The 272,024-nt window shown below is 40.7% G+C and overlaps 3 protein-coding genes and 1 pseudogene across 3 annotated transcripts; 2 read left to right on the top strand and 2 right to left on the bottom strand.

Moving 5' to 3' along the window:
• The first annotated feature begins 11,838 nt into the window (after nt 1–11,838).
• STON1 (stonin 1) lies at nt 11,839–76,888 on the top strand. The gene is made up of 5 exons (XM_074011828.1): nt 11,839–11,901; nt 12,352–12,537; nt 58,562–60,538; nt 70,000–70,202; nt 73,622–76,888. The coding sequence occupies exons 3-5, from the start codon at nt 58,609–58,611 to the stop codon at nt 73,694–73,696; spliced, it is 2,208 nt and encodes a 735-aa protein (XP_073867929.1). The 5' UTR covers nt 11,839–11,901; nt 12,352–12,537; nt 58,562–58,608; the 3' UTR covers nt 73,697–76,888.
• Nucleotides 76,889–94,973: 18,085 nt separating this feature from the next.
• Nucleotides 94,974–155,804, top strand: GTF2A1L (general transcription factor IIA subunit 1 like). The gene is made up of 9 exons (XM_045369352.3): nt 94,974–95,045; nt 97,978–98,079; nt 98,296–98,419; nt 118,109–118,164; nt 120,737–120,821; nt 122,161–122,750; nt 145,913–146,173; nt 147,798–147,887; nt 155,536–155,804. The coding sequence occupies exons 1-9, from the start codon at nt 95,025–95,027 to the stop codon at nt 155,641–155,643; spliced, it is 1,437 nt and encodes a 478-aa protein (XP_045225287.2). The 5' UTR covers nt 94,974–95,024; the 3' UTR covers nt 155,644–155,804.
• On the bottom strand, nt 132,606–133,139 carry LOC102141606 (serine/arginine-rich splicing factor 10 pseudogene; annotated as a pseudogene).
• Nucleotides 155,805–163,344: 7,540 nt separating the features above from the next.
• On the bottom strand, nt 163,345–226,348 carry LHCGR (luteinizing hormone/choriogonadotropin receptor). The gene is made up of 11 exons (XM_005575920.5): nt 226,166–226,348; nt 208,155–208,226; nt 206,135–206,209; nt 202,682–202,756; nt 200,637–200,711; nt 200,471–200,548; nt 190,442–190,510; nt 185,373–185,447; nt 175,410–175,595; nt 170,719–170,799; nt 163,345–165,409 (listed from the first exon to the last, which is right to left on the bottom strand). Exons 1-11 carry the CDS (start codon nt 226,324–226,326, stop codon nt 164,257–164,259), a joined length of 2,100 nt encoding a protein of 699 aa, XP_005575977.3. The 5' UTR covers nt 226,327–226,348; the 3' UTR covers nt 163,345–164,256.
• Nucleotides 226,349–272,024: the final 45,676 nt, after the last annotated feature.

Below are 272,024 nucleotides of genomic sequence, written 5' to 3'. Positions count from 1 at the left end.
ACTTCTCTCCTTAAGGACTGCCCCCTTCAGTCTTAGGATCTGTACCATCTGTACCATCAAAATCACTTCTCAACTGCCCCACTGCTTTGCATATTTACCCATGCTTCCCATTCTCCCCTGCTTCAGAGGCGGAAGCGTCTCTGCTACCCTTAAAGCTAGGGTATTTCTGATGCTCTGAATGCCATGCTTTTTGTAGTGCTAGTTTTTTCACTTTTAGATCTTCAGTGTCTCACTCTACTGATTTTCTCTCCCTCAGCTTCCAAATAGACCGAACTTACCCCATACTTTTTTTTATTAATTGAATTTTTTTGAGACAGGGTCACACTCCGTCACCCAGACTGGAGTGCAGTGGCGTGATCACAGCTCACTGCAGCCCCAACCCCCTGAGCTCAAGCAATCTTCCTGCCTCAGCCTCCCAAGTACCTAGGACTACAGGCATGTGCCACCATTGATACAGTTTGCTGACAGATTTATCTAAGATGGCAACTCCTTTCCCCCGCACTTCTATTACTTTTCTCTGCTTTATTTTACTCCTTAGTACTTATAATCTAACATATGATATATTTTGCTTATGTATCTTATTTATAACCTGTTTCTCCCACTAGATGCAGCTTCAAGAAGTCAGGTGTTTTTGTCTTGCTGCGTTCCCTGTGCTTAGAACACTGTCTGGCATCAGTGAATATTTGTTGAATGAATGTTGATTGGACGGGATGTGGGGTGTGAGCGGAAGAGAGGAGTCAAAGATGAAGCCAAACGCTTTGGCCTGAACAAACTTGACTGAGCATGAGGATTGAGGGAGGAACAAGTAGCTTCCACCTGCTTGTAATGGAAGCCAGAGACCTGGAATCACTTTTGATTCCTCTTCACCTCACACATCTCGTTGGTCATCTTATTGAATCTTCCTGTCTTTGCAGTGCCACTCACTTCTGATCTCTCCTTATTCAGCACCTTAAATTGAGTCCTGGATACCAGTTGTCTTCCTGTACTCCAGTCCTTCCACCCCTTCTGCCAGGCCATCTTTCTTTCTTTCTTTCTTTGAGATGGAGTTTCACTCTTGTTGACCAGGCTGGAGTGCAGTGGCGCAATCTCAGCTCACTGCAACCTCCGCCTCCCAGGTTCAAGCAATTCTCCTACCTCAGCCTCCCAAGTAGCCGGAATTACAGGCTCCTGCCACCATGCCTGGGTAATTTTTGTATTTTTAGTAGAGATGGGGTTTCATCATGTTGACCAGACTGGTCTCGAACTCCTGACCTCAGTTGATCCACCTGCCTCGGCCTCCCAAAGTGCTGGGATTACAGGTGTGAGCCACCGCACCTGACTAGGCCATCTTTCTCAAACATATCTCTGCCATAGCCATTCTCCAGATGGAAAGCCTTCACAATGGCTCCTTGTTGTCTGCTGGGCAAAATCTAGTAGTAGTGTGTATGTGACACTTGCTTAGCTTACTTTCTCCTCATTCTCTTCCATATACACAGTGTACCCTCCCTCTACTTTTACTGCTTACAGTAAAAACTCTCAGACCTCTGGATCAGGAAAGTTTCATGTCTCCTGGGCAATGAGCCTGTTTTTCCCTTGGAGACAATGTGAATCTTGGGATTGTTTCCCTATTTGCCTTGGTGGCTGAGAGTTGTATCTCCCACCATCTGTGACAGCTGTCAGAGTTCCCAGACCAGACACCTCCATTGTCTTGCATGGTGTGTGGCCCTATAGGTTCTGAGGCAGTGCTTGTGGACTGCTTGGCCATTTTGTAGGGGACTGTTCCCCTGGGAGCTTTCCTAGGGCTGAGGGATAGGGCAGGACTGTAGAGGGCACAGTTGGATCCCTGGCAAAATTGTGCTCTGCTGACTTAACTTAGGTCTTTGCTCTCTTGGCAGTCACCTCCCAAAGCATATAATAACCACTGTTTATTAATCACTTACCATAAGTTGGGCGTAGGTCTGACTTGACATGTATTACTTCATTTAGACTTCCCAGCAAGCATATCTCATACATACTATTACTATGCCCAGTTTACAGATAGAAAGCCAAGGCTTAGAGGGACTAAGCAACTTTTCCACAGTCACACAGTACCTGTTGGAGCCAGGATTCAAACCCAGCCTAGCCTGACTCAGCTTGGATTATTCACTACTATGCTATGAGCCTTTTAAATTGAGGGTTTTCAACTCCTTCAGGTTCTGTATATTTGGAAGACAAAATACTAAATTTTGGCGGGGTGTAGTGGCTCATGCCTGTAATCCCAGCACTTTCGGAGGCTGGGTCAGGAGGATCACTTGAACCCAGGAGTTTGAGACCAGCCTGGGTAACATAGTGAGACCTCATCTCTACAAAAGTTTTTTAAAAATTAGCTGGGGGTGTTGGTGCACAACTGTAGTCTCAGCTACACGGGGGGCTGAGGCAGGAGGATTTTTTGAGCCCAGGAAGTCAAGGCTGCAGTGAGCCATGTTCACACCAGTGCACTCCATCCTGAGTGACAGAGCAAGACCCTGTCTCAAAAAAAAAAAAAAAAAAGGAAAAAACCTATATTTCTTAGCAACTCCAGCAGTGTTTCATTCAACATCCCCTTTCTACATCTTCATTAAGTGCCCCGTGCCTCCTTTCAGTCAGCTTTTAGTGAACTTCTTGGGCTAATTTAAAGTCCCTGGCATATGGTTTGCCTTTGACATAATTTTTTCCCCGATCCCTCATTTTTATGTACATATTCCTTGTTACACCAGCCTTGCTGAACACCAGATTCTGCATTTTATATATTTATGCCATGATGCCATCCCTTCATTCTGGTCCTCTTTCTGTGTAAATGTCCTTGTTGTTACTGTTTTATTATGGGAATTTTCTAACATGCACAAAAATAGACTCATATAAGCCCTATGTCCCCATCACTCCTTATGAACATTTTGCCAATCTTGTTTTTTCTTTTTTCCACACTTCTTTTTTTTCTGGAGTATTTTAAGGCCATTCTCGGACACTGGGTCATTTCGTCTGTAAATACTTGAGTTCTGCGGGTGTTTGTAAAGATGGGAGCCTGTCTTACCCATGTCACCATTCATTTGGCAAGTGGGTGCCGAGTGCCTGCTGTGTGCTCAGTGCTGAGCAGACTGTGGCATGCACACCAGACGTGCTGACTGCCCTTGAGAAGCGCTTACAGCCTGTTTTTAGTGAGACAAGGGAGTGAACATGCAAATTATAATCACGAACTCATTTGTTCACCCTGTCCTGGGATTATCTCAGAGCACCAAGGAAGAGATAATACATGGTGGCTTTTTGATAGGGCACCGTGGCTCACACCTGTAATCCCAGAACTTCGGCAGGCAAAGGCAGGCGGAGCACCTGATCAGGAGTTCGAGACCAGCTTGACCAATATGGTGAAACCCCGTCTTTACTAAAAATACAAAAATTTGCCCAGAGTGGTGGCCGCCTGTAGTCCCAACTACTCAGTGGGCTGTGACAGGAGAATTGCTTGAACCTGGGAGGCAGAGGTTGCAGTGAGTTGAAATCATGCCACTGCACTCCAGCCTAGGCGACAGAATGAGACTCCATCTCAAAAAAAAAAAAAAAAAAAAAGAGGCTTTTCTTTTTAAAGTAGTATCTGTATAAATGTGTGTGTGTGTGTGTGTGTGTGTGTGTGTGTGTGTATTTTTGTTCTTCTTGTTTTGACAGGGACTCACTCTGTTGCCCTGGCTGGAGTTCAATGGCACCATATCTGGTGGTACCCCCACCTCCTGGGTTCAAGTGATTCTCGTGCCTCAGCTTCCTAAGTGGCTGGGATTACAGGTGCCTACCACCACGCCTGGCTAATTTTTGTATTTTTAGTAGAGATGGAGTTTCACCATGTTGGTCAGGCTGGTCTCAAACTCGCGACCTCAGGTGATCCACCTGCTTCAACCTCCCAAAGTGCTGGGATTACAGGCGTGAGCCGCTGCACCCAGCCTGTATCTGTATTTTTAATTAAGTTTTGAACTTAGTTTGCATTAGGCTGTTCTTAAACAGTTATTACTAAGATAAAATAGGGCAAACAAACAAAATAGACCCCTGATCCTCCTGCCATTTCATGTTCCCCACAGAAAAACCCCTTCCATTCACTATTTTGTTATCTATATTTCCAAATGGCATGCTACCTTTGCTCTTCTTGTTAGGCATTATTAATTGAATTTACAGTTGGAAGATGAGTATTTGTTTCATCTGCCTCACCTTTGCATCACTCACATACACATACATACACTCACTGTTTAAACTAGTTACATTGACATTTGGGTCTAGCCCTGTGGCTCATGTCTGTACTCCTAGGTACTTAGGAGGCTGAGGGGGGATGATTGCCTGAGCCCAGGAGTTCGAAGGCTGCAGTGAGCCGTGATTGTCCTACTGCATTCTAGCCTGTGCAACAGAGTAAGACCCAGTCTCTAAAAAAATAAAACTAAAGGCCAGGCATGGTGGCTCACACCTGTAATCCCAGCACTTTGGGAGGCCGAGATGGGCAGATCACTTGAAGTCAGGAGCTCAAGACCAGCCTGGCCAACATAGTGAAACCCCGTCTCTACTAAAAATACAAAAATTATTCGGGCATGGTAGCGTGTGTCTGTAATCCCAGCTATTTGGGAGGCTGAGGCAGGAAAATCACCTGAACCTGGGAGGCGGAGGTTGCAGTGGGTCAAGATTGCGCCACTACACTCCAGCCTGGGCAACACAGCGAGATTCCGTCTCAAAACAAAAAGCCAAAAACATTTGGACTGGGTCAGTATTCAGCATGTACTTCATTATGACTATTCAAATACTGCTGATAGCTGAGTCATGTAATTTACTGTGATTAGTTTTCCTTTCTTGTACAACTGTTTTCCCTGGAGTCTTTTTTAAAAAAATTATTCACAATGTTTTCTATGGTACTTATCACTAGTTTATTCCTAACTTCTCTCCCGGATGTATAACGCTCCTCGCAGTGTGGTCAAAGTCAGTTGGGTGTTCAGCCAACTTCCATCTTCAGGAATTCTCTCCCAGAACCATCTGACCTGCTCCAGACTGTCTCATTTGATCTCTGGGATGGCAGCACTGCTGTTGTCTTGGGATCTGCCTTCCTCAATATCCTGGGCATCAAGTGCCTCTCATCCTTAAAACAACCCTTTCTCAACTCCATAAGCCCTTCTAGTGACTGCCCTGACCCTCTACTTGTGTTTACAGCCCACCTCTTGAACAAATTCTCTCTCTCTCTTGTCTGGGCCTCTTGTGGCATGGAAAGTGAAAGAGGAGATCGGCCAGGCGTGGTGGCTTATGCCTGATTACCCAGCACTTTGGGAGGCCGAGGCAGTGGATCACCTGAGGTCAGGAATTTGAGACCAGCCTGGCCAACATGTTGAAACCCCATCTCTACTAAAAATACAAAAAATTAGCCTGGCATAGTGGCGGGCACCTGTAGTCCCAGCTACTCAGGAGGCTGAGACAGGAGAATTGCTTGAACCTGGGAGGTGGAGGTTACAGTGAGCCAGGATCGCACCATTGCACTCCAGCCTGGGCAACAAGAGTGAAACTCCGTCTCAAAAAAACCCAAAAACAAGAGGCCGGGTGCGGTGGCTTATGCCTGTAATCCCAGCACTTTGGGAGGCTGAGGCAGGCGGATCATGAGGTCAGTAGTTTGAGACCGGCTTGGCCAACATAGTGAAACCCTATCTCTACTAAAAATACAAAATTAGCTGGGTGTGGTCGCACCCACTTGTAGTCCCAGCTACTCGGGAGGCTGAGACAGGAGAATCACTTGAACCCGGGAGGTGGAGCTTGCAGTGAGCCGAGACCACAACACTGCACTCCAGCCTGGGTGACAGAGTCTGTGTCCCCTCCCCTGCCCCCAAAAAGAGGAGATTCTCAGTCTATGCACAGAGTAGGGATTGAAATCTGCATAGGAGTGAAAAACAGAAAAAAAAAAAAGACTTTTAATTAATCCTTCATTGCAGGCCAGGAGTAGTGGCTCATGCGTGTAATCCCAGCACTTTGGGAGGCCAAAGCAGGTGGATCACCTTAGGTCAGGAGTTCAAGACCAGCCTGGCCAACATGGTGAAACCCTGTCTCTACTAAAAATATAAAAATTAGCCGGGCCTGCTGGTGCACTCCTGTAATGCCAGCTACTCGGGAGGCTGAGGCATGAGAATTGCTTGAACCCAGGAGGCAGAGGTTGCAGTGAGCCGAGATTGCCTGGGCAACAGAAGGAGACTGCATCTCAAAAAAAAAAAAAAAGAAAAAAGACATTTCAAAGGAGAAAAAAAAGGTATTTAATAGGAAGAGGGGGAGTAAATTACCTGGTTGCACAGCTCTGGAGGGCACCATTCACACTGTGTTCAATAGCAAACCCAGCGATCTTGGGTTGAAGGGGTAAGAGCCTCCAGGCACACTTTAAGAAACTGTTAAAAAACCGTTGTTTTGTCATATCCTTGGTTGCCACCACCCCTCTCCCCCAATTTAGTTGTTACACACAATACTCAATTTGCAAAGCTGATACAACTGGATTCTCCATTGTTTTTTGTAAGAAACTGTATCAGTTCAACTAACACAGATACTTTTTTTGGGGTGAGGGAAGCGGGGAGGGGGAGGCAGGGGCAGAGTCTTGCGCTGTCACCCAGGCACCCAGGTTGGAGTGCAGTGGTACAATCTCAGCTCACTTCAGCCTCTGCTTCCTGGGTTCAAGGATTCTAGTGCCTCAGCCTCCTGAGTAGCTGGGACTACAGGTAGATGCCACCATGCCTGGCAAATTTTTTGTGTTTTAGTAAAGATGGAGTTTCACCGTGTTGCCCAGGCTGGTCTTGAACTCCTGAGCTCAGGCAATCCACCCAATCCACCCGCCTTGGCCTCACAAAGTGTAGGATTACAGGCATGAGCCACCATGCCCGGCTTAACTAACACAGATACTTTTTAACAACACGACCACTTTCTAAGTTCATTACCCTTTGAAACAAAACAAAACAAAACTCAGCTACACCATTTCTAAACAAAAGTGAAAAATAATTGAAGACCCAGTTAGCTAAGAAAGCCACCAAAAGAGTTGGAACAAAAGGCTCTCTCCAAATGGCTATGAATTTAAGCCTTTATAATTCATAAAGAACATATGAATTCAGAAAGAAAAACGTGCAGTTTATGGTTTGATGTAGCATTAACCCTGGAAGTTGCTCTCAGATCTTAAAACGCTTCAAACTCTTCTGTTACTTTTACATATGAAGATAGCGACATATTTGATGATCGCTAAGAAAACATCTGGGAGAGCCATATTAACAAGGGAATAGTTTGTTTTATGATAGAAGAGGAAGCTTCTGTTCTAGGCTAAGAGCCATGTCCTCAGATACCATGGCAATAAATGGAAAGCTTGACAGTAAGTGGTTGCCTCTTTGTCTTAAATTTTTAAGCAGTTTAGTAGTTAGCTCCAAATTAGGAAATTAACTGGCAATCAAAGCATTGGAGCAGGAAAACCCATTATAGCTCTTCCAAATCTCAAAAAAAAAAAAAAAAAAAAAAATGGTTAGAGAGCATTAGGATAACTCTTTATAAGAAGAGGAATATACAGGGCGCGGTGGGTCATGCCTGTTAATTCCAGCACTCTGGGAGGCCGAGGTGGGGGGATCACTTGAGGCTAGGAGTTCCAGAGCAGCCTGGGCAACATGGCAAAACCCCGCCTCTACTAAAAAATGCAACAACACCAACAACAAAACTAACTGGATGTGGTGGCACGTGCCTGTGGTCCCAGCTGCTCAGGAGGCGGAGATGGGAGAATCACCTGTGACCGGGGAGGTGGAGGCTGCAGTGAGCCAAGAGTGTGCCACCACATTCCAGCCTGGGTGACAGAATGAGAACCTGTCTCAAAAAAAAAAGGGGGGTTTAGAAGAATCGAAATAATCGACTGGTAGATGGAAACATACTGGAATTTGTTGGCTTGTTTGCAGGTATAGGGGCCTCAAAAGGTATCTCCTCATATAGAACCTTTGTGTTTGTTTTACCAGTGGCTTTAATTATCTCTCAGCTCAACCCCACTGCTTCCCTAAACACTAGATAGTAGTGGAATAGCTTAGTGGTGACATCTTATAGGCCCAAGAATAGAAATAGCACGGATCAGTTAACTAAGAACAAAATGTCATTCACATACGTCTTGCTGAGATGGTGGAGAATATTCTTCCTTTCTTCAGCTTTCCTATATTTCTTTAGGAGACCTCTTGTATTGTGGTAAATTGTCAACATGTCTCATGTAGTTATTCTCATGCATGCCATCTTCCTTAACAGCAACAGATGTGAGGCAGGAACTGTGCCTTATACTTACTCCCCCACAGTGCCTAGGAGAATGTCTTGTACACAGTAGGGTTTCAATAAATGAAAGCTGGATACATTTTAGGAATCAAGCCAAGGGACTGGCCAGCTGTAGCAATGATCAATGTGGCTCAACTACACTCAAGAGTATCCCATCTGAGGACAAAGGACAGTCAATCTTGAGCCATTCTGAACTGATTATCATACTCCTAAGTATCATTGATTTCATTTGGCATTTTCAGTGAAGATGTGGGCTTTTTATTTATCTTTGGAATTTTCCATCCAACGAGTATTTGGGTTTACTTATAGCTAAAAAAAATAAAAATAAAAATAAAAAAAAACTGTGTGTGTGTTTATCAAACATCAGAGCAAAATGCACCATGTACTCAAGATGGTGATTTTTAAATTTTTTTGATTTCATTTTAACTATTTTAACTATATATATATATATATATATATAGAGAGAGAGAGAGAGAGAGAGAGACAGACAGAGAGATGGAGTCTTGCTCTGTTGCCCAAGCTGGACTACAGTGTTGCTATCTTGGCTCACTGCAACCTCCGCCTCCTGGGTTCAGGTGATTCTCCTGCCTCAGCCTCCTGAGTAGCTGGTATTACAGGCGCCCGCCACCACTCCCTGCTAATTTTCGTATTTTTAGTAGAGATGGGGTTTCACCATATTGACCAGGCTGGTCTTGAACTCCTGACCTCGGGTGATCTGCCTGCCTCAGCCTCCCAAAATGCTGGGATTAAAGGCCTGAGCCACCATGCCCAGCCAAAAAACCATAGTTTGAATGAGTGTTATAATGTAAATAGAGATTTGCTCTTGCCAAGTTTTTAGAGAGGAATGTTCCTACGAAGCATTTAGGACTTAGCCCTCCCCTTGAATGTATATTAAATGATCCTGACAGCTTCAGCTGACGTGAGTTTTGAGGAATTCCAAGCTAATCACCTATTAGGTCATTATCTACAGATACTTTGGGGATGTCTTGTTAAACAGTTGGGAAGTTCTAAATATTTCCATGAAAAAGCTGCCAGGAAAGAGAAATCTGCTAATAAAAAGGAGAATGACATAGTTTGAGGGTCTACTTATTGTAAAGCAAGAGACAGAACAGTAACTGGAGTAAAATGAGGTCACAGCTGTGATGAACGGCTGTGGTGGCTTAACTATTGAGGCCAGGCTAAGCTGTTTACCACCAGATTTTGATACAAAGGGACACTACCAGAAAGGATCCTTTGGAAATACGTGGTGGAGTTTCAAGAAATAAATCTTCATTCATGAAACTGGCAACCTTTGGGGCAATGCTGCATCACACAGAGGGGGAAGGCCTGTCCTTTGCAAAAGACAAAATGGTTTTCAACCAACTGTATTTAGTCTTTAGAAAATTATGGGCCTATTTGCTTTGCAGAAGTGTCAAAGATTCCAAAAGAGATTTCTTTCACCAGGTGGCTACCCACTAATAAAGGCCCTACTGCTTCTTTCAAAGATGACAGAATTTAAAAGGTGCATACAGAATGCTGTAAATGCAGTGATGATTACTGTTTGTCAAATGCGGTGTTGCTTCCTGCATGAGTCCTGTCTCCAGTTAGCCGTGGTGGTTTCTGAGATGAGCTGACCTCTGTGGAAGACCCACTGGTGAAAGGTGGGCTGGACATAGGACCCAAAAGGTTCAATTTGGGGGTTCAATTTGGGGACCCCAAAATGCCTGGGGTCAAAGCATGAGGACAACAAAGAGGAGTTGCCACTTCTCTTTTTCTTCCCTTCCTCCTCGTCCTGCTTCCTGTGTCCTTGCTCCACTTCTCTCAGCTCCTTACCAGGGTCCAGTACCTGTCTGTTTCCATGGAACAATCTCTGACAAGTTAACCAGCCAGTCATTTGACTTCCTATTCCCTAGGCTCTCACCTGCCCTTCCTCAACTCTTAACCATTACTGGAAGGTAGCTGGAGGAAATGAGAAGCTGAGGAGAAACCAGTGCCTTTTTCTGTGTTTAGGATATATTAAGCATAAGCACAATTAGTAGTTTTATCTGTGAATAAAAGTATCCTAAATAGATCCTGGCTGTGTGATTTCAGGCTTTCGAGAAGTGCCCTCTTGGAATGTCACTTTCCTTCCTCAAAGCCCTGAGGGCAGGTTCTTAACACTGGCTGGGGGTCAAATAGGGTACTGACTATATTTCCATTTCACCAGGGAACTCCAAGGTCAAAAACAAGGCTACACCTGAAAGAACATTTAAAAGAGAATTACACTGCTATGCAAATACAAGGAAGTGTTCACTCATTTTCACCAACTCTGGATGCACTGCCTATGAGTTAGCTCAGCTCCTCAAGGAAATTTATGATTAAAAAAAAAAATTCATTTCCTTTCCACTTTCCAGCATAGTACTTCAAGTTGAGATGCTCACCGGGACCTCCTAACCCCTCTCCTTGGATGCAACCGCTTTCTTCCCAGGTAGTCCATCCTGCACACTGTTAAACTAGTATTTCTTATTTGTCATTTCGAATCCTCAAGGATTCACTGGGTGCCTATTGTACACCTTCGCTTAAAAACTTTCAGGGATTTCCTATATTCTGCTTCATTCCCAGCTCCACCTTCCCATCTAAACATTGCCCACTTCCCCTAAGCCTTCCAGTCCTGCCAACCTCCAAAGCACCATGCCCTGGGACCTTAAATGCCCTTTTCTCTCCCCTCTGAGCCTGTTCAAACTCAGCTCAGTCTCCCGTCCTGGGTTTTGGGGAGGGTGCCTTCATTCTGACTGGCTCCCACTGAGGCAGCCCCACTTGAGGAAGAGGCTGAGATGCCAAGTGACTTGCCTAGAGTCATTTGCCAGCAGGTGATGGAATAGGGACTACGAGCCACCCTGCAGCCTCTCCTGGGAGGACAACGCCCCTTCTCCCTCTCCCTGCACCCTGCAGGCAGCACAGAGGAGGCATCTGGACGCGTTTACCTCCTCCCCGCCCCCACAGCTTGGCCCTCACTAAGCTGTCTTGTGTCCTTCCTCCTGCTGTGATTGATTCGCCCAGGAAGGTGGGGCTTTAGTAATTCTTAGTTCTCCTAATCACAAGGTGGGGGGTAGGGAGTGGGGAGTGGGGTGAGGCGGGGGGTACAAAACAAAACAAAACTCCATGAAGCAACTTAGAAAGCACGACCGCAAAGGCCCTCCATCATCCCCACCCAGAGGTGAGGACAAGGTCTGGGGGTGCTGGGTGACTTCAGACCTCCCAAGGGTCCAAGCTATCTGCTTCAAGGGGGCATCGAAACGTAACTCATATACTTGCACCCCCGCTCTGCCCCCCGACTTTTGCGGGAGGGAGCGCTCTCCCCTCCTCTGGGAGGCTGGAGACTCGGGGACAGAAGATGCGCTGGAGGGAAGAGAATGGAGCGTCGGACACCAGAAAAACTTGGGGGGATTCGGGGTGGGAAAGAAGGCGTGAAGAGAGAAGGGAGGCTCAGCAGGGGAGGAGGGGCGGGGGCGGGAGCGGGAGGAGTCACTGAGCTGCGGCCGCCCCTCCCCGCCCTCCACTCGGCGGCCCCGGGCCCTCCTCCCCCTCCTCCTCCCCCTCCTCCTCCTCTCCCTCCTCTTTCTCCTCCTCCCGGTGTGGATGGCTGCAGCCAGAATCGGAGCTCCAACCGCGCTGCTGGTGAGTGACCAGCCCCGGGGGACAGAGACGGAGAGGCCTGGGACCCCCCTCTCCAGGGTGGGGCCTCCTGCCGTCTCTGGGAAAGTTTGCGGGCGCCCCGGGACACGGGCGTCTCCAGGGCCGCTCGGCGCCTCCCCATCTCCCCGCGCCCGCCCTGGCTACCCCCAGGGGCGCCCTGGGGCCCGCAGAGGGGTGGCCCCCCGGCAGGGACTCCTCGCCTCCCCTCTGTTCTGAGGCTGCTGCTGGGACCGGGGTCTGACTCTAAAGAGAAAACTCAAACAGCAAAAAAAAAAAAAAAAAAAAAAAAAAAGAATATCGACTAAGTTCCGTGGGCGAGGGCCGGGGCTCGTTCTCACCCGCGCGCGGCCCCTCGACCTCTCGGACCCGGGCCACCAGCTCTGCGTCCTTCACGCCTCCCTCGGGGCCTCTGTGTCTCTCTCCCGCCCCCAGACTCCCTCCTCTTTCTGGCTGCTGTTATTTGGGCTGCTGCCCCCTTCCCGCTCCCTGGGACCTCAGCTGGGACCTCAGCCGGCGCCTGCAGCCCGGAGTCCCCACCTGCCTTGGAAGGCAGGCAAGGAGTCAGGCCACCGGGCCACAGCCGCGGGGGCACCACACTGGCCCAAACATTTCCTGCAGGTAAGACCATTCACTGGGTATCGGGGTTGGGTCCCTTGGGCCCACAAACCTCGTGGGTACAGGGAAAAATTAAAATATATTCCTCCTTAGGAATGCACTGTTTCTGTTGGTTTGGCATCTTTTTATTTTTAACCCCTCTAACTGTGCTTTCTTCTAATAATAATGATACTTCATGTAATTAGCGTTTCTAATATCTAAAGACAGAAGAAGGAAGAAAATAATAAACGGAAGAGAGAGAATACTTGCTAAAAATACTAATTTTTGACTTCAGTCCACACCCGACTGTTTTCCTGGGAGATAGAAGTTCAGTGTAGTTTGTTTTCAGACTAACCGCAAACACGATTACAGCCTCCTCCAGGCTAGAAGTTTTAATTTGCCTGACATGCACCACACTGTTGGTATTCCCAGCCTGGCATTCCCGTCTGCATAGCTCCAGTCTCCCTCCCAACTCCCCCACTCTCACTTTCTTTCTCATAAAAGGGAGCTGTGAAAACAAGGCAATGGGAGAGGCTCAAATGAGCTGGACCACATAACAAAAACAGCCCTACTTATTTTAATCCTGAAGCTATGGCCTCCCCTAGACTCTGATTGGGTGGAAGAAATGTTTAGTTCATTTATGTGGTTTTTATGTCAGTAGTTATTATGATTGAATCAGTGTTTCCATGACAGGCTTGCTTCTCTGGGCACGATGGGGAGCCTATTAATTCTCAGATGGGTCTGGACAGATCAAGTCTGGAGTCTGGATTTTTCAGGGCTTGACCTGGGGCTGATATTGCAAACCTCTGCACACTCGGAACCAGAGCAGCCGGGAGCAGCCTGAGCTGGGGTTTTCTTCCACGTGAAGTGGGAAGAAAAAGCTCTACCAAGGAGCGAACTGTGTGAGCGTGGTTGCTGGGGGATGTTGAATTTTTACGTTTTTAGGAAGAACACACTTCTCAAAACTTTAGCCACTCCTGTTTCCATACAAACAATAAATGTGGTAGTAACAAATGTAGTAGATCATATTCTGAACAACTCCTTCAAAAACAGGTCCAAGTATTGGACCATTTGGAAATAAAGATTTTATTTTATTTGAGTTCTACTGGAAATAAAAGTTTATGTTAAAAAGGATGTAATTCACTTCTCTCCACTGATTCAGTTTGACAGTTCCCCATTGGTATGAATCAGTTATGTTTTACTGTGGTCTCAAAACATTATTAAGGCAGGGCACGGGGACTCATGCCTGTAATCCCAGCGCTTTGGGAGGCTGGGGCAGGCAGATCACTTGAGGTCAGGAGTTCGAGACCAGCCTGGCCAACATGATGAAACCCTGGCTGTATTAAAAATACAAAAGCTAGCTGGGCAGCATGGCGGGAACCTGTAATCCCAGCTACTCGGGAGGTTGAGGCAGAAGAATCGTTTGGACCTGGGAGGCGGAGGTTGCAGTGAGCTGAGATTGCACCACTGCTCTCCAGCCTGGGCGACAGAGCAAGACTCTGTCTAAAAAAAAGAAAAAAAAAAAATAATTGATAGGCAAATGTTGTGACTTCCATTCAAAAAGTAAATCCAAAAAAAAGAAGAAAAAAAAAAGTAAGTCCGTAAATTCTGAACTTGTTTGGCCCTGTTGCTTAGAAAAACAATGTACTGTGCTCAGATAAAAATCTTTAGTCTCTTCCTCTTCCTGAGAATTTTTAATAGTTCACTTAATATCCTGGAAGTCAACCTTATACAGTTTAAAGAAAAGTTGCCTTTCTGCCTTGTCCAGCTTTTGCACCACCTCATGAAATATTGTTAAACTGGATGGTTTGCCATGGGCACAAGAGTCTGCCCAGCAGTCCGAGGAGAGGCTGGGGATGTAATGAAGGCCACGGGGGCCTGGACCTAAGGAGCAGGTGGTCAGGATGGTGAGATGAAGGCTGTATCTCCAGACAGCCACAGAAAGCAGCCACTGATCATCTGGACAAGTCAGATGAGTTGGAAATATCAATACATGAAGTGTGGGACTGGTGGAGAGCAAGGAAGGAAGAGATGGTTAAGAAGCAAAATGATACAAATAAATAAAAAAGGAAAAGGCCAGGCACAGTGGCTCATGCCTGTGAAGTGCCAGGTGTGGTGACTCATGCCTGTAACCCTAGCACTGTGGGAAGTGGAGGCCAGAGGATCGCTTGAGGCTAGGAGTTAAGACCAGACTGGGCAACAAAGTGAGACCCCATCTCTTAAGAAAAAAAAGATGGGCTGGGTGCAGTGGCTTCTGCCTGTAATCCCAGCACTTGGGGAGGCCGAGGCGGGCAGATCATGAAGTCAGGAGTTCGAGACCAGCCTGGCCAACATAGTGAAACCCTGTCTCTACTAAAAATGCAAAAATTAGGTAGGCATGGTGGCAGGTGCCTATAATCCCACCTACTCGGGAGGCTGAGGCAGGCAACTCACTTGAACCTGGGAGATGGAGGTTGCAGTGAGCCGAGACCATGCCACTGCACTTCAGCCTGGGCGACAGAGTGAGACTCCATCTGAGAAAAGAAAAAAAAAAAAAGATGTACACCGGGCTCAGTGGCTCATGCCTGTAATCCCAACATTCTGGGAGGCCACACGGGTGGATCACCTAAGGTCAGGAGTTCAATACCAGCCTGGCCAACATGATAAAACCCTGTCTACTAAAAATATGGAAAATTAGCTGGGTGTGGTGACAGGCACCTATAATCTCAGCTACTCAGGAGGCTGAGGTAGGAGAATCGCTTGAACCTGGGAAGTCGAGGTTGCAGGGAGCCAAGATCGTGCCACTGCACTCGAGCCTGGGCAACAAGAGCAAAACTCTGTCTCAAGAAAAAAAAAAAAAGGAAAAAAAAGAAGATGTAAAATAGCCCAAAGGAATACTATGTGACCTTTTAAAATCGTGTTGTATAAGAATGTTGAATTACACAGGACTTTTGTGTGTGTGTGTGTGTGTGTGTGTGTGTGTGTGTGTGTGTGTGTGTGTGACAAAGTTTTGCTCTGCTTGCCCAGGCTGGAGTGCAATGATGCGATCTCGGCTTATTGCAACCTCTACCTCCTGGGTTCAAGCGATTCTCCTGCCTCAGCCACCTGAGTAGCTGGGACTACAGGCATGTGCCACCACGCCCGGCTAATTTTGTATTTCTAGTAGAGACGGGGTTTCTCCGTGTTGGTCAGGCTGGTCTTGAACTCCTGACCTCAGGTGATCCACCCGCCTCAGCCTCCCAAAGTGCTGGGATTACAGGTGTGAGCCACTACGCCTGGCCTGGAGTTAATTTTTAAAAGCAAATTATAAAATAGAAAGCACTATAATTTTACTCTTTGAAAAACATTGGCCGGGCGCGGTGGCTCAAGCCTGTAATCCCAGCACTTTGGGAGGCCGAGACGGGCGGATCACGAGGTCAGGAGATCGAGACCATCCTGGCTAACACGGTGAAACCCCGTCTCTACTAAAAAATACAAAAAACTAGCCGGGCGAAGTGGCGGGCGCCTGTAGTCCCAGCTACTCGGGAGGCTGAGGCAGGAGAATGGCGTGAACCCGGGAGGCGGAGCTTGCAGTGAGCTGAGATCCGGCCACTGCACTCCAGCCTGGGCGACAGAGCATGACTCCGTCTCAAAAACAAACAAAAAAAAAAAACAAAAAAAAAAGAAAAACATCCAGAAAATACTGGAATTATATGCATCAAAATGGATGGTGAGAGTATAGTTGTTTTTTTATTTTCTTCGTACTTGCATTTCTCAAATTTTATAATAATAATAGCTAACATTTACTGATAACTAAGCACTTACATATGGTATTTCATTTGAAAACTCTTTGAGGTAAGTAGTACTATTATTTTCATTAGTTTCAGAAACTAGAACCAGAAGGGTAACTCATCCGAGGTCACACACCACTAAGTGCTGGAATCAAGTGTTGAATTTAGGTCAGTGGCTAAAGTCTATGCATCTCTATCACTACTGTCTACCATCTCCCTGCACATGTATTATTATTATTTTAATTATAAGGAGAAAGTAGAAAAGGAAAGTGAAAATGTTTCATGCTTTAGTAAGAACTGATGGGCACCGTGGCTCGTGTCTGTAATCTCAGCACTTTGGGAGGCTGAGGTGGAAGGATCACTTGAGTCCAGGAGTTCAAGACTAAGTAGGGCAAATTAGTGAGGCATGTGGCACATGCCTGAGTCCCAAGTACTCAGGAGGCTGAGCTGGGAGGATCACCTGAGCCTAGGAGATGGAGGCTTCAGTGAGCTATGGTCACGCTACTGCACTCCAGCCTGGGCAACAGAGCGAGACCCTGTTTCCTAAGGGGTGGTGGGGTGGGGGTGGGACGGTGGGGAAACAAACAAAAGCAAAAACAAAAACACACTGATATGTAAAATGTAAAATGCCTCCCATCTCTTCCAGCTCCCCCAGTCACTTCTCTTAAGAAGTCTTTGGTAACTGCTCCAGATTTAGAGGTAGCTCACCCCTTCCTTGCAAGCTAGCTCTACTCACCAGAAGAATCCAGAATTCCATGGAGGCTTCCTGGCCAGCCTGGAATTCCAGGAACCTTAGGGATTCTGGATCAATCCTCAGTACAAGGCAAGATTTTTAAAGTAGATCAGGCAAATTATGTCTTTAGAGCTCTGCAAATTACAGGGTGTCATTGTTCTTTGCGGTGGCAGGACAGTGTGATGGGTAGAAAGACCTGGGGAAAGCACCCCCAGGCTTAAATGTACCTGTGTGTTACATGGAATGTCAGGGTAAGTCAAGGGTTTACCATGGAATAAGAAAGAGAAAAAAAAGCTCATTGCTGGATGCTTATTACTGTGAAAACACAGCAACAGATTATCTTTTGAAAGCTTGGCTATGTGGATGATCCCATGCATTGGTGAGTTTGACTGATTGGGTGAGATGGAAATATTTAGTGTGAGCGATTCTGGGGAGAGCTCTGGGGAAAAATGCTGACATCCTCTACTACCATGTCCCCTCATAGGCAAGCTCCTCCTTGAGAAGGGATCACTCATCCATTCTCTTTGTGGAAGGTACCTTGAGATCCCTAGAAGGATCAGCATTCTTAGAGCCCCTGGCCCATTACATAACAAACATGCCTTAAGAGGAAGGCTTTCAGCTGGGTGCGGTGGCTCATGCCTGTAATCTCAGCACTTTGGGAGGCTGATGTGGGGGGATCAACTGAGGTCAGGACAAGAAATCTGATCACATATGGTTGTCACTTTATTATAATCTGCCTTCTCCCCGGTAGCTTGTAAGATTTTCTCTAAAATGTTCCACAGGTATGTCTAGGTATGGATTTAGAAAATTTTATCCTACCCAGCAGTCAGTGAGCATTTGTGATTACACAAATTTGTGTAGCTGGGCATGGTGGTTCACGCCTCTAATCCTAGCACTTTGGGAGGCTGAGGCGGGCTGATCGCTTGAGCACAGGAGTTTGAGACCAGCCTGGGCAACATGATGAGACCCTGCCTCTACAAAAAATATAAAAATTAGCTGGGGATGGTGGCGTGCCCTGTGGTCCCAGCTACTTGGGAGGCTGAGGTGGGAGGATCACTTGAGCCCGGGAGGCAGAGGTTCCAGTGAGCTGAGATCAGGCCACTGCACTCCAGCCTGGGAGACAGAGCGATATCCTGTCTCAAAAAATAAATCAAAAAGCCTAAAAAACAAATTTGTGAGGATTTGTGATTACCCAGTGAGCTGTGTGACCTTGGGTAAGTTGACAGTTTCTCTCAGTCTCATCTATGAAATATAAATAATGATAGTATCTATGACAAAGATATTGTGAAGAGATAGTGCATGAAAATGTTAGAGTAGGTCAGGTGTGGTGGCTCATGCCTGTAATCTCAGCACTTTGAGAGGCCAAGGTGGGCAGATCACCTGAGGTCAAAAGTTTGAGACCAGCCTGGCCAACATGGTAATACCCCATCTCTACTAAACATACAAAAATTAGCCAAGCGTGGTGGCGGGTGCCTGTAATCCCAGCTACTCGGAAGGTTGAGGCAGAATAGCATGAACCTGAGAGTCAGAGGTTGCGGTTAGCCGAGATCGTGCCATTGCACTCCAGCCTGGGTGACAGAGTGAGATGCCATCTCAAAAAAAGAAAAAAAAAAAGTTAGAATGATACCTGCTATATAAGGAAGAACACAAAAATTGTTAGCTATTATGATTACTTTTATATTTTTTCAGAATTTCTGAGCCATCTTGGATTTGACCAGTTTATATAAACGTTAGTTTGTCTAGTTGCACACACATAGAAAATCCTGTTGAGATTCTCTTTGAAATTGCATTCAATTAATACTGACATCTTTTCAATGCTGGCTCTTCCTAGCTTCTCATTTTATTCAGGTGAATGATTACTGGTGATTTCCCCTATAAATGTCTTCTACAACTTTTGCTGTATTTACTTCTTATAGATTTTGTTGATATTTTAAACAATACCTTTTGTCCTAGTATATTCTCTAGTTTACTTGCTGGCCCATAGAAGCAAACATTGCTGATTTTTTATTTTGTTTTTTACCCAGCATCCCAGCTGATTCTCTTATTAGTTCTAATAGTCTGCATATAGATAATTCTTGAATTTTCTATATAGACAATCATAAAACAACAATAATTTATCTCTTCCATTTCTGTGACTCCTACCTCTTTTTCTTACCTTATTGCATTGGGGTAGATGGTCCAGGACAGTGTTCAATAGAACTGTGGTGGCAGGCACCCTTGTCTTCTTACTGTCTTTAACTTTAACTGCTCTTAAAGTTTCTCCATTAAGCATGAAGTTTGCTTAAGGTTTCAGTAGATAGTCTTTATTAAATTAAGAACTTTGCTCTTTTCTTAATATTTTATAACAAAGTAAAAATTATATCATGACTGAGTATAGATTTTACTTAATACTTTAATGTCTTTTTCATAACTATATGAGATGATCATTTTTTCTTGATATTACAATGTGATAAATAAGTGTATTAATTATGTTGAAACATATGTACATAAATATACATATACAGGTATATTATTCTGCAGGGTATCAGTTGCTAGTATTTTATTTAGGATTTTTGCAAATGTTCGTAAGTGAAGTTGTTCTAGAATTTTCTTTTTAAAATATTGCTCTGGCTGGGTGTGGTGGCTCACGCCTATAATCCCAGCACTTTGGGAGGCTGAGGCGGGCAGATCACCTGAGGTCAGGAGTTCAAGACCAGCCTGGCCAACATGGCGAAACCCTATCTCTACTAAAAATGCCAAAAATTAGCTGGGCATGGTGGCATGCACCTATAATCCCAGCTACTCAGGAGGCTGAGATTCGAAAATCACTTGAACCTGGGAGGTGGAGATTGCAGTGAGCTGAGATTATGCCACTGCACTCCAGACTGGGCGATAGAGCAAGACTCCATCTCAAAAAAAAAAAAAAAGAAAAGAAAAAGAAAATTGTTCTTACATTGTTTGGTATCAAGCTTGTATTACCCCTATTAAGTAAGTTGAGTGGCTTTTCCTCTTTCATATATGTTTTTCTTTTTTTTTTTCCTTTGAGACGGAATCTTGCTCTGTTTCCCAGGCTAGAGTGCGGTGGCACGATCTCTGCTCACTGCAACCTCCGACTCCCGGGTTCAAGCAATTCTCCTGCTTCAGCCTCCTGAGTAGCTGGGATTACAGGCATGTGCCACCACACCCAGCTAATTTTTTGTATTTTTAGTAGGGACAGAGTTTCACCATGTTAGCCAGGATGGTCTCGAACTCGTGCCCTCATGATCCCCCCGCCTCAGCCTCCCACAGTGCTGGGATTATAGGTGTGAGCCACGGTGCCTGGCTGGCATATATGTTTTTCTTAACTAGTTTGTAAGAGATAAAGATTATATGTTTCTTAAAATTTGTTAAAACTCATTATGAAATCATCTGAACCACTTATAAAGGATATATGGGTTGAGTTTTTGGTGATTCAGTTTCATAAATGATTAGTGATGAATTCAGGTTTTCTTTTTTTTTTTTTTTTTTTGAGACAGAGTCTCACTCTGTCACCCAGGCTGGAGTGCAGTGGCGCAATCTCGGCTCACTGCAAGCTCCGCCTCCCGGGTTCACGCCATTCTCCTGCCTCAGCCTCCCGAGTAGCTGGGACTACAGGCGCCCCCCACCACGCCCGGCTAATTTTTTGTATTTTTAGTAGAGACAGGGTTTCACCGTGTTAGCCAGAATGGTCTCGATCTCCTGACCTCGTGATCTGCCCGTCTTGGCCTCCCAAAGTGCTGGGATTACAGGCGTGAGCCACCGCACCCGGCTGGATTTAGGTTTTCTATTCCTTCTTGATTCAGTTTTGATAATTTAGTTTAGATGATCCATTCATGTGTTCTTAGACTTCTTAGCATAGTTATTTGTAATTTTCTCTTAGGGCTTTATAAATACTGCCTCTATCTTTTTTGTTTTTTAATTTTTTTAATTACCTTTCCTATGGTGCTGAGAATCTAGCTTATATTTCTTATTATTTATTTGAGACAGAGTCTCACTCTGTTGCCCAGGCTGGAGTGAGTGGTGTGATCTCGGCTCACTGCAACTTCTACTTCCAAAGTTCAAACAATTCTGTTGCCTCAGCCTCCCGAGTTGCTGGGATTACAGGTGTGTGCCACCACACCCAGCTAATTTTTTTGTATTTTCTGTAGAGATGCAGTTTCGCCATGTTGGCCAGGCTGGTCTTGAACTTCTGGCTTCAAGTGATTCGCCTGCCTCGGCCTCCCAAAATGCTTGGATTGTAGGGATGAGCCACTGCTCTTGGCTTATTTATTTATTTTTTAGAGACAGGTGACAGCAGTGTCACTCACTGCTGGAGTGCAGTGACACCAACGTAGCTCACTGCAGCCTCAAACTCCTGGGCTCAAGCTATCCTCTTGCCTCAGCCTCCCTAGTAGCTGAGACTACACGTGTGCACCACTATGCCCAGCTAAGTTTTGTATTTTTTGTAGAGATGGGGAGGTCTTGCTATGTTGACCAGACTGGTCTGAAACTCCTGTCCTCAAGTAATCCTCTTGCCTCAGCCTTTGAAAGTATTGGGATTACAGGCATGAGCCACCACTCCTTGCCCTTTTATTATTCTTAATATTGTTTATTTGTGACAACTCTTTTTCTTTATTAATATAGAGGTCTACTACTTAGTCTTTTCAAATAAACAGCTTGTTCTTGTCTATATTTTTTGTTTTTCATTATTTTTACTTTTATCTACATTTCTTCTGTTTCTAGCTACTTGAATTCATGCCTAGCTTACTTTTTGTTTTTCAGTAAATTTATTTAAATCTATAAATTTACCTCTAAATACTGCTTTAGCCACATCATACAAGTTTTAACATGTGTGTGGTGTTATGATATATGTTTTCTCTTTTGAGATCAAGATGGAGTCTTGCTCTGTCACCCAGGCTGAAGTGCAGTGGTGTGATCTTGGCTCACTGCAACCTCTACCTCCTGGGTTCGAGCGATCTTCCTGCCTCAGCCTCCTGAGTAGCTGGGACTACAGGGGCATGCCACCACACCAGGCTAATTTTTGTATTTTTAGAAGAGACAGGGTTTCGCTCTGTTGGCCAGGCTGGTCTTGAACTCCCAACCTCAGGTGATCCACCTGCCTTGGCCTTCAAAGTGCTGGGATTACAGGCATGAGCTACCTTGACTGGTCCTTTTTTTTTTTTTTTTTTTTTTTGAGACAGGGTCTCAGTCTGTTGCCCAGGCTGTACTGGAATGAAGTGGTGTGATCATGGCTCACTGGCTCACTGCAGCCTCCACCTCCCTGACTCAAAGTCATCCTCCAGCCTCAGCCCCCACAAGCAGATGGAACTACAGGCACGCACCACCACGCCTGGCTAATTTTTGTGTTTTTGTAGAGACGGGGTTTCACCATGTTGCCCAGGCTGGTCTTGAGCTCATGGGCTCAAGCGATCCCCGGGCCTCAGCTTTCTAAAGTGCTAGGATTACAGGCGTGAGCCACTGTATGCATTTAACCTCATTTCTTACATGTACTACAAGCCTGATTTCCAATTTTATAGGCCACTCATTTTCTACTGTTTGCCCAAGCAGATGACAAGCTTTCTGGCTGTTTTCTCAGATTAGTAAATGATGTTCCTCTAGACCTATTTCACATATGGAGTAGCTTTTTATGACCTCCAGCTTTTTGTAAGTGCCTCACTGACAGCTCATGGTGTAAGGTGACCATCTCCTGGACCCCTCTCACTGCACATATGGTCATTAAAGCCCCAGCCCCCAGCTATTCAGGCCTCTTGCTGCTGTGGATTTCTCTGTGAGCCCCTTGGCCTCAGCTTCCATGCACTGACCTAACTTCCACTTCCCTGTAGTTCTGGTACCTGGAGATTTCTACTTTATCTAAGTTTTAGATGATATTTTTGTTATCATATTTTTGTTCAGTGCTTTGAAGTGTTTGGATGGGAGGATATGGTGTTATGATATATACTATTTTTTGTCCATGGTTCCTGGCTCATAACGCCCCATAGCCCTTGTTACAATTTTTTTGTTGTAACGTTGGATGTGTTAGGCCTCAGAGGCAGCCCTCTGAGCTTCTCCTGCCCTCCTTTCACTTACCCCAAGGCAGGAATCGAATGTTCTGCCTATGACAGTGTTATGCCCAATGCCCTGGAGGAAGGAATGCTGACATTGTGAAGCTTCCGTAAAAACCCGGGAGGACTGGGTTCATGGAGCTTCTGGATAGCTGAGCACAGGGAGGTTCCCGGAGGATGGTGCACCCAGGCAGAGCACGGAAGGGCCGTGCCCTTTTCCTCATACCGCCCTACACATCCCCTCATCTGTATCTTTTGCAGTATTCTTTATAGTAAACCAGTAAATCTAAGTAACTTTCCCTGAGTTCTGTGAGCCGCTCCAGCAAATTAGGTGAACCCAAGGACCACGGTCTTGAGCCTCAACTTGAAGCGGGTCAGTCAGAAGTTCCTGAGGCTTAGACTTGTGACTGGCATGTGGAGAGGGGCAGTCTTGGGAACTGAGCCCTCAGCCTATGGGATCTGACACTATCTCACGGTAGACAGTTCATTAGAGGACACCCAGCTGGTGTCTGTTGCTTGGTGTACTTGGAAAAAGCCCCCACACATTTGGTCACAAGAAGTCTTCTTCTGTATTGGTGATTACTATGGTGTGAGAGTAGAGGAAAAACACGGTTAGAGAGTTTGTCCTATATGGAGGGATATTTCTACCCAATCTGTCATACTGACTGAGATTCTTAACTCCTAATTTAAACGTTTCTTTTGGGCTGGGTGCGGTGGCTCACGCCTGTAATCCCAGAACTTTGGGAGGCTGAGGTGGGCAGACTGCTTGAGGTTAGGGCGTTCAAGACCAGCCTGGCCAACATGGCGAAACCCTGTCTCTACTAAAAATACAAAAATTAGCTGGGCATGGTGGTGTGTGCCTGTAATCCCAGCACTCAGGAGGCTGAGGCAGGAGAGTCACTTGAACCTGGGCGGGGGCGGAGGTTGAAGTGAGCTGAGATCCTGCTACTGCACCCCAGCCTGGGAGACAGAGTGAGACTCCATCTCAAAAGAAAAAAAAAAAAGTTTATTTTGTTATATGTAAAATAGAATACAGCGAAGTAGGCCAGGTGCGGTGGCTCACACCTGTAATCCCAGCACTTTGGGAGGCTGAGGCAGGTGGATCACTTGAGATCAGGAGTTTGAGATCAGCCTGACCAACATGGTGAAAACCCATCTCTACTTAAAAAAAAAATAATAATACAAAATTAGTCGGGCATGGTGGTGCACACCTTCAGTCCCAGCTACTTGGGAGGCTGAGGCAGGAGAATCACTTGAACCTAGGAGATGGAGGTTGTAGTGAGCTGAGATCACACCACTGCACTCCATCCTGGGTGACAAGAGTGAAACTTCATCTCAAAACACACACACATAATACAGCAAAGTAAATACATGTACATTGGCTCCTGCATGTGAAATCTCCTGCTACTAAGAGAATGCGGCAGAGAAGAGGTCTGAATAAATAATACTGTGTGCCACTGCCACCATCTGAAACCCTGCACCCTTACTGTGGTGTCTCACCCTCATCTGTCCAATGTTTTCAGTCCAGAAAAGTCCTGAATTTCCCAACTATGCTTTCCAGTCCCTAAATGCTGTCCTTTAGATTCTCTATAGTAGATCAAAACCTCATGCTCAACTACCATCTTAACTTACATCTATGTTGAAAAGAAAAAACCTGTGGAAAAATTCCTATTGTCCTTGGATGTGAAGATGATGTTCTGTTTCTGCTGGGCATGCATGTGTACGTGTGTTTCTAACAGTGCAGACGTTTACATTGAGCAATTGATTCTTTACTTGTGGCTGATTCCATCTCTGGGAATGTTGATCAATATTAGTGGAGCCTATTTATAATGCTGAAAGAAGTCTACACAAATATATTTTCCCCATAGTCCTTGGCCTTCTCCTCTGGCCCTTTTAACAGCTTTATCAGTGTCCCTCTGTCAGTGACAATGGGAAAGAAATGGGCTTTGGAGTCAAGCAGATCTGGGTTTGAATCCAAGCTTTGCCACTAATTAGATACGTGACCTTTGGCAAGTTACTTAACACCTCTGGGGATAAATTGTCTTCTTTGTAAAACAGTAATAACAAAATCTACCTCAAAAGGTTCTGAAGATTGAGATAACTGGAAATAATATAACCTTATTGTAAGCATTATGTTAATGCTCACAAATGTTAATTTCCTCCCATCATCTCCACTCCCCTACTCTGATTCTTTCAAAGTAGAATTATGTTTCAGGAGGCCTAATCAGGCTAGGCATGGTGGCTCAAGCCTGTAATTCCAGCACTTTGGGAGGCCCAGGTGGGTGGATCACTTGAGGCCAGGAGTTCGAGACCAGCCTGGCCAATGTGGTGAAACTCTATCTCTATAAAAATACAAAAATTAGCCAGACATGGTGGTTCACGTGTGTAATCCCAGCTACTCAGGAGGCTGAGGCACAAGGATTGCTTGAGCCTGGGAGGCGGAGCCAATATCGCACCACTGCACTGTAGCCTGGGCGACTGTCTCAAAAAAAAAAAAAAAAGAAAAGGTCTAATCAGAGACCTTTTGGGGAGTGGCCATGGTTACTCCTAATATCTTGACTTTTTTCTTTTTTGGGAGACAGAGTCTCACTCTGTTGCCCAGGCTGGAGTGCAGTGGTGCAATCTCCGCTCACTGTAACCTCTGCTTCCCGGGTTTAAGCAATTCTCCTGTCTCAGCCTCCTGAGTAGCTGGGATTAAAGGCACCCGCTACCATGCCCAGCTGATTTTTGTATTTCTAGTAGAGATGGGGTTTCACCATGTTGGCCAGGCTGATCTCAAACTCCTGACGTCAGGTGATCCACCTGCCTCGGCCTCCCAAAGTGCTGGGATTACATGTGTGAGCCATTGCACCCGACCATATCTTGATTTTTTTGGTAATCAATTTAGATTTATTTTGGATGAATTTCCTGAAACTTTTTGGACAGCCAGTTTATTTTGCTTCTGTACAAGCTATTAGTAGGCCTCCCAGCCTATTGCTGGATCTTTCTATAGAGTAGCTGCGTTGTTACTAAGAACCATGTCCCTCTTAACCAGAAATAGCTCTTTGCCTTATTTGTTGGTGCTCCTGCCTTTTAGGAGATAAAAACTCTTTATTTCATTTTTAAAGATATCTTTTTTTTTTTTTTGAGATGGAGTCTTGCTCTATCGCCCAGGCTGGGTGGGATCTCGGCTCACTATAACCTTCTGTAACCTTTGCCTCCTGGGTTCAAACAATTTTCCTGCCTCAGCCTCCCAAGTAGCTGGGACTACAGGCATACACCACCACACCCAGCTAATGTTTGTATTTTTAGTAGAGATGGGGTTTCTGCATGTTGACTAGGCTGGTTTTGAACTCCTGGCCTCAGGTGATCTACCCGCCTCGGCCTCCCAAAGTTTTGGGATTTCAGGCATGAGCCACCGCTCCCGACAAAAATAACATTTTAAATGCAAAGACCCCAGAGAGACTATGTAACATGTAAATATCAGCTAGGTCCACTTCTGGGACTAGGTTTTCCCAGGAGGGATCATGAAGTCCCCAAGTGATTGAGGAGTAGGTGGGGGTAGGGAATCAGCAAAGGGGTGGCTGGAGGAGATAGAAAAACTGAAGGTATTTTTTTGAGAATTTTACAAGACCTAAAATCTGCCTGTTTTATAGCAGTCATTTATCTGGGCCCTGTGGAATCTGTATTTGGCTCAGAGCGTGTTGCTTTTTGCAAGTGTCTCATCAGAAATAATAATAATGACGATAGCTATGACTATTCTTTTTTTTTCTTCTTCGGATTGTGTGTGTGTGTGTGTGTGTCTGTCTGTCTGTCTGTCTAGACCTCTGATCATGACGTCTTAAGTAGAGGAAAAGACTATCATGAAAATAAAACATAATTGGAATTATGGATTTGCCTTCATGTAAATATCTGTGGCTCAGAGCACAAAAATAGCTTTTCCATTGCAGAGCTAAGTCAGGAGTTTCATGAGAAATTGAGCATTGATAATCTAATTTAAAACAGCTATGGCCCAGAAATTCAGAGAAAGGGCTGACACGTTGGCCTCTGTTCATACCTTTGAATGTTTTCTTCCTAGTTTATGGTAACTCTTATTCAGGGACAGTTTGGAAGGATGATAAGGCCATAAGGTTTTTGTTTTGTTTTGTTTTGAGACAGAGTCTTGCTCTGTTGCTTAGGCTGGAATGAAATGGCATGATCTTGGCTGACTGCAATCTCTGCTTCCCGGGTTCAGGCGATCCTCCTGCCTTAGCCTCCCTAGTAGCTGGGATTATAGGCGCCCACCAACATACCTGGCTAGTTTTTGTATTTTTAGTAGAAATGGGGGTTTCACCATGCTGGCCAGGCTTGTCTTGAACTCCTGACCTCATATGATCCACCTGCCTTGGCCTCCCAAAGTGTGGGGATTACAGGCATGAGCCACTGAGCCTGGCCATAAGTTTTGATGCTACAAACCTTGTTTTTGTTGGCTTCCGTTTAGTGTTAACACGAACGTAGAGAAAAATTTTAATCTCAATCCTTTGCAACCAGGAATCTCTCCTACTGCAGCTCCCGGCCTGTTGCTCATTTGTGGCTTAAGGCAGAGCCTTAAACATCTTGTGAAAATCCCGATGCCTCTGTTAGTCTTGGCTTCAGCAGAAGGTGCCTAGTTGAGGTCATTCTCAGTAGAACACTGGTGGTCAGGTGCTCCTGATTTTCAGAAAAAATTACCTTGTTAAAAAAAATGTGATCAGGCTTTCCTGGGAATTGTCTCATAGGCTCGGACTTGCCTAGGTCAACATTTTTCTTCAGTAAGGCAGGAAATAGTTATTTTGGGCATCTGACATCATCTTTATCAATCATCTGACTATAAACTCCAAGCGAGAATGGCTCTATACCACATGTGATGGGGTTTCCCCAGCTTTCAACAGCCCCTGCTTGTCGGTATTGGCCTCCTCCGCACCCACATATTCCCATCCCTGCCAGATGTTCTGACTTAACTGCTCACATGTGCGTACCCACATGGGTGTGCAGACCCTGGCCAGCCATGTGTCCCTGCTGCAAACTCCTGCCCCTAGTGGCCGGCTTGCTGTCTGTCTAACCAGGGGGGCCATCTTTCCGTGATTCTCTGAGGGCTGCCTCAGTCACTCTCTGCCTTCGGAGATGGAGACACACAGAATCTCCTCACCAGACAGGCACTGGCTCCTTTACTGGTTTCCTCATCTGCCTGTGCTCCTCACTCCATGGCTGTGTATCACCTAGTTCCTTTAACCTTATCCTTCCTGGAAATTTTCTGTTTGTCTTCTGATTTGTTACTTTGCTTGGACTTGACTTCTCTTTCCTTCCCGGCAGTGACCTCACTTTGTTTAGGACTTCTCTACCTCCACCCCCTTGTGATGTATATGGCTCATACCTTTAACCCCACTTACTGAGCAGCTGCTCTGATTCAGGTACCTACATATCACGATTGGTCATGATGCTAAGGCTGCCATCACTTTCTGGGGCCACCAAGTCACTGTGAAGAATGATGAGGGTGATGTTGCAGTTCTGCAAAGCTTTGGGGAAATTTCCCCATGCCATGAGAGATGTATATGAAAAACAATTCCTTCTCTCCTCTTATATTTCTTTTTTTTTTTTTTTTTTGAGACAGAGTCTCGCTCTGCCGCCCAGGCTGGAGTGCAGTGGCGTGATCTTGGCTCACTGCAAGCTCCGCCTCCCGGGTTCACGCCATTCTCCTGCCTCAGCCTCCCGAGTAGCTGGGACTACAGGCGCCCGCCACCTCGCCCGGCTAGTTTTTTTGTATTTTTTGGTAGAAACAGGGTTTCACTGTGTCAGCCAGGATGGTCTCGATCTCCTGACCTCGTGATCCGCCCGTCTCGGCCTCCCAAAGTGCTGGGATTACAGGCTTGAGCCACCGCGCCCGGCCTCTCCTCTTATATTTCATACTTAAAAAACAAATGTGTGGGGGCAGAGTTGTCAGGTTTCAACCCTCGTGTCTTACCCGAGTTTCTGCCGTAGCCTCCTATCTAACATTCTTGCCGTTGGCCTTGCCATCCTCCAGTCTGTCCTCTGCTCTTTCTAAAATTCTGATTTGATCCTGTTTATTGTCTCTTTTAAGTCTTATCACTGCATCCTCATTTTCTTTTGGATAAAATCAAGCTTTAACATGAGACAGAATGGCTTCTTCGACCTCACTTGCCTGTAGTTCTCTCCCTGTGTCACCTGCATTAACTCCTGGCTCCAGCCCGGCTGTCTCTCTGCAGTCAGATTCTCTCCTCCCTCCCTGTCTTTGCACACACACTCAGCTCTGTGCACTCTGTTCTGCCTGAGCATATCAGCCTTCAAGATTTAGCTCATGCCTCCATGAGGTCTTTGGAGTCCTCCAGGACCTGCAGTTTTGTCCCCCCATCACAATTATGGACACTTGCCACCATCATTCCTGCCAATTTTGATAAGGCATCTGGCTTTGCGTCCCACAGAACACTGGATTTGGCTTTATCACATGAGCAAAGTACTTCAGAATTGTCTCCTAGACAAAAAATGCCCTAAGCTAAAGGACTATGATGTGTTTTTACTTGTAGCAGTGTATGGCATAGTTGTAAGAGTTCTCAGTTATTGCTGTTGAATGAATGCATGAAAGAATTATTATTTTTAGAGATGGGGGTCTTGCTATGTTGCCCAGTCTAGTCTCGAACTCCTGGCCTCAAGCAATCCTCCTGCTTTGGCCTCCCAAAGTACTGGGATTACAGGTATGATCTGCTGTGCCTGGCCATACAAGAATCAATTCACACACACCTTTCACCACTCTGCATGAACACACACCAAGACATAGATCCCAATGGGAAGCTTACTTCAAATCTTACTGAGAATATTTACAAAGCACATAGTAGGTGCTTAGTGAGTTTCTGTTGAGTCAAATAAAGAATGAATGCACATCCACACAGACTATGGAAAATTTACTCCAAAATACACACAGAAGAGAGGCATAATATAACCTTACTTCCTTTTAACTACAGTGTAAAGAATATGGGGCTAGAAAATAAGATTAGAGCTCATGTTTATCTTCTCAGCTATGTTACTCCAAATGAATCAGTTGATCTGTCTGTACTCTTATTTCCTCATCTCTCAAATGAAATGTTAGAAAAGATAATATTTAATGCCCACTGAACATTCTAACTTCAATTATTATTAGGCTTAAAGTCAAATGACCAGTGCTTTACAATCAGTGACGTGAATTTGGGACTCTGATTTTTAAGCCTCACCATGCAGTGTGTTCATGACAGGCCCTTAGCACAGGGCAGAGCTGCAAAGATGAAACCAAGAGATGGACCAGAGTTTGCCTAAAGTGAGGCAGGAGGCCATGACTTGGTTGTTAAGCAAACACAGAGCTACGGGGCATGGCCAGGATGAGAAGCCCTGAGGCAGGGACAGCAGTCAGTGTCCCATGGTAGTGTGGGGTCAAAGCTGGCCTGAGATCACCAGGAAACAAGCATGGAAGCGAGCTGGGCAGTGTGCTTTCAGGGATACACTGAAAATGTGCCCTGATCTCAGGGAAGACTTCTAGAAATCTCAGTGCAAACCATCAATGCCAGCTGTTTATCTCAAGTTATCTGAAGGATGGGTAAGTGAAAAGTGTTTAGATTTAGTTGATATCTCCCAGAGCATAGATAGAAGCCAGGAGGAGGTTAATTTGGGGTTAATAGGAAGGAGAAGAGTTTAATCTTGTCTACAGGATAATGAGATGAACTCACATATACAGTAATGAGGTCTCCATCATTGGAAGAGTTTACGCAGCACAGGGTAATTCCCCATCAGGGACGCTGTATTAGGGATTCCTGAATTGTGAGGGTTGGACTAGATGCGGCTTAAAGTTTTTTTTCTGCTTCTCATGTCCTTACCAAATCAAGTCTAGGTAAACACTTTCAGATCCCGTAGCCCTTCCTTTTGTGAAATGATCTCAGCATGCCCTGATGTCCTGGTGACCAGCCTTTGGTACCTCTTTAGTCTTTGAATGTCCCCCTTAAAGTGGAGCTCCTTGAATGGGACCTCATTTGCCAGGATGTGGCTTGGCCAGGGCCTTTCTAGGGACATAACACAATTTTTAGAGGTAATGGACTTCGTTTATTATTTCCTTATCTGTTTTCTTGCTCTGAGCTGAGCTGTAAAAGCACATAGCATTGAGCCTCGGCTGCTTCTGGTACATGCTTATGCCACCTCAGGTGTTGGGAGACTTCCTTTCCTTCCGTTCCACTTTTATCTGCTGGAGAACCTGGGGTAAATGTAATCTAGACACTGACTCTGAGGCTCTGTACTGGGAACTTCCATGGCGTTCCATTCTTGCTTTCTCAAGAGCCTCATACTTTACACAAAAATGCTTGCTTTCTCTGTCTTTTCTTTTCTTCTTTCATTTTTCATTTTGTTTTTCTTTCTTTCTTTCTTGAGACAGATCTCCCTCTGTCGCCCAGGTGGAGTGAAGTGGCACGATGTCAGCTCACTGAAGCCTCCACCTCCCGGGTTCAAGTGATTCTCAAGCCCCAGTCTCCCGAGTAACTGGGATTACAGGTGCACACCACCACACCAACCTAGTTTTTGTATTTTTAGTAGATATGGGGGTTTCGCCATGTTGCCCAGGCTGGTCTTGAACTACTGACCTCAGGTGATCTGCCTGCCTTGCCCTCCCAAAGTGCTGGGATTACGGGCATGAGCTACCATGCCTGGTCTCATTTTTCTTTTTTATCTCTTCTTTCTCAACCCTCCATTCCCACTGAATACTACAACATCTTTACTGTGCAGTGTTTTTTTTTTTTAAACTCTTGGCCCTCTTGGTATCCTAGTGAATAGGAATGTGGGCGACTTCTAAGCTCCTTTGTGCACATGAAGAAAAACGCCCAGAGAAGTTAGTGACTTGCTTAATTTACTGGCAGAGTCAATGAGCCCGGAACCCAGATTTTTTTACTTCCCTCTCAGCCTCTGTCCTGGAGATCACAGTGCATTTACTAATAGCACTGGAGTCACAAAGAGCAGCAAGCTGTTTTCCCTCTGTGTGGTCATTGTACCAAAAGAATTTAACTGGGAAACAATCCCAGGCCTCCATAGACTTAGTAAGACCACACTGAAATAAACTAAAAAGAGTAAAAAGAGCAGTAGAATTTATCAAGTGCTTCCTATTTTTCAAAGAAACTTTCAAGTCCATCACCTTATATGATGCTGCCTGAAGCACTTAAGGTAGAAGAACCCATAGGAACCTCCTTTTGTAGGTAAAGGTCAAGGATGGAGTCCAGGCCTGGAGTGGGTAGAGGAGGCTGCTGGTCCACAAACCTTCCATGAAGCTATGCTTCAGAAAACCAGGGAAAGGGAATGAGTTGTTTCCATCTGGTATCAAAAGTGTGGAGGGCCTGAGGACAGACCTAGGGTTCTGGTTTGTCAGTGGTTCAAGAAGCAGCCTAGGCCGGGCGCGGTGGCTCACACCTCTAATCGCAGCACTTTGGGAGGCCGAGGAGGACAGATCACTTGAGGTCAGGAGTTCGAGACCAGCCTGGCCAACATGGTGAAACCGCTTCTCTACTAAAAATACAAAAATTATCCAGGCGTGGTGGTGGGCTCCTATAATCCCAGCTACTTGGGAAGCTGAGGCAGGAGAATGGCTTGAACTCAGGGGGGCGGAGGTTGCAGCAAGCCAAGATTGCGTCACTGCACTCCAGCCTGGACGACAGAGTGAGACTCTATCTCAAAAAAAAAAAAAAAAAAAAAGAAAAGAAAAGAAAAGAAAAAGCAGCCTAGTTCCAGGTTTGGAGGTAGGAACTTGGCTGGGGGTAGCCGGGGTGGTGGGGCAGACCCTTGTCCTCAAGACCAGGCCAGCTCCAGTTGAGCAGGTTGGGAGATTATAAGTCCAGACAGGAGGGAAGAGTGCTGGCTTGGGAAACCAGTTGTTAAGACATGGGACAGCTGGGCAGTGGCCCCCAGGCAGTGAGGTAGCTTCTAGGATCCAGTAGATGCTCTAGTTGGGGATTCTGAAGTGTGGAGCAAGACTTGCTCTCACCACATGGGAGTCTTGTCAGAATCTTAGGTTACTCAGACATTTATTCAACAGCTATCAACGAGCACTCACTGAATATAAATATATCTCAAACATATTTATATACTGGGCGCTGTGGCTCATGCTTGTAAGCCCAGCCCCTTGGGAAGCTAAGGGGAGTGGATCACCTGAGGTTTGTAGTTTGAGACCAACATGGTGAAACCCTCTCTCTACTAAATACAGAAAATTAGCTGGGCGTGGTGGTGCATATGTTTAATCCCAGCTACATGGGAGCCTGAGGCAGGAGAATTGCTTGAACCAGAAGGCAACGGTTGTAGTGAGCCGAGATTGCACCATTGTACTCCAGCCTGGGCAACAAGAGTGAAACTCTGTCTCAAAAAAAACAAACAGAAACCTCACATATTTATAGTATTTCTTATGAGAATATGTGTGTGTGTGTGTGTATATATATATATCATATATTTATTCTTTTTAATGCACATAACCAAACCATGGGAATATATAATATTATCCTCTATTTTATGGATTGGGAAACGAGGCTCAAGATGATAACTGGTTTGCTCAAAGTCCAAAGTCCCTGTTTTCTGAATTATTTCACTGGTGTTTATAGCTGCTTTCCACATGTTAAGCAGTTCCTAAATTTCAAGGTGTATGCCTGGAAGAAAATAGAAAAAAACACCTTCGCAGTTACTGCTCAAGGCGTTACTTTATCTTTAGGGACTGGAAAACCTAAATACAGAACTGAAATTCAACTTGGGTCCTTTTTGTTAAATCTCCAAGTGAGCATTTGTATGGTTGGCATTCACTCTTTTTCTTTTCTTTTTACTTAAAAAGATTTTTTTTTTGTAACTATTTTTTCTTTATTTTACTGGTTTCTGTATTTATTATTATTATTATTTTTTCAACTTTTAGATCATTTTAGATCTAGGTGGGTACATGTGCAGGGTTGTTACCTGGTTGGCATTCACTCTAAGTCAAACCTGGCATTAGCAGCTATGCTCTGGTGTGTCCTGAGCTGTGTCAGGCACCCTAGTTATGTGGCCAAGCAGAACATTGCAACAGGGAGAGTGGGTTGGGTTGTAGATGGGTGTTTCCTGGGTAAATTTGGTATGGGTGAGAGGCTTGGGGACATAATGCAACTAATCTGAATCCTCCTGCAGTGAAGGAAGGTCACTGCCCCAATGCTGCCAGGGCTGGGGTATACAATTGAGCTCATAGTTCAAGTACCTTTCCCTACCTTCCATGCCTGTGCCATGATCAAGGACCAAGCCCCTCTGACCCTGCCCCGTCCCTGGCCTTGTCCTGTTGGCTCAACTTGATGCCCTAGATACCTTCCTAACCTCCAGATGGTAAAGCCTCTGCCCCCTGTGGCTGCCTGCCTGATTCTGGGGGCAGGGGCGCTTTGATGGAGATCCTGAGCTGTCTGGCAGTGAATTTTTCTCTGACAGAATGTCCTTTTGCTGCTTCCTCTCCCTTTCTTTCCCAGCCAGAAGCAGCTAGTTTCCCGCTCTTTCCTTGGCATGGCTCTTGCCTTGCAAGGAGCATGTAAAAAACTCTGGGATGAGTCAGAACCTGGCCGAAGTGTCAGGTACATTTACCAAACGTTGATTGGACTCCAGGCCCTCAGCCTATGCCAGGGCAGAGAACCCAGGCATGAATAAGATCCTACCATCCCCTGTGCTGGAGTTGCTCCCAGCCTAGAGACCTGAGGAGACACCCAGCCGACTGTGACAAGTGCTGTTGAGAGCTCCAACCTGGATTCCTGGTCAGTCACCAACTTCACTTATGCTGAGGGTTAGTTCTTGGTGTCCTGTGTTTTGGGTGGACTCTCCAGGTCCTGACATCTGCCGTGGGAACCCAGCTCTGCTTTCTGTGGCTGCATTGCCTGCTGCTCCAGTGATCTGTTGTTGCAGAGCAGCTACTCCAAAATGTTGAGGTTTTCATCAACAGATGAGTAGAAAAACAAAATGGGGCATGTCCATACAATGGAATATTATTCAGCCTTAAAAAGGAATGAAATATTGATGTAAGCTTCCGTATGGATGGGCCTTGAAGACATAATGCTATGTGAAATAAGCCAGACACAAGAGGACACATACTGTATGATTCCATTTATATGAGATACTTAGAGTAGACAAATTCATGAAGACAGAAGGTAGAATGGTGGTTGCAGGGGCTGGAGAGAAGATGAATGAGGAGTAATTGTTTTATGGGTGCAGAGTGTTAGTTTGGAAAGATGAAAAAGTTTTAGAGATGGATAGTTGTGATGATTATACAACGTGAATGTATTTAATGCCACTAAAGTGTACACTTACAGGCCGGGCATGGTGGCTCACTCCTGTAATCCCATCACTTTGGGAGGCTGAGGTGGGCAGATCTCCTGAGGTCAGGAGTTTGAGACCAGCTTTGCCAACATGGTGAGACCCCATCTCTACTAAAAATACAAAAAAATTTAGCAGGGTGTGGTGGTGGGCGCCTGTAATCCCAGCTACTTGGGAGGCCAAGGCAGGGGAATTGCTTGAACCCAGGAGGCAGAGGTTGCAGTGAGCCAAGATGGCGCCACTGCACTCCAGCCTGGGTGACAGAGCAAGATTCCATCTCAAAAAACAAATAATAACAACTAAATAAAAGTGTACACTTACAAATGGTTAAAAGGGTAGATTTTATGTATGTTCTATCACAGAAAACATATAGAGGTTGAAAACCACAATTGAATATTTTCTCTTCTGGTGCTGTGGGTTGTATGGGCTAGGCTGAGTGATTCTTGCTTGAGGTTTCTCATGTAGTTGCAGCCTTATGGCAAATGGACATCCAAGGTGGTGCCTTGGAGTGGCTGCTCCATGTGGCTTCTTTATCCAGCAAAGTAGCTGGGCTTCTTACATAGCATCCCAGACTCTGACAAGTCAGAAATGGAAGCTTCTGGGTCATTTCAGGGCTATGACCAGACTTGTCACAGCATCATGTTTGCTACATTGTACTGGTCAGAGCAGTGACAGGGCCCACCAGGTCCAAGAGGAGGGGAAACACTCTTCCTCTTAATGGAAGAGGTGCAAGGTGACATTTCAGAAGAGCAGGGGATGAAAGATATTGTTGCTGTGCCTTGAAAAACCTCTGGCCTGAAGGCTCAAGAGTTTAGGCAGAAAGGCAGCTTCAGGGGGCACATACTTCTCTGTAGGCCATTCCCTTCCCTTCCCTTCCCTTCCCTTCCCTTCCCTTCCCTTCCCTTCCCTTCCCTTCCCTTCCCTTCCCTTCCCTTCCCTTCCCTTCCCTTCCCTTCCCTTCCCTTCCTTTCCCTCCCCTCCCCTCCCCCCCTCCCCCTCCCCTCCCCCCTCCCCTCCCCCCTCCCCTCCCCCCTCCCCTCCCCCTCTCCCACCTTCCCTCTTCCCCACCCCTCCCCCTCCCCACTCCTCCCCCCTCCCCCACCCCTTCCCTCTTTCTCGCTCTCTCTCTTTTTTTTTTTTCCCCCTGTGCTGTCCTATCCTTTCCTCTTTCCTTTTTTTTGAGGTAGAATTTTGCTCTTATTGCCCAGGCTAGAGAACAATGGCATAGTCTCGGCTTACTGCAGCCTCTGCCTCCCAGGTTCAAGCGATTCTCCTGCCTCAGCCTCCCAAGTAGCTGGGATTATAGGCACACGCCACCATGCCCAGCTAACTTGTATTTTTAGTAGAGACAGAGTTTTATCATGTTGGCTGGGCTGGTCTCGAACTCCTGACCTCAACTGATGCACCTGCCTCGGCCTCCCAAAGTGCTGGGATTACAAGCGTGAGTCACCGTGACTGGTGGTAGACCCCTTCTTAGGAGAATTGACCCTCATAGATTGTTTGAGTTTGAAGGGACCTTGGAAACTGCTTGCTAGCAGTGACTTGTTCAAACTTACAAAGGCAGAGAGAAGTAGAGTTAGAAGAAAACCTAAATACTGGCCTCATGGTTCCTGGGTCAGGCAAATAACTGTGGGGATTTCACCCAAAGGACTTATGTGTGCTGTGAGCAGGAGTACAAAGTCTGTTGGAGTGATGGGTGTGGGGAGATAGCAGAACCCTGAGTGGTGTCCAGTGGAGACCAGCCATCACCTTAGAGGTGGTGTGAGCCCCTAGTTCTGCTGGGCTGGATCTGTTGGGAGCTAGTTTGCCTTGCTGGGCTGGTCTGTGCAGAGGCACCTGAGATAACTTGGGCTTCCTGAGGAGGCTGGGTGTTACTCCTTTATTTTATTTTATTGATTGATTGATTGATTTTTGAGACAGAGTCTCTCTCTGTCGCCCAAGCTGGAGGGCAATGACACAATCTCAGCTCACTGCAACCTCCACCTCCCGGGTTCAAGCAATTCTCCTTCCTCAGCCTCCCAACTAGCTGGGATTACAGGCGCGTGCCACCACGCCCAGTTAATTTTTTGTATTTTTAATAGAGACGGGGTTTCACCATGTTGGCCAGGCCGGTTTTGAACCCCTGACCTCAGGTGATCTGCTCGCCCTGGTCTCCCAAAGTGCTGGGATTATAGGCGTGAGCCATTGCGCCCAGCCTTTTACTTCTTTAAATTGGACTCAGAGTTGGGAGGAAAGAGGTTAGCTTGCCAGGAGCTCAAGTGCCCAAGGTTGAGAGTTAGAGATCTGTAAATTTACATATAGGCTAATGTTGAGAATGTCAGTTGGCAAATCCAGTCACTGGCTCCCACTTATGTGTTTCTACTCAAACTTCAAGTGCAAAATTCTTTGTTAAAGCCTTTGGTGGTCTTTGAAATTCAATAAAGTTCACAAGTATTTTGCAAGCACTCCCCATAGACTTAGAGACATGAATATTATTTTTTTGTGGGCTGAATTCTGCATTCGAGAGTAAGAGATTACTAAAGTAAATGCCAATCTTTTCTAACTGGTTTGTATATAGGACCTTAATAAAGAATTTAAAAAATCTGCTAGGTTGGGTGGCAGCTCACGCCTGTAATCCCAGCACTTTGGGAGGCTGAGGTGGGTGGATCACCTGAGGTCGGGAGTTCGAGACCAGCCTGACCAACATGGAGAAACCCCATCTCTACCAAAAATACAAAAATTAGCTGGGTGTGGTGGCACATGCCTGTAATCCCAGCTACTCGGGAGGCTGAGGCAGGAGAATCACTTGAACCCGGGAGGCGGAAGTGGCAGTGAGCCAAGATCGCGCCATTGCACTTCAAGCTTGGGTGACAAGAGTGAAACTCTGTCTCTAAAAAAAAAAAAAAACTTTCTCTGTTTAGACTATTGTTCAAGTTGTTACGTATTTATACACATATATATCAATGGAATTCCATGGAAGTAGAGAGGAATAGAAGCAAACATGCTGTTGTTATGTTATCTGTAATTCAGCAGTACTTGCCTGTGTCCACAGTGATGTGGACATTTCCAGGTGAGCATGATGGTCAGCAACAGCCTAGGACTGGCCATGGACAAACCAATATGCATTTGATTTTGTGACACACACACAATACTGCTAATCTCTGCTCAGTGATTTGTGGCCCAGTTTGGGCAGCCAGCGAAGAGATCTGCCATAGCTATGATCATAGTGTGTGTAATTGGATTTTGTATCTGCTTACTGGCGTGAATAAAGCCAGGTGGGAGAAATTTTTTTACACTGGTGTTAACTGGCACATGACCCAAATCAGCAGAAACATGAGCAGAGGGTATAGTGGCGAATGACTGGTTTGCTGCCTTATCTTTACTCAAGCAGATGTCCCTTCCCCATGAAGCCTTCCTTGCTCCTGAGCCAGGGCTGCGTGTGATACTGTTCATTCCTAACCTCCCAGTGCGCTTTAGCAGAGGAGGATGACCACATTTTATCTTTCATTTGTTGTTTTCTCTGGCCTTTCCTACCAGGTTATAAAAGCCTCGGGAGCAGGAATCTATACAGGTTGAGTATCCCTAATCCAAAATCTGAAATCTCGAAAGTTAGGACCTTTTTGATTGCTGACCTGAGGCTGAAAGGAAATGCTCCTTGGAGCACTTCAGATTTTGGATTTTCAGATTAGGGATGTGGAACTAGTAAGTGTAATACAAATATTTCAAAATCTGAAAACCTCTGAAATCTGAAACACTTCTGGTCCCAAGCATTGTAGATAAGGGATATTCAACCTGTAGTAACAGGAGCTTCTATTTAACATCTCTTCCATGTTCCTAGCATTTTACAGATGTTACTTTATTTAGTGTATGCAAGAACCCTTTAACATAACTGTCTTACTCCCTTGAGGTTGCTATAACAAAAAATAGCTTAGATTGAGTAGCTTATAAGAACAGAAATGTCTTGCTCACAATTCTGGAGGCTGGGAAGTCCAATATCAAGGCTCCAGTGGACTTGATGTCTGGTGGGGTCCTGTTCCTCACAGATGGCACCTTCTATGTGTTCTCAGATGGTGGAAGGGACGAACAAGCTCTCTGGGGCCTCTTTGATAAAGACACTAATTGTGTTCATAAGGGCAGAGCCCTTATGACCTAATCACCTCCCAAAAGGCCCACCTCTTGCTACTGTCACATTGGGGATTAAGTTTCAGCATATGAATTTTGGAGACATAAACATCCAGAGCATAGACATAACTAATGTTATCTTTGTTTCACACCTGAGAAGACAGAGGCTCAGGGAACTGAAGTAACTTGCTAGGCAGTGGCAGGGCTAGGATTCAAACACAAATCTCTCTAACTTCTAAGCCCTTTCCCTACCATACCACCAGGGAATTAGACCTCTGCGATTTCCATGGTGCTTAACTCAGAACCCAGCACTTAGGGGATGTGGTCTTTGCTGAATTAATAAGCCTGGGATGTGTGAGACAAGCATTTGTACCAACATTTCCCCAAGGCTTAGCATCCAAGGATAGAGATCCTGGGTGACTCTGCAGATGGTGGTCCTTCGCTTCTCATACAGGCCATTCCAATCTGAATGCAGCTTGTTTAGTGCGTGGGAAGGAATTACATTTTAGGGTATTAAATATCCTTTCTGGGCCATGTAGTTACCTGTCTCCTCTCAAAACACTAAAAGTAGTTACATAGTAATTGAGATAAATTACTTGACCAATTTTCATAGCAAAGTGATTGGTTTCACTTATCTCCCCACTGAACTGTTAAGACCTGAGGGAGATCCTTTTTATAGTTCTTTAAACTTCCAGGACTTTCTGCTTATCTTCAGGAAGGACAGGGGTGGGCCTGCAGGGGAGAGAAGGAGGAGATTTGAGTATTTAAAATGTGTGGTCTGAGCCAAACGCCCTTCAGCTAACTTTATCTCACATTATTTTTCCAGCTTCCTTTGAGAATTCAGAATCAAAATCCAGGCATCACCATCTAGTGACCACAGGGCCCTGCACCCCAGCCCAATCCTGGAGACCCCTTGGGGATAATGCCCTTTTTCATTTGTCTTTGAGTGCCCTGCCCTTTCCACTGAAGAGCCCACGGAACACAGATGCCAGCAGGCAGCCCTGAAAGCAAGCCTTGTTTGCAGGTCTTTGCCTGAACGAAGGCTGCTTGTCTGTCTCCTTCTGAAGGCCAGGGGTGGGCTACATTTTTTGGAGAGTAGGAAGCCCTGGGGTCCTCTTTGTGCTGCTCCTGAGAATAGAAGGTAGGTAGGGTATGAAGAGGCTGGGGCTGCCAGAAACCAGTCCACCCGGGAAACAACACAGCTCCACAGCTGCAGTGAGCACAGCTGCAGAAACCCAGGAGCTGGGTGAGAGGGTGGAGGGTAAGATCCAGGCCTCTGCCCTGGGCCGCAGCATCCATGCTGGGCAAGAAGGCCACGTGCTCCCTTGCTTCCAGACTGGCAGCCTGGCCTGCTTGAAATTGACCCCCACTCTATCCCCACCCACCTAATCAGCAAGCCCCAAAGTCTCCCCTTGTCTCTGCTCTCTGCTGTTCTTCAAGGGCCCATGAGGAAACTTTTCTGCCTCGGGGGCTCCTCCATCTCCTGGTTTCCCTTTAGCCTTTCTGGGTGTGTCTTACGTTCTCCTTTTCATTTCCTCCTCTTGTAAAATGTGTGGGGCTTTTCCCATTGTCTTGCATTCAGCTCTCACTTAGCCCTGAAAGACCTCCACTCTATACCTCGAGCCCTTGGTTTTCTCTCTGGGTACTGTCTCTTGTGTCTAGCTTCTTGGATGAGGCTTCCATGTGGATGTACCTCAGACCTGACCAATGTGCATAAAACCAGCTCCCTGTCCTGTCTCTCCTGTGGCTCCACTAGTCCAAGGGCCAGATGCCCCATTCTCCTTTGTTTTCTAGATTACATTTGGTGTCCAGGTCCTGTCAAGTCTTTAAAAATATTCTTTTATCTGCCCTTTCCCCCTTCCGATTTCCATCTTGGAAGTCAGTATGCTATAGGGCAAAGTGTAGAATGTAGGGCTATGGACAGGGTTCAACTCTGACAGCATCATTTTCTGATTGTGCGAACTTCAGGAAAATTGTCAAATAGAAGCCTCTGATACATTATCTACAAAGCAGACGCATGCAGAAGGGTGGACCCCAGCTCACTGACCTCCATGCTTTTGACATTTTGGGCTGGAAAATTCTTTGTTGTGGTGCTGCCCTGTGCATTGTAGAATGTTTAGCAGCATCTCTGGCCCCTACCTACTGGGCGCTAGTAGCATCCCCGACTCTTAGTTGTGACAAAGAAAAATGTCTCCAGACACTGCCAAATGTTTCCTTGGGAGTCAACTTGCTCCTGTTTGAGACCCACTGGTGCAGAGTAATACTAAGTCCTGGGTTGTGGGTAATGAATATGAACCCAGGTTTTCAGGTGTTCACCTTTCAGACGTCAGCCATTTGTATGAAGTGCCCACAATACTTTTTTTATTTTTTATTTCTTATTTTTGAGACAGAGTCTTACTCTCTCACCCAGGCTGGAGTGCGATGGTGCAATCTCGGCTCACTGTAACCTCCACCTCCCAGGTTCAAGTGATTCTTGTGCCTCAGCCTCCTGAGTATCTGGGATTACAGGCGTGCGCCACCATGCCCAGCTAATTTTGGTATTTTTAGTAGAGATGGGGTTTTACCATGTTGGTCAGACTTGTCTCTAACTCCTGACCTCAAGTAATCCACCCACCTTGGCCTCCCAAAGTGCTGGGATTACAGGTGTGAGCCACCGCACCCGGCCTCATGTTACTTTTGATTAGTCTTTTTCCCAGTTAGTTTTGACATCTCTAGGTGCTGTTCTGACTTGCTTGATTAAGTAGTTCCTTTCATTTTACACATTTTTCAATTTAGGATACACTAGGATTGAACCTCGATATTCTGTTGTTGGAGAATGAGAGACCAATTCAGAGTTGTACAGAAACCTCAGAACTCAGTGGGGACGCCTGCAGGCTTGGCACCGCCTTGCTGCTCAGGGCTCCCAGGCTTGTAGCAATGACGAATGCTGATTTGACCACCCTGCCCATACTTGTGACAAACATTTGTTTAAAGTGCCTACTATGCGGAATTTTACTAACATTAATTTCTTTGGTCCTTGTGAAGTAGGTGTTACTTATTTTCACTTTACAGGAGGAAATTGAGGCCAAAAGATACGAAGCAACACTGCCTCAGAGATACTAAGTAGAAGAACTGCCATGAGAGGTCAAGTGACTTTGGCATGAAAGCTGATGATGCTAAATCTCTGTGCTCTTCTGCCTTCTTGGGTTGAGCCTTTGCTGTGGCTAGAGCACAGAAGCCTACGAAGGAGCAGCTCCTTTTAATTGGGGTTCAGAAGTTGCCCATCTTGCCACCTATAGGTTCTGTGGGTGGAGAGCAGACCTATAGTCCAGACAGATGGCTGGTTGAGAACATGAGCCCCAGCACTGTGTCCAGCGCAGGGAAAGCCCCCATTAAGGGAGCTTCCTCCTTGATAACTTGGAGAAGACTTGGTTGAACAACACACTGGGTGCTCACTTTCCCCAGAGAGAACAGCCCAAGAGTTCAGTGCTACTTACTCAAATTGTAGATGAGACTGACTGACCTCGCCCTCTGTAGTGGGAAACTGAGGAGGGTTCCCAGAGGCCTGTGAAGGGCAGGTGACCAGTAGTGGCGACATGGTAAGGTTGAGTGGAGACAGACTGTGGCCCCATGGCCCTTGGCAGAGTGCACACTGGGCATCCTGCAGCATTGCAGAGACCCATTCCCATGGGAGATCCCCACCTTAGCCAGGAAAGGCCTGGGGCCTATGGGTGCAAGGCTTGAGAGTTGACAGTCAGAGGGGCTGTGACGAGAGCTGCCAGGTGTCACTCTCAATGTCCAGAGGATGCTCTGGGAAGAAAGCCCTCACATGTTTGCCAAGGTCAAAAGCAAGAGCTCATACCAGTCATGGTCTGTGTGGAAGCTCTTTGGTCTGCTGTCTGGGAAAGCAAAGGCAGGAACGTCCTCCTGTGAAGACTGCTGTGGCTTTTACTTGTCCTGAGTGATGCTAAGACCCTGCTAAGTGAAAGAAGCTGCTCTAGGCACAGAGCCAGTCCCCATGGTCATAGCAGATAGTGGGCAACAGACTACGAAAGGCCGAGGGGTCCAGAGGTCCAGAGGTAAAGGTGGACTGTGTGTTCCCTAGGCTCAGACTCTTGTATCTTCAGCATGCTCCTGATGGTTCTGAGGCAAACCCTCCATGTAGGTTTTTGTTGTTGTTTTTGAGACAGGGTCTCACTCTGTCATCCAGGCTGGAGTGCAGTGGTGTGATTTCAGCTCACTGCAGCCTCAACCTTCCAGGCTCAAGCAGTTCTCCCACTTCGGCCTCCCAAGTAGCTGGGACTACAGCCACATGCCACCATACCTGGCTAATTTTTTTTTTTTTTTTTTTTAACTTTTAATAGAGATGAGGTCTCACTATGTTGCCCAGGCTGGTCTTGAACTCCTGACTCAAGCGATTTACTCATTTCAGCCATTCAAAGTGCTGGGATTACACGTGTGAGCCACCGCGCCTGCCCTTCACATGGGTTCTTAAGGAAAATTACCTGTTTCTTCCTCCTCTTAGAGGCCTGTGACAGGCTCTGGGAAGGATTGCCATGAAGAGACCTGTAAACCCTTTCCGATAAGGATTTCTCAAAGGCATTTTACCATGGGTATTTTCTCCACAAACCTATTAACTTTTCTCCATTTTGAGAGATGGTATCTTCAAGAATGTCTTCAAGTTTGAGCTACTATCACAAAATACCATAGACCAGGTGGCTTATAAGCAACAGAGATTTATATCTCACAGTTCCGGAGGCTGAGGTCTAAGATCAGGATACTAGCATGGTTGGGTTCTGGTGAGGGTTGCAGATGGCTGATTTCTCAAACTCATTACGTCCTCACATAGACCGGGTGGCTTATAAGCAACAGAGATTTATTTCTCACAGTTCTGGAGGCTGAAGTCCAAGATCAGGGTACTAGCATGGTTGGGTTCTGGTGAGGGTTTCAGATGGCTGATTTCTCATTACATCCTCACATGGCAGAAAGAGAATGTGCTAGGTCCTCTGGCCTCTGCCTCTGCCGCCGCCGCCTCCTTCTTCTTCTTCTTCTTCTTCTTCTTCTTCTTCTTCTTCTTCTTCTTCTTCTTCCTCTTCCTCTTCTTCCTCTTCCTCCTCCTCCTCCTCCTCCTCCTCCTCCTCGTCTTCTTCTTTTTCTTTTTCTTCTTCTTTCTTTTTCTTCTTCTTTCTTCTTCTTTCTTTCTCTTCCTCCTCTTCCTCCTCTCCTTCTCCTTCTTCCCTTTTCTTCCTTTTTTTGCCTAGGCTGGAGTACAGTGGCACAATCTTGGCTCACTGCAACCTCTGCCTCCCAGGTCAAAGTGATTCTCCTGCCTCAGCCTCCCGAGTAGCTGGGATTACAGGCATGCATCACCATGCTGGGCTAATTTTTGTACTTTTTAGTAGAGACAGGATTTCACCATCTTGGGCAGGCTGCTCTCGAACTCCTGACCTCAGGTGATCTGCCCGCCTCAGCTTCCCAAATTGCTGGGATTATAGGCATGAGCCACCGTGCCCAGCCTGCCAGCTTCTTCTTATACAGATACTAATCCTATCCATGAGGGCTCTACACTCATGACCTCATTACCTTCTAAGGGCCCCGCCTCTAAATATCATCACGTTGGGATTTAGGTTTCAACATAGGAATTTTGTGGGGACACAAACATTAAGCCCATAACAAAGGAGGATCCCTGAGCAGGGAATTGGGCACAGGGATCTAAGACAGGGAATTGTATGATCAGATCCCCAGGGTAGAATAGAGGCTTGGTCATAAGTTAGGCAGAATGGAGACACAGTTCTAGAAAAGGATTCGTAGCAAGTTGTCTTGATGATAAACCAAGGTCCAGAGTTGGGCCTCTTTAACTTCCTCCTGACTGGAGAAAGCAGGTGTTCTAAAGGCTAGAGTAGGGACAGAGGAGGAGAAAGGAAAACTAACATATATCGAGTACTTTTATGAGGCAGTTTATGTATGAAGTAAAATTAATATTACCATTTTACTGATGAGGAAACTGTGGCTCAGTGACCTGCTTAGCAAATTTCTATAGCATCTATGGCAGTGACATGAATATGGTATGGATACATCATAGAAAAGTCATGATATTAAAGATAAAATTCTAAAATCTGAATATCCACCCAACTCCAAATCTTTTCTTTGTGCATGTAATGACCATTTTCTGGGACTAGCCAGTTTGGGTTGGATTCTGTTCATATTACTGTCAAAGATAAAAGCAGCTGGACATCAGTTAAAGTGCTGAGAATAGATTTTAATTGGTAATAACTATTGCAACAGGGAAAAGAGTCTAGCTTGAACCAAACTTAATTTCCACTTGTGCAGAGGTGACTGGGCATTTTATTTTTTATTTTTTTGAGATTGAGTTTCACTCTGTTGCCCAGGCTGGAGTGCAGTGGCACCATCTTGGCTCACCACAACCTCTGCCTCCCGGGTTCAAGTGATTCTCCTGCCTCACCCTCCCAAGTAGCTGGGATTGCAGGTGTCCACCACCATGCCTGGCTAATTTTTGTATTTTTAGTAGAGACAAGGTTTTACCATGTTGGTCAGGCTGGTCTCAATCTCCTGACCTCAGGTGATCCGCCCACCTCAGTCTCCCAAAGTGTTGGGATTACAGACATGAACTGCCACACCCAGCCTGTGACTGGGCATTTTAAAGAGTGAATGAGCTCAAGGGAGTTGGGGAAGTGAAAAATTACAAAAAGTGGGAAGGAGGGGTTGGTCCATGTGAAATCCATCTGGGTTTGCAAACTGGCATTTATCAAAGTTAGGCTCCTACCCTCCTACTGAGGCTGGAAGGCAGAGACCCTGTCTTCCTGCGTTGATTGAAACAAACATTGAATTCTTCAGGCAGCCTTGCGCTTTCGCAGGCAGGCACTTTAAGAGAGGCTGGTGTTGTAGTGGTGTGGCCTCGAGCCATTAGAAGCTATATTAGTGTTTGTTCAAGTTGTTACAGGCTGAGGTTGAAAGGCCTGCTCAAGAAGCAGGCTCCGAGCCTGGCTAGAATTTGGTCAAAGAGAGAATCCATGTCACTATTCTCTAAATTTAGGAAATGAACAGATTATGACAACAACGTAAAAAAAAAAAAAAAAAAGAAAAAAGAAAAAAAGCTGGCACCCAAATTCATGCTGGAAAAATGACGGTTAAAGGTCATAGGGAAGGGGCAGTGTTGGGGAATTGAGCTGGAACCAGCACTGACAATATTTGAAGGTATGGTTAGGTTTCGCTGTGGTTTAATATTTTACAAATGTTATTCCCTGTCACATAGCTGAACTAAATACCACACATGTTTGCGATAAAGCATTGTGAGCTGTAGAACATATGTGCTAATAATATGGTTCATGCAGCCTGTGGGCACTTCCCCCATGACCTAAGATGAAGGCGAGGCTTTTTAATTTTCCTCAAGGTATTGTGTTTTCTGATGGTTCCTTTTTGTTCCAAACTTTTGCTTTCCCCTTTAGAAGGAAATGGATTTTATTTTTATTTATTTATTTATTTTTGAGACGCAGTCTCACCCTGTCACCCAGACTGGAGTGCAATGGTGTGATCTCGGCTCACTGCAACCTCCGCCTCCCGAGTTCAAGCGATTCTCCTGCCTCAGCCTCCTGAGTAGCTAGAATTATAGGTGCCCTTCAATGTGCCTGGCTAATGTTTGTGTTTTTAGTAGAGATGGGGTTTCTCCTTGTTGGCCAGGCTGGTTTCGAACTCCTGACCTCAGGTGATCTGCCCGCCTGGGCCTCCCAAAGTGCTGAGATTACAGGCGTGAGCCACTGTACCTGGCCAGGAATGATATTTGAAATACTGTCATAGCAAGCCCTTAAGAAAATGCTTCACAGCTGCATATTTACACACTGGCTTGTCCCTGACTGGCTTTGTCTCCAGGATGTACAGTTGTTTCTGGAATGCACAGTAGCTGGATTGCAGCCCTCCAATCATGCAAAAACAGACTGAGGGTTTGGAAATGCTGCTCCAGTCTGGTTACAATGTTGCTCTTGAGGAGTCTGGCGCTATAGGGAGTCTGAGAATTCCTTATTTGAGAAACAGCCAATGGAACCACACAGACACACTGACATTAAGACATTCTTTCTCTAGATTATGCAGCATTATTACAGAGCAAAGAGAAGCCACAGGCATGAAGTACTCAATTCAGCCCTCTGCTGAAGGACAGGGTGTTCCTGAGGCTTAAGTAGGAACTGGCCCAACAGGGACAGTTTGGTTGGGCTGATACCCGGAGGCTACTGAGAGGTGTTGATGCCTTCCTGAGCTCTGCTGAATACCTCCCCAGCATCAGTCCTCCCCCGACATCTGGCAGAAACAGCGGAGCCAGACACTAGGGACCACACTGGAGGGTGCTCTTCCCCACAGATGCATACTAAAGTGGGGACAAAGTCTTCAGCTGCAAATGACCTGGATTGCTGCTTCACCTATCACATGCATCTAATCTGACTTCAACAATCTACAGGAGAAGGCAGAACTTCATATTTGCATTTTATTTGAGTGGTTTATGAAGAAGAGTAGAGGAAAACTGCAAAGAATGGCAGAAGTAGACCCTTGAGGATGGAGGAGAGTAGGGGGTGATGGTGTGGGAGGGATGGACTTTGCAGGGAGTTACACAAAGTTTGGAAAATTACACAGAATACCAGAATCACCACTAAAAGAGAGGCGGGGCACCTAAATATATTTATTAGACAACAATTCTAAGGAATTGGTCATCACTAAGGGTGGGACAGCCAGTTGATGCAGTCAAGAAGGGGCAGGAAATAGGGCGAGCTGAGTTATGAAAGCCATTCTCAGAAATGACCCAAATTTATACTGAGCTGTTGTTCTTGAGCAACCTTGGGGAAAATTATCACAGAGTCTGCTTTTCCCACAGCCTGATGTCCAAGGGGCAGATACATGTGGTGGGCTTGCTGGAGAAATAGGCTCTTCTCAGGTGAGAACAGCATCCTTCCAATGTAGAGCTCCCGGCTCCAGGAAGTGGTGGTGGCTCTGCCCTGGTGCTGTTTCATTAGTAAAGGGTGGAGTGGTGGAAAGTGCAGAAAAGCCAGGACCCCTGATACCAGCAAGGCATTGGATCTCTCTGGATCTCCAGGGTGATGGACCTGGTCACAGTCTAGGTTCTACGTCTTACTGGTCGGGCAACTTTAGGCAAGTAACTTAACTTCTTTGAACTTATTTTCCTCTTCTACAAAATAATGATAATATTGCTTCATGAGATTGTGAGTATTAAATGAGATCATGCATATATAGCCTACAGCCCTGAGCACACCATGAACACATAGTTATTTGATAAATGTTTGTTAGTGTGGTTAATTGAACAGAATGCCTTCAATGTCTTCCTAACCCTAAAATCCAGTGATTCTTTGAACTGGGGAGAGCAGTAGAGAGATTTAATTTGTGGAAAAACGAAAAAACCATTTAAAATTATTCAATCAGAAATGTATTAAGCTTTGTGTATTTGTGTCAGGCATTTGTCGACAGTGTGGAAAATGTCTTATCCAGTGATTCTTTGAACTGGGGAGGGAAGTAGACAGATTTAATTTGTGGGAAAGTGCAAACACCATTTAAAATTATTCAATCAGAAATGTATTAAGCTTTTTGTATTTGTGTCAGACATTTGTAGACAGTACGGAAAATGTCTTAATAAATGAGACATGCTCTTTCCTTGAAAAAGCTTCAGTCTGATTCTCAAAGAATATATTAATTTTTTCCTATGATAGCTTGAAAGATTTTATCTTTAAATTCCTTTTTGTGAGATTGTTTTTCCATACCAGTGCTTCTTATTTATAGGGCTTGTTGCAAGTAATTTGCAATATTATTACAGGTTGAGTATCCCTTACACCAAATGCTTAGACCAGAAGTGTTTTAAATTTTTTTGGATTTTGGAATATTTGCATCCCCAAATCTAAAATGCTGCAGTCAGCTTTTCCTTTGAGTGTCATGTTGGCATTCAAAACATTTTGAATTTTGGAGCATTTCAGATTTTGGGTTTTTGAATTAGGGATAATCAATTTGTAATAATATTTAAGGTATTGCTGTTTGTGAAAGATGTGTTTTTAAACGATTTAGAGTCAATTCATGATAATCTCCATAATACTCTTACAAGAATTCCAGGCTGGGCATGGTGGCTCATGCCTGTAATCCCAGCACTTTGGGAGGCAGAGGCAGGCAGATCACTCGAGGTCAGGAGTTTGAGGCCAGCCTGGCCAACATGGCGAAACCCCGTCTCTACTAAAAATACAAAAATTAGCAGGGCGTGGTGGTGTGCATCTGTAATCTCAGCTACTTGGGAGGCTGAGGCAGGAGAATCACTTGAACCCGGGAGGTAGAAGTTGCAGTGAACTGAGATTGCACCACTGCACTCCAGCCTGGGTGACAGAGTGAGGCTCAGTCTCAAATAAAAAAAAAAATAATAATAATTCCAATATGATTTCTTAAGTGGGAGAAAGGGGTGGAGTGTACGAACTATATGCGAATGCAGCCTTTGTTCATGCTTCGTGTGAACCCTCCTATCACCACTTAAAATGGTAGGGACAATGAATTAGTTCAGGGCTTCCCTAAATATGGGGAATGCTAAATTCCAGGTACATCCAAGAGCACGTGCTAGGCTTTTGAATGACATTTGTCTCACATGTTGAGGTCTAAGGTTGCAAACCATTGTTTCCTAGATCCTTGGTATTCCTGGTGTGAATAGGCATGTGTGTCTTCTTTTAATTTCTTCTTGAGTTCAGTACTTTGAAAACAGGCAGCTGAAGAAAATGTCTAATAGTCTAAAGAGGAAGCAAACACTTTCCTAGAAACCTTTGAACCTCCAAAATGGTTTTCTAGAAATTCTCGCCATAATACATTCTCCTTTTCTTTCTGGGCTTCATTCAGAGTCTTGATGTCTTGGGCTGTCTCTAAGTTTTTTTTTTTTTTCCTTTACCCAGACAGAGTATTGCTCTGTCCCCTAGGCTGGAGTGTAGTGGAGTGATCTTGGCTCACTGCAACCTCCACCTCATGGGCTTGAGCGATTCTCCTGCCTCAGCCTCCTGAGTAGCTGCGAGGAGCAACACCACACCCAGCTCATTTTTGTATTTTTGGTAGAGACAGGGTTTTGCCATGTTGGCCAGGCTGGTCTTGAACTCCTGGCCTCAAGTGATCTGCCTGCCTCGGCCTTCCAAAGTGCTGGGATTACAGGCATGAGCCACCGTGACTGGCCTTGTCTCTGAATTTTGTGTGCAATTGTCCTCTAGGAATTTGCAGGGTATTCCAGATTGAAAACAGACCTTTGAAAAGTATGGGGCATGCAGGCTGGGATGGAGTCCACAGCTGAGGGAAAAGCCAAGGACTCAGAAGAGAGGAATCTTTGCTTCAGAGGAACGCAGCTGGGGACTTGGTGCCAGGAGTCCTTGGTTCCCAGCTCTGCACTAACTGGATTTGAGACTTTGGGGAAAGTGCCCAGATGCTGTGGTCTGCTCTGGATTGTCATGCAGTTTAAATGAGATGTTGCCTGTGCAGGGCTTTCTGGGAGGAACAGTTACATATCTAGACCAACCCTACTTGTAATGCAGGAACAGAACAAAACAAAACTGAAGTTACATAGATGCTGCCACTTGAATACTCTTGGATTACAATGTCTCAAAGTGCATAGGGTAAAGTAGCAGATGACTGAGGAAAATGCATCTAAACTTCTCTGAGCCTTCTTATCTCTCAGAGACCCAATAGGCTTCTAACAGACCAAGGCCCTGGACAGGGTGTGGCCCCCTTTCCTACGAGAGGATTAGGAGGGAAGGAAAGGGAAGGAAGGTGATGCATGGAATTGATCTTAGTTGTTGACTTTGTGCCAACTGGCTGGTGAGTTTTGAGACCAGAAGAGAAAGATGAAGGCATAGAGAAGGAGGAGGTGAAAGAGGTGAGAGAAATGGAAGCAAGTGTAAAAAGGATTGATAGGCTGGGTGCAATGGCTCATGCCTGTAATCCCAGTACTTGGGAGACTGAGGTGGGTGGATCACCTGAGGTCAGGAGTTTGAGACCAGCCTGGCCAACATGGCGAAACCCTGTCTCTACTAAAAGTACAAAAATTAGCCTGGCGCGGTGGCAGGTACCTGTAATCCCAGCTACTTAGGGGGTTGAGACAGGAGAATCACTAGAACCCGGGAGGTGGATGTTGCGGTGAGCCAAGATCGTGCTACTACACTCCAGCCTGGGTGACAGAGGAAGATTCTGTCTTGGGGAAAAACAAAAAGGATTGATAAAGGAAGATAGCAAGAGATTGAAGAGGGGAGGAAGAGGAGCACAGTGGGAAATAGGCCTCCCCTCCACAATGGGGAATCAGAGCTGCTGACTCCAGAATAGTATCAAACTTCTAGGATAAAGGTTTGGGTTCCTATTGGGTGTCATGTGAAGTTCCAAACATTTGGTTGAATAAAACTCACATCACATTTGCTGACTGCTTCCTTTGGAAGAATCCTGGACAGGGGTGAAATGTGGACAGTGAGGGGTTAGGAGTGCACTTTGCATAGATCTGGGGTTCAAGTTAGGAGATTTTTGTGTAAGGTTTGCTTTAAAAAAATTCAGGACTGCTTACAAAGTAATGGGCTTGATTTCTTTTGTCTTGCTTATGGAAATCAGTTTATTTGTCTCATAATAAGCAAAAACTGAAGAAACCAACACCACTGTTGCTAATTTTGAAGCTACAAGGAAAACTGATGAGGTAAAATTTTTGGCATACATCAGAATCTTATTTGGTCTGAAATGGAATTATTTCCTCTTTTTCTTTTCTTTTTAATAAACCCAACTAAAGTAAATATTTTCCTGAGCTGTCATCCCATAGGAGGAGTTATTTTGGCTGGATGCCTTCTGAAGAGGGTGAGAAATAGTGCTGCTGATTTCCCACCTCTGAGCCTCCTGGTGCGTCCCAACGAAGCCCTGCTCTCCCTGCTCTGAGGGAAGGTGCTTCACAGCAACTTCAGCCTGAGGGCAGTTGACAGTGAAATGGCCTCCAGAGAGCCAGCAGCCTGGGCTGCCCTCCGCTGTGTGTTTTTGTGCCCTCAGGAATGTGTGGATGCAGCAAATGACAACAGTGAGTGCTCTGTCCCTAGCGGAGCCCCAGGCCCTCTCACTCTTTATGTTGGCTGTTTTCCAAGGTTGAATGATTGCATTGGTGGAAGCTTCATTATCCACAAGGGGAGGCAAGACAGTGGGCTGGAGAGAGAAAAATAGGCCTTTCCCAAGGGCATGATTCCAGCAGGGTTTGCATTTTTACATCAGTAGATCTCAGGGAGTTTCATTTTCTGTCAGTTTGGACGTTAGCGCTATCCTAGCTACTTGGGAGGCTGAGGCAGGAGGATCACTTGAGCCCAGGTATTTGAGACCAGCCTGGGAAACATAGCAAGGTCCCACCTCTGAAAAATAAATAAATAAATATCCCAGCACTAAAGCCCATGTATTTAGTGGTAATACAATTTCTGCTTTTGACAAAATTTTCCACTGGATGTCAACTACCATAGCATCACTTTGCAGTTGGAAAGGACCACAGAGCTCATTCTAGTGTAATCACTGAATGTCTGGAGAGGCTGTGCACACAGCTAGTGAGTGACAGAGCAGTGCCTAGAATTTGGGTTATCCAAGCCCCACATCAGTGTTGTGGTCCTTACACTTCATTCCCTCTGGTGTCATTAGATTAATTTCAGTAATTTGTTGTATCAGGTTGAGCTGAAGTGACCTGTATTAAAATCCTGTTTTTTCTCACACCTAGGTGTATACTCAAGAGAAATGATCACACGAAACTTATACACAAATATTCAGAGCAGCATTATTCAAAATAGCTAAAAAGTGGACACAAACCAAATGTCTATCAACTGATAAATGGATAAACAAAGTGTGATATTTCCATGCAATGAACTACTATTCAGCCTTAAAAAGGAAGGAAGCAGTGACATATGCTACAACATGGATGACCTTGGAAACATGCTAGGTTAAAGAAGCCAGACACAAAAGCCATGTGCTGTATGATTCAATTTATATGAAGTGTCTTGAATAGGCAAATGCACAGAGACAGAAAGTAGTTTAGTGGTTTCCAGGGCCTGTGGGAAGGGGAGTATGTGGAGTGACTACTAATAAGTATACAAGGTTTATTATTGGGATGAAAAGAATGTTGTGGAATTTGGCCAGGCACAGTGGTGCACGCCTGTAATCCCAGCACTTTGGGAGGCTGAGGCAGGTGGATCAATTGAGGTTAGGAGTTCAAGATCAGCCTGGCAAACATGGCGAAACCCCATTTCTACTAAAAATACAAAAATTAGCCAGGTGTGGTGCTGTGTGCCTGTAATCCCAGCTACTTGGGAGACTGAGGCAGGAGAATCAATTGAACCCGGGAGGCAGAGGTTGCAGTGAGTCGAGATCGTGCCACTGCACTCCAGCCTGAGCGACAGAGCGAGACTCCATCTCAAAAAAAAAAAAAAAAAAAAGAATGTTGTGGAATTTGATAGTTGTGATGGTTGCACAATTCTGTTAACATACTAAAAGCCACTGAATTGACACTTTTTTTTAAAAGGGTGAATTCATGGTATAGGAATTATATCTCAATAAAACTGTTATTTAAAAAATTCTGGCTCTACCTCTTACTGGCTGGGCGACTTTAGGCAATGAACCTGAAGCCAAGGCATCTCGGCTATGAAACAGGAATAATAATACACTTTACAGGGTGTTTTTGATAAATGAGATTGTGAATTTGAAAATGCTTCTAAACTGTAAACCTCACATATTTTTGGACTGTCAGCGGGTTATAAGTTCATTATAAATTGGATTTTTAATCTTCTCCTCCTGTGTTTTTCACAATACTAACAAGGTCTGGGTACATAGTGATCACTCAGATAAAGATTTATTGAGTTGATTCAAATGTATTCCAGTTTTATTCAATTGTGGCAAATGAAACTACGTAACAGGAGATCTACTCTCTTAAAAGTTTTTAAGTGTACAAAACAGTATTATGAACGATATGCACATTGTTGTACAGCAAATCTCTAGAACTTTTTCATCTTACGTAACTGAAACTATATCCACTGAACAACATCCTATTTTTACTTTCTCCCAGTTCCTGGCAACTACCGTTTTACTTTCTGCTGTATGAGTTTGACTACTTTACATACTTTGTATAAGAGGAGTCATGTAGGATTTGTCCTTCTGTGATGGGCTCACTGCACTTAGCATAATGTGCTGAAGGTTCAACTATGTTGTAGCCTGTGTCAGAATTTTCTTCCTTTTAATGCTGAGTCATATTCTCTTGTATGAATATACTGCATTTTCTTTACGCATCCTTCCATCGATGAACATTTAGGTGGTTTCCATCTGTTGACTATTGTAAATAATGATGTAGTGAATATGAGAGTGCAAATATTTTTTCACGACCTTGTTTTCAATTTTTTGAATAAATACCCAGAAGTGGGATTGCTGGATCATACGGTAGTTCTATTTTTAATTTTTTTTTTTTTTTTTTGAGATGGAGTTTTGCTCTTGTTGCCCAGGCTGGAGTGCAATGGCGTGATATTCCATTCACTGCAATCTCCGCCTCCTAGGTTCAAGCGATTCTCATGCCTCAGCCTCCCAAGTAGCTGAGATTACAGGTGCCCGCCACCATGCCCGGCTAATTTTGTATTTTTAGTAGAGACAGGATTTCACCATGTTGGCCAGGCTGGTCTCGAACTCCTAGTCTTAGGTGATCAACCTGTCTCAGCCTCCCAAAGTGCTGGGATTAGAGGTGTGAGCCTCCAAAGCTGGCCCTATTTTTAATTTTTTGAGGGCCTTCCATATTATTCCTCATAGTGGCTGCACCACTTTACATTCGCAGCAACAATGCACAAGGGTTCCGATTTCTTACATCCTTGCCAAGATTCGTTGTTTTCCTTTTTTTTTTTTTTTTTTTTTTGAGACAGAGTCACACTGTGTCTCCTAGGCTGGAGTGCAGTGGGATCTCGGCTCACTGCAACCTCTGCCTCCTGGGTTCAAGTGATTCTAATGCCTCAGCCTCCTGAGTAGCTGGGATTTTGGGCACCCGCCACCACACCCAGCTAATTTTTGTATTTTTAGTGGAGATGAGTTTTCACCATGTTGACCAACTGGTCTTGAACTCCTGACCTCAAGCGATCCTCCTGCCTCAGCTTCCCAAAGTGCTGGGATTACAGGCGTGAGCCACTGTGGTTGGCCATGTTATCATTAAAAAAAAAAAAAAAAAGAAAAAAGAAAATAATGACCATTCTAGAAGGTATGAGGTGATACCTCATTGTAGTTTTGATCTGCATTTTCCTGATGATTAGTAATGTTGAGCATCTTTTCATATACTTTCTGGCCATTTGTATGTCTTTTTTGGAGACATGTCTATTCAAGTACTTTTGCCAATTACTAAATTGCATTATTTATTTTCTTGCTGTTGAGTTTATTGAGTTCCTTATATGTTCTGGGTATTAATTCCTTACAAGCAATACCGCTTGCAAATATTTTCTCCATTCTTTATGTTACCATTTTTACTCTGTTGATTGTTTCCTTTGCTGTGCAGAGTTTTAAGTTTAATGGTGTCTCACTTTTCTGTTTTTGCTTTTGTTGCCTATGCTTTACTGTCATATCCAAAGAATCATTGCCAAGACCAATATTATGAAGATTTTCCTCTGCGTTTTGTTCTAAGAGTTTTATAGTTTTCACCGGACGCAGTGGCTCATCCCTGTAATCCCAGCACTTTGGGAGGCCAAGGCGGGCAGATCGCGAGGTCAGGAGTTTGAGACCAGCCTGACCAACATGAGGAAACCCCGTCTCTACTGAAAATACAAAAATTAGCTGGGCGTGGTGGTGCATGCCTGTAATCCCAGCTACTCAGGAGGCTGAGGCAGGAGAATCGATTGAACCAGGGAGGCGGAGGTTGCAGTGAGTTGAGATCCGACCACTGCATTCCAGCCTGAGTGACAGAGCGAGACTCCCATCTCAAAACAAAAACAACAACAACAGCAACAAAAAACAAGAAACAAACAAAACCCCAGAGTTTTATAGTTTCAAGTCTTATGTTTAAATCTTTTATCTTTGTTTTTGAAACGGAGTTTCACTGTGTTGCCCAGGCTGAAGTGCAGTGACACAATCTTGGCTCACTGCAACCTCTGCCTCCCAGGTTCAAGAAATTCCCCTGCCTTAGCCTCCTGAGTAGCTGGGATTACAGTTGCATGCCACCAGGCCTGGCTAAATTTTTTGTATTTTTAGTAGAGATGGGGTTTCACCATGTTGGCCAGGCTGGTCTTGGACTCCTGACCTCAGGTGATCCACCCACCGTGGTCTCCCAAAGTGCTGGGATTATAGTCGTGAACCACTGTGCCTGGCCTTAATTCTTCTTCTTCCAACGTGGCTGAGGGAAGCCAAAAGATTGGACATCTCTGGTGTAAGATTACAGTTTAGTTTCACTCTTTTGCATGTGGATATCAAGTTTTTTCAACATCATTTTTTTTTGTTTTGAGAGAAAGTTTCTCTCTTGTTGCCCAGACTGGAGAGGAATGATGCAGTCTCTGCTCACTGAAACCTCCGCCTCCCAGGCTCAAGCAATTCTCCTGCCTCAGCCTCCTGAGTAGCTGGGATTACAAGCATGCACCACCACACCCAGCTAATTTTTTGTATTTTCGGTAGAGACAGGGTTTCTCCATGTTGGCCAGGCTGGTCTCGATCTCCTGACCTCAGGTGATCTGCTCTCTTCAGCCTCCCAAAATGCTGGGATTATAGATGTGAGCCACTGCACCCAGCCCTCTTTCTTCTTCTTCTTTTTTTTTTTCTCTGAGATGGAGTCTCGCTCTATTGCCCAGGCTGGAGTGCAGTGGCACATTTTGGCTATAAAATTCCCTCTGAGTACTGCTTTTGCTGCATCCCATAAATTTTGGTGTGCCATGTTTTCATTTTCATTTGTCTCAAGATATTTTCTAATTTCCTTTTTTATTTCTTCTTTGATCCATTGGTTGTTCAAGAGTATGCTAATTTTCAAATATTTGTGAATTTTTTAGTTTTCCTTCTATTATTAATTTCTGGTTTTATTCCATTGTGGTTAGAAAAAATGTTTGTGTGATTTCAGTCTTCTCACATTTGTTAAGATTTGTTTTGTAACCAAACATGTGATCTGCTTTGGAGAATATTCTGTGTGTGCTTGAGAAGAATATGTGTTCTGCTGCTGTTAGGTGGAATGTTCTGTATTGGTCTGGCAGTTTAGTTTAGTTTATAGTGTTCAAGTCTATTGTTTCTTTAGTAGTCTTCTGTCTGGATGTTCTGTGTATTGTTTAAAGTATGGTGTTGAAATCTCCAATTATTAATGAGTGGCTATCTGTTTCTCCCTTCAATTCTATTAATGCTTGCTTCATATATTTGGATGCTCTGATGTTGGATATATAAATATACATATATTTTGAGATGGAGTTTCACTCCGTCACCCAGGCTGGAGTGCGGTGGCATTTTCTCAGCTCACTGCGACATCTGCCTCCCAGGTTCAAGTGATTCTCCTGCCTCAGCCTCCTGAGTAGCTGGGAATACAGGTGACCACCACCATGCTTGGCTAATTTTTGTATTTTTTTTATAGAGACAGGGTTTTCCTATATTGGCCAGACTCGTCTTGAACTGCTGACCTCAGGTGACCCGCTTGCTTCGGCCCCCCGAAGTGCTGGAATTACAGTTATGAGCCACTATTCCCAGCTGGGTTAATATATATTTATAATTGTTATGTCTTCCTAGTGAATTGACTCTTTTATCATTATATAATGTCCTTCTTTGTCTCCTATGATAGTTTTTGACTTAAAGTTTATTTTGCTTAAGTATGGCTACTCCTGCTCTCTCTTAGATAACATTTGCGTGGAATATCTTTTTTTATCCTTTCGCTTTCAGCATATGTGTGTCCTTAAATCTAAAGTGAGTCCCTTATAGACAGCATATAGTTGGATCATGGTTTTTTTTTTTTTTAAATCCACTTAACCACCAACAGAATTATAATTTTTAAGCATTTCTTTGAACTTGGTTAATCTGTAAATCTGGGTGCTTTTACATCCAAATATTTATCAGAACTAAAGACCTTTAGTAATGATTCCCCCCTTCATTTTGTATGCCTATTTTCTCTTTATTTTATTTTTTTTTAACAGAGACAACCTATTTGATTTCTTGACAAGACCACGATCTGATCCCAAAGATGTGCTCCACAAACCCAGGCAACTGGGTCACCTTTGATGATGATCCTGCTTTCCAATCTTCTCAAAAGTCAAAGAATTTTCCTCTGGAGAATCAAGGTGTCTGTAGACCAAATGGACTGAAGCTGAACCTTCCTGGCCTCAAGGAATTTCCCAGTGGATCTTCTTCCACCAGCAGCACCCCTCTCTCCTCCCCCATTGTAGACTTTTATTTCAGTCCAGGACCTCCAAGTAACTCTCCTCTTTCTACACCTACCAAAGACTTCCCAGGTTTTCCTGGCATCCCCAAAGCAGGGACTCATGTGCTTTATCCTATTCCAGAATCATCTTCAGACAGCCCACTCACAATATCAGGAGGAGAATCTTCCTTACTGACTACCGGACCAACATGTTCATCCCATGCCTTGTTGCCCAGTGACCACTCATGTACACATCCAGCTCCCAAAGTAGGTCTTCCAGATGAAGTTAACCCTCACCAGGCTGAAAGCCTGGGATTCCAAAGTGATGATCTCCCCCAGTTTCCGTATTTTCAGGAGGACTGTGCTTTTTCAAGTCCATTTTGGAAAGATGAAGGCAGTGATTCCCAGTTCACCCTTGACCCACCAGGAAGCAAAAAGATGTTCTCATCAAGAGACAAGGAGATGCCTAATGATCAAAAAAGCCTAAATAAGTGTTCACTCAACTATATCTGTGAGAAGCTTGAGCATCTCCAGTCAGCTGAGAACCAAGACTCACTTAGAAGTTTGTCTATGCACTGTCTATGTGCTGAAGAGAATGCCCCTTCCTTTGTCCCTCATGCACTCTTCAGGAGTCAGCCAGAAGCTGGATGGTCTTTCATGCTGAGAATTCCTGAGAAGAAGAATATGATGTCTTCCCGGCAATGGGGACCAATTTTTCTGAACGTTTTGCCTGGAGGAATTTTGCAGATGTATTATGAGCAGGGATTAGAAAAACCTTTTAAAGAGATACAGCTTGATCCATATTGTAGGCTTTCTGAACCCAAGGTTGAGAACTTCAGTGTAGCAGGAAAAATCCATACTGTGAAGATTGAACATGTGTCTTACACAGAAAAAAGGAAATACCATTCTAAGACAGAAGTAGTTCATGAACCAGACATAGAGCAGATGCTGAAGTTGGGGTCCACATCGTACCATGACTTCCTTGACTTTCTGACTACTGTGGAGGAGGAGCTGATGAAGTTGCCAGCTGTTTCAAAACCAAAAAAGAACTATGAGGAGCAAGAAATTTCCTTAGAAATTGTGGACAACTTTTGGGGTAAAGTCACAAAAGAAGGGAAATTGGTTGAAAGTGCTGTGATAACTCAAATTTATTGCCTCTGCTTTGTGAATGGGAACCTGGAATGCTTTTTAACCTTGAATGACCTTGAGCTGCCGAAGCGAGATGAATCCTATTTTGAGAAGGACTCAGAAAAAAAAGGGATCAATATTCTTGACTATCATTTTCATAAGTGTGTGAAAGTACAAGAATTTGAGCAATCAAGAATCATTAAGTTTGTGCCTCTGGATGCCTGCCGGTGTGAGCTGATGCGTTTCAAGACTTTGTATAACGGGGATGATCTTCCGTTTTCCTTGAAGTCTGTAGTGGTTGTCCAGGGAGCATATGTGGAACTTCAGGCTTTTGTCAACATGGCCCCATTGGCGCAGAGGTCATCACATGCTGGTTCCTTAAGGTCCTGTGACAATATAATGATACACTTTCCTGTCCCATCGCAGTGGATCAAGGCCCTTTGGACCATGAACCTCCAGAGGCAGAAGTCTCTGAAAGCCAAAATGAACCGCCGGGCCTGTCTGGGGAGTTTACATGAACTTGAATCTGAACCTGTCATTCAAGTCACTGTGGGGTCAGCAAAATATGAGAGTGCCTACCAGGCAGTGGTATGGAAGATAGATCGGCTTCCAGACAAAAATTCAAGTAAATATTCAATACCCCAAGTTTATTTTCATGGGAAATAGCTTAAATATTCTCACCTTCCTCTTTGGATTGAAACCAGATAGAGACAGATGGCAATTTGTCAGCTGAGGCCACGCTTTGGGGTGGGAGATGGAACATTTAGCTCAAGAGCTGGTTTATTTGTTTCCTTTTGCACCTATTCCTACCAGATAAGTTTAACTGTTTAACATTTTTTTAATGTCATATGAAATACCATGCTAGGCTAGGAATTTGTTGCAGATGGTGGCACTAAGAGAAAATTCGTTGATATCCATGGTTGAGATTAACTCATCAACTTCAAATGTTAAAAATGTTTCTAATATAGCTGAGATTCCCTAATTAATCTTTAAAGATCTATCATCCATGAATATACCTGAACTTTTTTGCATTCTCAGCCAATACCACTTCTTCCTTAGGTTTACTCCCTGCTCTTTGAAATAAGACTGCTTTCCTTTTTACCCAAATTGATTTTTGTTGACTGAATTCACCCATTTGGCCATCTCAACTAGTATTGTTTTTGTTTTTGACATGGGATCTCACTCTGTTATCCAGACTGGAGTGCAGTGGCACGATCATGGCTCACTGCAGCCTCTACTTCCCAGGCTCGAGTGATCTTCCTGCCTCAGCCTCCTCAGTACCTGGGACTACAGATGCATACCGTCATGCCTGGCTAATATTTTGTTTTTTAGTAGAGGCAGGGTCTCCCGATGTTGCCCAGGCTGGTCTTGAATTCCTGGGCTCGAGGGATCCTCCCACGTTCGCCTCCCAAAATGCTAGGATTACAGGTGTGAGCCACCTCATCTGGCCTCAACTGGTTGTTTTAAAAGAATGAGGTGGACATATTTGAGTGTTAAAAATTCAGTTAATTTTTAAAATTTTGTAAAGAAAAAATTATCTAGAAGTCAGAACTTGAAAAGACAGTTATAGTACCACATTTATTTTGGAGTAGTAAGTTAGTAGTGGGCATAATACAATAAAGTCAAAAACCAAATTTTAACATTAGAGCTCTTCCCTATTTAGTTGAAGTTTTTTGTTTTTTTTTGTTGTTGTTGTTTTTTCTTTTCCCCTAGCAGAGCACTGGTCACTGGTCTCTAGAGTTAAACTGGGGGCAGAGTTGGGTGACCTGAGTTGATGCATTCATCCTTCTATCCATCCATCCATCCATCCATCCATCCATTGATCCAAATTGTTTTTTCTTTTTCTTTTCTTTTTCTTTTTTCTTTTTTTTTTTTTTTTTGAGACGGAGTCTCACTTTCTCACCCAGGCAGAGTACAGTAGCACAATCTTGGCTCACTGCAACCTCCACCTCTTGAGTTCAAGCGATTCTCCTGCCTCAGCCTCCCGAGTAGCCGGGACTACAGGCAGCCACCACCATGCCTGGATAATTTTTGTATTTTAGTAGAGACAGGGTTTCACCATATTGGCCAGGGTCGTCTCAAACTCCTGACCTTGTGATCCTCATGCCTCGACCTCCCAAAGTGCTGGGATTACAGCATGAGCCACTGCGCCTGGCCCATCCATCCAAATCTTTACTGAGCACTTACTGTGTACCAAGTGCCACATCAAGTGCTGGGGGTAAAGATAAATAAAAATCTGATCCCTGTTTCCAGATGGCTCACAGCTGCTGTAGTCCTTCAGAGAAATTTAAGCTCATCTAGGACCCTCCAGGCTGTGGACTTCAGAGGAAGCATTTTTCTTTGGGGTGGCCTTATGGCAGTATTTCTCAAACCTGGCTATATTATTATTATTATTATTATTATTTTGAGATGGAGTCTTACTCTGTTGCCCAGGCTGGAGTGCAGTGTGATCTCAGCTCACTGCAACCTCCGCCTCCTAGGTTCAAGTGATTCTTTCAGCTTCAGCCTCCTGAGTAGCTGGGACGACAGGCATGAGCCACCATGCCTGGCTAATTTTTGTATTTTTAGTAGAGACATGGTTTTCCCATGTTGGCCAGACTGGTCTTGAACTCCTGACCTCAAGTGATCCACCCGCCTTGGCCTCCCAAAATGTTGAGATTACAGGTGTGAGCCACCATGCCTGGCCAAACCTGACTATATTAGAATAACTTGAAAGCTTTTAAATAATCTCAATGTTCAGGCTTCACTGCATGCTAATTAAACCAGAATCTCTGGCAGGGGTTGGGGGAGGGAGCCAGGTATTTGTTTGAAGATCTCTCCAGATATAAGGTGTAGCCAGAGGGAAGAACACTACTCTCCAGGTGTTGTAAAGTTGTAGAACCAGAAGAGCAAGCCCCAGACTACAATTGACTTGAGGGGCAGCACTGCCTGCACCCTGGAGGCCATGGGACCCTGTCCATGACTCTCTGTTTGTTGCTTTAACATCTGTTGACTGATGAGAGCTTGAGCTATGGGCAGGATCCTTCAGGTGAGAGACACAGGCGTGGTGAGCTGAGGAGCTCCAAGACCCTGTGCGGAAGGGAAGTTCCTACATTGTCTTTCTTCCTGACACCCCACACCCTTCTTCATTAATGCCAAATTTCACCCCACAGCATTCTCAAGAATCACATTAATTATGTTCAGTTCCCCCAAACTAGCAAGGATAGCTCAGCCTTAGGGCAGAGTGAGGTGGTGATGGTGCAGCGTGGTCACAGTGAATGGCTTCAAACAGCACATTCTGATCAACTCTGCTGTGATGGGAGGGAAGGTCGGTATCTTCCATGATACCATGATATAATCCACTGAGATAATGTTTCCTGCTTTCTGTTTTTTTTTTGAAATGGACTGTTGCTCTGTTGCCCAGGCTGGAGTGCAGTGGTGCTCACTGCAACCGCTGCCTCCTGGGTTCAAGCAATTCTAGTGGTTCAGTCTCCCAAGTAGCTAGGATTACAGGCCCACACCACCACACTTGGCTGATTTCTTATATTTTTCATAGAGATGGGGTTTCACCATGTTGGCCAGGCTGGTCTCGAACTCCCGACCTCAGGTGATCCACCCGCCTCGGCCTCCCAGAATGCTGGGATTACAGGTGTGAGCCACCGTGCCTGGCCCCTGCTTTCTTTTATAACTTAGCTAGAGAGGCAAATTGAACCATTTGCATCTTCATGCCAGAGAAACCAGTTTGGAGGTCTTCATACAAGGTTCCAAATGGTCTATTCTAAAAGTTATTTGTGCTAGTTTTAGGTTAGAGGGTTTAAACGAAATCAGAGTATTAGCTTTTGTTTTGCTAAACAAAAAGAGAAAGAGAGGCAGGCAGAAAGTCAGGCAGGCTGGAATGCCTGTTGGAAACTCCTGGATCTGCAGGTTTCCCTTGAAATCTGGGTGATAAACTAACTCCTGTTGTTTTCTGTTGATCCTATAGAGATGGTCACAGGGACTGGAACAAAAGGTCCAAAGCAGTTTTTGCATAGACTTGAAGTGGTAATTATGCTTTTGAGAGAGAAGCACAATAGGCTCAGGCTGTGGGCTTGTGCACGTGATGTCAGAGGGACAAGAGCACAGGCCCCCTTTGTAGTCCATTCCTATTGCTCTACTTAGAGCAGGTGCTCCAGGAGGCCCTGAAGGAACTAAGCACTTGGCTAAAGCCTGGCCAGGGTGACCACATTTAATTTTCAAACTGAGAAACCATACCAATCACCTTTTCTAACTTTGGGAGTGCAGACATGTATGAAGCTTTTTGTGAAAATGATCCTGTTTATAACACTGCATTTTTTTTTCAGAGTTAATGGGGTAGTTAACTGATTCAATCAACAAGAATTTATTGAGAAGGAGGCTCACTCATTTACTCCACAAACATCTGCGAAATTTCTTCTAGGTATAGGCTCTGTGCTGAGTGTTTAGGAGATACAGACACAGACATGATTCCTACTCTATCAGAAGCTTAACAGTCTAGAAGGTGGGACCGACGCTGAAGCAGCCACCCAAGTGCACTGTGGAAAAGTGCACAGCTCCAGGCTTAGACAAACAGACGCACTTAGGGATCCCAGAGGAAAGGGTGATAAACTGCCTGGGGACTAGGGAGGGCTTCGCTTAAGAGCTGATGGCTGGGAGAGTCAATAGAGTTTCCATCAAAGAAAGAAACAGCAGAACCACAGGTGTGTAGGTGGGGGCTCTTACCTAAGTTTTGGGGCTGAGGGAGTGGTGAGTGAAGAGACCAGTGTACGAAAACCTTGTGGGCCGTGCTGTAGGGTGTGAAGTTTATCTGTCAACAGGGCCTCAGGGTTGTTTTCAGGCGTGACTGCTACAGAATCATATCTTGTTTCAGAAATGCCGGCGTGCAGTGCAGAGGAAAGATTTAGGAGTAGATTATAGACACAGGCAAGTTGGGAGGAGGTGAGGGATGCTGAGCAAAGGCAGTGGCAGTGAGAGAGGCAAGAGATGGGTGAGCGAATTCAGAGGAGGTGCCCTTCAGTGATGATAGATTCTCTATGGGCATGAGGGAAAGCGAGGGGATGGGACAAGGTCAGGGGCTCTGGCTTTGGTGGATAGGTGGGCAATGGTGCCATTAGCTGAGATCACCTGGGATCTTCTCATCACCTATCCTTTTACAATCTGTTTCCCAGCCCTGGCCACATGTTAGCATCATTAAAGCTTCAAACACATACCCATATTTGGGCCCCATCCCCTACTAATCAGGCTCTGTGAAGATGAGGCCCAGGTATTGATATTTCTAAAGGCTCATGCAGCCAGGGTTGAGAACTACTGACCTGATCCCCTCGGCAGGGATCATTCCTCCCTGCTCTGCATATACCTGTGTCTTCTAGAGCTCTATTATTGCTCTCCTATGAGCATTTATTTATTTATTTGTTTGTTTATTTATAAGACAGAGTCTTGCTCTGCCACCCAGCCTGGAGTACAGTGGCATGATCTTGGCTCACTGCAACCTCCATCTTCTGGGTTCAAGAGATTCTTCTGCCTCAGCCTCCCGAGTAGCTGGGACTACAGGTGTGCACCACCATGCCCGGCTAATTTTTATATTTTTAGTAGAGACGGGGTTTCACCATATTGGCCAGGCTGGTCTCAAACTCTTGACCTCGTGACCTGCCTGGTTTGGCCTCCCAAAATGCTGGGATTATAGACATGAGCCACTGCGCCCGGCCTCCCATGAGTATTTATTAGCAGTGGAGCTCACCAAGAACAATGACAAGAATGGGCATTTCCAGGGAAACTGACTGAACCTGATCTTGGCCTTCAGGAATTCTTTTGTAAAACTGTCATATCACCAGGCCCACACAGGACAACATTTTACAGGCATTTCAGTCAATTACACAGTGATAATTCACTGAACAAATCCTTTGGGATCACAGCTGCTTTATTGAGATCAGGTCTGTGCACAAAGAGGAGGCCCAGGGAAAACACAGTGGGGCTGTGTCAGGTGGCGTCCAGAGGGCATGGTGCAGCTGTGGGCCTGGCTTGGGGCAGGACATAACTGGGATTACAGGGCCCTGCACCAAGCTTCTCCACTGAGGGGGTGGGGAGGGCAATGCAGAGAGTGAGAGGGTGCCAGGGCAGGCTATAACCTAATTTGCCTCTTGAGAAGTATGGTAATAATAAGATTGGAGCAGAAAGGAAATCTTTGTCCTGAGGCAGTGCTTCTCAAACTTGTGTGTGCTGAGGTATCACCTTGTTCAAATGTGGATTCTGACTAAGCAGGTGGGATCTGAAATACTGTGTTTCTAACAAGTGCTGATGTGATGCCAATGCATCTGGCCCAAGGAACACACTTAGAACAGTAGGATCCCAGAATGCATCTCTATTTTTCTATATGACTTTTAGATCAGTTGTGTATTTAGAGAACAAAAAGTTTTTAAAAAGTTCTTTAAAATTTTATCATTTTCAAGATAGTTTCTGAAAAACATGCTTTATTTGAAAAGATACTTCGAAAATGGAAACAGAATGAATAGCACTGGAGTGCAGTGGGGAGATCTCAGCTCACTGCAACCTCTACCTCCTAGGCTCAAGCCATCCTCCTACCTCAGCCTCCCAAGTAGCTGGGACCACAGCATGTGCCACCATGCCTGGCTAATTTTTTGTATTTTTGGTAGAGATGGGGTTTTGCCATGTTGCTCAGGCTGGTCTCGAGTTCCTCAGCTCAGGCAATCCACCCACCTTGGCCTTCCGAGTGCTGGGATTACAGGTGTAAACTACCGCACCTGGCAAGAACATATAAACTAGTCTACTATGCTCTAATTATAAAACTTTTTTTTTTTTTTTTTTGCCTTCCTGGGAATTCAAGGGATTAGGATTGACATTTTTTATTGAGGAAATCACCTGTGATTTCTGGAAAAGTGGGAAGGGGTACTGGTCCCTTAATGTCCCTTCTAACCAGCTTGTCAATGTTTAGTATTCCTTCAACAGTGGGCACGTCTCTCATTTTACAACAAAGGTTTGCCTGAGGCACTAACTCACAGACTTCATTCATACTAAGGTGTGAATGACAGCAGAGGAGCTTAGGCTTTGTTGGGGTGGTAGAGAGAGAGACAGAAAGAGAAAGGAAGAAAAAGAAATACAGCTGAAGACAAATGAGGATGCTGGTTAGCCAGAGGAGGTGTATATGGTGGCACAGAATTATTAAGAGGAATGAGAGTGGTGGAGGATCAATTAAATATATCTACCTCTAATTTCCAAATTTTTCTACTTTTCTCTTTTTTTCTCTGCCCTGTCATCAGCATGTTGGTTGCTCTCTCCTCCTCCACTTCTGTTATCCTCTTGCTATTCATTCCCTTTGGCCCTCTAACAGTTCAGTTTCAGTTTCAGATGTAAAATATTTTGGTTCAAGAGGGACTGGATAGCAACTAGACCTAAGATTTTGTGATTTACTGATCCCCCATCCTAAGAAAAGGAATGATGTTGAGAGAACAATGACCGAAGCTGGACAGTTCCCCCTGGTGGTCAGCACTGAGATAACATGATTTTCCTTTATCTTTTTTTTTTTTTTTTTTTTTTTTTTTTTTTTGAGACGGAGTCTCACGCTGTTGCCCAGGCTGGAGTGCAGTGGCGCGATCTCGGCTCACTGCAAGCTCCGCCTCCCGGGTTCCCGCCATTCTCCTGCCTCAGCCTCCTGAGTAGCTGGGACTACAGGCGCCCGCCACCGCGCCCGGCTAATTTTTTGTATTTTTAGTAGAGACGGGGTTTCACTGTGGTCTCGATCTCCTGACCTTGTGATCCGCCCGCCTCGGCCTCCCAAAGTGCTGGGATTACAGGCTTGAGCCACCGCGCCCGGCCTCCTTTATCTTTTATTCATTAATTGGTGAATTTGACAAATACTCCGTGAAGCCCCAAACATGACAGACATTGTGCTAAGGACAGACATGACACCTGTCCCTATGGAGCACAAAGTCTGAAGAGGGAGTGTGTTACTAAACATTGTAGAGCATTTAGCATTTTCAAAAGCCATAAAAAATAAGCCGGAAAATTTGAAAGGAAAAAGGCTTTCTTTTACCATTTTTAAAGAAAAGCAGGTAGAAAGGTTTTGTTTCTGACACTTTTGTAGCACTGAGTCTTCAACTTGGGTTTAGTTCTTTTCTTCAGTTTTCGTCGTAAAATTTCCCCAAATAAGTTTTTCTTATAAAGTGTGAGTATCAAATCAGATCATGTCTAGTATAATTTTTGACTCTGAATGTGTAGCATTCACAGTCCCTTTATTAGCAAAATTATAGTAATTAAATAATTCTGGCTTTATAATTGAATAGCACTTCACAAAATAATATGTCTAGCTCATCTATATTGCTATAGAATACTACTGCCCCAGTGCTGTATGTGTATGAACTGGTTAATCCTCACAACAGCCCTTATAAGGTTCAGGTTATCCTCATTATCCACATTTTCAGATGGAGAAACTGAGGCTCAGAGAGATAAGCAATTTGTAACCCTAGCCTTAATCACTTTGCCATAACAAGACTGAGGAGTGCCTGCAGTAAGTGTAAATGAACTTACTGTATCCTCACTGCAGGCAGAGGACTAGAAAGAGTAATGGAGTGGAATCTCTCTGGGTATGTGTGTATGAGAATGAAGTTATCACTTGCCTGCAGTGATCCAGGTTGTTAAGAGCACCTCAGAGGCCACTGTTGTCCTACCCTTTCTGTAAGTGGTAGAGGTGGCTAATGAGCATCTGTTAGTTAATTGATTGATGACTTTTCAAGGCTTTTTACAGCCTTAGAATTCTATTAGTCACTCTACAAGAAACAGGTTGTATGGAAGGAAAGGTAATTTATCTTTTAAGAATTAAGTGAAATCCTTTAAACTCTTGTTTTTGTGCCTAAAGCTATATTCTGATGGGAATGCTGTTTCTCCAACTATGTCAGTGGTACAGTAATTTAATTTGGTTCTTGAAATTACTCTTATGTCATACATTTATTTAAGTAAAGATAGCCACATTGGATATGGAGATGCCATGAACAATGCAACAGGATCACAGAATGTTTGTAAAGCTGCTACAGTGATTACAATGAAAATATTTTTCATTTCTTTATAACACACACACACACACACATACTCTATGACCCTCATCTAAAATCTTTGAATATATCCAATATCTCTGGGTCTGGCACTGAACCTGGCCTGGCATAGCATAGATTCTCAATAAGTGACAAATTGAGTGAAAACCAATATTAGATTAAAATATTCAAGGCCAATATGTCCATTTCCACTCTCTATAGCTGTTTCAGTCAAAGTATTTTGGAAAGATGAGTGAGAATTAGAGTAGGGAAAAATAATTTGTTCCACCGAAAAAAGAATTCTTGGCCTGGAACATTTTCTGAAAAGTTAAGTTTAGCTTTTAAAAATCAGAATTTAAAAATATGACTTAATTTGGGATGTTTATTTTTGAGTTATCTATAAATAGATTGTAAGAAAATGAATAAATTAATAATTATAAGATGTTAGTCTAAGAGAAAGAGGCTTGTACAGGTCTTGAGCACATTGTGGCCAAATGATTATGTTTAATATAAATATTACTCATATCTTTTAATTAAGGAAAACAATTAAGTTTAGCAATATTACTATATTGTTTAATATAAATTAAACATTAATATTAAACAATATTGCTTAATATAAATGTTTAGCAGATTATATTAGTATTATAATATAGTAATAATATGATTATATTATATATTATATACTAACATATAAATATAGTAATATTTCTAATTAATATTAGTAATACTTCTAATTGAAAACGTTTTTAGGAGTTCATCTGTGCCTGCGTATAGTAATATATTTTTTATTTTTTCTATTTTTAAATTTTTACCACTCATTCAAAACAGTAATAAAGTCATACTTTTAAAGCTAGCACTTAAAAATCGCAGACAGCTTTCCCCTAGTTAGTGCAAAATCGTAGATTTTCATGGTATGTTGTTTAAATGGAATTTGCACTGCTGCAGTGCTAATGAAATTCCTTAGTAAGAGAGATGAATGCCTTTTATGTTGAAGAGAAATGTTCAATGGCCATTAAAATACTTTGACTATTTGATTTTTTCTTTCCTCAAGGTCTTGATCATCCTCATTGTCTGTCATACAAATTAGAGCTTGGATCAGACCAAGAAATTCCCTCTGATTGGTATCCATTTGCTACTGTTGAGTTTTCCGTGCCTGACACCTGTGCCTCAAAGACAGAGGTCAGGTCTCTGGGGGTGGAGAGTGATGTCCAGCCACAGAAACATGTTCAGCAGCGAGCTTGCTACAACATCCAGGTACATCCCACAGCTTCCAGAACTGTGACCTGATTTGGCTTTAAATATTTGTTTTGCTGTCTTTTGTGATCGTGTGTGTGTTGTGTGTGTGTATATGTGTGGTGGGATTTGCCCTAGAGAGGATCTCAGCTTTGGAAACTTGATGGCCACCAGTGAGCTTAGCACTTCCTCTCCCTTCTGGAGAATGTTGGGAACACTTAATAATTTAGCTCTCAATGAAAAATGTATATTAAAAATGAATCTACATTTTAGAAGTATATTTATAAGAAAAATTATGATGTTAGGGCACAATTTCTCAAAATATGTGCTGCAGAACACATGTCCCAAATAATTATCCAAGAAAAAAATAAGTTAGGGAATGCCATATACTAAATTAATGTTAAATAAAGGCCCCCAAGAAGTCCTGCAATAAGGAAACTTGTTAAACTTAGTTAACCCAGTTTTTCCAATTCATTGGCTATTGTGTCTTGTCTATGTGGGTGTGTGTATATAAAACACTTATCCCTATCTTGTGGAATAGTATTCTGTGCAGCATGCTTTAGGAAATGCCGAGTTTCTCTATTATGGTAGTTTTCAGTTTATGTATTTATTTATTTATTTTTTTAAGATGGCATCTCACTGTGTCACCCAGGCTGGAGTGCAGTGGCATGATCTTGGCTCACTGCAACCTCCGCCTCCTGGGTCCAAGCGATTCTCCTGCCTCAGCCTCTCAAGTAACTGGGATTACAGGCGCCACCATGCCCAGCTATTATTATTATTTATTATTATTATTATTATTATTATTATTATTGTATTTTTAGTAGAGATGGAGTTTCGCCACGTTGGCCAGGCTGGTCTCAAACTCCCGACCTTAGGTGATCTGACCATCTCGGCCTCCCAAAGTACTGGATTACAGGCATGAGCCAGCATGCCTAGCCTATTGGTAGCTTAAAGTTTTATTTAAAATTTTTAAATAGAGATGGGATCTCACTATGTTGGTCAGGCTGGTCTCAAATTCCTGGTCTCAAGTGATCCTCCTGCCTCAGCCTCCCAAAGTGCTGGGATTACAAGTGTGAGCCACCATGTCCAGCCTGGTATTATGGTGGTTTTAAATGTTTGCCATCAGCTCTTCTGATGAACTTAGGACAGACATTCTTAGGCAGATGAACTAAAGGAGGACATACACTTACATCTGTTTCTAAACTTGTTTTCCCTCCTTATCCTCAAGTTTCGTACGTATATGGATGTCCTCTGCCACATATTTCCCACAGTATCTTGAAATGGTGATGTATCTTGCTGGTCTTGTTTAAAAGGTTTTTTTTGTTTGTTTTTGGTTTTTTTTTGAGACGGAGTCTTGCTTTGTTGCCCAGGTTGGAGTGCAGTGGCACGATTTCGGCTCACTGCAACCTCCACCTCCTGGGTTCAAACAATTCTCCTGCCTCAGCTTCCCGAGTGGTTAGGATTACAGGCTCCTGCCACCACGCCTGGCTAATTTTTTGTATTTTTAGTAGAGATGGGGTTTCACCATGCTGGCCAGGCTGGTCTCAAACTCCTGACCTCATGATCTGCCTGCCTCGGCTTCCCAAAGTGCTGGGATTATAGGTGTGAGCCACCACACGTGACCTAAACGTATTTTATAACTAGAAAATATTTCAAAAATCACAAAAATTAGACATTGCATTACAGACAGGTGGTTCGGTTTAGAATTTATGTTTCCCTTCTGACTTTCACATGAGCAACATTTTATAATTTCTAGTATCATTTATTTTATTTTTTAAAAATTTAAATTTTGCCTGTGACACAGCCCTCAGGAGGTCCTGAGGACGTGTGCCCCTCGAATAGCATTTTAAAATCTATGTGTTGCTTGACTTGCAGCAATGATTAATGCCATTCTGATTTCCTACTCATTTATTTCTATTAAAAATAGTGATATTATAGATGACATCGTTAATATCAACTGGGTTTCCTATACTATAGTAATGTGAGTCAGGATTTTTCTTTATTTTTGGACTATCTGTTTAGAAGTCTATGTTTGGGTCCAGTTACCTTTTTCTGCTGATAAAGGTAGTGATAGGTAGTGCTGTGACCTGAAGGATGTATTTCCCCGGCATGTGGGAATTGCCTCGGCTGAAGATAGCTGCCTTCCCCGAGGTCATGTCTCCTTCCTGGAATCTAGGCAGGGGTGGACAGACACCTTTGCATCAACTTGGGCTAACTCTGTAGGTCAGCCCAGCTTCAGCTCTCCAGGGCATGGGCAGAAGCCTTCATTCTGACTACATGGCAGCCCAGCTTCTCTCTCTGCCCATTTAGCTTCATTTCCTGCAATGTTTCCGTGAATGTTGAACTCAACAGCACTCTCCAGTAAACTTTCTGCACACGGATCTCCATCTCAGAGTCTATTTCTTGGGGAACCTGACCTGTAACACTAGGTATATAACTATTATGTGTGACTGAAATGTAGGTTAAGTTCGCATGGAGACTACATTTATACTTATTTTCTTATTCACAGGACGTGCCAGCTTCATGCAGTTTTAGTGGACAATTAAAAATTACAAAGTATCTCTAGCTTTAATGGCATTTACTAGTTGATCTGCACCTGGCGGCAGTTTCAAAACGTTTTCTTCCATTCAGTAATTCTCTGTTACAGTTTTAAAGTGCCAGATACCGCTCCACATGCAGGGACACAGCGGTGTGAACAGAGAGACAAAGTCCCTGTCCTCATGGAGCATAGTTTCTAGTGGGGGGACATGAAAAACAGTTAGTAGATAAATAAATAATATGATTTCAACTAACGACAAATTATAAGAAGATAATAAAATAGGGTAACAGGATAGAGAACGACCGGAGGACTTTATCTGGGGTAGTCCTGGAGGACCTCCGGGAGGATGTGACGTTTGAGCTGAGACAAAAATGATGAAAAGCAGATGGTTTGGCCCAGCTGGCTTACTATTAGTTTGCTGCAAAAGTAATCACGGTTTTTGCCATTAGTTTTGCACCAACCTAATAGTTTGTAAGCTGGTTTGTTTCAGTTAGATAATTGGGTGCATTATAAATCTCAGGGGAGCCAATGGCTAGATATAAGATACAGCCATATATTCAGGGGGAGGGATAATTGGTCATATGTCTAGTCAGATCTGTAAATGTTTTTCTCAATATATGTATTCTGTACACATTTTATAAAAACTACGTTTGACTTAGAAGACAGTTTTGGTGCTCTTGAAGATTTGACCCTGGCGGGGAGGATTTGTGGGGGGCTCTGTTGTTCAACAGGAGAGCAGAGTGCCTCACTTGGAAGCTGCTGTAGGAGGGTAGAGGGCTGTGTCTGTGTCCAAAGGGTGAGGTTTGTGGAGTCTGTGCCGCATGTATAAAATAGGACTGAAGAGGTGTGAGTGCTGCGTTGCATTTGTTAATGCTGCCTATGTTTTGCTTTTGCATAACAGGTTGAAATAGAAAAGAAGTGGATTAAAATCGATGGAGAAGACCCAGATAAAATTGGTGACTGCATAACTCAGTAGGAGTAGCGAGAGTTTATGATGACAGCCCACTTGTCAAATATGTAATTCACCGACACCACACCAAGTCCTGCTACTGTAGAGTGGAAATGACTTCTGAACAGTGGTTTTAAGACAGGTCTGATGACTGTGTTTAGAGAAGTTTAGACCTAAAACTGAACAATCTGTGTTTTATGCTTTTCATATGTTTTTGTCCTAGGGGTTCGATCTAAAATGTTTCTATAATTTGTGTGATGTTTTGCTTCCTATTGAAACTCAAAGGCACAATTACTCATTGTGTGACCCTGCAGCCTGTTTGATTTTTGATTACTCAGTGGCTGATTGTTTTGCTCCCTGGATTACTGAGGTGCCGTCTTTATTTTTTCCCATCTCTTCTTGCTGGTTAGTGCCTGTACTAGAGGGTGAGGGAATCAAAGGAGACATACACCAAAATACTTAATTTTCCCTCTTGCTTGCCTCTGAAATGTGGCTAGGTATAGAATGATGTTGAAACTACAGGCTAAAATGTAGATTTGGAAGTATCTGTGCTTTTGAATTACTTATTTTCCTGTCCTCTTACCACATTGGTAAGTAATAATTGGCTATATTTGGTACCTGTCTCTCTCCTACTGTATTGTCATTTTCAAAATGTGTTTGTATTCTAGTGTGTGCTGCAAAGAAGCTATTTCTGTTGTCCTACATATTTTAGTATAAATCACTAAGACGTATTTCCTTTCACTTGGCAGGATTCCTTTCAAAATGGAATCTGAGTATTAGACACTAGTTAAAATATTTATAGATATTAAAGATGAATTTTTAAAATTTATAAATACTATTTTCCAAAAGTACAGACTCTAAGGATATATTTTGATAAAGTATTATTTGTAATGAACACAAGCCTCTCTTGAGTAGAAGTTTAAATCACATGATGATTATTTTATACTAGTTCTGCTATCATGCTATTTTATGCTAATTCTGCTTATTTTGGAGTATTTTTCATTAAGGTGAGCAAAGTGAAAGATACTTGGTACTTTACCCAGATTTCTAAGAGGCAACATTTTTATTCTTCAGAGTCAGGTAAATGACTATAATGGTTTGGTTTTTAATGAAAAGTCAATAGCATTAGTAGCTATAATTCCATTTATAATTTTCTTTTAGCATTTACAGTGAAAAGTGAGAATTTTAAAATGTATGGAATCTATTTTCCAGATTTATTTGTAGTCTGAAAAACAAACTCCCCCATGTGGTATTAATATGCCTTCAATTTATGTTGAATCTTAAACATAATTAGGAGGTTTTTTTTCTATTTGCTAGATTTGTTTTGAGTCAAAACTGATTTAATGTTCTTCCAAATAACATTTATGTGTTGGCCTACAGAGTTTATTTCATGTGTTTTATTTAATATTATGTTACATCCATTGCAATCTGTTCAAAAACAGATTAAGACAAACATTTATGATGGTCTGTATCAATCAGCAGATTTTATTGCTTTTCATTATTTTACTCTAAAGGCAAAGGATGCAAAAGGTGATGGTTGGTTGAAAGGAATTGCTATTACTGTTTTTATTTTTTACTTTTTTTGAAACAGAGTCTCATTCTGTTGCCCAGGCTGGAGTGCAGTGGCATGATCTTGGCTCACTGCAACCTCCGTCTCCTGGGTTCAAGCGATTCTCCTGCCTCAGCCTCCCAAGTAGCTGGGATTACAGGTGCAAGCCACCATGCCCAGCTAAAATTATTTTGTATTTTTAGTAGAGATGGAGTTTCCCCAGGTTGGCCAGGCTGGTCTCGATCTCCTGACCTCAGGTAATCCGCCAGCCTTGACCTCCCAAAGTTCTGGGATTACATGCATGAGCCACCATGCCCGGCTGCTATTTCTCTTTTAAACTACATTTGATGCCTTGCTTATAATATCATATGCTTGAGGCTCACTGTTGATATAGAGTAGGGCAAATCTGTGTATGTCATTTAAAAAAATTCCACCATCTTTTCTTATCATCTGATGTGGGCGTACTCTAGAGTGACTTCAGTCTGCTCAGAACAAATACGGAGGCAGGCCGAAACTGATGCTACCCATGGTCCCAGTGAAGTTAGCTGGGTTAATTACTGCCATTCTTTTCTGAGTGTGTTTTATGGCATCCTGCGACAAAGAACTCACAGTCTGATTAGGATGAACTTAATGACTATTTACACCTCAAAATATATTCAGCAGAGGGTTCACTTAATTGCCCCCCATGCTTCACAGGTCGACTAGTATCCCTCCCTGCCAGGGTTATTCACTCACAAGCCACCGGGCCTACAGGACATCTCAAGATTCAGTGTTGACAATATAAAAAAGCTGGACTAAAGCCCAAATGGAGTGTCTGTGGCAATGCAGAGGGTGAAAGCATTAACAGCGGGGTGTTACGGCATAATTGTTAATTTACACATCTATTAGGATCCTTAAATATTCATTACTTAGTGTTAAATTAACATTCTGTGTAGAGAGGGGAGGCTTATTCAATTCTTCTGACCTCAGAACTGGCAAGAGGTCAGATGTGACTACAGAACTCTAGGAGAAAAATCAGGTAGGATTCAAATTAAGTAGAACTGCCCTTGCTGGAATAGTGATCTTCAAAAAACCCTTGCTTTTAAGGGAGGGAAGCGGGGAAGGAAAGGAATGAGGGAGGAAAGATTCCTTTCTAGCATTCATTTTGCTTTAGATCATTCCATTGTGACTTTGGCCATTTTGGAGTCAAATGAGCAGACTTCCAAGGAGCTGACCAGTTTGTGACTCGTCTGCTCACTTTTCCAGTTACAGGATCACATTAACAGTGTAAATGAATTCATGGGTAGATCATTTGTGCAGATCTAAATTTAAGGACATTTCCTTTTTCTGTGGGAATCACAAGAGTTCATCCATTAAAAAAAGATATGTAAAAAAGATACTTTCCAGCACATAAATAAAGGCTGGAATTTTACAACCTGATGTATATATTAGACAGTTCTAGGATGTTAGTTCCCTTCATTCCAGAGCTATGCTTGTGATACAGCCCCTTTTCTTATAAATTCAGTTAGAAGGCCTTTCTTAACAATGACTATTATAATGTTTTACTTAAAGTATGGTTTTATATTCTGTCAATGCAAATACAAAACAGGTTGAGCCTTAATAATCATGTAACAAAATATTTTGTAGATTAAATATTGATTTTTCAAAAATTAAAAATGTATTTCAAATGATTCTTACTGTGCTGTGAATGTATATCTTCTTCTGCAAGACCTGGGGTTCTTTTTTTTTCTTAAGGTATGAAGTCAATTTCAATAACCTTAAACAATTGACTCTCTGTCAGGCATATGTCAGACTCCAATCTTAAGGAGTCAGTGACCATGACCTCTTGGCATATCCTGGAAAAATGACATCATCAAAGTATAGTTGATAATGTTATAAAAGATGATTTTAAAAATAGGGTATAATCATGACTCATAAAGATAAGAGGCCGGGCGCGGTGGCTCACGCCTGTAATCCCAGCACTTTGGGAGGCTGAGGTGGGCGAATCACGAGGTCAGGAGATCGAGACCATCCTAGCTAACATGGTGAAACCCTGTCTCTACTAAAAATACAAACACAAAAAAATTAGCCAGACATGTTGGCCGGCACCTGTGGTCCCAGCTACTCAGGAGGCTGAGGCAGGAGAACGGCGTGAACCCGGGAGGCAGAGCTTGCAGTGAGCTGAGATTGCACCACTGCACTCCAACCTGGGCGACAGAGCGAGACTCTGTCTCAAAAATAAAATAAAATTAAATTAAAAAAAATGAAATGAATACATGCATAAGATTACTACTACTCAAAGCCTTTCACAAATTTTCCTTGAAAATAGGAAAAACTTTGTCCACAGTATTCCATGGAATTTTCAAACTTTGGCAACTTGTAGAGTAGTCCTGTAGAATTAATGTGCACCTAAAAGCCATGTTTTTAAAGTTTAGAAAACCAGTTTTACATAATTGTACAGAATATATTTCAGGTAAGGTATACGTGTGGGTGGTAGGGGGTTGCGGGGGTGGAGGGAAGTTGTGGGGGAGTGGAGGGAGACCATAAGAGATACGAAGGTAAATCAGTGCTTATAAAGGACCGACCTAACAACCTCTCCACCCTCCTTTTTGCAAGAAATCTGCCTTGTGTTGAAATTAAATTTTTATTTAGCTACTAAAGTTAATATTTCAAAATGGCATCAGTACTTCATAGAAGACAGAAATGAAGCACCATTTTAGCCACTGCTAGGACTCACAAGGCTTGGTCCTAGTTCTTCAGGAACGACAAAAGGATTGAGTGGCAAAAACTGACTGTATTTGTAACAACAGTCCTCAAAATCCCATCCATCAATTCTTTCCTGTTTTGTCTCAACTCTGGCTAGACTGTCCCACCACTTTTGTGTAGACACAGGGTAGATTTTGATGTTGTCTCTCCTAGACCCTACCCATCCTCTGCAGCTACTGTATTCCAAGGAACTTATACCCTTAGCCAGGGCCCTAAAACATAGGGCTATATGTATTCTGTTGAATCATATGTAATCGCCAATATTTACCTTTCTTGATGGGAATTTCACGGGCTCAATCTAATTATCCCTATATTTCCCTGGGTCATATGATACAAGCATTTTTCGTTATCCTGCTTAGAAATGGTATTGAAATATGAATTTGACTCTAATTTTTAAAGGAAGACAGAGTTGCTAGTCAAGAAGCAAATAGTTGAACTATAAAAAACCATAGATACAAGCTACAAGTAATATTGTGCCTTTAAAATCATGTTTCATCTGTAAGGAAAAGGAAAACTGATTAGATTAATTGCCCCATGTTTTAAAATATTTCAGTTCATTTCCATGAGACTTCCTGGGGAAGAAAGGCACAGCATCATTAGACTCTGGGTTTTGCTGCTTCCCCTTCATGTATCTGCACTCGCACAGCCTTCCAAACTTCAGAGGGAAGAGTGGCTTCTTTAAATAATATGATTGCGTGTGTTGCCATTTTGCTGAGAAGCCCCTTTTGTAGAACCCAGCATTGTGAACTCCATGAAATGTAATTTGCAGTACATTCTTGAAACAGAAGAGGGTGCTCTCAGGCAAGCTGATGCTACCCGGTGCTAGAAATTTAAATTTGGTGTTGCTTGTATTATGATTAGTACAAGATCTTGGGGGCATTCAATAAAGCATTTCAAAGCATGTGAGTCCAGTGGAGTATAATTAAAATTAATGCAATAGACAAACACATTAAAGTATTCTTAATGCCTAGTCTAAAAATGCTGTCAAATACAATTTTACATATCCCAAAGATTTAAATACTATGCTCATCTCTAAACATTTCTAACTATTATAGAGAAAGAAAAACAGTGTCTTCCTTCTCCGCAGGTTTCAAACAAAATTTTTCTAATGAGAGTTAATAAACTCAAAATCTTCTTTCTTTAAAATATTTGTAAGCTATTATAATTAATTCATCCTGTTTTGGCATGTGTCAAAGTCAATGTGGTCTCTAAAAATCTCCAGTCCAGGATTGTACTTTCAGCTTCTTAGGTAAGAACAAGCAAAGATAATATGCTTTCAGGAGAATATTTCGTGCTGCCTTGACTCAGGGACAAGCCTTGGTACTCTTTCAGTCCTCAGAAAGCAGTAATGAACAATGTCCTTTTCAAGATGGGCTCTGTGTTTCTCTCCGAAATCTTCCTGGGTGGATGTTGTCATTCTTTCATAAAGCCAGTTAGGACACTCTCTTTCCAAAAGCCTTATATCATGAGTAAGTCTATGAGTGTAGCTGAACGCATGCAGCATTCCCAAAGCATTCTGAACTACAGAAGGCTTCCTTAACACATTGGCTGCCAGTTTGCCTCTCTGAATCACCTCAAAATGCAGTGTGACCTTTGTTCCAAATAATCATCTTGCTGGTCATTCTAATTTTTTTAAGTGCTTACTATACGTCTGCAGTTTTCTAGGTACTAGGGATCAGCAACTACAAAGACAGTTAATTCCTGCTCTTATAGGGAGTATATAATAGTGGGGGAAGTCAGATGATAAATATCAAGTTGTGATTATTGCTAAGCAGAAAAATAAAGCAGGGTAAAACAATAAAGAGGTGTAGAAGAGTGCCATTTTAGATAGGTTGGTAAGGAATGTTCTCTTTGATGAGATGACATTCTAGCAGCGAGACCTGAAAGAAATGAGGTAGAGTGCCTCCCAGATCTCCAGGGAAGAGTGTGTCCAGCAGAGGGCTCTGCTAGTGCACAGGTGGGGGACTCGGGGTGCTAACCCATCAGAGGAACATCACAGAGGACAGATGGCCGCTGGGTGGCTATATCGGAATGAGCAAGGGGGTGGGATAGAGGTGGAAAGAGATCAGAGAGATCGTGGGGAGGTGGGGGAGGCAGACCACCTAGGGTTTTGTGGGCCATGGATTTTATTCTGAGTGAGATGGGAGCCCCTGGAAGGCTTTGTGCAGAGGAGGGATAGAACTCTGTTACATGTTAAGATGATTCTGTGGACATAAAAAGGAGGTAAAGGCAGCAGCAGAGAAAGTAGTTAAGAGTCTATTGCAGGCCGGGCGCGGTGGCTCAAGCCTGTAATCCCAGCACTTTGGGAGTCCGAGACGGGTGGATCACGAGGTCAGGAGATTGAGACCATCCTGGATAACACGGTGAAACCCCGTCTCTACTAAGAAATACAAAAAACTAGCCGGGCGAGGTGGCGGGCGCCTGTAGTCCCAGCTACTCGGGAGGCTGAGGCCGGAGAATGGCGTGAACCCGGGAGGCGGAGCTTGCAGTGAGCTGAGATCCGGCCACTGCACTCCAGCCTGGGCTACAGAGCGAGACTCCGTCTCAAAAAAAAAAAAAAAAAAAAAAAAAAAAGAGTCTATTGCAATATCTCAGGTGTCTTAGTCCTTTCTTGCTGCTATACCTGAGACTGAGGGATAGCAAAAATTTCTCACAGCAGAAATTTCTCACAATCTGGAGGCTGGGAAGTCCAAGATCAAGTGCCAATAGATTCAGTGTCTGGTGAGTGCCTGTCTGTTCCTCATAGTAGGCACGTTCTTGCTGTGTCCTCACATGGCAGGAGGGGCAACAGGGCTCTCTGAACCCTCTTTTATGAGGGCACTAATCCCATTCATAAGGACAGAGCCTTCACACCTAATTACCTCCCAAAGGCCCCACCTTTTCATCATCTTGGGGGTTAGGTTTCAACATACGAATTTTGCGTGGGACACAAACATTCAGATAGCATCAGGTGAGAGGTGATGGAGATTGAGAGTGGTGACAGGAGATGAAAAATGGTTGAATTCGGAACATATGTGAAACATGGAGCCAATAGTATATGCCGATGGATTAGATGTGGGGCGTGAGGGAAAGAAGGGAACCAAGACCACTGCCAGATTTTTGGCCTGAGCAGCGAAAGAATGGAGTTGATTTTATGGATGAGGGGAAGAGTGTTGTAGGAGCAGGTTTTGGGGAGAAAGATCAGGAATTCATGTTTGGATATGCTAACTTTGAGATGGCTATTAGATATACAATGGAGAGAGCAAGTAGCAATTGAATGTACAAGGCAGGAAAGAGGGCTGTGATAGAGATGTCCCTCTTAGAGATATCCGCACTTTCAGCCATGGGACTAACTGGGATCACCTGGGGTGAATATAGACTAGAAGTGGGCTGAGAATTGAGCCCTTGGGCTCCCTGGAGTTTAGAGGTCAGGAAAATGAGGGCAATGCCATAAAGGACACTGAGGAAGAGTAGCTGGAGTAGAAGAAAAAAGAGAATGGTATTTATTTCAGAGGTCAAGTGAAAAAGGATGTAATGAGTTTCCTCAAATGCTGCTGCTAGAGTAAGATGAGAACTGAGAGTTGACTACTGGATCTAGCAACATGGAAATCGGTGACCTTGACAGAAACAGTGTCATCGAAGTGACAGCAATGGAAGCAAACTTTTGGACCCAGTGAGTAAATGGCTTTGTAGGGGAAGCAAAATTTCCTCCTACCCTCTTCAGTTCTGTGGTTGGTCCAAGAATTAAACTGACATAAGACAGATTAACAAGAGAAAAGCATATCGATTTTATTAATATTTTTACATGTACATGGCAATCTTCAAAAGGGAAGTAAAGACGCTAGGATGTCATTAGGCCATGAAGCTTATATACCTTTTCATGCAAAGAACAATTAATTATGGGGATGTGACAAGACAAAGGGGCTTGGGCTCAGGGCATTAAATTGTAGGACAGTGCCTAGAAAATACATGGGGGAAACTAAAGAAAGAGGGTCGTTTTAGGAGTTTGATGTAGAGGTCCATTTCAGCATCAACAACTCCTAGTATTTGGTGATAAGAATGTTCTTCTCTTCCTAGTACAGGAAAGTCACCATTTTTATGGAAAATTTTATGATATGTTTTTAGGTAGAAATGAGGAGGTCAGAGAGCCTGTGCTAGTTTGTTTTGCATCGCTACAAAGGAATACCTGAGACTCAGTAATTTATAAAGAAAAGAGGTTTAATTGGCTCACAGTTTGGCAAGCTGCTCAAGCATGGAACCAGCATTTGCTTGGCTTCTGGTGAGGCCTCAGGAAGTTTTTGCTCATGGCAGAAGGCGAAGCGGGAGCACGCATGTCACATCGTGAGAAAGAAGCAGGAGCGAGAGGAGGCGCTTCCAGGCTCAACTCTGCATGAACGAACAGAGTGAGAACTCACTCATTATCGCAGGGGCAGCATGAAGACATTCATGAGGCATCTGCCCCCATGACCCAAATACCTCCAACTAGGCTCATCTCTAACATTGGAGGTCACATTACAACATAAAATTTGGAGGGGAAACACATCCAAACCATATCAGAGCCCTTCCGCGTGTTCTGTTTCTCAAGCACCTTCAGCTTAAAATAATCAATATAGCAAAACAGCATATTTTGGGATGGCGTGAATCCCTTCAGACCCCTTTTTTCTGGAGATAGAGTTTTGCTCTTGTCCAGGCTGGAGTGCAGTGGTACCATCTCAGTTCTCTGCAACCTCTACCTCCCAGGTTCAAGTGATTCTTGTGCCTCAGCTTCTCAAGTAGCTGGGATTACAGGCGTGTGCCACCACTCCTGGCTAATTTTTGTATTTTCGGTAGAGATAGGAGTTTACCATGTTGGCCAGGCTGGTCTCAAACTCCTGACCTCAGGTGATCCACCCACCTCTGCCTCCCAAAGTGCTGGGATTACAGGTGTGAGCCACCATGCCTGGCCCCCTTCAGCTGTTTTGAGGAGTTTTGCTGTCAATATGAACACTGGGACAGTAGCTGGGGAGGATGAGATCTTAATACTTCCCTGACATCCCTTAAGACCCAAGTCTTGATACTTTGTCTGCTCTTTGGCTCCTTCTTCATCATTACTATTATTTTTATCTTCTTGATGTTGACTCTTGCTAAAAGTTTTTCTCTTCCTTATTGTTAATGTGTATGGAAAATGATTCCTTGTTACCTTTTAGCCCATGTCATCTGAATCATTTGCTGTTTCCAGCATAGGTGCTTTGACTATGCCAGCTTGTATTTCTTCAGAATTTTCATTAACTGTATGTGTGGTGTTGTAGGCATTACATATTTTAAAATAAATTTAGCCATTGCTTTAATCACATCCTGCTTTGTTTTAAAATTTTTCTTGGTTGAATTTCACCAGGTCAATGTCATTTCATATTAGGATGGTAATCCCACTTCAAATTTTGTTATCAAATTCAGAATAATTATAAACCAGTTGCTGGTTTCACAATCTTAAGAATGCCTACAAAGTTCCTGCAGGATGAAAAAGCACACCTATTTATTCATAGCTTTTGTATCTACCTAATAGTTTGAACTTTGACTCTTTATTATAGTTGATATAGTAATATTCTATGTAAATAATTGTCCAGTAATTAAGTGAATCTTAATAAAATTAAAGTATCTGTGAAAGGTACAATTTAGGCAACTGTGAAATCATACTATTAGTGGGATATTTTATTGTTTTATTATTTTAAAACTGTTTTGTATGGTTAAAATAAGGAGGTGATCAAAATGTGATTTCATGACTCACATGGCTTATTGTCATACAAAAGAATTTTTTTCCCACAATACTTAAAGAGGGAGAATCACAAGAACAAATCTCATAGGGAATACACTCGACAGATGAAGTATATTAACCATGTAATGAGTGAGTTCCAAAATTACTAAAGTCTAGTTCACCAATTAGGATGAATGCAAGCTCTGTGGAAAGTAAAAGCTAGTGGAAGTGTGAGGTATGAGTGTAAGAGAGGATTTTGGGAGACATGGCTTGACCAACACAACAGAGATCCATGCAGACACAGGAGGTCCCTCCATGCAAGAGTGCGGGTGTTGCTGCTGAGGCTTCGGAGATGACCCCAAAGGCTAACAGAATGTAGCCCTGCCACACCTGGTGCTCACGATCTTTGGAGAAGCAACTCAACAGAGTGCAGTCATGCCATGGCCTAAGCTCTCAAAGTGTCTGTCAAACTATTAGGTTTGTAGGTAAGTCATGCATTACTTACCAATGGGAAAATGTACAAAATGAGAAATGTGTTGTTAGGAGACTTCATTGTGCAAGCATCGTAGAATTTATGACACAAACCTAGATAGTATAGCCCACTACACACCTAGGCTATACGGTATGGTCTATTGCTCCTAGGCTACAAACCTGTTTTCAGTAACAGCATGTTACTATACTGAATACTGTAGGCAGTAGTAATACAATGGTTTTGTGTGTCTAAACATATCCAAACAAAGAAAAGATACAGTAAAACTACGGTATTATAATTTCATGGGACTACTGTTTTCTAAGGGGTCCCTCATTGACAGAAACATGGTTATGCAGCACACCACTATATTTTGGAGTCCAGTAGTTGAAGTCAATAGCTCACATGTGGGGTCTGATAAGGTGTGATGTAACATTCTCAAAGGAAGTGGGAGTACATTGCAAGTTCTTATCACAGTAAAACATATGTCACTCATAGCAAACTATATATGTGTTTGGAATCATTTCAAAGCTATGTAACAAAACAGTTCACAATTAAAATAGAAGAATAAACTTCAATTTAAAATTATTACTCAAAAATGGTAAATATTTAATATATAAAGTAACGAAACAAAACTTACTAAACAAAAATATTACATCTTACAATTCACACTCCATTTTAGTCTTTTAAATTTAAAGATACTGATAAAAACTCCAAATGGTCACACAGAATGACAGAATTGAAGTAACCTAAGTTTGGCTGGGCATGGTGGCTCATGCCTGTAATCCCAACACTTTGGGAGGCTGAGGCAGACGGATCACCTGAGGTTGGGAGTTCAAGACCAGCTTGGACAAGATGGTGAAACCCTGTCTGTACTAAAAACACAAAAATTAGCCATGCATGGTGGTGGGCATCTGTAATCCTAGCTACTTGGGAAGTTGAGGCAGGAGAATCCTTGAACCCAGGAGGCAGAGGTTGCAGTAAGCAGAGATTGTGCCACTGCACTCCAGCCTGGGAAACAGAGTGAGACTCTGTCTCAGACAAACCAACAAACAAAAAAATTGGCCAGGCGCGATGGCTCACGCCTGTAATCCCAGCACTTTGGGAGGCCAAGGCAGGCGGATCACTTGAGGCCAGGAGTTTGAGACCAGCCTGGCCAACATGGTGAAACCCCATCTCTAATAGGAAAAAAACAAAAAACAAAACAAAAAACTAGCCAGACATGGTGGCAGGGTCCTGTAATCCCAGCTACTCAGGAGGCTGAGGCAGGAGAACCGCTTGAACCAGGGAGGTGGAGGTTGCAGTGAGCCAAGATCGCACCACTGCACTCCAGCCTGGGCGACAGAGCAAAACTCTGTCGAAAACAAAACCAAAACAAAACAAAAAGAAGAAGTAACCTAAATCATATTTCTTCATCTTTACTGTTACAGTTTATTTTAAATCTATCGTTTAAATCCAAGAATACATGGTACCAAAGGAATGGAGACACACATTGCACCTAGACCATTATGAATCCCCAGATGACTGTGGGTATCAGTCCACCTGTGTCAGAGGTCCAAGTGTAAAACTGGGAGGCCTCCAAATTAACCTCTATGTAGGATACAATGTTTATTATATGCTAAGAATCTAAAAAAAAAATGCTGATTTGAATCTTTCATTTGCATTATTAAAACTCAACAATAATTGCACTGATTTGTTTAGAATGTATGCCAATATTTAATAAAAAATTGGTGGGGAGGGGAGATAGAGTATATAACTGTGGACATTCCTTTGCCAGAATTGCCAGAACATGGTGATAATCAAAAGCAAACTGATTTTCTGTTGTTTTATCATTGTGTTTAAATGATCAAAAAACAATGCTTCTCATTATTGCCTGTGCCCAGGACTGCCGACTTCCCCATACTTGGTACACCACTGGATGACGAATACTTCCACAAATTGGCAGTGATCCAGTGGTGAAAGAGAAATTAGTGATACAGCAGGTCACGGGGGCTCACGCCTGTAGCCCCAGCACTTTTGAAGGCTGAGGCAGGTGGATTATCTGAGGTCAAGAGTTCGAGACCAGCCTGGCCAACATGTCAAACCTGGTCTCTACTAAAAGTACAAAAATTAGCCAGGTGTGGCGGTGCACACCTGTAGTCTCAGATACTCTGGAGGCTGAGGCATGAGGATCACTTGAACCCGGGAGGCGGAGGTTGCAGTGAGCTGGGATCCAGCCACTGTATTCCAGCCTGAGTGACAGAGTGGCGGGGTTTGGGGGCAGGGAAGAAAAAAGAAAATTAATGATGCAAAGGAGAGAGGGAGACAATTGCTAGGGCCATATCTCTGAGCAGATGAGAGGAGAAGGGACCCAAGGCACCAGCAGAGGGACTGACAGACAAAAGCACAAACAGTTCATACACGGCAATGAGGCAAGACAGAGTCTATGGGTACAGATGAATGCAGGCCTATTATCTAAGGTGCTCTTTCTTAGTTTTCTTCCCAGAAGTGGAATGGGGGATTCAGAGACTTTTCACCGTCCCAGAGACGGAGAATCCTGTTTCTTTAAGGACACTTTATTACTGACTTTAATTTTCTTTTTTTCCCTTAGATTTTTTTGTTTGTTTGTTTGTTTTTTTTTTTTGAGAGGGAGTCTCACTCTGCCACTTAGGCTGGAGTGCAGTGGTGCAATTTCAGCTCACTGCAACCTCTGCCTCCTGGGTTCAAGTGATTCTCCTGCCTCAGCCTCACAATTAGCTGGGACTACAGGTGCCTGCCACTATGTCTGACCTATTTTTATATTTTCAGTAGAGACAGGGTTTCACCATGTTGGCCAGGCTGGTCTCAAACTCTTGACCCCAAGCGATCTGCCCACCTCAGTCTCCCAACGTGCTGGGATTACAGGTGTGAGCCACTGCACCCAGCCTAATTTTATTTTCTTGAAAAGTTTGATCACTTCTTTTAATATGTGTTCTTTGCTGGTGGTTTTTTTTTTTTTTCTTTTTTCATGACAGAGGTTGCTGTGGATGTCACTGGTATTAATGCTTCAATATTAACTATACTGACTCAAAAAGGACATTGTTGTGATTTTGGAACTGAGATGACCAATTCCCTCTAACAGGGAATAAATGGTTAAGGCAGCTCTGATTTGGGAAATCCATTTGTGAGCACTCTAGAATTCAGTTTCTTTTTCTGCTTTTCATCTCTGAGAGAGACACTATAGAGCTGTGAGTGGCCGGGCGGGGGTGGGAGATGCCACCTCAGAGCAGTGCTTGTCCTTTTCCATAGAGTTTTATTTTGATATTTTCACACTGCTCAGAGAGAATTCCACCCAAAGGTCCTCAAGTGCCATGAAAAGGACAAGGAAAGAGCATCTTTGAACAGTGGCATTGTTAAATGCCAACAGCCTGCCTCTCCAGTGGATAATTTTGAGAAATTCTGAAACACTTTTCAAAGGCTTTGCTAAGTACTCATTGTGGAAAAGGACACATTCTATATTAAACTCACACTGGGATCAGAGATGGCCTTGGGTAAGATTGTGAACTAGACGATGTTTGTAGCCCTCTTTTTACGCCTCTTCCTCCGTCAGTGATGCTCCAGCCCCTTCCCCCATACCTCCTCAAGGCTTTTAGGGTCTCTCCCCCTCCCTCGTTTTGCCTTATGTGATTGAGTGCCATGGAAGGGTAGATATCAGTAACTTAGATCTTGGTGTTCTTCTGCTGCAGGCTTTTCCAATGGAGCTACTTATTCCTCCAAACCCCACAGACCTTTAACTGCTTCTCTGCCTTCAGTGTGGCTGTCCTCCATCCTCCAGTCCACCCTTTGTGCTGCAGTCAGGAAAGGACACATTCTCTTGCATTTGCTTACCAGTGAGCCTCAGCTTTCACCACAGCTTGCCTTATTCTCTCTGCTTTAGCCAAACCAAACAAACTGCTCTCATTTCCTCAAACCTATCATGTTCTCAAACCCCCCGTGTTCTCAAGCCCCAAGCTTTGGCTGATACAGTTCCCTCTCCCTGGAATATTCTTTCTTGCCCCCTTCCTCTGTCCCCTACTCATTCCACAGACCTCAGTTTAGGGGGCCAATTCTAAGAAGCCTTCCCTGGCCCTCCCCATTCAGGTTAGCTGAACCTCACAGGTATACACACACACACACACACACACACACACACACTGTATTGTACCTCACAGGTGTATACACACACACACACACACACACTGTATTGTACCTCACAGGTGTACACACACACACACACACACACACACACACAGTATTGTACCTCACAGGTGTATACACACACACACACACATATTGTAATTACTTGCATTTTTTTCTTTTTGCCCACCCTCTTTGGGGTTTTGACTGGGGTGGCTCTGCCCACAGTTATTTCTCTTTTTCTGGGAAGAGAACCTTCTGCAAGGGTAGTGGTGGGTGATGGTAGGAGCAATGCCAGTGGTATGGGGCTAATCCCCTGGCCAGAGATTATGACCTATGTGTTCAATAAGAAACACTACATGAATGAATGATCAGATAAATTTAGATAAATGCACTACTTTTCTCCCTATGATAGTTGCATTTTAATCCCTAATTTTCCCCCACCTGTAGGCTAGAAATTCCATTTTATAACAGCTTAAGAATAAATTCATATCAATAACTTTTAACAAATGTTTTTCATATTTGAGGTACTATGCTAGGAGCTCAAGGGCCATATAAGAATGAATAATACACAGCCTAAGTCCTCAAGAAATTTAAAATCTATTACACTTATGGTTGCAAATGCCCTTTAAAAAGTAAACACACGCACACATATCCGAGGGGTTGGAAAATATTAAAATGTTTGTTTTAAAATTTGATTTAATCTTGGTTTTGAAAGCTGGTAAAAGTGAAGAGGATGCACCCTTAGCTTTTTGGCACCTATTGCTTGTCTGGGACTGTGTTTTCTCATTTAACACCCAGCAACTTATCAAGGAAGTGTTATTTCTGTCTCTCTCTCTTTTTTACTTTTTTTTTTTTTGAGACAGAGTCTTGCTGTGTCTCCCAGGCTGGAGTGCAATGGCCTGATCTTGGCTTTCCGAAATCTTCCCCTCCCGGGTTCAAGTGATTCTTGTGTCTCAGCCTCCCAAGTAGCTGGGATTACAGGTATGTACCACCATGGCTGGCTAATTTTTTGTATTTTTAGTAGAGAAAGAGTTTGACTATACTGGTCAGGCTCGAACTCCTGGACTCAAGCAATTCACCCGCCTCGGCCTCCCAAAGTGCTGGGATTACAGGCGTGAGCCACCGTGCATGGCCAAGGAGTGTTATTTCTCATCGTGAAATGAAAACATCTGTCTCTTGTTCAAGGTATCTTGGAAACCTTGTGTGGCTGTAGATGGCTTTTTTTCTTGTACTTGAAACAATATCCCATGCTTAATTTCCTTGACCTGTCCACATAACAATAACATGTAACTTCAAATGGAAAACATTCACATAAAGAATCGTTCACTAGCTCATCCCACGTAAACACATATAAGCAAACACAAGTATTCGTTAGGAACCTTTTATGTGGCCAGTACAATCCTAGGTACTATAATTTAGGGAATAAATGGAACTCTACAAATTACAGTGTACTTAAATTTATGGGACCATGACATTGCCACTTTCAAAGCCGAAAGAAAATGCAATCACAAGTAGGGATGGTAGTGGTAGGAAAGGGGCCACAGTGGTTTTCTGTGATGTTTGGACAGAACAGAGTGGTTATTGTCCAAAAGTTTTCTGCCTTGATGACCCTTTCTTGGTCCTTTGGCTAGAAAAAGCAAGCTTTTTTATGTTTCCTTTCTGTGACCATTGGTATTTCTGGGTTGCCAGCTTCCCCAGCACCCAATCTAGGATACGGGAGGCAAAAAGAAAATCGGAGAACTCACTGCTATGTGGCTCTTGGGATTGCGAGGTCTATAATTGATCTGCCATATTCTCCCCACTTTTCAGAGTCTTCTTATGTTTAGATATATAATATTTCAGCTGTTCGTAGCAGGATGAATAGGAAGAAGTGTGTTATTTTATGTTGTCCCTGCCTCTCCCAATATTTGAGGCATCTAAGACGATAGCATAGAACAGTCAAGATGCTGCCACTTACCTCTTATAAAATGAGATAAATTAGGAAAGAAGAAAAGCACAGTTCTTGAGGGAAGAAAGCTGGTTGGTTTTCTGCAGGTTATAGCCTTAGGTTCAGATTATTTGTCTTTATCTCCACCTTGTCTAGGTTGGAGAATTAACTGGAGACAATAAACATTATTCTTGCTAATACTTTATGTTCATGTATGATTATACACATTATGATTAAAGAAATGAAAGTATAACCATTTGTTAGCTAGGAAATTACTGAATCCTTATCAAGACCTTGATGAGAATGTTGAAAAAGTAGTGATGAGGAAAATTGTGTTTGAAGACATCCTACATAGTTTTTACGGGTTAATTATAATTAGTAATACGTGCACAATATATACGTCTCTCGAATATTAAAATATTTTGAAGTAGGCAGTCACATACTCATTAACAGTGTTCCATTGCATTGTGTCATACAGGTCACTTTAACTGAAATCTTGTTGGAGTGGGAGGAGGAATTCATCATGGTGGAATAGAATCTGATGTTCAAATAAAGCAAGTTGATTTTGGAGCTGTATTAGAAAATGGAAAATGTTACAAAAGTTCAGAGTATAAAATAAATCAGAACTGCCAACACTGTAACCATTTCAAAGTTACAGGGTGAGGCAGAGATTATTTGGATTTTCATTTCCTGTAAGATGTAAAGGATGAAACAGAGTCAGAGAAACACAATACTGCTGGGTTTAGTGCACTGGTTGCAAAGTGTTCAGAAGTTAATTATGAATATTTGCTGCCTTAAGTCATACGCTCAAATACTAACTTGCATTTTAATCACTAATAAATAATTATTTAGAGTCTATACAATTATTGAAATACTTTGTAATTGACTGTAAAGTTTAATATGTAAAAAATAATGGGCTGTCTCTAAAATATTTTTCTTTACTGTTTTTCTTTTATGAGACCGAGTCTCACTTTGTCACCCAGACTACAGTGCAGTGGTATGATCTTGGCTCATTGCACCTCTGCCTCCCAGGTTCACGCCATTCTCCTACCTCAGCCTCCCGAGTAGCTGGGATTACAGGTGTGCACCACCACCCCAGCTAATTTTTGTATTTTTAGTAGAGGCGGTTTCACTATATTGGCAGGTGATCTGGCCACCTCGGCCTCCCAAAGTGCTGGGATTACAGGGGTGAGCCACCACTCCCGACCTTTCTTTACATTTTTATCCAACAAAAGGACTTCATAAATATGGCTTTTGCTCACAATAAGCAAAGCGAAATTATTTCTTTACTTTCAATAGAGTATCACTAACACCTCCAGGCAAAAGTAATAAGAACATATGGGGAGGAAAATTAATCTGATTATTAAGATTTGCTTAAATGTTGCAAAAACTGGTATTACCAGTAATAAATATATATTATATATTATGGTCTCTAAACAAAGTAGGAGAAAAATGAAAATCTGATGCTCCAAATTGTGTTGGCCAGTTAAGGAGGAGCTTTATGCTTTGGCAGAGGTGTAATTTCAAAGGAATAAGTACTTAAAAAAGAACTAAGTTTCAGCATTTCTTTTTTATTCTTTATTTACTAACAAAAAATAGTCACTGTAAAATTGCCTCATTGAGGCTGTAGGGTCTTGAAATTTCAATTTTAGTGTCAAAAGTACCTTGTGGGCTGGATGCAGCAACTCATGCCCAGCACTTTGGGAGGCTGAGGTGTGAGGATTGCTTGAGGCCAGGAGTTCGAGGCTGCAGTGAGCTATGACCATACCACTGCGCTCCAGCCTGGGTGACAGACCTAGACCCTGTCTCTCTCTCTAAATAAAGTGGTTTGTGTATGCAACGTACTTCCTCTCTGAGTTTAAAAAATTGACAAAAGAAATATAACCATTATGACTATAATATTCTGCATGTTTCATGATAATCTGATAAGCTATCAAACATAAGTGTTAAAAGATTCTTTTACATACTTTTCAAATGCTCTTGTGACTGGTGAGGGCATTCAAGACACTTGAGATTACAATGAGGGGACAGTCCAATCAGAGAATGGGCACTGGTTTAGTTATTTCACACTGTGTAACAAATTACCCAAAATGTAACTGCAAATAAAATTACAAATATTCATGATCTCATACAGTTTCTGAGGATTAGGAATCTAGGAGATGCTTAGAGGGTAGATTTCGTTCAAGATAACTCAAAGATATGTAGTCAAGCTTATCAGGGCTTCAATCATCTGATAGTTCAACTGGAGAAGGATTTATTTCCAAGCTTACTTATGTGACTGTTTGCAGGTTTCTCATACTTGCTGACTGTGAGTTGGAGTCTCAGTTCCTTGCCACACAGACCCTTCCATAAGCTATCTGAGTATCCTCATGACATGACAGCTGACTTCGTCCAAAATGAGAGAGTGAGCCCAAGAAAGAATCCACAGCTATGAATAACCTTATCTCAAAAGTGATATGCTACTACTACTTCTTTATTTTGCTGGTAAACCAGACAAACCATGGTACAAGGTAGGAGGGGACAACATCAAGTGGTCAATACCAGGAGGCAGGGATCACTGGGGGCCATCTTGAAAACTGACTACCACAGGTCCATGTGGCAGATTTGCAACTTGGATTCACCTAGAACTTGTTTTAAAGCATACCTCCTCTAGTAGTCATTGCCTGTTACTGGGATGAAATGACTAGTGACCATTCAGACAGACCGCAAGGGGCAAATGGAAATTTGCTGACATTTCTCAGCTAACATTACATAGCCTTTCCATAACTTGAGTATACTGAGTGTACTAAGAAATAACAATTCAACTTTTAGTTACACTTTTTATGGGTACCAAGATCCAAGAATAATTTAAAAAATATACATGATCTACAGTATAGTTCTGAGAAGGGTAGAATGATTAATAAAGTAAAACAGTATGCTGTCACAGAAAGTTAGGTGATTACCAATCCTAAGCATATAGAAATAAAGCTTTAAAACCTTGCTATGAAAAAGATGGAAAACAAGAGACCGTTTTAGCTTTCTTATTTCCCAGCTTGAATAATTTAATTGGATTTTATAATATCAGTAGGAATCAATGACTGCTTTTAGGTTTCCTACTTTGGGTGAAAGATAAGTCACTTTGAACACTCCTGGTAGTAAATTGCCAGGTAGAGAGATATAACCATTAAAAATTACCATATATACTTCTTGGCTTTTTGTAAAAGATATTTCTAATGGTTTTCAATGTAGGAAACTTTTCTAAAGATTGTCATATAAATCAGCTACTTGAAACTCGCAAACCATAAGGTACCTGACCCTGGCAAATCACATACAGAGTGGTAGGGGATAAACAGCTCTACTGCACTTACTTGCACAAATAAATACATAAACAGCCAATTTTAAATCTAATAGGGTTTTTAATCATCAAATAACTTATCCATCTGGTTAGGTCAAGACCTATTTGCAGGCTAGAAGGGTTCTTTAGAAGAGTTGTGGCCAAGTGCGGTGAGTCATGCCTATAATTCCAGCACTTTGGGAGGCTGGGGCTGGTGGATCACTTGAGACCAAGAGTCTGAGACCAGCCTGGGCAACATGGTGAAACCCTGTCTCTACAAAATACACACACACACACACACACACAAAATAGCTGGGCATGGTGGCACACACACCTGTAGCCCCAGCTCCTTGGGAGGCTGAAGTGGGTGGGTTGCTTGAGCCCAGGGGGTAGAGGCTGCGGCAATCTGTGGGCATGCCTCTGTACTGCAGCCTGGGCAACAGGGTGAGACCCTGCCAAAAAAAAAAAAAAAAAAGAAAAAGAAAAAAAAAAGGCAGAGTTGTGGCAACAGATGGTGACTTCTTCCCTTTTTGAATCCTCCAGGTTATCTGTGCTTACATCTTCCCTCAGCTTAGCTAGGTAAGGTGCTCCCCAAGATGCTCTGCCCTTCAGGAGAGAGAGAATCATTGTAGGTAGACAGCTGGTGATTTCTGCCTAAGGAGGAAAAGGAGACAGGAAGGTATTAGCTGATGACTTTATTTTAGCAGTGGTTTTCCACCTTGGCTGCATATTAGAATCAGATTCTGCCGAGTGGGATTCAGGCACTAAGCTTCCCCCCCCCCACCCAGCTCTCCGGGTGATTTTAATGTGCACCCCAAATTGAGACCCTTTGTCTTACGTCAGTGGGTCTCATTTCAGCGCCCATCGGAATCACCTGGAGAGCATGTTAAATTTACAGAATGCTAGGCTCCATTCTCCAGTCTGATTCAGGAGGGCTGGGGTGGGACCCATCATTTGCATATTTAACAAGTTCCCAGATGCTGCTGATGCCGCTGTACCATGCCGACAAGTCTTAGAAAAATTTGGCTCTTGTTATATTTTTATACAACAAAAAATGGAGTTCAGCTGTGAGTGGGGTGTAGGGGCAAGAATGAAAATTGGTAAATGCAGAGGACAGATACCACTAGTCTCCCCTCTTTGCTTTCCCCATCTTCTTCAAAGTTGAAGTTAGACTGAGATCTACCCCTGCGTTGCCCCTCCTCGATTTTCTTCATCTTTCGCAGATTGAGGAAACAACCTGTGAACGGCCCAAAACCGGCTAGACCCAACCTAACCATCCGTTTTAGCGGGTCTCTTTTCCCACACAGGCCGACCGCCTCTCCGCCCTGGCCCCGCCTCCAGTTAAGCCTGCTCCATCTATTAACGTTCTCTTCTGCCCAGCCACACCCCCGGCGTTCTCCGCGGTTGCGCACCTGGCGTACATCGTTCAAAACGTGCCCAGTGTTTCCCTCCGCGTGCACTGAGTGCCGCGCAGGCGCAAAGGGCCAGGTGCTGGAGGTGCTGTCATGGCCTGCTTCAACCCGGTGGTAAGGAGGACCTCAAGCTCTGTGTAGAGGGAGCGCCCTGGGACTCCTGGTTCACAGCAGCCGAACCCTGCACACCCTTTTGTTTCCCCCTGACACTTTACAGATTGTCATAAACCCTCTTCTTTAGCGGCTGGGGCTCTTCCTCACCTCTGTGTTGGAGGAAGCTGATGAGGGCCAGTAGTTCAGCAGGAAGTTGGGCCAGCTCCGCCGAAACAACAAGTGTCCTTTTTCTCTTTTCACCAAAACTGAGGCTATCTAGTTGGGGTGTTTAGAGGTGGAACTCCCCCTCAACCCTCCTGGTTTCCTAGATGTTACAAAACCCCCAAGTTCGGTTGTGTTAATTTTACCGTGGACATTGTTAATTCCAAGCTGTATTATTTACTGCTTGAAATAACAATGTGATTCTCATGTTACCTCCCCACATGTTTTTAGTATCTTTCCCTACCCGCCCATTTCTTTGTCCTTTAACAACTTAATGCTTAAGTGTACAACCTACATTACCTTCCTACCCCTAACGGACACTTAATTTGCACAGTGAGAATTTCTAGTCTCAGTGGCACTTAGGAAACCATCAATCTTAAAAACCTGAATCAAAGAACAAAAATGAAGGATTAATCTTTATTACCAATTCATCTCAACAGACTTCACATTTCGTGAAAGGCAATATGCTTGTCCAGATCTGTGTAATTTTATGGGTTCCGGTTATCATGCAGTATAAAAGCTCTGTTTAATTTAGAGACATGCTACTTTAATTATATCTGTTTTATGATAGTGTGTTTTAAGATACCTAAAATACCTATACTCTGCCTGAATATAAGCTTACTAGGTTTGCCAATTTACCTGATTGTGAATTCTATGAAGTAGTGTCTGTTTTAAACAGAGGAGTTAAGATGGACTAGACATAGTTTTAATAAAGATAACAGGGAAAGCAATACAAAGTCTGTGGTCCTAGAAGACAAAATAAGTTCAATACGTGTTTTGATTTTTGAAAAATTGTGTTCTAATGGTACTTTTTGACTACTGCTGTGTTAAGATGTTTTTAGCCCTAAGAGTTTTTTCCGTCAGTGTTAAGCTTGATAACACTAGCTGGGACTACCACTGAAGTATCAATTTAGTATGCCTTTATCAGGATAAACTGTTTTAGAAGACGCAACGAATTTAGGGGCATTTAGTCTTAATGCATGTGCTTGTGAATAACATTATTTAAATGTTACTGATTGGCCTATTCATATAGGCTTACCCTGGGTCTTTAGAAGGATTAGTTTAAAGCATAGCTTTAAATACTAAATACTCTTGGGGGCTGGGCATGGTGGCTTAGACCTGTAATCCCAGCACTTTGGAAGGTCGAGGTGGGCAGATCACTTGAGCCTAGGAGTTTGAGACCAGCCTGGCCAACATGGTGACACCCCATCTCTACTAAAAATACAAAAAATTAGCCAGGTGAGGTAGTGCACGCCTGTAGTCCCAGCTACTCTGGATGCTGAGACAGGAGAATCACTTGAACCCAGGAGGCAGATGTTGCAGGGAGCCCAGATTGTGCCACTGCACTCCAGCCTGGGTGACAAAGCAAGACTCCGTCTCAAAACAAACAAACAAAAAAACAACAAAAAAACCGCATAGCTACTCTTGGCATGTACAGGAGTATTTAAGAGTATTTATTTAGTGGGTAGTATGAAAAGGCAATCCTAGAGTGCCACAATTTTCATTTTCATTTTGGCCTCATTAAGCAATTTGAAATAAGAGCAACTCAACTAAATTCCTGCTTGCTGTTTCTTGCCGGTGGACCTTCCGCTAGGTCAGTATTGTCAGCACATAGCATTGCCGTTTTGGCCTGGGGGCATAGTTTATGTAGATTTGAAGGGCTGAGTTTTTTCACATACCCTCTTTTGTTTTGCTATAACTAGTGTTTAATCTGGGAAGAAATCTGCTTAACTTTGTTGTCATGGCACATTTGACTAGGAGGTATTTTAGAATGTTATTTGGTCTCTTCAATATGCACACTGGACGGGTAAGGTCATTTGTGCCCTTCTTTGGTTCTAGTAGGAAATCCATTTTGGAGCAGTTGTATTTGACAATGGTCCAGAAAATATATTTTTTGGACTTTGTGTATTTCGGAAGTGAGATGGGCTTTGATTGCTCTATTTTAAGTGCTTACCCCAGTCTTCTGGCTTGGAGTTTATTTATATTTGTGGAAATAATATAGTGAACCCTAAAAAATTCTCCGTTGGCCACTTTGATAAAAAGGTAAATTGAAAACAGAAGATCTATTTCCAGCTGACTTACATTAATTTCCCTTTTAAAAGGAGTTGGGGAGGTTAAATACTGACACAAAAGGCAAGTAACATGACAATAACCATACATCTTTGAGATTATTAGCTCATATGTTATTGTAGTCCTGTAATTCAGTCTTGTAGATAGGCTGAAACTACGGGTCTGAAGCTAACACAGTTTATGGAAAGCTAAGACTATATTGGGAATACGAATGTACTTAGTAAAAGTTTTTATGGTAACTTTACAAGACTAGAAGGTATACACTGCATATCTTTTAAGGCTAAATATGTTCAAACTTGAGAAGTCAAAACTTGTAACAGGCTGGGTGTGGTGGCTCATGCCTGTAATCCCAGCACTTTGGGAGGCTGAGGCGGGTGGATCATGAGGTCAGTAGTTCGAGACCAGCCTGACCAACATGGTGAAACCCCGTCTCTCTAAAAATACAAAAATTAGCCGGGAATGGTGGCGTGCACCTGTAATTGCACCTACTCAGGAGGCTGAGGCAGGAGAATTGCTTGAACCCAGGAGGTGGAAGTTGCAGTGAACTGAGATCGTGCCACTGCACCCCAGCCTGGGCTACAGAGCATGACTCCGTCTCAATAAATAAATAAATAAATAAATAATAAAATAAAATAAAACTTTGACAATTGCTTTTATATAGCCTAAACTCTACAGATCTGTAATTGAAGATGTAATTGAAGGAGTTCGGAATCTGTTTGCTGAAGAAGGTGTAGAGGAACAAGTTTTAAAAGACTTGAAGCAGGTTTGTAGCCGATATAACTTTTTCTTCCTGTCTTTTGTTGTTTTTTTGGCATACAAAACTGATGCAGTTCTGATCTCTCAAATTATAGTTTAGTACTTACCCATTCATTGTGCCATCAGGATGACAAGTTAGTTTTTAAGAAACTGAAAAAAAAAGAAGTATCATTATATATGTATATATTATTTTATAGCAAACTTTTTTTTTTTTCCTCTGCAGCTCTGGGAAACCAAGGTTTTGCAGTCTAAAGCAACAGAAGACTTCTTCAGAAATAGCATCCAATCACCTCTGTTTACTCTTCAGTTGCCACACAGCTTGCACCAAACATTGCAATCGGCAACAGGTTGGATACCGTTAGTAAATGAGTACTGTTAGTATCTTCAGAACAAATTCTCATTTAGGGTTGTTTTTCAGTTAGACAGTAATGTTCTTAGGGTGAGAAGGCTTGGACACCTAAATCATTTCTATTAAATGAACACAGTATAAATCATTGCCGCATGTAATTATTGGTTAAAAACTCGGGTTATTCAAACTAGTTTTTATTTTAAATATTAAATTTTACAAAGATGATAAAGCCTTTCTTTAAAGGAAAGTCACACAGTTTGTTGCCTGTTGGAAACACCCATTGGTAATTTCAGATAATTTGATTGGGTCTAGTCAAGGATTACAAGTGGCAGAGGGAAAGATGAGAGCTCACAAGTTTGTGTGTTCTCGTTCTCTTATTTTTTTTTGTGTGTGTTATAGATCTGATGTATTGGGAGCAGAATGTAGAGTTCAGAATATGGAGATTATTCAGGCTACCTCACTGTTTTGGATATATAAAATGGTGGCTAGAAATTGATCATGTGCATTTATCTTTATTCTTGGACTTAGCAATCTAGACTTCTGCTTTGAAGGGAAATATTGTCCACGTTATGCTTATCAATTTAAACTGGAAGGGGCTAGCTAATAAAAGATAAAACTTAGAGTTTTCTATCTTTGTATGTTGATTCCTTTCTTTCTCCTCTGATTCTTATAATCTTTATGCTACTCGTGTGTATACATAAATGTATACTCACATACAAACAAGTTTTACTGGGTTTAGCTGAAATTCAACAGAGTAGTCTGCAAGAAGTGAGGGTAGATTTTGGGTTAGATTATCAATAATAAGTAGATAGTTCTTTGCATGCTTGGAAAAATTCACATGAACATTACATGGGCCAAGGTGAAGAGAACATTGTAAGGATGCTTGTACTTCTTCTATTACAAAGTGGGAGAATTTACATGTGGCAGCAGTTCTAACATATAAAACTGAATAAATTAACAATGAATGTTGAATTACCAAATACAAGTTTTATTGAATACTGCATTTATAAAGTATAATTATGCTCTGTAAGAATTAGTCTTGGCAGTTTTAATTGTTGACACATTGAAACATTTTTCATCAGTTGGGTTTTTGGCTATGCTTTAATTTTTAACTGCTATTTCATTGGGGCATCCCCTTCTCTGTTTAAATAACCTTCCTTTGGACTTTTGTTTTCTTAATCACTGTTTTACTTATTACAGAATGCTAAATGTTTTTTTTAACTTATGGTTGGCATGAGGGTGTGGTAGATATGGAAGAGGAAAATACTTGACTGTCTTCTATCAAAAGAGGCCGAGGTGGATGGATCACCTGAGGTCAGGAGTTCTAGACCAGCCTGGCCAACATGGCGAAATCCTGTCTCTACTAAAAAAGAAAAACACAAAAATTAGCCAGGCGTGGTGGCTCATGCCTGTGATCCCACGTACTTGGGAGGCTGAGGCAGGAGAATCACTTGAACCCGGGAGGCAGAGGTTGCAGTGAGCTGAGATCGCGCCACTGCACTCCAGCCTGGGCGACAGAGTGAGACTCCATCTTAAAAAAAAAGGCATGGTGAACACTTCTAAGATTCTGTCATTCAAAATTGCAATACTAGATTTTGCCGCAAGATGGTAATATTACCAGTGATTTAAATAACAAAAATAGTCTTGCAACTAATGTATCTAGTTTGTTTTTACTCAGCACCTTATTCTGTATCTTAGCAGTTAGAATAATAGAAATAATTACATTTTAAACAGTTTTTCTCCTTATTCTCTTCCACATCATTTATAATGAAGAGGTTTAAGAGGAAGTACATGTATCCCTTAAAAGTGCTTTATAGTCTTGTTCTGTCTCTCTTCATCTTTAGGTACCCAACAATAAGATTCTTGAAATAAATAGTCTCATAAAAGTGAAGTACTTCTTAATTATATCTTCTCATGGTTTGCTTTTAAAAGCCTGATTAAAATAACTTAAACTTCTAGAACCTTTTTATCTCTTTTGATAACAAGTTCAAATTAAATCTATAATTCAAGAAGTCATTTGCCTTTGTCTGTTCCATCTTAAAACTTGTTTCCTCTATCAAAATCACAATAAGATACCATCTCACACTAGTCAGAATGGCTATTATTAAAAAACTGAAAAACAGATGTTGGTGAAGCTGCAGAAAAAAGGAGCCACTTATGCACTATTGGTGGGAATGTAACTTTGTTCAGCTTCTGCGGAAAGCAGTTTGCAGATTTCTCAGAGAACTTAGAGCTACCATTCAACTCAGCAGTCCTATTACTAGGCATTTACCCAAAAGAAAATAAATTGTTCTAACAAAAAGACATCCACACTTGTATGCTTATTGCAGTACTATTCACCTTAGCAAAGATGTGGAATCAACTGAACCCATACATGGTGGATTGGATAAAGAAAATGTGGTACATGTATACCATGGAATACTATGCAACCATAAAAAAGAGAGAGATGTCCTTTGCAGCAATATGGGTGTTGCTGGGGCCATTATCATAAGTGAATTAACATAGGAACAGAAAACCACATACTGCATGTTCTCACTTATAAATGGGAGCTAAACATTGGGTACATATAGACAGAAAGGTGAGAACACTGGGGACTCCAAAAGGAGAGAGGGAGAGAAGGGGACAAGTGTTGAAAAACTACCCGTCGGGTACTATGTTCACTATTTGGGTGATGGGATTAATAGAAGCTTAAACCTCAGCATCATGATATACCCCTGTAACAAACCTGTACACATACCTGCTGAACCTAAAAAAAAAAAACACCCCAGAAACTGGTTTGCGCTATCATATGTTCTTCGTTTTTTATTTGTTTAGTAATTTCCTGTATCTTCAGTTCTCAACTTTGTTTGGTCTCAGGACCCCATTAAGCTCATAAAAATTAAGTAAATTATGAATTATAATATTTACTATATTAGAAATTAAAACACAAATTTAAAAAATATTGGGTTATTAAAAAATTTAATTACATTTTAACATAATAGCATATATTTATGAGTAATAATTCTTCTAGAACAAAAAAAATTTAGAAAGGAGTAGCATTGTTTTACTTTTCTGCAGGTCTTGTTAATGTCAGCTTAATGAGGTCTGCAGAAATGAGCTGGGTTCTTATCTATTTCTTTTTATTTAAATTTTATTGTATGTATTTAAGGTGTTCAGCATGGTGCCTTGAGATAGATAGATAGATAGGTAGATAGTGAAGAGGTTGGTATAGTCTAGCAAATTAACCTGTCTGTCATCTCACACAGGTGCTCATTTTAGGTACTTTTAGTATGCCTGAAGTCTTCTCTTTTAGCAAAAATCCCAAATGCAGCACAACAATATTAAGTATAGCCCTCATGTAATCTATTAGCTATTTAAACTTATTGATCCTATGTATCTGTGACTTTGTATCCTTTAACCTACATCTTCTTATTTTCTCCCTTCCTGCCCCTCGTAGCTGCTATTTTATTCTCTATCTCTGTGTATTTGACTGTTTTTTTTTTTTTTTTTTTTAACATATAAATGAGATCATGCAATACTTTTCTTTTTGTGTCTGGCATATTTCACTTAGTATAATGTCCTTCAGATTCATCTATGTTGTGACAAATGGCAGACTCTCCCTCTCTTAAAAAGCTGAATAATAATTCTCTGCGTGAGTGTGTGTGTGTGTACACAGACACACCACATTTTCTTTATCCATTTGTCCATTTGTAGACACTTTGGTTGTTTACAAATCTTGGCTATCGTGAGTAATGTTGCAATGAACATGGGAGTGTAGATATTTTTATGAGGTAGTAGTTTAATTTCCTTTGGATATATATCCATAAGAAGGATTGCTGAGTCATATGGTAGTTCTATTTTTAATTTATTTAGGAATCTCTGCACAGTTTCATACAATGGCTGACCATTCTGCATTCCCACCAACAGAGTATAGGGGTTTCCTTTCCTCTGTACTCTCACCAACGCTTGTCATCTCTTTTCTTTTTGGTAATACCCATCCTAACAGGTGTGAGTTGATAACTTAATATAGTTTTGACTTATATTCCTCTGATGAATAGTGATGTTGAACACCTTTTCATATACCTGTTAGCTGTTTTTATGTTGTCTTTGGAAAAAGATCTATTCAAGTCCTTTGCCAATTTTTGAATAGGGTTATTTGTTTTTCTGTTATTGAGTTGTGTAAATCTTTTAATATATTTTGGATATTAAGCCCTTTATCAGATATATGGTTTGCAAATATTTTCTCTCAGTCTGTTGGCTGCTGTTTTATTTTGTTATTTGTTTTCTTTGCTGTGCAGGAGCTTTTTAGTTTGATGTCTCTATTTTATTTTTTATTATACTTTATGTTCTAGGGTACATGTGCACAACGTGCAGTTTTGTTACATATGTGCCATGTTGGTTTGCTGCACCCATTAACTCGTCATTTACATTAGGTGTATCTCCTAATGCTATCCCTCCCCGCTTCCCCCACCCCAGAACAGGCCCTGGTGTGTGATGTCCCCCTTCCTGTGTCCAAGCGTTCTCATTGTTCAGTTCTCACCTATAAGTGAGAACATGTGGTGTTTGGTTTTCTGTTCTTGTGATAGTTTGCTGAGAATGATGGTTTCCAGCTGCATCCATGTCCCTGCAAAGGACACGAACTCATCCTTTTTTATGACTGCATAGTATTCCATGTGCCACATTTTTTTAATCCAGTCTGTCATTGATGGATATTTGGGTTGGTTCCAAGTCTTTGCTATTGTGAATAGTGCCACAATAAACATACATGTGCATGTGTCTTTATAGTAGCATGATTTATAGTCCTTTGGGTATTTATCCAGTAATGGGATGGCTGGGTCAAATGGTATTTCTAGTTCTAGATCCTTGAGGAATCGCCACACTGTCTTCCACAATGGGTTGAACTAGTTTACAGTCCCACCAACAGTGTAAAAGTGTTCCTATTTCTCCACATCCTCTCCAGCACCTGTTGTTTCCTGACTTTTTAATCATCGCCATTCTAACTGGTGTGAGATGGTATCTCATTGTGGTTTTGATTTGCATTTCTCTGATGGCAGTGATGATGAGCATTTTTTCATGTGTCTGTTGGCTGCATAAATGTCTTCTTTTGAGAAGTGTCTGTTCATATTCTTTGCCCACTTTTTGATGGGGTTGTTTGTTTTTCTCTTGTAAATTTGTTTGAGTTCTTTGTAGGTTCTGGATATTAGCCCTTTGTCAGATCAGTAGATTGCAAAAATTTTCTCCCATTCTGTAGGTTGCCTGTTCACTCTGATGGTAGTTTCTTTTGCTGCTCTTGAGTTTAATTAGATCTCATTTGTCCATTTTGGCTTTTGTTGCCGTTGCTTTTGGTGTTTTAGACATGAAATCCTTGCCCATGCCTGTGTCCTGAATGGTATTGCCTAGGTTTTCTTCTAGGGTTTTTATGGTTTTAGGTCTAACATTTAAGTCTTTAATCCATCTTGAGTTAATTTTTGTATAAGGTGTAAGGAAGGGATCCAGTTTCAGCTTTCTACATATGGCTGGCCAGTTTTCCCAGCACCGTTTATTAAATAGGGAATCCTTTCCCCATTTCTTGTTTTTGTTAGGTTTGTCAAAGATCAGATGGTTGTAGATGTGTGGTATTATTTCTGAGGGCTCTGTCCTGTTCCATTGGTCTATATCTCTGTTTTGGTACCAGTACCATACTGTAACCTTGTGGTATAGTTTGAAGTCAGGTAGCGTGATGCTTCCAGCTTTGTTCTTTTGGCTTAGGATTGTTTTGGCAATGCGGGCTCTTTTTTGGTTCCATATGAACTTTAAAGTTGTTTTGTCCAATTCTGTGAAGAAAGTCATTGGTAGCTTGATGGGGATGGCAATGAATCTATAAATTATCTTGGGCAGTATGGTCATTTTCATGATATTGATTCTTCCTGTCCGTGAGCATGGAATGTTCTTCCATTTGTTTGTGTCCTCTTTTATTTCATTGAGCAGTGGTTCGTAGTTCTCCTTGAAGAGGTCCTTCACATCCCTTGTAAGTTGGATTCCTAGGTATTTTATTCTCTTTGAAGCAATTGTGAATGGGAGTTCACTCATGATTTGGCTCTCTGTCTGTTATTAGTGTGTAAGTAGTGTATAAGAATGCTTGTGATTTTTGCACATTGATTTTGTATCCTGAGATTTTGCTAAAGTTGCTTATCAGCTTAAGGAGATTTTGGGCTGAGACAATGGGGTTTTCTAAATATACAATTATGCCATCTGCAGACAGGGACAATTTGACTTCCTCTTTTCCTAATTGAATACTCTTTATTTCTTTCTCCTGCCTGATTGCCCTGGCCAGAACTTCCAACACTATGTTGAATAGGAGTGGTGAGAGAGGGCATCCCTGTCTTGTGCCAGTTTTCAAAGGGAATGCTTCCAGTTTTTGCCCATTCAGTATGATATTGTCTGTAGGTTTGTCATAAATAGCTCTTATTATTTTGAGATACGTTCCATCAATACCGAATATATTGAGTGTTTTTAGCATGAAGGGCTGTTGAAGTTTGTCAGAGGCCTTTCTGCATCTGTTGAGATAATCATGTGGTTTTTGTCTTTGGTTCTATTTATATGCTGGATTATGTTTATTGATTTGCATGTATTGAACCAGTCTTGAATCCCAGGGATGAAGCCCACTTGATCATGGTGGATAAGCTTTTTGATGTGCTGCTGGATTCGGTTTGCCAGTATTTTATTGAGGATTTTTGCATCGATGTGCATCAGGGATATTGGTCTAAAATTCTCTTTTTTTGTTGTGTCTCTACTAGGCTTTGGTATCAGGATGATGTTGGTCATAAAACGAGTTAGGGAGAATTTCCTCCTTTTCTGTTGATTGGAATAGTTTCAGAAGGAATGGTACCAGCTCCTCCTTGTACTTCTGGTAGAATTCAACTGTGAATCTGTCTGGTCCTGGACTTTTTTTGGTTGGTAGGCTGTTAATTATTGCCTCAGTTTCAGAGCTTGCTATTGGTCCATTCAGGGATTCAACTTCTTCCTGGTTTAGTCTTGGGAGAGTGTATGTGTCCAGGAATTTATCAATTTCTTCTAGGTTTTCTAGTTTATTTGCCTAGAGGTGTTTATCGTATACTCTCATGGTACTTTGTATTTCTGTGGGGTCAGTGGTAATATCCCCTTTATCATTTTTTATTGCGTCTATTTGATTCTTCTCCCTTTTGTTCTTCATTAGTCTTGCTAGCGGTCTATCAATTTTGTTGATCTTTTCAAAAAACCAGCTTCTGGATTCATTGACTTTATGAAGGTTTTTTGTGTCTCTATCTCCTTCAGTTCTGCTCTGATCTTAGTTATTTCTTGCCTTCTGCTAGCTTTTGAATGTGTTTGCTCTTGCTTCTCTAGTTCTTTTAATTGTGATGTTAGGGTATCAATTTTAGATATTTCCTGCTTTCTCTTGTGGGCATTTAGTCCTATAAATTTCCCTCTACATACTGCTTTAAATGCATCCCAAAGATTCTGGTATGTTGTGTCTTTCTTCTCATTGGTTTCAAAGAACATCTTTATTTCTGCCTTCATTTCTTTATGTACCCAGTAGTCATTCAGGAGCAGGTTGTTCAGTTTCCATGTAGTTGAGCGGTTTTGAGTGAGTTTCTTAATCCTGAGTTCTAGTTTGATTGCACTATAGTCTGAGAGACAGTTTGTTATAATTTCTGTTCTTTTACATTTGCTGAGGAGTGCTTTACTTCCAACTATGTGGTCAATTTTGTAATAAGTGAGATGTGGTGCTGAGAAGAATGTATATTGTGTTGATTTGGGGTGGAGAGTTCTGTAGATGTCTATTAGGTCCGCTTGGTGCAGAGCTGAGTTCAATTCCTGGATATCCTTGTTAACTTTCTGTCTCGTTGATCTGTCTAATGTTGATAGTGGGGTGTTAAAGTCTCCCATTATTATTGTATGGGAGTCTAAGTCCCTTTGTAAGTCTCTGAGGACTTGCTTTATGAATCTGGGTGCTCCTGTACTGGGTGCATATATATTTAGGATCGTTAGCTCTTCTTGTTGAATTGATCCCTTTACCATTATATAATGGCTTTCTTTGTCTCTTTTGATCTTTGTTGGCTTAAAGTCTGTTTTATCAGAGACTAGCATTGCAACCCCTGCCTTTTTTTGTTTTCCATTTGCTTGGTAGATCTTCCTCCATCCCTTTATTTTGAGCCTATGTGTGTCTCGGCATGTGAGATGGGTATCCCGAATACAGCACACTGATGGTCTTTTATTTTATTTTATTTGAGACAGGGTCTTGCTCTGTCATCCAGGCTGGGGTGCACTGGAGCAATCACAGGTTACTCTAGTCTTGACCTTCGAGGGTCAATTGATCCTCTCACCTTAACTTCATGAGTAACTGGGACTACAGGCACAGCCTATCATGCCTGGCTAATTTTCAATTTTTTTGTAGAGATCGGGTTTTCCTGTGTCATCCAGGGTGGTCTTGAACTCTTGGAATGAAGCAGTCCTCCTGCCTCGGCCTCCCAAAGTTCTGGGATTACAGGTGTGAGCCAGTATGCCTGGCTTATTTATTTTTACTTTTGTAGCCCAAGCTTTTGGTGTGATATCTAAAAAATCATCGCCAAGGCCATTGTCAAAGAGGTTTTCCTCTCTGTTTTTGTCTTGGAGTTTTATTGTTTAAGGTCTTGTGTTTAGGTCTTTTATCTATTTTGAATTGATTTTTATGTAAGGTGTAAAAATAAAAGTCCATTTCAATCTTTTGTGTGTGGAAATTCACTTCTCCCAGCAGCAACCATTTATCGAAGAAACTATCCTTTCCCCATTGTGTCCTCTTAGCACCCTTGTTGAAAATTAGTTGACCATTTGTGTTTGGGTTTATTTCTGGGCTCTCTGTTCTGTTCTGCTGGTCTGTGTGTCTGTTTTTATGTCAGTACCATACTGTTTTGATTACTACAGGTTTGTAATATAGTTTTAAATGAGAAAATGTGATATTTCCAACTCTGTTTTTTTCCCCCTCTGAATTGCTTTGGTTATTTGATGTGTTCTGTTGTTCCACATGAATTTCAGAATTTTTTAAATTTCTATAAAGAAAGTCATTGGAATTTTGATAGAGATGTTGTTGAATCCATATTTTGCTTTGGGTAGTATGGTCATTTTTAATGACATCAGTTATTCCAGTCCATTAACATGGGTATTTTCCCATTTATTTTTGTCCTTCAGTTTCTTATATCAATGTTTTATAGTTTTCAGTGTATGTATGTTTTTTTTTTTTTTTTTTTTTTTTTTGAGACAGGGTCTGACTCTGTCATCCAGGCTGGAGTGCAGTGGCACAATCTTGGCTCACTGCAGCCTCTGCCTCCTGGGCACAAGCCATTCTCCCACTTCAGTCTCCTAAGTAGTTGGGACTACAGGCATGTGCCAGCACATCTGACTAATTTTTGTATTTTTTGTAGAGGTAGGGTTTGTCCATACTGCCCAGGCTGGTCTCAAACTCCTGAGTTCAAGCAATCCACCCACTTTGGCCTCCCAGAGTGTGCATATCTTTCACCTTCTTGATTAAATATATTCTTAAGAATTTTATTTTTTAAGATGCTATTGTAAATGAGATTTTTTAATGATTTTTTTTGGATAGGTAGTTATTTGTGTACAGAAATGCCACTGATTTTTTATGTTGATTTTGTGTCCTGCAACTTTACTGAGTTCATCCTCTTTGAATATTTGGTAGAATTCAGCCTTGAAGCCATCTGGTTCTGGGCTTTTCTATGTTGGGAGGTTTTTAATTACTACCTCGGTGTCTTTATTTCTTATATCTGTTCCTAAATTCAATCTGTTGTGATATGTTGTTTTTGTGAAAGTATATGAAGAAAATCTAGCCTTCCACAGATACATAGTTGGAAAAAAGGGAAGCATTTTAATAGTATTTTCAGATAATTGATACTACACTAAAACTCAGCACATGGTACTTTCTGAGAGGTTAGCTGCCTGATGGAATCTGGAACCACAAGGAACTTTTTGGAATATTTCATTAGGGTTTATTGGTATACCTCGCACTTTGAATGGCTCTTTAACATACGTGTGATATTACAGCATACATTGGTTATTTGGAAAATATTGGTTTGCTGTCATACAGATGAAACATTGTTCATTATAGAAGATAAAAAATCATATTCGTTGATATAACTAAGCATCTCATCCATTGTGGTTGATATGAATTTTCCAAAATTAAATTTTTGCTTGAAAACTTAAGTTTTACCATTGGCAAATACATGCTGTTAGTTTTTCTTGAAGTGATGGGCATGCTTAGTTTATGTTTAAAAAAAAGTCTGCCAGATACCCAGTTTGAATAACTATAGTTGCTGTCAGTTATTCTTTCAAGTAAAAATGGTGTTTCTTGAAGAAAGAGGCCATGTTTTTTTTTTTTTTTATTCTTTTCAACTTTTATTCTAGATTCAGGGGTACACAGACAGGTTTGTTACATGGGTATATTGCATGATTCTGAGGTTTGGGGTACAAATGCATAGTACCCCCAGGTACTGAGCATTATATCCAATAGTTAGTTTTTCAGCCTTTACCTTCCTCTCACCCTCATCCCTCTTGTAGTGCCCATTTTCTCTTGTTGGCATCTTTATGTCCATGGGTACTCAATGTTTAGCTTCTATTTGAAAGTAAGAATATGTGGTATTTGTTTTTCTGTTCCTGTATTAATTCACTCAGGATACCAGCCTACAGCAGCATTTGTGTTGCTGCAAAGGACGTGATTTCTTTGTTTTTATGGGTGCATAGTGTTCCATGGTGTATATATACCACATTTTCTTTATCCAGTCCACTGTGGATGGGCACCTGGGTTGGTTGCATGTCATTGCTATTGTGAATAGTACTGTGATGAACATGGGAGTGCGTGTGTCATTTTGGTAGAAAGATTTCTTTCTTTTGGATATATAGCCAGCAATGGGATTGCTGGGTCAAACGGTAGTTCTATTTTAAGTTCTTAGAGAAATCTCCAAACTGCTCTCCACAGTGGCTGAAGTAATTTGCATTCCCACCAACAGTGTACAAGGGTTCTTTTTGTCTGATATAATAATAGTGACCTGTGCTCTTTTTTGTTTTCTATTTGCTTGGTGGATCACTCTTCAGCCCTTTATTTTGAGCCTATGGGTGTTGTTACGTGCCTCTTGTTTTTTATACAACTTACCACTTTGTGTCTTTTTAGTGGAGTGTTTAGACCATTTACATTCAAGGTTAATATTGATATGTGAGGGTTTTTTTATTCAGATGGAGTCTTGCTCTGTCACTCAGGCTGGAGTGCGGTGGCACAATCTCAGCTCACTATAACTTTTGTCTCCGGGTTCAAGACATTCTCCTGCCTCAGCTTCCTGAGTAGCTGGGACTGCAGGCGAGCATCACCACACCTGGCTAATTTTTGTATTTTTAGTAGAGACAGGGTTTCACCATGTTGCCAGGCTGATCATGAACTCCTTACCTCAAGTGATCTGCCTGCCTCGGCCTCCCAAAGTGTTGGGATTACAGGCATGAGTCACTGTCTCTGACTGATACGTAAGGTTTTGATCCTATCGTGAAATTGTTAGCTGGTTGCTTTGTAGTTTCTTTTGTGTGGTTACTTTATAGGGTCTGTGTGCTTAAGTGTGTTTTTCATGGTAGCTGGCATTGGTCTTTTGTTTCCATGTTTAGAGCTCCCTTAAGGAGCTCTTGTAATGGTCATCTAGTCGTAACTAATTCCTTTAATGCTTGCATGTCTGGAAAAGCTTTTATTTCTGCTGTGCTTATGAAACTTAACTTGGCAGGGTATGAAATTCTTGATTGGAATTTCTTTTCATTAAGAATACTGAAAATAGGCCCCTTGTCTGTCCTAGCTTGTAAGATTTCTGCTGAGACGTCTGCTTTTAGCCTAAAGGGTTTCCTTTTGTACATGATCTCACCTTTTTCTCTAGCTGCCTTTAAGATATTTTTCTTTAGCATTGACCTCGGACAGTCTGGGAGGGCAGGGGCCATGAAGAGTGGGGCCAGACTGGGCACATCCATCTACAGGTCTCTCAGTGGCAGGTACAAGAACTGATGCTGAGGGAGAATCCACTAGGCAGCCACCAGGTGCCCAGAGGTGTATCTAGGCATGGAACTGGGAAACCTCCTTGCCCCAGGTTCTCTGCACAATGATGGGGGGCAGCCTAAAATTCTAATCCAGGGAAGTGAGTGTTCCAGATACCTGGAGATCTGTCTGGGCATGGAGTGGAGAGGGCCTCCCTGCATCAAGATCTCTGCATAGGAGAGGTGGGATGACTCAGGCTACTGGACCAGGCAAGCAGGTGCTATGAATACCTGGAGATCTGCCTAGGTGTGTAGCAGACAGGGCCCCCTTGCACCAGGATCTCTGCACAGGAAGGGTGGAGTGGGTCAGGCTGTTAATCAAGGTGAGTGGCTGCTCCAAAGGTCTGGACATCTGCCTGGGCGTGGAGTGGAGATGACCCTGCTGCACCATGATCTCTGTCCATGAAAGATGAGTGATTCAGGCTGCTGGTTCAGGCAAGTGAGTGCCCTGAATGCCTGGATTTCTGCCTGAGGGTGTAGCAGAGGGGACCCCACTTCACCTTGATCCCAGGGGAACAGGCAGGGGTACCAAGTGATGGCACACGCAGTTCAGTTTCAGATTGCCAAGCTGGCCATGGTTGCAAGTCTCATTGCCCAGGAGAAACTGCAGTGGTAGCAGCTCTCCTCCCACTCCAAGCTTGCAATAGGGAAGAGTATAATTCCAGTACCTACTTCTGAGGTGCTTTCCACCTCAGAAGTGGTGGAGGCTGTGGAGACTACTATCCTGCTCCCGAGCAGGTGCTCTAGTCTCTGGCCCAAGAGTAAAATGCTTGTAAGGCCATGCAGCTGGGTTGCTTAGAATGGCTGACTTTGTACGTACCCAGATTAAAAATGGCATCCTGTGCTTGGTCCTATGTCTGGGAAAGTGTCTGCAGCTTCTTCTAGTGTTTTTCCCTCACAGTGTCTCCAGCCCTCTCCCCAGGTTAGCTTCAGGGCTTGGGAGAAAAAAAAAATTCTCCCTCAGCCTGAGTTGCTCTGATCTCCAGTGGAAAGGTGAGTCACTGAGGGAGGCTGTCTTTCTCTCTCATGTACTGGGGCTTCACTTACTTTCATCAGCCAGATGCCATCACAGTGACTGTTTGGTGGGATTCTCGTCTCTGGGATTTGGAGTATCCTGCATGATTCCAGTGGATTACCATTTTCCTTCTTGAATTAAAGCTCACACCATTGATCTTTATTTACTATTTTGTTATATCCAAATGGCGGAGGCCTGCTAACAGGCGTTAATCTGCCACCTTAGAAAAAAAAGGCTATATTAACTCTCAGCTTAAACAAAGGCACAAATGCTTTTCCTTGTACTTTTTGTACTTCTGTATGCTACAGAAATGCTTTATCTTTCTATTTCACCTCATAAAATATTAAAAGGAAGTATACTTGCTAGTTGAAATTTAGTATAATTAATAATTCTTAGATTATGCAAAGGACTTTCTTATCTTAAGTGAAATATCTTTGTGGTTGTTCATGCTGTTTTTGTCTGTTGTGTTATTTTAACGGTGAGTAGCAATGGAGAATAAAGAGACCACTTGCAAGGTTTGGTGCTACTACCTTAATTCATGCTAAGATGTCTACAGTTTTACTTGTTATTCCTTTTGCATCATCAGTTCAAATGTCAACAAAACCAAATACAAATACTAAATGAGAAAAAGGCATACTTTGTCTTGGTATTATGAAAATAGTTTTGACCTTATGAACACACTGAAAAGGGTCTTAGGTACCCTCAGTGGTTTGTATATTACACTCCGAGAACTGTTGTTCTGCACTTAGGGTGACTATATGTAATTTATAATCTAGTTTTGAGAGAGAGAGAAATGGGATTCTATTAATAATTACCTCAGAATAACTAACAGGTGTAAACTGGGACTGTCCTGGGCAAACTGGGACGTGTAGTCACCCTATGATTACCTTATTTCTAGGGGACTTCAAGTCAGCTTCTGTGTTTGGTCTTCATGTCACATGATCTTTTTGACATGATACTATCAGTCATGATGGAAGGAAGGGAAGGGAAGAACAGGGACACTGAGACTTTTGTGGTGGCTTTCATATTTGAGCATTAAAACTCTTAAAATATAGGTGTTAAACTATATGTCCAATTGTTCTTCAACTTAGATGTGTTGAAAATTTCAGCAATGTGGTTGGTTCTTTAGGTGATTTGAGAGTTAGAATATTGTTTGGTCATCAGGAGACATCTTTTATGCTAATGAGTATTCACAAAGAAGAAATTCACCTGTTTCTGTATTTCGTGAATCATGTAATTTTATTTGGATTGGTTCAAAGATGATCCAAGAATCACAAAACTATAACTGCCACAATGTATCAAAGGATTTTTGATAGTGAATAAGAAACAATACACTTATGAATGTGGATATTGTTATGCCATGTTAGTGTATTACAACATTCTTTAAATTATGTTTGTGGAATTGAATTCTTGCTATGTTAAAATTTATTGTTAAATTTATTATTTCTAATGAGAACAAAGGTACAATGCACCAGAATCTCTGGGACACAGCTAAGGCAGTGTTAAGAGGGAAATTCATAGCAATAAATGCCCACGTCAAAAAGTTAGAGAGATCTCAAATTAAGAATGTAACATCACAATTGAAAGAATCAGAGAAGCAAGAACAAATCAGCCCTAAAGCTAGCAGAAGACCAAAATTAGAGCGGAACTGAAGGAAATCAAGGCACAAAAAACCATTCAGAAGATTAATGAATCCAGGAGTTGGTTTTTGAAAAAATTAATAAGATAGATAGATTGCTGGCTAGACTAATAAAGAGAGAAGATCCAAATAAACACAATTAGAAATGAAGGGATGTTACCACTGACCCCACAGAAATGAAAATAACCATCAGAAACTATTGTGAAAAACACCTCTATGCACACAAACTAGAAAGCCTAGAAGACATGAATAAATTCCTGAACACATACATCCTCCCAAGACTTAACCAGGAAGAAATTGATTCCCTGAATAGTTCCTTATTGGAACTCCAAAATTGAATCAGTAATAAATAGCCTACCAACCAAAAAAAGCCCAAGATGTGATGGATAAACAGCTGAGTTCTACCTGATGTACAAAAAGAGCTGCTACTATTCTTACTGAAACTATTCCAAAAAATTGAGGAGAAAGGACTCCTCCCCAACCAATTCTGTGAGGCCAGCATCATCCTGATACCAAAGCCTGGGAGAGACACAACAAAAAAGAAACCTTCAGGCCAATATTCCTGATGAACATCGCTGCAAAAATCCTTAACAAAATACTTGATACTTGTAAACCAAATTTAGCAGCACATCAAAAAGCGAATCCACCATTATCAAGTAGGCTTTATCCCTGGAATGCAAAGTTGGTTCAACACACTGAAATCAATAAATGTGATTCATTACATAAACGAAACTAAAGACAGAAACCAAGTGCTTATCTCAATAGATGCAGAAAAGGCTTTAGATAAAATTCAACAGCCTTTCATGTTAAAAACTCAAGAAATTAGGTATTGAAGGAACATACCTCAAAATAATACAAGCCATCTATGACAAACCTACAGCCAACATTATACTGAATGGGGAAAAGCTGAATGCATTCCCCTTGAAAACAGCACAAGACAAGTATGCCCTCTCTCACCACTCCTATTCAACATAGTATTGGAAGTCCTAGCTAGAGCCGTCAGCAAGACAAAGAAATAAAGGACATCCAAATAGGAAGAGACGAAGTCAAACTGTTGCTATTTGCAGATGACGTGACTCTATATGTAGAAAACTCTATAGTCTTGGCCAAAAGCTCCTTCAGGTAATAAACAACTTCAGCAAAGTTTTAGGATACAAAAATCAATGTGCAAAAGTCACTAGCATTCCTATATATCAACAATAGCCGAGCTGAGAGGCAAACCAGGAGGGCAATTCCATTGCCACAAAAAGAATAAAACACCTAGCAATACAGCTAACCAGGGAGGTGAAAGATCTTTTTTTTTTTTTTGAGATGGAGTCTCGCTCTGTTGTCCAGGCTGGAGTGCAGTGGCCGGATCTCAGCTCACTGCAAGCTCTGCCTCCCGGGTTTATGCCATTCTCCTGCCTCAGCCTCCCAAGTAGCTGGGACTACAGGCGCCTGCCACCTCGCCCGGCTAGTTTTTTGTATTTTTTAGTAGAGACGAGGTTTCACCGTGGAAAGCTCTTTACAATGAGAATTACAAAACACTGCTCAAAGAAATCAGAGAAGACACAAACAAATGGGAAAACATCACATGCTCATGGATAGGAAGAATCAGTATTATTAAAATGGCCATACTACCCAAAACAATGTACAGATTCAATGCTATTCCTATCAAATTCCAATGAAATTCTTCACAGAACTGGAAAACACTATTTTAAAATTCATATGGAACTAACATAGCCGAGGCAATCCTAAACAAAAAGGACAAAGCTGGAGGCATCACATTACCTGACTTAACACTATACTACAGGGCCATGGTAACCAAAACAGCATGGTACAGGCACAAAAACAGATCCATAGACCAATGGAACAGAATAGAGAGTCAGGAAGTAAGGCTGCGCATCTATAGCCATCTGACCTTTGACAAAGTCAACAAAAGTAAGCAATGGGGAAAGGACTCTCAATTCAATAAATGGTGCTGGGATAACTGGCTAGCCATATGCAGAAGACTGAAGCTGGACCCCTTTCTTATACCACATACAAAAATAAACTCAAGATGGATTAAAGACTTAAATGTAAAACCCCAAATTGTAAAAACCCTAGAAAACAACCTAGGCAATACCATCTTGGACATAGGAACAGGCAAAGATTTCATGACAAAGACACCAAAAGCAATCACAAGAAAAGCAAAAATTTACCAGTGAGATCTAATTAAACTTAAGAGTTTCTGCACAGTGAAACAAACTATCAACAGAGGAAGCAGCCTACAGAATGGGAGAAAATATTTGCAAACTATGCATCTGATAAAGGTCTAATATTCAGCATCTATAAGGAACTTAAATTTACAAGAGAAAAACAAACAGTCCCATTAAAAAGTGGGTAAAGGACACGAACAGATACTTTTCAAAAGAAGACATGCATGCAGCCAACAATCATATGGAAAAAAGCTCAATATTACTGATCATTAGAGAAATGCAAATCAAAAATACAAGGAGATACCATCTCACACCAGTCCGAATGGCTATTGTTAAAAAGTAAAAAACTAGTAGATACTGGTGAGGTTGCAGAGAAAAGGAAATACTTATATACTGTTGGTGGGAGTGTAAATTAGTTCAGCCATTGTGGAAAACAGTATGGCAGTTCCTCAAAGAGCTAAAAGCAGAACTGCTATTTGACCCAGCAATCCCATTACTGGGTATATACTCAGAGGAATATAAAGCATTCTACCATAAAGATGCATGCGAATGTTCATTACAGCATTTTTTCACAATAGCAAAGACAGGGAATAACCTAAATGCATTTCAGTGACAGATTGGATAAAGGGAATGTGGTACATGTATACCATGGATACTATGCAGCCATAAAAAAGAATGGGATAATGTCTTTTGTGGGAACACAGATGAAGCTGGAGGCTATTATCTTTAACAAACTAAAGCAGGAAAGACAACCAAATACTGCGTGTTTTCACTTACAAGTGGGAGCTAGATGATGAGAACTCATGAACACAAGGAAACAACAGACACTGGGTCTGCTTAAGGGTGGAGGGTGATAACTACTGGGTACTGAACTTAATTCCTTGGTAATGAAATAATCTGTACAACAAACCCCTGTGACATGAATTTACCTGTGGAACAAACCTTCACATGTACCCCTGAACTTAAAAGTTAAAAAAATGTAGTATTTCTAGAACATATACGTGAAGATCAAAGTTATGACACTTTTAGTTTGAGTAAAAATACATACTTATTTAAAACTTACTTTGTTATTGAAACCATCTTGAATATTAAAATTTGTTTCACATACATTTAAAGGTATAATATGAACATGTAAAAATAACTTGTTATTTTTATATGATTTATATAAGAGAGTCAGTGCTACCTTGACTTACTAAGGACAATCTAGGTGTTTTGTTATGGATTTCCAAAGTACAGTGTGGTTGATCACAAGTTATTTTTATATGTTCAATTATATAACTTGTTAGTTTAGTATCAAAATTAAGTAGGAGCTGCATGAAACTTCATTATAAAACTGTTCAATGCTTTTATTCCAATGTCTGTAAAGAAACTTTAAAAACTCTCTTATAGTCCTGTTTGATTTATTTAAATATAGAGAATTATCTTACAGGATTTATTGCAAGTATTTAAAAGAGGATGATTGTTGCTATTTTTTCTCAAGGAATTCGTTTAATTGCTTTAGACAATGTGTTAACAGATTTTTGTTTCCTCTCAGGCTATTACTTAAGCTGTAGCAGCTTAAGCTTTGCTCACTTCAGCTAATGAAGACTAATACCATTGTGTTCCTGCCAGTTCAATTCTTTCTAATTTAGCTTTTCTAAGATAATGCCTGTTAATAAGCAAAGTCATAGATGAACAGAGGATAAAAACAATTCTGTGCGTCATTAACCATCAATCTGTAGCCTTTCTTCTGTTGTCTTAATGTGGAAGGAATGGTTAGTTTAAAAAAATGTTAGCTTTTATGAGTTGTTTGTTTATGAGTTATTTTATGTGATGGAGTGATTCTAATGTCAGGAACAGATCTTTGGGGCAATTTTCCTTAATGCAGTATGTGAAAAACAAGCCATAATAAATATTACATGAACACATAAACATGCTAAAGTTTGTGTTTTTATTAAAGATGAGGGAAAATGCCATTCTAACCACCATATTTAGTCACGTTTAGGTAAAATGAACCTTGAGTATCTAAGGTATATGATTACATTGATCAACTAAGATCCCTCTACTGTAGTTACTATTTTTTCTTTACACTTATTTTTAAATGATAGTTTACATTTACAACTAGCTGGTCAATCTTTGAGATGTATTATAAATGAAAGGCTGGTTAGCACAGAAAAACTGGTCGATAATAAAGGAAAGATATATGGGATTGTAGCTCTAATGTAGGTCGAGTTGTCAATCTGGGGATTTGTTTTTAGCAGTTGTACCTGTTTTACTGCAGAGACTTGAGGAGACATATTTTTATTCTTTTGTTCCTAAAACTATTCAGGTGTGCTTGCTTACTTGCCCAAAGTACTGTAAATAACTTTTCATAAAATAATGAATTGGAATTTATTTTGAACCTATACAATTTAGAATGGGTTTATGTTGGGTTACAAATTTATGCTCAATATTACAGTCTCTTGGAAATGTGCCTCTTTAATAAATATTACTTTTTCTCTCCAGTGAAGGGTTGTAAGAGAGATTTAGTGCTACCTTGACTTACTAAGGACAATCTAGGTGTTTTGTTATGGATTTCCAAAGTACAGTATGGTTGATTACAATGAGATATTTTCTTTTGGCATTTAAAGGAGTTTATTTGTAAAGTCTTTATCTGAAGTTGTTGCAAAAAATATAATTACTTTTTACCTCACTTGGAATCAGGAAGTTTAGAATTCACCATGGTTTAACCTGTTAGTGATAGAAAATATTTTTTAAAAATAAGCTATATTTAGTGATTTTATTAAATTGGTAAATTCTAATGAACGCATATTTATTTTGTTTTCTATGCAGCATCATTAGTTATTCCTGCTGGTAGAACTCTTCCAAGTTTTACTACAGCAGAACTGGTATGTAGCTTACTTAAAATATATTTTAAAAGATGTGCCCCACTGTTAGTGAGTGGTGGCAAAATGCTGAACGTAGATGTAATTTCTTACCCTCCAGCTGAAAGTGAAAAAATGTGGCTGGGCACGGTGGCTCATGCTTGTAATCCCAACACTTTGGGAGGCTGAGGCAGGTGGATCACCTGAGATCAGGAGTTTGAGACCAGCTTGGCCAACTGGCGAAACCTTGTCTCTACTAAAAAGTACAAAAATTAGCCGGGCCTAGTGGCGGGCACCTATAATCCCAGCTACTCAGGAGGCTGAGGCATGAGAATCGCTTGAACCTGGGAGGTGGAGGTTGCAGTGAGCCGAGATCATGCCATTGCACTCCAGCCTGGGTGACGAGAGCGAAATTCTGTCTCAAAGGAAAAAAAAAAAAAAGAAACAAAAGATGTGGTAAAGAGTGGGGCGACAGAATAACATCTATAGCATAGATGTAATAAAACTCAGAAGTTTCAGAATTGACATTTTCTTGCCAAGTTTTCCTGTCTTACAGACAGGTCATTAGCATCTTCCAAGACTATACCTACAAGGTTAGGAAATGTCTGACGTTATGTTGTATGAGGTTTTAATACACTGTATAATGTTATATCCTTGTTACATCCTAAATAGATCATTTTGAGTTTTTTTTTTTTCTGATTTTTTTTTCCCCTCCAGAATGGAGCAACATCATAGTTTTTACTTTAATTAAACTGGAATATTTTTGTCATTTTGTACCTTCGTGAAGTACAGCTTGTTAATATTTTTCCCCTTAGTACTTGGAGGCAGAGGATAAATGTACATGTTAACATAGAAAACCAAGTAGTTTTTCAGGTAGAGAAGAATAGCAGCTTTTCACTTTTATCTTTCTTCCATAGTACTGAGAGTATATACTAACTGTTTTTAATTTTCTTTCTGCCCATAGGTTGCCTTTCTAGGGCAAATGCTTAGTGGGCTAGTTATTTCCATTTCTTCACTAAGAACAGCCAAAACCACACACCTTAATAGGATTTTTGGAAAGAATGGTGCTGCTTTTGATAGGAGACCAATGAAGAAATACCTCTGCCTTTGGAATTCAAGGAAATACTTTTTTCCTGTTTAAATAAATAATAAGCTTATATTAATAAAAAGTAAAAATAGGCTGAGCACAGTGGCTGACACCTGTAATCTCAGTGTTTTGGGAGACTGAGGTACTGGTCACCATAGCAAGACCATATCACTACAGTTTTTTTTTTTTTTGAGACAGAGTCTCACTCTGTCATCCAAGGCTAGAGTGCGGTGGCATGATCTTGGCTCACTGCAACCTCTGCCTCCCAGGTTCAGGTGATTCTTCTGCTTCAGCCTCCTGAGTAGCTGAGATTACAGATGCCTACCACCACGCCCAACTAATTTTTTGTATTTTAGTTGAGACGGGGTTTCACCATGTTGGCCAGGGTGGTCTCAAACTCCTGACCTCAAGTGATCCACCCGCCTTGACCTCCCAAAGTGCTGGGATTACAGGTGTGAGCCACCATGCCCGGCCTGTACAAAATTTTTTTAAAAAAATTAGCTGAGCATGGTGGTGTGTGCTTGTAGTCCTGGCTACTTGAGAGGCTGAGGCAGGAGGATCACTTGAGCCTAGGAATTGGAGGTTACAGTGAGTTATGACTGCACCACTGCTCTTCAGCCTGGGCCACAGAATGAAACCCTGTCTCTTAAAAGTAAAAAAGCAAAACATTTATAAATAAAAGAAAGAGCTCTGTAGTCTTACACTCCAAGAATAAACGTTTTAACTGTTTGATGTTTATCCATCCAGACTTCTTTCATGAAAGCTATATTAGTTTTCAGGGTAAAAAGTATGAATACTCTTTTTACTGTTTCTGTAATTTCTGTTTTCTAATTTAGTAATACAGACGTACTGCTTTCAATTTCAGTTAGTACACATTGGCCTTAGTGGATGTAACACAGTTTAATTAACAAACTTTTGTTGGTGAACATTTAAATTATTTCCAGCATTTTTCTAATATAGTATTCCATTGGTTATGCTTGTATATATTTCTGCGTGTTTGTGTGATAATCAGGACAAATTTCTAAAAGTAGAATTCCTGGGTCAAAGGTCATATGTATTTTCAATTTTGGTATATATATTGCAAAAATTACTCTCCAAAAGGATTGTACCAATATACATTCATACAAACAGTGGTTTGAGAAAACCAATTTTTATCACATTCTCAACAACACTGGATGTTATCAATCTTTCAAATTTTTGCAGATCTGAGAATCAATGGCCTTGCAAAGCTATGTCTTGGGCAAGTTTTTTGAGTCAATGTTTATACTGTTCATTAGGACTTACTGACTTCTTTGCTAATAACTGTAGAATAGGATTCCTCTTGATCCTTAATGGGTTGATCAATATCGAAAAACTGTTTTATTCAAAGAACTCAGCCCTAATGTTAAATGTTAAGTATTGTCAAACTATTGTCCACAATCAGATTTTTTGACTCCCTATGAGATCAGGGAAAAAAAGATACAAGTAAAGTCCTTTTCTAACTTTCTGATATGAATTTCTTATATCTAGGGTACTTCAAACTCCAGTGCAAACTTTACTTTTCCTGGTTATCCCATTCATGTACCAGCAGGTGTGACACTACAGACTGTATCTGGTGAGAGTATATTCTAAGAATATTTTTGTTTTTAGCATTGGTACTATTTTTTGGACGTTAAGCTTCATGATTTTTTAATAGATTATATACCAGAAGTTATAAGAACTTTTAATAAAATAGATTTTAGAAGTAATGATAAATGGTGGTTTTCATTGTTATGGAGACAGTCTACCATAAAAGACATTGTACTAGGCCTGTCCTGTATTTCCTTCCCAGTTCTCTTTCCCAACATTGTATAGGGGTTCTTTGTATGTATTTTTTCTAATTCAAGTCAGTTATCTAAATTTTAACAAATACAAAATAAAATAATTTACCTGCATTCCTGCTAGCTCTAATTACGGACTAAAGATTAGGTTGATCCACCTTTGTCCCCTTTCTTAGTAGAGATTGCATGGTCTGATAGAACAAACAGCAGTTTTGAGGTTAACCAGTCTCTGCTTTTCAGAGCACCATCTCTTGATTTTGAAGAGGATCATACCTCTTCTTTGGGTTGTTGTAAAGTTTAAGTAAAGCACCTAACTCAGTGCTCAAAAATAAGTCCTTTATTTTTTTTCTTTTTTTTTGAGACAGAGTCTCGCTCTGTCGCCCAGGCTGGAGTGCAGTGACTTGATCTTGGCTCACTGCAAGCTCCGCCTCCTGGGTTCACGCCATTCTCCTGCCTCAGCCTCCTGAGTAGCTGGGACTACAGGTGCCCGCCACCACGCCCGTCTAATTTTTTGTATTTTTAGTACAGACGGGGTTTCGCCGTGTTAGCCAGGAGGTTCTCGATCTCCAGACCTTGTGATCCAGCCGCCTAGGCCTCCCAAAGTGTTGTGATTATAGGCATGAGCCACCGCACCCAGCCTTTTTTTTTCTTTTATAGTGTTATTTTAAAGGAAGAAAGGAGAAGAAATTTGATTACTTTTGAAATCATTAAACTCTCTTTTGGATAGCATTTTCTTGTTATATGGCATTTTAAATATATGAAGTTATATTTTACATGATTATGTTTGTTAAAATCCAGTTTTTGGTTGATAACATTAATTTATCGAACAATGGAAGAGGTTCATGGATTAAATATTGGTGGCCTTTTTGTATCTCAGAGTGTGACATATAAACAATTGTGGGAGAAGTCTGGAATTAAAGCTAAACATACATAATTAAAAAATAAGAATTTATATATTGATTGTAGAAGATCCAAAAATGTCTGAAGAATAAAAGAAAAACCCCTAGAGATAACCACCATTAACATATCAGTATATTTTTTTCCAGCCTGTTGTGGATGAGATTTTTTTTGTGATTGTTGTCAAAGGAAATTTTAATTCTATTATACTTACAAGATTGTTTCCTCCTTTTCAAGGTCACCTTTATAAAGTCAATGTACCAATTATGGTGACACAGACTTCTGGAAGAGCAGGTATTCTTCAGCATCCAATTCAGCAAGTATTTCAACAGCTTGGCCAGCCTTCAGTAATACAAACTAGTGTTCCACAATTCAATCCATGCTCTCTTCAAGCAACTACTGAAAAATCACAGAGAATTGAAACTGTGCTACAGCAACCCACAGTTCTACCTTCTGGCCCAGTAGATAGGAAACACTTAGAAAATGCCGCCAGTGATATACTTGTATCTCCTGGAAATGAGCATAAAATCGTGCCTGAAGCTTTGTTACGTCATCAGGAAAGTTCTCAGTATGTCAATCTTCCAGGTGTTGTATTTTCTCCACAGGTCTCTCAAACAAATCCTAATGTGGAGTCAGTGCTCAGTGGTTCAGCTAGCATGACTCAAAATCTGCATGATGAGTCCCTCTCCACAAGCCCTCATGGGGCTCTCCACCAGCACGTGACTGATATTCAGCTTCATATTCTTAAAAATGGGATGTATGGATGTGAATCTGTAAAGCAACCAAGAAATACAGAGGAACCCAGCAACATACCTGTATCAGAGAAGGTATAGTTCTGTGTCCAACTTCTTGGTATTGGGACAGACAGTGGCCAGTGATTGGATATCCTGAGTATTTTCAAGCTATAATGTTAACCAGAATTATATATATTTTGTTTTGTTTTTTCCTTTAGAAGATTATTTCTTTTTTCTATTGATTAAAAAAATTTTTAATTGTGATAAAATACACGTAACATAAAATTTACCAACTTAACCATTTCTAAATGTACAGATCAGTAGTGTTATATACATCCACATGTGGTACAACCAAGAAGATTGTATCTTTATTGTTGTTTTTAATATGACCATCAGTTCTTAAAATATTCATGCTTAGCATTTCTAAAGTTTTCATTTCAATAGATGAATTAGAATACTTCTTTAGAGAAAATGCATTTGTTTTCAAAGGTAATCTATTTACCAGTCTCTTACATTGGGAAACTTGTTTTTTGTCTGCAGATAAAAATTAAAAGACCCAGAAATCCATACCAGTAGTTTATGGAATGTTTTGAGATAATTAATTATCAAACGTAATATACAAAAGAAGCCCACAAAGTATTTTTTTTCCTGCTCTACCTAATTTTTCTGAATTCTTATATGGAAACTTTTCCCTACATGAGGGATTATGTTGCTAGTAATTTTGTTTCTCCCTGCCTACTAAAATACTAGTTTTACTTAATTTCTTTTGGTATTGAAACTACAAAAAATTAGCTTATAGTTAACTTTTGATACCAAAAATAGGTCTGAATTATTAATTTTCAAGGAATTAATAGTAATGGCAGAAAGATTCTTGGATAATTTTGGATTATAAAAATTAAAAAAATTACATTCTTTTTACAAAGATGAAATACATCTTGTGGCTAATTCTAGTTATACAATTTAGGACATGTGAAAAATACTTAAAGGTTTTTGCTCCAGCTAATGATTTAGCCATCATCCAGAGCCACTGTACAAGTCTGTAGCAATGGACAGTTAAGCACCACCTTAATATTTTATCTTCAAGATATTTAAATTTTGCTACTTAGGAAAAGATATAGGGCATAGTGAAAGCCCATAAACAAAGAAAATGATGATCAGAAACTATTTGACCTGTTTTATAATGTTTCAGATATTTAATGAAACCTGTTCAAGATCTCTGAGCAAATCTGTTGTTAGTTTTGCTGTAAGTGTTCATACTAAAATGTTTTATTGACTTTTTAAATTATTTTTTACGTAATATATAACATTTAGTAAATAAATGTAGGCTAAACTAATAATTATGAAACATTTGGTTTTGAGGTAAAACTAACTACAAATGTAAAATGTTTGTTTTCATCACTAATACTTTTGGAGGCACTTTTTGCCTGGATTCTGTGTGAACTTTGCAGATGTTTGGTGTGATGAGTCAAGGACTTATTCTACTGTTATGTGTTGTATGTCATCATGCCCTTTTTCTGATATGGGGAAATAGATTAGTTAAGGGATATTAATCAAGGATTGATTAGGGGTAGTGGTTGAGAACATAAGCTTTGAAACCACAGTAGGTTCAAATTCTAGGTTCACTACTTGCAAGCAAACTGTGTAACATTACTCACTGAAATTCAGTTTTAGTCTTTAAATTGGCCCTAATACCAACCTTGTAATTTTGAGAATTATCAGAGATAATATATATTGAGTATTTAAAGCTTCTGGCACCATAGTAAGCTTTAGATTAGTGCTATTATGCTCTATGAGCTTGTAATATATTGGGTAACTTTTCATGTAACTTGTTAGTTTTAAAAAAGGTCTATATCTAAAACACAAAAATATAAACATATGAGAGTATATATAAAATGCTGATTGATTTATTGTAAGTTACCTTTGAGACAGTAAGCAGTTTGGTAAGTTTATGCTGAACTAATTTTCAAAGACTTTACAAGTAGTTTTTCTTTTTATAGGTAGCTTAAAGCAAGTTATAATCAACTCTACTCATTTACTTTTCCTATGTTGTAAACTACTGGAGAGCTTTTGGATCTATAGGTTTAAGAAGTAAGGATCTATGTGGGTTTAACATTGTTTCACAAAATATATTCTTGATAACTTTTGATTCTGCCCCTTGTAACTTCTGTTCTATTTTCTTTGTCTGAATTTGACTCTTCTGGGTACTTTAAAGATGGAATCATACAATGTTTGCCCTTTCGTGACTATCTTATTTCACTTAGCATAATGTTTTCAAGGTTAGTCCATATTGTAACATGCGTCAGAATTTCATTCCTTTTTAAGGCTGAATTATGTGAATTTGATAATTTTTAAATTTTGTAAATATTCCTGGAATCTGTTTCTTCTTCTCCACTCCTAGTGCCATTGCCCTAATTGTTTCTCATGTGGGATAATTTTATCTGACTAATTTATCAGTGTGTAGTCTCTTCTACCTCTTACTCTGCTCCTGCCAATCCATCCGTCCTACAGGTCAAAGGCCTAGGCTTCAGGGATCAGAATTGTTTTGAATCCCTTCTCTATTCCTTAATAATTATATGACTTAGAGAAGTTACTCATTTGTAAAATAAAGATAATAGTATCTACCATATAATTGTGGTAGGATTAGTTAAGACAATCAATGAAAAGTGCTCAGCAGCACACTGGCACCGTGGTAAATGCTCAGTGCATGTTAGCACTCTCTTCCTGGTGGCTTCCAGAGATCTGTCCCAAATGCAGCCTGATTGTGTCTTTCTCCACTTAACACATCACTGACTGCCCTTCACCTATAATAAATAAACTTCAGGCACCTTAATATACATACACAAAGCATATTACACGTTCTTTCTCTGCCAAAGTTTCCTATTTATTCTTCCTTCCTCACATGAATATTCTTTATTGGGAACTGGTAACCGTGAGTGATTCTTGGTTTTTAACCTTGTTGTTTCCTACTTTTCTTTTTGCTTTTGTCATCCCCCCATTTGATGCCTGGAGTTTCTTCCCACCATCCTTTCCTCTGGTTAATTCCTGCTTATTCATTACTTCCTTCAGAAATCTTCAGTACTTCTCCACCTAATTTTTCCTTCATTATTAAATTGGATGTAGCTCTTCTGTTTGGTCGCCTGAAGCATGTCTGTCATAATGTAGTTCAAAGATATATTGATACGTTTTCTTTGCATTGACAGGTACATTTATCTTTGCGTATGCAGTAATCTAAGAATATATACACACTCGTGTGTACTAGAGTGTAAGCTTTTAAGGATGGGATCTAGAATTAGTTTATTTGGCTCAGTAGTTCTCAATCCTGGCTGAATGATAAAATCACTGGGCCATTAAAAGAAAGTGCACGTCTACCCCAAGAGATTTAAATCTAATTAATCTGGAATGGGGTTCAGTCATCAATATTTAAGAGCTTCTGAAGTGATTGTAATATATAGTCAAGGCTAAGAACCACTGATGTAGCTCAAAATCAATGTATGAGTGAAAAATGGAGTGAGAGGATAAGAGAATATATAACTCCTAAGTGAGAGTTTTCATTTTTCTTCTAAGTCCGCACGTATTCCTCTAAAAGATAAAATGTCCTATCAATAATTATTTGACTTTATAATTCATTTAAATTGAGTAAATACTTTTTGAGTCTCTGTATGCCATTATGAAATTAATATATCAAAGTCAGAGATATTTAAACCAGATATGTGACTTTTTCATTATAAGAAGAAAGCCAATTTAACAAAATAATTTTTTATATCTGTCAAAATATATTAAGATATATTTCATTCCAAATAAGAGTGAAGTAGCATGGGATGCTACTGTACATGGTCAGGTAATATATAATTATCATTGTTACTATCTTGTAATAGATTAAATTCTTGTTAAGAATAAAAGAAAATATGTGCTGCCATTACAATTATAGGCCACTGAATTTGACATAATTTAGGCTGAAAATGTGAAAAGAATGTGTATTGTAGCTTAGGCTTATCTTGTTTTATATTTATCCCCACATATGGGTATAAAGTTCTGCAAATTTTTACTAGCCATTGGAAAAATATGGTTCTTTCATTGGAGGGAAGCTTAAATGGCAAAGACTGGAAGCCGGATTTGGCAAACAAAGCTTTATCATGAAGCATCCTATTTACTTGCTTATTATACTACCCAGTCATGGAAGCCACATACAATCAAAGACACCATGGTTAAGCTGAGAATATTGGACATTATTGAGCTGGTTTGTTTTAGAGCAGAGAAAAAAAACGGAAGCATTTCCTCTGTCAGATGACATCATCTGCATTAGAATTGTTGACATTTCTTTCAGGTTTGGCTGGAATTCATAGAAGTATCAGCAGCGACTTTCCTTTAACATTCAACAGGCTAAAAATACCAATGTTTCTTAGGGCTGCCAATATCTGATTTTAATCATTATTTGTACATTGATACCATCAGATAATTTTTATGTTGTGAGCTCTTTTTTTTTTAAATTGGAAACTGACATCTTTCTAATAATGAAAAGTTTGGCTAGTAAAATTTGGTACTCTACACCATTGGAGCTCCCGAGATGCTTGGCAAACATGGTTTTGCTGCTTTAGTAAAGAAAGCGTTGCTGTCTATTTCAGCACATGGCATGCATTAGTGCTAAGACATGCCAATAATTCTAAAAGAAGTCTCATCTGCTGACATAAAACTCAAATATATTAGAGCCATGGTTTTGAATTATTGTGTTTCCCAAGACATTTATCAAACAATGTAGGCAGAATATTAAATTCTTCATGCAGAATTTTTCTGGCTGTTGAAAGGAAAATGCTTGAAAGGACCCTTGCTTGATCCTTGGGGAGACATTTACTATTTTTGAGAGGGAGCAAAAGCCCCCTCATAACAATTTGACCTAGAGGAGTTCACTGATGATCTATGTGGTGGATGTTTGGCTATATGAAAGACTTAAATCTTTTCATGGTCCTGCGGTATCAATTATGGATGTTGCTGCACAACTCCTGGCTATTTTGGTCAAATTACCACTTCAGAAGAGATTGGAGTCAGATAATCGTGAATTTTTCAATACCTGGTGGAAGTGCTTCTGAAGAAAAAAGTTGAGAATGATAACTCTTTTGCTGTTATTGAAATTAAATTTAGATTTGTAATTTTAATCCTCTCCCAGAGTAAAGAGGGCCTCACTGATTGAAGGAAGATGGTATGAGGCTACATAAATTCAACTAGAAGAGTCCTAAAATCTTCAGTATTCCTTTATAAGCTTATGCTCATCTGGCAAAGTAACACAGAAGCTCTGCTTCATTTTTCAACAAAAGATCTTATGGTTTAAGGTTTTCAGTACTTGTTGCCATTAAAATGAAAAGCCAGGCTGGGCATGGTGGCTCCTGCCTGTAATCCCAGCACTTTGGGAGGCCAAGGTGGGCAGATCACTTGAGGTTAGGAGTTCGAGACCAGCCTGGTCAATGTGGCAAAACCTCGTTTCTACTAAAAATACAAAAATTAGCAGAGTGTGGTGGCAGGCACCTGTAATCCCAGCTGCTCGGGAGCTGGGGCAAGAGAATCACTTGAACCTGGGAGGCGGAGGTTGTGGTGAGCTAAGATCGTGCCACTGCGCTCCAGCTTGGGCAACAGAGCGAGACTCCATCTCAAACAAACAAACAAAAAAACCAATTTCAATGTGTGGTTTAGGCCTAGGAAAAATCTTATACTAATTGACTTTATTATTATTATTTTTTATATATTTTTGACATGGAGTCTGACTTCGTCACCCAGGCTGGAGTGCAGTAGCGCGATCTTGGCTCACTGCGACCCTCGCCTCCCAGGTTCAAGAGATTCTCCTGCCTCAGCCTCTCAAGTAGCTGGGAGTACAGGCCTACACCACCATGTCCAGCTAATTTTTGTTTTTTTGGTAGACACGGGGGTTTCACCATGTTGGCCAGGCTGGTCTCAAACTAACTGGCTTTAAAATAACTCAAATTTAAAGAGGCATGATATATATACAATAAAATTCATCTTTTAAAAGGTAGTTTTTAGATGTACCATATGAATTTTGACAAACTGAAATTATACAACCCTACCTGAGATAGAGAACATTTTCATTACCTCAGAGTTTCCTCACATGCCTTTGTAGTCAATACCTTCCTTCAGCCCCCAGTTCCTAGCGGTCACTCACTGATCTGTTTTCTTTTGGGATAAGTTTATGGTTTCCAGAATGTTAGACACAATCATGCAGCATGTATTTTCAGCACAATACATTGGAGATACATCCATGCTGTTGCGTGTATGAGAACATTCCATTGTATGGTTATACCACATTTACTTACCAGTTTGACATTTGGGTTGTTTCCAGTTTTTGGTGTTTGTGAATAAAGCCCCTGAAAGGGCCAGGCACTGGGTAATCCCAGCACTTTAGGCAACTGAGATGGTTGAATTACTTGATGTCAGGAATTCGAGATCAGCCTGGCCAACATGGCGAAACCCCATCTCTACTAAAAAATACGAAAATTAGCTGGGCATGGTGGTACACGCCTGTAATCCCAGCTACTTGGGAGGCTGAAGCAGGAGAGATAATTGCTTGAACCCAGTGAGCTGATATCATGCCACTGCACTCTAGCCTGGGAGACAGAATGAGACTCTGTCTCAAAAAACAAACAAACAAACAAAAAACCTGAAAACATTTATGTGTAGGTTTTGTATGTGTAAATACCTAGGAGTGGGGTTGTTAGATAAGATGATAAATGTATGCTTATGAGAAACAGTCAAACTCATTTCCAAGGTGGCTGTATTTCCACCAGCAATGTATGGTGGAATTTTGCATTTCTACCAGCAATGTATAAGATTTGTTGTTGGTACACCACATCCTTGGTAGTTAATGCTGTCTTTTGGTAAGGAGAAGTTTTTAATTTTGATGAAGTCCAGTTTATTATTTTTATCTTTTGTTTTCTTTTTCATGTGTCTTATCAAAGGCTGCAGAGATTTTCTTATACTTCTAAATATTGTATAGTTACAGATTTTACATTTAGGCCTGTTGCCCAGGCTGGAGTGCAGTGGCATGATCTCAGCTCATTGGGTTCAAGCGATTCTCCTGTCTCAGTCTCCCGAGAAGCTGGGATTACAGATGCCCACTGCCATGCTTGCTAATTTTTTGTATTTTTAGTAGAGGCAGGGTTTCACCATATTGGTTGGGCTGGCCTTGAACTCCTGACCTCAGGTGATCCACCTGCCTCAGCCTCCCAAAGTGCTGGGGAAACAGGCATGAGCCACCGTGCCTGGCTGGCTCATTTTTTTTTAACATATGGATATTCAATTGTTTCACCATCGTTTGTTAAAAAGACTGCCCTGTCTCACTGAATTAGCTGTCTGTGCACATTAAGTATCTAAAGCACTTCACCTTTAGTGAAAATTATTACATCTGTGTTGGTTTATTACTGAAGGTTCATTCTGTTTCATTAATTCACGTGAGTATCTTTTTGCTAGTACCACACTGTCTTGATTATGGCAACTTTATAGTAAATCAGAGAGTGTGAATTTCTCAAATTTGTTCTTTTTTCCAAATTGTTTGGGCTATTCTCATTCCTTTGTATTTCCATATAAATGTTAGGATGTGCTTGTCAGTTTCTAAAAAGAAAAGTTGCTAAGACTGCTTTGGGTTGTGTTGAATCGGTAGATCAGTAAGGGGAAGTGATGTCTTCACAATATTGAGTCTTCCAATTCAGGGGCATAAGTTTGTTTGTTTTTTTTAATTTAGGTTTTTGACTTCTCTTACTAATGTTTTCTAGTTTTTAGCATATGCATATTTTATATATTCTGTTATATTTTTATCTAAATATTTCATGGTTTTTGGTGCTATTATAAATAGTACCTAAAAATGCCATCAAGAACTTTTTTTTTTTCCTTCATTTTGTTTTTATTATAGCATGTTTGCTTAATTTACAGCAAGCAGAAAATAAGCTGGGTCTTGTTTTGATCCAAACATTGATGTTTTAAAGGTTATATACAATATTTGTTAAAAAGAACATAAAAATACCTTTTTAGAAGCCTCTATAAGAAAGAAAATATAAAGTTTAATCCCACAACTTTCCTCTTTGCTAGAACTGCAAACTACTGCTACAGTTTTAAATAGACTTTTTGTTGTTTAAACTATACATCCAGGAAAATCTAAAAAAATTAAAGAAATATGCATATAAATGATTGCATAGCAGAACATGAATATTAACTGCAAACAGTAAAGAAATGAAAGTTAGAAATACTATCAAATATGCGAACGTTCTAGAATCAATCCTTTAAACACATTCCACAAACAGTATTTAAAATCCATCATTGTATTCTTTACAGGCAAAGCCTAGATTACTAAAACCAAAATTGAAAAAAGTAATCCTCTAAAAGGAATTGTTTCTCCATAATTCTTACTTATATCTGTAAGCAAGCAATCTGAGATTTTTAAAGATGCTAGCTTTTTATTCTGAAATGAAATTGGACATGTCAAGTCACTTTTGTCCCCAAAACGATCTTTCAGAGAAATACTAGAAATTATAAATGGTTAAGGGTATTACTTCATTTTTAGTCAGGTACTACACTGATAATCGAAAGCTCAGAAGACGTGACTCTTGCTTACAACTGGCTAATCCTTTTTCCCAAATTATTTTAAATTTTATGGCACCACAGAATCACCTAGAATGAGTGTTATCTTTCATCTTGCCTCGTATTAAATAAACTGAGGTGTGAAAAGCAGGCCTCCCTCATAAAGAGGCAGACAAATTTTGATACAAATCCATGAGCCAAGTGCTGTAAGCATCAAACTTTCAGTTCTTTTACACTATGCACACACACACGAAACCTACTTGGAAACAATTGCTTCTAACAGCAGTAAGAAAACTAAGCAATATTATGGTCAACAACGTTCCTTAAACTTTAGAATAACTACATAAGAATATTTCTTTCTCCTTAAAATTATTTTTGCCATCATCGACCTGCTCAAATTTTAAGGTGAGTTTTTGTGTTTTCTGTGTTCCAAATCTTCATAGGAATGAGAAGAAAAGCAGTCAAGCCTCCATGTTTTAGTCAAGAACTCAATTACCCAGCTGGTATCATTCCCCAAGACAGTGGGGTTAACAAAAGAACTAATCCACACTGCATCAAAAATAATTATCATTGGCCTAGACATCTGTTTTTTTTTTTTTTTGTTTTGTTTTTTTTTTTTTGAGATGGAGTCTCATTCTGTTGCTCTGGCTGGAGTGCAGTGGCATGATTTTGGCTCACTGCAACATCCACCTCCTGGGTTCAAGCGATTCTCTTGCCTCAGCCTCCTGAGTAGCTGAGATTACAGGTATGCGCCACCATGCCTGGCTAATTTTTGTATTTTTAGTAGAGACGGGGTTTCACCATGTTGGTTAGGCTGGTCTCGAACTCCTGACTTCATGATCCACCCACCATGGCTTCCCAAAGTGCTGGGATTACAGGTGTGAGCCACTGCGCCTGGCTGGGCCTAGATATCTTGACAAGACATAAAGGTCCACCCTGAACCTACATGTGTCCGAGCAGTCAGTGTTGTATTGTGGCTACTACTTCACTTTTGTATCACTCTATCTTATTAGCAAGCTACATTTCTAGGTTAACAGTTCTACCAAATATGAATATGAAAGTTTATTTTTAATGAGACAATATTGCAAACTGTGGTCAACCAACATCTTTTCACCAAATACTTCAAGCATAAAAAATGAGAATCTTTACAAAAATATATAGAGACACCACAAATTGGTAGCTGCCCATAACATTAGACAAACTGGACTCTTAAGAGTGGCTTCTCAACAGCATATCATTTAATTATAACTGTTGCCTGGTACAGGGAAAACTAACAAGTGTTTTTAAAGCATCATTGCAACATTGTATTCCTGATAATTTAAGTAAACCGAACTATGAGTAAATGAATGATACATGCCTAAAATTGAGCATGGTCTATACTGTCAGTGGCCACTGGACTTAGGACTAGTCCAAGACCTTGATCTAGATTTTGACCTAGACCTAGACTGTGATCTTGACTGAGATTTGGATCTAGGTGATTCTTTTTTCCTTGATTCCTTTTCATATCTTGAGCCAGACTTATAATGTGTTTTGGAATCTGTTTTAGAGGTGCCTCTAGTTTTAGTGTGAGATGCAGACCTAGAACATGATTTAGCCTTCATTTCTTTCTTGGGCTGGGACTTGGACCGTGATCTTGAATTGGATTTTGATCTGGAAAAAGATTGATTTCGATGTTTGAATCTGTCATTGTCGGAATGGCTTCTGCTACGCCGTGGTCTTCCAGTCCGTCTACTGTTTCTAGGATGGTACGATCTTCTATAGTTGTAATCAAAAGACCAACTTCTTGATCTCCTCCTTTCATAACTTTGGCTTCTAGAATGCCTGTATCTGTCATAATCATCATAGCCTGAAGAACTGTACACATTCCTCTCTTCCTTGGCTTTCATCTGATTTGGTGTCTTTCGATCCCCCTGGGCAAACTATTTCAATCTGCTGTCCACAAATCCACTTTCTGTCCAAATTATGTAAATCGTCTTTAGCATCACGAACATCCCAGAGACGTGTTGAGGGGATGCAGGCAGTGGGACATGGCTGCGGCATGTCTCAGCCAGACACACTAACGGGCTCAGCAAACCGTGCGTGCCAAGACCATTTTTATTCTTAAGCTTCATTTGCATTGCATTTTTAAAAATATATTTTTAATTAATTCATTAGTTTGTGGAGACAGACAGAGTCTCATTGTGTTATCCAGGTTGGTCTCAAATGTCTGGCCTCAAGCACTTGTCTCACTTTGGCTTCCCAAAGTGCTGGGATTACAGATATATGAGCCACTGTGCCCAGCCTAAAATACATTTTTTAAAAGGTAGAAAAAACTAAAAATTTCTAAGGCATTTGCAGTACATTGCCACAGTATTTTAAAAAGAGGTTGTGCCGATTTTTCCTGCCACCAGTACTTTGATCAGTTTTGCCATATATTTGACACTATATCACTACTGACTTTTATGAATTTGATTTTTCTTTCATGCTAAAATACACGTACAATTAGCCATTTAACTATTTTATTTTTAAATTATTTTTACAATTTTTAACTGTATAGCTTAGTGACAGTAAGTATATTCACATTGTTGTACAGCTATCACCATCACCTGTCTCTAGAAATTTTTCATCTTGTCAAACTCCATGCGCATTAAACATTAACTCCCCATTTCTCACTCTCCCAGTCCCTGACAAACAACCATTCTACTTTCCGTCTCTATGAATTTGACTACTTTAGTTACCTCATCTAAGTGGAATCAGACAGTATTTGCCCTTTTCATTTAGCATAATGTCTCAGGGTTCTTCCATGTTGTAGCATGTGTCAGAACTTACTTCCTTTTTAAGGCAGAATAATATCCCATTGTATGCATATATTGCATTTTGTGTATTCATTCAGGTGTCCGTGGATACTTGGGTTGCTTCCAGCTTTTGACTGTTGTGAATAATGCTGCTATAAACATGGTGTACAAATATCTCTTCAAATCCCTGTCTTTATTTTTTTTGGATATATATGGAGAAATGGAGCTGTAAAATCATATGACAGTTCTACTTTTAATCTTGTTAGGAACTTCCATACAGTTTCCATAGAGGCTGCACCATTTTACACTCTCAACAGTAGTGTACAAGCGTCTGATTTCTCCACATCCCCACCAACACTTACTTTCTGTTTTTGTTTTTGTTTTGTTTTTTTAAATAATTGCTACCCTAAGGGATTTGAAGTGGTATCTTGTAGTTTTGATACGTATTTCCTTAATGATTAGTGATGTTGAACACTGTTTTATGTACTTCTGGCCATTTGTATATGTTCTTTGGAGAGGAGTCTATTCAAGTCTTTTGCCCATTTTTTTTTTAATTGGACTGTTTGCTTTGTTGTTGTTGAGTTGTAGTTCTTTATATATCCTGGATATTCACCTCTTATCAGATGTATGATTTGCAGATATTTTCTCCCATTTCATGGGTCACCTTTACTCTGTGTTAATAGTGTCTTTTGAGCACAAAAGTTTTTGATTTTGGTGAAGTCCATTTTATCTATTTTTTTCTTTTGTTACCTATGCTTTTGGTGTCATATCCAGTAAATTATTTTCAAATCTAATGTCATGAAATTTTCACCATGTGTTTTCCTCTAAGAGATTTATAGTTTCAGTTCTTATGTTTAGCTCTTTGATCCATTTTGAGTTAATTTTTGTAGATGGTGTAAATTTAGGGTTCAACTCCATTATTTTCAATGTGGTCCTAGTTTTCCCAAAATGATTTGTTGAAAAGACTGTCCATTCCACATTGAATGGTCTTGTTACCCTTCTGGAAAATTGACCTTTTATGTAAGGGTTTGTTGCTGGGATCTTTATCCCATTGGTATATACACCTGTCTTTACATTAATAACACACTGGTTTGATTTTTAAATTTTTATTATTTATCACTTCAACTTTTATTTAAGATTCAGGGAGTACATGTGCAAGGTTTGTGACATAGGTATATTGCATCATGCCGAGGTTTGGGGTGTGATTGATCCTGTCATCCAGTTACTATGCAGAGTACCCAAAATAGTTCTTCAGCCCTTGCTCCCACTTCTTCTCCCTTTTTGGAGTCCCCAATGTCTATTATTTCCACCACTGTGTCTGTATGTGCTGAATATTTAGCTCCTAATTTATAAGTGACAACATCTCGTATATGGTTTTCTGTTCCTGTGTTAATTCACTTAAGATAATAGCACTCAACAGTATGCATGTTGCTGCAAAGAACATGATCCCCCCCCCCCTTTTTTTCTTGTGGCTGCATAGCATTCCATGGTATATATGTAACACATTTTCTTTATTCAGTCTACCATGTATGGGCACCTGGACTGATTCCGTGTCTTTGCTATTGTGAATAGTACATCTGTAAACAGAGATAATGTTAGTTTAGTTTTTCCTTTCTAATTTTGATGTCTTTTATTTATTTTACTTGCCTGATTGTCCTAGCTAGTACTTTTTTTTTATTACTGTGTTGATTAGAAGTGGTGAAAGTATTTGTCCTTTCCTTCTTTCTAATCTTAGAGAAGAGATTTCAGGGATTTACCATTCAGCATGATTGTTTTTTTTATGTTGAACTATCCTTGCATCCCAGGAATAAATCTCATTTGGCCATGGTGTAGGATTCTTATAATGTGCTATTATATCTATTTGCCAGTATTTTGTTGAGGATTTTTACACGAATATTCATCAGAAGTATTGGTCTGTCATTTTTATGTTTTGTCTTTGTCTGGCTTTGGTATCAGGGTAATGCTGGCCTCGTGAAATAAGTTTGGAGATATTTTGTTCTTCCATTTTTTGGAAGAGTTTGAGGGTGATTGGTATTCATCTTTAAATGTTTGATATAATTTTCTAGTGAAGCCATTTGGTTCTGGATTTTTCTTTGTAGGTAGGGTTTTGATTACTTATTCAGTCTACTTTCCAATCAATATACTTATTAAGATTTTCTATTCTGATTCAGTCTAGATTGTGTATTTCTAGGAGTTTGTTAATTTTTAAAATAGATTATCTGATTTGTTGTGGTGTAAGTGTTCATAGTTTTCTCTTAAAGTTCTTTATATTTCTGTAAAATTGGTAATGATGTCCCCTCTTTTATTTATAATTTTGTTTTATTATTATTATTATTATTATTATTGTTATTATTATTATTGAAACATTCTCTGTTGCCCAGGCTGAAGTGCAGTGGTGTGATCCCGGCTCACTGCAACCTCTGCCTGCTGAGTTCAAATGATGCTTGTGCCTCAGCCTCCTGAGTAGCTGGGATTGCAGGTGTGCTCTACTATGCCCAGCTAATTTTTGTATTTTTGGTAGAGTTGGGGTTTTGCCATGCTAGCCAGGCTGGTCTACAACTCCTGGCCTCAAGTGATCCACCTGCCTCAGCCTCTCAGAGCGCTGTGATTACAGGCGTGAGCCACCGTGGCCGATCCTCGTTGATAATTTTAGTTGAGTCTTCTCTTCTTCTTATCAGTCTAGTTATAAAGGTTTATCAATTTTATTGATCTTTTTGAAGAAGCAACTCTTGGTTTTGTCGATTTTTCTCTGTTGTTTCTCATTTCTGTGTTTTCTTTTTCTCTAATGTTATTATTTATTTCATTCTGCTAGCTTTAGGTTTGATTTGTTCTTTATAGTTTTTTAGATATAAAGTTAAACTGTTAGAGATTGATCTTTTAAAATGTAGGCATTTATAGGTATACATTTCCCTCCCCATTGTTTTTACTTCATCCCCAGACTTTTTTTTTTTTTTTTTTTTTTTTTGAGACAGAGTTTCACTCTGTTGCCAGGGATGTAGGCAGTGGCACAATCTTGGCTCAGTGCAACCTTTGCCTTTGGGTTTAGGTGATTCTCCTGCCTCAGCCTCCTGAGTAGCTGGGATTACAGGCACCCACCACCACTCCTGGCTAATATTTGTAGTTCTAGTAGAGACAGGGTTTCACCATATTGGCCAGTCTGATCTCGAACTCCTGACTTCAAGTAATCCGCCTGCCTCAGCCTCCCAAAGTGCTGGGATTACAAGCGTGGGCCACTGCACCCGGCCTGTTGCATATATTTAGGAGATCTAATGTTTGGTGCACATGTATTTATAACTGTTATATCTTCTTGGTAAATTGATTCTTTTTTCATTATGTAACTTAAATTTTTTTTTTTCCTTTTTAAATAACAGTTTTTGACCTAAAATCCATTTTTTCTAGTGGTAACATAACCATTGCAGCTCTATTGGTTATCATTTGCATGGACTTTATTTTTCCATCTTTTCACTTTCAGCCTATTCATGTCCTAGATATTTAATCTCTTATAGAGAGCATATAATTGGATCTTATATTTTATCCATTCTCCTAAACTATGTCTTTTGATTCGGGAATTTAATTCATTTGCATTTACAGTAATTACTAATTGGGAAGAACTAACTCTTGCCGTTTTGCTGTTTTCTATATGTATTTAGGTTTTCTGTGATTTCCTCCTTTGTTACCTTCCTTTGTGTATAATTGATTTTTGGTTTCCCTTCTCATTTCCTTTGTGAACATTCTATAGATATTTTCTTTGTGGTTACCATGGGTATTACATATAATATTTTAGGCTTGTAATAATCTCTTTTAATCAGATACCCACTTAAATTCAATCACATACAAAAAGTTTACTCCTTTACAACTTCGCCCTCCCCCACTTTGTCTTATTGTTGTTACAGATTACTTCTTTATATATTATTTACCCATTAACATAGATTTTTTTATGCTTTTGTCTTTTAAATGATGTAGAAGAATAAAATCAATTATAAACTAAAATTATGTTAACACTGATTTTTGTATTTGTCCATCTATTTACCTTTACCAGATAATTTTACATTTTGTGTAGCTTCAAGTTACTATCTAGCATCTATTCATTTTAATTTAAAGGACTCCTTTAAGTATTTCTTGTAGGGAAAATCTAATGATAATGAATTCCCTTGGTTTTTATCTAGGAATGTCTTAATTTATCTTTCATTTTTTAAAGGATGGTAAGGCAGAATTTATTCAAGGAGATCCATGGCAATAGGAACTACTCTAGCTGGGTTTTGCAGTGGGAGAGAGAGATTGGAAGCAACTCCTTCCCTTATTTTTGAAAAATAATTTTGCCAGATACAGAAATCTTGGTTGATTTTTTTTTTTTTTAAACACTTTAAATATGTCATCCCACTGCCTTGTGGTCTTCAAACTTCTGCTGAGGAATCTGCCAGAACACTTATTGGGGATTCCTTATACGTAGGTGAGTTGCTTTTCTCTTGATGCTTTAAAGGTATATAATTTTTTAAATTTATTTTCAACTACCATGTTCTCATTTATAAGTGGGAGCTAAACAACAAGAACACATGGATACTAGGAGGGGAACAATGAACATGGGAATAATTGAGGGTGGAGTGTGGGAGGAGGGAGAGGATCAGAAAAAATACCTGTTGAGTACTGTGCTTATTACCTGGGTGATGAAATTACCTGTAAACTAAACCCCCATGACACATAGTTTACCTACATAACAAACCTGTACATATACCCCTGAACCTAAAGTACAAGTTAAAAAAAAAAAAAAAAAGAGAAGTTCCATTTAGGAAAGAGGTTTCCCTTGTAGATGTATTAAAATATTACACATTCTAAACTGAAACTTGGCTGGGCATAGTGGCTCATGGCTGTAATCCCAGCACATTGGGAGGCTGAGGAAGGAGGATTGCTTGAGTCCACTAGTTCAAGACCAGCCTGGACAACATGGCAAAACCCCATCAATATAAACAATACAAAAAAATGAGCTGGGCATGGCGCTCCCCTCCTGTAGTTCCAGCTACTCGGGAGACTGAGGTGGGAGAATCGCTTGAGTCCAGGAGGTCAAGGCTGCAGCGAACTGAGATTGGGCCACTGCATTTAACCCTGGGCAATAGACTGAGATCCTATCTCAATCAATCAATCAAAACTGAAACTTAATCCTTCAAATATGTTTATTTTACTTGTCCTAAAACAATCTGCCTACAAGTATTAAAGTGTAAAACATTGTTATTTTCCCATTTTGAGATCTCTAATGTAAAAATGGATTTTATAAAAATAATTTTTTAAAACATAAAATGCTGTATAATAAACATTTAAAAAATTATTTTTATTTTTATATTTTGAGACAACGTCTTGCTGTGTTGCCCAGGCTGGAGAGCAGTGGCAGGTCATAGCTCACATAGCTCACTGCAGCCCTAATCTCCCAGGCTCAAGTAATTTTCCTGCCTCAGCCTCCTGAGTAGCTGGGACTGTAGGTACACAACACTATACCTGGGTAATTTTTAAACATTTTTATTTTTAGTAGAGATAAGTTTGGTCTTGAACTCCTGAACTCAAGCGATCCTTTTGTCTTGTCCTCCCAAAGTGCTGGGATTACAGGCATAAGCCCCCACACCTGGTCTAAAAGTAGTGTTTTAAAATTTCAATTTCTAATTGTTTATTGCTACTATAAGACATGCAGTTGAATTTTGTAAATTGACCTAATATCCTGTGACCTTGTTAAACCCACTTAATAATTTTAGTAGTTGTTTTGTAGACCCTTTGGGGTTGCGTTATGTAGACTGTAATCTATTTTGATGAATAAAAAAATATTTCTTCTGGGGTCGGGAGCAGTGGCTCACGCCTATAATCCCAGCACTTTGGGAGGCCGAGGCGGGTGGATCACGAGGTCAGGAGAGAGAGACCATCCTGGCTAACATGGTGAAACCCTGTCTCTACTAAAAATACAAAAAATTAGCTGGGCGTGGTGGTGAGCGCTTGTAGTCCCAGCCACTCGGGAGGCTGAGGCAGGAGAATGGCGTGAACCTGGGAGGCAGAGCTTGCAGTGAGTGGAGACCGCACCACTGCACTCCAGCCTGGGTGACAGAGCCAGACTCCGTCTCAAAAAAAAAAAAAAAAAAAATACACACACACACACACACATATTATAGCATAAATTTAATGCTATAAATTTCCCTCTAGGCACTGCTTTGGGTACATCTCAAAAGTTTGGACATTATGTTTTATATATATATGTTTATAAAGTATATATATAAATATGGGTATATATATATATTTCTTCCCATAGCTTTTTTTTTCTTGGCTTATTGCACTGATTTAGGACTTCCGGTACAAAATTAAATAAGAGTGCTGAGAGCAGAAATCTCGTTCCTGATTTTAAGGGGAAAGCATTCTATCTTTCATCAAGTACTATGTTAGCTGTATGGTTTTAATTTTTTTTTTTGGTAGATATCCTTTATCAGATGGAAAAAGTTTTCTTTAATATAGTTTGTTTTTTTAAATCATGAGTTGACGTTAGGTTTAAACAATTTTCCCCTATATCTATTGAAACAAATGGGTTTTCTTCTTTCATGTTTTGATATGGTGAGATACACTGACTTTTGAATGTTCAACTTTCAAATGCATTCTCAGGATAAACTTCCTTTTATAATGTTGTGTTATTCATTTTATGCATTGCTGGATTCAATTTGCTAAAATTGCGTTGTGGATTTTTTCTTCTATGTTCATGAGGAATACTGGTCTGTAGTTTTCTTATTTTGTGCTGGATATTAGGATAATGTTAGTTTCATAAAATGAATTGCTATATATCTGTATCTCTCCTGTTTTCTGATAGAGTTTTTAGCTTTCTGAATTTAGAATTTTTCTTTGTGGGAAGGTTTTTAATGGAATTAAATTTCTTTAACTGATATGTCTCTTTAGGTTATCTGTTTCTTCTTGAGTAAATTTTGGTAATTTCTTTCAATGAATTTATCCATTTTACTTAAGTTGTAAAATTTATTGAAAGTTGATAATATATTATTTTAATGCCTCTAGGATCTATGTAACATCCCTTCTTTAATTATTAATACTGTTTGCTTGTGTCGTCTGTCTGTCTCTCTCTCACTCTTTCTCTCTCTGTCATGCTAGAGGTTTTTCAATTTTTTTTTTTTTTTTGAGACAGTCTGGCTCTGTTGCTCAGGCTGGAGTTCAGGTGGTGTGATCTTGGCTCACTGCAATCTGTACCTCCTGGGTTCAAGTGATTCTCATGCCTCAGCCTCCCGACTAGCTGGGATTACAGGTGTACGCCACCACACCTGACTGATTTTTGTATTTTTAGTAGAGACTGGATTTCACCATGTTGGCCAGGCTGGTCTCCAACTCTTGGCCTCTAGTGATCCGCCTGCCTTGGCCTGCTAAAGTGCTGGGATTACAGGTGTGAGCCACCCTGCCTGGCCAGGTTTTTCACTTTTATTGATAATTTCAAAGAATGAACTTTTGGCCTTACTGATTTTTCTCTCTATCTCTTTTTTTTTTTTTCGGTTTGTAATTTCACTGTTTTTCCCTTTTAAAATTTTTATTATTTCCTTCCTTCTGTTTACTTTGGACTTATTTTGGCCTTCTTTTTCTAGTTTCTTAAGGTGGAATATTAGGCCATTGATTTGAGACATACTTATTTTCTGATATAATTAATGATATAAATTTCCCCCTAGGCACTGATTTGGGTATATCTCAAAAGTTTGGACATTATGTTTTCATTTGCATTCAATTACAATTATTTTCTAATTTCTTTTATGATTTAGTCTTTGACCATTGGGTATTTAGAATTGTGTTGTTTAATTTTTAAATATTTCGGAAATTTTTCAGATATCTTTCTGTTATTGGTTTCTAGTGTAATTCTTTTGTGGTCAGAGAGTATACTTTATATATTTTAAATTTGTCAGGGTTTGTTTTGTGTTTCAGAATATGGTTTATCTTGGCAAACATGATGTGTGCTCTTGAAGCTATTTGGCTATTTTTGGGTGGGGTATTCTCTAGATATTAATTAGGTCAAGTTGGTTGATTGCATTGTCTAGGGTTTCCGTATCTTCACTGAATTTGAGTCCACTTTTTCTATTGACTACTGAGAGAGGAATTTTAAGCCTTTATCTGTAATAGTAGATTTGTCTATTTCTTCTTTTACTTTTATTACTTTTTAGTTTATTTTTGAAGCTATGTTTGTAGGTATATAAGTATTTAGGATAGTCATCTTCTTCAATTGATCCCTTTATTATTATTTAATGTTTTTTATTTATCTCTGATAATATTTCTGGTTCTGAACTTTACATTTTCTGATATTAATAGAGCAGTTTTAGGTTTATTTTGATTAGTGTTTGCATGGTATGTGTTTTTTCTGTTCATTTACTTCTTTTAACCTACCTGTGTCACGGTATTTAAAGTGAGTTTCTTTCTTTCTTCCCTTTTTTTTTTTTTTTTTGATAGTGTCTTGCTCTGTCGCCCAGACTGGAGTGCAGTGGCGCGATCTTGGCTCACTGCAAGCTCCGCCTCCTGGATTCAAGCAATTTTCCTGCCTCAGCCTCCTGAATAGCTGGGATTATAGGCATGTGCCACCATGCCCAGCTAATTTTTAAAAAATATTTTTAATAGAGATGGGGTTTCACCATATTGACCAGGCTGCTCTTGAACTCCTGACCTTGTGATCTGCCCACCTTAGCCTCCCAGATAGACAGCGTATGGTTGGGTCTTGCTAATTTAATCCAGTCTGATAATCTCTATCTTTTAAATGAGATGTTTAGGCCATTTATATTTAATATAGTTGTTAATCAACTTGTCAGGGGGGGTGTGTGTGTGTGTGTGTCTGTGTTCTTCCTTTTTTCTGTTTTCCTGAATGTTTTTGATTCTTTTTTGCTCTGTCACATCTACTAATGACCCCTTCAGATGAAATTTTTACTCTGATATTGTGGTTTTTATTTTTAGAATTTTTTGTTAAAATTCTTGTTTTTCTTTTTTCTTTCTTTTCCTAACTCCCCAAACTTGTTATCTGTGCTGAAATTATTTATTTGTTCATGGATTTTTTTCCACTTTTTTCACTAAATTATTTGGTGTATCAATCATAGTCTGACATTTCTAACTATCTCTGAGTCTGGTTCTCTTGATTGCTTTGCAGTGTGATGGTTGGTTTTTGTTGCTTTTGGTTTGTATTATTATTTTTGAGAAGCGTCTCACTCTGTCACTTAGGCTGGAGTGCAGTGGTGCAATCACAGCTCACTGTAGCCTCAACCTTCCTGGGCTCAGGTGATCTTCCTGCCTCCATGTCCTCAGCATGCACCACCACTCCCAGCTAATTTTTTTTTTGTGTGTGTATTTTTTGTAGAGACAGGATCTTGCTATGTTTCCCAGACTAGTCCTGAACTTCTGGGCTCAAGCGATCTGCCAGCTTTGGTGTCCCAAAGTGCTGGGATTACAGGCATGAGTGTCTGTGCCCGGCCTCATTTTTGACTGAATGTCAGACATCTTATATAAATAAAGGAGAGACTGAGGTAAATAGTATTTATAGTTGGAAATAGGCATTACTCTTCTTATAGAGAGTTATGTTTGTATGTCCCATCTGTAAGGGGTGTCCCTCCTTGGATTTCAGGCTGCTTCAAGAAAAGTTGTGATTTTGTAAATTTATCCAGCTTTTGTTCATTGTTAGTGTGATAGTAGCATTCTTTTCAGCTTTTACATTATGGGCAGTGGGCCCTCTAAGATTTCTCTAATTTATTCATAGCAGAGTACAAATTTATCTTATTTATGTAATTTGGACTTATTTTCATTTTTGAGCACATAGTCACTAATTATTGTATACATGTGGTATTCCTTATATTTCATCTGTGAAGGAAATCTGTTTCCAATGTAGTAAAATTAATTACATGTAAACTTACATAATTTTGGTCTATTAATTGGAATTTTTCTACACAGCATTATTTGTTGGGTATACTTTTTTGAGAGTTCATTATTGGTAATATTCATATGGGTTTGAACCCTAGAAGGGCAGTTGTCCACTCAAAAACTAAGTTGAGTATATGCATATTATTAAAGTATCTTAAGTTATTGAGATTATTAAAGTTGTATCTTAAGTATTATTGTATTAAACATCACCTATGACTTGCAAACTCAGAAGAAATATAAATAGAGGGCATCTGTTCAAATCTTAGTAAAACTTCTTGGCTTCTGTTAGTAGCCTTCTTGACTCTTAAAATTCCCAAGACTTTCCAGACTGATTTGATGAAGGCTCTTTGGGTGCTATATCACTCTTCATTCCCCTCTTCATAGCCCCTGTTAACCTTGATTTTACTTTCTGTTTTTATGAATTTGCCTGTTCTAGGTACTTCATATAAGTGGAATCATATAAGATTTGTCCTTCTGTGTTTGCCTTATTTCACTTAGTATGACCTTTGTATTTCTGATTGTAAAGGATGGAAAGTCATCTTTTCCATGTACTTGGGCTACACTTCTATACTTCAGTCTTAAAGTTAATGTAACCTGTTGTTTATGCAATATGTGTGTCAACATATGTATGGATTTCCAAAACAACCAGCATTATAGCATCTGGAGCTTTCATCAAGTTTTCAAGGGGCCTCTGACTTTTCCAAAGTGGTTAAGAACTACTGCTATAGATTCTGTAACATATATAATCATAAAACAGCCCCTGATCTTAAGGAGCTTGACATTTTATTGATCTTTGTCCTATCTATGACAAATTAATTGGGGGGTGGGTAGTATGGTATGACCAACATAGAACCCTACATTGAAAAGTGAAGAGTGCAGGCCAGGTGCTGTGGCTCATGCCTGTAATCCCAGCACTTTGGGAGGCCGAGGTGGGCAGATCATGAGGTCAGGAGATTGAGACCATCCTGGCTAACACGGTGAAACCCCATCTCCACTAAAAATACAAAAACTTAGCCGGATGTGGTGGCGGACGCCTGTAGTCCCAGCTACTCGGGAGGCTGAGGCAGGAGTATTTCCTGAACCTGGGAGGCGGAGCTTGCAGTGAGCCGAGATTGTGCCATTGCACTCCAGCCTGGGCGACAGAGCGAGAGTCTGTCTCAAAAAATAAATAAATAAATAAGAAAATGCCTATAAAATACTTAGCAGAGGGGTTTATTTGTTAACTGTGCTGGATGAAGGTAATGATAAAATAATAGCCATCTATGTGACCAGAGGTGATTACTAAATTTCCTTTATATATTTTTTACTTTTGTTGCAGTGAATTATCTATAACATAAAAATTTGCCATTTTACCCATTTTTAGGTGTACATTTCAGTGGTACTAAATACATTCACAGTGTTGTACAACCATCACCACTCTGTATTTCCAGTACTTTTTCGTCTTCTCAAACAGAAACTCTGTACTCATTAAACAATAACTTTTCATTCCCCTCTTCATAGCCCCTAGTAACCTCGATTTTACTTTCTGTTTCTGAATTTGCCTATTCTAGGTGCCTCATATAAGTGGAATCATCTAAGGTTTGTCCTTCTGTGTTTGGCTTATTTCACTTAGTATAATCCTTTACATTTTTATTTATCCATTAAGCACAATGACATTTGTCTTTTCTATTTCAATGAATTATTGTTTAAAGTCAAATGAAATAGTTAAATCCTAATAGGTACTATATAAATTTAGATGGTATGTATAAAAACTGGTAAATATTATCTGAAAGTAATGAACTGATTTGCTGTCTCCCTATGATTGTAAGTAGGTGGTTACTTTATTTATAATTTAAAAAATTATTCCTACATTACATAGAAATGCTAGGCTTATTCAGATTTTAATGTCATAAGGCAGAAATTTGCTTGAAGTGACCATTTGTGGAATGTCTGTTAATTTTAAATTTGGATTCAATATTTTATATGCCTTATTTGACTTGAACTTTAGTGTATTTCTTTCTCTAGGATTCTAATTCACGGGTAGATTTAAGCATTCGGGTTACTGATGATGATACTGGTGAAATAATTCAAGTCGATGGAACCGGTGATACATCTTCCAATGAAGAAACAGGAAGTGCAAGAGATGTAGATGAGAATGAATTTCTAGGGGTTATTGATGCAGGAGATCTGAAGGTACTTGAAGAAGAAGCTGACAGTATTTCAAATGAGGATTCAGCCACAAACAGTAGCGATAATGAAGATCCTCAAGTAGACATTGTAGAAGAGGTAAGGATGGCTTTTCAGCTGAGACTTTCTTTATTAATTTATAACATTTCTACTTTATTATGCTTTGGAACCAAAAGGAATAGCAAGATTAATCTTTTCTTTACTCTTTTGAAATAAGACTTATTTGGGGTTGGGCATGGTGGCTCAAGCCTGTAATCCCAGCACTTTGGGAGGCTGAGGCTGGTGGATCATTTGAGGTTTGGAGTTCGAGGCCAGCTTGGGCCAACATGTTGAAACCCTGTCTTTACTAATAAAATAAAAATTAGCTGGGCATGGTGGCACATGCCTGTAAACCTAACTACTCAGGAGACTGACGCAAAAGAATCACAGGACGCAGAGGTTGTAGTGAACCAAGAAGCGCCACTGTATTCCAGCCTGGGCGACAGAGCACGACTCTGTCTAAAAAAAAAAAAAAGACTTAATATATCCTTAGATTTAAACTTTTAATCTTCAACTGTAATTTAAAACCAATAATAAATATTTGGGAATGGGCTTTTGTATTGGTCTTAAGTAGAGGTAGTAGGTGATCTAGGGAATGGGAATGGCTGTTAAAGAAGGCAGCCTGGTAGAAACATATAGTATCTGCTCTAATTCTAATAAATGTCATAAACTCCAGGTAGAGTGTGATTATTAAAAAGTGTATAAGTAGTATTAGCTATCATTTATGGTAGCCTTACATATGTGCCAGGCATCGTATTAAGTCTTACCTGCCTTATCTTAATAGTCCCAAAGTCCTATGGTTCTTATTCCTATCCTGATTTTAGATATGAGGAAACTGAGATATGGAGAGAATTAGTAACTTGCCTAAGGTCAGTCTTGTAATTATTAAATGGCCAAACAGGGATTTATTTTTTATTTTTTATTTCTTTTTTTGAGACAGAGTCTTGCTTTGTTGCCCAGGCTGGTGTGTAGTGGTGCGATCTTGGCTCACTGCAACCTCTGCCTCCTGGGTTCAAATGATTCTCACACCTCAGTCTCCTGAGTAGCTGGGATTACAAGCACACCACCATGCCCAGCTAATATTTATATTTTTAGTAGAGACGGAGTTTCACCATGTTGGCCAGGCTGGTCTTGAACTCCTGGCCTCAAGTGATCTGTCTGCCTCGGCCTTTCAAAGTGCTGGGATTATAAATGTGAGCCACTGCACCCGGCTCAAACAGGGTAAATTTAAACCAGGCTGTTTGACTTTTAGTACAATTATATTCTGCTGCTCTAGGTTCCTTTATTTCTTTGTTTTGTTTTGGTTTGGTTTTCGAGATGGAGTCTCAGTCTATTGCTCAGGCTTGAGTGAAGTGGTGCGATCATGGCTCACTGCAGCCTCAATTTACTGGGCTCAGATGATTCTCCTACCTTACTCTCCCGAGTATCTGGGATTACAGGTGTGTGCCACCATGCCAAGTTAATTTTTTGTATGTTTGGTAGAGATGGGATTTCACCATGTTGCCCAAGTAAGTCTCGAACTCCTGGCCTCAAGCAATCTGCCTGCCTAGGCCTCCCATAGTGCTGGGATTATAGGCATGAGCCACCACTCCCGGCCAAGTTCCTTTATTTCTATATGTCTCTTTATCTTTAAAAAATTTAAAGCATCATAATATTCCTTAATGTGATCATCTTTCATCTTTAGGACCCTTTAAATTCTGGAGATGATGTTAGTGAACAGGATGTGCCAGACCTGTTTGACACGGATAATGTAATTGTCTGTCAGTATGATAAGGTACTGTATTTACCTTTTGGACTTTGGGTTTATTAATTGCATTTATAGTAGAAAGGTATGTAAAATGATGGGAAATAAGATGGTGAGTTACACTTCACAATTAATCAAAACAGCAGTGCAATTCTAGAAATTCTGAGTGTGTATTTTGGGTCTAGCACTGTACTATATGATCTCAGTGATACCAGAAAAGGTGATAGTCCTTAAGGAAGTAATGATCTTATTGAAACAAGATGTTTCTTTTGGAAAACTAGAAAGACATGCAATGAGATGGTAGGTAAACCAACAGCTAAAATATGTGACAGGTAAATCAAATGCTAAAATATGTGGAATGTAAATCAAATGCTAAGATGAGTAGCACGTAAATCAAATGCTAAGATATGCAGCACAGATCGTAAGTGCTAGAGGTGGCTAGGAAATGTAACAAATCATTTGTAGTTGGAGTTCCCCACAAATCCTTCATGGGTGATGTGGGGTTTTGAAATGAGCCTTGAATGATTTGTAGGATACAGGTAAATATGGAGAATAAGCATCAGAATAGAATAGCCCAATAAAAAGCAGAGAAATGAATGGATGTAGTATGTACAAGGGACACTGAAGAGAGAGCTCTGGCTTGAACAAAGTGTTCTCTTATTGGATGTATAGTACTAGGAAATGAAGCTGGGTTGGGAGACAGAGTAGAAAGCAGATTAGAATATCCTGAATGCTAGTAGGAAAAATCTAAACTTGGTCTGAGGGACATTAGCCTTCTGAGAAGGTTATTGAGAAAACCGTAATTGGGTTTAAAAGCTAGATGTGTTTGATTTGGAAAAAGCAAATGGTTAAAGTGGGCAGGGCAGATGTGAAGTCCCCAGAGCCCAGAGCCCAGACTGAGGATGGCAGTGTAAGAACATGGAAAAGTCAGAGGTTATGATGGAAGAATCAGTGGGACTTGGTCATTAGCTGAAGGTGTCTCTCAGGTTTCCAGCCTAGAGATTATGTTAGTAGCAGTTTAACTCTAGCAACTAAAAGTAATACTGCTTTTTAAAAAACACTACAGCTGTGATTATATAGTCAAATGGGGAGTTTTTGTCCTTCATTCATGAATATTTATATTCTTAAAGTAGCTTCGAGGTATAATTAACACAGTATACGATTCACCTATTTAAAGTATACAATTCAATGGTTTGTTTAGTATATTCATGGATATGTATAACAATTATCACAGTCAATTTAGAACCATTTTATCACCTCAAAAAGAAACCCCATACTTTTTAATTCTCAGGGCAGTATTCTCCCCATTTCCACTACTCCAAGCCCCTAGGCGTAAGAAACCACTGATATACTCTCTCTTTCTGTGGATTTTCCTATTCTGGAATTTCATATGAAAGGAATTATATAATATGTGGTCTTTTGTTACTGGCTTCTTTCACTTAGCATAGTGTTTTCAAGAGTCATCCATGTTGTAACATATATCAGGTCTTCGTTTTTTTAAAAAATTGCTGAATAATAGTCTATTGAATGGATATACCACATTTTCTTTTTCCATTTGTCTGTTGATGGATATTTGGGTTGTTTCCACTGTAGGGGAGAAAAAATCAATACCTTTTCCTCACCCATTGCTATTTCTGGTTGAGGCACCTAGAAAAAGACAGATTAACGAGAAAATCATTCAAATTTATTTTAATGTACATTTTACTGAAACAGGAAATTTTTTTTTTTTTTTTGAGACGTAGTCTTGCTCTGTTGCCCAGGATGGAGTGCAGTGGTGTGATCTCAGCTCACTGCAAGCTCCACCTCCCGGGTTCATGCCGTTCTCCTGCCTCAGCCTCCCGAGTAGCTGGGACCACAGGCGCCCGCCACCATGCCCAGCTAATTTTTTTGTATTTTTAGTAGAGACAGGGTTTCACCGTGTTAGCCAGGAGAGTCTTGATCTCCTGACCTCGTGATCTGCCTGCCTCGGCCTCTCAAAGTGCTGGGATTACAGGCCTGAGCCACCGCGCCTGGCTGACACAGGAATCTTTAGAAATGAAGACCCAAAGAAACAGGGAAAAGTATTTTCCTGGAGAGTCATATGGAAGTATGATCAGAGGAAAAAAGTATATGATATAATGGCAATAAACTGGAGGGAACTTAGTAAGACCTGTTTGTTCAGATTTTTGTGTCTCTGTGTCTTCAGAAATAAGGACACTTATTTTCCTTTGTGTACAGGGTAGGGACCTCTGTAATAAAGGTTTTATGACTTACTCTAGAGGAAGGTCAGATAATTCTTTCATGGCTTGGTTCAGGGGAGAAGGGCAAGGGCAAGGTCAGAAAGACTTTCCTGCTTCTGCCATTTTTTCAAATGTCAGGATGCCAGAATACATATGGGATAATGTGTTCTGAACCCCACAGATACCTTTTTGCTACTATGAATAATGCCTCTATAAGCATTTGTGTACAAGTTTTTGCATGGACATATGTTTTCATCTGTCTCGGCATATACTTAGGAGTTGAATTCCTGGGTCATGTGGTGACAGTTTAAGGAGCTACTAGACTATTTTCCAAAGTGGCTATAATATTTTACATTCTTATTAGCAGTGTTTGAGGGTTTCAATTTCTCCACATCCTGGCCAGCACTGGCCATGATCCGACTTTCTAATTCTAACCATTCTAATGGGTGTGAAATAGTATATTATTGCAGTTTTGATTTGTGTTTCCTTGATAACTAATGGGCCTTTTATTCCAGTCACAATTTGAATATATTTAGGGGAAACAAAGGATAATGTTTTGAATTGCTGTAAAAAGAAATCTTTTTCTCTGAAAATAAGGCCACTTTCTCCCCTATAACATTTTATACAAATAGAAAATGGCAATTTAGGTGCTGAATAAAAATATAAACATAAGAAGGAATAGGGGATAGAAACTAAAACTAAAACTTGTTTTAGTTTCTTATAAACAATATATTGCCTTCTATGAAAAAAACATTATAAGGCACTTAATTATATATGCATTCCATAAAGTCTCATGAAGAATTTTCTAGACCATTATGGATATGGTATCCTTTGTTTGCTGCAATGTGGGAGATAGCTTGTAATTAATTACATAGTACTTTGTATTTTTTCAGTGTGTTTTCTCATACATTATCTTTTGTTTCTTATAATAATCTTACGGAATAGATAGAGGTGATATTAAATATACACTGCCAACAAATCTAGTATCTTAGAACACTTCTACTTACTGAATATTTTAAGAACAGTGGTAACAAAGTTAATGGAAAGCAGGGCATTGGGGAACCACTGAAACATTTTAAAAAGGGAGTGATGTAGTCAGAAGATAGCCAAAAGAATGTATCTATAAGGTCAAAGTGGGGTGAGGAACACTGTTATAGTGAATCTTTATGAAAGGAAAACTTTCCAGTGCTGGTCACTGGTTGATTTTTTCAAATAGTATTGAATGTAACCCAACTCAAGTCAATTGAAAGAACTTTCAGTAGTCTTTTTTCAGAGCTTTACTAATTCAGTGTGTTTTATGATCTCCGCACGCTTTTGCTGTGCCACTCTGCTGACTTACTCAGCTTGTTTTAAAGGCAGGTAGTACCAGTTCCTCTGGGAAAGTATTACAAACGCAGAATCCTGAGTTCCACCCCAGAGTACTGGATAAGAATGTACATTTTAACAAGACTCCAAAATGATTTGCATGTCCATTAAATTTTGAGAAGCACTGTTTGGCTTCTTTAGTATATTTTATTTGGATTTGATTAACAGATGGAATTTATCTTTAAAATTTAACAATTGGGGGAAAACTTTGAAAATATAAACAGGTACAGTAGAAAAGAGCTAAATGAAAGTCACTGGTTTACATACTGGATGAGAATTAGTTAAATGGCGTAGATATTTTGTTTCAGAGGCCTAGAGAATGTCTAAAATTAATATAAAGATTTAAATAATAAAGACATTATAGGGAAAATTAATGGTGAAATGAAACCTTTTACTACAGATGGAAATGTATAAATAGGACCCTATTTATAGTGGAATGTGAAACCATTTGAATATCCTATATCTTCATTTGACAGTTTAGCAGACTTACTTATAGCTGACTTTATCCCTTAGATGCTATACAATGATTAATTTCTAGGGGTATAGCATGGTTTCTTTATATATACAGAGAGATATGTATATATGTGTGTATATATATGGTCTCTTTATATATATCTGTATGTCTAATAGTCTATATATATGTACATTTCCTTCTTTGAATATACAGTGCACACACATGATTGAAAAATCAAAATACTATAAAAAGGTATACAGTGAAAAATCTGGTTCACATTCCTTTACCATTTGTGCTTTCTGTTAGTAGCTCCTTTTCCTGTCTCGAATGCAAATAAGTAGTTATATTAGTTTTCATAGAATTTCTTTATTCAAATACAAATACAAAAGATAACATAAATAACACTATATTCTTCTGTACCTTGCTTTTTTTCTTTAAACAACATTTCTGTCAGATCTTCCCATATAAGGAGGCTTTCTTTGTGATGATATTTTAATAGCTGTATAATATCCTATTGTAGGATTACTAAAATTTAACCAATCCTCTACTGATGGATATTTGTGATTTTTCAGTCTTTTGATTTGAATTACTATGTACATAAGACATTTTCATAATATGTGCAGATATATCTATTAAATACCCAGAAAGGGGATAGCATAGGTCCATAGGCCAATGCTACTGTGATCTAATTATTAAGATTTTTAATATCTGGTAAGGTTAGTAATTCTTTACTATTTTTTTTTTTTTTGCAGAATTTTCCTGGATATTCTTGTTTATTTTTCATATTAACTCCAGAATCAACATGTCTGGTTCAAAATAAAACCCTGTTGGTATTTTCATTGAGATCATATTAATAAAATTTGTTATTTTAATGATGTTGGGGAGGAATAGGTTGCAATTTTAGATGGAGTGTCTGGGGGGCCGTTATTGAGAACGTAATAGGGTAAAGATCAGAAGGAAGTAAGGGAATGAACTGTGAGGATATTAGGGTTTAAGCATTTTAGACAGAAGGAACACGAAATACAAAAGTCCTGAGGTAGGAGTTTGCCCATGTGTTCAGGGAACAGTGCAGAGGCCAGAGCAGTAAGTTAGGAAAAATGAAGAATCTTGTAGTCTATTGTAAGGGCTTTAGTTTTTGGATGGGAGGTCATTGGAGAGTTTTGAGAAGAGAAATGACATCTGATTTATGTTTTTAGCAGACACTCTGGGTATGCTGTTTATAGTAGACTGAAAGTGGGTGTTGTCAGGGAGCACGGGTAAAAACAGGAACTAGTTATGAGGCTGTTGTATTAATCTGGGCAAGAGAAGATGATGGCTGAGATAAGAGTAACAGTAGTGGTAGTGGTAGAAGTTTTTGGAATATGAATATGTTTTGTAGGTAGAACTAACATGTACTGATGGATCTGGATATGGGACATAAGTAGCAAGCATAAAGAATACCTCTGAGATTTTTGACTTGAGCTCTTAGAAGAATGAGTGATCATTTCCCAGTGAGGTGGGGAAGATTGTGAGGTTTGGGGAAGAGAGTATAAGTGTCATAGTTTTAAACTTGCTTCAGATATCTACTTGACATTCAGGAGAGGATGCTGAAGCAGTTGAATGAGAATCTGGGATTTAAGGGAGAGGTGTGAGCTAGACATAAATTCTTGGAGTCAACAGCATATAAATGGTGTTTAAAGTCATGAGACTAGGATCACCAAAAGTGAATATAAGCAAAAACAAGAATCCTGGTGTACCTTAAAATTGAGAGGTAAGAGATATAAGGAGGATTCAGTAAAGGAAACTAAGGAGTGGTCAGAGAGTGGAAAACCGGTGGATTTTAGAAGCCAAGTGAGAAGAATATTTCAAAGAGGAGAGAGTGTTGAATGCTACCAGTAGGTCAAGTATTTCTTCAGTGTATTCCTATTTATCTCTTTGGTTGTGGTGCTAATTGGCTTATTCCTCTGGAATGTCTTCTAACTGTTGATTCTATGCATGAAGGCTATGAATTATTTCTGTATATTAATTTTATATCAGCATTCTTAGTAATTTGTCATTGATTATTTTGGATTTTTGAGACATGCAATCACTGTATTTATAAATCTATTCCTTCTCAATTTTTATATCTGTACTTATTTTTTCTTGCCTAATTGCATTGGCTAGTACCTCTAGAGTGTTTAAGAAGTTGGGTAATAGTGGATATCCTTGTCTGTGTCCTGACTTTAGTGAGAATGCTTTCAGGGTTTTTCCCACTAAGTGTGTCACTGGCTTTTGGGCTGAGATGGGTGATATGTGTGTGTGTGTGTGTGTGTGTGTGTATAATACACAGTCTTTTAATCTTTTTTTTTTCTTGAGTTTTAAAAAATCTAAAATGCAATAGCTTTATTAAATACTTTTTCAACACAATTAGAGGTGATTATACGATTTGTCAGTAACTCAAGTAATATGATGTTTATATTAATAAATTCCTAACACTGAACTATTGTTGTATATCTAGAAAAAATATAGTCACTAGATAAAGGTACCACAATGAATTGTTGCTTCTGTTGCTGTTCTCCTGCTAATTCTGGTTATATTTTATTACCTGTGCTGAGTTTGGGATTTTTGTTGTCACTATTGCATTCCCAAGGGATTTTTAAGACATGTGCAAGTGCCTGTGCAAGACAATTTGGGAATAAAACTCAGAAAAAATTTACTAGGACTTAAACCACCCCCCCCACACACACACAAAAATAGGGGTTTACTTGTGTGTTTTCTTATGCTTCACAAAATGCATCTGAATACCAGTCACAGCTTTTCCTGGACTTGACTATTTGTAGTCAACAACTAGGTTTAAATTTTACTCTTGATCTCAGATCATATATTCCTAGGGCTTTTAAATAGTCACTTGCAGTTTACTTAGAGGTAGCAATGATTTTATGGCTTGTTACCTCTTGAAGTAGTGAAATTTCTTATTTTTTATTTTGTCTGCGTCTAGGCTGATTTATGGAATCTAGAAAACAGCCAGCAGAATCTAACAGATTATAAACTGTATCTTCTGACCTTGTTCAGTGCTTTATTGTGACTTTCTTCCTCACAATGAAGTATCAGTTTTTCATTTCTGGTAACATTACCTACATCCTTCCTGTTTATTCCTTTGCAGACATACTGGACTCTTTGCTATTCTTGAACAATCCAGGCATGCCCCTCTTCAGGACTGTTCACTTCTGTTCCTTTTATCTGGAATGCTTCTGAGTCAATATCTGCCTGGCTTTATTCCTAACCTTTTCAAGTTTTTGCTCAAGTGTCACCTCAAATGGCAGCTTAATATTCTATACAATTTACTTAAGTATTAGGTTTCTGTCCTTCCCTATTAAAATGTAAACTCTTAAAAGGCAGGGAATTTTTTTTTTTTTGGTTTTACATATACAGGATGTGTGTTTTTATATATAAAATATACAGTATAGAAATATATGTATCTTAATATATTTCCAGTGCCTAAAACAGTGTCTAACACATAGGAACTCAAATGTTTGTGGAACGAATAAACTATCTTGAGGAGGTTTTAGTTTTAAGGCACTCACATTTAGGGTGAGAATAATCCCATTTACTGTAGCAAAGAGATGCAGGTGATCCTTTAACTTGTAAAATTAATTAATGTAAACTACTTTTCTCCCTCCAGATTCATCGAAGCAAGAACAAATGGAAATTCTATTTGAAAGATGGTGTTATGTGTTTTGGAGGGAGAGACTATGTATTTGCAAAAGCCATTGGTGATGCAGAGTGGTAAACCTTGTGAGCTCAGTACAGCTATTTTGTGAACATCAGTTGGACTATATTGCATATTGTGAAATTCATTTTTATTTTAAATATAGTCCAGCAGAGAGCTGTTCAAATTTGTAGTTCACTGTATGGAATTTAATAAAATTATAATTCAGATGCAGATACAAATACACAATTTTATATGTATTTCGTTTTGTGTCCTAACAGGGTTTTTAAAAACTCTCATTCTATACCATTACAAAGCATAGATGCATCAGGATAATGGAACATGAAAAAGTATCACATTTCTTTTTTCTTGAAGTAAAATTTAAATCACATTTCAGTTCCCCTTCATGGTATAGTCAGTATCAGTTATTAGATTGGGACCAGCATTCCTCCCACCTCTCACCAAACCATGTTATAGAACGTCCTTGGGAGTCTTTTAAGTAGTGGGATATTCAAAAAGGCTTCTTTGGGTTTTAATTCTGTACTGATTACTGGAAATATGTTGATTGTTTAAGCCCAGATGGTCCCTTGGAGGCAGATGCCTATACTATTATTTGAACATGAAAATTTTTGCCGAGGCTAGGATCCCTATAGCTAAGGATCAGCCTCTCTGAACTTACCATTTGGCTAGGCCATTCTTCTTTATATTTCTGGGGAATTGTGAGGAAGTGGGTTAGGTTCCTATTCTACTTCTTGAAATTTTATACTTCTGTATTTTGCCTAATCATGGTGGGTTTTTCTCTCTCCCTACTTTTTCCGTTTTTTGTGCAGTGGAAGACCCCTTTGCAAACCCTTTCCCCTTCAAAGGCAGTGCCTCACTCTCTTTTTCTTAACAGGGATCTCCTTCATTGATTTTAGGCTTTCTAAAACAAAAGTCAAGAAGAGATGTTCTCTTCAGGAACTTCTGCTTTGGCAATTTCATTTGAGATACGGAGGAATGGATAACTGTCTTGAAATCACAGAGAGGAAACAAAACATCAGATAAATAGCCCTCGTTTTCCCGTAGCAATAAAAACAAAGCAAATTAATATTCTGATGTTATTCTATAATACTCTCTTCCTTAGTAGATTCACATCTCTCAAAGAAACATTTTCCCCATCACTCTACTGCTCTTAACAGGTGGGGCACATATGCTCTGTAAGTCTAGGAGCTCTGTTTTTATCCCTGAATGATGTTTTTAAGGACAGTAACTGTCACACGAAAAGCAATGCAGGGATGAGTAGGTTATGGCCTATTAAAGCTCCTTAAGGATTCGGTATCTGGATCTGACTGGTTACAGGGCAAATTCCCCATATCTTTTGGAAAGCAACCCTATTGGGGAGTTTAATTTTTTCCAACACTTTTCTGTCCTACACAAGAGGCTCAGCTATTGGTATATCTTCTCGAAATCTGGATGGATCTCCTCTGAGCCCTGGGCAACATGGATGGGGTATTGTCTCTGGCCTAAAGTTGGCAGCCGCATGAGGATTCAGTTAGTACTGGTGAGTGGGCTGGTCCCTAGCTGTATTCTCCCACTAGACCCTCTTCATCCTTAGTGATTGACCTTCATCCAAAAGTGATTGACCTTTTCCTTATTACCAGTGCTATTCCAGATCCTTCTCTGGATCTTGAGAACTCCCAGGAGCTGTGCGTTCTTTTCAAGGGTGTTGCCTTCCATGAAATGTCTATATTCTCTACGTGGAAAGTAAAAAGAGAGTGCTTTGCATCTGTCTCTGAAATGTACCCACTCCAGGCCTGAGGAGTGTACTTTCTTTTTTTTTTTTTTTGAAGACAGAATCTCTCTCTGTTGCCCAGGCTGGAGTGCAGTGATGCGATCTAGGCTCACAGCAAGCTCCGCCTCCCGGGTTCACGCCATTCTCCTGCCTCAGCCTGCCGAGTAGCTGGGACTACCTGTGTCCGCCACCATGCCTGGCTAATTTTTTGTATTTTTAGTAGAGACGGAATTTCACCGTGTTAGCCAAGATGGTCTTTATCTCCTAACCTCGTAATACGCCCGCCTCGGCCTCCCAAAGTGCTGGGATTACAGGTGAGAAGTGTACTGTCTTCTTCCTGTTTTCTTTCAGGCCCACCCAGTCATTCTGTATTTTCCCCAGCAAATTTTATTGCAAATTAAGGGCTGAATTTATTGATATGGTGTACACACCTGGGAGCTGGGAATTAATGTGTTGGTTCAACTGCCCGAGGGAGGCAATAATATTTGTTTCTAAAATTCTTTTCCTCTTCTTCACTGTGAACTTTAAAATCTCATTTTACTTTGGTGATTTTTTTAAATGGCATATTACACATACTGTTATTATATTGGGCCTCTTTATTTGTGTAGTGTATTTTATCATTAAAGATTAAGTCATGGTTGTTCCATTTGTGTCTCTGCTTGCTCTCATGCCCCTCATCTTTTAAAAATGCAAAAAATAAATTTAAATGTATGCTTATCACAAAACAATAATAATTTTCCTTGTGTGCTAACATAAACCAATTACATAGTTTTATTGGTGACTACAGAGATAATTAAGAGATCACCAAATTATTTTGGATCTGTTACCTTTTTATTAGTCTCAGATAATGCTAGGAAAAATCCTAGTTCTTGAGAAGTCATCTGAACAGTGACTTTAACATTTTTTGGCCTGAATCTACACTAAGAAATACAGTTTAACAACTCAGTATATATTTGCATGTCGACTGACACACATAACAAATGAGACAAAAGTTTCAGAAAATTATGCTTGCCTTTAGCATATGATAGCCTTCCCAGCATCATCTATTTGATTCTGTTTTGTTTCATTAAAAAAATTGATCGTGTTGAACCACTAAATTGATTTCACTACCTACAAATTTAACCTGTGTAGTAAAGATAGAGTGAGACACTAGTTCATTTTAAAAGAGAAAGTTATTCTTTAAGCCCTGTAAGTCAGGAGAGTTTACCTGAGACTTGGCTTTGATATCATATTACTTTTCCTTTCAGGAACATCTTTATTATGTCCAAGGTAAACATTTCCTATTGCATTTTTATAACAAAATACTCTAAGTTTCTTACGTTCTTATAAAGACAGTCTCTTGGTAAATGTCATTTCTAAGCTCTTTTATAGGTAGAGAAATTTCTATGTCAGTATACTTTGAGAATTTCTCAAGTATTTTTGTTAGCATGCTGTAATTCTTTCTTCCCTTTCTCCCTCCCTCCCTTCCTCCCTCCCTCCTTCTTTTCCTCCTCTCCTCTCCCCTCCCCTCCCCTAACCTTTCCCTCCCCTCCCCTCCCTCTCCTCCCTTCCTCCTCCCCTTCCCCTCCCCTCCATTTCTCTTCCCCTTCTCCTCCCCTTCCCCTCCCCTCCATTTCTCCTCCCCTTCTCCTCCCCTTCCTCCCCCTTTCTCCTCCCCTTCTCTTTTTTTGAGACAAGGTCTGGCTCTATCACCCAGGCTGGAGTGCAGTGGTGCTATCTCAGTTTACTGCAACCTCCACTTCCCAGGCTCAAGAGATCCTCATGCCTCAGCCTCCCAAGTAGTTGGCATTACAGGCACTACCATGCCTGGTTAATTTTTGTATTTTTTGTAGAGACAGGGTTTTGCCATGTTGCCCAGGCCTGTCTTGAACTTGGGAGCCCAAGTGATTTGCCTGCCTTGGCCTCCCAAAGTACTAGGATTACAGGTGTGAGCCACCATGCCTGGCCTATGCTGTAGCTCTTTCTTGCATACTTTCTTCTTCTCTCTGTGGACTAAGAAGATCTTGCTGAGTTTGTACAGTTAGTCTCTTAGGGACTGACCAACTGACCTTGTCTGGTACATTTACCTATTTTATTCAATGTGCAGAACACCTCAGTCATGGCTGTAATGTTTGTAAATAATCACCTCTATAGCTCAGACTCCATAGAGGAGCAAGAAATCTAATTGACACACTCAGTTTCAGTCACTTAGATTGTGTAGGAAAAAGGATAACTTTTAGAGTGAGTAGCATCAGTTAATTGTGGTGGGTAAAAAGGGAGGGGATTTAATGGGAGATTTTATTTTGACTCATATTAGTAGGTTAATATTATCCTGATTTTCATGTAAATACACTCTAAGCCAGTGGGAATGTTGTGATTTATAACTAGAAGGGTAAATTATGAGTAGAAAGCCCTAGGTAATAACTCATAGGGGAAGAAAAAGATAAAAATATTTCTCATTTTGAGGAAATCATTATTTCTAATTATAAACACATTTATTGAAATCTTTGGGACAGAGATTCTTAATTACATGTGGACTCACTACAATTTGAGGAAACCAAAATCATGCCCTTTACAGAAAATGTTATAAATAAAGGAAAAAATACCATTGCCTTTTAAAATCATTTTGTAAATTTAGATGAGTTATTCCAGATGAATTAACCCCTCTTAGCCATTTTGCAGCCTACCAGTGAAAATATCAAATATTAATCAAAAAATACAAAACAGAAATATAAATTTATCGAGTATGCATTTTGATGATTTAGGTATCAAAATCATCAAATATATAATGAGAGATTATACAGAATAAGAATACACATGTTTTCTATGAGACCGTCTCATAGAGGAAATGCTTCTTAAGTAGGACAATTTTATTTTCAGTTATAAAAGTGAATCAGCTAAAAAATTATGAATCATCTATGATGTGTAAGACTCTAGATATAGTTGGAAACAGAGATGAGTGTACCACTAAAAAAACTCCTATCATAGGTGAATAAGAGGTGTACTTGTAAAGATAATTAACCCAGCAGTGTAGGGTAAGAGACAAATGCGTGACGCAGAGGACAAATGCTAAAGAAGTCCAAAGAGAGAGATCATTGCGGGTTGTATATTATTTGTGTCCTACTTTATTTTGGATAAAGGAAGAGTCTTGACTATAGCAGATTAAGGAAAAAGTAAGGAGAGTTTAATTAAAAAAAAAAAAAAAGACCGGGCATGGTGGATCATGCCTGTAATCTCAGCACTTTGGGAGGCAAAGGCAGGAGGATTGCTTGAAGACAGGAGTTCAAGACCAGCCTGGGCAACATGGCTAAACCCCATCTCTACAAGAAAAAAAAAAAAAAAAAAAAAAAAAAGCCAGACATGGTGGTGCACTCCTGTAGTTCCAGCTACTTGGGAGGCTAAGGTGGGAGGATCACTTGAACCCAGGAAGTAGAGGCTGCAGTGAGCCATAATCGCACCACTGAACTCCAGCCTGGCTTACAGAGTGAGACTCTGGTTGTTTTGTTTTAAGAAAAAAGATAAAAAAGATAAACCTGTGGTTGTTTTAGGGCCTTAAAGGATGCGGGGAAGGACAGGTAAGGGATAAGGTGTTCAGACAGTAAGAATGGCATGGCTCCAGCATGGAGGTTCATACGGCATGGCTAGGGAAAAGTGATTAGAACAATTTGTTTCATGTAGAAAATCAGCACGAAATAAAGTTAGTAGATTTAAAGTAGATCAGTAGAAATAAAGTTAGGACTCTCTGAATGTTAGGCTAAGCTCTAAAATGTAAATTTATGGTCCGATGAATTGCTCAGGATTTTTTTTTTTGCATGTATATAATAAGGTGAAATAGGATTTTATGACGATTAATCAGTGGTAGTGGGTATGAGAGTATGGACATGGGAAAGATTGGATAGGAATAAAAATTAGGGAGATACTCTAGGAGTAAGGGGAAAATGATCTGAGATGTGGGTGTGGCAATAAGAATACAATTTTTTTTCAGTTTACATTTACATGGGAATTTTTGTTGTTGTTGTTGAGACAGGGTCTCACTTTGTTGCCCAGGCTAAAGTACAGTGGCATGATCATAGCTCACTGCAACCTCGAATTCCTGGGCTTAAGTGATTCTCCTATCTCAGTCTCCTGAGTAGCTGGTACTACAGGCACATTGCCACCACACCTGACTAATTTTTTAATTTTAATTTTTGTAGAGATGGGGTCTCACTATGTTGTCCAGGCTGATTTTGAACTTTTGGCCTCAGGTGATCCTCCTGCCTTGTCTTCTCAAAGTGCTGGGATTACAGGCATGAGCCACCATGCTTGGCCCTGGAATATAAACTGGTGTAGAAGACAATTCAGAAGAATAACTGGTAGATCTTAGCAACTGAAGAATATGGGAATGAGAATGAGGAAGACAATATACTGTACCTCCATGTGTTAAAACTTATAGTGTAGAAAATAAACATCAGTTTTTGTGCAAAGGTTATGAAAGTTATTGTCAGAGTATATGTAGAAGTAACTTGGTCTCAAACTGCATTTGAGTGTGTAAAGTTTCTCCACAAGAATAGATTTTATTTCCCTTTTTTTCCTTTATGCTTTTTTTGCTTTCTTAGCTGTTTTGGTTCTGGGATTTATATATGAACCAGAAAGTTTGTGTTAGGTATACAGCAACACGACTAATTAGTATTCTTTTATATTGCTGAGACAAATTTTGGAACACTAGCTTACGAGAGAGGCCTGCATATGAATAAAGACAAGTAACTTGTTATGCAGCAGAAAAGTCAGAAATGTGAAAAACACAATAGAGAGAAGAGATTTTATAAAATTTATAATGTTATGATCCTTTGAATCACTTTGCACAGTGGCATAAGGATTGAAAACAGATTGGATGTGTAGAGTGTTTAGTTATGTCTATACATTTATATCATAAAATCTCAAAGGAGCTAAAAATGGGAAATAGCACAGATCATTAATAGAAGAATAGAAACAATGTTCTATTCATACAATGTAATACTAATCAGCAATATTCAAGCAATAACATGGATAAGTAGCAAATACATTGGGTTGAGTCAAAGGAGCCTTATACAAAGAGTATGTACTATATGATTCTGTTTATTTGAAGTTCTAGGACAGACAAACTAATTGGTGGGAGAAAAAATAAAAAACCATCCTTCCCTCTGGGGCTGGGGGTCAGGAATTAACTGGGAAGGGGCATGAGGGAACTTTCTGAGGGTGATGATATTATATTACTATGCCTTGAGAGAAGTTTGGGTCACATGGTATATGCATTTCTCAGAACTCATTAAATGGCATGCTTAAGATTTGTCCATTTCATTCTATGTAAATTTTATCTAGAAATGTAAATAAATATCTTGGTTAGTAGTAAGAGTGCTAAAATGTTTAGGGCTAAGTTCTGATGTCTACAAATTACTCTGAAATGTATCCAAAATAAGATGAATTGATAAATCATGGATAATTACATACATATGTAATGAAGCTAATATGGTAAAATATTGTTGAACCTAAGTGGTGCTGTATGGGTGTTCACTGTACAATTCTTTCAATTTTTCTGCACATTTGAAAACATAAAATGTTGGGGAAAATTTAAGGAACTTTGAATGCATATTAAACTCTTAGATGACTGTTTTACCGATATGGGAATCAGTAAAATACAGTGATTAAGAGGCTGGGGTCCTGAATCAGAGCTTTGAGTTTAAATTCTATTAGTTGGATCTTTTATTTGTTTTGTGAACGTTGACAAATTGTAGGTTTTGCTCTCCTATAAAATGTGAATAATATCTACATCATAGAGTTTTATGAAGATTAAATGGGTTAAATTATATAACATTTATCAAGATGTTTGGTATAGAATTAGCTTTCAATGAGAGTTACTTTAAAGAAGTCAAAGGAGCATACAAAAAACACTGTAGTTAAAACCATAGTTTTGTTGTCCTATAAGAACCAATTCTAATAAGTAAAAATATCTTCTAGCAAATACTGAATGTATTTTCCTATACTCTCCAAAGGATAGAAAAGATGAAACTTAATTATTTTTAAATATTTAAACATTTTATTTCATTCAAATAAAAATATAAGCTCTAGAAAAAAATTGTTTTCATTATATGTTTCATAACTTCAGAGTAATTCTAATTCAGCACATTTGTAGTGTACCATTGCCAAGATCTTGAGGTAGGAAGCAGGAAAACAAAATGAACTGAGACAGGGTTCCTACTCACGAGGAGTTCACAGTCTACAGCTTAATGTTTCACTAAGCAAATAGGCTGAAATGTGCTTTTAGATGTTTACCTTGAATTATAAATAAGTAGAATCCAGATAGGGGATAGATAAAAGTCTCTATAATAGAACAAATAGAACTTTCTGTGGTGGTGAAAATATTCTGTGTCTGTGCTGTCCAGTATGGTAACCACTAGTCACATGTAGCTATTGAGAACTTGAAATGTGGCTAGTGCAACTGAGAAACTACACTTTTCATTTTATTTAATTTTAATTTAGCCACATGTGGCCAGTGGCTACCAGATTGGAGAGTGCATCTCTAGAGTGCGTTTTTCAAACTACCTGAGGAAAAAGGCCACTTATTTTAAATTTCTGATCTGTTATGAACTAATATTTTTATAGAATGCCATACAAATTACAAACATGCAAAAAAGTTATGCAAAATACCTCCTCGGTTTTTTAATAGATTCATCAAACAAAATTACTGTGGTAAAATTTCTTTAAAGATTTCTAAATGCTCCCAACTTGGGTATTGATGCCCTATATCAATGACAAACAGTTTTTAGTATGGCAGTGGTCATAGTCTACACTGTCTGCTAGGTAGAGGTCTCTTGCCCAATGTACCTAAGAATAAATAATTTCCTAAATCCAACCCTTTACTGGTACAGGTAATTTTTTTTTTTTACAGGTTTAAAAACAATTCGATAATGCAGTTGCTGATGTAACAGTTAACACTCTGTGTAGCACGTCTTGTCTAGGAGAGCTGTACCTTGACAGTGCAATGTGGACAGCTTCAAGGTGGACTGAGAAGGCTTATTTGATCCAGTGAAGCCATTTTTGCAGTTGGAGGTATAAGCTGAAAAATCCTTCCTTCGATAAAGTTCAGCCCGATGTTTACAGCATCCAAATTTGCTCAGCAACAGAAAGAAATCTCTTTGGAATGTCTTAGTGAATATTGCATACAGAAATGGATTGGCACAAGAATTGATGGGATAAAAAAGAACCAGTAAAACTTTAGAGTTGGTTACTGTGATAAGAGGCGCTTTGAAGGCAGCTGAGATGGCAAAAAAAGAGATAGGTGCCATGCAGGTGAAATCGGTGAAGATGAGGATTGCCATTTTCTTAGCAATCTTTGTATCTTTGTTGGTAGCCATTAATTCTGGGTTTTGAACTGCAAAATAAATTTTAATGTAGCAAGCACAAATTATGATGAAGGCCACCACATTGAGAATCAGGATGGTTAATATATAGACTTGTGAGAGAGTGGTTTCCACATCCATGGGGAAACATATACTGACCTTCATGTAATTGCTGACACCCACAAGGGGCAACATAGCTATTAGAGAAGAAAAGAGCCATCCTCCAAGCATAATCAGAATGGCATGTCTTAATCGCAGCTTTTGGTCCAGGTGAATAGCATAAGTGATGGTGTGCCATCTTTCTAGAGTGATGACGGTGAGGGTGTAGACAGAAAGTTCACTTGCGAATACAGTGAAAAAGCCAGCAGTGCTGCACCCACTCCCTGTCTGCCAGTCTATGGCATGGTTATAGTACTGGCCCTTGGTTTGGGAATCAACTGAGGCTATGAGCAGCAGATAGAGTCCCATGCAAAAGTCTGCAAAGGAGAGATTGCACATGAGAAAACGAGGCACTGTAAGTTTGTAACGACTTGTCAGGAGAACAAAAAGAACAGTCATGTTTCCCATGATGGCTAGAATATTAATCAGCCAAATCAGGACCCTAAGGAAGTCATAGCCCATAATATCTTCACAGGGATTAAAAGCATCTGGTTCAGGAGCACATCGGGGTGTCTTGGGTAAGCAGAAACCATATTCATAGTCCCAGCCACTCAGTTCACTCTCAGCAAGCATGGCAGAATAACTGTAAGAAGAATTATTGGCTTGATGTAAGAGGTTTTCTCTGAGTATTAAAAAAATTCAAGAATTATGTTTCTTTAAAGCCAAAGAAACAAAAAGCAAAGCAAAGCAAAGAAACAAAAGCAAACAAATCCATAATACCCTCAGCCTTACGTTTGTTAAATTATTTGAGAACTCTGATTTGATGTAGGAGTTCCTTAAGAAGGGAATGAAAAGCCATTAGACTATATATACACATATCTACACACATATATGTATATTTACACATATATATATACACACATACATATATGTGTGTATATATACATATATATATAAAACATTGATGCAAAAAGTTAATGAAGCTGTTTATAAAGGATGATTTTCTTTTGAAAACAAGTTTAGAAAGACAATGTATGCTTGGTAAATCTAAAATAATCCTTTCTTGTCATTTTCTTAGCTATTTATCTCTCATTTAGTTGCCAACCAAACTGCTACCAAGCTGTTTGTATGTAGTAGAACACAAATGGAAGGCTCATGTTATTGAAAGTCATTTGCTACTGCTAGACTTGTTTGCATTTAAGTCCCTGGCTAATCAAATAGTCCAATCGAGAAATAGAAACCAAGGATAGGTTATTAGAAATTTAGGAGCAGAGGAAGAATATAGTCGTGAACAAGAGGAAGAGATGGTGGAAACATTGCTCGTTAGGGGCGTGAGTCAAAGACAGAGGGAGGCTTAAGAGGTACTTGGTCCCTAGTGAAAGAACAGTCCTTCCTTTGCCACTCCTTTCCAACCCCACTGATACTTCCTGAGTTTAGGGTTTTTTTCTGCTCGCTCTGTCTTTTTTTTTTTTTTTTTTTTTTTTTTGAGACGGAGTCTGGGTCTGTCACCAGGCTGGAGTGCAGTGGCACAATCTTGGCTGACTGCAACCTCTGCCTCCCAGGTTCAAATGATTCCCCTGCCTCAGCCCCCTGAGTAGCTGGGACTACACGCACACACCACCACCCCCAGCTAATTTTTTGCATTTTTAGTATAAATGAGGTTTCACCATATTGTCCAGGATGGCCTCCATCTCCTGACCTTGTGATCCACCTGCCTCGGCATTACAGGCATGAGCCACTGTGCCCGGCCTGGGTTTTTGTCCTCTCTTATGGAGCAATTAGTTTTCTTCCTGATATCCTTTCTCCAATTTTAGCCCTCTCCCTAGTCCATTCTGTATGTTCCTTCTAGAACGGCCTTTCCCAAATACAAAGTTACTAATTTCACTTGCTGAACTCAAACCTGCCCCAGGCTCTCATTGGCTATGAGATAAAATCTAAACTCATTGTGATGACTTCCAAGGCCCTCCTTGGTCTGGGTTCTGCCTATCTCTCCAACCTCATCTCTAAGAAGCAGTAGTGCTGCAGAATTCAGAGAATGGGCTCTGGAGCGAGACTTCCAGGACCCAGTTCTAGCACGGCTCTTACAGGCTGTGTAATCCCAGGAGAGTTAATTAATATCTGTGTGCCTCAAGTTCTTTATTTGCCAAGTAGGGATAATAATCATACCTTCTATGTTACAGTTGTGCTAAGAATTGAATGCATTCATACATGAAGAATGTTTAGAATAATTCTTGAAGCAATCAATATTAGGGATTCTTAAAATTAGCTCTTGCAGATCCCTTGGGCAACCTTCTCTTTGGTCACATAAAATGACTTGTAGCTCTCTGAATAAGTTCTACTGTTTCACTCCTCTGTCTTTGTACATACTTCTGCCTAGAATTTTCTTCCTTTCCTCATCTCTCTGGTGAATTCCTCCTCATCTGTAAAGATAAGCTCTTCTGTGAAGGCTTTCTTGATTATACTCCCCAAGTATTATTTATCCTCCTGCCAGAGCTTAACTTAGTACAATTGCAATTATCAAAACATATTGCAATTAAGTGATGATGCATGTCTATCTTCTTTAATTGTCTATTCACTTCTTGAAAACAGAGGACTAGGTTTTACTCATTTCTGAAATCCCAGTGTCTAGCACAGTTTTGGCTCGGAGTGTTCATTCAGTAAATGTTTGTAGAGTGAATAATTCTAAACCAGGATGATTCTAGCTCTGAAAGGAATTGAGAGGATACAGGGACAGTGAGCACACAGCATGATGCAGGTAGGCTCAACAAACATTTTTGTTTTTACCCATCTTCTGCTAATACAATCTTAGGAACTGGAGAAATGGGCATATTTTTTCTGTCAAGGCCATTACATATATGTATTTATAATACATTTTTGTATAATACATGAGGAACCTTATGGTTCTAACACACTAAAAGGATATTTTTCTCTACTTTCGAAAGCTAACTTCTCATGTTTTGTATTTTAAGTGCATACCTAGTTCAGTGAGTGGAGGAAATAATAAATTGGAAGAATACAATACTGAAGGGAAAGAACACAGATTTTAAAAAAGAAAAAAATCTGTGACCTGGGACTCTGAAAATATGTTCGAGTATTGTGGAGCCCAATTTGGAACTAGAGAAGGGCTGCTGCTATGTACAGAAGACCGCATAGGAACCTCCCGTGTTTTATTAAATATTGTTATAACTAGCACATTTGTTTGTCCTCTTCTCATAGACGTAAATATAATTACCATTTTTTAATCTTTAAAGGGAGAAGATGGTTAAAAGAACTATTAAAGAAAATAGATCATTAATTTCTTAGCATTAGAAAGGTTTTAAGGCCAGGCGCGGTGGCTCATGCGTGTAATCCCAGCACTTTGGGAGGCTGAGGCAGGCAGATCACCTGAGGTCAGGAGTTTGGACCAGTCTGGCCAACATGGCAAAACCCTGTCTCTACTAAAAATACAAAAATTAGCTGGGCATGGTGGCATGCACCTGTAATCCCACCTGCTTGGGAGATTGAGGTAGGAGAATCGCTTGAACCCAGGAAGCAGAGGTTGCAGTGAGCCGAGATTGTGCCACTACACTTGAGCCTGGGTGACAGACCGAAATTCTGTCTCAAAAAAAAAGGTTTTTAAAGACCATCTCATTGAATCATTTCATTTTATTGGTAAGGAAACCAAGATTAAAGGAGGACTTGTCCAAGGTCTCTCGGGGATAGTGACAGTAGCAGCATGAGGTCTTCATAACCACAGTTCAGAGACCTTTCCCCTAACTTCACTCTCATTGTTTTTCAAAGTGTGGTCCTTGAACCAGCTCCATCAGAATCACCAGGGTGTTTGTTAAAATTCAGACTCCTGGCTTTCCAAACCCTGAATAAAAAATCTCTAGAGGCAGAGCCCAGGAATTTGCATTTTAAGTAAGCTCTCTGGATGATTCATAGAAAATAATAGCCTTTGTTAAATTAGGTGAAAACGTTCCAACTGTTCCTGATTTCCTTTACTCCTTTCCCCTTTTCAAAACTACTTCAGTTCTTAGAAGCACTATTGTAAAACTTCTAAAAATTCTGCCATGATTTCTGATTAAATTTATATCAATAAGAGGTCAAACATGTTTTCTCACTTCCTCTTGCTGTCTGGTCCTTTGTCCTTTCTTTTTTTTGCCCTACTGGGCATATGTCTAGCAATTTTTCTCCCTGGTGATTTGTCTTCAGACTAAATGCCCACCTGCCGTTACTTACGTTTGTGTCCTGGGATGGCTCCTGAGGGCAGCATCATGCTTATTGACAAAGCCCAGCACGGAGCTGTCTTTAGTATTGGAGGCTATACAGGGAGTATGAATGGACTCACATGGGCTTCGTAATATTGAATCAGAGGAAGGAGAGCTGTAGTACGCCTGCTCCAGTCACAAGAAAGAAAGGAGAAAAGATGGGAATTTTAGGAGGACAATGGGGCCAGCCATAGAGGTAAGGATGCATTATCTTGGGGAGAATAGGTAAGGCTTAGCGGCTGGCTGCAGAATTTCTAAACTCTAGGCACTGAGGAATGGCTATCTGGTGGGAGGTAGGAGGTAGGAGATTTAGCATAAAATGCTTTCACAAGGAGAATGCTCTTTGTACTTAGATTTTATGTTAATTTCGGTTAGTTTTGAAGATGCTAGAGATTAGGGACTTGTCTTAAAGCAGTGATAGCATAGCAAACTTAAGGTTGTTTGTGCTCATTTGGGAAGGTTTACGGTGAGGACTGGTGAGGATTATATGGAGGATGGTTTGAAGTCTTCCTTCCCCTCAAACCACTCCTTGGTGCTGTTATTAACTATACCCATAAATGTTTTCTTGTTGATAAGAATAAAGTCATGTGGTTGCAAAAGAGTTACATAGAAGGTTACTGATAGAATACTGAGTAAGATGATGGGAAGGGAGAAGAAAAGGCCACTGGAGGATATGGGTGCCAGACCTACTGGGAGAAAAGGAAAAGAAGGAGACAGTAATACTTATTTACCCTTGGTGTTGTCACATTGCTTAGCAACTTCCTTCATTCTCATGGTTCTGAAAGCCAAATGGTATTTCTGCTGTTCCTTACAGATGAGGAGAAAGGTCTCAAAAAGGATAAATTTTGCCAGTGATACTCAGTGTTACAGGAAGGTTACTTCCAAGGATTCATATCCTTGGAATGGAACCCCAAAGTCCAGGGTCATTCTACCACATCACCCTGAAGCATTTGTCTAACTTGGAGACTGACAGGAAAAGAAAAGAAGAGAAAATTTCAGAAAGAGATTGGCAAAGTATCTCAGAGGGACCTCTAGTTTTGTAGTCTGGAGGACTCATGGGGGCATAATAAAATCTAAATCTTAGTAAATGTGCCATAGGGACACTGGGATTATCTTCTGAGGCATGCTGTTTTACAGTTGAAGATAAGTGAAATGCCAAGGCAGCCAGCATTTATAGCAGAAAAGTGTTAAAAGTTAGTCAGTAAAACAGCAATGTAGCTTCCATCCAGTGTATGTTAGCGATACCATGAAGACTAATTTTAAGCCCAGGAGCATAGTTGTTGAGGTAGCCTAAGTCTCCTTTAAGGGAAGTGGCTACTTTTAAGCTACGTTCGCAATTAGTTAATCTTTGTGGAATGTTGACCATGTGACTAGGGGAAATTCTTACAAATGAAGCTATCAGTTATATCAGCCTTTGATGACATCAAAATACCTGCATAGTTTTAATTTTTGAGGAGGCTTTAATATAATTTTAGAATAAATATTGAGGAACATTTTAAAATAGTTTTTTAAACAGTTGAAAGAGATGCTTGATCAACTTGATGTCAATTGCAAAGAAAAAATTCCCATTTTAAAACTATTTAAAGATGCTTTGCAACCGCTCCCCAACCAAGACTGTATCAAAAGAAAAAATTGATGCTGATAATAAGGTACACACAGAACAAGATATGACTTCTGAGTTTCCTTGCATGCAAATACTTACAATGTTTTATTATTCAGTTTCCTTACTGTGCTTTCACATTGTTTGGAAAAGTTTTCAGAAATGGAAAGTGAAAAATTCTGTCTGAAAGAGAAGAGGTTAAAAAAAGCATTTGAGCTTTTGGTCTTCAAGCTAAACCTGATTGTGCATCTATTTATGCTTTGTTCATGCAAATTCTTTACCTATTACACCAGCATCTTGTTCTGCACCATTGTCCTAACTGAAATGCTTCCTGAGGAGACAGTAAAGGCTTCTGAATTGTCATTAGAGTGCTTCCAGCTTAGATAAAATGCTTCTGAATACTAAGCATTTTGTGTGGGCACTAGAGATGAAAAAACTTAAATTTGTCATATTGAATCAAGGATTTTTCAATGATTATAAAAGCTACTTTTATGGTATATTAAGGTTTGCTCCTTACCACTCTCCTTTCCACATTGGCCTTAACAAATAATCATTCTGTGTTCATGGTTTTGAATTATAACTGGGCACCTTTTTTTTGTAAGGACTTGAAGATGCCGGACCTGACATCATGATATGAATTTCAGGTTATTTTTTCTTATGTGCAGAAACATATGTGGGTGCTCCCTACTCCTCCATCTTTCCCTCTAAGAAGTTTAGCCTATGGAAATAGGAGAAATACCAATAAAATAAAATGAGGCCTGTTCTTACCTGAGGGAGCACTTACCTAGGGATGGAATTTAAGGGAGATACAAATGAGTAAAGAAACAGGATATAAGCATTCCCTTTTCTTCCACAGCCTTGCCAGCATCTGTTGTTTTTCTCATTGTGGTTTTGATTTGCATTTCTCTGATGATTAGTGATGATGAGCATTTTTTCTTTAGAAGACATACAAGCAGCCAACAAACATATGAAAAAATGCTGTTCTGTTCATGCCCTTTGCCCACTTTTTAATGGGGTTATTTATTTTTGTGCTTGTTGATTTGTTTAAGTTTGTTATAGATTCTGGATATTAGACCTTTGTCAAATGCATAGTTTGTGAGTATTGTTTCCCATCGTGTAGGTTGTCTGTTTACTCTGTTGATAGTTTCTTTTGCTGTGCAGAAGCTCTGTAGTTTAATTAGGTCCCACTCGTCAATTTTTGTTTTCGTTGCAATTGCTTTTGAGGACTTAGCTAAAAATTCTTTGCCAAGGCTGATGTCAAGAAGGGTATTTCCTAGGTTTTCTTCTAGGATTTTTACAGTTTGAGAAAAGGGAACGCTCATACACTGTTGATGAGAGTGTAAATTAGTTCGTCCACTGTGGAAATCAGTTTGGAGGTTTCTAAAAGAACTTAAAACAGAGCTACTGTTCAACTCAGCAATCTCATTACTCACTGTATACCCAATGAAATAGATCATTATACCAAAAAGACACATGCACTTGTATGGTCATTGCTATGCTATTCACAATAACAAAGGCATGGAATCAACCTGGGTGCCTGGATTGGATAAAGAAAATGTGGTACAGGCCGGGCGCGGTGGCTCACGCCTATAATCCCAGCACTTTGGGAGGCCGAGGCGGGCGGATCACGAGGTTAGGAGATCGAGACCATCCTGACGAACATGGTGAAACCCCATCTCTACTAAAAATACAAAAAAATTAGCCGGGCGTGGTGGTGGGCGCCTGTAGTCCCAGCTTCTAGGGAGGCTGAGGCAGGAGAATGGCGTGAACCCGGGAGGCGGCGGAGCTTGCAGTGAGCAGAGATCGCACCACTGCACTCCAGCCTGGGCGACAGAGCGAGACTCCGTCTCAAAAAAAAAAAAAAAAAAAAAAAGAAAATGTGGTTAATATATACAATATAATTCTATGCAGCCATAAAAAATAATGTCTTTTGCAGCAACATGGATGGAGCTGGAAGCCATAATCTTAAGTGAATTAATTCAGGATTAGAAAACCAAATACTGCATGTTCTCACTTATAAGAGGGAGCTAAACACTGGGGACATATGAACAGAAACATGGGAACAACAGGTGCTGCAGAATACTAAAGGGGGGGCAGGGAAGGAGGGAGGCATGGGTTGAAAACTACCTATCGAGTATTATGCTCACTTCCTGGATGCAATATACTCATGTAACAAACTGGTACATGTACCCCTGTAACTAAAATAAAAGTTGAATAAAAAAATAATGGTTGTCCACAGAGGAGATCTACAGAAAAAAAACAGTGGTTTCTTCATAATTACAAATGCCCTTGATTGTCTCTTATTTCTTCTCTCCTCATATTCACTGCCCTGATGGCATCCTCATGACAGTCAATCTTTGTTTTTATAGAGAATGAAATTTGCATCTTCTCTGATGGGACAATGCATTGTTTCTACACAGTTCATGCATATTCTATGCAAGAACTATCATGCTGTTGATACATTATTACAAGGTTTATCAACTGCATTCATTAAGAATTTGGACATGATGGAAAAGGACAGGCTCAGAAGGGGCTAATTCCAAAAGACTTGGTGAAGTCAGATCAAGGTTCCCTGAGGGCAGTGGGGTACAAGGCCACAACCAGAAAAGATATATGACATTTGCCTATTTTCCTTTTCATAAGTTTCAAATAGACTTATATTGTAATAGCAATTTGTAAAACATCAGAAAATTAAATTGTAACACACAGAAAGCAGGTAAAACATGAATGTACAGCTCAATGATTTCTCACAGAATGATCAGCTATGTACCCATTAGTCAGGTCAATAAATGAAAATAACCAACACCCTTACCCCTGCCAAGAAAAAAAGAAAAATGGGAAAAGAGAGCAGGCTGTGAGGGCCTCAACCTTTACTGATGAGGAAGGAGAAATGAGGCAATTCAAATTGGACGCTTCTATGTATTATTCTTCTCCAATACTTATGAGACAATTCCTTGCAGGAATATTTTGTCTCTTTCACCTACTGGAATAAAAATCCCTGAACTAAAATTTTCACATGCCAGTAATTTCAGGAAGGGATGTGATTTCTTTGCCACAAAATGTGGGTATCCAGAATCAGTTTTATCATAAACCAATATCTCTATCCTTTTCCTAACTGGTCTCTCACCAGTTTTGCTCACCTCCAAACCATCCTCCTTGCTGCAAAGTGGTATTTTATAAAAGCAAATTTGAGTAATCTTGCTTAAAAGTCTTCATGGCTCCCCATCCTCTAAACAGCTGGGCCTGGCCCTCAGATCATCATGGCCCACATCTCCTTGGCTTCCTCTTCGGTTTCATCTTCCTCCATGTGTCCATGTTTCACTTTTTTTGAGAGAGTTTCATTTACTGTCTCTTGACTTTGTGTCTTCACATGAGCCATTCTATCTTCTTTGCCTGCTTTTTCTCACTCTGTCTAGACAACTCCTGCCTGCTCTTCAAGACTCAGCCTAAATCACTTCCCTCAGGAAACCTTCCATAATCCCTGCTACCATTAACAAACTCTTCCTCAGTGCTCTCAGAACACTCTGTTCTGTTCTCAGATCTGTCATAACATTTGCTGTGTTGGACTTAAATATTGGCTCTCTTGTGTATTGCCCCCATACAGCTGTCTGTGACTTATCTTTGTACCTTCAGGCTTTCACACAGTGTTTGGAACATGGTGAGTGCTCAGTTAATGTTTTTGAAGCTCAGTTAATGCTGCATGACTCTCTGAATACAGCAAGTGTTTTTATCTTCTCAGCTATCCCAAAAGCCTCAGGTGGAGCTGAACCTCCTATATGCAAGGTACAAATAATGCATACTGGTTGATTATAAATAATTCATTTTGGTTGATTCCAAACAAAGACAGCAGCATCTGGTGTCACTCTCTTAGTGCCTTATCTGATTAACTGAATAGAGCCTATCTCCATAGGCTACAATAATAATGCTTTAGGGCAGTGTTGTCCCAACTGTAAGTTGTGTGACCCATTGGTGGGTCATGAAAGCAATAGAGTGCATCAAGACTGGCATTAAAAATAAGAAAAGCATAAAATAAACAAGAAAATATCAGCATATTACATATTAAAAAGTTAAGTATCACTCTGCTTTATTTCTGTTACATATGTGACATGTACTGGGTTGCAATACAAAAGTATTTGTTACTATGCATCTCAGTCAAAAAAAGTCGAAAAACAATGCTCTGAGGAAAGAATGAAATTCAGCCACCGTGTCCCCAACCCTGGATGAACGGAATCAGTACGATACCGACCACTGGATGCAAACCATCCAGGAGCTCATTCCCTTTCTGTTCCCATACTAAGCTTATCTTTAGCTGTAATTCTGTTCTGAAATGGAAGATGCTTGGCTACTAGGAGAGAAATAGTTTTGAAAACCTTCTGTAGTGTTTTGTGTCCATTTTTAAATTAAGGATTAAAACATTAGGTAAGTTTTGCCATCCTGAAGCTTCTTCCTCTGCTTAAAAAAATGATGCTCTCTGATAAGGATTAGAACAAATCCTTTGAGATGCCAGTTTTGTACTCCGTTCTGCAAATGCTAAAATGGCCTCTAATTCAGTATACCCAGAATTGACTACAAAGGTCTTCTAACTTCAGGGAGAATCAACTATTTGGCAGCAGTTTCCACAAGGAAACAGAACAGTTTGTTTTCTCCTTATCTATTTGAAAGTGACCCCATGTCTATGGAGTTGGGTGAGAAGGCAGGGAGTGAAGGGGAGTGGAGCTGTCTACTCATTGACTATTTTGAAATCTGAATTTCGGCCACAGCTTGGGTAGGCTTTACCTTTTTTTTTTACTTACTCTTTTGTTGGCGAGTTTCTAAAAGCACAGCAGTGGCTGGGGTAAGTCAACGTGGCTTCCAGGAGATTGGCAAATTTTTCTCTTGATGGCAATTTTTTTAGAGAATAGGATGACGTGGCAATTAGCGTCTGAATGGACTCTAGGCCATAGCTCGGCAGGGCCTGCAATTTGGTGGAAGAAATATCCCTGAACAATAAAGGGGAGAAATGCTTTTTATTTATTTATTTTATACATTTTATTCAGAGAATGGAACCTCCCCTCAACAATATTATCATTATAGGCACTGAGGAATCTTCTCCATCTTGCTTTCCCCTTAATTCTCCATTTCAATTACTCTCACTAAGATCTGAATTCAAAAAAGCGATTCTGTATTTTTTCTTATGTGCGCCTCATTATTCTTTTCAAGGTTAAGTATAACTCCTTGCACCTACCATACATTTATTAGCATTTCTCTGTCTCTCCCCTCTTCCAACTCCTTTTCCCCACCCTCTCTCTTCCTCTACTTCTCTCCACTTAGCAGAAGTGAAATAACCACTTGCTTTATGCGACAGCCAGCACATGCAGTTACATCAGCTTTTGTGCTCTACCCCAGGGGAAATTATTCAGGGCTTCAGATGCTTCAGTCTTTGATTGATTAAGCCCTGCAGGAGAGGTTTTCATGAAGCATAGGCTGGTTACCTTATTAAGAGCTGCTATGTGGCATTAGCCATCATCTACCTAGGAAGCAGAATGCATGTTCTCTAATGCAAACTTGATTCATCTGTTCAAAGCAAGCAAACACAACCTTGCAAGTCAAACTGTGTGGAAAGGTCAGGCTTTGTCAACAAGGTCCTGAACTCTTTGGTTTTACTAGACTTGAGGCAATGTCCAAGAAAATTCTAAACACATTAAGTGTTAGGAGAAAAGAGTCAATGGGAATTAAACAATTCTGCTCATCTTCTAAGTGGCTGCTGCTGATGCCCCACAAAACTTTTCTAGCAGCACAGCTCCCCTCAGCAATCATCTGCAAGACTTGGTGTTCAGCACATGGGAGGGGAGCAATAGGTGACTGATGGAAGATGAACTTGATGACATGGAATGATGATGTTGTAGGACCTCAGTGGAAAAATTAAGGCAGCAAAATTTGTCCCAGGGGCTTCAGACTTTCCTGCTTTTGTGTCCCTATTGATTCAGGTAACCAGGGTTCTCATTCTGCTTTATAGGGTTTTTTATCTCAGACATGTTAGGGATTGAGCTCTTTGAAGATCTGGTGGCTTTTTTGTTTGTCTTGTGAGTGAGTAAATTTAAAATTAGATTCTTTGAAATGGTAGGGCCTCATTATAAGGGAGTGAACCTCTGATAGTGAGTTTTCAGTCTTAGTAACAGACTAGTTTGAGAAATACTTTTTGAGTAAGGGTGGAATGGATGCTTTTAGATACGATTCAAATCCTAGGGGTATAATGAGAACAACCTCTTGAGAAGGAAGAGACCTAGGTCTGGTGCTACTGTTTTGGACATGAGAGTGTAGGGATCTGTAGTGCCCACAGTCACTTCTAAGGAGCTAACCAAGCAGCTCTTCAAGCCAATACTGTCATGCAGGGGCCTTGGGAACACAGTGGCTTGGTTGTGTTTTGCACCTGAGCCAGAGGCAGCTTTCTTTGTTTGTCTAGTGACCAAGTAGATGGACAGCTTGCTATAACAGCTCTGCCTACAGGATGTGCTAAACTGAAGAGTATTCAGTCAACCTACAAGATTTGGAGTTTGGTGTGCTTTGCATATGATACGTGTAGAAAAAGACCCCTAGGATAAGGTTGCCAGAATTTGAGAGCAGAGAAAGTAGTGGGCAGGAGCCACAAGGTAGTGGAAGTCATAAGTAAACAGAAGTTATAGGGTTGAGTGGAGATTAGAGGGAGTTAGGATTGATAGTGGCAGAAGTTAGGAAACAGAAAGATGTAGGAATTTTAGTGGTGGGAGTTATGAAGTAGAGTCAGAGGTCGATAGTGGCAGGACTTATGAAGTAGACAGAGAACTGGACAGTGGCAGGAGCTAGGAAACAGATGAAGTCAGGGGTTGACAGTGGGAGCTAGGAACTAGCACAGTCAGGGCTCACAGTGGCAGGAATAGGAAGTAGACAGTCAAAAGTGGATAGCAGGAAGGAGTTAGGAAATAGAGAGTGAGGGGCTGATAGGGACAGGAGCTAGGAAATTAGACAGACTTTGTGTTTTACACTGGTGGAAATAGAAAGTAGACAGAGTCATGAGTTGATCTTGGCAGGATCTACATTATGAAGAATAACCAGAACAGCTCATTTCCTTCCCTTGCTCAAACCCCCAAAGCCTCCCCATCTCACTTAAAGAAAAAACAAAGTCCATATAGTGACCATAGGCCCCACCATGATCCAGCTCTCTGCCACGTCTCTGTCCTTATATTCTATGATTCCCTTCTTTGCTCACTCTGCCATATTGGCCTCCTTGCTGCTCTTCAAATACACAAGGCAAGATTCTGTCTCAGGCCTTTGCTTTTGCTGTTCCCCCTCCTGGAACACTTTTCCTGCAGATAATCACATAACTTGCTTTCTTAATTCCTTTAGGTATTCATTCAAACGACACTTTTTCAGGATAGTCTTCCCTCACCATCCCCTTTAAAATAGTACTCCCCCCTCCAGAACTCCTTTCCCCACAACCAAATGAGTTTTCTCCTCTACAACCGATAGCATTTGGATGACTACATATTTTATTTACTTATATGATCCTTGTCTGTCTTCCCCATTCTATGAAGGCAGAAGTGCTTATCTCTTCTTATTCTCTGCCATTTCTCTGATGCCTAATCCAGTGACTACTGCAGAGTATGGGTTCATAAGAGTTAGTGAATAAATGGATGAATAAACAAACAAATGAACTGGTTTACCTTGCTCACCATTTTTCTAGAACTTTTTTCATTGTAAAATGACATGCCTGTTTATTGCTTTGCCTGTTTGTTGTTGTCTCCCTTATGTGTCTGTCATCTGGTTAAGGGCAAGGTCCAGAGCTATTTTGCTTACTACAGTCTGTTCACCACGGTGCCTGGTATACAGGATAGGTTCAATCAATGTTTGTTGGATAAATAACAGCTGCTAGAGTAGATTAGTGGTGTCATGGACTGCCACTTCTGTGATGGGATAACCAGTTGCCCTGTGTGAGAGCAGCACAGTAGTTGGAACGCTGTTGCATTTATCCCTGAAACCTGACTGCAACTTTAGGTCTCTGCAGGATGTTGGATGTTTCATGTTGGATGTTTCAGGCTTTGTCAGATTCAATGTTCGATTTCTCCTAACTTTCCCATGTATCCTTTTTTTTTTTTGTTTTTTAAATACTTTAAGTTCTGGGGTACATGTGCACAACATGCAGGTTTGTTACATAGGTATACATGTGCCATGTTGGTTTGCTGCACCCATCAACTCATCATTTACATTAGGTATTTCTCCTAATGCTATCCCTCCCCCAGCACCCCCACCCCCCAGCAGGCCCTGGTGTGTGATGTTCTCCTCCCTGTGTCCATGTGTTCTCATTGATCAACTCCTACTTGTGAGTGAGAACATGCAGTGTTTGGTTTTGTGTCCTTGTGATAGTTTGCTGAGAATGATGGTTTCCAGCTTCATCCATGTCCCTGCAAAGGACATGAACTCATCCTTTTTTATGGTTCCATAGTATTCCATGGTGTATATGTGCCACATTTTCTCTATCCAGTCTATCATTGATGGGCATTTGCGTTGGTTCCAAGTCTTTGCTATTGTGAATGGTGCTGCAATAAACATACGTGTGCATGTGTCTTAATCCTTTGGGTATATACCCAGTAATGGGATTGCTGGGTCAAATGGTATTTCTAGTTCTAGATCCTTGAGGAATTACCACACCATCTACCACAACGGGTATACTAATTTACACTCTCACCAACAGAGTAAAAGCATTCCTATTTCTCCACATCCTCTCCAGCATCTGTTGTTTCCTGACTTTTTAATGATCGCCATTCTACTGGTGTGAGATGGTATCTCTTTGTGGTTTTGATTTGCATTTCTCTGATGACCAGTGATGATGAGCATTTCTTCGTATGTCTGTTGGTGGCATAAATGTCTTCTTTTGAGAAGTGTCTGTTCATATCCTTTGCCCATTTTTTGATGGGGTTGTTTGTTTTTTTCTTGTAAATTTGTTTAAGTTCTTTGTAGATTCTGGATATTAGCCCTTTGTTAGATGGATAGATTGCAAAAATTTTCTTCCATTCTGTAGGTTGCCTGTTCACTCTGCTGATAGTTTCTTTTGCTGTGCAGAAGCTCTTTAGTTTAACTAGATCCCGTTTGTCAATTTTGGCTGTTGTTGCCATTGCTTTTGGTGTTTTAGTCATGAAGTCTTTGCCCATGCCTATGTTCTGAATGGTATTGCCTATATTTTATTCTAGGGTTTTTATGTTTTTAGGTCTTACATTTAAGTCTTTAATCCATCGTGAGTTAATTTTTGTATAAGGTGTAAGGAAGGGATCCAGTTTCAGCTTTCTACATATGGCTAGCCAGTTTTCCCAACACCATTTATTAAGTGGGGAATGCCATTTGTTTGTGTCCTCTTTTATTTCGTTGAGCAGTGGTTTGTAGTTCTCCTTGAAGAGGTCCGTCACATGCCTTGTAAGTTGGATTCCCAGGTATTTTATTCTCTTTGTAGTAATTGTGAATGGGAGTTCACTCACGATGTGGCTCTCTGTTTCTTATTGGTGTACAGGAATGCTTGTGATTTTTGCACATTGATTTTGTATCCTGAGACTTTGCTGAAGTTGCTTATCAGCTTAAGGAGATTTTGGGCTGAGATGATGGGGTTTTCTAAATATACAATCATGTCTTCTGCAAACAGAGAGAATTTGACTTCTTCTTTTCCTGGTTGAATACCCTTTATTTCTTTCTTTTGCCTGATTGTCCTGGCCAGAACTTCCATTACTATGTTGAATAGGAGTGGTGAAAGAGGGCATCCTTGTCTTTTGCCAGTTTTCAAAGGGAATGCTTCCAGTTTTTGCCCATTCAGTATGATATTCACTGTGGGTTTGTCATAAATAGCTCTTATTATTTTGAGATACATTCCATAAATACCTAGTTTATTGAGTGTTTTTAGCATGAAGGGCTGCTGAATTTTGTCGAAGGCCTTTTCTGCATTTATTGAAATAATCATGTGGTTTTGGTCATCGGTTCTGTTTATGTGATGGATTACATTTATTGATTTGTGTATGCTGAACCAGCCTTGCATCCCAGGGATGAAGCCAACTTGACTGTGGTGGATAAGCTTTTTGATATGCTGCTGGATTTGGTTTGCCAGTATTTTATTGAAGATTTTCACATCGATGTTCATCAGGGATATTGGCTTAAAATTCTCTTTTTTTGTTGTGTCTCTGCCAGGCTTTGGTATCAGGATGATGCTGGCCTTATAAAATGAGTTAGGGAGGATTCCTTCTCTTTCTATTGATTGGAATCATTTCAGAAGGAATGGTACCAGCCCCTCTTTTTACCTCTGGTAGAATTCGGCTGTGAATCCATCTGGTCCTGGACTTCTTTTGGTTGGTAGGCTATTAATTACTGCCTCAATTTCAGGACCTGTTATTGGTCTATTCAGAGATTCGACTTCTTCCTGGTTTAGTTTTGGGAGGGTGTATGTGTCCAGGAATTTATCCATTTCTTCTGGATTTTCTAGTTTATTTGTCTAGAGGTGTTTATAGTATTCTCTGATGGTAGTTTCTATTTCTGTGGAATCAGTGGTGATATCCCCTTTATCATTTATTTATTGCATCTATTTGATTCTTATCTCTTTTCTTCTTTATTAGTCTTGCTAGCAGTGTATCTATTTTGTTGATCTTTTCAAAAAACAAGCTCCTGGATTCATTGATTTTTTGAAGGGTTTTTTGTGTCTCGTGTGGGTCTCCTTCAGTTCTGCCCTCATCTTAGTTATTTCTTGTCTTCTGTTAGCTTTTGAATTTGTTTGCTCTTGCTTCTCTAGTTCTTTTAGTTGTGATGTTAGGGTGTCGATTTTAGATCTTTCCTGCTTTTCCTTGTGGGCATTTAGTGCTATAAATTTCCCTCTATATGCTGCTTTAAATGTGTCCCAGAGATTCTGGTACATTGTGTCTTTGTTCTCATTGGTTTCAAAGAACATCTTTATTGGTGCCTTCATTTTGTTATTTACCCAGTAGTCATTCAGGAGCGGGTTGTTCAGTTTCTATGTAGTTGTGCAGTTTTGAGTGAGTTTCTTAATCCTGAGTTCTAATTTGATTGCACTGTGGTCTGAGAGACAGTTTGTTGTGATTTCTGTTCTTTTACATTTGCTGTGGAGTGTTTTACTTCCAATTATGTGGTCAGTTTTAGAATAAGTGTGATGTGGTGCTGAGAAGAGTGTATATTCTGTTGATTTGGGTTGGAGAGTTTTGTAGATGTTTATTAGGTCCACTTGGTTCATAGCTGAGTTCATGTCCTGGATATCCTTGTTAATTTTCTGTCTTATTGATCTGCCCAGTATTGGCAGTTGGATGTTAAAGTCTCCCATTGTTATTGTGCGGGAGTCTAAGTCTCTTTGTAGATCTTTAAGGACTTGCTTTATGAACCTGGGTGCTCCTGTACTGGGTGCATATATATTTAGGATAGTTGGCTCTTCTTATTAAATTGATCCCTTTACCATTATGTAATGGCCTTCTTTGTCTCTTTTGATCTCTGTTGGTTTAAAGTTTGTTTTATCAGAGACTAGGATTGCAACCCCTGCTTTTTTTTGCTTTCCATTTGCTTGGTAGATCTTCCTCCAGCCCTTTAATTTGAGCCTATGTGTGTCTTTGCATGTGAGATGGGTCTCCTGAATACAGCACACCAATGGGTCTTGACTCTTTTTCCAATTTGGCAGTCTGTGTCTTTTAATTGGGGCATTTAGCCCATTTACATTTAAGATTAATATTGTTATGTGTGAATTTGATCCTGTCATTATGATGCTAGCTGGTTATTTTGCCCATTAGTTGATGCAGTTTCTTCATAGCATCGATGGCCTTTACAATTTGGTGTGTTTTTGCAGTGGCTGGTACTGGTTGTTCCTTTTCATGTTTAGTGCTTCCTTCAAGAGGTCTTGTAAGGCAGGCCTCGTGGTGACAAAATCTCTCAGCATTTGCTTGTCTGTGAAGGATTTTATTTTTCCTTCACTTATGAAGCTTAATTTGGCTGGCTATGAAATTCTGGGTTGAAAATTCTTTTCTTTAAGAATGGTGAATATTGGCCCCCACTCTCTTCTGGCTTGTAGGGTTTCTGCTGGGAGATCTGCTGTTAGTCTGATGGGCTTCCCTTTGTTGGTAACCCGACCTTTCTCTCTGGCCGCCCTTAACATTTTTTCCTTCATTTCAACTTTGGTGAATCTGACAATTATGTGTCTTGAGATGGCTCTTTTGGAGGATTATCTTTGTGGTGTTGTCTTTATGTCTCGAATTTGAATGTTGGCCTGCCTTGCTAAGTTGGGGAAGTTCTCTTGGATAACATCCAGGAATGTTTTCTAACTTGGTTCCATTCTTCCCATCACTTTCAGGTACACCAATCAAACATAGATATGGTCTTTTAACATAGTCCCATATTTCTTGGAGGCTTTGTTCGTTTGTTTGCAGTCTGTTTTTCTCGAATCTTGTCTTCTTGCTTTATTTCATTAATTTGATCTTCAATGAGTGATATCCTTTCTTCCACTTGATCAAATTGGGTATTGAAGTTTGTGTATGTTTCACGAAGTTCTCGTGCTGTGTTTTTCAGCTCCATCAGGTCATTTATGTTCTTTTCTACACTGGTTATTCTAGTTAGCCATTCGCCAAACCTATTTTCAAGGTTTTTAGCTTCCTTGTGATGGGTTAGATCATGTTCCTTTGGCTTGGAGAAGTTTGTTATTACCCACCTTCTGAAGCCTACTTCTGTCAACTCATCAAACTCATTCTCTGACCAGTTTTGTTCCCTTGTTGATGAGGAGTTGTGATCCTTTGGAGGAGGAGAGACGTTCTGGGTTTTGGAATTTTCAGCCTTTCTGCTCTGGTTTCTCCCCATCTTTGTGGTTGTATCTACCTTTGGTCATTGATGTTGGTGAGCTATGGATGGGGTTTTGGTGTGGATGCCCTTTTTGTTGATGTCAATGCTATTCTTTTCTGTTTGTTAGTTTTCCTTCTAACAGTCGGGCCCGTCAGCTGTAGGTCTGTTGGAGTTTTCTGGAGGTCCACTCCAGACCCTGTTTGCCTGGGTATCACCAGTAGAGGCTGCAGAACAGCAAATATTCCTGACTGATCCTTCCTCTGGAAGCTTTGTCCCATTGGGGCACCTGCTGGATGCTGGCCAGAGCTCTCCTGTATAAGATGTCTGTCGGCCCCTACTGGGATGTGTCTCCCAGTCAGGCTACATGGGGGTCAGGTACCCACTTGAGGAGGCAGTCTGTCTGTTATCAGAGCTGGAACGCTGTGCTGGGAGAACAACTGCTCTCTCAGAGCTGTCAGGCAGGGACATTTAAGTCTGCAGAAGCTGTGCCCACAGCTGCCCCTTCCCCTAGGTGCTCTGTCCCAGAGAGATGAGGGTTTTATCTATAATTACCTGACTGTGGCTGCTGTCTTTGTTCAGATATGCCCTGCCCACAGAGGTGGAATCTAGAGAGGCAGTCAGCCTTGCTGAGCTGCGGTGGGCTCCACCCAGTTCGAGCTTCCTGGCAGCTTTGTTTACACTGTAAGCATAAAACCACCTACGCAAGCCTCAGCAATGGCGGACGCCCCTCCCCCCGCCAAGCTCCAGCATCTCAGGTCTGCTGCGCTACCAGCGAGAATTTCAAGCCAATGGATCTTAGTTTGCTGGACTCTGTGAGCATGGGACCCACCAAGCCAGGCACAGGAGGGAATCTCCTGGTCTGCTGGTTGCAAAGACCATAGGAAAAGCACAGTATTTGGGCAGCAGTGTACCATTTCTCCAGGTACAGTCTTTCACAGCTTCCCTTGGCTAGGAAAGGGAAATCCCTGGACCCCTTGTGCTTCCCGGGTGAGGCAATGCCCTGCCCTGCTTCAGCTGGCTTTCTGTGGGCTGCACCCACTGTCCAGCCAGTCCCAGTGAGATGAACCAGGTACCACGGTTGGAAATGCAGAAATCACCCATCTTCTGCATCAATCTAGCTGGGGGCTGCAGACCAGAGCTGTTCCTATTCGGCCTTCTTGGAAGCAATTTCCCATGTATCCTTTAAACCCTTTTTAACTGAGAGAGCCTGGTCCTAATCCTTGCACCCTCAGAGAATCTGACAGCACCTCAGCCCTGTCCAGCCAAGTGCCAGGGGCAAGCCAGATCTCTGGTCTTAGATTCCCATGAATGGATTCCAGGTGGGTAGCCAGCCTCTTTGCCAGCACATGAGGCCACCACCCCCCATATTTGGTGTTATGGGTTGAATTTTGTCCTTTGTTCAAATTCGTATCTTGACGTTCTCAGTACCTTAGACCTTATTTGGAGATAGGGTCTTTACAGAGGTAGTGAAGTTAAAATGAGGTTATTATGGTGGGCCCTAATCCATGACTGCTATTCTTATTAAAAGGGGCAATTTGGAGATATACACATACACACACACATACATGCACTCACATACACAATACCATGTGAAGACTGGAGTTATGCTGCCACAACTAGAAAGAACTAGCACAAGCTAGGAGAGGCCTGGAATAGACGCTTCCTTCACAGCCCTCAGAGGGAACCAATCCCTGCTGACACCTTGATTTTGGACATCTGTCTTCCAGAACCATAAGACAGAATTTCTTTTGTCTAAGCCTGTCAGTTTGGGGTACTTTATTATGGCAGCTGTGATACACTTGGTCTTTCTAACAGCAGCCTTTTCAGGTGTAGAGGCTGATGTCTCACATATCAGCTTGGGGATGATGTGGAGGGATCACCCTAAGCAGCCCTGTTGGGGTACAATGGGCAGGGAGGGGAGGCAGCACCACTCTACTCACAAGATTTTCGGCCCCGTGGCCCCACGGAAGGCTCCATTGTGCATCTTCTCCAGATGTATGTTTTCCTTTAGCTCCCTGTGGGGAAGGACATTTTCCTTAGTGGAGTTTGTACCTCATGTGTAAGCATTCATAGCTGTGTGTACACATATTTAGACCAACCTATGTGCATGGTGGTAGGGTTAGAAGGGGAAAAAGGGGGAAGTGGAGGGAGAGTGGGAAAAAGACGTGCTAGTCCTTAATGAAATAATGAAATTGCTGGCATGTGTGTTTGGCCGCTCCTTTTTTCTTCCACTACCTCCTCACTTGGTAGAACTCTGTCCTGTAACTTAAAGTACTCACCCGCTCCTGTCTTGGAGTTATGAAAGTTTACCACCAGACAGCTGGGTAGGGTTGAAAATGCTGCTCCAAGAGGCCAAGGCTTGAAGGGCTGAAGTGCAACCTACTCTTTGTTAGCCTCTCCGCCATTGTGACCTTGGAGGTCTCAGAGTGTGCTAATAGTTATATATTGAAGTTTGCAAATACTTGAAAAAGTAGGGTCCGTTCAGAGTTATCTCTTTTGTAGTGTAATTTGTATTCTTTTTCTTTCAGATATGCATTTCTCAGTGGGTGAGAAAGAGGACTTACAGCCTCTGTAGAAAATTGCCCAATGGAGCTGTGCAGTGTAAATGATCATGGCCAGGTGTGTGTGTGTGTCATGGAAAAAGTATTGAGGGCCACTACTCTCAAGGCCATGGAAGAAGCCAAAAGCTGTTATGGAAGTAGCTCCCTGAGGGCTCTGCTGCCTTGAGTTCAAAGTCATTCCGGCTAAACTCCTTAGGAGCAGCACAGTCTGGTCCTCCTAGGCAGCCTCCTTTCTGGGCCCTGACACTGGTATCTCTAAGCACAGGCCCTTTTCTGAGTAGTCGAGGGAACTAGAAGAGGAATCCCTGGGCACAAGCCTGCCAGCCTTCTTTTGAGCACTTCCTCTCTGTAAGAGAATGGTTGTGATTCACAGAGCATCTGGAAAACCCTGGATGGTGGGCACAGTGTGCATCTGTCGTTGGTGTGATGATTTCAAGCATGGGAACATGATTCTCTTACCACCATTACAGTGTACACAGCAAAACAAACATACTAACATCCATTCCCCACCCTCCTTGCTGTTTAAGAACTGCAAAAGCCCCTGCATTTCACTCTCTGGGTGGCTGTTTTCCACATTTCTACTAAGCATTTTCTTTGGAAACCCTCAGCCCTTTCATCAGAATCCACCTGTCAATCTCACATCGTCCCATCCCCTGGGTGTATTTCCACTTTCAAAGAGATGAGATTGTCAGAGTCAATTGCTGTTTAAAATCTAAATCAAAAGAAATTTTTCATCCTAAACCTCCATGACTCTTCTTCCTGATGTGTTTTGTATTAATTATATTCAGTTATAGTTATACATCATTGAAACTGGGCTCTGTGAGCAAATTATTCTTGTGTTAGCCCAGTTAGATTAATTGTTCAAATTTCATGACAGAGCATTTCACATGTTTTACTAAAACCCAGATCTTTCTGTATACTGGTAACTCTGTATTACGCAACTTGGTCAAAAAATAAATTAATTTCCCACATTGTCCTGGGGGTCACTTTTGAGAATTCTCCCAATGACGTGACCTTGCAGGTGTGAGAAGCACAGGCAGGATGACCTTTTGAAGCACAGTGGAAGAAACCACAAGTTCCACCAAAGTTTTCCCAGCTGGGGCGCTCTGGGAACAGTAGGGACTGACTCCCAGACCCCTCAGGTGCCTCAGGGCCACCTTCTGGGGCTGCTCCTGTCTTTCCTGTGTCCTGTGCTGCCTTAGTAAGTCAGGTGTTTGCGAACTTTGCAGGACTTCAGTATCATTGTGTTCTGAACAACTTTGGACAGGCCTATTTATGAGAAAGGCTGAATGTATTGTTTGAAAATTTTGCTTGACAATTTTGAAAACTGCTTCTCCCCTGCTATTTAAACTCTTTAATGTGTTATCTTGCCCTTAGAAGAGAATTCGGACTCCTTTCCCATGGCTGCTCAATCCTGCTCCATCTCCTTCATCTCCAGTCTCCCCCTTGCTAAAGACCCTCCAGCCATACGGGCCTTCTCTCAATTCTTGGGACTTACCAACTTAGTTCCTTTTCCAACTCAGGACCTTTGCACATCTGCTCCCTCTTTCTGTAATGTGCTTCCCTCACTGTTGCCACAGTGGAATCCTTGTCATCCTTCAGGCTCAGCCTAAATATCACGTCCTCAGTGAGGGCATCCTGGGTACCTTGCCTAAGTTGGTCACCCCTCATACTCTCTCAGATCTCAGTAACAGGTTATGTCCTTCTTAGTTATATATTACCCTTGTAATAATTTTATCTATTATTTGCTTTTTTTGTCTGTCTCTTTTGATAGATCAGAAACTTCAAAAGGGCAGGGACTGTGTCCTCTCTACCATTGCAGACTCAGTACCTAACACAGTGCTTAGTATATCAGTGGTGCTTAATAAATGTTTGTTGAATGAAATTAAGTTTGTTCTTGGCAAACTGACTCATGTCCTTGGTTTCCTCTTTCTTACAACAGTGAGATGCAGGGCATACAGAATGTTGACTAATTGGACTTTTCATAGTTCATACCCATTTTGGTATCTCTGTAACAGTTGAAATGCTGCTGACCACCTAAAATCTTCCCTCCTAAATTTCTATTTTTCCTGACCTCACACAGACATACTGTGTTGGTTTTCCTCCCATCTGTTTCATTTTGCTCTTGCTTCTCATGCTCATCTTGTTTCCCTTTAATTTAATATTCACTTCTTTTGTTTTTCCCCCTGTTCAGGTAACCTCAGCCACACAGGATTTCAGCCATCCCCTCTATTCAGATGACCCTGGCACTTGTGTCTCTAGCCCTGCCCTACCCCTTCCAGCCTTCCATCCTTCCTGCTCACAGATGAGCCTTCTTTAAGCACTCATCTCGTACTTCCAACTCAGAACTTTCAATGGCTTCTCGTTTTCTGGAGAAGAGAGTCTAAACTCTTTACTATGGCATCTGAGGCCCTTCCTGTTTTGTCCCTAACTTGTATCTAGAAAGCACTATTTGCTGGTCTCTGAATACATGCTATACTTCCTCTTCTGGACCATTCTTCTTGCTGTCCTCTGCTTGGAAGGTGTTTTTCCTCTATTTTTGCCTAAGTTATGCCCAGCTCAAAGCCCACCTTTCCCAGATACTTTTTATACTTTCCTTTCCTCCTGCCTTGAAGTCCCAGAGAACTTTACCTCTCTCTGGGGAGGCTTCATGCTTTGCTTCTGTTTTAGTACTTAATGTGTAGTTTATACAGCATTTGGAGATGCTTCTTCCTATGCTGTAAGCTCCTGTAGGGCGACACTAGGACTTAATCATCTTCATTTCCCCTCAAAATATGACATGTTTCTTCAAACACAGCTGATGCTTCATAAACATTTGTTGAGTGAATAATGGAATGAGGCATCTGAGAGAACTGTGCCAGGAGATGATATAAATGCCTCTGATTTAAGTTTGGCAGAAATCGATTCAATTGGCCTGAGTGAACCCTTCATTAACTTAAGGATGCTTGTTGATGAACCTTTCATTAAGTCATCAAGTCAAAAAGAACATGAGGGCAAATTCACCCCATGATAGGAGAACAACTTTAAAAATTCTACCATTTCTTGAACACTTAGTATGTGCTACTATGCTGTGCTAAGCACACAAAAATATAATCTTGTTTAATTGTTTACTTATAATTAATTATATTGTATAGTACATAATAAATAAGCACCTACTATATGCCAGGCACTGTGTTAAGTATTGAGGATATGAAACAGATCTTTTCATTTCGGTGGGGTATCTTCAAAAAAAGCCTATTAGTGGATCTACTTTATGAATGAGGATACTGTGGCTTAGATAGGTTAAGTCACTTGCTCAAGGTCATACCAGCTGTTAAATAGTGGGACTGGAGTTTGAGTCTTACTCATTGTCTCTTAAGTCTATTCTGTTAGCCACCAAACTATATAGCATGTATCAGTATAATAGAGGCTTTGGTTAGATACCTATCATTAAAAATAAATAGCATATTGTACAGAATTTTGCTACCCAACTTTAGACTGTGCTACCCAACTTCAGACTGACAGCATCAGCATCTCCTGAAGCTTGTTAAAATTGCAAATTCTCAGGCTCTACCTAGATCCACTGAATCCAAGTTTCTGGGGGTAGGGCCCAGGAATCTGTATTTTAAAAATCTGCAGGTTCTTCTTAGGTGTGTAAAAATTTGAGAAGCATTAGTCTAGATTACAGCTTACACAACTTATTTATTTTAAAGGCCTTTTTGTTTATTTTCCTTAATTTTGGCTTTAATTGAACTTTTCATGTGCTCTCAGTTTTTATTATGAACAAATTGTAGGGTGACTGTCACCTCACCCTGTACTTGCTGTGGTTCAAATGTCCACAGCCCCACAAACTTTGTGAATATGCCACTCTTTTAGAAGAGGATCCATAGAAGGAAAGAGAGGTCAAGAACAATGAGGGAAACAGTAGCGATGCTCTTCTTGAGTTAAAGGCTGTTAACATGAAGAACTGGGTAGGGTGTGGTGAAAACACAAGGCTCCCTACCTTGTGGAAAATGAACTTCCTCCCGCACTAGCAGTACAGAGATGGGACTCCCTGAGTGGGTCTGTTGTGGCTGATTAGACTGGTAAATGGTAGTATTATCTGATTTCTCTGCAGTGGGGCCAAGGGAAGAATTTCTTTCTGAAATTCTGCTTCCTCTAACACACCATCAACCTGAGTGAGGGGGCTAGAGAGGGAGGCACTGAGGTGGAGGAGGCATAAAGTAGGGTGTTGAATATTTCAGTAAACTGTCAACTTCAATGTATCCAGGCTGCATCTGCCTTTGAAATCAGGGTGCTGTGGGGTTTCTAGCCAGCCAGTTGCCTAGTAACATGCATGAAACACTGAGGGCTAGCCACTTGAAAGTTTATTTTTGCCCTGAGTTAGTTGCTGAAGATTGAATGTGATCTTGTAGCCAGAGTAATATTTCATTTTTATTCGTGAGCTGGGGAAATGAGCAAATACTTACAGTGAAATCAGTGTCGTCCCATTGAACGCATGACTTTGTACTTCTTCAAATCCATTTCCATATAGTTTGCTGAAGGAGGGAGGAGAGGGTTTAGGAATGGGAAGAAACTGAAAGAAACAGTTTGGAAACACATTTTTCCTCCTGTAACATATATTACTAAGATTATTACAGGCATTCATAATACCTAGTTCTCTATCGTCACCACCACCATCAATTTATTAAGTGGCTATTAAGTGCTAGATACTTCATCAGCCACTCTATGTATATTTTATGATTTAATCCTCATCGTCATTTCCATTATACTGACAAGAAACCTAAGCCTCAGTGTGGTTATGTAGCTTGCTTAATGTCAGAAGGAAAACAGTGGCATAGCTGGGATCCGAGGCCAGAGCTGTTTAACACTTAAGCCTTTCCTCTGGTTTTGCAGGCCTGTGTGGGCATATGGGTTTTCTGGGTGTTGAAAGCTGAGGGCAGAGGAAGCCTCCAGCACTGAGCCAGCTTTTTTTTTCTTGGGTGAGTGTGTGGTTTTGCTGATGTCAAATTTGGCTTCACAACCAAGAAGATTTCACTGTCTGTAAACAGTTCTTTAAGACCATTAGTGGGTAGTGAATCAATTTACTTGGGCATAACCAGCATTTAAAAAACTACATAGAAAAAATAAAAAGTACTAGAGCATTTTGCAAGTAATTAGGGTATTAATTTTTATGAAATTTTATGCCACCATTTTTTATAGTATATATCTATAAATACACATACATACATACATACATATATACTTCTACCCGGAATAAGACATAAGAGGATCCTTAGAACACAGATACAGGGAAATGTTTGAACCAAAAAGGAGTCTAGAGGGAATCAAGCAGCACATCGTCATTTTGCAAAGAAGGAAATAGACTCAGTGAGGGAAAGTAACTTGTCTAACAAGTTTGAAAGCTACTGACTTAGATGGAAATATTTGTATAAGTTCTTTGTGAATGATGATGTAAAACCCACATGAGAAAGGGCTGTGGTGTGACGTACTGTTAAGCTCCTTATATCTGCCAAGACCCTAACTTCCCTTTGCAGGGTTGCTGGAAGCTGGCCAGGGACAGGCTGTGGGGTGTGACTTGAGAAATGGTTCAGAAATGTGCTTCACTTATTCCTGCTCCAGGTAGCTGTTGTCTTCAAGGCCTCTCTAGTCTTTGTTAAATAAAATGAACATGGAACTTCACTTTACGGGGGGTGTGAGTGTGTGTGTAACATCAATAGCATGTATGTACTCTGTGTGTATGTATGTATGGTCTCCTCCCATCAACCCACAACACAGCTGAGACAAACCAACATATAAATAAAGGTGTGACTCATTTTGAAGTATAATATGTAAACTCTGAAATTCAGAAAATATAACTAGAGGTTACAAAATAGTTCTTAAGTCTCCTCATTAGATTCAGTTCAAAGAGGGCAGGGGAGCATATTTAATTCATTTCTTAAAGCCCTGGGGCCTCACAGAATGCCTGGTACCTAGCTCAGTCAATAGCCTGGGTAAAGCAGCGGCTTTGCCCTTCCCTGGGAGGGGGAGGCTTCTATGGCTTCCCAGGCTCTCATATGCTTTCTTCTGAGCTTCTTCAGAGTTTACGGCTACACATACTAGCTCTCCCATATTGGATTACTGGATGCCACTTTCAATAGTTTTCATTCCCTTCTATATTGTAGAATCTGAGGCACGTTTCTGAACCATTTCTCAAGTCACACCCCACAGCCTGTCCCTGGCCAGCTTCCAGCAACCCTGCAAAGAGAAGCTAGGCTCTTGGCAGATTCAAGCAGCTTAACTTTACATCACACCACAGGCCTTTCTCAAAGAACTTATATTTCCATCTAAGTCAGTAGCCTTCAAACTTGTTTGGTTATGATTTATGGTAAGAAATTCATCTTACATACTCCCATTTGGTCATCCCATTCATTTAATGCATATTTACTGTAATACTCTCAGGTGCCAGGCACTGTTCTAGATACAGGAGGATATGTTTCTCTGGAGGAGGTAAACAAGAAAACGTAAAATATAATCATGGGTCAGATGATGATAAAGCAATGGAGGCAGAGCCAATCAGCTTCACATATTAGCTCTCCCATATTGGATTACTGGATGCCACTTTCGGTAGCTTTCTTCCCCTTCTATATTGTGGAATCTGAGAACATAGGGACAGGGTTGATGCTTGTTGTCTTGCATAATTATACACAACCTTGTTGCCTCCTTAGAAGCTCAGTTTCACCGGAATTCTTTTTTATTTTACACTTAGGATATTATTCTTTGGCAGTCTCCTGCCATTTTAGGGGCTGCATTCCTTTATAGCAGTCTCTTTTAGATAAAGGAATCACACCCTTTTTTCTGAACTTCCTTAAGTTTGATGTCTTAGACGCTTGCCCAGTATTTGTCAAAACTTTCTCCTCCATCCACTGAATTAGAATCACCGGGAGTTGCTTGTCAAAAATGCAGACTCAGACCTACTAAATCAGAAACTAATAGTGGCATCCAAAAAATATGCACTTTTATAACAAGCCCTCCCAGTGAGCCATCATATGCCAGTTTGAGAACCCTTGCCCTAGGGTATATCATAGGATGATACTGTTCTTATCACTTCCATGGGGCAAATCAGATGGTCGTTGGCTTAGAATTGTATCCAGAGTCTAGTTCCTGAATTGCTTTCTCTACCTTCTAAGTGGTGGCACTACATGTGTAGTAGATGAAGAAAAAATAGCCCTTGCTTTGTTTTCACCAAAGCTGCTAATAGTTGTCTAGATGCCCATGAGCCCATTACTCATCACAGCTGCATGCTGCCCTGATCCTTGTTTTGATACATGTTAGGATTTTATGCTTTTCTGTTAGACTCACAATGTCATTGCTGTAAGTGTACCCTTGTGGTTAAGTCTGCAGGCACTGAACCCAACTGCTTGAATCCCAGCTCTGCTGCTTACAATCTGAATTACTTTGGGCAAGTTACTTACCGTCTCTGTACCTTGATTTCCTAATCTGAAAATATAATAATAGTATCAACCTCATAAAGCTATTGTAAGGACTAAAAATGTAAATATGTGTTTAACATTTCTAAGTAGGTTCTGGAATACAATAAATGCTTAATGTGTTGGTCCTATTATTATTATTATATTTTGCAGTAGCCTCCAGTCTTCTGACCAGAACAGAGGGAAAGGATCTCCCTTTCCATGCTCTGGACAGGATTTCTGTCAAATACAGGCATCTTGTTTAATTGAACTATCATCCTTCTCCACTGAGGTAGGGGGTCTTTCTCTTCCTGGGCAGAGCAAGTCAGGTCAGTGGCCTGGACTTCCCCAAATGTACTCACATGCTGAAGGCTCTCAGATACCTTTGGTCTCTACTAGCATCGTGGACTTTTTTGGCTTTAGACATTTTCCATGTCTTTTTTTTTTTTTTTTTTTTTCTGAATAGCCTCAGTCCTGCTTGTCTCAACTTTCTAAACAATGTGGCCCACTGTTCCAGTTGCTCTTGTCTCTTTTCTTACCAGTCACACACAATAGAATGTGCTGCCTTGTTTTGATTAAAAGAGAAGCTTCCTTACTCTGGAGAAATTACAAATGTGAGTGGGAGACCTCATGCTGTCAGGCTTGCACAATGCTTTTAATGCCCTTAAAAAAACATCTGGAGAGTCACTTCAGATAACTTTTTTATAAAACATCATGGTGTCAGAATTAAATGAGGAAGGCTTCCTTTGCTTTACTTTGATGATTTTGTTACAGGCACAAAAATGGAGATTTTCACCTCCCCCAACTTCTCCTCTATTACAATAGCTGTACCTAACTTTAAAGCATTGTCTAGGTTCTCTACTCAAATGTCAGTAATTGTGAATCAGACAGAATGGCACCTTTTTGTTCAAAATAAGATTTGGGCTTTAGATATTAATCACAGATGATACTCTAATTCTGAATGCTGCTTTATGATGAACCCCAAGTATTCCTGGGACTCTAAAAGCATTTCTGGGGTTCTAATATTAACAGTATTAGAAATTATTCTATAGTTTCGTTTTGGATCACCTGGTTTCTGGATGATTTTGAAGAAGAAAACTTAATTTATGTTTACAGATACTCAGGGTCTCAAAAAAGTGGCCCCATTGCTAAAAGGCAAAGCATGCTGTTTTAGAAGATATCTTTTAGAAAATATGGTGGTATATTTGTAAGTACATTTTTTTTTCAAATGACTATACAAACAGCATTCTAAAGAAAGGAAATCCTAAATTCACCACTTTCTTCCCTGTGTGGAACTTTGCTGAAGTCCTTTTATAGCTGAATAATTCCTCATGTATGAAGACACTTCTCTAGTGGATGTGCTGGCAGTGGTTAGATGGGTACCTGTGACCTGGTTACTATGTGCTGCTGTAACCCTAGTTATGCATCAGGGTCCCCCCACTTCTGGGGCCTCACAGTCTCTATAGCAAGGGATCCCTGTCCCTGGATTGCTGTGCCTCCTGCCTCTCAGCAGCACTGAGTTTTCATGTTTCCTTCTATCTCAGCCATGTTCATGTCAACTTATATGTCTTTACTATATGTAATAATAAAAAGGGTGACAGGCATCAGAAAGAATGATAGCAATAAAGGATTCCAATATGTTGAATAAATTTTTTGAAAAATTCACATTCTATAGTGATACTCAAAAAGAGACAGACTAAGAGAGAACAGGGAAAAGGGGGAAAAAAGTAAGCATCTTCTTTACATAAAGGTGTTGGCTAATACATGTAGAAGAATGATAGCATGTAAAAAACTACCATTTTGTTTAACTCCCCTTGTAACAACCGTGTAATCAATGGAGGCTGAAACCATTGGATGAAAAGTTGTTGGCCAACTGAATAGTCACACAAACTCACAGTGTACCACCATAGTTTACTTGTTAATGACAGAGGAAAATGTGCTCTTACAATAGAGATCTGGCAGTCGCTGCCTTAAGCGAGCAGCCAAGTAGTGTGACAGTGTGACATCCTGGTTTGATGTAGTGCGAGAGGCACAGCACCCCCTTTGCAGTGTTCCTGTAGAAATATTTGACCCGAATCTAGTCATGGCAATATAGTCAGCTGAATCCAGACAACTGTCTTGGGTTCCTCAAAGTATCCTATGTCATACGGAACAGAGGAAGGAAGCTGGACAGTTTGAGATATGGGGGAAGATGTGGGAGGTGAGGTTGGGCGTACAAAGGGAAGTAACAGCAAAAATGCAATGCATAAACTTTGATTGGATTCTTAGTTCTAAGAAAATCTATAAAAGACATTTTCATTTGAATATGGACTGTAGGTTAGATAATATTATTCATGTTTATTTTCTTAGGTGTGATGGCGTTGTAGTTATGTAGAATGTCCATGTTTTAGAGAGATACATGCTCAAGTATTTAGGGATGAAATGCCATGATGTGTATAAACTTCTTTTGGATGGCTTGGCAAAAGGGCAGTGTGTGGTATATACTCACATACACAGAGATGGAGTGGGTGCGGCAAGCTGCTAATAGTTGATGAATCTACATAAGGTGTATGGGGTGTTCATCATACTGTTCTTTCCATCTGTCAATGAAAAGACAAATGGAAAGTGCCTCAATTTGTCAGTTAAAAATTTCAAAAAAAAAAAAAAACATTTAAAAGGAGATGATGAGATGTGATGTTTTTAAGATGGTCTAAAACAACTGGCCTGCTCCAGGTTGCTAAGTGTGAGCTTTTAACTGTGATTAATTGTAATTGTGATGATTGTGTAGTTGACGCAAAGTGATTTGATTCACGGGAGGCAGTAATCCCTTTGAATAGACAGAGACAGAGGTATGTCAAAGTGGGATGACCTGACTAAGGCTGCTTGGGTGGTTAGACACAGAGCCAGGACTGAAGCCCAACCTCCCTGTTTCAACACAGTAGAGAGACCCGGCAGTCTCTCTACTGTGGCTTGTCATGGGTACAGCCTGGAATTGTCATGCCTTTCCAGACATCACTTCTCTGTAGGGTCTTAGAAAATTAATTGCCGTGACCTTTCCATTTCTTTGTGGAGTTGAGATGTGAATCAAGATTGTCTCTTTTTTTTGAGACTGGTATGACCAATCACCTAGAATATTTTAAAGGTAGTGCAGCTAAATTCTGCTTATTTGGGAAGGAGGGACATTTCAAGGTGGCCTCTTGAGGAGATTTAATAAACAACCAAAGTGGCTATAAAGGGACATAAGAGCGTAATGCATAGTTTTAGCATTAGCCCCACTGAGTTTCTCCAGCATCAAGTGAAGTGTTTTGTTTTCATTAAATGAGCTCACAGTTGGTAAAGATTTGGGTCGGGGGAGGGCAAGACAGGTTCTACAAAAGGCAAAATCTCAAATACCACTAATAATGAAAGAAGAAGGCTTGCTTTCATTATTTTCTAATTAGAGAGTTGAACTTTATAACTGAGAAAATAAGGCTTTCCTCTTTAAGTGCAATACCCTTTTTCCAGCAGGGTGCTCCACATGATCCTTTGCTTACAGAGGGGCCCATTCAGCGAGAACAAGTGCCAGGCAGAAGACTCATCACTCCCCTTCCAGATGAAGGGCCAAGAATGAGAAGGGGGATGGAACCACAATGTCCCACAGGCTCTCTGGGAGAGACAGAGCCTTAATCTTTATTAACTTCAGAGTGGGGGAAATTACACCCTACTGGCATGAACTCTTTTTCTTAAAATCATGAGCAACATAAGTTAATGTCCCTGTCATAAAGAAAACCATGAAGCTCTCTGTCTCTGTGCACATACTGAAGTATGATGTGTGAGAAGGAATATTTGGTTACTCCTTGAGTCTGGTGGGGTGTCCCAGTCTTGTGAGCTCATAGTTACCTATGGGTTATTCCAACATTGATTTTCTTCTTCACCCTCCTCCATGTCTTCTGCCCTTTCATTCCTACTTCACTCCACTCCCATCATTGTACATTTACCTGGGAGGAGTACCTGTTGGTCTCTGATTATTTTTAGATTTAGATCAAAATAGAAGGGAGTTGTGGATATTTGTGATCTTTGAATAAAGTCTACTCTATTGAGTAGATTATTTTGTTACTTTTTCCAGAGTTACCTCCAAGCCTGCCTCCTTGTTCTGGCACTTAAGGGTCTCTGCAATTCAATGTCCTCTCCATCTCAGCCAGTTATCTAAACTCACTTTCCGTTCCTTAAATAGCATGTTTACTCCCAAGTAGTAGCTTCACCCTGTTCTCCTCCTGCCATGCTTTTACTCCTACTATCTCTTCACTTGGATTCCTTACTCTGCCTTTCTCTGTATGTGGTACCACATAAATGTTAAGAACATGATTCTGGAGCCAGACTGCCTGGGACCACATCTTGGCCTGAGATAGAGATACTTAACCTCTTGGTGCCTTGGTCTCCTCATCTAAAAGTAGGGTTGATAGTTCCTACCTCATAAGATTGCTATGAGACTTAAAAAGTACTTAAAAACAGTACAGGTATTTAATAAGGGCTACATAAATATTAGATGCTATTATCACACTTACCCATATAAATGTTACTGATTCCATAGGTCTGATTCAAGTCTAATAGCTCCACTATAAAGCCTCTTCTGACTTCCCCAGCCCAAGAGGACTTCTCTAAGATCTTATTTCTAGGTACCACACACTCTGATAGTGAATATCTACTATCTTGTATTATCCTTTTATTATTTTATGTCTTTCCCCTCATTGAGATTATGAACTTCTTGAGGACATAAATCTAATCCTATGTATTTTGTATTCTTGATATAGACATGGGGAGACCCCAAATCCTAAGGCATGTGATAGCACCTCATTTGGAGTTTATTTGGTGAATACCTTGTTTTTGGTGGGGGACATGATGAATGAGTAGTTCCAGATCCAGTGGTGAGTTGAAAACACTTTATAAGCAGCAGGCAGAGCTGTGGTGTATGAGGGAAGTGGCAGGAGTGGAGAGACTGTTGAGAAATATTTCTAGGATCAATAGAGTCTCCTTCCCAGTGTTCAAGAGTTGCAAATAAAGAGTATGGGTTATTTTTGAAATTATTTGTGGTTGCTGCTCTGTATTCTTTTGATTGCAGTAATCTGAGATGAAGCTACATAGTCACAGCTTTGTAACATGACAACTATACATGTAAAATTACACCTACACAAAGTAAAAGTACTATACAAAGGCAGTGTACCAAGGATACCAATTTTTAGAATCCAGTGATATAAAAGAGAGTCCTCTGAGATGGTCTCTTCTTTTGCTTCACATCTATCTCTTCATTTCAGAGTCATTCCAATCCATGTTCTCTCTTTTTTCTTTAAGGGTGAGCTCCTTTATTGCCTCATCACAATTTTGCCATGGGCTGTAACCAAAGCAGAAAGAGTGAGAGGGATATGGATTTTAGGAGCAGAATTAAATAAGGGTCGTTGGGCTTTAGGTATAAAGAAATGAGGCCAGGTGTGGTGGCTCACGCCTGTATTCCCAGCACCTTGGGATGCCAAGGTGGGCAGATCATGAGGTTAAGAGATCGAGACCATCCTGACCAACATGGTGAAACTCTATCTCTACTGAAAACACAAAAATTAGCCAGGTGTGGTGGCATATGCCTGTAGTCCCAGCTACTCGGGAAGCTGAGGCAGGAGGATCACTTGAACCCAGGAGGTGGAGGTTGCAGTGAGCTGAGATTGCACCACTGCACTCCAGCCTGGTGACAGAATGAGATTCAGTCTCAAAAATAAAATAAAATAAAGTAAAATAAAATAAAATAAAATATGGTGCCCAGGATGCTGCTTCTGGATGGTAGGGCAGTGGAAAGCTCCCATGTGAAGATGTATGGCAGGGATTCCAGAGGGAAGGAAGTCTGGCAAGTATCCTGTGAAGAACATGGGTTGAGTTACCTTAGTGTAGTGCTCCTCAAACTTCAATGTACATGTGAATCACTTGGGATCTTGTAAAATGCATATTCTGAGTTAGTAGGTCTGTGGTGAGCCATTTCTAACTAGAGGATACAGTTTAGATCTATGTTTCCACAAAATCTTATTGCAAATTATAATCCCCAATGTTGGAGGTGGGGCCTGGTGGGAGGTGACTGGATCATGGGGGTGGTTTCTCATGAATGGTTTAGCACCATCCCCCTAGTGCTGTTCTTGTGATAGAGTGCTCATGAGATCTGGTTGTTTAAAAGTGTGTGACACCTCCCTGCTCTCTCTCTTCCTACTGCTCCTGGCCATGTGAGGTGCTGGCTCACCCGTCACCTTCCATCAGGATTGTAAGTTTCCTGAGACCTCCCCAGAAGCTGAGCAGATGCCAGAATAATGCTTCCTGCAAAGTCTGCAGAATTGTGAGCCAATTAAAAGCTCTTTTCTTTATAAATTATCCAGTCTCAGGTAGTTCTTTATAGCAATGTGAGAACGGACTAATATACCAGTTCTCAGAAGATGCTGAAGATGATGGTTCATACTTTGAATAGTGAGGCCTTAGGAAACACCATGAAAGGATAGCCTGGTAACCTGAAGAGTAACTGTCAAATAAAAACACATTATTTTTAAGTATTAAGGGATAGAGAGAATGGGTATAGATAGTGTTGCTTCAGAAGCAAAGTGGGAGGGACCCAAGAGGAAGGCGAAAATGAGAGACAGAGCAAGGTCCATTGATAAACTACTTTTCCTACTTGGAGAATATCCTTCCAAACTCTTCCCTGTTGAAATCTTGAAATTTCTGTGCTATTTTTTAGCCAGGAAAGCCACACCTCTCTAGACTGTGTCTTCCCAGCCTTAGAGCATTCTTCATTAATGCAGTGAACAATTTCATAAGTTTGAGACTCAGTCACTAAAAATCCTTGGGGCCTAGGTTAACTTTAAACTGAATTGGTTGGTTGCTTGTCATGTGAACATATGACCCAGCTGTGATCTTACACAACTCCCTTCACCCTTAGCATTTTAGGTCAAGAAGAATGTCACCAGTGAGTGAGGAATGTGGTAAAACATGAGAAAAAGCTCACCCCAACCTAGTAGTGAGAATAGCAGGAGGCTGTACGGCAGAACATGAATCTGGGAGTTTACTCACAGTGTTACAGATTCATTATTCATCCCTTGAAAAGCATTTCCTGGTATGGTGGTTATGTGTAAGTTATCACAAATTTCCCTTGAGAAAAGAAATAAGAAATATTTACTTTCCAAATTTTAGCAGCAAATAGGAAACTGTTATGCATAGCAATCAGCCTGGTACTTACAGAATGAAATTTAATTCAGAGGACAAGATCTTCGTAACATCTGGAAACTTTCTGATGCCCGTGTTACAGATGCTCCTGTGATTAGGGACAGGGTAGTGGTGTGGGCAGAGAGTGGGTAAAAGTGATTGTTAGTAAGACATAAAGATAAAAAGGGAGTACAAAAGCATTTTGCAAATACGACTTTCACATTAAATTTAAAAATACTGAGTTTGGTGTTATCAGGACTACTTTTAGCTGAGAAGGATTGTTGGAATTCAGAAGTCCCTGATGCTACAGGAGAAGATGCTCTAATGACTCCTATTTAGAGATTTGGGGACTGGGGCCAAATTTAAAGGTCTTTTTCATTTATATTTCTAGCCTGTCTTTTCTTATTAAATCAATCACATTTTCCTACTGTATTGTGTTCCATTTTCTTTTAGTAATTAGTTTATTACATGCTCTTGATAGTTCTAGAAAGCATCCTTAAATTTTGGAGCAGATTTTAATTCAAATACTTCAAGAAGATTAATCTTTTATGATAAATCCATATTGCTCATTATAAAAAATCTTCCCTTATTTAGCTACCTTGCAATTCAGGAAGTTCTTCTTTGCATCTCATTGAAATCACTAAAATTTATTTTGGTGTTTGGAGCTATTCAAGACTCTTCTTTTCCTCCCACCTTTTATTTAACCTCCAAAGAGGAGAGAGGCTTAAGTGATAGGTAAAATTGAAGAATATTTTATTACGAGAATGGGGCTCCTTCAGAGTCTGGGCATCTGGATTTCCACCGAGTTGTAGATTCACCGGTCTTGGACTCTGGACAACTAATGGGAACTGCTTGTCACCCTGGTGACAATGAAACAAAGCCAGGTTTCTCTTCTGGCTCTCTCTGGTTGTCCTCCTTATCCAAAAGCCCAGGTCACACTGGATCTCTGCTGTGTCTATAGCTGGGGATAGCAGTGTGGGATTAGACTACAATGTGTACTTGAGTTGGGTGAATATCACAGTTTTGGGTGAAAATACTATTTAATAAATACAATTATTCTTAAATAATAAGGGCCGCAGTGGTCAAATTTGGTTCTGGGATTTCCTTATGTTCTTTCAAAGTAGTTGATGCTACTATATGCTTATATGCCCTATAGACACCCTGTAGGTTTGGAAAAGCAGAACGCCTGAGTTTGGAATTGTTCAACGTTAGAGTTAACAAAGGAGCTATGCCAGTTCCAGTAGCAGCTCTTGTAGAAGGCCCCAGAGCAAGACTGATGACATGAAATACCAGAGAGATGTCCCTTCTCTCGGTTTTCCTTTTTTTGGGCAGTGATGGGAGGTGGACTTTACATTCTCTGAGGAGTTTATGAAATTTAAAGAAGAAAGAGAGGATGTCTGTTTTAGGGAGGCTTACATTTTTCTTTATGTATAGGGATGACTTGATATGTGAGAAAATCCATAGTGATAAATTCATAGATTTCAGAAATTTTGGTATTGCTGGCAAGGCAATGATTGTGGAAGGCTACAGTGGTACTCAATTTCTAATGCTAACTGACAGAGTTAATGGGAAGTGGAAAATAATGATTTACTTTGTATGGCATAGTGTCTACTTTAAGGCAATACTTAAAAAGTTTTCATTTAATGAACAAATGAAAAAACATGAGATGCAGGAGATCAGTAATTCTCAAACAGTGATGAGAGTCAAATCAGAATTGCCACTCTCACCTTCACCTATTCTCTATTCACCTCAGAGATTCTGATTTACTCTCTTTAAAGTGTTATGACCTCCATCTCCCATACCCACTGTCAACCTTGAAAATCACTGCAAAGGGGTGATGTTCTTCCCAGGTGTTTAGGACAGATAAAATATTGGGAACCACTTACATGTATACAAAAGCACCCAGCACGGTGGCTGACAAGAAATGCCAATTAAATTTCAATCAGAAGGCTGAAGAGGAACATGCAAATAGTGCCATGTATATGGTTAAACAAAATCTTTCCAACCTTTTCCTTGTTTTGATTTTCATCAGATGCCCATCTTCCCCTCCCCAGTTGCTTAAAAAGGAAAATTTCTCACAAGTATTGTAATCGGGGAAGATTTATAAATGCTCCGGGCTCAATGTATCTCAGATTTTTGGTGTTCTGGATCAGTCTGTAAAGAGAGAGGGGAAAAAAAGCAGCTGTTTAATAGATATGTATTGTTTGGAATGGGTGAGATTGTGGTCACCAGAAGTTGCTGGCTGAAAATGGCATCAGCAAAAGCCGGTGACCTTCATATGCTTGGGAGGACCCCTAGCGACTCTAGGGATGGAAATGGCTTGGTGAGAGCCAGTCACTATTTCCAGGAAGCACTGCTCTCAAGCTTCTAAAGAGGCCGGTATGAGGATCAGAGCAGGGAGTCTGTCTCTGCACCCTCCCCCGCTCCCCCACCACAGACAGCACTGACACCCAGGGCTCCTGGCCAAGTAGATTCTGCCCCACTGTGGACCCCGCACACTGAGGGTGATGAGAGATTCCTCTCTCAGGAGAGATGAGCAAATTACCTACTCTCCCTTGTAAGCAAACTGGTCCTCTTCATATTGGCTGGCAATCACATGAGCAGTTATACTGAGGGGCACCAGTCTGTGGAATGGCACAGGGCAAAGGCCAGAGGCTTGAATTTGGGGGATTTTATATTCATCCTGAAGATAATTTGCTGTGTGTTGATGCCCAGCCTCCTAACTTCCCTGAGCTAGTGTCTCTTCTATAAAATTGGTGTAATAGTATTATATAGTCTTCCTGCCTCACAGGTTAGTAGGTTTTAAGTAATAAAATAGGTAGAGGTAACAAGAGGCAGGGCTTTGCAAAGTATAAAGGTACAGCCATACACCACTGTGGTGTTATTGCCCTCCCCGCCCAACTCCCCCATTCCCCTAATTACTGTTACCCTATAAAAAGTAGTCACCATTGCTAAGTCCTGTCTACTTTGTATTCAATAAAAGGCCAGTAAATGCCTTTGGCTTCCTTAATGCAGGTGACAGCCACCTGAGGGAATAATAATTACCTTGTTCTATAGAGAAAATGTAGTGTACTGATTAGGAGCATGGGGTCTGGAGTCAACTTGGTTTTTCATTCTGATTTTACTGATCATATGACCTTAGATATATCACTTAAAGTTCTCTGTGCCTTGGTTTCCTCATAGTGTTGTTTTTGAGGAATAAATATATGTGTCTGGTTCACAGTAAGGCCTCAACCAGTGTTAACGATAGTTATAATAGTTGCTGAAATTAGGAAGTTGAATGATTTGTCTTTAGTCACACAGCTGAGAATTAGCAGAACTTGGACGTGACCCAATTTTTCTGACTGTCAGTTTAGTGTTTGTTCCACCACACTACAGTTACCCATCACTTGTGCCTATTTCCATCTTCTCAGCCCTTTTGATTCTCCAGATGTGAGTGATATTTTGTTGTATTTATTTCTGTAACAACTGAGTCAAGCAATCATAGGCCATATACGGCCTTATGTGGGTGGGATGGAAGGGACTTTTATCTCTAAGATCTTTTGGGCTGGGTGTGGTGGCATGCATCTGTAGTCCCTGCTACTTGGGAAGGAGGTGGGAGGATCACTTGAGCCCAGGAATTTGAGGCCAATCTGGGCAACAGAGTGAGACCCCTGTAACTAAAATAAATAAATAAATAAATAAAATAAATTTAATAAAAGAATTTTGGGGCCTGACCTTAGCCCAGTCATTCATTCAACAAACATTTATTGGGCACTTACATGTGGCAAGCATTATTCTACATGCTAGGAATACAGCTGTGAATGAAGCAAAAAGAGCCTTCATGGAGCTAGCATGCTAGTTTTAGGGCCTTCTTTGGGAATCCATAAACTTTCCCTGAGAGTGCTTTATATTTCTTTCTGTTGATGAATGCGGCTTTGCATCATGGGAAGCTTTATTTATCATTAGCTGCCCTGGTGGTTCTCAATATAAGCTGTGTTTTAGCATTACCTGGGAAGTCTGTTAAAACTGCAGCTTTCCAGGTCTGAGATAGGACTGTCATTCTGCAATTGTAATGAGCCCCACATGTGATTCTGCTTCTCAGCTAAGTCCAGACTATGTCTTTTGCACTTACTCATTATTTTGGATTTCTCCGTAACTGGTGAGTAGTCTTACTTCCCTGGCTACACTGTCATCTCGTGGTTGACATTTATATTTTATCTCTGTATTCCAATAGCATTTGGCCCTGTATTGGACACACGGTAGTTGCTCATGTACTTACCTATTAATTATTCTCTTTAGGTAATTACTCATTGGATCATTTATAGGGGGACCTTGTGGTATAATGGAAAATGCAGGAGCTTTGAAGAAAGACAGTCTGGGATTGAATCCCAGTATTGCCATGGTCTAAAGCAAGCTTGTTGAACTCACAGCCTGCGTACCACATGTGGCCCAGGATGACTTTGAATGTGACCCAGAAGTTTGTAAACTTTCTTAAAACATTATGAGTTTTTAAAAAACTCATCAGCTATTGTTAGTGTAAGTGTATTTTATGTGTGGCCCAAAACAATTATTCTTCCACTGTGGCCCAGGGAAGCCAAAAGATTAGATACCCCTGGTCTAAAGTGTCACATTGGTCAAGTTTCTGTGCCTTTCCAAGCCTCCATTCCTTCCACTGGACAAAAGGGATAATTACCCCGACTCTGCATGGTAGCTGTCAGGATTAAATGACACAACATAGAACAAATGCCAAGCACAAGAGCTCAAAAAATGTTTGATGCTAATACTTTTCCCCTTCCCTTACTTTTGAAACTCCAAAGTAGGTGAAGTTTGAGTGCTCTTCTGGAAGCTCAGGTTTGGACCACACAAAGCAGCAGTAGGGGGCCTGGTTTAGAAGTCACATGAATTGATTTCTAATTCCAGCTCTGGCGCTAACTTGCTGCGTGGTCAGGCAAGTAAGCTAACCTCTTTAGGCCACAGATTCATCACTTGAAAACTGAATTAAACCAGCCTTTTCCCATCCTTTTTGTGATATTTTAGGCAAATGATACTTTGGCAAGTGTTCTGTTTCTAAGAGTTAATTCCAAAACATCACAATAACAACAACAAAACCCAACAAACTCAACACACACATGCCTATTAGAGAGCTTTTACACTGTAGGTATTCAAGAAACATTTACTGAATGAGTGAATGTGCCAAAAACCAATTTATGATCTCTAAGCTCTTTTCCACATTTTCCCACTATCCCAAGTACTCCATACCCTCCATAGGCAAGAGCTACTTGGCAGGACTTCACAATGTCAATTTTAATTTCTATCTTTGTGTTGTGATGTTTCAGAATTTATACAGCTCCCAGGGAGAAGCAGTTGTCACCATAGCAACCTACAGGCCACTGCCGTGAGAAAAATTATTGCCTGCCCAGACCTAGTAATTGCTGTAGTCTTTTCCTCTTGGATTCCTAGCAGTGGATGCTTGAATACAAATACCAAGTGGGCTCCAGCCAGCGAGGGTAATAGTGTACAGCAGTAAACTGTCTATTAGCTGATGCTTACATTTCAGACAAATTGAGGAGGTTGTCAAAGGCATTAGCTTCTATCCTTTCCAGGGAATCAATCTGAGAGATTTCACTAGGGAAGAGAGAGGGGGAAAAAAGAGAAAGAAACATGAAAGAAATGACCGTGTCTGCATGATAATGAGATGTGTGTGTGTGACCCAACAACTGGGGACTCCACTGTGTCCCCCTGAAAAGAACAAGGATGTGCAAGTTGTCCCCAAATCATACAGTGCTAATACTGTATGATTTAGAAGCACTGATGGGCACCTACAACCCAGGTGTAGTTGAAATGCAAGTTTTAGTAACCCCTGTTTATGTGACAGGTTTTTCTCTTATTTATCTCTGGCTCAGAGTCACAGGTTGTTAGAACTGCATAGGACCGTTGAGAAAATCTAGTCAGATTCCCTTGTTTTACAGCTCTGGAAATTAAGGCCCTGAGAGGAGAGTCAAATAGTATTTATATTAAGGTTCAAGACTAGGATATGGATCTCTGGGTCCCAATTCTGTCACTCTAGTGAGGCTTTAATATGGGTTGAATTGTTTCATAACTCTTAACCCTTGGTTTCCCAAAATCTCGTGCTGAGGCTATTGCAAGGTGGTCAACTCCTGCACGTGGTATCCGTCCTGAATTATAATTATCTACTTCCTTGACTGTTTTTCTCACTTGTGAGCAAATTGAGGACAAGGAGTATATTCTATTCACTTCTGAATCCCTGGGGGCTTTATGTTGCTTGGCACAGAGTTAAGAGTACAAATGAATGAATGAATAAGTGAATGGAGTAATGAATAATTGAATTTTTTGAAAACAACACAAAAATAAAGGAACCAGTTTTGTCATATATGATTCGCAAGCATGCAGGTAATGTCAGTGTTACCCTAAAATCCCAACATAAGCTACCATTTCCTGCCAGCTGAAAAAAAAAGTCTCAAATTCACAAACTGTACATTTGCTTATTTCTAAGGTTAAGGCTCTCTGAAGACTTCAGACTGATGAGAGCATTAGCCCACAGAAAAGCAGAGCCTAAGGTAGCTAATGTCTTTTCTGAACAACACAAGAATGGATTGTTCTTGGGCTGATTCATCTTATTCCCACCTATTGGTTTGCTTATTTAACTGTAGCTGCTTTTCTCAGTAGGAGGTCTTAATGCATTAAAGGTTATCAAAACTCAACATTCCAACTTGAGAGCAGAAGAGCGTGGGTTAGGCTCAAGTAAACTGACAAGTGTGTAACCGGCAGTGAATTTCCTATAATATGCAGTAATTTTTGAGGCATTATTTTAAATGCTGTAGCATCTTCTTTAGAGAGGCAAATCTGCTTCCAAAGTCCAGTGGATTGTTAAGATTAGAGATGCACTGTGGGAACTCAGTGGCCATGAAGTCCTTTGACTCAGGCTAATATTAAGAAAGATGCTGGAATACTGGGCCCTTGAGAACATTCTCTCTCCAAGTATGGGAACTTTGGTCCTGGAAGCTGAAACCCAGGGACAAATGATCGAAGTTATGTCTGACAAACATGAAATCATATTGCATTATCCGAGTACTTTACACTTTTGATAAATACCTTTCATCAATATAGTTATAAATACTGTGTTTTTGTTATATACTTATATTTTAGATATAAAGATTATCTTCTGATGCACAATAAACTTCCAACACAATTTTTTCCTATGTGGGTGTTATCTAAAAATGTGACACAAGGGAATAGCTGCTGCAGCAGCAGGAGAATTTTTATGATTGGAATCTATCTTTTTTTCTCCTTAAAAGATATATCATCACTTACAAAATGCATTCAGTTCTTTGAAGCAAGGTTAATTATCTGGATTTTAATGACTCTTAAAAATCATACCTTTTCTTCAAAGGTCTCTGGTTATTATTTGTATTACAAAGATAAAAATATGCGAGTATCCTAAACACAATTTCTTTCCTAGAAAAATTATCCCCTTTCAAATGTGTTTTCTCTTAGAAAAAATTCATTATTCCAATTACGAATGTCTTTTGATATGCAGTAACTTACTTACATTTTTACGACCTCATTAAGTCCTCTGAAAGCTTGAGATGGGATCACTTTGACAGGGAGGTAGGCAAGTGATCTAGGAAAGAAAAAAGGAAATCCAAGAGTTTAAGATTTATGATAGGTTGCCTTTTAAGTTCATGAATAAAGTGTGTATGTATTTGTATGAGAGACAGAGACTTCAGAGTTACCGAGAACTGGATTCAGGCTGAGGATTCTGACTTAAATCAATGAAGAGATGTGCCATGACTATTCTTGGTTTTTATCAAAGAGTGTATAATTTTGTGGTTAAGATCATGAATGTTGAGATCAGACACACCTGGGCTCAAATCTTCGCTGTCCCACTACCTGGCTATGTGATTCTAAGCATGTTATTTAAGCCCTCCAGCTCAGTTTCTTTGTCTGTAAAATTGCACTAATAATTCCTGCTTCACAGGGTCATTGTGATGATTAATCTGGATAATCCATGTAAAGAACAGGGCTTGGTACCAAATATATAGTTAAACAGTTGTAGAGTGATCCTATAGACTTGGTTGGGAAAATGGACAACAACTATGTTGAGCAGAGTGGAGAAATGAATGATGAAAATACAATTGGAAATTATGCAGGCAGGAGAACAGGAGATTCATTAAGAACATGCTCCCATCTTGATCTCTACTATCTTTCCCAGGTAGCCTATTTCAATGTTATCCCAAACAGACAACTTTGATCCTATGGTTAACCCACATGGGCATCTCATGTCATTTGGGGGGGAATATCTATGAGATCATTTCCTTCAGGCATTCACTTATACCCACAGGAACAACTAAATATTATTGAAATTGAAATAAAAGCTATGCTGTACTTAAGATTTGAGAAAAGAGTGACACTCAGAAATGCAAAACCAGTATAGGATGATGTGTGAATGCTAAAGGAACTGGAGGTTAAGATAACTCAGGAGAAAACAACTGCAAGGCAGGGATGAACATGCAGCCAACACTTATTGAGCATCTACAATGGTTTAATGTTTTGGCCCAAGGACTGGCAGAGAGGAAGGGAGTGGGCAAGGATATTTCAGGTGGGAAGTGAGTATGTGAGTATCAGGAATATGAGAACAAAGGTGAGAGATGCTGTCTTGTTTTTAACATGTCTATGCAGCAGAGACTGCTTTAAGCTGCTAAGAAAGAACACCTCCATGATGGGCAGATGAAAGTCAGATTTCTTACAGTCCCAGAAGGGACTTGCTACAGTTCTAAGCTGCGGTGTGAGTTATACACACCCATTTGTGACCTTATTTTACTCACTCCAACAATGGTGTGAGGTATTTCCTTTACATAGCAGAAGAAATTGGATCACAAAGAGATTAAGTAACCTGAACAAGGTTACAACCAGGCAGAATGACTCCAGACATCCTTTCCCTGTGCAATACTGGCCAAAGCATGTCATTCTTTTTTTTTGTTTTTGAGACGGAGTCTTTGCTCTGTCACCCAGGCTGGAGTGCAGTGGCGCGTTCTAGGCTCACTGCAAGCTCCGCCTCCTGGGTTCACGCCATTCTCCTGCCTCAGCCTCCCGAGTAGCTGGGACTACAGGCGCCCGCTACCACGCCCGCTAATTTTTTTGTATTTTTAGTAGAGACGGGGTTTCACCGTGTTAACCAGGATGGTCTTGATCTCCTGACCTTGTGATCCGCCCGTCTCGGCCTCCCAAAGTGCTGGGATTACAGGCTTGAGCCACCGCGCCCGGCTCATTCTTAATCCAGTATCTTGGTGAGCAAGGTGGAGGGACAGGCATTGCAACCTTGCTTCTCCTGAGAGGAAGCATGTCACATTCTATTTCTTCCGCAAAGCAGTTTACCAGCCATACCTCCCTAGGTGCTAATGGAGAGGAATTTCAGAAATTTCATTTCAGAAAAATGTTTTCACTCAATAATCTCTTAGAAATGATATAACCTAGAGAAAGTAATACAACTTTGGTCTCTGATTCTATTCCCAAAGACATTCTCACCAAGGACATTGTTTAACACCTAAACTTATTTAACAGAGGATCCTAGAAGAACAGGGACAGTGTGGGGAGAAATCTTCTTTTGATGGCATATTTGCTTCCTATATTTCTTCTGGAATCATGTTCGCTTGGCTTCCTGATTAAAAACACAGTTTTATTGCTCTCTGCACTGCCAAACCAATAAATTTCCAGAAGAGAAAGCTGTATTCCACTGTACCCCTTGCAGCATCAATAAAACTGACAGCCAAATTCTGATTCCAGCATCTTTATTGCTGGGGATAATGCAGTGTGGAACATATTTTGGAGAGTGTTTACATAAAAGCTTCAACAGAACCCTTCAGAGCTGTTTATTCACGCACATGGAGCCCAGAAGCTGGAGTCTCTCAGCAGGCAGCCTCCTCCTCCAAATGGGGGCATGGTGTGACTCCCAGAGGGGCAGTTTGGTTCAGATTTGACCAGGGAGGTTGCCTGAGCTTTTGATTGATGTAGGGAGGAGGGATGAGGAGCAAAGGTCAGACAGAAGTGCAAGAAGCTGTAGATCATGCAATGGCAGTCTCCAGTGGCTACAGAAGCAGCCCTGGTGCAAGCTGAAATTTTGCAGAGTTGATGTTGATGCTGCAGAGCAGGAAGGGCAGCAGTGGGGAGAGTGAAACTAGAGCCTCCTCTAAAAAGAGACACCAAGTGAACAGCAGGTGACTTTGTTGATGTGGTTGGGTCAAGAAAGAGTCCTGGGGGCCAGGGAATGGGGAGAGAGGTGGGGTTAGGCAGGTGCACTGTGCTTTTCACAACAGATGTGTTCCCATGAGGCAACACAGACAATGGGGGTCCTGTGAATCTAAAACCATTTTCCCTACTGACTTATATTTTTTATTTCAGAAATGTCACATCTTCATTTCTGATTCGTTGTTGATTGGTAGCAGTTCCTAAACATTCAAGTGTCTGTCTCCAGAATTTATTAATAAAGTTTATGATTTGTTAATAACTGTTTGAATGTACTCCCTTTGAAGGTGCCCCACTCTCTAATGGATGCATCTATGATTCTTTCCATGATGCCAGAAACTTTTAGCAATGTGAACAATGATCTTAATAACCCTGCAATTCCACTCCTATATACATACATTGAGAAAAATTCTCAAACTGATACTTAAAGGAATCTTTTACAAACGTTTTCTTCACAGCATTGTGGCATCAGGGGATTGGAGGCAACCTGGGTGTCCATTACTAGGTGAGGGAGTAGATAAAATTTGGACAGTGCACACCTAACTGAATAGGAGAGCATGTAGAAGTGAGAGTCTAAAGGCACACAGAGTAGCATGGGTGGATCTTCAAATCATGGGACTGAGAGAAACAAGAAATTACTGAGATATAATATACTGTTTGCAGAATTAAAATATATGTACACCAAACACTAGACATTAACCTCCTCCTGCACATGAACATATGCTAGGATTGTTATCTAAGGCAAGTTGAGAGGAACAGAAGTGGGAGAAGGAGATAAAATAAATAATTAAAAACAGAGAGGGACTTTGAATGGACTAGTGATAATGTTACTTAAATGAAGAAATATGACCAACTTAACCCTCTGTACTAGAGAGACAAATGGAAAATATAAAGTTTTATTTTGACGTATTGACTGCCTGCTTGCTTACCTTTCTTCCTGCTCCTTCCTTTCTCCCTTCTTCTCTCCTTTCTTTCCTTTCCTTCATTTTTTTTTGAAGTTAGGCGTACTTGTATTCCGGTAGTTTTGTGAACTATTGTGGAAAGGTCTAGTCAGTATCATTTGATACAGAGCAGAAGCCAAGGAGAACTGAGGGCAAAAATGCCTAAGGCAAGGACAGTTCAGCGGCTCTGCTCTCCAGGGTCAAAAGAGGAATGAAAGCTATGCATAAAGCAAAGAAAATAAAGGAAGGACAGAGCCCTTTCCGTCTCAGCAAAAGAGGGTGACACACCACAACTATGCACCTCAGATGGGTGGTAAAGAATTAGGGTTACTGGGCAAATATGAGGTTAAACTTGCAGGGTGGAGAGTTCTCTCTTGAAAGGTGAGATGGCTGTGGAAAAATATGGCCGTGGAACTATGCAGCTACTTAAATTTATTATATTTTCACAGTCTTTTTTGCAGTTTAGAACTTTTGTTTTTAAATAAATTGATGATGCAACACAGGTGGCCCCTTGCCCGAGTGCCTTTGCCACAGATGTTGAAACAAATGCTTCAATTGGATTACAAAGGCTGCATTCGCTTCATCAGCTTGGAGCCTCCATCTACTCATTAATCCCATCTGCAGGTCTCCAACCCTTCTAGTTGTGGGTTAAAGTTGAAATCGAAGCAATCTGTACTCCTTAGGGCTGGAATTAAGTCATTCACCCTAGTGCTGGGATCTTGTGATTGGTGATGACTCTGGCAAGGATTGTGCATGGTCTAAACTGGACCCAATAATATTAATATTTGGAGGGCAGGAGTGCACCTGCAGTGCCTCCCCACATGCTATGCTGGTGTTTGTTTTTGTCTTGATTTCTTATCCTGCAGCTTGCTTGGTCTCCCCAGAATCCATCTAGGAGTAGGGCTTCTCTTAGTTCCTGCCTTCTCTTCTCAATCACCAGATCCTGATCCCTGTGTCTCTACCCCTTAGGAGACACCGCTGCCCTAAACCAGTTCCTGGTTGCTCTCTGGTTAGGATCAAGCTAGTATCTCTTACTGCTTCATTCTAACTTTCAAACTGGGTCCCTTGGCACAGATGGTGACCCTGTGTTGTGACTACCCAGTAGAGTTGGGTTACTTTCTGTAGTGGATACTGTGGTGGGCTACCCAAATCACTCTTTAGTACGGAGGCACCAATTTCACCAACTGCTAGGAAAGAGTGGGTGGCTGAAACTCTCAGCTGAGTTGCTGTCCTAGAATTATGCTCACAGACTGATGTGGTTTGTGTCTGTGTCCACCTAAATCTCGTGTCAAATTGTAATTCCCAACGTTGGAGGTGGGGCCTGGTGGGAGGCAATTGGATCATGGGGCAGATTTCCCCTTTGCTGCTGCTCTTATGATAGTGAGTGAGTTATCATGAGATCTGGTTGTTTAAAAGTGTGTAGTACCTCTTCTCTTTCTCTTCCTCCTGCTCTGGCTACGTGAAAATGTGCTTGCTTCCCCTTTGCCTTCTGCCATGATCGTAAGTTTCCTGAGGCTTCCCTAGCCATGCTCCCTGTACAGCCTGCAGAACTGTGAGCCAACGAAACCTGTTTTCTTTTTATTTTATTATTTATTTATTTATTTTATTATTACACTTTTAAGTTCTAGGGTACATGTGCACAATGTGCAGGTTTATTACATATGTATACTTGTGCCATGTTGGTGTGCTGCACCCATCAACTCATCAGCACCCATCAACTCGTCATTTACATCAGGTATAACTCCCAGTGCCATTCCTCCCCCCTCCCCCCTCCCCATAATAGGCCCCGGTGTGTGATGTTCCCCTTCCCGAGTCCAAGTGACCTGTTTTCTTTTTAAATTACCCAGTCTTGGGTATTTCTTTATAGCAGTGTGAGAATGGACCAATACACTGACCAAGATTGCTACCTTACCCAGGATTATGTCTTCTCTTTTGGGCAGCCCTCATCCAATGACTGGACAATGTATAGAATAAAGGCCCAGCCCCCTTGCCTCCAGGTGGGACTACTCAGAAGGACCATCCTATCTTTAGAGCTTCTTCCTGTCAATTCTTACCTAGGCCCTGACTTGATCCCCTTCCCAGTCAAATCCAATTGCCAAGCACTCAGTGCCGCTGTGTCAGAGTCCAGTGACAGGAAAATTTACAGCATCCAGATAAATCTAGTTACCTTAAAGAAGATAATGCCACCTTATCATGTCCTCCTTAGTGGTTTCTAATGTCTCCTGGGTACCCAGGATTGGGGCTTGGGCCCCTCTTCTTTTTTCTTTTGAGTTTAATAACACAGATGGCCTTGGAAGGAGCCAATTTGTCGAGTTTAATTTTTGTTAACTAATCCTCAAAGTAATGTTACCTGGAGAGCTTCAATCAGGAGGGCTCTAGTGTCCCCCTTTAAGAAAACAGAAGATTTGTTTTGTATGTTATATGTATTAAAAATTAAAAAAATCTGGAAATCCTTGCTTATAAAGACCTATCAATTGGGAGACATATGCACTATCAAAGATTTCTTTGTTCTATAGAAGGATTTACTGCAGGGTTACTTTAAATAGCAAACTCCCTGGGTGATTGGAAAATAGAGTTCAATTGACACACTCTCTCTTTTTAGGGACAGGTACTGCATAAAGCAAATTATAACTGTAGGTTTCTCACCTCCCCTTGGTTTTTCAGAGCTTGAGTACAAGATGTTTCCCAGGGCAGGGCGGCCTTCTGAGGCCCTCAAGCTGAGGAGGCGCAAAGGGAGAGAAGAGCCAGGGAAGAAATACAGCACCAATCTGGAGTCCCCAAAGACTGTATAGGGTCTTTTGGTCACTTGCCAGAGCTTTTACTTTTCCTTCTGCCCAACACATGGCAGAAGTGAAATGTTTTTATTCACTACCTTCTAATTGTTTTTAAAAATGCCAACTATATTATTGATTTAAGAAAGCTACAAACATCAATTCATTTTTCCACAGATAATGAGTTTATTGCTAGAGCTACATGCTGAATTCTAAAACACTACAAAAATCAGATGAAGGGAAAAAAGAGAGAAATCAGAGACAGTTAAAGCTTTTTTGCCTAATGAACTTGTTGAAATGGGAGGAAGTTTATTTAATTATTTAAATTCAAAAGAATTTGGTGTTTTTGTATTTATTAAGATCTTGCTCTACACTTAACAGTGTCTTAAGAAGTTCTGTGTTCTTTTCAAAGCTGCTCACAATTGTAATAAACTTGCTTTTATCTTAGAATAAAATAAAAATAGCTTTCCTCTTTTCAAATGATTTTAAATCTCTGAGCTTTCAAAGGCATCAGTCTATTTGGTGGCTTCATTACAGGGAATGTCTTCACTTTTGGCCCGTTGTCTTCAGCATTTACCTAGAGGGAGCTGAGGCTTCAATGTTAACTGAAATATGAAGTCAGTATAGTTGAACATCCAGTATGTTAAGCTTTACACCAGAAAACTTTGGAACAGGCTTTAAAAATACATCCAGATGGTTTTGATTATTGTTGACTGCTCCCTGCAGTTATTGTATTAGGCTAAAGGAGTCAGAGTGAAAGGGCTGCTTACAAGTCATTTGGTCCAACCCTTCACTTTACAGAGAAACAATCTTAACTTAGGAAAAGGGAAATGACTTTTTTGAAACCACATGGCAATTCAGAGGCAGATCTGGACTAAAGCATTGGTTTCTTCCTTCCTGGTTTGGTGCTGTTGTCCTCCAACAATCAAGTCACATCAGTACTGTTCATTTGGATGTTTGTTGATACACTCTACTACATGACCCTCTGTTTTTTGTTTGAAAACTTAGCCTCCTGAAAAGAGCCATCAGCTTCTTGAGGACATAGCTCAGTTTCAAGATGCAGCTCAAATCTCTGCTTCTCCATGAAGCTTTGGAGCCTACCAGAATGATTTTTCTCTTCCTCTATCCTCCTCTACACTTAATTACTATACTGTTTTTTTTCCTTCAGTATTATTTGAGAATTTACCAGATGCCATGCGCAAACATTTCTGCTGTTCTCCCATTGAACACCCAGTCTCTGGTAGATTCTACTTTTCACATTTTCTCTTGCTTCCAGCCCCTTTATTCCTTACCCACTGCTACTTTTGGCCATTCTTTTCTCCACCTGGACTATTCTAGAGTCCCCTAATTAGTTTCCTCTCACTCCATCGTTGCTTTCCCCTGACCAATCTAGATTACTCTTCCTGACAACTCCTACTATGTCATTCTCATGTCAAACAGCTTCTGTGCCTCCCCCTCGGCCAACCTATCTACAAATGAGCCTTGCATTCAAGACTCAATCTTTATTCACCAGTTGTATCACCCACTCTTGCCCTCATGTAACAAACACACTAGACTTGAACTGTCTCATATGGCAGCCATTAACCATATGTGGCCACTGGGCAGTTGAAACATAGGCCAGTCTGAATTGAGATGAGCTGTAAGTATACAATGAATACCAGGTTTTGAAGACTTGGTAAGAAAAAAGAATATAAAATATCTCAGTAATTTTTGTATTGATAGCATATTGAAATGAGAATATTTTGTACATACTAGACTAAATGAAATGTTCTATTAAAGTTAATTTCACATTTTGAAAACTCTTGAAATGTGGGCACTAGAGAACTGAAAATTACTTGTGTGATTCACATTATGTTTCTACTGAATAGCACCTCCCTAGACAAATCAAACTATTTGTACTTCCTGAACTTGACTCACACTTTCCTGATGCCAATCACAGTTCCTACTGTTTGGCACATCTCCCTTCTCTGCTGGTCAAATTCTACCCTGGATTAAGGGTCCATCTCAGGCACTATATACTCTATGGAATGGGTCTTCATCACCAGTGGCACTTGCTTTCTTTCTTGAAGTCACATAGTGTGGTAGTTAAGAGTGCACACTCTGGAGCCAGCCTGAGTTCAAATCAAAATTTCATTCCACATCTTTAAAATATGTATAATTTAAAAAATCTGTGTTTACATGATACTAATATAGCATGCAGTACAAGGTAAGGACTCAATAAGTATTTTTATTAATAACTCACAGCTGCTTACTGTGAACGATTTAGGCCACCTAGGCTATATTTAATGACATCTCTATTTCCTTGGCAGGGGGTAGGGGTGGGTAGGTTCCAGATTTTGGAATTGATTCTTCTGTTTGTCATGGGTCAGTCACCTTTAAGTCTATAGCATGCTTATGGCTTGTTCCTAAATCTTGACTTTCCTCTGATTGGGACAACTGAGAGGGAGAATAAATATTCTCAATTGGTACCTTTCTTTTGGGCTCAGATATCTCTTTTAGGCCTCGTCTGATAGCCTTTTTAAGATGTGATAAAGAACAACCTTCCAATAAATATTTCAACTCTAGAGAGCCACTCTGCAGATTTTGCATTTGAGCATTGATTGTTTTAATGTTCAGTCAGTTGAAACTTTCCCATTGGAGAATGCAATTTGAGTGACTCTCCTCTAAGACAGCCATTCCAGAGCACCCAAGAAGGTGTGAGGAGTTTATGTCTTATCATGTAAACCAAGATGTTAAGAAGATTCCTGGATAATGGATTTTTCAAGTCATTTGTACAACAAGTAAATTAAAAATATAAAGCCTTAGAGGAAAATGGTAAGTATATCTAAGCCCTTACTCAAAACCCATTTAAAGTTTTCTAAAGAAACAAAGCAAAATAACCTAATCTCTATCTCCTTAAACTAGAATTTGTCTAGCAATAATATAACATGACAAGAATAACTCTGGTAAATAAAACTACATGTTGGATTCTCCCTGGGGAATGTCTGCATCACCTGTAATAATTTCTTGAAAATATTTTTCAGAAGCAGAGAATATTATGTTGTCAAGGCAGTGACATTGCAGATATGCTTCAGGAAGCTCTTTCATTAAAAGCTTCTCTTTCTCAACACTTAAAAACTTTTTTTTAAGTAAATGTGTAAAAGCTGGTTGAAACTGATATACTACGTACTTTTATTTATTATTATTTTTTCTTATTTTTCTTTCTTTTTATGAGGCAGAGTCTCACTCTGTTGCTGAGGCTGGAGTACAGTGGTGCAATCACGGCTCACTGCAACCTCTGCCTCCCAGTTCAAGGGATTCTCCTGCCTCAGCCTCTCAAGTAGCTGGGACTACAGGCATGAGCCACCACGGCGGGCTAATGTTTTGGTATTTTTTAGTACAGACAACGTTTCACCATGTTGGCCAGGCTGGTCTCAAACTCCTGACCTCAAGTGGTCCACCTGCCTCAGCCTCCCGAAGAGTTGGGATTACAGGCGTGAGCTACTGTGCCTAGAATGGGTTTGAAGTGCCTGAAATGACTGGCATGTGTGCCTTCACTTTTTACTAGCTCATCCCCTCTGGTAGCCACCATTATGAGGTTGCCTGTATCAAAAATGCCCCCTTCTCTGGAAGTGCCTCGGAGCTGGTCGCATTATGGTGGAAGAATCTTGCTGGCTGAGCAGATTGATTCTATGCTGAATGTGTCTGGGTCAGTCAGATTCTCCTTTTGGGAATTTGAAATTTATAATAGAGGGACAGAGAGGAGTCGTTTTTGGAACTGACTCCTTGTAAATCTAGGGAGAAGCTCCCTGAGCTTCTTTTGCTAAGATGCCAGATATTATCCTTACATCTTCACAGCATACTTCTAACTCCTTATCCTTCTATTAAGTTAATCTCTTATGATTAAAATGGTCAGAATTGATATCTGGTGCTTGCAAATGAAAAAAGACTTACCCAGAGCCCCACTCAAGTTTTCCAGGGTGAAGTAATCCACTATTCTCTGGACAGCCCATAACACAGGGCATATGCTGGTGCTCAGTGAGAGGACCAAAGGCTTTGAATAGTGATTCCTCAGTGGCCTCTCTAAGCTGGCCAGAACTGAGCTTATGGGATAACCATGTTAGCCCAGCTGCCCCTATAGAGAATGAGCCTTAGAGCACTACACAGTTCAAATGACACTTCCTCTGAGGCCTCTTTGTTACTCTGGCTAGAAGAGATGATTCCCTGCTCTGAACGCCTATCTTGTTTATAACCTTTATCTAGCATTTATCACGTTCTCCATTTCCCTGTAGTCATTTGAGAAGAAGATACCTCTTCTACATCTGGAAGACTATAAGCTCCTGGAGGGCAGAGATGGTGTCTTTGGATCCTGCATGCTATCTTATACATTTCAGTACGTAGTTCCGGAGTGGCCAACAAGTCTCATCTGAAGGCTTTCTGTGTGTCCAGTCTGAGGCTTAGGGATGGGGAAAGAGGGGAGGAAAAGATCCAGAATGGGTTTGGATGCTCTAGCTGGGCAGACACGACCAAAAACAGCCTATAATCAGGTATTAGGAGGTATGTGTCAGAAGCAGCTCAGTCTGGGCTGAAAAGGCCAGAAATTAGACTCAAGGCAATAATAAGCTCTGCTATTTTGGGATTCTAATGTATTCACTTTCCAGGTTGAGAAGACCTAGTGGGTCATTTTCTCTAATTAACACCTCCCAGGAACAAAACTGTTCCATCAGGCTTGCCCCTTGGATGATAGATATTTACTGTTCAACCTCACATATGGGCTGTGGGTTTTTTAGTCTTCTCTGCATTATCAGATTATTACAATAATATCTTGTAACTATGTGAAAACTTTATTTCCATACTTTTGGCTTTTTTTGGTCTCATTTATCTTCACTATATCTGGCCCCACTCGGGGACAGGAATCTTCGCGTCCCTTTTACAGACAGCAAAGAGATTTTATCATTGAGCCAACACCTACAGTGCAAATTAGGGAAAGGAGACCTGGTGTTAGAACCCAGTTCTGCCCAGTCTGTCCTGTTGATCAGTTTGAATAATTCAGGGACTGCATTGGACCCCACCCTGTCACACCAGAGCATCCCCACCTCAGTGGGCTCAGAAGTGCTGTCTGCTGCTACTCATGAGGTGCAATTAGGAACCCAGGAGTAGTGTAACCTCATTACATCAGAGTCAAGGACAAATGTAACAGCAGCAAGGGATTAAATCTTCATTCTGAAAGTTGAGTTTTATTTATAAATTGTACTTTTCTGAATGTGGCTGAGGCGGCATTAAGGAGCTGAGGTTCAGGGCCACATAGAGAGCAGCTGTGAGTGGTTTGCCAGGAGGTGGTGTCATCTCCCAGTGAGGCAGAAGCTAGGAGTAAATGAGGACCCTGTGGAGAAGCAGCTAGAAGCTGCCCACCAAGTCAGAAAGCCCACCTGCCTGGTGGGAGGGATTATTTTAATTCCCTTCATAAGAAAAAAAGCTGGGTGGGAATTTGCTAAAATCTGCATTAAGTATGATTTTTCTGCAGCTAAGGGGAGCTGCCGGAACAAAGCACATATGCTCCCATGGAGCCAGCCCTCTCGGCTGTGGAAGTGAGCAGCAGGGCTTCTCTTCACCACTGTGACTCAACTGGCTTTAAAACCTCAAGTGTAAGATCAGAGTTACACATGGCCAAGACACCATTTGGTGCAGCCACTCTGGGAGATTATATTTTGGAAAGAGACCTTTGTTGCCTCATTTCAAGACATGAAAAGAAGCCAACTGAGGGGCTTAGGAGGAAGATAGAGGTGGGCAAAAGAGCAGAACTGGAGCCCTGAATTAATCTGATTTACTGCTTTTGAAATACAAAAAAATGAAGAAAAATCACAAGGAATTGTTGCTCTCCAAGGAGGAAGCTGGGTCCAATGCCAAAGGGATCTGTGTGTGAACCTTTTGGCTCTACACTTGCGTTGAGATTTTGGGAACTCTGTTGCTTGTTTTTTAGTCTTGCTAGTGGCTATCATTCACTTTCCCCAACAGGGTGGTTTTTAAACAAATAAAATCTAGTCCTTCCTGAGCTTCTCCCGAGGAGTCTGTGTATCAGCAAGGTCAGGTTTAAGAGTTGCCTTGAAGGCATGGCTGGGAGAGCTGAGTCAGAACTAAGGTTCAAGATTAACCTCAACCTTGGGCCTTTGTTTCTTTAGGGGTGGTTGTGGTGGTGGTGGGGGTAGGCTAGGGAGGTAGGACATAAACTTTCTTAATTCTGAGAGTTTTTGGCTGGCCCAGATTTAGGAAAGCTGAGGGTAGGGCCAAGCTGTCTTACTTGCAAGAGTGTGGTAGTCTTCTTTCTGTCTGTGGATTCTTTCCTGGGGGCTGCTACCTTGTGTCCTACAACAGGAGCCCATCTGTCTCAATTCAGGCTGCCTTGGTGGTTTTTGTTTTTCAGTTTGTTTTTATTAAGGAATCTTGGGGCTGGGGATTGATTCTTCCCTACTGAGTGAGTCTAAAAAAATAAAATGGAAACAATCTAGATGGAATATACTAATATAGGTAAGCTTCAGGTCTTGCTTCCCTGAAGTTGGTATGTCTGCTATTTCCCATTCAAACGATAGACTGGAAGCCTACAAATTCTATTATAGGACCGGATGCTGAGATAACACAAATAACTCCCTTCAGAACCTATAGCATCTTCTCACTTCCCCATTTTCTAAAATGGAGATTTAAAAAATAACATTTAGATGCAATACATGCTAGCTAATGTAGACATGCTTCTTTTTTGCACAAGTTAGTTGTTCCTATTCAGCTATCTCAGTTTAATCATGAAACTCAGTAAACACTTTAATTATACTACATGTAAAATTCTGGGAACCCTGCGTTGAATGACACTTCTTCAGGTGGTTCTTACTCTAGCACAATGATTCAAAACCAAGGAGTGGGGAGTAATTGCCTCCTGCCCCCTCCAGGGGTCATTTGGCAAATGTCTAGAGATACTTTTGGTTGTCACAATTTGGGAGGGCAGTGCTTCTGGCCAGGGATGCTGGAAAATGTTCTACAAGGTACAAAACAGCTCCCATAACAAAGAATTATCTGGCCCCAATTGTCAATATTGCTAAGATTTGGAAACCTGATCTGACAGAAGAGGCACATGCTGAACAAATGGTTGCATTTTGGTGGGATATGTACAAAAATGTATGTAAGCCTAGGATATTGAAGTGAGTATGTGGATGGGGAAGCTGGAGGTGGAGTGGGGGTGGGGCAGTGGGCATCAGGGAAGGCTTCATGGGGAAGTGACTCCTAATCATGGTTTTTATTTAATGCCTTTGCCACAAATCATCAAATAATGACTTTCACTGGAAGCTTATTAGTCAAGATTGGGAATTTTTTTTCTTTTTGCACAACTTCTGAGTAATCAAAGCTCCCAACTTTATGTCTTCTCTTGAGAAATATTTCCTCCCCAAAGCCTGGGAAGAATTTATTCAACCTTGTTCCTTGGTTCTCAGCAAGGAATCTCTAGTCGACTTTAACCTGTGGTTCTTCTACCAGGACCCCTCTTTCCTTCTTCACACTTCAGCTTCTTAACACTTGGCCCATGAAGCCTTCCCTTGGAGCCTTCAGTTCACAGTGATTAATTCATTCTGTGAATTCCTTAGAGCCTTGTTGTCTCTCTCTACACCTATACCAATCTCTTGGGGCGGGGCGGTGTTTCCACTTAGATTGTGGGCTTCTCAAGGACAGGAACCACACCCTTCACATGTATATCCCTCTAGGCATTGAGCACTGTTTTGGACCCTGATTTACACTGCGAGTGGGAGGAAGAGGAAGACACTCAAGAAAGATGTCAGGAAACAGTAACGCTGGATTGATATGAACGTTGTATTAGGTTGGTGCAAAAGTAATCACGGTTTTTGCCATTGAAAGAAATGGCAATTACTTTTGTACCAAGCCAATGTCTTGCCAAGGCCTCTGGATTATGTCTTATATCAAAGTCTAAAAATTTAATTTCTGTTCAGTAGGTACAACATGCAAAAAAGAAATTGCCATAATTATTATTAGCATTTTCTTACTAACATATTTTTCAGAAGCTGTTTCCATATCAAGCAGATCAACCTTTCTGTTGTCATAGAGACAAAGATCTTTATATAACCATGGGCAAGGTGAGATTTTTTTCTTCTCCTCTTTCCAGTTGCCTAGAACTAATATGAAAGGAAAGGAAATTTTTTAAATCAATTTTTTCTTTCATTTTTTTCCCCAATTAAAATGAATGAAATGTGGGAGGTTATTTTTTGTATCACATTTTAGATTTTAAATACCTATGTTTTTCATAAAATATGGAAGGGGAGTAAAGATTTGAATGATGCCATTTTCAAAATTTGTAAGCAGTGGGCTTGCCAGTGATAAGCAGCTATAATCCATGTACCTTGTTTTTATTCTTCTTCTTAAACCAAATAGTGAACTTCGGATGGAGGTTTTAGAAGGTAAGGTTACTAGGACCCCAAATGACTAAAGCATAAACTAACATCTATTGAGGGACTGATGCTGAATCCTAAGGTGCTCTGCGGTAATTGCCTCCTCCAACCCTGAGAACTTGGAGTGCTCCCCTTCTCTCTGCAGAGGCAAAGTCTATTATAATGTAGTGCAAGACCACATCCTCTCCTCCTGGAAGACTTACCTCATAATTTAAGCTTTCTTTTTTTCATGAACTGATAACTTGCCAATAGCAGTTTTCTGTCTCATAATTACTGTTTATCATTTCATGCATTCATCATCAAGAAAAGAGGATTTCAGTATGAACCTGTCCACTTTTCCTGTCCTTTGTTTTAATATTGAGTTATTCCTTTACCCACGGTCTTCTTCCCTCAGGACTCAAAACTATCCTTATTCTTTCTAAGATTAATCTTTCCCCTCTGTTGTTAGACTGATGCTCTCCTCCTACCCCCACTGAGATCTGACTCTAACAATTAACATTCCTCCCTCGTTCCCTGTATCTTCAGTCTGTCCTCCATGGATTCCTTCCTGCAGTCCTCTTTGAGGAAAAATAAAAAACTTTCTTCAATTCTGCTTATTTTCCATCTGCCTCTGGGTTTAGGATTTTAGTTTTATGCCTTTTTGCAATAAATAGGTGTTATGCATGTTTTGGGGGGGTAGGGAAGGGAAGTGTACGGCACAAAGACATTTAAAATATACTTTTTTGTCTCTAAGGTGATACCTCCCTGGAGAGCTGTGCCTTGGTTCTCAAACTTTAGTATGCATCAGAATCACCTGAGGAGCTTGTTAACATGTAGCCTGCTGGACCCACCCCTGGAGTTTCTGATTCAGTAGGTTGGGGCTGGGGCCTGAGAATATGCAGTCTAACATTTCCCAGGTGATGTTCGTACTGTTGGGCTAGGACCATACTTTGAGAAATATTGCCTTAAAGTAACAACCCTCCCTTTGCTTAACATGCACCTCTTTTGTCATATGGATGTTGGTGTCACTATGTTGTGCCAAAAGTTATCCTGTTTCAGCCTGCATAGGCTCAACCTCCACAGAGTGACAAGGGCATCTCTTGAAAGAGGAGGGCATCTCTCAACCATCTGGTGCTCAGGAAATGCAACCTTGTGAGGGTCACCACGCTTGGCTAAGGAGGCTAAATGACTGGCAGAGGATGTTCCTGGTGGTGGATGCTCAGGGTCTCTACCCCCAAACCTAGTCAGCCCTATCAAATATTTTTGAGGGGTTCTAGGATTCTTGAAACCCTGCTGAAAGGCAGTAGGAGAAAGTGGGATTTTTAAAAAAATTAACTTCAGCCTTTTCCTGGGAAGGGGGTCCCTTCCTGAGAACAGCACGTGGCAGCAGGAGCCCTTGAGAGATCTCCCTGAAAAGCCAAAATGAAAAGGAACTGGGACTTGGCCCACCCATTCATGCCCCCAGTGGGAGTTCTTTGCTCAGTACTAAGAAATTGAGTGTGTCTGTCTGTCTGTGTGTGTGTGTCTGTGTGTGTTTTATTAAGAAAGCAGTAGTTTTTTTTACAAAGATGAGCAAATTTAAGAAGATAATTAATAGATAAAGTCCTGAATTGCTACTCAATAGTTGTGGGACCTTGAGCAAGTTATTCCATCTCTTTGGATCTCAGTTTCTTCTAATCTGTATAATAAGTAGCAGGCAAGTGAGAAAGTCTATTCATAGTACAGTCATTCTTCAGAGCAACACGGCAGGCTTGTCGGGGATGGACCAGGGCTGGAACTTGGAAGGCCTATTCCATGGATTTGTGGATTGATTGAAATAAATTCTATCAGCATGGTCCATTCCTTCAGGGAATGGAGCTGACAAGATAATTAATGGAAACTAATTAATATAAACCCCTCAACCCTTAAACTGTATGTCTCAACCTCAATTATTGCCAGAAGACCTTTAACTTTTCCAAAGGAAGAAGCCTGGCTTGGCAGGGAGGGTGAGTCTCCTCTATGAAACGGGTCCCTGACAGACTCTTGGGGCCTCAGAGGAAATGGCAGAGGGGGTGGTCTCCTTCCTTCCCCAGCACAGAATTCCATCATCTCTAATTGTTAGAACATGATCAAGACCGCTACCAGCCTTTTAGATACTCTTGTCTTTTGTCTTTTTTTCCTTTCTTTTTTCCTTTTCTCTTTTCACAGCTGGATTGAGATGTAAATCCTATACTATAGAATTTAAAGTGGACAATGCAGTGTTTTTTAATATGTGCACTTGCAACTGTCACTACAATCTAATTTTACAAAATTTTCATCAGCCCCCCACAAGCCCATACCCACTGATTAGTAGTCACCCACTGTCCCTCCCATCCGCCTCCCCAGCCCTGGCAACTACTAATCTACTTTCAGGTTATGTGGACATTTCATGTAAATGGGATTATAAAATATGTGGCACTTTTTTTCTAAATGGGAGAAAGGAGACCTGATGACACCCTGATAGACTAGTAGTGCTAAAGGTCCTCCTTCTCCTCTTTACCCCATCACTCTGGAAACAACAGCTTCCGCCTGCTTGCTGATGTATACAATCCTTCAATCAGGCCTGTGAGCGTGGAGGGGGTGCGCGGGTGCCAGCGGCAGGGCACAGGGCCTTTGGTCCATTAGACCACGAGACTGAAGTTCAAGCACATCTGGGCACGGCGGAGCAGCGGCTTGTATGCTCACTAAGATGCCCGTGTGACCGCCAGCAGTCAGTTGACAGATGAGGTCACCCTTGGTTGTAGGGCCTGAGCACTCCATTCCTAGAGGACCACAGGGTGCCAGAGCCCACATTCACCTTCCCTGACGTGGCTGGCCCAAGGCTCAAAGGCCTGTAAGATTTCTCTGGCAGAGACCCCTGCTAGAGGAGTTGAGGAGCGTCACACCCATATTCCCTTCAAGCAGCAGCAGAGAGCAGGCCTTCTCCTGAGGCTCCGGAATAGTTCTACTCCCCCAGCCGCAGCCCCAACCAGGGGGAAAGAGCGGGGCTGGGCTCTCAGGGACATGGGGTGGCAAAAACAACCACCAAGCTTTGGGTTCTCATCACCCTAAAGCGGGGAAATTGGAGAGGGCACAGCATCTTTCTCCAAGCTTCCAGGGAAAGAGGGCCAAAGGAGTAGGGAGGGAAGATGGCATAGGCGATTGAGGGTCCTGTATCGAGGGGGCCCGACGGGAGCGCTGTGTACTCACAGTCGAGTGAGACCGGCCGTCGGGCCGGGGCAGCGCAGGGCGCCGTCGGGCGCGCAGTTGCAGGGCTCAGGGCAGCGCGCCTCGCGCAGCGCTCGTGGCAGCAACGGCTGCAGCAGCAGCAGCAGCTTCAGCAGCTGCAGCGCCGAGAACCGCTGCTTCATGGCCGGCGAACTGGGCTTCTGCGGCTTGCCAGTGTCTTGGACGGCCTCTGAGTGCGGCCCGCACCCCTCTCCCCGCCCCTTGGCCTGCCCTTCCACACACCCTTCCCTGCCGGCCCGCCCCTGCCCTCCGCCTCTTACCGCGCGCCCCGCTGAGTCTGCTCTGCCTTGACCTGCGACAGTGCCCGGTGACCCCATCACCTCCTTCCTGCTACTTTCCCCTGTCTTGCCCCCTACCATCTGCAAATGGTCCTAGCTATAGGAGGTAGATTTAATGGCAAATGTTTTGGATTAGAGGTGGGGAGTTCTGAGTTGAGTGAGTTGTGATACTTCCCGGAACCCCTTTTATTTCATTTGTGAAAGGGTCCGATGGATACTCGCTATACCCACATCAGAAGGCATAAGAGTGCCTAGCTCAGCTATTTCTCCTCTCTTTTATCCTCAGCCAGCCCCTAGTCCTTTCCCCTTCTCTCTTACCAAATCCGTCCACTCTACAAGTAATCTCCGCCCATCTTCCCAACTACCCCAGTAATTTCTCTTGGTGGTAAATGCTTTCTTCTTTATGGTATAGCTATTTGGCTTGGTCCTATATCTCTTCTATAGATTGGGAGGTCCTTGAGAGCAAAATCCAATTCAGATTTATTTTTGTATTTCTTCTGGCTTCTGCATGGTAAGTCCTCAGTAAATATTTGTTGAATGAATGAATGAAACTGCGTAATACTGGTAGCAGCTGCCCCGTAGAAGGCCCAGGATAGGCTAGACCTTGTAACTGGTGCTCTGCCTCACATCATGTCTAAGCTCCACACTGAAACTAGCAGGGTGTTTACGATGAGAAAAATGTCCTGAGAGGTATGTGGCTTCCCTGAAGTCACACGGTTTTAAAGTAGTGAAACCTGGAACTCATGTCTATCACCTACCATCTCTTACCAGTGCAAAAAAGGGCTATGATCTACATACCAAGGGACTTAGAAAGGAGACAAAATTTTATGGTAATCATGGGGATGCATATCCCCTCTTTGATTTGATCATTCCTTCCTTTCAAGGACTCTGTTTGGATTCTGGAAATCCTAGCAGTTTTGCTGGTAGAGGACTTTGAAAGCTGGGAAGGCGTCTAAGGCTTTAAAGAGAGGAAATGTAAGAATAAATTTCTTTCATTCTGAATCCAGCTCTCAAGGATGGGCTCCCTCATTCACCATTCTACAGTATGTTGCTCAAGGAGGGTAGATTATTATTATTTTAAAAACTTGTTTGGCTTTGCCCACATTGTGCAGATGGCACAAAACAATGCTCATGTCTGTAATATTGTCTTCTCTGGATCCTCTCTTCAACTGCTTATAGATGACTCCTCACCCTTTCATACCTCTGCATGGGTTGTCCCCACTATTTTCTCTTCTTTTTCTATTATTCCATTAGAAAACTCCTGGTTGTCTTTCAAGACTCAGCCCAATGTCATTTCCACTTTGATTCTTCTCTGAGTCAACCTAGTTGAGTAGTTTTGGCCATAACACCTGGTTCTACAGATTACTGTTAGATTGTTACAGTAATCCAACACACTGTAATTGTGGGTTTAATTTTGCTTTCCCCTGTCTACTCATCTTAATATCAACAGAGCATGTCATAGCTTCTAGCTCCTAGTAGGTGTTCCATATGTGTCTGTTGAATAATAGAGTGAATAAGTGAAACCCAGGCCTAGATTTGTAGTAGATGCTCAGTAAACTATCTGAGAAGAGCTTAATAACCTCACTTGCTTTATTCTCAACTACACTGGATCTATCTGGATATGTATAAAGTAATTATACATGACTACTTTGGGTGTCATGTTCTCTGTTCTCTTTTAGTTTTGTCATATTTTGGTAGGGAAATTGGGGTAGGCACTGGGATTTTTAAACATTTTCACCATGTATCTTGAATGGAAGGAGAGAAAGAATGAATAACTCAAGGTGACTGAATGGCATTTCTTTCAAGTCTCATGTTTTACGTGACTTTTTTTTTTTTTTAAACTCTGTAGCATACCTGTTACATATAAAAAAAGTTTGCTCCCACCCACCCCTGAATCTTTGAGAACAATGGATATTCCAGAAGAATCATTTAATTCTGTACTCCAGTAGGAGGACAAGGCAATCAGAACACTAGGATTTTCCTTCTGTTTCTGCTGTCAATCATGAGATTTGCCCTTCAGTCTCTTCATCTGTAAGAAGGGTTGAAGTTCACTATCCCTAAGGCTCTTCTGGCTCTAAAGATGCAAAGACTTTCTAAGCAGCTCCTATAGAATTGCTAGTGGGAGGAACTGGATTGTATGTATTGACTTCTTATAACTTGTCTTGGTTTGGAAATAAAATCCTGTTTATGAAAAGTCTAGGTTGTTCATTTGGAAGAAAGCTCACAACTGTAATGAGTTTTCATAAAATTTTACTATCTAGATTAATTTCAGTTGGATCTTAATTATCACATCAGTTCTTGCAATGTAACATTATAATAAAATCATATTGATTCATTTGTTATAATCACAAAAGTTTGTTACAATGGAATTTACCTATCTTATTCATTAATACTCATTAGAGTGAGTATTTTTAAATCCAAAGGACTTTGTTTCATTAACTATGCTTATAGCTACTTTGTCAGAGAACTTCAAACCAGCGTGACCCACAAAGATTGCTAATTACATTTTAATGACAAAATAAAGTTCACAGAATTCACAAATATTTTATCCTACTTTAGAGATAGAAAAACATAGTATCTGACACCGTAACTCAGAAATTGCAATTAAAACTCTCCAAAGTTTTAGAATGGAGCTTCTCATATTTTAGGGTGCGGAAATATCATTTGCAAAGCTTTAAATACTAAGATTCCTAGAACTTTCCCCATGAGATTCTGATTCAATAGATACAGAGTGGGGTCCCAAATTCTGCATTTGAATAAGCTTTCTCATGTAATTTTGATGCATGTAGTCCTGGATCACAATTTGAGGAATACCCAAAAATGGAAATTCTAGAATTAAATTTGCCTGAAGAAGACAAAGCTCAAGAATCTTTATTAAGGACTGCGAGTGAAGCCTAATAATGTTGATGCATCTTGAAAGAAACCTTGATGTATATAAGTACATGCATAGAAATAGTATATTCTGTGTACATGTGTTTAAATGTCTAAAATTATTTAATTGGTTATATTGTTGAAATTTATTTATTTATTTATGGAATGAGCAATGTTACAAAATAATGGAATCTATTTTCTTTATGCCACCCTAGGTCAAAACTCAATAGCACCTGAAGTTACACTAAGACGTTGGAGTTGAAAGACATTAGCAAAGTAATTTTTAAAAATTTTTTACTTTAAGTTCTGGGATACGTGTGCAGAACGTGCAGGTTTGTTACATAGGTATACATGTGCCATGGTGGTTTACTGCACCCATCAACCCGCCATCTAGGTTTTAAACCCTGCATGCATTAGGCATTTGTCCTAATGCTCTCCCTCCCCTTGCCTCCCATTCCCCAACAGGCCCCGGTGTGTGATGTTCCCCTCCCTGTGTCCATGTGTTTTCATTGTTAAACTCCCACTCATGAGTGAGAACATGCGGTGTTTGGTTTTCTGTTCCTGTGTTAGTTTGCTGAGAATGATGGCTTCCAGCTTCATCCATGTCCCTGCAAAGGACATTAACTTATTCTTTTTTTATGGCTGCTAGTATTCCATGGTGTATATAAGCCACAATATCTTTATCCAGTCTATCATTGATGGGCATTTGGGTTGGTTCCAAGTCTTTGCTCTTGTAAATAGTGCTGCAATAAACATACATGTGCATGTGTCTTTATAGTAGAATGATTTATAATCCTTTGGGTATATTCCCAGTAATGGGATTAGCAAAGTAATTTTTAAGACCTTAAGTAGAATAGGCAAGGTTTTTTGATTCTTGAACACATACCCTGTTAGTACAATAACTGATATTTCTTCTCACTTAAAAGCAGTGGTTTTACCTCTCCCTTGGAAGAAAAGGTGAATGTAGGCAGAGTAAGAAAAAATTGCTTAAGAAAAGAAAAATACAGTTACATCTCTGAGCTGTTCACCTTTTTACCTGAGGTAAAAAAACTAAACAAAACAAAATAAGGAGAACAAAAAAGAGTCCCTGAAAGTTACACTCCAAAATTTCATACGAGTTCTTTATTGCTTGTTTGAAAATTTCATCTCCATTTCACTGTCTACATAATGTAAAATCGGAGCTGTGATCATCTGTGTCACCTCCCACACAGCCCTGGGGTTCTTGTGGGCCTCAGAAGGAGTTTGAAGCTGCAGGCTGATAGGCAGCTGGGCCGGTAATTGGAATGTGATGATTGGTCTGGGGCATGAGAATCCTACTCTGAGGCTGATGGAGAGAGAGAGTTGGAGAAGGGGCCTTGCCTTTTTGGTCATGTTGCCAGAAAGATGTGAATGAATTAGGGGCTGCTGTCCTTCTTGTCTCATGGAAAAACCCTATTTGTGCTGGCAACAACTAGAGAAAAGTAGAGATGAGAAATAGATGACGGCAAGCAGTCTTGTTAATGTCCTTTGACTTCATGGAACTGGTCATGCCTGAGGCCAGCTCTACCCTTGGACTGCCTAAGTAATGAGTTGACACACTCCCCTCCTGCTTAATCTAATTGGAGTTGAGTCTTTCTCACTTGCAACCAAAATTCTTCATCTCTACTATGAGCCTTGCTGTGAACTTTATTTAACCTGCCAACTTCCCTCATCCCTTTCCAGTTAGGAGAGAAATAGGGCTTTTCTATTCTTATCTCTGTCATAGGACTCATTATAGGTGTAGTGAATTTTTCCCCATTTGCATTGACAGCCTTTATCACTGTACTTCTGGGAATAAACAAGTCAAATGAGTGAAGGAACAAATGAATGAGTGCACAAAGAAGTAATGTGGTAGAACCACGTTATTCCTCTTTATAGCGAAACTGCATTTTGTTACATAATTTACCAAACATCATTTTTCTTTTAGGGAAGGCCTCTTACTGAAACTTTGGTTTAGCAATTAAACTTCAAGCTAAAATATTAGACAGAGACAACACAAGGAAAGCGAGAAAGTTTTTTTGAAATGATGATATAAACCAACAAAGAAACAAGATTTGATTGTTTAAAATCAGTGTAGAATTAATTAAAGTGTGTGCCACAGCAGCCATAGCCAACCTTTTTGGCACCAGGGACTGGTTTTGTGGAAGACAATTTTTCCACGGATGGGGTGGGTAGCTGGTTTCATGATGAAACTGTTTCATCTCAGATTGTTAGGCATTATATTCTCATAAGGAGCATGCAACTTAGATCCCTTGCATGCGCAGTTCATGATGGGTTCATGCTCCTATGAGAATCTAATGCCACTGCTGATCTGACAGGAGGTAGAGGTCAGGCAATAATGCTTGTTTGGCCACTGCTCACCGCCTGCTGTGCAGCCTGGTTCCTAACAGGCCACCTAATGGTACCGGTCCAGGCCTCAGGGGTTAGGGAATCCCTGTACCACAGGCTACTGTTTTTCTGCCGGGCTAATTCGCAGTATTTAGGGGAAAGGGACCAAAACTCAAGAAATTTGAGGATAATTGGGTTAAAAAAGTTAAACAAGGTTTAGAGTTTCCCAGAACATTTTTTAGTTTCATTTTTACTTTAGAGTTGGGGTCTCACTCTGACACCCAGGCTAGAGTGCAGTGGCATGATCATAGCTCATTGAAGCCTCAGTCTCCTAGGTAGCTGGAACCACACCTGGCTAACTTTCTTAATTTTTTTTTTTTTTGTAGAGATGAGGGTTTTGCTTGTTGCCCTGGTGTGTCTTGAACTCCTGATCTCAAGTGACCCTCTTGCCTTGACCTCTGAAAGTGTTGATATTACAGGTGTGAGCCACTGTGCCCGGCCTCTCAGAACTTTTAATATGCATTCTGGATCTCCAAGAGGGTCATAGTGTATGCAGGAGACTAGTGTTTCTTTTCTTTTTCTTTTTTTTTTTTTTTTTAAATTCTTTAAGTTCTGGGTTATATATGCAGAACGTGCAGGTTTGTTACATAGGTATACATGTGCCATGGTGGTTTGCTGCACCCATCAACCTGTCATCTACATTAGTTATTTCTCCTAATGCTATCCCTTCCCCCACCCTACACCCCCCAAAAAGCCTGAGTGTCTGATGTTCCCCTCTCTATGTCCATGTGTTCGCATTGTTCAACTCTAACTAATGAGTGAGAACATACGCTGTTTGGTTTTCTGTTCTTGTGGTAGTTTGCTGAGAATGATGGTTTCCAGCTTCATTGATGTCCCTGCAAAAGACATGAATTCATCCTTTTTTAATGGCTGCATAGTATTCCATGGTGTATATGTGCCACATTTTCTTTATCCAGTCTATCATTGATGGGCATTTGAGTTGGTTCCGAGTCTTTGCTATTGTGAACAGTGCCACCATAAACATATGTGTGCCTGTGTCTTTATAGTAGAATGATTTATAATCCTTTGGGTATATACCCAGTAGTGGGATTGCTGGGTCAAATGATATTTCTAGTTCTAGAACTTTTAGGAATCGCCACACTGTCTTCCACAATGGGTGAACTAATTTACACTCTCACCAACAGAGTAAAAGCGTTCCTATTTCTCCACATCCTCTCCAGCATCTGTTGTTTCCTGACTTTTTAATGATTGCCATTCTAACTGGCGTGAGATAGTATCTCATTGTGGTTTTGATTTGCATTTCTCTAATGACCAGCATTTTTTCATATGTCTGTTGGCTCCATAAATGTCTTCTTTTGAGAAGTGTTTATTCATATCCTTCACCCACTTTTTGATGGGGTTGTTTTTTTCTTGTTGATTTGTTTAAGTTCTTTGTAGATTCTGGATATTAGCCCTTTTTCAGATGGATAGATTGCAAAAATTTTCTCCTAGTCCATAGGTTGCCTGTTCACTCTGATGATAGTTTCTTTTGCTGTGCAGAAGCTGTTTAGTTTAATTAGATCCCATTGTCAATTTTGGCTTTTGTTGCTATTGCTTTTGGTGTTTTAATCATGAAGTCTTTGCCCATGCCTGTGTCCTAAATGGTATTATCTAGGTTTTGTTCTAGGATTTTTATGTTTTTAGGTCTTACATTTAAGTCTTTTATCCATCTTGAGTTAATTTTTGTATAAGGTGTAAGGAAGGGATCCAGTTTCAGCTTGCTGGATATGGTTATTCAGTTTTCCCAACACTGTTTATTAAATAGGGAATCCTTTCCCCATTGCTTGTTTTTGTCAGGTTTGTCAAAGATCAGATGGTTGTAGATGTGTGGTGTTATTTCTGAGGCCTCTGTTGTGCTCCATTGGTCTATATCTCTGTTTTGGTACCAGTACCATGCTGTTCTTGTTACTGTAGCCTTGTAATATAGTTTGAAGTCAAGGTAGCATGATGCCTCCAGCTTTGTTCTTTTTACTTAGGATTGTCTTGGCTATGTGGTCTCTTGGTTCCATATAAAATATAAAGTAGTTTTTTCTAATTATGTGAAGAAAGTCAATGGTAGTTTGATAGGAATAGCATTGAATCTATAAATTACTTTGGGCAGTATGGCCATTTTCACGATATTGATTCTTCCTATCCATGAGCATGTGAATGTTTTTCCATTTGTTTGTGTCCTCTTTTATTTCGCTGAGCAGTGGTTTGTAGTTCTCCTTGAAGAGGTCCTTCACATCCCTTGTAAGGTAGATTCCTAGGTATTTTATTCTCTTTGTAGCAATTGTGAATGGGAGTTCTCTCATGATTTGGCTCTTTGTTTGTTATTGGTGTATAGGAATGCTTGCAATTTTTGCACATTGATTTTGTGTCCTGAGACTTTGCTGAAGTTGCTTATCAGCTTAAAGGGATTTTGGGCTGAGATGATGGAGTTTTCTAAATATACAATCATGTCATCTGCAAACAGAGACAATTTAACTTCCTCTTTTCCTAACTGAATACACTTTATTTCTTTCTCTTGCCTGATTGCCCTGGCCAGAACTTCCAATATGATGCCGAATAGGAGTGGTGAGAGAGGGCATCCTTGTCTTTTGCCGGTTTTCAAAGGGAATGCTTCCAGTTTTTGCCCATTCAGTATGATATTGGCTGTGGGTTTGTCATAAATAGCTCTTATTATTTTGAGATATATTCCATCAGTACCTAGTTTGTTGAGAGTTTTTAGTATGAAGGGCAATTTTGTCAAAGGCCTTTTCTGCATCTATTGATATAATCATGTGGTTTTTGTCATTGGTTCTGTTTGTGTCATGGATTACATTTATTGATTTGTGTATGTTGAATCAGCCTTGCATCCCAGGGATGAAGCTGACTTGATCATGATGGACAAGCTTTTTGATGTGCTTCTGGATTTGGTTTACCAGTATTTTATTGAGGATTTTTGCATTATGTTCTTCAGGGATATTGGCCTAAAATTTTCTTTTTTGTTGTGTCTCTGCCAAATTTTGGTATCAGGATGATGCTGGCCTCATAAAATGAGTTAGGGAGGATTCCCTTTTTTTCTATTGTTTGGAATAGTTTTAGAAGGAACAGTACCAGCTTCTCTTTGTACCTCTGGTGAAATTCAGCTGTGAATCCGTCTGGTCCTGAGTTTTTTTTGGTTGGTAGGCTATTAATTACTGCCTCAATTTCAGAACTTGTTATTGGTCTCTTCAGGGATTAGACTTCTTCCTGGTTTAGTCTTGGGAGGGTGTATCTGTCCAGGAATTTACCCATTTCTTCTAGATTTTCTAGTTTATTTGTGTAGAGGTGTTTATAGTATTCTCTGATGGTAGTTTGTATTTCTGTGGGATCAGTGGTGATATCCCTTTTATCGTTTTTTATTTCATCTCTTTGATTCTTCTCTCTTCTTTATTAGTCTTGCTAGCGGTGTATCTATTTTGTTGATTTTTTCAAAAAACCAACTCCTGGATTCACTGATTTTTTGAAGGGTTTTTTGTGTCTCTGTCTCCTTCAGTTCCACTCTGATCTTAGTTTTTTCGTGTCTTCTGCTAGCTTTTGAATTTGTTTGCTCTTGCTTCTCTAGTTCTTTTAGTTGTGATGTTAGAGTGGTGATTTTAGATCTTTCCTGCTTTCTCTTGTGGGCATTTAGTGCTATCAGTTCCCCTCTAGGTACTTCTTTAAATGTGTTCCAGAGATTCTGGTACATTGTATCTTTGTTCTCATTGGTTTCAAAGAACATCTTTATTTCTGCCTTCATTTTGTCACTTACCCAGTAGTCATTCGGGAGCAGGTCGTTCAGTTTCCATGCAGTTGTGTGGTTTTGAGTGAGTTTCTTAATCCTGAGTTCTAATTTGATTGCACTGTGGTCTGAGAGACAGTTTGTTGTGATTTCTGTTCTTTTACATTTGCTGAGGAGTGTTTTACTTCCAATTATGTGGTCAATTTTAGAATAAGTATGATGTGGTGCTGAGAAGAATGTATATTCCGTAGATTTGGGATGGAGAGTTCTGTAGATGTCTATTAGGTCTGCTTGGTCCATAGCTGAGTTGAAGTCCTGGATATCCTTGGTAATTTTCTGTCTTGTTGATGTGTCTAATATTGACAGTGAAGTGTTAAAGTCTCTCACTGTTATTGTGTGGGAGTCTAAGTCTCTTTGTAAGTCTTTAAGAACTTGCCTTATGAATCTGGGTGCTCCTGTATTGGGTGCATATATTATTTAGGATAGTTACCTGTTCTTGTTGCACTGATCCCTTTACCATTATGTGATGCCCTCCTTTGTCTCTTTTGATCTCTGTTAGGTTAAAGTCTGTTTTATGAGAGACTAGGATTGCAACCCTTGCTTTTTTTTGCTTTCCACTTGCTTGGAAAATCTTCCTCCATCCCTTTATTTTGAGCCTATGTGTGTCTCTGCAGGTGAGATGAGTCTCCTGAATACAGCGCACCAATGGGTCTTGACTCTTTATCCAGTTTGCCAGTCTGTGTCTTTTAATTGGGGCATTTAGCCCATTTACATTTAAGGTTAATATTGTTATGTGTGAATTTGATTCTGGCATTATGATGCTAGCTGGTTATTATGCCCCACTAGCTAGTTGATGCAGTTTCTTCATAGCATCGATGGCCTTTACAATTTGGTGTGTTTTTGCAGTGGCTGCTACTGGTTGTTCCTTTCCATGTTTAGTGCTTCCTTCAGGAGCTCTTGTAAGGCAGGCCCAGTGGTGACAAAATCTCTCAGCATTTGCTTGTCTGTAAAGGATTTTATTTCTCCTTTACTTATGAAGCATAGTATGGCTGGATATGAAATGCTGGGTTGAAAAATCATTTCTGGCTGGGCACGGTGGCTCATACCTGTAATCCCAGCACTTTGGGAGGCTAAGGTGGGCGGATCATGAGGTCAGGAGATTAAGACCATCCTGGACAACACAGTGAAACCCCGTCTCTATTAAAAATACACACACACACACACACACACACACACACACACACACACACACACAATTAACTGGGCATGATGGCACGCACCTGTAGTCCCAGGTACTCGGGAGGCTGAGGCAGGAGAATCGCTTGGACTCGGGAGGAGGAGGTTGTAATGAGTGGAGATCACACCACTGCACTCCAGCCTGGGCTACAGAGTGAGACTCTGTCTCAAAACAAACAAACAAACAAACAAACAAACAAACGAACAAACAAACTGTTTTCTTTAAGAATGTTGAATATTAGCCCCCACTGTCTTCTGGCTTGTATGGTTTCTGCCGAGAGATATACTGTTACTCTGATGGGCTTCTCTTTGTGGGTAACTCAACATTTCTCTCTGGCTGCCCTTAACATTTTTTCCTTCATTTCAACCTTGGTTAATCTGACGATTATGTGTCCTGGGGTTGCTGTTCTCGAGGAACATCTTTGTGGTGTTCTCTGTATTTCCTGAATTTCAATGTTGGCCTGCCTTGCTAAGTTGGGGAAGTTCTTCTGGATAATATCCTGAAGAGTGATTTCCAACTTGGTTCCATCCTCCCCATCACTTTAAGGTACACCAATCAAGTCTACATTTGGTCTTTTCACATAGTCCTGCATTTCTTGGAGACTTTGTTCATTTCTTTTCACTCTTTTTTCTCTAATATTGTCTTCTTGCTTTATTTCATTGAGTTGATCTTCAATCTCTGATTTCCTTTCTTTTGCTTGACCGATTCGGGTATTGATACTTGTGTATGCTTCATGAAGTTCTCATGCTGTGTTTTTCAGCTCCATCAGTTCATTTATTTTCTTCTCTAAGCTCGTTATTCTAGTTAGCAATTTGCCTAACCTTTTTTCCAGGTTCTTAGCTTACTTGCATTGGGTTAGAACATGCTCCTTTAGCTTGGAGGAGTTGGTTATTACCCACCTTCTGAAGCCTACTTCTGTCAGTTTGTCAAACTCATTCTCCATCCAGTTTTGTTCCCTTGCTGGCGAGGAGTTACGATCCTTTGGAGTAGAAGAGGCATTCTGGTTTTTGGAACTTTCAGCCTTTTTGTGCTGATTTCTCCTCATCTTCATGGATTTATCTACCTTTGGTCTTGTTGGTGATATTGACACTATTCCTTTCTGTTTGTTAGCTTTCCTTCTAACAGTGAGGCCGCTCTCCTGCAGGTCTGCTGGAGTTTGCTGGAGGTCCACTCCAGACCCTGTTTGCCTGGGTATCACCAGTGGAGGCTGCTGAACAACAAAGATTGCTGCCTTTTCCTACCTCTGGTAGCTTCATCCCAGGGGAGCACCCACCAGATGCCAGCCAGAACTCTCCTGTATGAGGCATCTGTTGGCCCCTACTGGGAGGTCTGGATACACTGGGAGTCAGGGGGTCAGGGACTCACTTGAGGAGGCAGTCTGTCCCTTATCAGAGCTCGAACGCTGTACTGGGAGAACCCACTCTCTTCAGAGCTGTCAGACAGGGACATTTAAGACTGCTGAGGCTGACACACAGCTACCCCTTCCCCCAGGTGCTCTGTCCCAGTGAGCTGCAGTGGGCTCTGACCAGTTCGAATTTCCCTGTGGCTTTGTTTACACTGTGATGGTAAAACCACCTACTCAAGCCTCAGCAATGGTGGATGCCTCTCCCCCTACCAAGCTTGAGCATCCCAGGTCAACCTCAGACTGCTATGCTAGCAGTAAGAATTTCAAGCCAGTGGATCTTAGTTTGCTGGGTTCCGTGGTGGTGGGACCCACCAAGCCAGGCACTGGAGAGAATCTCCTGGTCTGCCCGTTGCGAAGACCATGGGGGAAAGCTCAGTATCTGGGCCAGAATGCACCGTTCCTCCCCGTACAGACTTTCATGACTTCCCTTGACTAGGAAAGGGAAATCCCCTCATCCCTTGCACTTCCCAGGTGAGAAAATGCCCCACCCTGCTTCTGCCAGCCCTCCCTGGGCTTTACCCCACTGTTCAACCATCCCAATGAGATGAACCATGTACCTCAGTTGGAAATGCAAGAATCATCCGCCTTCTGGATCGATCTTGCTGGGAGCAGCAGACCGGAGTTGTTCCTATTCGGCCATCTTGCCAGCTACCAACTTGGTATTTCTTTAAGAAACTTTAAGAACACTGACTTGGGGATATGTTTTGAGAAAATGAACTTATTCACAAATTTTCAGGCACTTGGATTTTATGGCAGAGAACCCAGTCTGGAAGCCAGAGCTGACCTTAGCATCCATTTAGCAGACTAATGTGTGGGCCTGGTGAGGGTAGGAAAGATCATCTGGACCCCTATTCTTCTCCCCTCCATACCTCAATACAGATATTCAAGGTCTAGAAATTCCAATGTTATCAATATATTCCTTGAGGGCATTGTCCTTTCCAGGCTCCTTTTTGAAATAAAAATACGACACAGGGTGGGAGCACTTTGAGTCAATTGTATCTTCATCTGAATTATTTATTTTTAGAATAAGTTTGGGAGAGCCCAGGGTGGTGTGAAGATACTGGGTATGTAGAGCATAGGAGGTGGGCCCTCTAGAGGGAAGGGAGGAATCCCCATAGGAAGCTTCCCCCCATCAAAGCTGTGCCAGGAAGTAGACCCTACATACGGCTTGCTCTCAGATGCATTCAGAACCCAGAGATCAGGGGGAGAGAAGAAAACCCATGTTTACTCTTGGCTTGCTTTGTGTGGATGCAATGGCCCTCTTTTCTCATCCTCCTCCTCAGCCTGTATAGGGTCTGCTTTCAGGCACGCTGAGATGCTGCTTGCTTGGATGCCAGCTCTATTAGAGATGCACTATCCATAGGCCTGCTGCTGATCATATCTGTCACATTGAATTATGCCTTCTGGACATCATATGGCATGCAGACAGAGAGGCCAGTGATTACCCTAGGGCTAGTAAGGCCCTTATCAAAAGGGGAATCTCCTTTAAAGAATAGTTTAGAAATAGCAGGTGGTACTGAACTGTGCCTGTGGGGCTGACAGACTGTAAGAATACTGCTACTGTTTTCAGGAGACGAGAATTCTTTCAGCGAAAGGAGAAGCTGATTTGCAGAAGTGCTGAGCATGCCTGAGAGACATGGGAGTGATCAAGACCAGGAGTGCCATTTGGATGTGTAGAGTTGAGGTGACATCTTCCTGGAGAGATTCAGGAGGCAGCTGAACTGTGCTCACATAAAGCAAGAGAAACACTAAAATGGGAGAGACAAATTTGGGAATCCTACATTTGTGGTTATCAAGGTTTAAGAATCACTTCTGGGAAATTCCTGAAGAGATGGATTTGGAGGGCGCATTGGGAGATTCTGCTTCTGTATACTTTATGTCAGGGCAGGAAAGGTGAATTTAAAAAGTGTCCGAGGTGACTTTTATGCATGGAGAAGGGGATCCAAAGGCCTTCTGGAAAACACTTCTTCAGATTGATAGAGAAACCCATGGAGAAGAAAAATGGGCTAAAGACAGCACCATGGGAATGCCTGTGCCCACATTGGGGAAAAGGAGGAATTGGAGGAGCCAGGGAAGAAGGTGGAGGAGGGGCCATCAGAGAGGTACGAGGAGAGTGGAATATGCAGTGAAGTCGACCATCCATCTAAAAAACAATACAAAGGACAAGCAAAAACAAAGAAGTTTATTCCTCCTTGAAATTAAAGACATGAAATTAAAGAAAACCTTATGTATGACTTTACTCCTAAATTAGCCAAGAGAAAAGTCACTTAAAGGAAGCACCAAATGGCAGAGAAATAATTATAAAACATACACTCATGCATTTAAAATGATTTAAGCCTTTTGGAAAGCAATATGGTAATTCCCATCTAGAGCCAGGCATATGTGTATATCCCACAATTCAGTGATTCTAGCACTGAGAACTTTCCAAAGAAAATAACTGAACACAATAAATAAGTTATAAGAATGAAAATGGTCATTATAGCAGTATCTATATGACAAATTTGAAATACCCTGAATACTCCGCAACATTATAGTGACATAAAGACATTATGATTCACTTAATGAAGTATGCAATAATTTAAAATGATAATTTGGCTAATTTAGAGATAGAGAAAAAGTTGTATATTGAAAAACTTAGAATACAAAGTAAAACTTATACTGTAAATACAATAATGTAAGTATGTTTTTTTGAGGAAAAAAGGGAAAGTAATTTCCTGTTCCAATTTTGTACCTTGAAGTCAGTTAAGTATATGTACCATTTACCTGGTAGCCTATAAAGCAAGCCATGGATACCAGCTGGTATTCTTGGCAGTTATAAGGTGCTCAGATGGCTAAAATAGCTGTGTAAATATCCTAAATCCCCTCTTCTCCTTATTGATTTGGTTTCCAACTCTTCTCTCCAACTCTTCTCTCTGTTTGGTTTAGGATGCCACCTATGACTCTGTACTTTATAGTAGCATCTGTTCTTTCACACTCTTTTTACCTCCTCAGATTGCTTGGACCAGCTCTTTCAGTTTCAGACAATCTCAGCTATTGAAGCCCATTCTAACAGCCCTATAATGAAAGTACTTCTGTTTAAGTTTTTACTTATGAAAAATTGCATCAAAGCAATGTTCATGCTAAAACTAGCCAAATGGCTTTTAAAAGCTAATATTGTCAGGTGTGGTGGCTCACACCTATAATCCTAGCACTTTGAGAAGCTAAGGCGGGAGGATTACTTGAGCCCAGGAGTTTGAGACCAGCCTGGGCAACATAGGGACACTACATCTCTATAAAACATTAAAAAATTAGCTGGGCCTGGTGGCACAAGACTGTGGTGCCAACTGCTTGGGAAGCTGAGGTGGGAGGGTCATTTGAGCTGGGGAGATCAAGGCTGTAGTGAACCATGATCATGCCACTGCACTCCAGCCTGGGTGACAGAGTGAGGCCCTGTCTTAAAAAAAAAAAAAAAAAAAAAAAAAAAAAAGCTAATAGTGAAAAATGTAATACTTGCCTGCACAGTTTTGGTAGATCAGAAGTGTGGTGAAGCTTAGCTAGTGGAGGATGGGCAAGGTCAGGGAGAGGAGCTGGTGGTTTAACCTCTCTGTATACAGGCTTTCAATTAATAGATCTGTTTTTAGCACCACACTATACCTCTACCTTATTGCAATAACTTGAGTCTCCAAGACCTGAGACTTTCTGCTAATCCATTTCAATGCTTATCAGATCCTACAAATTCTTTCTGTAGGGCTTCCAGGGCATACTGCTATGTTAACTACTGCTCCTCCATCCGCATAACTTCCAAATATTTGTTAAGATCTTTCATCTACAGTTGTGCATTAGTTCAGGTCCTCCAAGAGGCAGATACCAAGATGATATTAGATGTACAAGAATTTTATTAGGGAAACTGCCTGGGTGAGAGAAAATGGGGGGCGGCAGGGAGCCAGAAAAGACTTGGAAAGCATCAGACTGAAATGAGAATGAAGGAGAGAAGAAAGGTATGCTGTGTCGAAATGTCCTAGACCACAGTGCAGTCTAAGGAAAGTTCAACTAGACTGACAAGAGTACTTGAGTCAAAGCTGGCTGTTGGACCCTGGGAATGGACCTGCCTCAATTTCCCTGGCATACTCATTGAGTCATGATTAGCTGGGAGCTGCCCTGGGGAAGCATGGCTTGGGTCAAGATCAACTGTGGATTTAGCGGGATTTCAGAGCCCAGCAGTGGGGATCCTTGGTCAATTCCACTTCCATAGATAGGGGCATGAGTAGTCTCATGGCAACCAAAGATTGTTTCTTCTCCCTTTATTTTTTGGGTGTGTTCGTTTTTTGTGGGAGAGGGTATATTCTTTAAAGAAAAATATTTTAGTGGTGTTTAGGAAAGGAAAGGAAATGGCTACATTTCAACGTTCCTTTGTTTTCAAAATAAATTAAAATATTTAATAAATATTTAAATTAATTTATTTACTAGATAAATTAAATGTTTAATAACTATTTAAATAAGTTATTTTATTTAAAATAATTTTCCTCCAACATTTCTGTAATATGTTTATACTTTATAAAAAAGTTTAAAAGAGGAGAAGGTGATCAGAGTGTCAGGTAGAAAGTGGGGGGAAGATGGAGGCTGAGAAAGCTTGTGTGAATTGCTAATTAGGAGGTTGGTTATTGGTGAACTTATTGCTGATTCCACCGTTATGGGTTGAAAGCCAGCTTGAAAGAGACTGAGTAGATATAAGAGTGAGTAGGTATAGACCAGTCTGCCAAGAAGTCTGGTAGTAAAGGGAGAACAAGGAAGGCAACATTAACCTAGGGGTGTGCTTGGTATTTTGAAACATATTTCAAAGGAAAGCATCTTTTTTTGGGCTAGGAAGTTTTGTTAGTGGACATAAAAAAGAGCCAGAATGGAGGGAAAGATTGAGTATGCAAACAAGAAAGGACATGATTGTAAGAACATGGCCTAAGAGGAAGCAGAAGAGGAAATGGGATCACGAATGCATGCGAAGAGCTAGTTCAAAAAGCAGGAGGGCCATCTCTCCTTCAAAGATAAGAGAAATAAGATGCAGACCTAAAGATGCGTCAGTGGTGTATCAGCATATCTCTTAGCTGCATGAAGCAGAAAATTGACTATTGTGGCTTGAATAAGTAGGGGTCTAGGAGGTAGGCAGTCTAGCATTGATATAACAGCAGTGAGATACTGCCAAGGATTCAAGATGCTTCCATCTTTTCATTCTATCATGTTCCATGAAGGAATGAATGAATGAGCAAAATAATGGAAGAGAACTATCATACCTCCATTGAGACTTTTTTCTTTCAGTGAAAAACAATGTGAATGATCAAACTGTAGCAAGTTGGTTAAATAATCTAGTGTGTTAACAATTTGAATATCACATTGCTTTTTCAAAATATGTGAATGAAGTAGAGATGTGAAAAAATATAGATTATGTGATATTGAGTGAAATAAAACCTTAAAATAATACGGGCATGTTTATTGCAATTATGAAAAATTTATATCTTACAGTATTAAGGCGAGGAGAGACCATTGTATCTTGATTCTCCTTTAGGTTTTGTGTTAAGGAGGGCTGGACTTTTTCTTTTTTCATGATTCTGTTTCTAGTTCACTATAAAGTGTTAAAATATATAATTACAAAATTTAAAAGCCCATATGGAACTTTCTTTGAGCTCCTCTAGAAGAAAGATACTCTAAAATGCAAGTATGGCCATCAAAATATCATTGCATTGTACACACACACACACACACACACACACACACACACACGGCTAGTCACTACATTCTAATAACTAACGAGCTTCCAACTGGAATATTGGTGTGGTTCATGAAGGCCCGTTTGCCAAATCTCTCTCCACCTCCTTCACAGGCCTGAGATTCTTTTTCTGGGGAGCAATGCTTTTCTTTGTTCGAGGAGAGGCATCATCATCTTCACACTACATGGAAATGATTATGTCTTTCTAAATGAAGAATTTTAATATATGCGAAGGACAAAGGGTGCAGGAAGGAGAGGCTGGGTACACTTGAAATCTAGCCCCTTCTTACTCATGCTGAAGTTAAATCTAGATTCTCAATTCAAATGATCTTCCATCCCTCACTTCTGAATCCTCTCCCTTTTATTGGTGCAAGGAATTACAGGGCTGGGCATAGTCTTCTGTTTACCCCCTTACCCTCCATCAGTGACTTTAAATCATTCCAGTAAAGTAAGTATCTTCTATTTTTAAGCACTAGAAGAGGATGTTCTTCAATATCCCTCACTCATACATTCTTTGCCTGACAAGACTCACCCCAGAAATAATTCTTTAAGCCAAACTTCCTAAATTCCTCACTTGCAATGTTACAGCTTGTTTCTTGTTGGATTGCCATCAGAGATTAAGAATTCTTAATCACATCCCTTCAGAACTTTTATCTGGAAGATCTAACATGGTGAGGGATTATCTGACCCTCCTTTACTGGTGAGACTCAGAAGTCTAACAGTGTGCTCAGACACCTAGTAGTAACTCAGAGGCTGATGGATACTCCTTGTAGGTTTTGGTTTCCACATCTGAAAAATAAGGAGAGCAATATCTACCCCCTCGTCCTCACATGGACTTTGTAAAAACCCAGTAAGATAATATGACTAAAAGTACTCTGGGAAATATAAACAAATTCAAGTTATTATTTGAATACTTCTCTCTTTTTCCTTTGAGTTTTGCTTTGCCACAGTTTCATCCTCCTTTTCTACAGCACTGGCTTTGCTGTAGAAGAGGAGTGGCATGGCATTTCGTCAGGAGCCACACAGCCCTCCAGCACCCTCCCTCTGCATCTAGCTTGCAGCTCTGTTCCATCCTCAGCACTAATTGTTAGGTTTGAATTAATATCCTGGCTTACATGAGCTCAGGTTACTCTCTTCCTTTACGTCCTGGTAACCTGCTAAATCCCTGCATACACATTGTTCTCAACTGGGGGCATTTCTCTCTCTTTTTCTACTGACAAGGGGATATTTGGCAGTGTCTGGAGTCATCTTTGGTCATCACTGCTGGTGGGTAGTGCTACTGGCATATAGTGGGTAGAGCCAGGGATGCTGCCAAACGTCCTAAGATACACAGGACAGCTCCCCTCCTACAACAAAGAATTATCTGGTCTAAAATGTCAGTAGTGCTGTGGTTGAGAAGCTCTGCTATAGATAAAATTCAATGAAGTACGTATTCTTCTCCCTTCCCCTTCCTTCCTCTTCTCCTGTCCTCTCCTTTCCTTTCCTTCCTTCTTTCAACAGCTTTATCAGATATAAGGTATAATTGATATATAATGACCTGTACATACTAAAAATGTACAGTTTGATGTTTTTTGACATCTCTACATGTAAAACCATCACTATAATCAAGAAAATGAATCTATCCATCACTCCCAAAAGATTCCTCCTGCCCTTTTGTAATTCTGCTCTCCTTGGGCCACCCATCTCAGCTTCCTAGCCCCAATCAACAACTGATTTGCTTTCTCTCGCTTGAGATTAGTTTGCATAGTCTAGAATTTTATATAATTTGAATAATACATTATGCACTTTTTTTTCTGGCTTCTTTCACTCAGCATAATTATTTTAAGATTAATCTATGTCATTGCTGAGCTACTTATTCTTGAGGAAAGATAAGCTTATGGTTAAGAACAAAGGGTTATGACTTCTAGGTTTTTGGGTCATTACTAGACACTCTTTTGATGATTTTACTTCTTGGATGGATGCCTCACTTAGCCGTTCCTTCCCCTGCCCCCACAATCACTTTTCCTTATCACAGTCCTTTAATACCTGGCCAGTGAACTACCTCAGTGGTCTTCTAATAAGAGACTTCTGTCTCTAATTTCTACTCTCTTTAACTTACAAAACTTCATTCCCCCCCTTTCTTTTCCCCACAAAGAGAATCTCAAAGAGCTAATTTGTGGGACACCAGTTTGGGAAATGGTGCCCTGACATAGCTGTTTTGTTTTTAAAACTCTGCATTTCAGACCTAATCCATGTGCAGTATACACACACACAGAGAGAAATAAATCTTGAGACATCATCTGTAATCAGCATAGCTTACCTGGTTTTTGCCTACTTTGGTGCTAAGAATCTTTCCTGGAATTATATCTAGTTAAGGTATCCCCATTTAGTAATAGGAAGAATTCTTTAACCAGGGACTTTGAAGACCATAAAAAATAGTCAACGATAATTAAACCCACACATTATTATGAGAAGTATGTTGATTTTACTACATTGTTAGCCTAGACATACTTCTATACAGCAACGACATATGGTTTTGAAGTGGAATTCTTGAATAAATCTCAAGTTGCTCCTTTCAAGATAACTGAGAAAATCTTGATTCCTAAGAAAACAGTCCTCTTTATCATCTGTTCCACAGTTTTCTTTCCCATTTATCTTCATTATATAGGATATGGCTCATTCTTTTCTCTTCCCACACAGTCTTCTGTGGGGTTGGTCATTTCTTTATATTAATGCTTGTATCACTTTTCTTCAGTCAGTTCTTGGTATTTGTATCTGCAAATGATCCAGGTTCACTTTAAGCATCAAATATAATTAATATTGCTGAGGATGTTTTGCTCTCCTCCCGGCAGCTTGTTACCTTGAATGCTCTCTTCTGTTTGTGACAGGCATTAGTTGTTTTGCCTACCCAGTATCTCTTCATTTGGTAATAGTACTGTGTTCTTTTTGGGTTTGGGAGGACGCTATGTCCGCTCTTTAATGTGTTTAGTTAACCTAGCAAGATTTCAGAGAGGGGGTGAATGGTGAACCTAGGGAGTCCTGACCTTAGGCCCCTGTGCTCCCAATGGTATTTTTTTTTTAATCAGCAGAGAGATACCAGGGTTCATCATGGGCAGCAATGACTATGATGGACAAGAAGATAGAGGCCCTAACCCTAATTTTCGGAGCACCATGGAAGCCCCCTGGATTCTAGGGAGACCTTGAGGAGAAAGAAGACTCCTGTAAATGCCTGACATTGAAATTCTTGCAAGTCTAGGAGCCTGTGAACTCAAAATGGAAATTAATTTGATTTAATGAAAATAAAGAAGGAGAATTGTTTTGGCATATCCGAGTTTGTAGACTGAGATTCATAATGCTGGAGGCACTTAAAAATTATCATCCATAGATTAATGAGTTTACTGGGTGCCAACTCTACTCCGAACATTAGCAAGACTTTCTGTGGGTAAAGCAAAGGCTTATATGGCCCTGCCTCAGTCTTCTGAGAACACGTAGCCTACTTGGAGACAGAAGATTCAAATAGGTAGGAGGAGGTTAATTCCTTACAAGAGGTAATCCATCAGGGTCTGATAACAAGTTAAGAGCTACCACCTGTACCTAATTGGTAAATGAGCAGCGAGTTCAACTGCTATCATATTAAAGGGAATTGAGAGAAAAAAGGAAAAACAATAAGAATTTTATGTCTTTTGTTTTACCAAGAGTGAGTTTGCAGGGCTGATTTTTTTAAAAATTATTATTATTTTTTTTGAGAAGGAGTCTCACTCTGTTGCACAGGCTGGAGTGCAGTGGCATGATCTGGCCTCGCTGCAAGCTCCGCCTCCAGGGTTCACACCATTCTCCTGTGTCAGCCTCCTGAGTAGCTGGGACTACAGGCACCGACCACCATGCCTGGCTAATTTTTTGTATTTTTAGTAGAGAGGGGGTTTTGCCGTGTTAGCCAGGATGGTCTCGATCTCCTTACCTCAAGTGATCCGCCCGCCTCGGCCTCCCAAAGTGCTGGGATTACAGGTGTGAGCCATTGGCTGTTTTAAGGAAAGGAGCAGTTTATTTCTGCAGCTCACCACTTCCCAGGGAGCCCATGCCTTGTGAGCCTGTTGTTTCAAGAGTCCCCCATCCAGAGTAGGGAGTCAGGCCACTGGAGCAGCCTGCAGAAATCAGGCACGTCGGTAATGTGCTCAAAGATGTTTTGTGCTCGCCTTTTCCCCTGTCTTCCCAAATACGCAGCACTTGTCCAGGTCAATGTCAGAGGAGCTTATGTTCCTGTTAAGCAATAAGACCCAGCAGGCAGGGAATTGCTGTGGAATTAGGGGAACTCAGAGTGACTTTGTATGTCAGGGACATGAGCCTCTGCTTCCATGCCAGGATCCAGCACAAGGTTGTTTGAAAGCCTTGCTTCAAAAAAAAAAACTCAAGATATGCCCAACTTGGAGCTCTCGGCTCTGATGTAGGCAAAGTGAAGAGATCAGATCAAGTCCCTTAGTTCCTTAGAGATCTAGGCTGTGAAACTGGGTGACTAGGGAAGGGATTTGAGTCATGATAGTGTGGAGTTAGTCTTAGGGCGTTCTTGGACAAGACATGACATCTTTTTGGAGCTTGGTTTTACTGTCTTAGTTTTACGGTAAAATAACTACAAGAATATGGGCAGAGCTTTAATCAAAACCAAACACGAACATCTAAATATCCTACATTAATACATTAAGGAGTGGTCATTTGCTTTACAATGATAGGATTGCCCCCTTTATAAGAATTCATGGTAATATCCATTTATGGGGCAGTTGAACTTTCATTTGAAAATGTAATTTGGTTTGCAGAATGTGATTGTGTTTTCAGCTTTTAAGAAAAATATCAGTTGTAAAAAGGGAGTTCTGCATGTCTTCTTGCTCTATTCCCCTTTAACCCCTCCATGCACCCTCTCCTTCTCATGAAAATTGTGAAGATAATGTCTACATGGTGCATAACAGATGTTTAAGATCCGAGCTAAAAATCCAAATTGATGATAAGCTCATCATCAAAGATGTACTGGGGCTTATTCTCCAGTGGCTTCTGGATTGGGAGGGGAGAGACCTGGGATCTGGTCCAAACTTTGCCACAAAATAGCTTTGTTCCTTTGGGTAAATCTTAGAATTGTAGAAGCTTTGATTGGAATAAAATTAGGGATCGTCTTGTCCAACCTTCTTTTGATGAAAGCATTTCATCTACAGCATCCCCAACTGAAGAGTATCTAGTCTCTTCATGTTCTGGGCCTAAGTGTGTTCATCCAATGAGAGGGACTGATCTCCAGTTGAATCAGGGCTGAAAATGAGGCAAGGAGAGTCAAGAAACTGGAGTCCAGGACTCTGAAGACTAAATGTAATGATATCACAGTTTGTCAAGTGGCCAAGCCCTAGGTATAGGGTCTAAGGAAGACTCTCTGGGGAACAAAACGCTATACATACCTTCCCTCTTCACAGGTCCATCCTCCTCTGGTCAATAGATGGGGAAGAGTTCTGAGACTTAGACACTTAACAATTTGACCTGAAGCTGCTTACAGCTCTACCTCAGCATTTCTAGAGAAAGACAAAGTCAGGATGTCAAGTGATTTCTCTTCATATTTGAGCTGAACATTATTGCAAGGTTGTGCAGCCTCAGCTGGCCTCTTCCCCTTTGCTTCACATCCTACCTCCTCCTTCCACCCTCCCACCCCTACTTCCAGCTTTTTTACAGCATGCAAACTGCAAACCTCAAGGGCATGCAGTTGAGTCTGGCTGAAATCTGCTGAGTATTTGCAGGGTTTATCTGAGGAAGAACCCTTGGGTCATTGTCATGGCAATTTTGATAATCCTGACAACATGCAGATGTGGCTGTTCAGGGCAATCTGAGAATGCCTCCCACTTTCTAGCCTCAGCATTGCTTGGGGCAAATGGGGCTTACTTGCTTACTCTTCTTTTTTTTTTGTATTTTTGTGCAAATAAAATTAAAAAGAGTTCACAAAATTTCAGTTATAAAAATCCTGTGCCAAATAAGTTTTATCAAAAACTTCATCTGGAGTTAGAAAAAGATTCTAAGAGGGTTGGATGTGTCACCAGTGGACTGAACCAGTAGTCCATTTCTGCATAATGCTTATTTGTTCTCTGTTAACATGTCTATTCACCCTCTCCAATACCACCCACCCGCCTACTCCACTCAGATCCAGAAAATGAACTCAAGGCTAGGGATCTTTTTCAGTCATTTCTTGATGCTTCCAGTGTCCAGCACTGTGCCAAGGAATTCAGTAATGTTTGCTGGAGAAATGATGAGGTGGGCATAAGATAGCAGAGAGATTTGCAAGGTGACACCTGATAAACATAGATTAAATAAAGGTAGGGATTGGTGGTGTGAAGAGACAGGGGCTTCTAGGCTTTGAGTGTTAGCCAAATCTCTTGAGCATGGAATTGGTGCCATAGAGATCAATTCCAATAAAAATATACCTGATGTCAAAATGTGTGGAGAACTAGACTTGGAGAGAGCTTAGAGGCAGGGAGACCAGCAAAGAGCATGAACCTGTTTCCTCGAAAAAGTACAGAATGGAGAAGAAAGTGCTAGGGGAGCCTAAAAGAGATGTGTTATTGCAGGTCCATTTATCTGCCCAGGAGCACAGCCAGGAAAGATTCAAATGCCTAAAGAGTTGGGCACCAACTTGTACCTGAATGTTCACAGGAGCATTATTTATAATAGCTAAAAGTGGAAACAACTCAAATATCTATCAACTGACAAATGGATGAACAGTATGTAGTATATCCATGTAATGGAACATCATTTTTCAATAAAAAGGAATGAAGTACTGATACATGCTCCAGCATAGATGAACCTTTAAAACATTATGCTAAACGGGAGAAGCTAGTTGCAAAAGGACATATGTTGAATTTTTCTATTTTTGTGAAGTGTTCAGAATAGGCAAATCCATAGAGACAAAAAGTAGGTTAGTAGTTGTCAGGGGCTGGGGGAGGGAGAAATGGGTAGTGACTGCCTATGTGTGTGGGTTTCTTTTTAGGGTGATGAAAATGTCCTAAAATTACGTAGTGGTAATGGTCATATAACTCTGGGAATATACTAAAACCCACTAAATTATACATTTTAAAAGGGTGAATTGTATGATGTGTGAATTATATCTCAGTAAAGCTGTTATTAAAAAAGAGTAGGGCTGGGCTGGGGCCATGACCACCATCTTCACAGACATCAAGGAGTCCAGCACCATGTTATTGAAGGTATCCTGAAATGACTGCCTGATTAGCAACGGCTGTACAAGGGTGACCCGCTCCTGGTGATGGCAAGACGAAGCATGAGTTTGGCTTCCCCAGCCACAGGCCACAGCTACAGTGGGGCTGGCTTTACAGGTTGGGTCAGAGACACCTTTGAGGCCCTGCACATCGACCCCTTCTTCAGCCTGCCAGTGCTGCCTGATGCGATGAATCCCCAGGACTCAGGAAGCAGCACCAATAAATAAGCCTTCCAGTGAAGACCTTTGACCTACCCCAGAGAGGCCTCAATAAAAGAGAATTGGGTATCTAAAGAAATAAGTAAATAAATAAAAGAGTCATCCATTCTGACCTAAGAGTTTAAATCTCTTGGGCTTTGGAGAAGAGTCAGCAGGGATCACAAAGAATAAGAATGAGCCATCAGACCCTTGAAGCAGGTTGTTCATGTTAGTAAATAATGTGTGTGTGTGTGTGTGTGTGCGCAAACTAATTCACAAGTCCACAAGTGGCTGTCTCATTTTTCTTTCCATGTATTCCAAATGTGAGCTAGTCCAAATCCAGCTTGGGCAGGGTCCACCTGATTCTGCAGAGTGCTCCACAACTTGCCCTAGCTTCTGCTAGCTGCCTGCCGGTAAAGAAACCTCAGGGATACCTTGGGCTCTTGTTCCATATGGCTCAGGAATCTTTGAGAAACATCTGCTCTTCGTTATAGCCCCTTGTTATCTAGGACTCACTCTCTGCTGGAGCACAATTTTGAGTGACAGACACTGTTTTGTCTTCAAAATGGCCTTTCTCTTAGGTTCTCACCCATGGTCTTTAAGTCAAGCTGTGAGCCATGATGCCATTAAAATGAGAGGCTTCCTTGGAAGCCGCCAGTGCTGTGCTGGTAAACTAGCTCTCTGGAAAACAGGTTAAGTAACTAGGAAATGGCAGAGCCAGACAGGACTAGAGCCTCTGTCGCTCGGACCCCAAAGCAGGTGCTTTTAATCACTGAACTGCTCATAGGACGCATTAGTTCATAAGTTCCCTTACTGAAAGGTCTTCAGAAAGGAAATAGCTCAAGCCGTGAGACACTTTGGACTAAATTAAACTGAGAAAGTGGAAGTCATTCTAAAACTATGGCTGATCTCAAGTTACTCATGTGATGTCATTGAACATAGAGAGTCGATGAGAGGAGCATGGTTGGCTCTTGAGGGGTGGAATGAGCCTTCTCCAGCACATCACTGCTCTCGGCACAGGTGGCCTGGTGGCTCTTTTAGCAGCTCTTCAGATACATTCAGATGGATTTATCCATGAGTATTCTGAACACATGAAAGGTTTCCATTTTTTTTCTTGTTGCTTGTTTGACACTTGTGCAGGCACACAGAACAGGGATCAGTTATTAATGAGGAAATAATGTACAGGTTTTGATGTAAACCAGTCCTACAGCAAGCTGCTGACAGAGGTGGGGATTAGATTCCGTATTTCTGAGGGACACCATTTGTTTGTTATCCTGTAAATTTTTGAAAGCATATGACTGTGTAGAGTAGATCCATGTAAGTTTATATGGATCATAAATGAAAAGAATGGACTTATTTTTACATCTTCTACCAGGTTCCTGCTCTTCAGTGTGGTGGAGACACCTGAACTTGGGCATGCCATTAACTACTTTTCTAAGGTTTTCATCAACCCTTTGTGTTTTTTTGTTCCAAATTAAAAACTCAATGAAAAACTATCATCACAATCTAATTTTAGAACAAATTTAAGAACCCCCAGAAGAAACTCTATATACATTAGCACTTACTCTTTCTTCTTGCTCCCTTCCCTCACTCTCCTGATCCACCCCCAGGCACTACACTACTTTCTGTTTTTATGGATTTGCTTATTCTGGACATTTCATATAAATGGCATCATACAGTATGTGTATTTTTGTGTGTGTCTGGCTTTTCTTCACATAGCATACTATTTTCAAGTTTCTTCCATGTCATAGCATGTGGCAGTACTTTATTCTTTTGTATTGCCAGATTATATTATGTTTTACGGATATGCCTTATTTTGTTTATCCATTCATCGCTCAGTTGACATTTGGGTTGTTTCCACTTTTTTACTATTACAAGTAATGCTGCTATGAACATTTGTATACAAATTTTTAGGTGAATGTAAATTTTTATTTCTCTTGAGTATATATCTAGGAGTGGAATTGCTATGGTAACTCTATTCTTAACTGTTTGAGGAACTATCCAACTGTTTTCCAATATGGTTGTACCATTTTACAGTCCACCAATCATTTGTGAGGGTTCCAGTTTCTCCACATCCTCAGCAACACTTCTTGTTGGCTCTCCTTTTGATTGTAACCATCCTAGTGGGTGCCAAGTGGCATCTCATTGTGGTTTTGATTTGCCTTTCACTAATGATTAATAATGTTGAACATCTTTTTATATGCTTATTGGCCATTTATATGTCTTCTTTGGAGAAATATCTATTCAAATCCTTTGCCCAGTTTTTTTTTTTTTTTTTTGTCTTTGAGACAGGGTCTCACTTTGTCACCCAGGCTGCAGTGCAATGGTATAATCATGGCTCACTGCAGCCTCAACCTTTCAGGCTCAAGTGATCCTCCCCACCTCAGCCTACCAAGTAGCTGGGGCGACAGGCTCATGCCACCATGCCCAGTTGTTTTAATTTCTTTTTTGTAGATATGGGGCTTCACTGTGTTGCCCTGGCCTCCTCAAACTCCTAAGTTCAAGCCATCCACCTCAGCCTCCCAAAGTCTGGGATTATAGGTGAGAACCCCAGTGCCTGGTCCCCTTTGCCTTTTTTTATTTTTATTTTTTGAGACGGAGTCTCACTCTGTCACCCAGGCTGGAGTGCAGTGGCGTAATCTCGGCTCACTGCAAGCTGCGTCTCCTGGGTTCATGCCATTCTCCTGCCTCAGCCTCCCAAGTAGCTGGGACTACAGGTGCCCATCACCAGGCCCAGCTAATTTTATTTTTTTGTATTTTTAGTGGAGACAGGATTTCACCATGTTAGCTAGGATAGTCTCTATCTCCTGACCTCATCATCCGCCTGCCTCGGCCTCCGAAAGTGCTGGGATTACAGGCATGAGCCACCGCACCTGGCCCCCCTTTGCCCATTTTTAAATTGAATTGTCTGTTTACTGGGGAGTTGTAAGTGTCCTTTATATATTCTAGGTACAAGTATCTTGTCAGATATATAATCTGCAAATATTTTTTTTCCCCATGCTATAGGTTGTCTTCCCACTTTCTTGATTGTACCATTTGGTGCACAAAAGTTTTTAATTTTGCTGAAGTCCAATTTATCTATATTTTCTTTTGTTGCTTATACTTTTGGTGTCACATCTGAGAAACCACTGCCTAACCCAAAGTTATGAAGATTTCTTACTTTTTTCTAGAGACAGGGTCTTGCTCTGTCACCCAGGCTGGAGTGCAGTGGCATGGTTATAGCTCACTGCAGCCTCCAACTCGTAGACTCGAGTGATCCTCTGGCCTCAGCCTCCTGAGTAGCTAGGACCACAAGTGCATGCTACCGTGCCCAGCTCCCAAAGTTACAGAGATTTACTCCTATGTTTTCTTCTGGTAGCTTTACAGTTTTAGTTCCTATATTTAGGTTTATTTTGAGTTAGCTTTTGTGGATGGTATGAGGTAGGAGTCCAATTTGGTATCCAGTTGTCTTAGCACTATTTCTTGAAAGACCATTTTTCCCCCAGTGAATTGTCTTGGCATGCATGTCTAAAATCATTTGTCCATAAATGTATTTGTTTATTTCTAGACGCTCAGTTTTATTCCATTGACCCATACGTCTGTCCTTATGTCAGTACTACACTATCTTGATTACTTGATTTTAAAATTATTTTACCATTAAAGGTGTTGGATTTTGTCAAATGCTTTTTCTGCATCTACTGAGATGATCATTTGGTTTTATACTTTATCATATTAATATGGTGTATTACATTGATTGACTTTGGTATGTTAAACCAACTTTGGGACTCCTTTCTTGCTTTCAAGCCTTTAGGATTTGCTAAGCCCATGAAAAATTGAAAAAGCCTGGTTGCTGTCTTCTGTTGCTTTTTGAGGTTTTGATTTTGAATTAGGCTTAGCCTAAAGGTAACCATGTATAAATATCTTGCCAAACTTAATCCTGGGATTTACTCCCAGGAGAAACTGGGATCTGACAACTATATATTCTTTAGGGGCAACAAAATGAATGGTCATCTTGTCCAAGGGATCAGAAGTAGAGGTAGCAGAGCTAGATCTGGTATACAGTGAAAGGTGTTGGAGCTGGGAAATTATAAATGGTCTGAACATGATTGGGAGTCACAGGTGTGTAAAGCTGTGCCTTGGGCAGGGGCCAGAGTGGAGGGAAGAATGGGCAGACTGGAGCAGGAGACACTTGATAAAGTCAGAAAGGGAAAATCTGGAACCATATTGTTTTAGAGCTTTTATACCACTTGCCTGAGATTGATTGTCCCTGTTAGGCTTTTAACATATTGTGGCCCCAGTCTCTCCTCTAGGGTAACACTGGACTTGTCTCAATACTCTGCTTCCAGCAACTGTGGCTTTATCAGTCCATGCATATTCCCTGCATCTGTCTTTGGCTGCTGGGTTGGTTTGTGGCTCAGTCAATGACTGGGAAGTTAGAGGCTCTTTCCTCCCAGGCCCCAGACTATTGATGATCAGACCCCTCTAGGTCCCAGGAGTTGGTCCTTTTACCTCATGCCCAACATGACTGTGGGTGGATTTAAAATGGCATCCACTTTCTTGGCTTAATTTAGTCTCAGACTCCTCTTGGCCTGGGTCATTTGCTTTCTGAAGGATGTACAGCTAGGGGTCTTGTAAAGTAATGTGAGTATTTTATGGGTGGGTTGGCAGTCCAGTGACTGAGAGTACCAACTTTGGAAACCAAGAGACAGGAACCCTGCCATTTTCTACTTAACCTCCTCTACATCTCAGTTTCCTTATCTGCAAAATGGACGTCCTATGAGTATCTAACTCACAGGTTTTATTCAAGATGTACATGGAGTTCATAAACAGTGCCTGGCCTATAAGTGTTCAATAGCAGCTGTTGCTATAACTAATCATGATGGTGATACAAGTGCTCTGGCCCCTCACTCTCCCCTGATGATGATCTGACATAAGCCCAGTTTACTTTGGAGAGTAGAGTAAGTGGCTTTCTGGCATGCACATAAAAGTGGGAAAATAAGAAAAGAATGGAAAAATTTGTTGACAAGTTTGTATGACTGTGCATAGAAAATAAGCTTGCATTTGCATTTGATTTAGTTTCTCCAGTCAAGAAAATGCTAATGAGTATGAATAAATGGTGGTGCTTAATCCTGTAAGTTAAGAGGGAAAAGAAGTCATTAACAAGTTTATTATTATTATTAATACTTACGGTAATCAGGCTCATTTGTAGAGGCTGATTAAAAGTAAATGTCCACATGAAAAAATACTGGATTTAAATTAATGAAAGCTGGAGCCCCAAATATTTAAGATAATCATTTGTGGTATCAAGGTAAGATTAAAGTGATTAAATTATTGGCAATATTTAAACAGAAATATGTGTGTGTTTTTTCCTTGTCTCTCTAAATAAGAATGGGGAGTAGGGATTTCCAAGTCTGATACCTCAATAAACACTTTTCAGTTTTCTTACTCAGATATTAGCAGTTTCATTCAACAACTTTTGTCCCTTCTCTGATGGTTCCATGGATTTTTATACATTCTAACAAGACCTTATAGAAATGTTTCAAATGAAGACTCCTTTGAAGCAGCTTATCATCATTATTTATTATCTTATAGTTATACTGAAATTAAGCACTTAATATCAACTTATACATGAGATGGCAGATCCCGGCAGGTCACGAGGGCTCTTAGAAGAAGTATATCATCTAATCTTTTGCCATGCTGCCATTCAGTCGCCTGCTAAGACATCAAACCTCTTAGTGATGGCATACCCTGTTTTAAGAGACATATATTTTCCAAAAAAGGAAATGTTTCCAAGTTAAATCTTACTTTAAATGGTGTAGGGTAGTTCTCCCCTTAACTTCATTATCTGGTGAATCTTTTGGAATGAGCTGTGAAGGGTTCCTATTTCTTATGCCATCAGTTGTTCCTTTCTCCTGCCTCTTCCCTTTCTGCCTGGGAAGGTGCTCAGGTGATTCCAGCATCCTAACATCCCTCCCTTGACAAAGGGGTTCTCTTTTTTTCCTTCCCTCATACTGCCAGACTTCTCAAAAGAGTAGCTTGTTCCTGCTGCTTTCATTCCCTCTTACTTCATTTACTCTTCATTCTTTAACTCCTCACCAAATGTGCTCTTGAAGAGATCAATGAAGTCCTCTGCTCAAGCCACTTCTCCTTCTTGATCATTGTGTCCTGCTCACTACCCACTTCCTTCTTGCAATACTTTGTTCTTTTGGACTGAATACTGCCCTCTCCTGTGATCCTCATGTGACAGATGCCCTCCCTGTACATAGAGGAAAAAAGCACACTTATCCCTGAAGACAACACAGGGATGCTAAGAGAAATCTGGTAAAAAAAAAAAAAAAAAAAAAAATGAAAAAACCTCTCTGTTTCCTCTAGTTTGTTACATTTAGCTCATACTCCCTTTGTCCTATTTCATTTCTTCACAGCTTTCCACTCTTCATCAAACCTAGTATAAAAACACTCAGTTTTAACCACCTCTTCAGGTCTTCATTTTCTAATAAAAGCTCCTGTGTCACATAGACGTATGTTAAATAAATTAGTATGTTTTTCTTTTGTTAATCTGTCTTTTGTTACAAGGGCTATAGACAGTGAACCTACAATGGGTAGAAGGAAAAAATCATTTTCCTCCTCTACAAAGGCAGAATATGAGGTTGAAAATGTAGATTGGGCCCAGATCCTCCAGATATGCCCGAATATACCTGTACCACAGTGGAAAGAGCAGATTAAGCTCCTTCCATGATTCCTACATAAAATGGTGCTGATAAAATCCTACCTCTCCTGCTGATACAAACATTAGATGAGGTAATACACACAAGGCAACTAACATGGTATCTGGCACATGAAAACTGTTCAATGAACGTTTGTGGTAAACTCTGAATAGAGTGCGTTAAGGAGGATAGTCATGGGATCAGGACTATGCCTCCAAAGTACTTAATTGATGGCAGTGGAGGCAGGAGGCAGTAAGACTAGATGCTACATGAGACTGTGGTGAGGGGCCTGGGTAAAGAAAGTAATGCAAGAGAGACAATGAGTAAGACTTGGCACTGGGTTGGAAATAAGGACAAGAGAGGAAGGGGTCACAGGTGACAATAAGGTTTCAAGTTTGGTGACTGGCAAGAAGATAGTATCATTAGGAAACACAAAGAACATGTGACTTCAGTGTTGGCTGTACCAAATCTGAGATTGTCCTGGAAACGTTAAGAAGTGATATCTTGCATGCAGTTAGAAAATCAATCTAGCGCTTGTGAAAGAGTTCTGGACTATAAATAAAGATGTGAAATGAAACCACTCTCTCTTCACACATGTTCTATGTTCTCCTGCTTTGTGCTTTTGTTGTTTCTGTTTCCCCACTTAGAATGCCCTTCCTCGTTTCTCTACATATATAAAATCTGGCCATCCTTCTGGGCAATCTATTTTAGGAAGTGTTCCTTAACCCTCACTATTTAAAAGCTGTCTCTTTTTCTTCCACATGGTCATAGGGCTTTATCTCTTCTCTTCTTAGCAGACATAATTATCTACTTGCATTAAAAATACCAGGATTCTATGCATATATATTCTCCCCTGCTAGGCTGTAAGCCCATGGAGAACAGAGTCCCATATTTTCCATCTAGATATCATCCTGCAATAGTGGGCACACTGCCTTGCATGTAGTAGGAATTCAGTAACTATTTGTAGTATGAATGAATGAATGAGGAAATGGCATGAACTAAGTAGGAGATTGAGTTGTAGGGCACTCCTCCAAATTTATTAAGTCACCAAAATTTATCTTCGGATATCTAGGTGCTCCTGGCTGGGCCCATTATCCTTTTTCACAATGTTTCCTTGCCATTCTTTACTTTAAGCACCTAGGACCCTCCTACTCTCCCCCATTTCTACCAACTTTGTGACCCAAGGCAAGTCATATAAACTCTCTCAGCCTCATCTCCCCTATGTAAAATAAGCTTGATGTCAATATCTCCTGGGTTAGTGTGAGGATTAAACATATGAATCCTACATAAGTAGTTGTGTAACGTGTCTAGAAAGCACTAAGCATGTAGTCCACACTCAGTGATTGTTGTTTATTTCCTCTCAATTTTTTTCCCTAAAAAAGTTGGTTTCACAAAAAGGCTTAAAGACTAATAAAGATGCTTAATGAGTTACCATTATTTGGGGTATTTGCATTTTAGTTTAGTTAATTAGCTCAATCATTCATTTTATTCCATATTAATGGATTTTTTTGTGGGCCTCTGTGTATTTCAGAAACTGTTGACTTTAACAATTAAAAATTAAATAACAAAATATTTGGGGTCAGATGTTACTGAAATTTTACCTAGTAGTTTGAATCCAAGTACATGGACCTAGAAGGATATTTGACTTGTTTTAGTAGTATGTTATACCTCACAGTATTAGGGTATCTTTTCTGTTTGAAAATTTCACTATTGATGGAATTCCTAACTTGAGAACTTTATTATCTCTGAAGGCAAGGACAGAAGGAGACTCAGGGAAGGCAGCACACAAAACACCATAGTCTTTCCAAATGTTGCTGTTTTGTCTTACCAGGCCTCTGTTTTTGTAGTAAAACTATTTGATGGAGGTACATTTTGCATACTTCTCTAAGGATCCTGGACCCCACGATAAAATGATTCTGAATATCCTGTGCTGAGAGGCACTGTGAGTAGCCAGTGATTTCCTTGGGACTTGTTTAGCCATAACAGAGATAGGCCTATACGCACAGCTAGGGGAATTCAGGAGACAAGACATCGAAGGACTGGGGTTGCAGGAGGGTGTTGGTGATTAGAGCAGGCACACCGCCCTTTTGGATTCCTTAGCACTTTTTATACATCCAAAGGGCTAAAACATTCTCCCAATGTCTCCATAAAACAATTATGGCATAATTTCTACTCACTTTACAGGTGGGGAACTAAGAAGCATAGAGAGATTCAAGGCATCTTTTATTTGGTTCCACCTTACCTGTTCCTTTATATCTTCAGTCCCTTAGTATCACCAACTGCAGCCATCACACCACCTTTTTTGTTATTCCCTAATTGTACCATGTTTCTCTCCCAGCTTTGCTGTAGAAGAGGGAAGTATACTGATCCCAATTTACAGATGAAAAGACTGCAGCTCAGAGAGCTTAAGCAACTTGTGCTAGCTCACCTGGTTTGTCATGGCAAGTCTGGGACAGAATTTCGGCCTACTGACTGCCAATCCATTTCACTTAACCTCCCTTCTTTCAGACCTTAGGAAAGCAGAGGTCCTAGGAGAACCCCTCAGTGCACATTGAATCTCTGCACCCACAACAGCAGACACAGCAGATGGAAGAAGGAAGGAAGCACTACCTATCCCGCTCTACTTATTCCTTGCCCAAGGATTCTCCTCTTGGCAACTTAACTACTTTCTAGAGTCAGCATTTAGTGATGGTTGTAAAAACACAAGCAATTTAGCACACAACACTCTGAACTGTAAACTTGGTAAATAGGATCAGGGGGAAGATTTAAGTGGAAAGGACAAGTGCTATAAAGACTTAACAGGAATTCATTAGGCTTCACAGATAAAGCAGATAAAAGATCCATAACCACAGGCAGGAAGTGAAAGGAAAATCCTAAATTGTTAAGATGCAATGAGGTCCTGCCACAATTCATTAATCAGATCTTCCTCAGGGGCACTGGCCCAAGAATTCAAAGGAACCGAGAGCAGGAAGGCTTCGATGGCTGCCATTTTAGATGAGGGCAGGGTCTTCCTGGCACACAGGGATGTGTCATCCTCTCAATACTACCATTTCTCCTTTGACTAATTCTTTCTGTTTCTATATGGTAGTATTATTTGCTGTCATTTATACTTTGCTCCTTTTCTTTCTCCTCTCTGCTTCTCCACTTTCCTCTCTTAAAAAAATCCTGTTCTTTTTCTTCTCCACCTTCCTCTGCCTTTACCATCTCTCTCTCACCTTCTCTCCACATATTTCAAATTCCCACCCTAGTCAGACTCTCCTTGGACCTGCTGTCCTCTCTTCTTCACCCTCATTTCCTACTGCCTCGCATATTCTCCCTGTAGGATGCAGCACTTTCTCCAGCCTGCTGTGTGCAAGCTGTGCGTGGGGGCGAATTCACTCAACACTCTTCTTTGTCTTTCTCACATTTCTTTTAGCATTTTTGTATGACTGAGAGAAGCAGAGGGGTAGAGCATAAAATAACCAGTTAATTTGGTCCTAAATTGTTTTCTTTTATCATTAAATTAGATGTCCTCAGATTTCTTTGTAAAATCCAAACATAAGTAGGCTGAAAACTATATCACTGTTCCTTTGGAAATTTAAAGGGATGCAGTTGAAGAGAATATTAACTATTATGAAATATATTTTTCTCCTCACAGATTTTCTGGAAAAAAAATACTGGTATGACTTTTCACTCTCCTGTTCTCTGTCATTCTCCCAGAAGGGATGTAAAATATTTTCAAGAATTGAGTAATATTTTATTTCAATTTTTGTACAGTTTTCAAAGTAACTGCCTATAAGTGGAAAGGAAGAACTAAAGAACTTAGGAGCAATGCAGTGCCACTTTTAATAAATCAAAAGGGAGGGAGAGTGGGTATTGTTAAGTGACAGAAGGGAAACTGCTCAGAGAACAAACTCTCTCTCTCTCTCTCTCTCTCTTTCTCTCTCTCTCTCTCTCTCTCTCTGTGTGTGTGTGTGTGTGTGTGGTTATTGTTGTTGTTGTTTCTACAGTATCTTGAAGATCCATTCTAGTCTCATGAGTTTTCTACAGTTGCTGGCAAGATTGTAGTAGGACGAGTATCTGTGCTCCCTTTCATAGTAAAGCTCTGGATGAACCCAGCACACGTTTGGCTGCAGTAAAAAGCAATTTTTCATACACCAGGGGGCTGCAATTTGAGTATTGTAATGATTAGCGATTTCCTCCAGTTGCAGTTGACCCCCTGCTCATTTTTATATAGTAAATGTAAAAAGGAAAGGGAAAAACTTGACAGTGCTTGTTGATTGAAATTCCAAGAGGAACTTTCATGCAGGTAAAACATTGAGAAAAGCCAGGGTGCTGGGAACTTCAGGATGAGAAAAAAGAGAAATAGAGAAAGAAAAAAAATTGTAAAATTCCCCGAAGTCTTTCTGATTGCGAATAAAGTGTATGTATTTTTTAGGCTGTTTGATGTGCTATCTCCATATTTAATGGCTTTCATCTTCCCTCTAATATCATGTTCTCTCTTTTCTTACTTATTTTCCCCCTTATTTTCCCCACCTGCCTATCTTTCTCCTTCTCCTTCCTTTCCTTTTCCTCTTTCCCTTTTCTCCAGAAAAAAAAGCTGTAAAATGTCTCTCGAAGAGGCAGACTCTGTAATGGTGCCTGGTTGTCATGGAAACACACAGATTGCCAGACCTTGAGTGCTGCCACCATGATCTAGGATCAGACCCTCATTGGGTCAGAGGCTAAGTCTGTCCCTAGAATTTCTGGACAAGGGAAACCAGGAAATATAAGGCCATTTGGTGTATAAGTCGGTGCCTACAGATAAAAGCTAGAAAAATGGCATCTAAATAGTTGTTTCTTTTGTTTCACACTCTTCATAATTACATTTGCTGTTAAGAATATAGATGAATGTGGCTGTCAGTGTGACTGAAAAATAAGCATAATGGCAGTATTTTCTTATTATTCTTTATTTGTAAATTGATATATTTTATGTCTCTGAGGAAGGGTCGCAGTTTGAAGATATTTTGCCAACTCTCTCATATCAGACCTGGTACAAAGAATTGCTTTTTCAATAGAATAAAAATGTTTGGTGACTTTATATATGCCATCATCATCTTTCTTCTCCTAAATCAGTAACATCGCACTTTGCAAAATATATAAAATTTTATTGAGATTGTTTCATATAAGCCCAGTATTTCAAGCTAGGTAATATGGGTGTCACCTCTGTCTCAGACCAGGTCTCTAGAACACTCAGTTTTCCTTTCTCTTCACAGCTCCATATGGTGCCAAAGGTCATATCACTCTTAGAGATTAGGTACTGTTATGGATAAAGGCGAAGGCAATGGGCTAGTTAGGTGAGGACTGAGCAAGATTCACTAGGACCTGTGACCTCTTTTTAGTTTGGAAAAAATCTCATCTCTCTTTTGATTTATCTCAGAGACACTCCTCTTTTCTTGTTTCACCTCCTCAGCATCCATACTGATTCTCCTGTCATTCATTTCCAATGGACTCTGATGACCCCAGAAGCCAAAAGCTCAAAACCATTCAAAACTCGTCCTTTTCCCATCATGGCCAGAGAGTTTGCTCCTTAAAGCATCCTAGAAAATAAGGGAAGTAGTTAAATAGTCCACTCTTTAGAAAAACAGCAACAATGAATGTAGTTAAGTTTCCTGTTAAAACATGAATCAATATTTTGACCATACACTCTATAAAAAATACTCTTTCCTCCAACTAGTTCAGCAAGCAGATTGAGTGATAAATGCATAAATGCTAAGAGGTTGGTGAATGCTCCTGTCAGGTGACATATTTTACTCCTTAGGATTTTGTGAGGCATGTATGATTTTGCAAAGCTCTCAGGAGTGGAAGGGAGTCATTGTTCCAGTCTGTGACAGTTCACCAAGGGCTTACTCAAACTGTCTTTAACACACACCAGTGCAGGCAAGACTCAATTGCCCACATACTCCTTTAGCAGATGCTTCTCTCTACCAGTTATTCCCCCGTCAGCTGTGTCAAACCTCAGCTTTATACTGCTTCTTTTCACTTAGTGCATTAAAAACTCAAGACTTCTCTATTCTTAAAAAAAGAAGAAAAGAAAAAAAGAAAGAGGGAAAGCAAACAAAGTCCAGTCCTTAACATCATGCCTCTCTTATTAACCACTTACTACCTTTCTTTCACTTGGTAGCCAAAGATTTTTTTTGTGTTTGTTTTTTCCTGCAGCACTTATTTATTTTTTATTGTGGTAAAATATATGTAAAGTAAATTTACCATTTAATCATTTTTAAGTGGATAGTTCAGTGTCATTATGTATATTTACACTGTTCTGCAATCATCACCACTATTTTCAGAACTCCTCCATGAAACTCTGGCTGTGTGCGGTGGCTCACACCTGTGATCCCAGCACAGGTGATGGGAGGTTGAGACGGGTGAATCACGAGGTCGGGAGTTTGAGACCAGCCTGGCCAATATGGTAAAATCCCGTCTCTACTAAAAAACAAGAAACAAAAACAAAAGCAGAAATACAAAAATTAGCCAGGCATGGTGTGCGCCTGTAATCCCAGCTATTCGGGAGGCTGAGGCAGGAGAATTGCTTGAACCCAGGAGATGGAGGTTGCAGTGAGCCGAGATCGTGCCACTGCACTCTAGCCTGGGCCACAGAGCGAGACTCTGTCTCAAAAAATAAAAAATAAATTAAAAAATAATAACTCACCATTCTCCCTTCCCCACCAGTCCCTGGCAACCAGTATTCTCCTTTCTATCTCTATGACTCTGACTAACTCTGACTACTCTAGGTACCTGAGGCAAGTGGTATAATAGTTGTTTTTTTGTGTGTGTGTGTCTGGCTTATTTCACTTAGCATAACATCTTCAGGGTTCATCCATGTTAGAGCATGTGTCAGAATTTCCTTCTTTTTTAAGGTTTAGTAATATTCCATTATATGTATATATCACATTTTGTTCATCTCTTCATCTGTTGATGGACATTTAGGTTGTTTCCTCCTTTGGCTGGTATGCATAACGCCACTATGAACATTGCTATATCTGTCTGAGTCTCTGCTTTTAGTTCTTTGGGGTATATACTCAGAAATGGAATTGCTAGTACAGCCAAACATTTTACTTTTGTTTTGCTTTTCAAAGTAATCTAATTTCATAGTTTTAAAAGTCAAAAAGTTCTAGATGGCTTATAACAAAGAACAGCAGTCACCTGTCCTGCCTCTCTTCACCCCGACCCTTTCTTCAAAGTCACCCACTTTAAACTCTTCAGCTGTTTGTTCTGTTTACCATATTTACAAATTTCATATGGATTTGTTGATATTCCTACACTGGCCATTATACTCATTTCCCACTATAGAAGATAGGCTTACTTCTTACATATCATTATGGTAGAGTGTTTGAAAAAGTGGCTACAACAAATTCTCCCATCCCTGTATGCATACCCCTTTCCAAATTGCCTTTATAGCTCCTCCTATCTAGAGGTAGGATCTGTTTTTCTACCCATACAATCTAGACTGGCCATATGATTTCCTTTGACCAAAAGAATGTTCTGGCAATGATCCTGTGGGATCTCCAAACCTAGACTTCAAGAGCCCTTTCACCTCTGCTCTTGGAACACTGCTCTGAGGCTGTCATGTAAACAAGCCCGATCTGACTGAAGGGTGATGAGATACTTGAAACACAGACAAGGTGTCCTAGCTGAGACTCTTAGGTCTACTAGTAGACAGCCAGCACCAGTCCCAAAACATGAGTGTGAGGTCATCTGGAGTCCCCCAGATAAGAGCCATATGAGTGAAGAACTGTCTGAGCCCTGTCCAAATTGCTGAGCTAGAGATTCATAAGCAGACTTCAGTTGTTTTAACTGTTTTGGGATCATTTATTACACAGAAATAGATTTCTGATATTATTCATTGCTCATGCATATTTCATCACCTTGTATCTTCCTAATATAATTTTATAATGCATTTGATCACATCTATATTCATTATTTTCATAATTAATAATTGTCAACATAACCACTGTGTTAACATTGCTCAATGCTGAGCCCAGAGCTATGTTATGAATGCCTCAACTTTTGGTTCTTTTTGTTTTGTTTTTAAATTTGCTTACCTTTCTTCCAGTCTCTTGCTAAGTCTTTCTATATCCTTCAATAACTCTATAAAATTATTCTCAATCCAATCTTCCTCACTATAAGCCTATCAGAAAATCTATCACTTTTATTTGCTTCTGGAATCCTGTCTCTCAGAGCCTTTTTCTTTTCTGCTTTAATCTGGAGTGGCTGCTCTATAAAATGGCTGCCCAGCTGTTGTCATGGGAGTTGCTTTCTTAATATAGTGGGAATTCTATTGACCTCCTTTATTCTGTGTCCGCTATTGTGTGGCTCCCGTGTCTTCCTCTTTCTTTTTGGCAGTATTTTGTTTTGTAGGAGCTTATCCTCTAGAAGTTTCCTGAGAAAGAATGCATAAGAAGTGTATTTTTCGAGACCTCGCATATAAGGAAATTACTCTATTTTCACTCTTGATTCATAGTTTGGCTGGGTATAGAGTTGTAAGGTAGGCATTTGTTTTTTCAGATTATTTTGAAGACATACCTCATTGTCTTCTGCTTTTCAGTGTTGCTGTTGAGAAGTCTGATGCCATTTTTATTTCTAGTTCTTTGTATGTAATTTATTTTTTCTTATTAGAATCTTTTCTTTATACTCAGGATTCTTAAAATTAATAGTCATGTCATGCTGTGAATTTCTTTTTCATCATTATGTTGGGCCTTTGGACTTCTCAATCTGGAAATTTGTTTCCTTCAGAAATACTCTCGTATTTTTTTCTTTGACAATTCCCCAAACCACCCTTTATTTTCTCTCTTATTAAGAATTCCTCATTTTGGATGTTTGACTGCTTAGATCTCCTAGTTTTTATTGATATTTCTTTTTGATTTACCTCCTATGAGACATCCTCACCTTTGTCTTTTGGTTCTTTTTTAAAATTTGAATGCTAGATCCACATATTCAACTGCTTGCCCATCTGCACGAGGTTGTTTTTCCAGACTTTTCTAATTCAATCTGTCCAGGACTAAATTCATATTTGGTGAAAGTCCTTGTTGTCTATTCTCTGGCTGAATGGAACTACCATCTTTCAAGGAAACACAGCTATCATTGACACCACTCATACTCATACCCTAATTCAAGTCCTCTTTATTCTGCTTTTTTAATGGTTCTTTAATATTAATTGCTCTTTGACACCCCTAGCTCTGCCCTAGCTCAGGCCATTGCTATGTCATTCCTGCATTATGACAATGCCTTCTCCACTTATATCGCTGATTCCTGGGTGACTCCAATCTGATAAATTTTTATATTGCAGCCAAACCTTGAAATTAAACTCGGATCATTTTCCCCACCCTTCACTATGCAGGCTTCTGTTCTACATTTTTTCTTACCTCTATTAAACTTTTCTTCTTCTTTTTTAATCTTGAGCATTTCAGTTGTCTATTCCCTTGCTTAGCTTCCACCCTAGACCCTGAATGACTTTAGGGCAGGATAATGGTTGTTAGCAAGTTCACAATAAATATTTATTGCAAAAATCTCTACCCCCTAGGGTAGAGCATTTGATTTTTGGATTACTCTTTCTGTTAGAATATTTTCCCTCATTCTGAGTTGGAATTTATTATCTTAGAATGTCTTCTAATTCATTATAATTGTATTCTGTGACTATAAGCCCCGGAATTTCTAGGACATTATATATGATTTCAAATACTTAGTATTTTGTAAGCTATCCCAGGGTCCTGGAACTTCCAGCTCTCTGTATTCAAACCGTATATCCTAGGTTAACTCTTACGCTTACAAGTGGCACAAAAACTATTTGTGTCTTGATTTTTGGTTTGGAAAGTTTGGGAACAGCACAGTAGAGAACCAATCTAATCCTGCCTGCTTACCACAGATATTGAAGTCAACAATTATGTTCCTCTTTTCCCTAGGTTGATTTGTTTCTTTTTTGGGTGAAGGCTCATAGATTACTCTTTACTTACCTCTGGATCTCTGTGCCCCTATTTAAAGTGTGTGGTGAACCCAGGTGATGCTACCTGTGCAGAACAGATCAGACAATCTTCTCCCTGCCTCTGGACAGTCTTCTCCCTGCCTCTGCTTTTAACACAGCCCAAGTTTGCTTTTGCTTTCTAGGTACAACCATATTATGTTTATGACTTTTAGGTTTTTCTTTTTTAATCTATGATATCAAGACATATTTTCTACATTGTACACTTGTGCATTGAGTTTATTCCTGTTAAAATACATCTGGTTGGGTTTGAACCATCATGTAATGTCACATTTTACTCTGGATCCCAATTCTACCACTCAGTGTATTATCCTGCCTTCTCAGACTTGTGACAATAAAATAATGTTAATTTGAGTTATTGGCCTGTGCCCAGTGTGGCTGGAACTTCGAAGGACATTTGTTAAAATAGAATTCTCCTTCTAAGTTGTTTTCCTCTGATGCTATTTGTCTTGTGAATACCTGTTTATGTGCTTGAATTTCACCCAGTATTATATTTTACAGTAGGAATTTGGGGTCAGAAAAGTATCTTTTGAGCTAACACATAGTTAAGGAATATAGTTCTGTAAGAAATAATTTTCCTCCATAATAGAATGGAGGCTGTAGTCCCATTCAAATACCTTTTCCAATATTTGTTCATAGTTCTTCTGTCATGTAAGCATTTGCAGATCCATTTTAGTAATAAGACAACTAGTTATAAATCCTCTGTCTCTAACCTGAATATTTTTTTAAAACCATAGACTTCAGTGTTCTCAGGGGCAGGGGCATGGATGCTTTTTACTTCTCTATCAGATTATCCCTTACCCGCTTGCCCCCAACGACCCCGAAAAAAAAACTTCCCTAGATAAGTAAACATTTTTCTCTCTCCTATGTCTATGCTTTCTCATATGCTAGCTTTTCTTTCTGGAATGTCTCTCCCTTCCCCATTTGCTGTGGGCTAAAATTCCCATTCTTTCTCAAAGCCTAACTTAACTTTCACATCTTTGAGAAGCCTGTCTTCATATGTAGTCAAGCCTCAATTTTTCTTCACCTTGAATTCTTAAGATACTCATTATGTTAACTATTTTTTCTTGAAACTGACTTGAATGGCTGGGCACTGTGGCTCCACCTCTAATCCCAGCATTTGGGGAGACTGAGGCAGGAGGATTGCCTGATCCCAAGAGTTTGAGATATTGACTTTAATGTCACATTGTTTTCTTATTTAGAGGGTGCTAGTATTATTTCCTGAGATGGATTATAAACTGAGGGTGGGGACCACTTCTCCTTTTTCTATAAGACTCCCTACTATTCTTTGCAGAGTTTTAGGCACATTACGTTAATCTAATTGGATTGAAATTTTGGAAAACTTGAGGAAAGGAAATGAATCTAAGAAATCATGGCTGAAGAATCATTACTTTTCTTTAAAAACAAGCACATGGAAAGAAAATGCTCTTTGAAATCTTTAGAAGAACATGTCTCAGAGCTGCTGCAATTTTTCACAAAAGCATTCTAAGTCTAATTTGAACATCTGCTATCACAAGAATTTTACATCCCTTCTGTGGGCTCATGAGAAAGGGCCATGAAGGAGAGGCTGTGATGGATAGTTCAGGGAGCCTCACCCTAGCCTTGGCACAGGGCAAGGCTATGAAACTGCACTTTTCAAGAGCTAGCAGGGAAGATTTGGAATTTCTCCTGTTAACACAAGGGACACATAATTTGATTTTTTATGTTTTGTACTTTTTTTTTGCCAGGAAAAAGGAGAGTCCTTGGATATTTTAGGAGAGTTTTATCACCTCCAACCATTTGGTTTCAAGGTAACAATACATGCTTCTTTCTTCTACCACCCTTATTCATTCCAACTCATCTGGGAGGTCAATGCAGAAGGATTAGGTTTGACTCTGTTTAAAAAGCCCAGTTTATAGTTAGCCTAAGCAGGTCATTTTTACCTTATAGAGCCCTACTTAAGCAATGGAATCAATCACTTTCTTCATTAGATGTTTGACATTTATTAAAATCGTGTATTGTGCTATGTATTATAATTGAGCCACTATCCACTATGAGTGATTTATACCTTTTAAATATGTTTTTTATATATATATATATTTTAAGGGTTTTTCTAATATAGTGAAGAATTAAATTTACTCAATGAGAGGTCTGACCTTTGTCCCTGACCCTGGAAGATAATCTCTAACCCTTGGACTTTCCAGAGTGATAAGAGTGTCTTTGCTATTCATAGCGGATTCCTCAGACTGCACCTGACCTGATAGTGTATGCCAATGAGATGACTCAGGGGGAGGCTGTCCATGCTAGAAGTGCCAAGCAGGTGATTAGAGGGTTTGGGCTTTCAACCATGTGATATCAGCCTTACCTTTTGGGAGGAGAGGGAGGCTGGAGATTGAGTTCATTCAGGAGGGTGCTGATTCAATCAATCATGCTTATATAATGAAACAAACAAACAAAACCCAAATACTCTGGACACTGAAGCTTGGGTGCCCTTCCCTGGTTGGGAATACTCTGGGTGAATTGTCACACATCAATGCTAGGAGGGTAACAAGTCCCTGAAGATAGTGGTAGCTTTGTGTTTGGAAGTCTCCCAGATCTCACTCTGTGCTTCACTGTTTCTTTGGCTGGCTCTAATTTGTATCCTTTTGCTATAATAAAACTGTAATCCAAAGTGTGATGTTTTCCTGAAATCTGTGAGCCATTCTAGGAAATTGTTGAACCTGAGGGTGATTGTGGGAATCCCCAATTTTGTAGCCAGCTAGTCTGAAGTGTGGGTGGCCCTGGGGACCTCTGAATTTGCTGTCTTGACCTCTGAACCGATGTCTGAAGTGAGAGCAGTCTTGTGGAGACTGAATCCAAAGACTGCCTTTTCTCTAATTCACTGTAGTAGTCTATCAAGAAACAGGAAATAGAAAGAAGAAGACAAAAAATTTATGTCAAACCATGAAACTCAGGTAACTCAAGGTAATTTTTTAACTCTATTTCTCCTACAACAAAGCTGGGAAAAGGCTGGGAAAAGGGTATTTTTTTTTTTTTTGTCTGTGATTCATCTGTTGAACTTAATGCATAAAACTTTTGAGAAAGTGCCCTTATTTTTCTAGGCAGGGGACATAGCCCACACCCTTTAGGTATTTAGGATCAAAAATGTTGGAATCCTGAATGGTGGTGGTGATGGTGAAATAATTCCAAATCTCTTCTCAAGGTGGAGCTCATTGGGCATCTCTTTTCTTGCAAATGGAGATGCAATGGGAATCACAGGATCTGTACCTCTTTAAGATAACTGTAAATAGCCAATGAGACAGAGAAAGCTGCTATTTAAAAGCTAAGTGCAGTTGTGAGGAATGGGGTGGGCTAAAATGCTTTCCTAGGGTTCTCTGTTTTGTCTTCTAAGCTCCCAGACCTAGGAGGACCTCATTCCTTATTTTTCTTCTTCTCATCTTTCCCTTTCCCCAAATTGGCCTTTTGCTATTTGCTCTCTCTTCCCTTCTTATCACCTATGTACTCTGATCATGTTTTGATGCTCTATAATGATCCACCCATTGACAGGGATATTTGCATTTTTCCTTCCTTCCTTCCTTCCTTCCTTCCTTCCTTCCTTCCTTCCTTCCTTCCTTCCTTCCTTCCTCCCTCCCTCCCTCCCCCCCTCCCTCCCTCCCTCTGTCCCTCCCTTCTTTCTTTCTTTCTTTCTTTCTTTCTTTCTTTCTTTCTTTCTTTCTTTCTTTCTTTCTTTCTTTCTTTCTTTCTTTCTTTCTTTCTTTCTTTCTCTTTCTTTCTTTCTTTCCTTCCTTCCTTCCTTCCTCCTTTCTTTCTTTCTCTCTTTCTTTCCTTTCTTTCTCTCTTTCTCTCTCTCTTTCTTTCTCTCTCTCTTTCTTTCTCTCTCTCTCTTTCTTTCTTTCTTTCTTTCTTTCTTTCTTTCTTTCTTTCTTTCTTTCTTTCTTTCTTTCTTTCTTTCTTTCTTTCTTTCTTTCTTTCTTTCTTTCTTTCTTTCTTTCTTTCTTTCTTTCTTTCTTTCTTTCTTTCTTTCTTTCTTTCTTTCTTTCTTTCTTTCTTTCTTTTAGATGGAGTCCCACTCTGTCACCCAGGCTGGAGTGCAGTGGC

Source organism: Macaca fascicularis, chromosome 13 (assembly GCF_037993035.2).
Source record: "Macaca fascicularis isolate 582-1 chromosome 13, T2T-MFA8v1.1".
NCBI classification, from domain to species: Eukaryota; Metazoa; Chordata; class Mammalia; order Primates; family Cercopithecidae; genus Macaca; species Macaca fascicularis.
The sequence above is the reverse complement of the archived record's forward strand: the minus strand, read 5'-3'. Positions and strand labels throughout refer to the sequence as shown.

Bases quoted from the DNA above. Each gene is read 5' to 3' on its own strand.
- STON1 (XM_074011828.1), top strand. From the start codon at position 58,609: ATGTGCTCCACAAACCCAGGCAACTGGGTCACCTTTGATGATGATCCT. The intron at 60,539-69,999 runs GTAAATATTCAA...TCTTTCCTCAAG, and splicing joins GCTTCCAGACAAAAATTCAA to GTCTTGATCATCCTCATTGT. The intron at 70,203-73,621 runs GTACATCCCACA...TTTGCATAACAG, and splicing joins GAGCTTGCTACAACATCCAG to GTTGAAATAGAAAAGAAGTG.
- GTF2A1L (XM_045369352.3), top strand. From the start codon at position 95,025: ATGGCCTGCTTCAACCCGGTG. The intron at 95,046-97,977 runs GTAAGGAGGACC...GCTTTTATATAG, and splicing joins TGGCCTGCTTCAACCCGGTG to CCTAAACTCTACAGATCTGT. The intron at 147,888-155,535 runs GTACTGTATTTA...TTCTCCCTCCAG, and splicing joins TTGTCTGTCAGTATGATAAG to ATTCATCGAAGCAAGAACAA.
- LHCGR (XM_005575920.5), bottom strand. From the start codon at position 226,326: ATGAAGCAGCGGTTCTCGGCGCTGCAGCTGCTGAAGCTGCTGCTGCTG. The intron at 200,549-200,636 runs GTAAGTACCAGG...TCTTTTCTCAAG, and splicing joins TCTGAATTAAATTTCATTCT to GGAAATTTGTGATAACTTAC. The intron at 165,410-170,718 runs GTAAGTATTTGC...TTCTTCTTACAG, and splicing joins AAACTGAATAATAAAACATT to TTATTCTGCCATGCTTGCTG.